The 288,358-nt window shown below is 38.9% G+C and overlaps 3 protein-coding genes and 1 long non-coding RNA gene across 16 annotated transcripts in view; 2 read left to right on the forward strand and 2 right to left on the reverse strand.

Annotated features, from left to right (window-relative positions):
* Positions 1-10,162: 10,162 nt before the first annotated feature.
* On the reverse strand, positions 10,163-84,580 carry PRMT3 (protein arginine methyltransferase 3). Of its 2 annotated transcripts, XM_039335366.1 has the most exons (17): positions 84,429-84,580; positions 84,201-84,351; positions 82,493-82,575; positions 80,014-80,063; positions 78,860-78,962; positions 75,975-76,128; positions 72,860-73,001; positions 70,513-70,578; positions 61,231-61,352; positions 52,678-52,777; positions 46,223-46,301; positions 36,835-37,022; positions 33,610-33,696; positions 20,513-20,563; positions 20,227-20,314; positions 13,246-13,351; positions 10,163-11,176 (listed from the first exon to the last, which is right to left on the reverse strand). In XM_039335366.1, the coding sequence occupies exons 2-17, from the start codon at positions 84,347-84,349 to the stop codon at positions 10,963-10,965; spliced, it is 1,782 nt and encodes a 593-aa protein (XP_039191300.1). In that variant the 5' UTR covers positions 84,350-84,351; positions 84,429-84,580; the 3' UTR covers positions 10,163-10,962. The 2 variants fall into 2 exon arrangements, with proteins under 2 accessions (XP_039191300.1, XP_039191301.1); XM_039335367.1 differs by lacking the exon at positions 10,163-11,176 and having other exon boundaries at positions 11,240-13,351; positions 84,429-84,579.
* Positions 84,581-84,596: 16 nt separating this feature from the next.
* Positions 84,597-169,097, forward strand: LOC120304591. The gene is made up of 3 exons (XR_005555760.1): positions 84,597-84,788; positions 130,497-130,765; positions 168,732-169,097. It is a non-coding gene; the product is annotated as an uncharacterized LOC120304591 (long non-coding RNA).
* Positions 169,098-191,333: 22,236 nt separating this feature from the next.
* Positions 191,334-205,346, forward strand: DBX1 (developing brain homeobox 1). Of its 2 annotated transcripts, XM_039335358.1 has the most exons (5): positions 191,334-191,986; positions 192,506-192,607; positions 195,111-195,310; positions 197,626-197,879; positions 205,228-205,346. In XM_039335358.1, the coding sequence occupies exons 1-5, from the start codon at positions 191,611-191,613 to the stop codon at positions 205,301-205,303; spliced, it is 1,008 nt and encodes a 335-aa protein (XP_039191292.1). In that variant the 5' UTR covers positions 191,334-191,610; the 3' UTR covers positions 205,304-205,346. The 2 variants fall into 2 exon arrangements, with proteins under 2 accessions (XP_039191292.1, XP_039191291.1); XM_039335357.1 differs by lacking the exon at positions 205,228-205,346 and having other exon boundaries at positions 197,626-198,689.
* Positions 205,347-210,265: 4,919 nt separating this feature from the next.
* Positions 210,266-288,358, reverse strand: part of NAV2 (neuron navigator 2) — a 281,427-nt gene continuing 203,334 nt past the window's right edge. For 4 of the 11 annotated variants that reach the window (XM_039335370.1, XM_039335372.1, XM_039335368.1 and 1 more), the window contains 26 exons: positions 282,456-282,747; positions 280,386-281,088; positions 277,966-278,433; positions 270,600-270,665; positions 268,804-268,848; positions 266,021-266,181; positions 264,510-264,698; positions 261,104-261,156; positions 259,754-259,777; positions 258,165-258,239; positions 255,796-255,879; positions 253,711-253,822; positions 252,408-252,556; positions 248,682-248,690; positions 248,085-248,257; positions 244,818-244,971; positions 242,370-242,529; positions 241,749-241,849; positions 239,750-239,845; positions 237,806-237,974; positions 227,026-227,261; positions 225,918-226,072; positions 224,301-224,569; positions 223,380-223,498; positions 218,715-218,918; positions 210,266-216,707 (listed from right to left, as the gene is read on the reverse strand). In XM_039335370.1, the coding sequence (XP_039191304.1) occupies positions 216,582-216,707; positions 218,715-218,918; positions 223,380-223,498; positions 224,301-224,569; positions 225,918-226,072; positions 227,026-227,261; positions 237,806-237,974; positions 239,750-239,845; positions 241,749-241,849; positions 242,370-242,529; positions 244,818-244,971; positions 248,085-248,257; positions 248,682-248,690; positions 252,408-252,556; positions 253,711-253,822; positions 255,796-255,879; positions 258,165-258,239; positions 259,754-259,777; positions 261,104-261,156; positions 264,510-264,698; positions 266,021-266,181; positions 268,804-268,848; positions 270,600-270,665; positions 277,966-278,433; positions 280,386-281,088; positions 282,456-282,747 (4,392 nt within the window). In that variant the 3' untranslated portion in view covers positions 210,266-216,581. The remainder of the gene's footprint in view (positions 216,708-218,714; positions 218,919-223,379; positions 223,499-224,300; positions 224,570-225,917; positions 226,073-227,025; positions 227,262-237,805; positions 237,975-239,749; positions 239,846-241,748; positions 241,850-242,369; positions 242,530-244,817; positions 244,972-248,084; positions 248,258-248,681; positions 248,691-252,407; positions 252,557-253,710; positions 253,823-255,795; positions 255,880-258,164; positions 258,240-259,753; positions 259,778-261,103; positions 261,157-264,509; positions 264,699-266,020; positions 266,182-268,803; positions 268,849-270,599; positions 270,666-277,965; positions 278,434-280,385; positions 281,089-282,455; positions 282,748-288,358) is intronic. The other 7 variants (XM_039335375.1, XM_039335369.1, XM_039335371.1 and 4 more) reach the window with 6 other exon arrangements.

A 288,358-nucleotide genomic window follows, 5' to 3' on the forward strand; every position in this document is an offset into this window, starting at 1 on the left:
TGCTATCTTGGGCATTCTCTCAGCAGCTCATCTTTGGGTGCCATCTTACTGATATACTCCTGGATGTTCTGGGTTTCATTCAGGTCAATGACTTTGATGCTCACTAGACCCTGCCTACTCTCTTTCTGACTAGTGTACCTTGTCTGGGTATTGGATTTAAGGGAGAAACCTATATTGGACTTAAGGTAGAAACATCCCCTACATTGTGAAGAGCTTGCAGATCTTTACATTGGCAGCCTTCATATCCTCCTTTGGCCAGCTGACTACATTGGAAGTATCTGGTAGAGCAGTGTTTCTCAACCTTGACAATTTTAAGGCATATGGACTTCAACTCCCAGAATTCCACAGCCAGCAATGCTGGCTGTGGAATTCTGGGAGTTGAAGTCCACATGCCTTAAAATTGTCAAGGTTGAGAAACACTGTGGTAGAGCATATATGTTGATGGTGTGGAACTTGTTCTTGTCATTGAGCTGGTTTTTCAGGTCTTATTCTGGATGTTTTGGATGTTGCTTGTCTTCCTTGTGTCCTCATCATGGTTCTCAGGTGACTGTGAGATACTAAGGAACTTGAAGGTGGTCTGCATGTGGCCCACTGTTAGTTCCATCCTTCAGTCCTAACTACCTTCCCTCTCTTTACTACTATCTGGCCAACGTCTCCAGTTCAAATGACTTCCCAATGTCTTCACTTAGATCTGTGTCAGATGAGTCATGAAGTTAATGTCTTGTTCACTCTTAGCATACAACTTGATATCATCCACATAGAAGAGATGGCTGAAATAGCTCCACTCCTAAACTTGTATCTGTTTCTATAGAGGTTGTGAGAGCAGCTTCCTCCTTGCTACATTGAAGCATTGGATAACCAGATGTTTTATAGTTAGTGTGAATGAAGGTCCATCTTCTGTCCATTCGTGGTTCCCTCATATGTGTCATACAGTATATTCTCTCTTGTTAGATCTATTGTTGTGGCAGCCTTCCATCAATTCCAGGTTCTCCTGACTTGTCCATGTATAATTTGTTCCAGTAGCCCATTTATACTGAGATTGTCCCCAGTATCTGTTGCATATCTTGTTAGACCGTGTATCATCCAAGCCAGCATGACTCTCCTAGTTCATGTCACTCTCATATCCAAGATAGACAGGTGAAATGTTAGGGGTCTTTGCCCAAGGACCCATATTGGTAAAATAGGAATTCAAATCCCAGTCTCCCAAATTGAGGGGTGGTACTCTAACCACTGTGCTATTCAGCCACTACCCTATATATACATTATAAGTTTCCTTATAATGCAATCCCATATAACAGATGGTCTGCATTGTGTTTACTATTGGGCATTCTGCGAGAGTTGCTGGGAATTGTAGTTCCGTAACATATTAAAGAATAATAGGTTCTGCATTTTTGCCAAATATGTCTCCTTAAAGGTTGTCTTAAGTTTAAAACAAACAAAACTACAAAGATCAACTATAATAAATGTTATGTCCCGAGCTTTGCAAACGGGCTCGGGGCGTTTGCAGGCGGTCCTGGGCAGGTGCAAGCTGCCCGGGACCAGACAGGCTGTCGCCAGCGCCTGTGCGCATGCGCGGGTGCTGGCGCGCGAAAAGTAACACATTGACCCGGGAAAGGCCTATATAAGAGGCCGGGAGTTTTGGGCGTTGCCGGAGCATTCAATCTGTAAGCTAAATGAAGAATAAAGCAATCTGAGAACTACAACTGCTTCTCGTGTCTTGCCATTTCGCGAGGGACTCAACACTGGCGACGAGGATGGGATTGCTTTGCATCGACTGAAAAGGAAAAGGTGTAAGCTTACCCAAGTGAGTCCTGAGCGGCGGAACGGCGTTGACTCGGCAGCTACCCGCCAATCCAGTGCGCATTTGGGGGTAGGCTGGCTGATAGACCCGTCTCCTGAAGATGGCAAAAATTGGAAGGCTTTCGGAGTTCGACGTCTCACATCCAGAGAGGTGGGAGTCCTACGTAGCCAGGGTGGAAAACTACCTCAAGGTGAACCAAATGAGGGAAGAGAGCTTGAAGGCTGCCACCCTGCTGTGTGTCTGCGGTCAAGACGCCTTCGAAATCGCGGAGAACCTCACAGCACCTGTCCCATTAGAGTCTGTCAGCTACGCAGATCTAAAGAAGCTACTGAAGGAGCACTTCCAGCCTAAGATGTCCGTCATCGCATGGCGCCACACCTTCGAGCAGAGGGATCAACGATCCGGAGAATCGGCCAAAGAATACATCGCCGCATTGAGAAAGGCCGCCAAGCACTGCGAGTTCAAGGACCTCGAAGAACGACTGAGGGACCGATTCGTGTGCGGGCTAAGGCATCGAGAGTTACAACAGAGGCTTTTCGCCAAAGAGGACTTGTCCTTCCAAGATGCCTTGAGAGAGGTCACCGCAGAAGAAGCAGCAGGCGGCGCCATCAAGAACATGCGGCCGATCAGGAACAGTCCAGATGTTGCATCCGTGCACCAAGAAGAAGTCCAAGGGAACTCCGAGGAGGATCCGGACGAGGAAGTCGACCGTCTCCACCCCACGAAGGAAGGGAACCAGAAAGGAAGCTCTTCAGCTCCCCTAAAGTGCATCGGCTGTGGAGGTCGCCACAGGAGAACCGACTGCAAGTTCCGCTCCGCTATCTGCCGAGCGTGCGGAAAACAAGGACATATTGCAGCTGTGTGTCTGGGCCGACGAAAGGTACAACCTCAGGAAGAATTGCGCCTGAAAGGTACCAGGGTCCCCAGCCAGAATAGGGTGGGGTTTTGCGCTTCGCGAAGGAGCATCTTTAGAACAGGCACACATCACCCCTCAGTCAGGGGACACCTGCCAGAGACCCAGAGCCTAGGAGGTCACAGAGAGCAAGAAAATCACCTAAATACTTAGAGGATTACATAACATTGCTGTCTAAACAGAGCCAGTAGAAGGGTAGGAACACTGGGGAGTAGAAAACTGCATCAAGAAAATGGGTTGTATGTTGGTAGTAGTTTTAGCCCGGGGGAAAGGGGTGTTATGTCCCGAGCTTTGCAAACGGGCTCGGGGCATTTGCAGGCAGTCCCGGGCAGGTGCAAGCTGCCCGGGACCAGACAGGCTGTCGCCAGCGCCTGTGCGCATGCGCTGGTGCTGGCGCACGAAAAGTAACACATTGACTCGGGAAAGGCCTATATAAGAGGCCGGGAGTTTTGGGCATTGCCGGAGCATTCAATCTGTAAGCTAAATGAAGAATAAAGCAATCTGAGAACTACAACTGCTTCTCGTGTCTTGCCATTTCGCAAGGGACTCAACAATAAAGCTGAACATTTTTCTTCCATTACAGCTGCAAACCATAGCCTGTTATGCCCTCTTATCTCATTTCTACCATTCCATTTGTCATCTAGATCTGTTATCTGACAAAATGCTTACTGTATTGGTAGGTTCTCAATGAATGAGTTTGATCAAAAGATTATAATGATAGTGAAATACATTAGGAAGTATTTTTTAAAAATACTATTTTTGAAATAGATTTTAACTCTCATTTTAATAAAATAAACATGATTAGTATTGAATAAAATGGGTGATCATAAGGAGCATATTTAAATAATTAATCTGAAGGACAGCAAGAGAGCAAGTATGAAAATCAGTGCCTGAATGCCTACACAATCCCTGACTTTATAATCTTCCTTTAGAAGTTCTAAAGCCATTGCTTTAAGAAATGAAATGTGGGGCTACATCAGAACAATGGAATGAGGAATCCAGAGATAATGGACCTTTTTTATGTGCAGGAAGTTTCAAATTCAATGTTAACTACTTACATCCTCCTCGTTTGGAGCTTATATCTCTCCCTGAAGCTCTCCTCTTCACTGAGGTCCATAATCACAGATAGCCTTTTAGCTTGAACTTTTCTAAGAAAATTCTTATGTTTTGCAATGAAAGTCTTTACACTCTTACTTAGTAAGAGCTAACCCAGCTTTCCTCAACCTGGTGATCTTCAAACGGTTTGACTTTGACTAAGAGACTTAGGAATGGAAACTTAATATATCTGGAAGGTACCAGTTTGGGGAAAGCTCTTAAGGTACCATTGAACACTATTGATAATGACAAAACCAAAAGTTAATACTCTACTTCATGGACTCTCAAATTGTGGGTTGGGAACATTCCAGGCTGTGCAAGTAACTTGGAAGGGGATTGGTGGTGTCACTTATTTATTAAGAGCTGATCAGATTGGTGCAGGCTCCTGTGTTTTCCAGGAGCAATTTTTGAGAAATGGCTAAAAACCTCTGGGCCCAGCTATCTGTCAGAATGCTCTGCCAATCACATCTGCACTTCCAGTTTGTGTATAATAGTATATCTCTTAGTCTTTGCAGTATCTGTATAGTGTATACATTAGTGAAATTCAGCCTTTTTATCCATTATTTGAAATGTTTACCCTTTCAACTCTGATTTGAAGAGGTATATAAAAGAAAAGCTCAAAGGCTTGTCTCACCAGTAATGTAAATAAAAGAAAACCTACTGTCAGTAAGAATATATAATGAAAGTTATGTATCTTTAAATAATGTTTTTTTATTTATCACCCCAAGCCATCTGCAAATTATTTATAATTGTCGGGGGGGGAGGTGTATTATATTTTTAGGAAATCATAGTATTGCAAATCTATATATTTGTATTTTTTTTTCTATTTCTATTTATTTATAACCCAATCCTGGATTATATGTTGATTTACTTCCAATCATAATAGTTCAGTGTAAGCTTTTTAAAAAATACTAAGTTACTTAGGAAAGAATCAAAATGTATATTGAGGTTGCAGAAGAGAATTTATCAAGGGTGAAACATTAATTTAGATGAAGTCTGCAACAATAGCTATCTCATATTTTGGTCATTCTATTATTGTCACAATTTTGCTTTTGGAAAAGCACTTCCATAAATTTAGTTTAGGAATGTTGTTTGAATATCTGAGTTCTAGTGAAGTTTTAGCCAATGTTTTAAAAGAGCAGAAAAATATTTTCCACATTTGTATCTATTGAAGCTGAGTAACCGAAACAATTAGATAAAAATAATATCTCTAATAAGATTATTTAATCTTTTATAATCAAATAAAAAAGGAAGAATCAATCATTTTTAAAACTTTGACTTAGTCTTTTCCAATCTGAAATCTTCCAGATATGTGAACTTCATTCCTACAACCAGTAGGCTCAACTTAATTTGGAGCCAAAGTTAATTTTATGTTTCTAGAACATAAAAATGAATATATTATCAATATATTATTCCTTTAAAGCCTTAAGGGATTAGACTAGAACTCCAAATACAGAAATGTTTTTGACATTATATCTGGGTTTGAAACAGATAAATGTCAGGGGAAAAGAACCTGAAGCTTTTTAAAGCTATTTAAAATATACATGGTACATCTATCTATGAATTGCAGAATGTAAATCCAATTAAACGTTAATATCATGTAGTGACCCCATCACAATGGAAAAATCAAGATTTATGAATGCCTTAAAGCTATTTTTTTCTATTCTTCTTTTTACATCATGTCTTGGTTCTGCTTTTTTTTTTCTTTTAGAAGAGCTGAAACATTTATTAACATGGAGATGCAGAGCTTTGAAAGAGTTTCTGAGTCATGGAGTTCCACCATATGCCCTCTCTCAATCCAATTTTCTAGCTGAGTGGACAGTGGGTCAAGGCTGTCCAGTAATGAGAAAAAGGGTAATTCTATTAGAGAATCTTGCTGGCTTGTTTATTATCAGGTCTTAGAACTAATCAAGAAGTTTAATAGAACCCAATTGTACTTGGAACTGCCTCTTGCTAAATTTAGTTGAATATTTATGAGACAGTCTCAAACATGATCTGCTCCATATAGAAATATCATGTACAATAATATTCTTGTGTTTCCACCCATAAAAAAACAACTCTGCTATAATCTGAGTAGATGAAGAAACTGCAATGAAAAGAAAGGCAAGAAGCCAAGTTAAATAAATATGTGCCATTGCATCTGGAATAAGTGACTTCTTGTTCCCAGTCCATTTTGGGATAGAAGTAAGAAACAGGCACTCTCTATACAGCAACCAGCCAGCAACCAGCAGGTATCAACTTCTCAAACTGTTAATCTAGTGTAATCTCTCTTAACTGGGTGTGTTGGGACTACACTTTCCAAAATTCCCCAGTTGGGAGGGCTGTTGGAAATGTTGTCTTGGGGATTTGGAAACTGTTCTTTCAACATATCCGGACAGCACTAGATTCACCAAAGTTGTCTTTGGTTGATTAATCTTTCCTCTTTCTCTCGCCTGTTTGCCAGCTTGAAAGGGCAAATTATGCCATATGACCAATTCAAACATTTTCACGTTTGGTGATCTATCCTGTTAGTCAATAAAAATGACGTATCTTGCATACAAAGTAGATATGAAAAAGATGTAAAAATGTATGGATTTCACAAGGATCAGAATGTGTTTGATAAGATTTTGTTAACCTCGGATGAGAAATTAATTAAGAAAATGTATAATTTTTTGTTAATTTTAGATATGGAAAGTGAACAAGTGAAAGAAACAATAAGATGGGCAAAAATTTTTGGTTATGCTACAGAATTAGAAAAATGGCAAATGTTATGTGAGAGAAACTATAAGTTAACAATGTCAACTTCATATAAAGAAAATTTGTATAAAATGCTTTATAGATGGCACCTTCCGCCAGCAAGATTAGCAAAAATGTTTAAAAATATGTCAGATAGATGTTGGAAATGTAAACATAACATAGGCATGTATTATATTTGGTGGACATTTGGGAAGGCAAAAGCATACATATATAGTTAGAAAAAATATTGGGCAAACAAGTGGATTTTAAACCTGAACTTTTTTTACTAGGCATTATGTCTGAAAAGATTAATGAGCAGAAATTATATTTAATTCTACATATTACCACAGCAGCAAAAATTATTTTTGCACAGTACTGGAAGAATGAAGGATTGCCATCAGAAGAAGAAATAATCACAAAAATATTGGAATGTGCAGAGATGGAAAGACTAACTATGAGGCTGAAAGACAAAGAAAATACAGACTATTATAAAATTAGGAATTTATTTTATTCTTGGTTAGAGAAAAGAATGAAGGATTAGGAAGTGAACATGTATTAGCTTAGCAAACACCAGACAACTTGTTTGATTGGAAAAATTAATATATGTTGATGGAAAAAAAATTAATAAAAAAGATTGTTGAAAAAAAAATGACGCATCTTGCAAATAACGTACATATAAATAGCCACACGGTAGCATATAATTACTCAAATGCCTCCTAAAGTTTGAATAATTCAAACATTTTCACGTTTGATGATCTATCCTGTTAGTCAATAAAAATGACGTATCTTGCATACAAAGTAGATATGAAAAAGATGTAAAAATGTATGGATTTCACAAGGATCAGAATGTGTTTGATAAGATTTTGTTAACCTCGGATGAGAAATTAATTAAGAAAATGTATAATTTTTTGTTAATTTTAGATATGGAAAGTGAACAAGTGAAAGAAACAATGATAAGATGGGCAAAAAATTTTGGTTATGATATAGAATTAGAAAAATGGCAAATGTTATGGGAGAGAAACTATAAATTAACAATGTCAACTTCATATAAAGAAAAATTGTAATGTTGGTTCAATCAAATAATAGAGGGAAAGCCAAGTTGGCATTTATTAGGCAGTTCTCTGAGTATACCAATGTTATTGCTTTCTCTAGAGTTTTCTTCCACATTTCTATGGGAGTCTGAGTCGTACCCAAGTGGAAAATCAAATTAACTTGTTGACTAACTTTTATTTCTCTATAATTGTATTGGTCCCCATTAAGTGAAGCATATATTACTTTGGTTATCCATTGGCCATTGGAATGTTCTAAGCAATGCTACGATTATTTCATGGTATTAGCTCTTAGTTGCTATAATGGAGATGTGATTCTACTACTACTAGAAAGTAAGAAATGTCTTAAAGAGGGAGAAATGTTTAGCTGAAAACCAAGTAAGTTTTCACAATACAGCTTTCACTTGGCAAAATCTGCTAGTTATTCTTGCAGTAGTGTGGTCCAGTGTTTGTACGTTTTTTTCTCCAGATCATAGCACATATTATCTTCAATGAAAATCCCCATTTAAAAATAAACATATGATCACAGTTCTGGATCAAGAAAGTAGCTATTGTTGCACTTTTTCTAATGTGATGTAGGTTTGTATGTATTGTTTGGCTGAACATAATACACTTGGTTTGGTCTTAATGTCTTGTGTTGTTGGTTGTAAATTTCAATATATGGCTTCACACAATGCAATTGTAGCTCATATAAACTTCCTATGTGTGGGTTTTGTAAACACTGCTTCCTAGATCTTCAGTGAAAAAGCAAGAAAAATGGTTGAATGCTATTTAAAATCATAGAGTTGGAAAGAGCTGTTTTAAGTCATTAAACCCAACCACCTGCTTTAAAGTTTCTTCCCAAACTTAAATAATGAAGGGGAACTCGCAATACTTCCTGATGGATTTCACGGTTGAACTGCTATTAACGTTAGGTATTTCAAATTTAAAAAATTAATTTGTCTTCCTGAAATTTAAAGCCGTCATTTCATACACATTGGGGTGATACGGAACATCCCAATGTTCTTTTGGCTACCTTCTGTGTAACAGAAGAGTCAGTTTGGCATACACCAAGTTAGAAACCAGATGGCCATGAGTTCTATGCCTTCGGCATGAAAGTCAGCTGGATGAACTTGGACCAGTCACTCTCTCTCAGCCCAACTACCCAACTACTTAGCCCAACATAGTCCTTGTGAAGAAAATAGGAGGAAGAGATATTTAGGTATGTTCATCGCATTAAGATATTTATAAAAATGATAAAGGCGAGATATCAAAATACATAGTAATAAATAATCTTTCTGGTATTTGAAAAAACTCACTCTCATTTACTTGTTAACTTCTTACATGCCACATTTTCATGACATATGGTGATATTGTAAGGTTTCAATGTTTATTTTAAATAATAATTTGATTTGGTAGGATATACTCTATGAAGAACATTGACCTATTTGTCACTCAAAGTGAATTCTTAAACATTACCTGTAAAATTCTTCAATGTTGCCTCAGATAGCTTTATCTCTCTATAACAAGCTCTCTGCCCTTGCTTAAAAAAATATAACTAAAATAATAATTCAATATAAAATACTGTACACAAAGAGTAGTTACATTAGCTAATTACAATTCTCTCAGCTTTAATAGCCCATATAGTTTTGCCCCATTAACAAACTATTTAGTGATATAATGATTTAGATTTTTAAATATTAATTTGACTTATAAGGATATATTGAACAACAATTATTTAGGCATGTCCTTATTGGAAAAGAACAAAAAAAATGTGGGCACAAGGATATTAGAAAGTAAATTTTGGTAGTGTATTACAGATTTTAAGGGTGCTTCTTGACAAACCAACTTTGGGATATAGGAAATACTCTTTCTGCATTTGTTGTGAAAAATGAAATTATATAGGCAATCTAAAATAAAATGCAGGTACATAATTCCCAGTTACAGCCAAGAAATTTGTACATAAAGTAAAACAACCTTTCCCAAAGTTTTTTTTTAAAAATAGAGAATTTTGGATTTGAATTAAATAAATCACTTCTACATTCCTTTTATTTCAGCAAGTTACAAAAAAAATTGACTATAACAATAGTTCTTGTATAGTAGTTGTTGTTGTTAGTTGCGAAGTCATGTCCAACCCATCGTGACCCCATGGACGACGTTCCTCCAGGCCTTCCTGTCCTCTACCATCTTCTGAATACATTTAATCTCACGCCTACTGCTTCAGTGACTCCATCCAGCCACCTCATTCTGTCGTCCCCTTCTTCTATTGCCCTCTATCTTTCCCAGCATTAGGCTCTTCTCCAGTGAGTCCTTCCTTACACTGCCCTAAAACTGTTCCATATTAATCAAAGTCTTTCTGGATTGCATTGGAGGGGTAACAATTGGTACCTATTCAATGGCAGTAGCCACTTATTCATTTTGGATGAAGATTATTTTGGGAAAACTGAAAAAAGTCTAATATAGTCTTTAATATGTGCAGGATCTATTCTTATCAAGGCATATAAGTGCAAAATAAAGTATTAATGTAATTACTAGAGCAAAACAGTGAGAAAATTTATCTCTTTGGATCAATGAAAATCAAAAGTGTGACTGAAAATGAATGCAACCACAAAGTTTGAAAAAATGTTTAATTGAAGCATGTTTTATTAACATGTATCTTTAGAACTGTAGTAGCAAAAATAATTTTTAATACATTTTATTGATTTAATTTGTAAGTCTGCCTAATTGTTATGTGACAAGCTCTTATGATTAAAAATACCTGCGTGGAGGGAAATACTACATATGAATGTTTAAATTTCTGTCTCTTTCCTTTAGATTGAAAATTTATCTTTGTATATATCCAAAAAATGCATTGGTTGTTCTTTGGACAACAAATGTCCAAAGACATTTTTTTCAATGTTTTGATGACTTTTATTTAAAAAAAAACCTGAAGAAAAAAGGGATTTTGATTAATAGCTCATCGATAGTCATACTTGCCAACTTCCAACCAATTAATGACAAAAGTGCCAAAATGATTTGTACATTTCCCACAGTGATTTTTTTAAAAACAGTTCAGATTCTTGAGGGCTTATAAAAGAAAATCTGAACAGCTATATCTAGTTATCTTTCCTGTGTTCTCTAGATACTGTACATCAATGGTTGAAGGGAGATCTCACGTGATGAATTTGTGATGAATCAGGCAAAATCATGTCATGCAGGATGTCTTTGAATCACTGGTTGGCTCTTGGTGACGAGCTGGACAAGCCCCTGCAGTTTTTTTGGTAAGAGTTCAGAAGTGATTTGTCATTGCCCTCTTCTTCCTAGGACTGAGATTGGGACTGGTCCAAGCTGGCTTTATGCCTAGGATGTTAAGGTCTCTTGGATTCTAGCTTGGTGTCTTAACTACTACACTGAACAGACTGTACAATCTGTTAACAGCAGCTAACAAATCCAGTGGTGGGATTCAAATATGTGTGAACAACCAGTTCTCTGTGTGGATGCTGCTTCTGGAAGTCCATTCTGGGCCTGGGCAACAAAAAATTAGCTTCCGGTTCTGCCGAACTGGTGCGAACTGGCTGAATCCCGTCACTGAACAAATCCCTTTCAGCCATTTTATTAAGTGAAAGTTCAGCCAGCCTTTCCATCCTGAAAATAAACATAGAGAGATGGGAGAGAGGGAGTCAAACGCCACATTATAATCCCATCAGCCTGATTTCAATCTTTATTACAAAACATTCAACACAAGGCAAAGTCACAGAGTTAATGTGCTTAACAGTGCCACACTAGCAAAGAATGATATATGAAACTAAGAAGAAATTCTTATGGAGGTTGATTGTCCCGAGAGGGCAGGGTCGGTCATCTGAAGGCTCCTACATATCCATCCCCATGATGGTTCTAATAAAAATCATTTCCCTGATCCTTTCTTTTAATAGAAAATTGGCTGGGGAGGAAGGCCAATATTTTATTTTGAGGGAATCTCTTTTAATCCCTTTTGGCACATTTCTCCTCCATTCACCCTGCTTAGAAAAGCTTTCCAAGCCACTATAGATTTCTGTCCACTTCATTTTTTCAGGCTTCAATCCAATTATGAATAAAAAAGAGCTTTTAAAATATAATGGAACGTTCCTCTTACAAGTCACAGCAGTGGTAAATTACTTGATGGTAGGATAATGATCGTTAACAGTTCTTTGAAGTTTACCAAATTATAATTCCTGCCAGACTATGTTTGTTAACTGGGATCATCCATAAAAATAAAAAATGTGGTTTAAAAAGTGGTATTTTTAATACACCAATGATGGGCTCCATCAGAGGTAGCCCGAAATCCCAAGACCCTACAGAACCCAGTTATTACTGCTTTGCAGAATATCAAAGTCTGTACCAATCTAGTCTCACAGGGATGCTATTCCACGATTCTGGTTGGCCCACACTGATTTCAACTCTCTCATTTGGGAACAAATTACCACCCCAACTAGGATGGGGACCAGATGGGAGGGCCCTATCGGGAGAAGGTGATTCCAAAAGTGGCTAGGAGCTAAGCCATACAAAAGACTTTTAAAAACAGAACCAAAATACAGAATTGTAACCATAAATCTAGTGGCAGCTAGTGCAACCTCCACTGTATCGGTGTAACAAGGCTGATGCAATTCTTACATGACAACATGTGGACAACTGCATTTTGCATCTACTGTCATTACTAAATAGTCCACAAAAGCAGCCCCATATGTGATACATTGCAATAGTCTACCCTGGCACCAGATCCTTTTGTTCCAGATATGGCCAACACACCGGTCCCTTGGCCACAGCCTGTGCTTTGTTAGTCACCTGGAATGCCCTCTAGGTAGAAAGATGAGACTCAAGTGATGGTGATTTTAATAACAGCAAATTTTTGTATTCCATTTTTAATATTTTAAAGATATTACAACCTAATAATGTATGTACATTTGAAATCCATAGACCAAGAAATGAACTTATTTTGAAACTATGTTTATAAAAATAATGTGTGCAAAAGCAGAATTCTTGCGTATGCATCATTGAAGGTAGTCAAACCCAAATGGTTTTGGTATCCACACAGTTCTATTTGCGTGTCTTCAGTATTTTTATGATTATCTTGAAACTAGGCCTGGCTTCCTGCAGACATAAAGACTCTTCCTACTTGCAAAGTTGAAGATTTTGAACCAGAGGAGGAATCCAGCTGCCAGGAGGTCCTAAAGATTCTCAAAAATCTGTTCTGAAGACTCTCCAGAAGGGTGGAAGTGGTGATAAGAAGGCCTGCAGGGTTGACGGAAAAGCTTGCCTTACCCCTCCTGTGCAAAAAACTCCAGGAGATTCAATCACTGTAGAAATAAATTCTGGGTCCCATCTAATAATATGAACTCTTCAAAAAAAAATATTAGAATTGTACAGGCAATGTCGCTTCTAAATGTAGATCTCCACTGTACTTCTGTTACAATGCATTCTTACATTTAGAGAACGTTCAGAGATTGGGCAGAGGACTGCTACTCTACTAAGGGTTTCCCACACAAGGTGAAATAATTGGTTAAGACAGCATATAATAATATATGACTCATAATAGATCAGCTATATGTCGGGGGGGGGGGAAATTATGGGAAATAGAACCAAATGAACTTAAAATTTTATCCTGGTTTTTCTGCTTCAAAAAGAAGCGTCTGGCAATTGAACTAAGATTCTCAAGATGATTGTGGGACAACGCTCACTGTAGACTGTATGTTTGTTTCACATTTTTAACTGAAAGGGTTACAACGAGGCTGCGGGAATCTTTTCGGTTTCTGTGTATTGTTATCCTTCCTTTCAGTTCTTCACCTACAGAAACAAAACAGAAATACAAAGATTTTAAGTCCTATAACCAAAGGTGTCTTTCTGCCAAGCAAACAGATATTATTTGCTGATTTAAATCCCTCCTTCTTTCAGCCTCTCCCCCCCAAGGTCTACCCCAGAGAAGATGGAGGTAAAGTGGTGTGACACAGCACAGGTGGAAAGGAATACAAATCTTCATTGTTAAAGAACATTATCAGTTTTTCCTCTAATACTAGTAAATAAATGTATTTATTTCTGCTACAAATTATACGTTGTTCAATTTCCCAAAGTCTTTTAAAGACTTATAAATAAATTAAAAATAAAATAAAAATAACAAGGAAAATAAAACAGCCGTCTAATGCTAAGAACAATAAATCTTCTTGTCCATTATCACAATATTAATTTTACATTACACGGTGAAGTTCTGTTGTTTATTGGTAAGATTTCTCCTCACTAATTCTAATGATGTTGACCCTCCTGCTTTCTCACGTATCTTTTTAGATTTCAGCTTAATCTGGATGACTCAATTCTTGGAGGTGAATTCATTTATTTTGTAAACACTGCTTCCTAGATCTTCAGTGAAAAAGCAAGAAAAATGGTTGAACGCTATTAAAATCATAGAGTTGGAAAGGGCTGTCATTAAACCCAACCATCTGCTTTAAAGTCTCTTCCCAAACCTACACAATGAAAGGGAACTCGCAATATTTCCTGATGGATTTCGCAGTTGAACTGCTGTTAACATTAGGTATTTCAAATTAAAAAAAATAATTTGCCTTCCTGAAATTTAAAGCCGTCATTTCATACACATTGGGATATGCATAGCTGTCCTTGTCTATGGAGATTCTCAATTATCCAGGTCATTGTTGTCCCAAAGGTTCTTTTCCAAAAGGCAACTGGACTTTCTTGATTTTTTTCCTTGAAAACATTTCACTTCAGTCAGATCTGAAGAAGCTTCTTGGGTGAGAAGTGAAATGTTTTCAAAGAAAAAAAACTAAGAAAGTTCAGTTGCCTTTTGGAAAAGAAGCTTTGGGACATGTCCACCTTTCTTGTCAAAGTGACAAGAAGCAATAAACAGAATCAAAAGAGCAATATAGCCACAAAACATAAAAAAAAAAAATTGCTATGGAGAAACTTTCTCAAAACAAAAAACTTCAGGTATGGTAAATAATCTTGGAAAAATTTTATGTAGAGGTTTCCAGTTCTTTTATTAACTTAAGTAATTGAAATAAAATGAAGCAGAAAAAAAAACTATTGAAAGTAGTATTACACTTATTAAATATATGTGAATATTTAATTTGTAATTTGTAAAAGATGTAGCAAGCTTTTGTGGCTGCAAAGATGAAGTAATCTTGCTTTTATAACTAAATAGATTAATTTTCTGATATGAACAACAAAACCTGATGATACTTACTTCAAAACGCCCACAGCAAAAACAATTATAGGTAGTCCTCGATTTACAACAGTTCATTTAGTGACTGTTCAAAGTTACAAAAGCACTGAAAAAAGTGACTTATGACCATTTTTCACATTTACGACCTTTGTAGCATCCCCCCCTGTTCACGTGATCAAAATTCAGATATTTGGCAACTGACTCATACTTACGACCGTTGCTCTGTCCCAAGGTCATGTGATCCCCTTTGCAAACCTTTTGACAAGCAAAATCAATGGGGAAGCCCGATTCACCTAAAAACCATGTTATTAACTTCTCAGCTGCAGGGATTCACTTTACAACTGTGGCAAGAAAGGTCGTAAAATGGGGCAAAACTCACTTAACAAATCTTTCACTTAAATGACAGAAATTTTGGGCTCAGTTGCGGTCATAAGTCGAGGACTACCCGTTATTAGGTGAAAAATGCCAGTAGTTTCCTAAAATGTTTGTCAATGTAAAGGTTTCAATTCTCCCCCAGATTATTTTATCAGCCCACCGTCTCACTTAAATTATGCATAAAGGGATTAAACCTGCTTTTTAAAGCAAATGAGTTTGTGAAATTTGATGAATTTGTGAAATCTAGAAAACAACATTTCTATAAGAACTGAGGAGTTTTCAATCAGGGCAGCCCCCCCCCCTGTTATTTATTTCCAAGCTAATTGCATTAAGTGACCCAGACAATCAGCTTTATTCATGGTCCCCAGGCAGATCTTTGCCTTTCTTGCTCCAACGGGCTACATTAAATCCCCTCTTGTGTGCCACCATTTCTGTTCCTGAACTAAAGCAATGGCAGGGCAATCAGAAGATCTAGGCCAATTAATCAATGCCACGGGGAAATAAAATGACTGATGTGCTCTTCACAGCTTTGCTGCTCTCCACAGTAGAGAGGATGCTTTTCAACGCTGAGCTGCATCACCTCTGCTCAGGAAGAAGCAGGCAACATACAAGTCCCGCTGTAGTTTGATCAAGCCTGCATTCATTATCCTGCTCCTATGGAACTGACACTCTTTCGGTAGAGAAAAATCAAGTCTGATTTGCCTTTAACAAATCTTCCAGAGAAGCATGCAATTATAATTACTATGTTTTTGGTGTGGTTTTTTTTTTTTATCCCTTGGAGGCCTAGTTCTACGGCTGAGCACATTATAGCAATCGTCATAGTTGAGCTTTTACTTGAATGGAAATGTTACCCACAGACATACTGCATGATCTTTATGGCAGCTAAGGGCTAAAAGTAATTATATTACTGAACCGCAAGATGGGAAATTGTTCATAAGCTAATGAGATTAGTAGCAGTAAGCTTCCAGAAGCAGCAGTATAAATATGCCATATCTAGGACTGCACAACATGTAAACTGGCTCATCACTAATAAGCCAAACGCTTATTACCTTGAATTACCTGCTTTGCATGTTCTGTACTTCAGATTCAGTTTGGAAATGTGCTCTTAAATATATCTCTTGTTTCTATGATTTTAAATTTCAAATTAAAAGTGACTATTTTTGAGTGTGTTTATTGAAATCAATAAAAACTTCAAATATTAGCCAATAGTCTAGAAAGAAGGCTATCTCGTGTATGATTTTTGTACTTCCTGGTAAAATAAATCTTACTATCCACACATGTGTATATTGTTGAGTGCACGCTTTTATTGATATAACTCAGTGTTTCTCAACCTTGACAATTTTAAGGCATGTGGACTTCAACTCCCAGAATTCCACAGCCAGTGCTGGCTGTGGAATTCTGGGAGTTGAAGTCCACATGCCTGAAAATTGTCAAGGTTGAGAAACACTGATATTATAACTGAACTAAATTAAAGTATCAAGAATGAAGTAGCCTTCAGTAAAATACTCCATTTAAAATATCTGGATTGCTCATGGTTGCTCTTTACCATCTAGAAAACCACACAGCAAGGGACAATTAAAAACATAACAAGTGCACTTGTGCTATTTTATTGCTAATAGAATTTGTTGGTGTAAGGCTTTTGTCTTTCAGCTTAATTCATTAAGTCAATACAAAAAAAAAATAAAGTTTTGGAAAAAAAATTAAGATAAGTTATATACACTGACAGAAAGTGGAAAATATACTCTGTCAGGGAAGATACAGAATACACACACAGAGAGACAAATCTATTAAGAGCTAGGAAGAAACTAGACAAATTTAGTATAAATTAGTATAAATAAAACTACAGCATATTCAGGCAATAGCTGTGTAGAATTGATAGTATGCATTTCTGTTATTCAACTTTTTGATTTTTTTTTTAAATGCCCTTTAAGAGGAGTGTAAATTCTCTTTGTCTGTGAAATATTAGATGGGTCTTGCTTCACTCATTTAGCCCTGTAGCAAAATATTGAGAACAAATGAAGCACAGTGGCAATGTTCTATTGAACCTCATTCTGTATCACTATCCCATTCCGGAGCATCATTCACTCAGACCTCTTGACTCACTTCCTAGTAAGCATCATCAGCTACGCAAAGTTCATTTTGAAAAGCACATTACCTTGACCTCTTAGAGCAGTGGTTCTCAACCTTTTTAATGCCGCGACCCCCAACCGGTCATAAGTCGAGGACTACTCAACCAGTCGTAAGTCGAGGACTACTCAACTGGTGCAGCACCGTTTGCAGAATGGGACTTTTGGTGGGCTCAGCAGGGCAGAGACAGCCTGGACAATTCCTATTGGCTTTTGAAAGCCAATAAAATTAGACTCTACTCAAGAGAGTATTCTATTGGCTTTCAAAAGCCAATAGAATAAAAGGGAGTAGCACAGCTAAGGAAAAGGGGAAAAAAATTGTGGACTGCGTTGTTTGGCGACCCCCGTGAAATGGTCGTTCGATCCCAAATGAGGTCCCGACCCACAGGTTGAGAACCACTGTCTTAGAGAAAAGGAATGGCATGAAGCTAACAACGGTGTTGATATAGAAAAGGAGTTTGAGGAGGGATACTTTGCTTATGCCGACATATTTTCAGAAGTGCCCCTTTTACATACTTCGGTGCTTTTCCTGCAATCAAATGGTCCTGTGATTTCATACGATGCCCTTTCTAGCCAAAACCAAAAACTTTCAAATCAGAAAAGCTGCATGGTAGAATATTACATTCGCGTTACAATTAGTTTATGGAAACAAAGAATCAGAAAACATGAGCCCCATGTTGTCTGAATTATTTTTGCTTGCCAAATTGAGATACAACGAATAATTGCTGTAAATAAATGCTAATGTAGAAGTAGTATCCTTTTGTGCAGCAAACAAACTATCATCTAATCCATACACTGGGTAAAAATCTGATTAACCATTAGCCTTCTCTACACAGAATTGCAGAATGTTATAAATTGCTAAGGACTTTGTGGGTCATCTGTTCCAAACTTCTGCAAATGCAGGAAGTCTATTAAATCATCCCAACAGATGGCCACTCAGCTCATTTGTGAGGGAACCCACCACTATCCTAGGCAAACTGTTCAGAAATCCCTTCTAATACTCAGCCCAAATCTCCTAGGCTTGTGGTTTAAACAAAGAAACATATATGCTCCCTTGTGCACAACAACTTTTAGTTATTTTTAGACTGCTATGATATGTGTCCTGAATTTCTCTTTTGTAAGCTAAGAATGTCTACATTCTTTAATCGCTTCTCATACAACCTGTCTGGTGGGCAGCTTACCATCAGATTCTCTGAATCTGCACCAGTTTCTATGCATTCTTTTTAAAGTGTGGTGCCTAGAATAAAAAACAGTACTCTAAGTGCAGCTTAACCAGTATAAAGAACAAAGGAAGTATTATGTCCTGTAATCTGGCCATCCTTTTTTGGTTAATATGACCCAAAATGGCACTAATCTCTTTAGCTACTATAACATTGTTTGTTGTATTTAGTTGGTGTCTCAGAAGTACTCCAAGCAACTTCCCATATACACTGCCATTAAAGCATGTTTCTCCAATCCTGTACTTACACATTTAATATTGATACCTTATGACGGTTGTCAATGAACATCATCCTTTTGGGTTTGGCCCAATATTTAACCCTCTTGAGGTAATTCTGAACTGTGATTTTTTTTTTTTTGTCCTCTATGATGCCAGCCAAAACTTGTAGTTTAGTAGCATCTTCAAATCTGATTGGCATGCCTCCTATTCCATGCTATTTATAAAGCTATAGAAAAGCACTAATCTGAAGACAGAGTCTTGGGAATCCTACTAAGTCAGCACAGAATCATTTAATAAAAGGTGTGTTGGTTCAACCAACTGCAAAATCTAACGAGCCACATTACCCTCTAGCCCATATTCATCCATCTTGTCCTTAAAGAGTATAAGCAGAGATTTTGTCAAATGTTTTATTGGGATTACAATATGCTATGTCCACAACTTTCCTTTATCTTCCCCCCACCACCACAGTGATTCCTTTTGTAATAAAAAGAGATAAGTCTAGTTCAACAATTTGTTTCTGCAAAACTCCATGTTATTTTCAGGTAGCAATACCTTTTTAAACAGTTTGTAGGCATGCTACTTGACAATCTATCAATATTACTAGGCATTCAACTAACTATCTGTCACTTCCTAGAGCTTTTCTATTGCCTTTTTTAAATACTGGGACTATGTGTGCTCTTCCAATACCTAATCAATTCCCAATATTACAGTCAACAGTACTTGGTCACTTCTGTCAAACGCTATGTAATTTGCAAGGCCCAGAAGTCTTACATTCATGGAAGATAGATGGATTCTTACAGGTCAGTGGGGAACCTGAGAATGTCAGTTTATTAGTTTTCCTACATCATGTTGAGGATTTCCAAATGTCTCCCTTGCACTCCTTCCATTACCAGCTGTGCATGTAGCTAATGCCTAACACTTCTCTATTTGAATATGTGTCTGTGTTTCTCTCCCACATCCAATTTAAAACCCTTCTGAAAAAGCTAACAAAATATTTGCGAATTCTTTTGGCAAATTTGCCCATTTTTCTTTGTCCTTTTCCCTTTCCCTTTTTCCCCTTTCCCAATGTGCATATTAACTATTTATGTTTATAAAGGTAATGTAAAGATGAATTCCTATGCATGTTAAAGTTGCAGAGTCATAGAAAAAAGATAAACAGTTGCTTGAGTTAACTTTTTGTGTCTAGATGGATACAGATACTTTGTTTGGGGGGGAGGCAATGATGAGAAAATGGTTTGTCCTTTTCATTTTCCAGGATTTTATTTCAACTTTCCAGACTAGCCTACAGTTTCCTGGCAGTCTCCCATTTTATTACATACCAAATTTATTACTAATCTACTTACCCTCAGTAGATTTAAGTATTTCCACCTAGAATCTTAAAAATTCTGGATCGGTGTTAAAATAACTTTCATATATGCTACAATGAAAGGCAAAATGGTAATAGTGGTGGCACAGAGTTAAGCTTTTGAAATAATTTTGTTAATTATTGTTAATAATTTATTAACAACCAATTTGTTCTGAAAAGTATAATGGCATGGCGAAAAATATATACCTTCCTCGACAGGAATTGGCTTCTCCAGAAAAAACACTGTTTGTTTCCAGTGTGTCTTGGTGCAACAGGGACTAGTTGAAAGCAGAATCTGCAGTAACAAAATTTAGAGAAGCCTGATAAAGTACAAGTCTAAATAACATGCTTTATTAATTCATTATACAACGATACACATTAAATGTTTGCAATACCAAATAGACTTATTTCCAAACACCTTAAGGCAAAAAGCTGCCAACATATGAAATATATTTTATAATTAATTTTGACCATGTAGCTTTCAAATACTTACTGGTTTTTTACAATTCTTCTCAAAATGCACATCAAAATATCCAGCAATTGCCTGAATTAAATGGAAAACAAAACAGAAATTTTAGTTTACTAGACCTACTGAATAAGTTAAAGCAGTGGTTCACAACCTGTGGGTTGAGACCCCATTTGGGGTCAAACGACCATTTCACGGGGGTCGCCAAACAACGCAGTCCGCCATTTTTTCCCCTTTTCCTTAGCTGTGCTACTTCCTTTTATTCTATTGGCTTTTGAAAGCCAATAGAATAGACTCTCTTGAATAGAGTCTAATTCTATTGGCTTTCAAAAGCCAATAGAAATTGTCCAGGCTGTCTCTGCCCTGCTGAGCCCGCCAAAAGTCTCATTCTGCAAACGGTGCTGCACCAGTTGAGTAGTCCTCGACTTACGACCGGTTGGGGGTCGCGGCATTAAAAAGGTTGAGAACTACTGAGTTAAAGCCTATTATGCCGTTTTCCCAATAACAGAAACCAGCCCATTGTATTGGTGGAAGAGATTAAAAAGATACAATCCATGTTAAGCTTTATAATGCTGAAAATCCAACACAATATTTTCTAAAAGCCCTGCTTCCTTTACACTCCTGCTTTCACTCTTGTGAAGCTCTTCTTTCAAATGCTGTTTACCTTTGTTGATGTGCCCATTAGGATTGCTGGGCAATGTCTTTGAAGCTACTTCAGATCTTGTATCATCAAATAACAGGAAAATCAAGTTTCCTGTCCTGCCCAGTGACAACACAGTCCAAAACCAGGACTGAAACATGCATTTTTCTGATTTAATATATGGAACTTTATTGACTCACAGAAAATGTGGATGTGAAAATGAACTGTGATTTACTAATAAAACTCTTCAAATATAACAATGCTCCGTGCTTATGTTTCATATTTTTGTGTCAGCCATATTGGAATGGGTCAAATCTGAGATCTTCTGTGCAACATCAGCATTAAGCACTACTTTGGTGGTAATTGAGGGAGAAATCTTGCAACAAAATGGTACAAATGCAAGATGATACAATCTTCTACTGCATAGTTCCCCAACCTTTTCAGCTTCACAGACAGGCTGGGGGGGGGGAGAGGGTTTTTGTGCATATGGTAGGCAAGCGCGTGCACGCAACCAGCTCCATTTGGGTGGCGGGCACCCACGTCTACTGCTCGCGCAAATGGAGCATGTGCACACGCGCTCACCCACAGCTCACATAAGTAGGGATGCACATGCACGCTCCCTTGCCTACTACTTCCCTGGCCCGGTTCCAAAAGGCTCAAGTCCTGGAAGTGGGCCACAGCCCAGGAGTTGGGGACCCCTGTTCTATTGGATTAATCTTGTCCTATAATTCATGACAAAAGAGCTTGAAATCAAGAAAGTAAGGTAAAAAAGCAAACTGTTATATAACCAAGACATTGTGCTGGTTGATTCTCTAATTCTTACAAGCCACAGTCACATAAGCTCAGCTTTGCAGCCCAGTCTACAGTCACAAGAACAGAAAAAAAATGCTCTCACCTTCTCTTCCTCCCCTTGCCCAGTGTCACATCCCTTCCCCCCCCTTTGTTTTTAAGCCTTTCTGTTTCACTTTTTCTTCCACATTTACCCTCATGCACATTTCCTTTTTCTCCTCAAAATAAAGTAGCTGTTTTGCTCCACTCCTTGTTGTAAAAGAAAAGCAAAATATTGCAGCTCTGTAGTAAGTAAACCAAAATGACTGCTACCCATCCAATCTAGGCACCAGGGTGCTAGCTACAGGCCAAGGCAAAGGGCTCCTATTATCTCAATTCCAAATTATTCAGCAACTTGTTTAAGAATTCACAGAATCTGCCTTTCCCTATCTGTTCCTTTAGTCTCTCCCCTGCTGTCAGCAATTCAAGATAGATCAGAGGAGGAAAATCAAGTCATGCATCCTGAAACTGTTTTTATTATGTTACAGTAACAGAAGCTTGCAAATCCAAATGCTTCTTCCTCCTCTTATCTTCAAGAGATACTAAGGGAGGGTCAAACCAGAGATGCTTTCTCAAATTACATTTCTGGCTTTTTTGTTTTAAAATCTCCTTTCCTCAAGGTTACTTTTACAGCCCATTATGTATTCCTCTTGACAAGCAAAGAATAACGGCCACAGTTTTCAGATATATTTGAATTTGAAAAGAAAGGTGGTTCTTCATGGAGAAATAGCTTTTAAAAAGCCTATATTGTGTTCCACAGCCAGGCCTGAACCATTTATCAGCACTATTTCAGTGTTGACCAAGGAAGAGGAGGAAATGACTCTGACTCAACCTTATAAAGACCAAGTTGCTTTGGCTTTTTGCTCTCCCCCAGGGATTGATGATGTGCCATCTTTGACTCTTGACAGGGTAGCACTTCTCTAGACAGAAGAGATGGCAGTCATTGTTAGGGGAGCCTTTGCACAAAAATATCTTGTGCATCAATTGTGCCATTCCTGGCCTGGGAGGCCTTGCTCACAGGAACTCATGACTTGGTCGCTTCTTAGCTGAATTACCACAATGCATTCTATATCTTGTTGATCTTAAAGACCAGCTGGAAGTTACAACTGCAATGGAATACAGTGGCATGTGGTGCTGGGTGCACCTTGGGTTGCCCATTATCATATCACTGTTGTGAGAGCTGCCAGGTTTTTTTCTAGATTGTCAGTTTGTCAGCCCTGATCAGGAAACCAAACTCATGCATGCTAATGCTGATTTAAATATAAGATTACAGTTAACAAATCTTTTAAGTCTGATTGTGCCTCCCCCCCCCCTTTATCTTCATGAGCCGAGGTGGCGCAGCAGTTAGAATGCAGTACTGCAGGCCACTTTAGCTGACTGTGTTCAGCAGGTCAGCGGTTCAAATCTCACCGGCTCAAGGTTGACTCAGCCTTCCATCCTTCCGGGGTAGGTAAAATGAGGACCCAGATTGTTGGGGGCAATGTAAATATATATATATACATTGCTTACTGGTGTACACTGCTTAGAGAGTGCTTGCACTTAAAGCGGTATATAAGTCTCACAAATAAATAAATAAATAAATGTGAACTAGAGAGAGTCTTTTTTGAGACACTTTCTCAAATTACAGTTATGGCTCTGACTCAGATTTCTCTTATCTAACTGCTGTTATCACTTTTGCCCATGACACAATTCAAGATGCTAGTTATTACCTTTATAGCTCTATATAGCAGAGAGTTAGGTTATCTGTGGGACTGCATGTCCATGACAGTATCTGCCCTTCCCATAAGGGCATACCTCCTATCTCTTTGCTTACATGCTACTATTTTATTTATTTAAATTTATACGCCACCTGATTTCAAATGACTCCAGGGTGACCGACAAATTAAAAATATTAAAAACAAAGAGAAAAGAAATACAGCAATGAACAAAAATGAAGAATAAAAAATGGCAAGGACGATAACAAGAAGAATAGGAAAGAAAATAAACTCACATAACCCAAACAAGCTTCAATCCCCCTTGCCAAAGGCTTGGGCAAAGAGCCATGTGCTTCAGGATGGTTCAAAATACCAGACGCATAAGACGTAGGAAGCACAATTTTTCTGCAGCAGCCCCTGGTATCCTGCAGGTCTCCGCCCTTTTAGCTGTCAGGGATGCCAAAATGTTAGCTTTTCCTCCAGGCATTGGGATAAGGCAGGTTGGAGCCTGGAGATCACATTGTTCAATGGATTCCAAATTGCTGGTGAGTTGCCAGGTTTTTGTTTTGCTGTCTTTGGTTTCATAAGATAAGCAGCCATGTAAGTCAAATGCATACATATTCATTACTCATCCTAGGCCAATAATAACACAGTTACACCTAACTAATTATAAAAAAGGGAAAGTGGGATATTCATTTATATAAATGTATCTGCAAGTCAAATACTGCAAGACAGTTTCAAACAGGCTTAGTAAACAAAAACTGTTAAAGTGTGAGTTTTCTATCTTTTTTTTCTTCTTCTCACCCCAAGTGATGGAATGTGCTTTCTACTCTCTGCCTGACTTAGCAAAACGTTTAGATTGGACTGTACCTTTTTCTTTGGAATAACTGGTTGCCAAAAATAGTTACAAATCACTAATGAAGACAGGAATTGCCAAAAATAGTTACAAATCACTAATGAAGACAGGAATTAACTTGAACAGGTAAGCATAAACAGTAATAGAAGGTTATAGTTTGTGTCACATCCTATAAAACTTTCAGGCTGGGAATTCAGTGGTTTAGTCATTCAGTTTTCTTTTACCAAAGATAAAAGTTTAATTTTAAAGTAAGTACTAAGAAAAGTTTAACAACTAATGTCCACAAATTGGAGTGTTACTTGCATTGCACAGATTGATCTTTAAGCCTAGATCACAAGAAATATTAATAAAAAATAATTTCTAAGAATCCATGTAGGAAAAAAGGCAGTATTCTAGCACTAGCCATTTTTAAAGTTTAATAACAAACATTTAGATTTGGCTCCGACACCAGTCGGAGTAGAAGTTGTACTCTAATAATGAGCTTCACATTATTCTAATAATTGGCTAGGTTCAACTTTCTATTTGCTGCATTTTAATTAATTGACTGATTCATTGATCGATAGATACTTCTTAGCAATGACAGTAAGCAGTTTACAAAATTAAATATAATTGCATCAATTGGCATGCCCATGGTACAAATACAAATTTATTGTTTCAACCTCTTTTCCTGTAGTATTCCAACAATGCGTACTACAAGTAGGTTCTCACAGTTAAGGGTCTTATTCAAGTCAATTCTGATTGGAGAAAGCAATCCTCGAAGTACCTAGCTTTCAGCCCATGAAGGATCTCTGAATATCTATGATATCTATGATCAAGTTCCATAAGGCAGGTGCACAGTGAGTTCACTGAGTTCATCGAATCTAGAGATAATGGTGACAAGTTTCACTACAGCTATGCATTTATTTTTAATGCTGGATTCTTTTGCAATGTCTTGAACTCAAGACATCCTTAAAGTCTAATATTACTTCTTCCACAGGAAAGATTTTAAATCATGAGCTAATTTGTGTGACTTAACGCCCTACAGCATTCTGAGCTTAATTTTTTTAGAATTGCCTAATTAACATTGGTGGAAGCATCCCCCCAAAAGCATCACTTGGTAGAATTAATCATTTCATTACTTCTGTTGCTAATTATTTTTGAAAGGCTAAATGTAATAAAACTTTTAAAGTGTTAATTTTAACTTTTAGGAATATGATTTAAGGTTTGTGCAAACAATTATTTCCCTTCATCTTTTCCCCTAAAATACTAAGGCGAACCAAATAATACACACTTTAAAGCATAGAGAATTAAAGAAAATAATTACTAAAAGAACAAAAGCTGATCCTTCAAATTCTATTACTCTAAGCAGTTGGTCCACAGCAACCTCAGCATCATGGCTCCATGGAACAGCAGATTAGCTAACAAGTGGTCAACTGCCAATATCAGAATATCAAGTGGGCCTTGCCACACAGTATTTCTAAATTACAGTGCTGCTAGCTGTAAAAAATGCAATTGTACATGACAATTGTTCCAAACAGAGGTTGATCTTTTTCAGAAGGATTGTTCACCAGGTCTAACATGGTAATGGTTGCCTGACAAGGAAACACTATGCTGCTGGCCGAGATGATTGTTTCTTCTCCTCCCACTCCTAGAGACTCGATTAAACCCACAAAAAGCTTTGAGGGCATGCAGTAATCTATTCCTCTGTATATCACTGCATGCAGCTTTGCAGCATTTTGCAAGTATGAGAGATTCTACTATTTTCGTTCTTCCCTTAGGATTGCTCTCTAATGGCTTTAAAAGGGAAATCTGCCTTAGTTATTGTTAATTTTTTTACTTATACATAATTTTCTATTAATCTCTGTTTGAATTTGTGCATTCTATTTTAGAAAGAATTTCAAGGATTTCTGTAATCAAATTTTGAAACATTTATGGTCGCAGAGCAAAAATCCTCATCTTATACAATATGTCCAAACATGACTAAACTATATTATTAAAAATCTAGAATAGCTAGTAGGCTATTAAATCCTATTTAAACCCAGAATTTTCTTACAGATAGATAATAGTCTTCATTCTGGAGATGTCTGAAGAATTATCTGCAGTACTATGAAAAAGAGCACACGAGAACTGGCTTACCGATGTGAGATATTTCTTTGGTTTTGACAGATAAACTGTCCTTACCACTGATTCGCTTTCTCTCATTTTTGACAGGAGATCTATAGGTACCCAGATGAGTACTCATGAAAAATTCTAGGATATGTGTAACAACCTATTAAGGAATACTGAAGAATACCCCACTAGGAAATTGAAAATAAACCAAATGGGAATGGTCATATAGAACTGAAAGTCTGGCTTGACATGCATTTTGAAAGGCTATTTTATGCTGACAGACATTGTGACCAAATAAATTATTCTGCCTTCTGTTCTCAGCATTTCCAAGTCAAAGTTGGTGTGGATGGGGAAGAGAGCTATTTGAAATAAAAGCAAGCAGAAGAGAGTAAAATAGGTTAATGAGATGTAAAAATGCACAAAAAACGCTGTATTTCTCCTGGTCATAAACCAAGTCATCTGTACAAGGGGAAAAATGAAGAGCACCAGAGCTGCAAATGCAATCATTAAGCTGGCATACAGACCTGTGAAATTAATGCACAAATGAAATGTAGGTTAAGTTAGTTGCCTCAATCTAGAGATCCTTCCAAATCTATTATGGACAGCATGTACATAATCAACATCATCAGCCTTAATGTTGCCAAATCAGAGCTGCAACACAATAACAGGAGGGGAAGGGAGGGGGAGTTAATATAATGTTTTGTGCATGCCTAATTATTTTCAGCATTCAGAATTCTTATTTGCTCTATTTTTACAGAGGGACCTGTTTTACTTAAAAAGCATGCATTTTTTTGCATTTTTAATGCAAAAATAAGCATTAAAAATACAATGAGCACGCAATTCATTTCAACTTTATTTCAATTTATTTATATTCAGTTGGCATGTCACCAGTCTCCAAATTTACTCAGTTGCTAACCTGCACTTAAAGTCTTATGGCTGAAGATAAACCAAATCATGGGTTAATATTACAGCCACTACTTCTCTCCTTGAGAAAAGAAAACAATTTGCCCAGATTATATATCACTGACTGGTTTATACAGCAGCCTCGGAAAGCAAGTAATCTAACCAACTCACTTAGGTGAGGGGAAATTAAAAGTTACCATCATCATGATCAGTTGCACAAGCAATTTATCATTTTTTGTTTCTCATTGGTATCATGCTCCAACAGCATGCAGCTAGAGAAGATACAATTAGGCAGCTGGCCACAGAAGTAGGAGGATAATGTGCTTTTGATGGAGTTTATTCAACCATGGAGATGACATGCTTGTAATGCATGCAGCAGAGAGGGAGAGTGAAACAATCATACGTTCCTACAGCAGAAATACTACTTAAACATTTAAAATGGTACTCCTTAAATTAAAACAATTCAGAACATTAATATAACTGAATGATCTTTTCTCTCAAGGGGAGGATCAAAGAAAATGTATTTTGGTTATTTGTAATGCTCATGGCCATTTTCCACCTCTAAAATGCAAAACAAAGCATAACAGAATACTGTAAGAGAATATCTTGGATATTATTAACTGGACCTCATACAAATGCTTTTTTAAAAACTAAAATTAAATTTGCATTAATTTTGTTTTAAATTTACACCTGGATTTCAAGTTATCTCTCATATACTGACAGTGTTTATTTTTCCACTCCTTCCTATTGGTTCCTTATAGGATGAGGTGGCAAAGAATCATGGAGGAAAACAAACAGTAGGGAAATGTAGCCACAAGCAAAACAATGTGAAACTGCTGAGATCTGGCATATGCGATTACCTTCTTGCTTACCTAGTTCTGAATCTCAGCAGTCTAATGTTACAAATCTGCTAGTTGCTTAACAAACACAGCGAAGCATGACTAAGAGTATTTTCTAGGCTACACTGTTGGGATTAGACCAAGTTTTACTTTTTTGCCACCAGTGTACTGAAAGGATGCTCAGTGAATGAAATGACTTTATGTGAAAAGAACCTTAGTGTCCCAAAAGCTTTATTATAATCAATTTGCATCTCATTTCACCTGAAGCTAAAATTATATCTATCTGTGCTGATATGGTTGTTCAAATCTGCATGGACAGGGTTGAGATTTTGGACCTGAGGAATAATAAGCATCCTGTTGAAGGAAGATGTGCTGAGATTCTTGAAAGCCAATCCTGTGGCAGATGTGGGCAAATATGGTTGTAGTTCCCCAAAATCAAAAAAATAACTCAAGATGTTGGGATTGGAACTAACTAAGCTTATCTTTACAAGGAAGATTATTATTAAAAATATGGATTACCTATCCTTATTTCTATCCAGAATATATACAGCCTCATACACAGACATCCCCTATTGTCCTAATTCTAATATTAACTGAAGACTATATAGAATGCAATACATATCCTAGTTATAAATTGCTGGGGCTTATAATTATACTGGCTACAGCATTCTAATGTTTTCTGTTTAACTAAATTTAAATGGAAAGTTTATAATACAAATGAATAAGAATGTATATCAATATATAACTGACTATGATATTATGTAGCAATGTGTCATGCAATTTAGTTACTTGTCGATTTTGTAGTACAGCAAAGAAGAAACCTGCTCCTTAAGTGACTCAATTGTACTGTAATAAATGAACACCAGTGACTGGATAAGTGAGTCACATTTTTGTAATTCTGACAAATACATACAGCTTGACTGGGAATGTGAAGAACTTTCACCTTTAGAAAATAACTTGCAATTAGGCACTGGGAAAGAAAAGAGAATTGAACTCCCTTTCAATGCTGATTTTGACCCAGCGACTAAAAAATGCATACTACTGTCATCAACACATATTGGATACAGGAGCAGAAATTTTAAAAATGGCATGATGAGTTGAGATTGTGAGATCAAAGCTCTGCCTCTCTTTATATATGTTGACATTGCAAGCAGCTACAGAAGTGTGGGCTTCAATTCTAGTATCTAGACTGCCATCTAGATTATTTTGACCCTCCACCTCCAGACAACACACGGCTGGTTACATAAAGACCCATCTCAGTTTATCAACAATTATTGGCAGCCAGCAAGAAGAAGACGAGCTTAAACTTCTCTTTCAGAAGTACATGATAGGATTGTAGAAAGAAAATTCCTAGGAGAAAGTACTGGAGTTTCAAAATAAGAAGTACCATAAGATTACAAATGCAGATGTAAAGGAACTGGGGAAATAAGTATAGAAGGCAATAGAAAATAAACTGGTGATTTCTGCTGAGCTTTACTCACTAATAAATACAGTATCCCAACTAGCTGGTCTATTGAAGATAATAATTCAAATATTCTGCAACAAAACAGAGTTACGCTTTTGATTACTATAAATGAGATGGAGATAGACAGATTAGAAAAATTATTATCCATCCGTTCTCCTGCCCAAACACTACAATGGCAGGTATTTCTGGGGCTTGAGAAACATTGAAGGACTCCCCAACCACATTTAATATAGGATTGTAAGATAATGATTATACCCTTCCAAAGGCCCTTCAAGCCTTTAAGAATTGAAAGCCTTCTGAGGACATTTCAGATTAAGCATATTAAGCATAAAAAACATGGCACTGCTTGCCTACTGAAAGGTAGAGGCCAAACCCATGCTGAAGGCTTGAACAATGCTTGGAAAATGGCACAATATCACAATAAAAGATAATGTAAGTGCTTAGCCAAGCTGAAGGTCTGGTCTAATTAAGCCTATATCCGCAGAACAAAGAAGGGAGATGTAGGTAGATGGAGAGGACAAAATTTAGAAAAAGTAGAAACAAAAGGCAAAAAATATGATCCAACCCATTGGACTAAAAAAGAAATGCTGGATATGCAGGAACCAGTAAAGATTACACTAGAAACAATTATTTTTACATAAAACCTCCCTTTAGTGTAATCTCAATGTACATACCTTCCCTTGAAAATAATATTTTGAGAAAGGTGGATTTATTGTAACAAAAAACTTAAAAGGTTCTTCACTTCTCCCCTGGATTCTATCTCTACCTTCCCAAGGAAGGTATACTTCATCCTGCTCTACTAAATCATGTGGATCTCTAGTTCTAAATTGTGAAAGGAACAAGAAATCGCTAAATCATATGGCAGTGATGCAGGAAGAGATTAAGGCTACCAGCCAATAAAAAGTCAAGAAAAAAATTGAACTCAAAACATGAAATAATGGGTCATAGACACTCCCACAGACAATCTTTTGTTTCCCAATCTTTAGAGGTACATAGCAGCATTTATGCATTATACCACATGCAACTGACAAGACTTGAACATTGGGCGCTATCTAACAAAATGAAATTCAATGGTGAAAAAAGTAAGGTTCTACATTTAGGCAAGAAAAATCAAATGCACAGATACAGTATAGGTGGTACCTTGCTCAATAATAGCAATTGTGAGAGGGAACTTGGAGTCCTAGTGGACAATCACTTAAATGTGAGCCAGCAGTGTGCTGCAGCTGCCAAAAAAGCCAACACAGTGCTAGGCTGCATTAACAGAGGGATAGAATCAAGATCATGTGAAGTGTTAATACCACTTTACAATGCCTTGGTAGGCCACATTTGGAATACTGCATCCAGTTTTGGTCATCACCACAATGTAAAAAAGTTGTTGAGACTCTAGAAAGAGTGCAGAGAAGAGCAACAAAAATGATTAGGGGACTGGAGGCTAAAATATATAAGGAATGGTTGCTGGAATTGGGTATGTCTTGGTTAATGAAGAGAAGGACAAGGGGTGACATGATACCAGTGTTCCAATATCTCAGGGGCTACCACAAAGAAGAGGAAATCAAGCTATTCTCCAAAGCACCTGAAGGCAGGACAAGAAGCAACAGGTGGAAACTAACCAAAGAGAGAAGCAACCTAGAACTAAGGAGAAATTTCCTGACAGTTAGAACAATTAATCAGTGGAACAACCTGCCTCCAGAAGCTGTGAATGCTCCAACACTGGAAGTTTTTAAGAAGAGTCTGGACAGCCATTTCTTTGAAATGGTATAGGGTTTCCTGCCAGAGCATGGGGTTGGACCAGATGACCAACAACATCATCATCATCATCATCATCATCATCATCAAATGGCTAGTGGTTAGGCATTACTACTTCAATATACTTCTGAATATTATTATTATATTAAATACTCAAAGAGCACAGAGTTGATTTTAGTAAGGCACTCTACTCAATCCGCCAAGAACTGATCACAAATACAATCTAGTCATTTAGATTGAGATTCAAGCCTAGAATTTCAATTTAGATTTACTGGTGTTTCATTTCAATGCCCTGGTATATGTTTTGATCTATTATAATCTAGCACATTTTACACACTGACAAGCCCTGGAGAAATACCAGATAGACCGGCAAATGATATAAAATTGTATCTTTGATAGGTACTGGATGTAACTATCTACAAATATATCAAGATGCTATATTCCAAGCAAATAAATGGCAAAAAAATCCCAGAAATAACAAGGATTAGCTATGAAAAAATGAACAGATTCAACACTTTTCTACCCCTAAAACAGAATGTGAAAATATTGCCTAAATTTATACACTATATATATAATAGTTTGAATGCATTACTAGATTTGTTGGTGGAGTAGGAGGGTGGGAGGGGGGAGAAGTTAATACTTTGCACCACCTGCTGGAGAGAATGAATTAGTATTTCTCTATGATAGTCTGCACTAAAAGGTTTCTTCCAGGCTGCAGCACTACATATACTTGACTGGAAATGTCACACAAAATCACTTTCTCAGTTTTCTAGTTTACAAAATGTTATAACTACACCATGGAGTTATAAATCATAATAACATATTAAACATTAATTCTTTTATTGTAAATCTAATCAAAACTGAGATTCCAAAATTAAGCAAAAATATATCTTTAACCATCTCCAACAAATACTATACAAATAATGTATTCCATTATTTATTTACTGCTCATGTTCTTCTGTATTGCCAGGGACCTTCCACACAATTTAGTTACTCCTCTTTTATTGAAATTTCTGGGCCACTGAAGTAGCAAACTTTTCCTATATTATATATAAACTTTGCCCAGAAGTGATTGGTAATAGTTCTTGTTGTTAGGAAATAGTTTTGTGTTCTTCATTTTATTGATTGTACTTTTACTGAAAAAAATGTTTCTGTCTGCCTACAAATGATGAATAAATCACATAAATAGGCATTTATTTACTGCAAGGTTCGGCAGTCTGATATGATGGATAGACTGTCAATCTCTGACTAATCTCTGGCATTTCATCATAAAATTCTCATCATAAGATGTCAATAATCATATATTAAAAAGTACAAATAATGTTGGGCAACATGTTAGTTTTTCTGTGTAGTGCCACAAAAAATTAATAAAAGACCAATAACTCCCAAACCTTACATTCTATTCTAGGACAGGAGAATATCAATGTCTACAAAACAATAAAATGGAATTTGGAAATGGATAAAGCTTATATCAATTGAAAAAAAAATGAAAAGATACAGGAAGTATTTTATACAAAAGCGCCAAACAATCTTGAATAAATCTAAAAATGCTTAGTGGGATTACAGTTAATCCTGCCTATCGACAGATGGAATGGAAATCACTGGTGGAATGGTTCCTCTTTCTTTCCTGGCACATTGAGAGATTATCTGAAGCAAATTTGGGGAAAACAGAACAAGAAATCACATTTCCATTACATTAATGGAAATTGCAAAAAGCAAGTGATAAGAGTTTTAAAGGCAAGAGAATTATACCCGTTAGTTTTAAAGGATAGGTTTTTATGACATATAAAGCCACAACATAAAGCTAAAACATAAGGTAAGATGAAAATGTTTATCAGGAAAAAGAAGACATGACAGTCAAAGACTCAAGAGGAATAGCTGAACTGTTGGAAAGACAATCAGTGAAGAAATAAAGTTAATCGGCTTGAAGATAACGTCACATATCTATCTACAGCTATCAAATTATGGCAAACCGATCAGTGGCTTTTTGTTTGCACAAACAGAAGATTTAAAAAATGAGGCATCTCCTCCTCAGAAATGTTTCTACAAGCGAAACTAAACTTACCGTACACATGGAAGTCTTGGTGACCATCAAAACGAAGTCAGATGAAAATTCCAGTTCTGGAACTGAGACAGCATGGCAGTCTATCCGCTGCAAGATAGAACAAATATGAGCTTGAGAACCAAACCAAAGAAAGTCATAGATGGATTTTGGAGTGGCTGATAACTATTTTAACTTAGTCTATCTTGCAGGTTTTGCAGTAAAGCTCACAGTCCTTCCAGATGGACAATCCTATGGGAGGAGTGTAAGGTGCACAAAGGCACCATCAGGGACACCTAGAAGAAACAGCTAAAGGCCAAAGGCTCGCCCCCACCCCCACCTCCCTTGTATCAAAAGCATTTATCTCAGCAAAACTTGTTATTTATAAGATCGATATGTAATTATATGTGTGAACTCAAGCCCAAAATACATAATTTTGCTTACACTTTTGAGTTTAGGACTATTAATTGCTTTTTTAATTGCTGTTCTCCAACACTGTGTGGTGAGTAACTTTGGAAAATGCTAAAAGTAGATTGCAATGCAGTTTGCATAACTTTAAAAACACTTCCATGCTGAGTAAGGATCAGAAGATAACATTTTTTTCCATTGCATTATTCAACACTCCATATCTCAGCAATGTGTTGGATTTGTAACTTTTCCTTTAAAAAAAAACACTCCCTTTTAATATTTCCCTTATTCTAGCAAATCTGTCTCACAGCGTGGTGCCTAGAGGTTGGTCTTCTCAGTGATGGCACTCCAGTTACTGTGTACAACAATTAAAAGAAATTTTTCTTTTCTCTTTTGATAAGCTCATCTGCTTCCTTTTCCCTTGTGTCTTAAGCAACACTGAACACAGGCCTGTCTTCTCTAGTTTTTGCAGGGCAAACTATTACTCTAGGACAGGGGTAGGCAACCTTGGCTCTTTTATGACTCATGGACTTCAACTCCCAGAATTCCTGAGCCACAAGTCATAAAAGAGCCAAGGTTGCCTACCCCTGCTCTAGGACCAGTCTTCCTTTCCAAAATGAAATTTCTTTTAATTGTTGTACACAGCTTCCTTTTAATTTTTGTACACAGCTCTTGGTTTGGCCACACTGTAAAAATATGTTTTTTAAACTTCAACATATGTTAAAATAAGAAGTAGAAATGATTTAAGATAGAAGCGAATCATGAAAATGGAGCACTGTTATATTTTCGCTCACAAATGGTACGGTGAAGATAAAAATTCTTCCACTGTAAAAAAATAGAATATCCTTCCAACAACAAATAAAAATAGACTAACCAAATAAATAATCCATTTTCCACTTAAGATAAGGATGAAACAAGAGATTCAGATGAAATACTTACACCTAATATTTCATATACAAACATCCTAAGACTGGAAAAAAGCTACCAGAAGCTTGAAATATATCCTCGACTATTTTCAAGAAGAGACTAATATTTATTATATATCTATAGTGGAGCCAGAAAATCTATTCTCCTCTTTATAGCTCAGCAATTCTATTATACTCATTCAGTTTACAAATGATTTTCAGCAATTGTTCAGTACATAAAAGAGAAATATCCTTGAAAATGTATCCAATTCAGTCTTGCATATTAACAGATTTTCATGAACGTAAATAGAGTATGACAAAGGCATTATTCATATTCACCCACATTTGACTGCTGAATGTATATTCTTCGACATTACATGATAAATAAGGCACATTTTTATAATTTCCTGGATATTTCAAAATCACCAGTTCTAGAAAGCTGCTATTAATCTTGGTTATTTACTCATAATGACACTCTTGGTCAATTCCTTAGTTTTGTTATACACAAAAATAAGTTTAGAATGTAAAGATTATCTGAAGGCTTTTATCCAACATGATTACATTAGGATACCTTCTCAGTTTTAAAACTACAACTTGTTTTTGTTTTTTGTTTTTTTGTGTTTTTTTTTTTTGCTATCTTTGAGTCAGTATTGACTCAAGTGATTGCCTGTATTGGCCTCTGCATTTTTAACCTGGTTTCAGAAGTGGTTTATTACTGCCTTCTTCTTAGGGCTGAGAGCTAGTGAGTGGCCCAAGGTCACCCAGCTGACTTTGTGCTCAAGTCAAGACTAGAATTCTCTTGGTTTCTAGCCTGATACCTTAACCATTACACCAAACTGACTTTAAATCATCTAAAATACAATTAGAGAACCCATCATCATGCTGGGTATGATTATTACTTACTGGAATCCTAAACTACAGGATCCCTATTTTTCAAGAGGAATACAGTACAGTTCAGTGCAACCTATCTTGATCAAGATGAGAGAGCGTTAGCAAAAGACCAACCTTTCTTACTCTGGCCATCACCATGGATTTCAACTGCCATGAATTCTGAGAATAAAATTTCACACATCTAAAGAGGACCCTATTTAACAGGATGCTCTAAATTGAAAGTCAACCAATTTCAGTGTATCAGATAAACAGCAATAGCATGTCTTTCTTCTGTACTGTAACAGGAGAACCAAAGAAATGGTTTTTCCTCCAAATCATTTGACATAGTTTCAAAATGCAAATAAATAATATATTCTCATAAGTTTTAGGAAGTAGTAGAATGTGAGTAATGAAATGTCTGCAAGGAGACAACCAAGCTCAGAAAGCACCAAGGACTCCACAGTGACACTAGGTAAATACCCAACATCCAATGTTTATTTGCAAAGAAAGCAATATACTGATAATATACTTCGTATTGCTACTTTCCAACCATATGAACATAAATATCTGCTCAGGAAAAATGAGGAAATATTTTTTTCTACAAATATTTAAAATAGAGACTATTAATAAACCATAGCTCCAGAAAATATGGTTTGCTAATCATATCAAGAGAGTTAGTGAGAAGAGAAAGGAGCATAGGGTTACAATGTCAATGTTTAAATTATATAATAGACCTTGGGTGAAATTACTGCAAACGAGCCTGGACATCTGCAATCAATAATTGTTGAGTGGCAGATAGCTCTTATATCTTCTCATTTCATTCTTGATTTTATCCCCCCCCCCAAAGGGGGGTTCGGAAGCAAGGATGGAAATATACTATCAACAGACTAAAACTCCATAGTGATAATTCCAAAACTCAATATCATGGACTTCACATTGCTATTGACCAAGAACTAAAAGTCACTATATTAATTTTCTATAATGATAGTTTTATATAAAGACAACTCACAAAGAGAATAAATGAAACATTATTTTTTTTAGAAGATGCCATTCTCTGTCACAGTACCTTGATGATACAAGCTTCAGATATAAGAGTCCTTGAATCTAAGATTTCCACAACTGCTTCAGGTATTACCATCTTTTTCATGCAGGACATATTGAAGCCATACACGTCATCCCAGAAAGTCAATTTATCGGTATGCTTCGCGATATCATTTACAGCCACCAGGCTAATGGTACAAGAGTCAGGATACACTGCAATTAGATAAATTATTCAATAATGAGGACTGTGCAGGGGCAAATTTCTGTACAAGAAAAGCCAAATGCTGTTAAACATGCTGGAAGAAAACAAAACATTTAGATTCAGCAATTCCAGAGCTACATCTCTGAAATAAGATCCTCTAGGACTAAAAGAGATGTGTGCTTCCATGAATGGAGTACAACAAAGCTGCAACAATTGTAGGATGTTCTTTTGCTGGGATGTGAAAGAGGAGGAGAGCTTTGAGTCTACCAGTGGCATAGCAAAAACCTACAGCATAAAAGAGAAAATACAAGCAGCTTTGAACTGATATACTATATTTTTCTAAGAAGCATGCTCTTATTCAGCTTTTATATTATTGTAATTTGATTTATATCCTATCTTCCTACTCAATTGGAGCACAGGACCGGTGCCGGTCCATAGACCGGGGGTTGGGGACCCCTACTGTAGAGAAACAAGTATTTTTCAACCTTGGCAACTTTACGATGTGGGGACTTCAATTCATTACATGCTGGGGAATTCTAGGAGTTGAAGCCCACACATATTAACATTGACAAGGTTGAAAAACATTATCTTAGTCAGTCCAAGTTTGAGTTCTTTCAAGATTTTTAAAGTTCATTATCACTACTTTAAACTGGGCCGAAGAAACATTTGACAACCAGTGCAGATTTTTCAGGTGTTATCATCTTTTTTCTTGTACCATCTAGCAGGCTAGTTGCCCCATTTTGTGCCAACTGCAACAGTCTGCATCAGGGTAGGCAGCCTTGGCTCTTTTATAACTCGTGGACTTCAACTCCCAGAATTCTGGGAGTTGAAGTCCACGAGTCATAAAAGAGCCAAGGTTGCCTACCCCTGGTCCAGATAGTGAGATCAAAAAGCCTAAAGAGCATTCAAATGGGAAAATCTGTGGTATCTATTTATAATCAACATATTGAATATGCTGTAGACTTCATGCTTATTCAGAATTTGGAAGAAGTAATCAACATTATGGGATGAAAAAATATACCTATTCTTTCCTGCTAAAATAGCTAAAGAAAGTGGATTTCCCCCAAAATGGGAGAAAGGCCCAAGTTTTCAGACTGAAAGCCTTTCGAGTATTCAATATTTTATTCTGAAAGAAAGGGGACATTATTCACACATACAAAAAAAAAAAAAGGTCATCAGTGCAGCTGAAATAAATCAGTAGTTCTGCATAGCTGACCACTGCCACACACACTGACATAAAACACACTTTACAGGAGAATGTTATTTCTTCTACAGACCAGGTTGCTGAACTTTGTGGCTTACACTTGACTTCTCATCTTCCAACTTTCCAAGCCTGTTCCTGGATTATCAACAACATCCCTCATTAAGTACTGACAAAGTGATTTGAGTCAAGCTGCTTTCCAAAACAATACACAGCAAGTGCTATATAACAACATTCCCCCCAAAAAACATATCATACGTGTTAAATTTGCAAAGGTTGCTGCCAGGATCAGCATTTAAATCGAATGGAGCAATAATAGGCTAGTTCATGTTATAAAACTTGTAACCTTGATTTAAAAAATACCTCAGTTGTGGCCACATTGCCCCATCCTGAAGTCGGATGACCACAATCCTGCCAGATTTTCATAGATTTTAGAAGTGGTTCTTTCTTCCCAGACACTGGTCAGAATGCAGCACAAAATCCTGTTATAGGGGTATTGTTTTGTGACATTTCTAATCCTATGCAAGGGTCCTTGGTGCTCTCTGAGCTTGGCTGTTATCTTATATACGTTTCATTACCCAAACTCAGAAAGTACCAAGGGCCTCTCATTTCAATCCTGACCCACAAATATTCTCCTTTATTGATTCTCCTTTACGCAAGCTGAGCAAAATAGGTAGCAGGTGAGTGGCCTTAAAAACTGAAAGAAGAAATAAATAATTAAGCAAGTTCAGTCTAGTGCAGACATGTCAAACTCGCGAGTCACATGATGTATCAGGCACAACGTATCAGGACTGACACCCCTGGTCTAGTGGTTAAGGAACCAGGCTACAAAGCAGAAGACTGTGATTTCAAGTCCCGCCTTAGCCGTGAAAGCCAGCTGGTGATTTTGGCCAATCACTCTCGCTCAGCCCAGCCCACTTTACAGGGCTGTTGTTGTGAGGAAAATAGGAGGAGGAAGGTTTGTTGGATATGTTTGTTGCCTTGAAGTAGTTATAATAAAGGCAAGATATAAATAAATGAATAAAAATATATAAGTAAATATAGGAGTTAAGTTTTTCATTTTTCTGTAGACAGATAGGTTTTAAGAGTGAGAAAAAGAAACAAATGCATATTTACAAGGTTGACTTTGTAAGGCACTCTGAAGTGATGTTCTAATATTGTTTATTGTACATCTACATCTGTCCTTTGACTAACTTATTTTTAAATGGCTGATGATTTTAAAAATGCCAAAGAAAAGGGAAGTTGGGGGAGGTTTTTGCTTACTCTGTCTTAACAGTACAGTCCAATGTTGTTTCACTGCAATCTCATTTTTTAAAAACATTGCTCATAGAAAAGAGTTTAATGGAAGGTATTTTCCTTCATCATCTTAAAAAAAAAGAGGAAAGAGTTTTGACATATTCTGAAGGTACCACTGCACTGATGAGCTGGTTTCAGTCCTTAAGCCTTGCTACTTATAAAAATAAGGAAAAAAGAAAAGCAAGGAAAAAGGAAAACTCTTTTAATTCTTGGTTATGCCATCATTTTTTATCTGACTGAATTATTTCTCAACACAGGTGATATGAAACTGCTGATCGGACATTGCAGGGCAGCACATTATAGCACTGGTATGGATTTGTCATCTGTGTCCTTCTCGATTCACTGCCTCCAAATCATTTGTCATTAGTAACAGCTCATACTGAGAACAAAGTAAGATGGGAAATCTTTGATCCCTCAGCAATGCAGTAAAAAGGTAATACTGAAGGAACAGCAAAGCCGAAGCATGGTTGGAAGCAAACATCCTTTAAAGGTGGGAAAGCAACTACAATCAATCATTCTTTCATGTAGTACTTTTGCTTTGGATAATTTTTTTTGCCAGCATTGTACCGAGAGGTCCTTTGGGAAACTTGAGAGAGGTGAGCAGGAGATTTCAAAATGACACAGTGCTATGTTAATACAGTCATAATACATTGTCAGCTGAACTGTTTTCAGTAAGAAAAGAAAAATACAGGAGGAAAGAAAAAAAAATACAACACAGAAGGTAGATTTCCTTTCCTGTTATTTTTTTTTTAAGTTGCTTAAAGCCACATGTGCAAGAAGAAATAATACATTACTTTTTCTGAAAAAAAGAAAAGGGCATAACAGCAGTTGCTTAAGAAGGAAAAGTATCCAGGACAGTACTTTAGAACTGTTTGCCAATGAGCTTCTGGGGGGCCAATCAAAGGGTTGGTTGTTACCTATTAAGTCCTTCAGGGCACACAGTTGGTTATGAAGCAGCAGTTGCCAATCTTTCTGGCTTAGTGGCCAGGCAGAGGTGGGGGGGGGAGAGGGGATGGTTCCGTGAGAGTGGCACCCCTCTTGCACAAATGAAGCTTCATGCATGAACGTGACCACCTGCCACTCGCGCAAGTGAAGCTATGTGTGCGCTCACTCATTGCTTGTGTAGCCCAGTTCTGAACAGGCCACAACCTGGTATTGGGCTGTGGTCCAGGGGTTGGGGACCCCGATCTGAGGGATTATCTATCTCCAATTGTTTCTGCCTGCCCAATACATTGGGCAGAGGTTCCCCTCTGTCCTGGAACTGAGGAAGCATGCCTTCTCTGTTGATGTATCTACCCTCTGGAACAGAGATTTAGGCAGCACTTACTCTTCTAGGGTTCCAAACAGCCCTTAAGACCTGGCTCTGTTTCCAGACCTGGGCTTAGTGTGTGTTTACCAAGCCCTTGTTCTGTTTTTTATTGTTTTGGCTGTTTTTAGTCCAGGCTGTCCATTTTGCTTTATGTTTTTGAAATTGTTCTGTGTATTTGAATTTTGTAAATGTCCAGAGTCTACTGAAGTGGACAGCCATAAGAAATCTAATAAATACATAAAAAAATAAAAAAATGTTAGGTACAATGCCACACAGACATTTTACTATGCTTGGAACTAAAAGTATTACAGGAGGGATAATATGTTTCTCCGCCACTGCCTTTAAAATCTACATTAGTGACCAAATGGAGCGCTTTCCTATTCAACCACTGATCTTAATTTACTCCCTTACTATTTTGGTTCTAAGAGAGACTGGGACTACAGTAGACTTACGTTCTTAGTGTTTGAAAGAATTTTAGTGTAAGGAATCACTTCAGCTTTTTTTATACTTTTTAACTAAGAAGTTTATTAAGGTCAGAAGCATTAGAGCTTCATTGTCTTAGCTTCACTTGACAAGCAAATTAACCACATTGCATTCCACTGAGAATACTGTGCTCCTCCAAAGCCTTAGCTGATAAACAGTTTTAACTGCAAGGTGAAAGCTTTTTTTTTTTCCCCTGTATTCAGCCTAGCAATTCTAAGCACATACACTTACCAATTGCAATGGGAGCTTTTAAATTGCATTTTATCCTAAACTGTCTTGAGCTTTATGGTTGGGGGCATACAAATTGGCATAATAAATAAATAAGATACACAATTTAGGCATAGACAAATGCACAACTTAACACTGTTGACAGTGAACAGCTTAGAGTGGCAGGTAACATTTCCTTAAAGTAAGGGTTCAATGGCTCATATTGAAAATATCTCTGCCAAGATAGTGAAATTTTCAAGACAGAAATGTCTACTCTGATTTGAGACTCATATTATATATCCTATTGATCTATATGATTAAATTGCTGTGGTGAACTGAAAATCAGATGGCCATTTAAAATGTCTATTATGCCACTCAATTTTAAATGAAATCTGAATAGTCTGGAGTAGCACCAGCTTTAACTTCTCAATTAAATCAGACTATCTGCTTTCTAGAAAGATTGAAATATAAATCATCTTTGCCTCCTGGAAAGCACTTAGCATAATAAAGAAAGTAGGACAATTGTTCCAAAGCAATTGGCAAAAGTTCACCCGTTACAAATGCCTAAATCCCTGCTAAATGAACTGTGTGGTTACACTATTGGCACTAAAACGTGCAAGGGAAGTTGATAAATATCTTATCAACTCATACAGATTTGGAGTTTTAAAAACTCCATCCTCAAAGCAATGTCATTCTTGCAGAAACTATACCATATTTGCCATTTCAAAATTATCTGTAAGTTATTGTTCTTCTCACTTTGAAAGTATCTCTGTTGACATCTTGGGGTCAGGGGAAGAAATTTCATATAAATGAAAAGGAGAAAGGAAAAGAAAAACCCAGTCACTGCATATGTTTGATCAAGCTATCACATGTATCACAAAACTACATAGTTCCATGGATTATGACAGTTTTCACTATATCAAAACATACTCATTATAAACCTTCTTTCCTCTGTCTGGTGCAATGGTTATTGGACTTACAGCCTAACTCTTTAAAAAAGTCTACTCTAGAAATAATATAGGATATTTTGAATTCGCAGGTTCTAATGTTTACTATTGCACACAATGCAAGAACACACCACAGGTAGCACTGAAATGGGGAAATTCATTTGATATTTGAATCCTACCAGCTAGCTGTTTTACACATAAAAATAAAAAAAGCTATGAATAAGGCTTCTATTAACTTTCTAAACCAGTTGGCAGAAGAACATGAATTCCATATGTTTAAAAACAAAATCATTCTATTTGAAATCCTGTCAAATTATGTTAACAATCAACAAAAGTATTATTAATGTTATTTTATATTGGGAATGAGAAACAAACATAGATTATAATAAAGTCCTTTCATTTATTTTCAATTAATAACTCCCCAATCATATCTGCACAGCTATGACCTATGTCTTTTAAGGAAAGTCTTAAAAGTATGGCTTTTCCAGTGGTCCCTGGGAAAAAATAATTTGTGACTCCACATCATATATCTATCATTAATGTATATATTAATTCTTGGATACTTAGGTCTCCCATGAATAGTTTAATATCCTTGCACTGTTTAAATAATTGGAGTTGTAGGTCAAATATCAGTTTTCAACCTTTTAATAATAATTTTAAAAGAGAAGAATGCTAGTTAGAAACATTTTTCAGCAAAATTACATACACATTAATATAGGACAATAATAAATAAACTTGTAAATTATTTTAGCAAAATGCAACAAATGCCATACCAATTTGGCTCTCTAATACTAGATACTAGGCCAACTCTTTCATAGTGCTTTAAATACTGCAGTTTGTCTCAAAAATAGCCTATATATTTTCTCTTGGTTAAGCACTATTTTTAATTAAGTCATCCAGCTGTGCACGCAGTTAGTAAGTGGTTCAGCAAACACTGAAAACTCAACACTTCCTATTCTATTTCCAAGAGCCAAAATTAGATGTTCCTCAATCTAAACTCTGTAAATGAGAAGGAGGAGTAAAAATGCACTGGGGATAAATTTTAAGGCCGTACATGCACAGAGTGATAAGCCAGAATTCTAGCAGCAATTAGCTTACTGTAAATTATTTTAATTCAATTTATAAACCACCACATCTCAACAATTCTTGAAGTTTTATAAAATTAAAACATGCTTACATCAGCATTTAAACTACAAATAATTCATCCCTAAAGCCAACTGGAACAATTATATTTGAATCTGGAAGGCTATTACAGATGGAGTCAGTTTCACCTCCAGAAGGAGTGGTTTCTAGAGAATCGCCACTATTACTGAAAACAATTGCTTCCTGGCCTTAGCCCCACTCATCTCTTATGATAAACATTCCAAACATGCAACCTTGATCCAAATGGTAGCCCTGAAGATACCTAGGTGCCAAGTCATAAAGAGTTTATAGGTTAAAAGCCGCAGGTGAATTGGACCAAGAAACCTAGTGAAAACCAATGCTGGGCCTGCAATATTTATATTCTCTGATCCTGACAAAATCTGCCAGATAGCACACAGGTTTCTGCAATTTGAAGCAAATGCAGTTTTTGAGTACGGTAGTCTTCAAAGGCAGTCCCACTGCACTGCAGCAGCCCGAATGAGTAGTGATGGGGACATCAATCACTGCAGCAAGGTCATGCTACAAGTATGGCTTAAACTGAAGCTGGTTAAAAATCCTTCTGGCCATTCCCCCATCTGCCCATTGAGCAATAGTCATGAGTTTAGAACTGAAGAACTTCTTGGGTGAGATGCAAAACATTTTCAAAGTCCAGCTGCCTTTTGGAAAAAGGATCTTTGGGGCAACCATGACCTAGATAATTGAGAAGCTCCATAGACATGAGTTTAGAAGAATTTCCTTTCACAGACCTATTCCCTCAGAAGAAGTGCTTCCACCTCAACTTCCACATCATCAGAACAGATAGAAAACCGTAATGATTATTTTAAATACCATAACACTATATTTGGTTTTTCAGTGGGTGGCATACAAACATAAGCACACAATTCCAGATTTGAAATAAAACAGAATACAGGTATTTCTCCTGCTTACTCCAGAGGTTATGGGTGCTTCAATACTGGAGATTTTTTTAAAAAAAGATTGGACATTTATTTGTCTGAAATGTTGTAGGGTTTCCTGCTTGATCAGGGGACTGGATTAGAAAATCTCCAAAGGCCCTTTCCAACTCTGTGATTCTGTTACTCTCTTAAACATACTCCTCTTAAACAGACACAACTCTGATTTTTACAACTCAGCAGCCCTCTGCTTCACTGAAACCTGGCTAAATGATTTGATTAATGATAGCAGTTTGCATATCCCAGGATTTAAGATACAGAGGACAGACAGAATTGCAGAAACATCCAGCAAAAAGAAGGGAGGGTGTCTCTGCTTTTATATTAACAACCGATGTCCCAAAGGTGCTTTTTCAAGAGGCAACTGGACTTTCTTGTTTTTCTTTGAAGACTTTTCACTTCTCATCCAAGAAGTTTCTTCATTTGTACCGCTATAGCTGTCTGGTTTGGCACAACAATCAAACAGGACAGACACAAATTTCAACAGAGTTAGATAGGAGTGCAGAAAAAAATAATTGCAACCAGCCTGCCTTCCATTAAGAACCTGTATACTGCAAGAGCCGGAAAGAGGGCTGTGAAAATATCCTCAGATCCCTCACATCCTGGACATAAACTGTTTCAACTTCTTCTCTCAAGATGACACTATAGGGCATTGCATGCCGAAACAACTAGACACAAAAACATGCCATCAGTCTCCCAAACACCTAATTCCCATAATATTGTCTCACGCCCTAGGATATTAAACCATGTAGTAGGGCTGTATTACTATTATCCTTCTCATTTTTCCTATTACCTATTCCTTTAGCATCTTATGACTATCACTTTATTGTTTGTACCTTATGGTTTATGCTGATTGTTTTCATTTAGTATCTTATGACTATCACTGAGTGTTGTATCTTATGATTCATGATGATTCTATTATGAGTACGATCATGATGATTTATCACTTGTTGATTGTACACTGTATGTACACCAAGAGCTTATGCACCGGAGACAAATTCTTTGTGTGTCCAATTCTTTATTTGGCCAATAAAGAATTCTATTCTATTCTACACTTGAAAATTGGGTTTTACTAAAAGGCAAAACATAACACAAAACCAAGGTGTGATAAACTGTTTCTATGCTACACACTAGAACCTCTATTTTCAAGTAGTTCCCTACTTCTTCCTTAAACCTCAAATCCAGATTACATTGTTAGTTCTCCTCTTCCTGTAAACTTTGGCCACCTTAAAGAATTCCACTGGGTAGTATTCAAATCTTTTTGTCCACCAACATGGCATGTATCAATAGAACAGATTTGCCCTTCTCTCAAGTACCATGCTCAATCTGACCCTGAACATTTGGAGGGTGGAGAAAGAGGGTGTTGTAGATAAAAAAAACTCTGCTATGACAGCAAAAACATGGACATACACATGCATACATACACACACACACACACACACACACACACACACACACACACACATTTTTAAAAAGACAAAGAAATTCCTGAAAATAGTATTTCATTTAAGATCCAAATATCCTGTTAAATTGATTTTGCATTATTCGTACTATGAAATGATTATGTTGGAGCTACTCCTAATGGAAAGATTATTCATTTCAGAAAATAAAGTTCTTGGTCATGCATAGCAGAATCTAGTTTTCTCCATAGTTGAACTATTTATTTAATCAGACTAACCTGAGCCTCCTTTGGCCAGATATTTGTCCCTTGCATAAATGACTGAATCCAGCATAGACTCAAAGAGGAGGAAATAGCCCTGCAAATTGACAAAAAGGAAAATAAATAAATAGAAGATTGTGTAAAATTATGCACCAGTTTTAGCAAGCTCTACAGTAGCATTTATAAACTTTGTTTTTGGAAATACGTATTCTGAAGAATAGTCCAGCAGCTCTTTTATTCTTTTCCTATTAGCACTGCCATTTACACCCTGGTATAGCAATTTCTTTCATTAAGCATTTCACAATTCCTAAAGGAAGAGGCCACAGATTTAACTTTAATTGATTGTTAGTATCAATATGTACAAAATGTGACTAATGAAATCTCCAAAGAGCATCTCTCTTTTTGTACATAAAGGGGCATAATAAAATAATAAAAACTTCAACTCTCAAATTCAGCAAAGGTCAACCACAAATGTCACACAAGTCAAAAAAACAACTCACCCTGCTACAAAAACACCATAGAGACAGGAACGCTTAGGCACAGGGATGGTAGTAGCTAAATGTCCCCCACTTAAAAGTATGTTTAGTAGAGAAGGATGCAGGCCCTTTACCATGCAACGGTTCCCATTGGAAATTATAGAGAAGCTCAACACATTGTGCTAGTTTGGAGGCATGCATATAAAATGTAAAGAATAAGCTCAAGACTGATTATATATAGGATAAAAAGAATAGCTTTTTATTAAGAAGCATAGCTTCCTCTTAGGCCATGTACATGCTCTAGTTCCCAGCCCATTCCCACTTCTTCAACATGGCTGCAAAGAAGAAACTGTAAATTTGGCTTTTATTTTAGAATAACAGCACAGTGTGTCCTATGAAACTTAAGTTAATCTACTGATAAAATGAACTAGCCTTACAAACTATATTTGAACTACAAATCAAAGTTTAAGTTTAATCACAGTTTGCCTGGATTAAATTGGGTTAATGTACAAAGGAAATTAAAGTTGCTGAATTCCTCCTTAGCAATATCCTGGAAAGCAAAGGAGGGTTAGGACTGGGTTTCTCTCAAAAGGCTGAACACCAGGTCATAATTATACCTAACAGCCAATAATATTTTATTCTCAGAGTGCAAACCAACTGTGCATAGCTGGAAAGGTAGGTTTGAATCTCAGCATATGCAGAAGGATAGAAAATCTATTCTCTTAAAGAAAGGAACACAAGCAGTGAGAAAGAGGCGATTTTTCTACTGATAAGAAGGCTCAACTTTATTTAGAACCAAGGGTTAAATAAGCAAGGTTAAGATGGCAATTTTATTTTGGAGAAAAATAGCAGCCAGAACAGCTTGATCCAGAAAGTGCTTCTGATGGAAAGCTTTCATCAGTTTCCTACTGAACAGCTCTCTCTCTCTCTCTCTCTAGCTGCTGTTTGCACAAACAACAGCCCTAGGGACAAATGGCAAGCAGGTTTTTTATAGCAGGACATATGTATATTTGCATCCAACAGTACCTTTTGTATCTCTATGGAGCATTTCTCTCTGCACAAGGAGACCCAAGATGTCTGCTGTTCCTCCTTCTGCACTGCACTCCCTCCCCCCACGTATACATGAAAATCAAGGAATCCTCCACAAAAAATGTGTCACGTAGCATGGAAAGGTATAATGAAAACTGAGTATTACACCCTTGGGAAGGAGAAATGTTTTCTGCTAGGACAAAGCCATCACTGGAAGCAACCAATTATTGCATTAATACATCATTACCTTTCTCAATCATGCTAAAAAAAGCAGACCACCGATAAAATAACTGGTATTTTTTAGAACTCACTGTTCTCTTCTGATATTTTCCAGGCTGAATCTGCAGTTTTTACCTCAACCATCCAAACCTCCCTTATGGATTATCACATCCTTTAAGCTGCTAAAGGGTTGTCCATCATATTGAATCAAGTCATTCATCAACAATCTCAAAATGTTTTGCTCTATGTGTGGTGCTAATCTCTGCTGTAATTTAGAATGTAATTTCACAGGCTGCTGCCTCACCTGTAGGGGTGCCATCTGGAAAGAGAATTATACCTGACATTTTTGGTCTATGATGCTTGGAGATTTTCCTGCTTCTACATGGACAAGGTATAAATTTAAAAAATAATTTTTAAAAAGTTGCGTTATTAATTCAACATTAATTAAAGCAAAGTATTCTGTACTGCACAGATTTGTGAACAGAATGCCAATGATGGAAAGCAGCAACCAAATGAAGACATACAACTGACTTGCTTTTTCTTAGATGAACAAAGAAAGGCTCTTTTATTATTGCATATTATAGAAGTGTTTCAGCTATTAAAAATATTTGTTAGTGCTTATAGCAAATAGAAAAAAAGATATAAGGGCTTTGTGAGATATACTGGCATAGCTGGGTGACAGAAGCGCATCTGTATATCAAGATTTAGAGAAACAGAAATAAACAATTAGAATAAGATTCTGGATGTTGAATTTTAAAAAAATGCTCCTGCATGCAATTTTATGAGGGTGAAGGCTCGTTCTCTGAGCTTGTGGGTTGGTTTTCAAAGGTTTCGTTACCAGGCTAGATAAAATCTTCAGCGGGTTTTAGGGTACGTCAGTATTGGTGTTCTTCTGTTTATAAGGGCTTCACGTGGCCAGTAGGATTTGTGATGGGTCAGGTGTGGGTGTGTCAAGTGAGGGTCTGGTGATGGGTCAATTTTATCTCTAGATAGCAAGTTTGCAATTTCAAGTTTGCTTCAAATAAAATTGTTGTAGGGATGTGCCACACAGCACTGAAATGTTTTTGTTTTTTTTTAAAAAAAGGCTTTAGGTCCAAACTGAATTCCCTCCCCCCCCAAAAAAAACCCTGATTATTCCAAGCTAGCGGATTCAAAACTTGGAAAAAGCTCTAGGCTTAGTTCAACTTGGTTATAATTATCTTTCATTCTGCTTTCAAAACATTTGGCATTATTACTATTACTATGGATCATCGCACAGTCAGCCAGATGTTCAGACTGGATTTGGCATTTTGTCTACCTATCAAGTCCTTACCCAGGGCCTAGGATAGGCAGATGTGGATGTTTGATGGTATTACAGGTATTGTCGCAGGATGGAAGCAGTTCCTAGTAAGGCCGCCTTTTGCAATTTACTAATAGCAAATTTGTCAATGCCAATGGTGTTCAAGTGGTGCTCCAGTTGTTTTGGGATTGCACCCAAGGAGCCTATGACTATTGGTACTACCCTTGCTTGCTTTTGCCACAGTCTTTCTATTTCTATTTGTAGGTCTTTGTATTTTGTTATCTTCTCCAGTTTTTTCTCGTCTATTCTGCTGTCTCCAGGCACTGCCATGTCCACTATCCAGACTTTTTTTTCTTTCTTATCGACAATTGTTAAGTCTGGGGTGTTATGTTGCAGGTGCTTGTCTGTTTGAATTCTGAAGTCCCAAAGCAGTTTAATTTTATCATTTTCTATGACTTTCTCTATTTTATGATCCCACCAGTTTTTGCTTACAGGCAAATGATATTTTTTTGCAGATCTTCCAATGCACCATTGTTGCTACTTTGTCATGCCGCTGCTTGTAGTCAGTCTGTGCAATCTTCTTGCAACAGCTTACCAGGTAGTCCACTGTTTCTTCAGCTTCTTTGCATAGGCGGCACTTACTGTCTGTTGCTGTCTTCTCAATTTTGACTTTATATGCATTTGTCCTTAAGGCTTGGTCTTGTGCAGCCAGAATTAGTCCCTTGGTCTCTTTCTTCAATTTCCTGCTCTTAGCCATTGCCAGGTCTTGTTATTATCTGCTTTCCCAGCTATTTTTTTAATGTATTGGGCACGTAGTGCTTTGTTTTCCCATGCCTCTATTCTGTTCTTCATTTGGTCTTTCTTGTAGGCCAGTTTGGTCTCTCCAGTAGTCAGTAAGCCTTCCTGATATACTAATTTCAGTGCATCTTCATCATTGTTCTTCAGATATTCTTCCAAGCCATTTTTTCTTCTTCAACCATCTGATGTACTTGTAGCATTCCACGCCCACCTATTTGCCTTGGTAGATAAAGTCTATCAATGTCACTGCGTGGATGAAGGGCATGATTCCTTGTCATTATTTTTCTGGTCTGCCTATCCATTGCTTTTAGTTCTGCTTGAGTCCAGTCCACTATTCCATCTGTGTACCTAATGACTGGGATTGCCCAGGTGTTGATTGCCTTTATGGTATTTCCTCCATTGAGTTTGGATTTTAAGATCTTCTTCACTCTCTTTATGTATTCACCTCTAATCTTTTTCTTGACTTCAGTGTGCTTGATGTTGTCAGCTTGAAGGATACCCAAGTATTTGTAGTAATCTTCCTCATCCAGACTCTTAATGTTATTTTCGTGGGGCATCTTGATTCCTTCAGTTTTCACTACTTTTCTTTGTTTGATAGTAAATGTGGCACATTTGTCCAAGCCAAACTCCATAACAATATCTTGGCTATATATATGGACAGTGTTGAGCAGTGATTCTATTTTAGATGATGTTTTTCCATACAGCTTCAGATCATACATATAAAGGATATTATTATTATTGAATTTTATACTGTCTTGTACATTTTGATGCTATGCTATCTTTGATATTTAAAAGATAGATAAGATAACCTTTATTGTCATTTTTAAGCCATGTAAAAAACTCTTTAAGAACATTCCAAGACAATTAACTTTAGTTTTCTGAACATTCATTTTCTATCTTCTAATTACTCTATTCGTTATCCTTCTTGGGACTCGTTTCCTCATACCGCACGCATGGATTCTAATATGATTTCTTCAGTGATTCCACTGATCCCAAGAGATGTCTTCTATAATTTTTCCACACCACATTATTTTTCTCAAATTCCTGCATAATGTCTATCAGGACTGGGCAAACATCAGTTCTGCCCTACATCTGTCAACATCCCTTCATTTGCAGGGATTTTTTTTCCTCCAGCAATTTGCTGCCTACAGTTGGGCGAAGAAGCTACAACAGTGATTTGTCTGTGCCTCTGGCCTAGAAGCATTATAGCTAATGAATATATGAACAGCAGTAACTGGTCACATTTGCCATTTGTTTCTTTTATCAAGTGTAGGCAGCAAATTCGACAGAGGAACCACAGGGATGCTGGAACCAGAACCAGAACTATTATACACTATCACTGCCTACTGATAAGACCAAGATGGGATGAGGGGGGGGGCAGAAGTTAGCTAAAAAAAACCTCCCATCTTTTTCAAAGCCAGCCCAAACCTAGTAATGCTCCTGGTCCATTGCCTGTTCTGCCATGTCCTGATCATTGGTTAGTGAACACCTTAATCACACAACTTTCTCTGTAACAGCTATGCAAAGTACTCTGGATTAGAAGCAGCAGAGGATGCTGCTGGTCAGCGCTTTGTCCGTTTCTGTGTTTGTTTAGATTTGTATTTATACAGATATATGCATACCTGTGCCTACACATGTGTGCCCATGTGTGCATCTAGCACTGACTGCAAGAAAGTGATCCTTATACATTAGAAGAAAAATTCTGCCCATGGATTTAACACAGTCTATTTCCTTCTTGTAGCAACATTTCAATCATCAAGATGTGAAGAAAAAGCATGCTCACGTGCTTCTCCCAGGAGCATGTGCTGAGTGAATTGTCTCCCTTTATAAATAAAAAGAATATTCTGAAAACCTAGCACCAGCATGCTGCACAGCTGATTTCATTTCACAGCTTACTATTTGTAAAATTACTCTAATTAGTGTTAAACATAATTTCCTTTTAAAATTCTATACCTCACAGGAACAGAAGTACAATTCTGTCTGGATTGAAGTCTGCTCATTTGATTTATCAATACCAATATTGTCTCACTAGCAATATCCTACTAGCAATATACACTAGCAATTTTGTTCAGCTTCTAAAAAAGCTCCCTTTTTGCAGTGCCATTGTAACTTTGAATGCTAATCAAAGTATTCAGGTACTTTGAAGTTTTTAAGAAGAGACTGGACAACCACTTGTCTGGAAAGGTATAGGATCTCCTGCTTGAGCAGGGAGTTGGACTAGAAGACTTCCAAGGTCCCTTCCAATTCTGTCATTCTGAATTCTATCTACATACAAATAAATTCATATATGTGCACGTATAGTTTCTTCTATATCTTTTAAATGCCACTTGATGGCTATGATAAATCATGGTGAAATACTAGTCTAAAAGATTTCAAACAGATGTTATTGTATCATTACTGGGGCAAATTATTTCCTGTCATTTTAGAACGGGGTGTCGAACTGCCGGCCCATGGGCCGGTTTCATCATACTAGAGCTGCGCCCACCCCATTGCCAGCAATGGCAAAAAAGCTCCGATACATTGCGCAACATCACATGACATTGCGAGTTTGACATGTCTGTTTTAGAACAATAACACAATAGTTACAATGATTAAAAATATGACCATTTGCCACATAATATTTTAGCACGTTTGAAATTATGGCTCCATATTTATGCAAAGCATATTCTTACCATCCATTCAGATATGATAACATCTACTTTTTCAACTGGCATATCAACTTCTTCAATTCTTCCTTTGATCAAACAAATACTATCTTCAAGTCCATTGATTCTGCAAGGCAAAGGGCAAGGGCATATTATATGTTTTCTAATTATGTTTAAACTGAAAGCACTCCAACATTACTATTAATAAGTACTTGTAATAACAGAGAACTGTTCCACAAATGTTTTTTGCTAATACAGCTACACAGTCTGTACTCAAGAATTGCAAATCATACTTGCATAGGAATCCCTTGTATGATTTTTTTTATTGAAAGTTTTTTAAATTTTACAAAACAAATCCCCTCCCCAACCCCCCCCTCCACCCTCCCACACCGTCCCCCACCTCCCCAAACCTCCCAAACCCTCCCCCAACCTTCCCAGAGTTGAGTACAGGCTTAGTTAAAATTTTTCAAAAAAAGAAAGAAAAAGAAAAAAAAACTTAAAACACATATAAATCCTAAAGAAATCTAAATAGATTAAATTAAATAGGTTATCTTCTCTAAAAAATAATTCTAATATCATACTCATATTATTATCCATCATTCTATATAAACTCCCTCCAGAACACAAATTTAAACATTACTTTCTTTGAACATCTGTACCTACAATATAAAATCCAATCTCTCCCTCTTTCTTTATCCTAGAACAAAAAAATAAACATATAAACCTTCATTGTACCATTAAAACTAAATACTCTTTGAATACTTAAACTAAATACTTAAACTTAAACTTCTTATCTAAGATTTTCATTCAATCTCCATAATCTTCTCTCCTATCAAAAAAAAACCAACTTAAAAGACGTATAAATCCTAAACAAATCTAGATACATTTAATTAAACAAGTTATCTTCTCTTAATAATAATAATTAAAAAATAAACACATTATAATATACTCTGATTTTAAGTGAGATACCACGGAACATGGTACTGAAGAAGCTAGAAAGTTTTGCCTATGAGACATTAAGAAAATGAATGTTTTGGACTCACCCATGGGAATCCACAAACAGACCCTCCCTTATTTGTTACTAACATAGGCCAGCAGGATTTGGAGTTCAATAGAAAATCAGCCACTTCATTTTCAAATATTTGCTTGGGATCATATGCCTCTGATTTTCTCCCAAGAAAAAAAGGTATTGACGAATAATAGAAAAAGACATCCTAGGGAAATGCTAGCATTTCTCCGAGATAGCTGCAATACTTTCAGCCTTCTGAGTCTCAAGGATGCTTTTCAATAGTTTAGGGAAGTAAGTACTGCTTCCATAAGCATTGTAACAGCATTACAAAATTATTATCTGAGATGTGCAATCCTTTATTTATATAACAGTTTATTCTTCTCCAAGACTTAGATGCAAATTTATTTATTTTCAGAAAGGAAATACGTAATAGAAAATGTAAGCTACTTATACAAATGTAAAGGAAAAATGAAAAAGTGAATACTATAGTGTGGGGTCCTTGGTGCTCTCTGAACTTGGTGGGGTTGGGTTTTTTGGTGTTTTTTTTTTTTTTTTGCAGATTGTTCATTATCATATTAGATAATATCATCAGTGTATCACCAAGTTTAGAGAGCACCAAAGACCCTACACCAGGGGTAGGCAACTCTGGGAGTTGAAGTCCACGAGTCATAAAAGAGCCAAGGTTGCCTACCTCTGCCCTACACAGTTTAACCCTGAGCTACAGATATTCTCTTCTATCAAGTACTGTAGGTTTGTATCTGGAAGTGTTAAAGAGTTTGTAAAGCATTCAAAAAGGGCTTTTTGCATAGTTTGTTAATATGAGTGAAGCACCCCTTCTCAAAACATTAAAAGTCACATCCTTAGGAAACTTACGTAGTTATTTCAAACATGCATTGGTATGCATATATATGCCCAGATAATTGGAATGCCAGAGACATGAAGGGCTATGCAAGAATCTGTATACAAAAACAGCTAGGGGAAAAACAACTACATAAACATTCCAAAAGCTGCTTTAATGCTGTGAAGAGACTAACACTAATCTGCATTAATGTATTTTGCACTTCTTTCAAATGCTTTGTACAGCCTCAATTAAGTATTCACATCTCTTATTTGATTTTATACATCCCACCAATTAGAGGCTTCCAAAAATCAACAGATGATTTCAAAATGCGCTCATATGTTGCAAATCAATTCTGCCGTTACAATTATGTTAAATGAATTACATTCAAGTTTTAATTATAAGATCAAAGACAAATATGAGTTTGCTTTGGTGATTGAGAGAAAATCTGGGAGAGAAAAATCTAATAGTCAAATGGGCTTTAACCAAATATTCACAATTTTTGAACCTAGTGGAAAAGTGTTCTGTGAGCTTTTTTATAAAAAGAATTATATTCAGATACTTACTTTCACAAAATGATTTTTAATCTGTTGATAATAAATAAAAGAAACAGATCACATAAAAGAGGAGGTGGAGTTGCTCTCTATATAAGAAATAACTACATCTCTACAGAAATAGAGCATAACAATAATGAAAACGGTCCTGAATGCATATGGGTCAATATAAAAGGGGGGGGGGAAACGACATTGCCATAGGTGTATACTATAAGCCACCCAACCAAACACAAGAAATAGATGAACTTTTTGCTAGTCAGCTAACTAAGATATGTAGGAAGCACATCACAATAGTAATGGGGGACTTTAACTACCCTGACATCAACTGGGAGACAAACTCTGCATCAAGTGGAAGATCAAACAGATTCCTGACAAACCTAGCAAACAACTTTGTCTCCCAAAAAGTAGAGAAGGGAACTAGGGAATTAGCCATTTTGGACCTAATTCTCACTAACAGAGATGAAATGATAGAAGGTGTTGAAGCCATAGGAACCTTGGGAGGAAGTGATCATGCAATATTGGAATTCAACATTATGGAAGCACAAGCAATAGAACACAGTCAAACTAGAGTCTTGGACTTCAAGAGAGCTAATTTGAATAAACTTAGAAAGGGTTTGGGAAGGATTCCATGGATGAGAATCCTCCAGGAGAAAACAACTCAAGAGGCTTGGGAAATTTTGAAAAGTGAGATAATATGGGCCCAGTCTAGCACAATACCAACAAAGAGGAAAAATAACAGCTCTCAAAAGAAACCAGCATGGCTGCATAAAGAACTCTCTGATCAATTGAAAGATAAAAAGGACAAGTATAGAAAGTGGAAAGAGGGACACATAACTAAGTCAGAATATCAGCAATTAGCCTGAGCCTGCAAAGATGAAGTGAGGAAAGCTAAGGCTCAAAATGAACTAAGGCTTTCAACCAAAGTCAAAAATAACAAAAAAAGCTTTTTTCAACATGAAAAAAACAAGAAAAAAGTGAAGGAAACGATTGGTCCATTAGTGGGTAAAAGTGGCAAGAAGGTGACACGCAACAGGGAGAAAGCAGAACTATTTAACTCATTTTTCGCATCTGTCTTTACACAAAGGAAAAAACAGACCAACCTATCAAAAATAGTACCATAAAAAACAAAATAGAAATATAAGTTAAGATAGGCAAAAAAATGGTAAGTGAACACCTGTCCAGCCTAGATGAGTTCAAATCACCAGGACCAGATGGATTACACCCAAAGGTTCTTAAGGAACTGGCAGATGTGATCTCAGAACCACTGAACTATATTTTTCAAAGATCCTGGAGCACTGGGGAATTACCATAGGACTGGAAAAGAGCTGATGTAGTTCCCATCTTCAAAAAAGGAAAAAAAAGGACCCAGGAAATTACAGACCTATCAGCCTGACCTATACCTGGGAAGATTCTGGAAAAGATAAACAACGAATCAGCGAACACCTAAAGGCAAACAAAGTCATTACTAAAAGCCAACACGGGTTTGTCAAAAACAGATCATGCCAGACAAATCTTATTGCATTCTTTGACCAAGTGACAAAATTAGTGGACCAGAGGAATGCTGTGGATATAATTTACTTGGACTTCAGTAAGGCATTTGACAAAGTAGACCACAACCTACTACTTGAGAAGATAGAAAAATGCAGGTGAGACAGCATCACCACCAGATGGATCCGTAGCTGGCTGACCGGTCGTATTCAGCGTGTGGTCCTCAATGGAACCGCATCTACATGGAGGGAAGTGTGTAGTGGGGTGCCCCAGGGCTCTGTTCTGGGCCCAGTGCTCTTCAACATCTTCATCAATGATCTGGATGAGGGGATAGATGGGGAACTCATCAAATTTGCAGATGACACCAAGCTGGCAGGAATAGCCAACATTCCAGAAGACAGGCTTAGGATACAGGAGGATCTGGAGAGACTTGAACACTGGGCACTATCTAACAAAATGAAATTCAATGGTGAAAAAAGTAAGGTTCTACATTCAGGCAAGAAAAACCAAATGTATAGGTATAGTATAGGGGGGGTACCTTGCTCGATAGTAGTAACTGTGAGAGGGATCTCGGAGTCCTAGTGGACAATCATTTAAATATGAGCCAGCAGTGTGCTGCAGCTGCCAAAAAAGGCCAACATAGTGCTAGGCTGCATCAACAGAGGGATAGAATCAAGATCACATGAAGTATTAATACCACTTTACAATGCCTTGGTAAGGCCACACTTGGAATACTGCATCCAGTTTTGGTCACCACGATGTAAAAAAGATGTTGAGACTCTAGAAAGAATATAGAGAAGAGCAACAAAGATGATTAGGGGACTGGAGGCTAAAACATATAAGGAACGGTTGCTGGAATTGGGTATGTCTAGTTTAACAAAGAGAAGGACGAGGGGGGACATGATAGCAGTGTTCCAATATCTCTGGGGCTGCCACAAAGAAGAGGGAGTCAAGCTATTTTCCAAAGCGCCTGAAGGCAGGACAAGAAGCAACAGGTGGAAACTAACCAAAGAGAGAAGCAACCTAGAACTAAGGAGAAACTTCCTGACAGTGAGAACAATTAACCAGTGGAACAACCTGCCTCCAGAAGCGGTGAATGCGCCAACACTGGAGGTTTTTAAGAAGAAACTGGACAGCCAATTGTCCAAAATGGTATAGGGTTTCCTGCCTGAGCATAGGGTTGGACTAGATGACCTCCAAGGTCCCTTCCAACTTTATCATCATCATCATCATCATCATCATTAATGGAAGTTTTAACCAGTCCTTTCCATAAATGACACCACTAAATTTTAGTAAAGTAACTGATGTTTCTAGTGTTTGTGAAAACAATCATCCTAGTTAACAGCAGTATTTTAGCTGAAGCATGATGGTGTAATTTCAATTTCCTTTATGGATATCCTTTTTCATATTTTAAATAAAAATATGTGCAAGGAAACTCAAGATTAAATTACTCAAGATTAATAGCACTTTCTCTGAAGCACAACTTATCAATCTTTCTTTCTTTTGCCATGTTACGACAGCTAATACTAGACAGGGCAGTGTAATTATTCACACCACTGGGATTTATTTCTCCGGCACAATGATTATCTATATTCTTTCTTAAACACTTATTATAGTACAATCACCTTACATCTGATGTGCAACAGAAGTCAGTAACCTCATTATAATTTTAGCATTTTAGAGGATAAACAGCAATGAAAAGCTTCATGAACTCAGTAATTCCATACTAACTATAAAATATTAACCAAATTAGGATTCTCTGGCAATATTTACATTGAAAATAATTACTGGCATCCAATCAAGAGTAATGTTATTTTCTCATCTTCTCATTTAATTCTGGGTTTCCCTGGGCATTAGGTCTATCTTTGACACTCCCCAAACACCAACTGAAACAAAAGAAATGAAATCCAAATGGATTCCACCAATACTTGAGGAGGTTCCCGACAATCTTACCAGCAGTTCCATTGAGCACCTGGCTGCTTGCTAATATAGAGGTGGTCTGGTCACTTGATGAAATTGTTCCTGAATGGTCTCTCTTTGTATATTTCACTTTGAAATGTGTCTTTTGTTTACTGAGAAGCTCCAGGAGATGAAGCAATAAATCACGATTGACTGCACTAATGAAGGAAGACAAGAAGCTCACTTGGCCAAGCATGGAGAAGCAAACTCAAATTCAAGCCTCCACTGTGGCAATAAGACAGGAGAAGCACACACTTTTTTCCTCTTTCAATGAACTGACAGGCAGTGGCATTGTTTAGGGTAGTCCTTTGGGAAGAGGGTCTCGCATAGACTCCTACCTGGTTGCTGCAATGAGTGTGCAGCTTTGTGTGGATAAAGTCACTCAGATTTACCCATCTCGACTCTTCATAGGCAGAGTTCAATGTGTGTGACTGGGATAGTATTTTGTCATTTTACCTGGGATTCGTTTTGGCTACTGGAGTGTAAAGAAGTAATATGGTTCTCTCTAATATGTCCTCAGCCATCTACAGTTTGGATCCATGCCCCCACCCCAACTCTTTCAGAGAGCAGGAAAAGGGCAACAGTCAACTCCAGATGATCAGTGCTTCGTTTTTGGAGGATATTTGCAACTCTGAAAGAAGATACAGTTTGCCCTTCAGCTAACGTTTCTTTGGTCAATTGCTATATTTCTTCTCCAAGGTCATCTAGTTCTCTATGGCCTGCTTCTTCCTGAACCTAGCAATTTTTAATAATTATTATCTTGTTTCTAACCTTCATTTTCTTGGGAAGGTTACTGAGACTGGAGTCATTGTGGGAGCACTCTAAAGAGAGATTATTTAGACTTGTTTCAAAGTGGGACAGCATTAATCACTCTTGTGGTTGACCTCTGTTGGGACCTGGATGGAGGTAGAATATCCCTATTCTTTTAGAGGTCTCATTGGCCTTGATACAATTGACTATGGTATTTTTCTAGAATGCTTCTGAAGTTGGAAAACTGGGGCACTATTTTACCATTTCTACCTTATCAGGCAGTTCTAATTTATGCAGGTGGAGATGTCAGTCAAGTATTCACTCTCTTTATGTACTACATGTGTCACAAGTTCCGACTAATGAAGCACTTCAAAGAACTTTCAGGCATGTTTCCTAAAGTCTTTATTTGCAGAGCTACAATTTTTGCCGGTCACCATGTTGGACTGGTTATGCCAGAATCTGAACTTCCTGTCGCTGGCATCAAGCTTTCCTTGCTCAACCCCTCCCTTCTCATGCAGTCACAGGTCACATTATCCAATTAGTGAGAAGGTCAAACGTTTACTTCCTCTTTCTTTCCCGGGCTTTGTCCCCGCTCAGTCTAAGCTAAGTATTAACCCAATAAATGCCAGACAGTTTTGCATATTGTCAAAGCAAGAATATACAGTATTTGCAGCATTGACAACATGTAATCCCCGCTGCATGCGTTTTAATGAGCAAGGGAGTGATCTCGTTCGAGGCACAAGATTCACTCTACAAGTTTTCAAATTACGAGTGGAATGAGCAGACTCCATTACACTCGTAACTCGAGGACTACCTGTATACTGGTACCTCACAAATAAAGGCAAATATATGTGTCCCAGGACTGACCCTGATTGTATATTTGTACCTGCCTCTGAAGATCAACTAATCCAGAATGTAGTAACCCTGTGGTCTTTCAGCAAGGGTCTGTTCACTTTTACCAGCTTCCTATCAGATTCTCAGTGCAATTTAAAGTGTTCATCATAGCCTATAAACTCCTATCGTTCCATCACTGATATGTGATTTGGCAATGAATTAGCTGCAAGATTTTCTCAAACCAGAATTGACTTGCCCAACACGTGCATCTTGAGAGAAACTGTATGTGATCCCTCAGTTCCATAAAGTATGAAGGGAGAGGACTCCCCACCGAAATTATACTGGCTACTATTCTTTAAACACTATGAAAATTTTGGAAACTTAAGTATTTGGGGGCCTTATGTGAAATGATAGAATGCTTAATCTGATTTTTGATTGATATATAATAAATTATTAAAAATTGGTTTTATAGTTGTTTTAGACTTTTCAAGAATGTATTTTAAATAGCTATTTTACTCTTATAACAGCTGAGAGTTTAGTGGTTGTGACAGTCTTAAACTTGATAACATCTGTTAAATGTAAAATAAACCAAAAATACAGATACAGCCAAATGTATTGATACCCCTCCACTTTTTTCCGAGAAATAAGTTGAAACCGACACAAGGAAACAGCATCCACTATTTCTTCATTCCATACTCCATACAGCAGACATTTTGCTTTTGATATATGACTTAACATATTCTTGCAAATAATAAATCAAATGATTCCCCATCTGTAAAAATCATAGTGACAATAGTGGGGAACTACTGCTTTCAAAAAAATAAATAAACCAACCAAGTGAGTACTTCTGTTCCCCGTTGCTTGCAAATAAAATGATGCATTATAGGAGGATTATTCCCTGAACATTTATAACACTGACCTTTTTGAACAACACAGTTATAATTTTATCCTGCAGAAAATAAAAAAGTAAAACATGGCCTGCTTACAGGTCACAGGTCTTTATTAGAAGCCCAAGAATACCTGGCTTCCATTTAGTGCCTAGTCTTGGAACAAAAATAGGTCTGATATGACTAAAGTCCCTTCAAAGTCCCTTCTCTTTAAGCATTATCATTTATTTTAATGAAGTCAAATTTGTGAAGGGTGCCTACCTAATGATGTCCATGGCTTGATAAATGATTTCAGATTGATCCACTCCTATCACCTTTTTTGCACCTGCTTTGGCAGCAAACATGGAAAGGATTCCAGTGCCACATCCAACATCTAGGACAATCTAATAAAATACAAAGAAAAAAAGCAAGTTATTGCAATGGGATAACGGTTACAAATAATGATGAAGACATTGAATGATGTTACTAAATAATATCTGTAACCAAAAATCTAGTTATGCATACTCAATGTTAATGTCTTCTCGAACAGAAATGAGTTCTAAAATATAAAACTTGAAAATTCTGAAGTTGTTAAAAGATACACTGAAAGTCTTCAGCATTTAGAGTCTTGATTAAAAACCATTTAATGTCTTACTGCAGAAGTCCTCAACCTTGGCAACTTTAAGACTTGTGGACTTCAACTCCTAGAATTCCTCAGCCAGGTTTGCTGGCTGAAGAATTCTGGGAGTTGAAATCCACAAGTCGTAAAAGTTGCCAAGGTTGAGAACCCGTCTTACTGTTATAAGCATATGTCTCCTCAGCCCACAAAAAAACCCACCCCTCTTCAGATGCAGAACAAAAACATTTGGCACTCCTGAACTCATGTTGCAATTCTGAGATATTCACAACAACCAGCAGTGCCAGGACATCTGACAGCCTTCAACAAAATTGCTTGCCAATAGACCAGAGGCAAGAAACACTTAGAACCACATTTAAGCCATCAAGTCCAACTTCCTGCTCAGCATGGGAATCCAAGTTAAAGAATCCCAGGAAAATGGTTGTCTAACCACTCTTTGAACACATCCAGTGAAGGGTTATCTGCATTCTGGAGAAAAGGGGGGAGGGGAAACAGTGCATAAGCCGTACTGAGTTGATTGGTACCTGAACTAAAACATGCATTTTGAATGTTTTGGTCCAAATATCAAATAAAGCAGTGCTGTTTTGTTTGGAACATGGACCAAAATAATGTTATTTTGAGCAGAAGTGGAAAGAAAAGATCAGAAAAAAGAAATGGACATTAGAGATTTGAGAGAAGAAAGAGAAGGAGATGAAAGTGGAAAGATCAGGTAGTGGGTTGGCCAGTAGGATCTGCTGGTTGGCCAGGAGCCTGTTTCTTACTGATCAAAACCATTACAAAACACAAATAGAATTCTGGCTTCATGATAATAACCATGCATGCTCCACATTAGTCTCTGTCACTAATAACAACGAAATCAGGCAATAAAAAGTCAAAAAGCAAAAATTTACTGTAGAATCATTCATGGTTTATCATTCTCCTAACAAGCTAGAAGCTGAAGGAGGCTTTATTTTATTCTTAGTTCATAACTAAAAACAAAACCAGAGATTTTGCAATAACTTTTAAGCCGAAGAAATGAAAAGAGAATTGTCTGCAAGAAGAAAGGAAAATATGAAATGGATTTGTTTGGGAAGCTATAATAAACTCTTGTGGGCATAAGGGACTTCCTCTGAAAGGCTGCAGGAACAGAGATCAGATTTGTCCCCCATTTCTGCAGCCTGCCAGAGGAGTTCCCCTCTCCTCAGCAAGCAGCCCTTTTCTTTTGGGGAGGGATACCAGCTACATGCAAACCCAAACCCTTTGGCTCTCAAAGTCCTGCCTGCCAGGTGTCAACGCTGCTAACATCGGAAGTTTTTGCATAGACAACAGATGGAAATGCAGCCATCTTTTACCTTTTGCTTTTAGAATTAGATGGTGCTGGGAGAGGGAATGTGAAGAAGAGTCCAGCTAGACATAACAAGCTAAACCTAGCTTGAGAAACAAGGTTATTTTAACCAGAGCTGATAAGGAATTGGTGGCTGGAGAACTGGAGAGGAAGTCCATGCTTCAAGGTAATTGGGGAATGTGATTTATGACTGTTAATTGGAGGAGGGAATTGTGCTTTGATACTATGTGCTCAGGGGAGGGGAATTCAGTTTTTGGCTTCGATTTTGCAGTGCTGATGTTATGCTACTCAAAATAAAGATTCTTTAAGGTAAACAATGCCTCAAAGTTCTTTTGAAGAGTTTCATCTGTCGGAACCATGACATTAGGAGGGAATCTCAGTTGTGCGGCAACTTCCTTGCTGGCTCCTCCGTTGACTTTCTGGGGAAGCTGGCAGAGAAGATTGCAAATGGGAAACATGTCTAATGTTACTTTTTCCTTGTATTTTCCCCACAACAGCAACCATGTGAGGTGAGAGAGTATGACTGCCCCAAGGTCAGCCAGCTACCTTTAATGGTTAAGGTGAGAGTTGAACCCCCAGTCTCCTGCTTTCTAGTCTGGTACTTTAACCAATGGACCAAACTGGTATCAAAAGCTGCTGAAAGAGCTAGCAGAATTTTTAAGCCCTGTCAAAACTCAGCAAGAGTGACCAATGCACTTTCCATCATCCCCAGGCATGACCCCTGACTGAAAAAGATCCAGATAATGTTTCTTCAGGGATGTTTTGTAGCTAACATCCTACCATCTCCATAAATTTTCCCCAAAGGCTGGACAACAATTATTCAATTCAGCTGGGTCCATAGTAACCCTTTTAAGGAGGGGAAATCAAATGCTCTCTTCAATGACACTGACATCTCCCCTTCCTGCAGGATGCATTTACAAAATCCTACACTCATTTTCCTGAACTTTCTCTAGCAGCCAGATGGGCATGATCAAACCCACAAGTGCAAAGCTCCTTTCCTAATAAACAATTTTAGTGCAGAAAGAGAGCGATTAAAAAACAAAATACCCCCTTTTACAAAATGAATAGATATGGATAAAATACTATGGACCCAAAAGACAAAGTAGCACATGTGCTTGAAAAGGATAGTATTAATATTAACCGAAAGGCAACTTAAGGTAACTGAAAAGCAAATCTTCCTATACCAGGGGTCTTCAAACTTGGCCTTTTCATGACTTGTGGACTTCAACTCCCAGAATCCCTTAGCTAATGTGCCTGGCTGAGGAATTCTGGGAGTTGAAGTCCACAAGTCATAAAAGGGCCAGGTTTGAAGACCTCTGTCCTATATTTTAGCCACCATAGTATCTAAACTTTCTTTTCAAGCTTCTCTGATTGATGTTCCAAATACTTATCAGAAGGAGTTAAAACAATGAGCTTCCACCATAGCAACATGGAATGGAAGCAGACCCTTGCCTTTTTTTTTTTTTTTTGGCAAAGCTGGATCTCATATCTGTTCATTATCTTAAAAAAAATGCTAACTGTAAAGAAAATGTTTCCACAATTATATTTCTTCTTATTTATACCGATTAAATTATATGACAGCCAGCAGAACCATAGAGAAAATGCATCTCTCCCCTTGCAAAGAATATTTTAAATGTTGGCATGGCAGTAAAAATTGTTCATTTCTTGAAATAAATTAAAAGATTTTCACTTTAAAATGAACTCATTCTACACAATAATGAGGTGGGTTTGAAATGTGCTATGTTTATTAAGTACTTATATGGACTTAAGATATTTAATTTTTTAATATATGGAAATTTTAGATAACTCTCTAGCCCAGGGGTGTCAAACTGCCAGCCTGTAGACCGGACGCGTCATTTGAAAGCCGCGCCCACCCCATTGCCGGCAATGGTAAAATCGGCCCGATACGTTGAGCGACATCACGTGACGTTGCGAGTTTGACACCCCTACTCTAGCCATATAAGCTATAAATGAAGTATTTCCTTCATCTGTATTATGCTAATGATCATGATGGTGATGAACTGTAACTCTATGGACTTACCTTTTGCTTTTCAATGTGTCATTGAACAAGGGAAGTTGTATGCAGACAAATACTTAAGTTCTACAACTTCCTCAATCACTGAATAATTATGATTGAGGCACTGATTTATGATACATCTACACTTGATGAATCTCTACAAATGCCTCTACAATCTGCATTTGGGTTATCTGTTGTAGTAGTTCTGTTAACCTTTGTAAGCCAACCCAAATAACCATTGTGAGATGAGCTGCTACATAAATCATTTAAACATATAAATAAATTTCTTCAGATTCTACCGACTAAAATTAAGTACACACAAATTCAGCAGATTCACAGGAGCATGGAAGGCATATTTAGATCTTATGTTAAGATGTGAACATAGTAAAATATGAACAATTCGAAGGACTGAGGCCATTTTAATAAATCTATCCAATTTCCATGCTAGCAGGACAGAGTTTTGTATCAATAATAAGTATACATGTCTAAATGCAGTTTTCAAAATTAGTACTTTAGCTCTCCCAACACCAGCAGAAACTGGAGCAGTGACAGTTTTAAGAAAATAGAATTAAAGAAAAAATCTATTTGAACAAAAAATATAAAACCAATTAGGAGCTGAAGAAATGCTGCAATATTTTGAAATATTGTCAGCTATTTTATAATATCCATTATATAGAATCAAGCAGAGTAGCAGATTTCAATCCCACCTTATAGAGTTTTTTTTAAAAGCAAGAATCCACAAATCCAACAACTTACTTGGCAGAAACATGTTAAAAATTAAGAAAATACCTGTTTTTGAATGATCTGCCTGTGAATTTGTGGTCTTTGCCACAATCAAACTCAGCATTTTTCTTCCACAAACATTTATTGCTGGGTTTTCTTGTCCTTTTCAAGTACTATTTTTGATTATTCTAAATTAAACTTTCAAAAGCCCAAAGGTTTTGGTAAATAGGCTTATGAGGGTGGTGCATCATCTTGTGCATAAAGATCAATCAGGGTTTATAACAGGAAGGTATATGAAAAACAATGTTAGACAAATTATTAATCTATTAGAATACTTAGATAAGAACAACCAAGTTTCTGCAGGGCTCATATTTTTAGATGCTGAAAAAGCATTTGACCAATTGAATTGGCATTTTATGCTAAGAGTAATGGAAGAAATGAATTTTGGTGAAAACATATTACAAGCCCTTAAGGTAATATATCAAAAACAAACAGCACAACTTATTGTTAATGGAGGTCCTTCGGAGGTTTTCACAATAGAAAAAGGTACTAGACAGGGGTGTCCTTTATCGCCATTGTTGTTTGTTTTAACATTGGAAATATTATTGATCAAAATTCGAGAGTCTCAGGAAATTAAAGGAATATATGTTAATAAAAAAGAATATAAGTTAAGAGCTTTTGCGGATGACTTGGTTGTTACTTTGTCGCAACCTGATTATTATGTAGTAAACTTATTACAGTTGATTCATCATTATGGCTTGGTCTCGGGTTTCAAGATTAATGTAAATAAGACCAAAATTTTACCTAAAAATATGTCTAGTCAGGAGAAGCAGATTTTGACTACCCTGACGGGTTTTGAGATTGTTAATAAGGTAAAATATTTGGGGGTGATGTTGTCTGTTTCTAATGTAAAATTATTTAAAAATAATTATGAAAGGTTGTGGGTCAGGGTACAGAAGGACGTGAAGAACTGGGAAAAGTTGCAATTATCCCTCATGGGAAGAATTGCAGTGATAAAAATGAATATTTTACCCAAGTTTCTTTTTCTGTTTCAAATGTTACCAATTTTGAAAAATGAGATTAATTTAAATGAGTGGCAGAAGGGTCTCAATAAATTTATTTGGGCAGGGAAAAAACCAAGGGTTAAGTTAAAAATTATGCAAGACTTCCGTGAGAGGGGTGGACTCAAGGTACCAAATTTGAAATTATATTATGATGCGGTGGTTTTAACACTAATCAGCGATTGGGTAAATTTGACAAACTCTGAGATACTTTATCTAGAGGGATGGGACTTACTTTATGGGTGGCATGCCTATTTAATATTCAATAAAAAATGGATTGGGCTTTTAAATCTCATATCTTAAGAATCTCTTTACTTAGGATTTGGAGAAAATATTATAAAAGTGATTTCAAAGTACCATTATGGGCTATACCTTGGCATGCGATAGAAGCAATAAAAAGAGGGGTTAAAATGGATATGATGTCTTATAGACAGTTACTTAAATGGGATGGACAAAACTGGCAACTAAAATCACGGGAAGAGTTAGCACAAGAAAACTTTATTTATTCTTGGTTCCAATATAGGCAATTACTAGACAGATGGACGATGGATTGTAAGGTGGGTTTTCTTAGAGAAGATGAAAATCTTATTAAGCAAGTGAAGGATTCAAGACAAACCCACATTAAGAGAATTTATGCGGTTTTAGTTGAATTGGATTCAGAAACGGAAATAATTAAAGATTGTATGATAAGATGGGCGCAGAATTTTGGTGAGCCAGTCTCATTGGACACCTGGGAAAATATTTGGGTGAGAAATGTCAAATTTACACAAGCACAGAACTTAAGGGAGAATTTTTATAAAATGTTTTATAGATGGCATCTTGATCCACAAAAAATGTCTTATATGTACCCTGACGTGCAACCCAAATGTTGGAGATGTGGTTATAAGGAGGCTTCCTATTATCATATTTGGTGGTCATGCAGAGAGATAAAAGCATTTTGGATCAAAATATGGTGGAATATCCAGAGAATTTTTAGAAGGAGGGTAAAATTTACTCCCCAATTATTTTTGTTAGGTATTGTTACAGATTGTGATACAAAGGAGGTTGTATTGATGTTAAATTTGATTACAGCCGCTAGGCTGTTAGTAGGACAATATTGGAAGAAGGAATCCTTGCCTACATTGCAGGAATGGTTTCTTAAAGTAGCTTATCTGGCGGAAATGGCAAAGATCTCGGCTTTCTTAAAGCAACAAACGCAAGAGAAGTTTTTTGCTGTTTGGGATAAATGGATAAAATTTATACAATTTAGATTGGGTATACAAAAATATTATATAGTTTTTTCATAAGTTTTATTTTTATATATATTATAGATAATCTTTTTATATATATAAATATAAAGTTTTTAATTTAATTTTTATTTTTACTTTTTAAGCCTATATTCTGCTCTGGGAAGCTCAGGGGGGGGGAAGGGAGGGGGGGGGTTTTGGGAGGGGTGGGGGGGGGTTTATTTTTTTTTTATATATGTATTGTTTAGTTTTATTTTTTTGTATATGTTGTCTCTTGTTTTGTATTCTTTTTTCTTTTTTGTAAAACTTATAAAACTTTTAATAAAAAAAAAAAAAAAAAAGCCCAAAGGTTGAAAACTATAGCCTAATCAATATCCTATCTGCCCCTAATTACAGTAAATGATTCCATTCCTAAAACAATTTTTCAGACAATGTTCTCTTTAAAAATCCAGATTATCAGTTATGACTACAGCTGTCCTATAACTATTCCAGTATTCCTCTGAGCAGTTCACAGTGTCAGCATATTGCCTCCAATAACCCGAGTCCTCATTTTACCGATCTCAGAAGGATGGAAGGCCGTCAACTTGAGCTAATTTGGATCGAACTGCTGGCTATAGACAGAGTTAGCCTGCAATACTGCATTGTAACCACTGCCACCACATTTTAAGATGTGTGAACCTCAGCCATCATTGCCTTTCTCCATTTAAGCATGCATGGGTAATTGCTTATGAATAATATCAAGGCAAAACAATATTTGTTCCAAGTTAACAAAAAATGGTCTATAACAGCAGATAGTCCTATTCCACTTGCTATGTCCAAGGTTATCCATGTTTCACCTCACAGGGTTGCTATTGTGGGGAAAACAAGAGTAGGAAGAAGTATTAGGTATGTTTGCTGCCTTGAGTTATTTATAAAGGAATAAAGGCAGGATAACAATAAATAAAATAAATATACAGTGTAGGTTTAACCGAAGAACCAAAAGAGACCTGTTAGAAGTGTACCTCCCAGCATTCTAGAAAACCATGTGTCCTGGAGAAAGTAAAAATTGGAAGAATTTGATGGGACTACCTTCCACAAGCAGAACTGCTTTTCTGCACATATTCAACATTTTGGACCTTAAGACAACATATTTTTATTATGAATTAAATGCTACAAGTGTTTCCCATAAATATCAAGGTATAAAGAATTGGTATAAAGGTATAAAGAATTGGTATAAAGAATTCTTCATTATGCAAATACAGAAATATTTTCTACCTGTTCTCTAGCTCCAAGACAAAAATAAAAACTATTCCTTATATCATAGAAGTGGCACTCACAAGATTAGGATTAATATTCCTTTTTGCTCAACAGAAAGAGTCTAGATTATACACTTAACATAATTATATTAAAGAAAAGTCCCCCAGAATATGCTTTGTTAGCAGAGTTTAAAAAAATAAAAAAACATGTTAACTGCAACCTCAAAGGTAAAAATTCCTGCCAGAAAATAAAATAAATAATGTATGGAAGAAGATATACTTTTATTGAAGGAAATTCCTAAATATGCATTTTTGATCAAGAACTAATCAATGTGAAAAAGGATCCTTCCAGAGGCAAAGGATGATATGAATATTAATATGACTATGCAATGGCATGTACTGACTGGATCTTCCTTTCATATTGTTTACTCTTATTCCATAATTTACAGAATAAAGAATAACAGAGTTGGAAGGGATCTTAAAGGTCTTCTACCATAGTTCAACCTCCTCCCCAAGCAGGACACCCTAAACCAGGGGTCGGCAACCTTGGCTCTTTTATGACTCGTGGACTTCAACTCCCAGAATTCCTTAGCCAGCACAACTGGCTCAGTTATTCTGGGAGTTGAAGTCCACGAGTCATAAAAGAGCCAAGGTTACCTACCCCTGCCCTATACCATCCCAGACAAGTGGCTGTCCAGTCTCCTCTTAAGAGCCACTAGTGTTGGAGCACGCACAGCTACCAAAGGCAGGCCATTCCACTATTAATTATTCTCACTGTCAGGAAATTTCTCCTTAATTCTTCATATAGAAGTCGGATTTAGTCCCATACAAAGGCAGAACTTGCTAATAATATTTTTTATAAACTTACCAGGAAGGAATTTTTTATATGGATTTCACTCAAACCAAAACTGGAATCTGGACTCTTCCAGAAACTAGTACCTCTGGGGCTTCATGAAACTTTTATCATACCACACACAGGTTAAAAATTCACTTGTGATAGATTTTTAGAATGGTAAGTGTTCACACACTTATTTCAGATATCACTTAAGAAGAGCAAACAAGAAAAGGTTTGACAAAACCTTGTCATCAAAATTAATGAATACTCACAAGAGCACACTGAACAATGACAATGCTGATCAGCATTTCTCTTATCAGTATTCTGCACCCTCCTGTAGCTGAATAATGCTCTCCATGTAATAGGACTTTAGTATATTCAATCAAAGCCTTGTCAAAAAGATTCAGTACCCCAATTGTAGAAGGAATCCAATCCAGGAGACTTTTATTACCTTAGTGCATCACATGCTACAAATACATTAACAGTTTTAAAGCCAGCTCACTTACCTTATCTCTAAAGATGTGTGGGTTTAGATATATGAAGTCACGATAGCTTTCAGTACGTGCTTTATCCTATTAAAAAAAAGTATTCTGAGCACTGGCTACTATTCATTGTCCAATGATAGTTATATCAAAAGTTCATCACCTAGCAGTTAACTCATCTAACAAAAGCAATATTTTAAGTATGACCAGGCATTGGAATTTGACAAAAAAAAAATGTATTTTAATAAGTATTACAGAATTTCTAATACAGTTTTTTAGACAACAGCAACAAAATTATCAGACCTAAGTGAAATGTGAAAAATACTAGGATAATTATTTATCCTTTGCTTGTAAGGAAATAATACACATATCTTCTTTTTTATTGACTTTCTCTAATTTTTCAAGCACGGTAGTATAATGTTGTAAAAGCAATAAAATACTAGTCTTAATTTGATATTCAGGATGCACACCTACCCACTTACTTATTTCAGCTTTTGCTGAAGTTCACATGTATAAAGCTAAAAAGGTACAAAACTAAGTAACTCATAGAAGCTGTGCAAGCCACTCTACAGTGTGCAAAGTACGGTAGTTTTCCAGTTTGTACACTTGAACAGATGTAATACCCTGTGTTAGAGCTGACTCTGTAAACTGTTTAGCAACTAACATCATTCCCTTTAATAAATGTGGGCAGAAAGACAAACTGCCAGGAAATCATATGCTTTACTATCTGTGTAAATGGCTGGAGAACCAATCAGCAAACGAAGATAGTCCCTGGGATCCTATTTTTAGCTCCTCACAAACGCAGGTTTAAATATATATATATATATATATATATAAAAAGAACTAAAAAAAAAAGTGAGAACTTCTCCTTGCATACAAATCAGACACTGCACCACTAGATGAAACATCAAAAGGACAAAAGTACAATTTCCTGCAGCAGCTAGCAAAGTGAATTCCAAAACTTGCATTTAGGAATTAATCATACATATCTGTATCAGTACCTTTCAGGATTCAGATTGATAGATCAGAATTTGAGAGAAGCTTGAAATTATTATTTTATAGATAAATAATGTAAATAGAACATTTTTAGTTAATTTCAAACCCACCTACCTAAAAAAAAAGCCACACTACTCTGCTCTCATTTGTGAATCTTCTTACTTGCTGCAGTCCACAGGAATACTTCTCTGCATTCCTCTCCCATCAGAATTTCAAAGAACAAGGATGTAGAATTGGCTGTTCTTCGTCAGCAATGCAATGATATGGGCTTCACTGTTTGACAACTCAGGTGCTCCTACCCTTGGGCATATCTAGAAGGCTGCTTAATTTAGCTTCTGCCAGGTAATTAATATTAGGCCGTCTCTTTACTCAGCAGTACTTATCTGATTCTAGCACCATTGTTTCAGAAGCATTTTGTTTATTAAATATGCCATATTTTAAAGACAAGAGAATATACTGTAAGATCACAAATATTATGCAGCTTTGAATTTAGAGCTCAATTCTAAGCATGGATGGTGCTGTAGAAGCACTGGACCTCGGGCTATAGTAAAGGCTACAAGTCTGAAAATCTTGAAACTGTTCATCCTAATAGTACTGTAACCCTTCTGTATTTGGAGGTACCCAGAGTTCCCATCTCTGCTTAAGCAAGAAGATATTTTATCAGTCTTCTCTTACCGAGCCAAGGCACTGATTAGTTTGTAACTTATACAGTTAATTGTTCATCTGGAGCTCAGTCTGACACAGAAATCCAGACACTGTAATTTATAAATCATGGTTGAGTGGTTAATATTATGGGGAAACTAGGCTCACATGGAATGTGAATCCATATTATCCATAGGATCGTTCCTTTGTTTTGCCATTTTTTTCCTGTACTAGTCACTTACTTAGAAGCAGATGCTACAATGTAAATGCTGTCACTAATGTAGATAAAATCCCTAAGGCTAGCAAATGCACAACTGTCAAAATTTAATCTAATTACCCCAATTATTTAATATCAAAATATTATAGAAGAATTGCCTCCAGAGTTTCTTCTATTGCGTTTATGGAAGACCTAAATCTATATTAGCTATCATATGGCTGAACTCCTATCCGCACTGAAGGGGATATGTAAAACTTAGAAGAAAAAGAACCAAAGCAGCATATGGGCAGGCCAGATTATATATGGTCCTTTGGATTTTGAACTGTGTTTTTATATGTATGTTTTCTCTTATTATTTTGTTCACTTTTTTCCTTGCATTTTTACCTGCGCTTCACTAGGATTAACAATCTAGTGTGGATAGGGTTAAAAATGCAGCTGTATTGCAGTATATGTATGGGGAAACAGCCTCCCTTCCATCTTTCTCACTATAAGAGATGCTTCTGTTAATTTCCTAACCTTTAGCATTTCTTCATGGATCCCAAAGTGCCCGTACGAGCTGAAGTAAACATCTTCCTCATCCTCCTTTAAGTTTCCAATCGTGCTATCAGATGAGCTACTTCGGATTTCTGTGTTCATCACCAAATCCTGTGCAAATTGCCTGTAATCAATTTGAAACATACCCTCAAGACATACAGTAGTATAAGAACTATAAAAAGGCAGCATATAGGTTGCATACTGTGCTGTTTGGTGCCTTCCACATGCTGAAGCTCCCTCTGCTGGCTACTGCATTGAAAGTTGCTTGGAATTCTTTTGAACGCTTCAACCTCAGTATTTTTTGACATTCCAGGGCATGAAAAACTACGGTATATCTGGTTGTTTCTATAACCTTACTCAATTCTAACTGTGAGAGTCAATTTGGTGTAGTGGTTAAAACACTAGGCTAGATACTGGGAAACTACGAGTTCTAGTCAAATGTATCCAAAGTGGTTTTTATTTTTAAAAACACAATTGGACTGATTTTTTGAGGAAAAAAGATGTTTTGCTTCCTATCCTGGAATCTTCATCAGTTATATTGGATGCTGTGGGAGAGGAAGAACAGTTATTGATAGCTGAGATTAGTTGGGGGGAATGATAGGTTCTGACAGGATGGTGGTGGGAAAATGGAAATATTGTGTTTCCTTTGCAGTTACCACTATGAGTTCTAGTCCTTCCTCAGACACAAAGCCAACTGGGTGACCTTGAGCCAGGACTCTCTCTCAGGCTTAGGAAGCAGAAGGCAATGGCAAACTATCTCCGTAAAACCTTGCCAAGAAAACTGCAGGGACAAGTCCAGCTGGACAACAGGAGTCAATAATGACTCAAAGGTACACAATTCCAGCTGAAGTAAAGCAAAATGTATATAAAGATGATAATGTTTTGAAAGGTGCTTTCAGAAAACATAAAACAGCAGGGAATAGACTCCAAATAATCAAGCTGATGTTAGAAAAACTTTGTCCAATTACTTTAAAGTAATTTAGCAACCTTTAAAAATAATAATCTTTCAAGGAATAGCAAAAAATAAAGAAAAGTAGAAGACAGTCACAGGACCACAATAGTGGAGAAATTAACATTTTAAAGGCATTTTAAACAATACTATAATTTTCCAGCATCCACTTTCTGCTACAAAAACAATAAAAGTCTACAAGGCAATAGCAGTTCCTTACTAAGTGATTTTAAGAACACAATAATCCAGAAGTCTATTTTTAAAAAACAAAAATACTATTTGAAAGAACCATGGTTATAATTTCAGAATACCACATATAAAGCAACTAGAATGTGGAACAGAAGCTATTCTAATATTTTACAGGCAAGTCTACATCAAATAAATCTTAGCTCTTGGTAATGAAATGGACTTACTCTTGTGATTTTTGTGGCAAAATACAGAAACGTTTGCCAATGCCTTTCTAAGATGATTTCTGACTTCCCTTCTAGCCTATAACTAAAATATTTTAACTAAAATATTTTAAATGTGTTTTGATGCAGCCTTGAGCATCTGATTCTCTTCCTGTAAAGCAGGATTTAGGGGTAGCTGTCTAGGACGTTCCAGTCTGTACTTTTTATAACAACAAAAATATTTGGATGACACTATCAACATTGATCAATTTCAACATCCCTGGGAATTGGCCATGCTGATGGGAGTTGCTGACAGATACACAGGATAACGTCTGGTCAGCTACCGATACCCTATGTATGTTCTAGTTGGATCACTAGCCACTAATGAAGGGGTAAGAACAGTGCAGAGTCGTGCTCAGTCTGTGCCTTCAGAATAGACATTTCAATCAATTTTGTGACTCAAAATACTCCTGTCTCAGGACTGAGCCAAATAAAAGAACAGGAGGAATTGATTTAACAATTCTCAGTTGAAAGAATGGAATGCCCTACTTAGGCCATCAAGTCCAATCCATAGTTTATGACAGTAATCTAAATTAAAGCCTCCAGTTGAACTCATCCAGTGAAAGGGACATTACCATGGTAATTATTTCTACTGCTAACCTGCTTCTTTCAATATTAAATAAGAATCTGTCTTTCAATAGCTTAAGTCCATTAAAGCAACATGCATTCGTGAATTATGAAGAACCTGTTTTGACTTTCTAGTAATATTATTCAGTTATTTGAACATGTTATAATCCTGCTCAGTCCTATCAACATTACATAGTCATAGTTTCTTGATCTCTGGCAGGATTTAGTTTCTAGTCCCCTGATCATCTTCACTGGCTTTCCATAATATCATTCTCATTTGTCCAAATCCTTCTTAAAATGTGCCAACCAGAATTAGATATACTCAGTATGAAAATTCACCAAAGAATAAATTGTAATGATTATTTTTTTTGTTTTCAAAATTGTAATTATATTAATGGAGCCTTAAATTGACTTTTTTCTAATGATGTATTTCTGATTCATACAGCTTTGCAATCAACTGCTGTTCAAATACCCTTTTCATAAGCACTGTAATTAAGCCAGACATCCTCCCTGAATCCTGTATCTGTGCCTTTGATCTTAAATGAACAACTTCACATCTCTCTCTGTTGAACTTAATTTATTACTTTCATGACATTTCTCTAGCCTATACAAATTGTTGTGAATTTCATTTGTTTTCTAGGGTACCAGATAATCCATCTAGTTTTGCCTCATTTGCAAATGTGCGCAGCTTTCTCTCTATCACTTTTCCAACACTAATAAAAGTGTTAGGGCTGAACCTTTAAACACTTAATCATAACAACACTCCAGTTCAATGAAGGCATTCTAACTATGATTATTTAGAGCTACCTATTTATCCACTTGATGATTATGCTATTCAGCCCACATTCCCTTTTCACTGTCCAATAAATCTCTTGCTATTTCTTTTTTGCTGGGCTTATTTTCTTTATTGTATTATTTCAACAACAGGAGATTGCGTTTTAGTTTAGCTGAATCCAAATTTGCGGAACAAAATTACTTCCTTCTTATTGATCCATTCATTAAAAGTGACTAATTGTTCATATTTTCTTGTCTTTAATACACTAGATATTATACTCCTATATTATCACAATATAGCCAAGGATGTTTCCAACTAAGATTTTGAACTAAAAAGTGTATTATTCAAAATGATTACCTCATTTTCTGTAGATCATCTTGGGCTCTGGCCAATGCAACTTCTGCTAACTCAGTTCTGTGCTCAGCATTTTTCAAGCATTCAAGGAGAGATGAAGCCTCAGATACTCCATTAGGACAAGAGATATTGGAAGAATCAAGCAGGTCTTCTATATCTGCAAATAAAACACACAAATTTTGTACAAATATAGAATGGAATGGTTTAACTTTGAATAAGAATGGATATTGACCATGCTTCCTAAATATATGTTTATTTTGAAGAGTAATCCAGACAAGAAGCACAGCCAGGAACACTAGCTCTGTCTTTATTGTAAGGTTATTTTTAACAGAATCTTCCAAGAATGAAAATATTTTCCCCTCTTACTTTCTTGTTACACAACTAGGATCCCTTCTGAAACATTTCCCATTTCATCCCTCCTCTGGGTTGAGATATCTTTTACACACCAATTGTCAGTCTCCAGCTTTTTCTCCTATCTTCCAAGATCGTTCCCACATATCATTATAACACAACATGTAAACTCAGAGGAGTGAGTATAATGTGAATTTTCTTTACTTATTTTTGCTTAGTACAGTAATACAATATCCTACCAACAATCAATCAATCTTTATTCGGTCACTGACCAGCAGATAAAACACAAAAGTTACAACCAGGATCAAAAAGGAAAAAAATATAATTGTTCTAAAATATCTAAAAAGGTTTAGAATAAATATTATACTGTGCTGCATAAACTATAGAATAATACAAGGCTGTGATCAAGGAAATAAAATCAGACTAATCCAACAACATGTTAAGGTATAACAGAACGGAATGACCAGGATATTTAGTAAAGATTTTAGTAAAAATTTCTGGTAGCACCTGTATAGAAAGGGCAATACAGTATAACATGTATTATTGTTTCAATTATTCCTCCACCACAGTCTTTGTTCAAAGGGGACTTTACATATCTTCCTTAACAACGGCTGTTGGAAGGGCACTGAATCTGGCTAGGGATAAGGAATGTTGGGATCATTATATAGTTAAGATATGTGCAGAGTGGCTCAAGAAAGTGTTTCTGGATAGAGCTGGAAAGTTTGCTTGCAGGTCTAAGTCAATAGCCCTCTGCTTTAGATCAGCTAGTGCACATACATGGATTATCAAGGTGATGGCTGGCCATGAAAAACCATGAAATTGCAATTTAGCATGTGTTGCCTGGCATCAGGAAAACTGAAAGCTATCCATCATAATTAAAGGGGCCAAGCTGGCTGAAAAATAGGAGAGCTTAAGCCAACAGGAGAAGATGAAAACCAGGCAAAAGTTTGGATTTTAGGTAGGCCAGCTACCTGTTCAAAACCCAACAAGGTGCTTGAAAAATAGTTCTCAGAAACGTGGCTGAAATCTTTCCAAAGAAAGAAATGACCTGTAGGGCCCCCAAAAGAAGCTGGGTTTGAATATTTGCCAAGAAGACTTTAATTACCGTGGGTATATTCTGAACTCATAAACAGCGAAAGAAAGGTAAAATAGTCAAATAATCAATAGTCAAAATAGTTTCTTATGTTGCTTCTTCCCAGTTCCAAAGCTCAAAAGGACTCAATCCAAAGGATTAGCGTGTCTGTTTTACTTTTGTCTGTGCAGTACTCACCAAGCCAGAGTCAATATATGGACAAAATCTATCATATGTTTGCTAGGAGTAAAAAACAACAACAGTATTGATGGATAATCAATCAACATCAATATTTTTGAAATTCTTTTTTCCAAAAGGGATTTGCTAATTTGCAATTAATAAGCTTTAAAAATAAGCTCTAAATTCCACTGGATTCATAGTGCAACACAGATGTGTATGAGTTCACCATAGAGTATTATTCGTTCAGGATCCATATGTAAAGAGAGCTATGGAACACACAGAATCATAGGTGCCTCATTGATTTCAAGGGACAGAGTATTCTAGTCTGCAGATGATATCACAAAGCATCCATAAGCAATACAACTCAGCAGACATTAGAAAACCTCTGATTTTAATGATAAACCAGTTGAAAAATATCTATTAGGTCTACTTGTGCAACCCCATTTAGACTATGCACATTTTTCCAATTTGCATACCTCCTTGAAGGAGTGAAATATTTTTAACAGAATATCCCCAACTCACAAGACAAATTAGCAGAATTCTGTGGCCCATGTGGTCAAAAAGAAGTGAAAGATCAAGTAGGCTCAGCATATCATTTACTATATCTTCTCACAAATTTTCTATCAGGATAAATTTATTCTGCCTCAGATCAAAGACTGAAATCAGAAGTAGGATCCAGAAAAGGATCTCTAAGAATATCTTTACCTACACAGGCATCATTATTTCAATCCCTTCATTCAAAAAGTAATATTACATGCATCAATAAGAGCTTCAACAGCTTTGGCTTATGCAAATTCTCCAAAACATTCAAGAAGCCACCACATTCCATAAGTCTCTGTTGAAGAGAAGAGATATTAAGTTCTTTATGAAAAAATAAAATATAGCTTCCATTGTCCAGAAAGATTCTTTCCTCATATCAAACGTTCTATTCTTGGCAAAGATCAAGACAATATTAGTTAATTTCTGGCAGTCTTGGATGCAACTGATTTAAATCATTTTCACTCTGTATCTGGCTTGGTTATGGAACACAAACAGTAATAGCCTTAGTCACCATAATGAATGATCTATGTTGGAAATGATCACAATATAACACCAAAATGCCTCTAATTTACATTTTCTTCCAAAAGGGATTTGCTAACTTGTCATACTATTTTCAAACAGTTTAAAGAACAGATAATTACTATTCCCGTTTGAAAATATAAACTAACTTGATTTGGACAAGGCTTCAAGTTATTAAAAATTTCCTTATAAGTTTGCAAAAATGTAAAATGAAAAGAAAATTTACCAAACTGTAGTAATAAGTCATTTTGTATTACAGGCTTCAAATAGTTATCTTCATCCCAAGGAAATGGAGGTCTAAGAGAATTAACGTACTCTGCGTCTGGCTTCTGAAATAGTAAATAAACATGGAGGTGACAGACTATTCTAAGAATGAATCATAGACACAAATAACAAACTGGAGTTTTTAAAGTTAGACATATAAACTACCTGTAGCATAATTCTACAACTGATACATTCTTCCTCTACTTTATAGCTGAAGAGTCTTTATCTATTTCTTACCTTTCATGCCTATATAATGCTCCTAATTTCCCATCCAAGAAAAATCTTTTTTTAGTCCTAACTTGAACTCGAACTTTTACCCTTGTCATCTAAGAACGATTAATCTTGTATTTTATATTTTAAATTTTGTCATCTAGTGAGCCTTATTTTATTTTAATTGTGATGCTTCTGACACAAATAAACAAACATCTAACAAAGAATATACATAAACATATATCATTTCCAAATCCATTGCTTGACATTAACAACAAGCTGTTGCTAACAATAAGTAACTCTAAAATTAGATCTAGAAACAATAAACATCAGTGAACATTGAGGTCCTCATTTGGGTAAGAAATGTCTACAGCAGTGGTTCTCAACCTGTGGGTCAGGACCCCATTTGGGGTCGAACGACCATTTCACGGGGGTCGCCAAACAAGGCTGTCTGCCATTTTTCCCCCTTTTCTTTGGCCACGCCCCTGGCACCCGGTGATGTATAAGTGGTTGGGGGTCACCACAACATGGGGAACTGTATTATGGGGTCGCGGCATTAGAAAGGTTGAGAACCACTGGTCTACAGTTATGATGTTAAGAGTGATCTAACACTTCCAGATTGCCTTGAATATTATGCATACTTATTTACCGTATTTATAAGCTAACCCAATTAACTATGGTTTTTAAGTGAAGTAATATTCTAGGCATCAAGATAATCCACCATAAATAATTTTTAAAAATGGATTTTACATTCACATTTGGTTTAGTTTTTACACTCTCACAATTTCTTCAAGTGGCATTCTCAGAGACCTAATACCAAAGGTAGAATATATTCTTCTCACCGCTCTCTAATTTAAATAACATTATTTAAATTACATCTACTTTACAAAATACTTGGAAACTTACTTGCAGTCTAATAAAATTTACTAGCTTAATGTAGCCATAGAAATCAAGCCCTGAAAGAAGCAGAAGAACAGAAATGTTTATCAGAATCTTAATCTGTTTACTCTCGTGTGTTTTTATATTTCCTCCCATTATTTTATTTCTGTATTGATTTTCTTTGTCAAGTTCAGTACAAATACAAGTTTGCTACATTAAATGGAATATTATATTTGCTCTTATCTTAAAAATTAACATATCTTATTTATTAATGTAATGACTTATACTACTTACAATTGCAAATTTTAAGCAGTTTACATCTAGCAAAATAAAACAACCTTAGTAGAAAAACAACTGATAATGACTGGACCAGCAACTGATGTGCATGTGTGCACATACCCCTTTGAGTCAATGTTGATGACTGTCTGAGCCAATCCCTGCTGATTTTGGGAAATAGCTTAACATGGTCTTCTTCTGTGGCTAAGAGAGGCTGGCAAAGTGCCTCAGGCAGGACTAGAACTCACAGCTCCTCCAGTTTCTAGCTTGCTGGCTTAAAATCTACACCAAACTGACTCCCAAATGATTATTAATATTTAAAATATTTAAAAGGTAACAATGGATACATTCATAAATGTTGGATAACGTAGCCAACATTCAAACATTACAATAGCACTTATTTCCTAAAGGTTCTGGGAATAACACTATTTAAGGCAGTCAACTCTGCAAGGAGGTAGCAGAGTATTGTAGACTGTGGGATCCATCACAGGAAGGGCTTGTGTCTTTACCAATATTCTGAGAGTTGGGGAATGTGGCATGCTCCCTCTGCTGGAATAATTATATCAGCGACGTAGAGGCTTTGGTAGGTAACAAAAGTGTTTGCCCCACTTTTCCTGCAAGTCTTCTTCCAGGCAATATGCATAGTTTCTCATCCTACTATTTTGTCACAATAGTTTATGAGGAAGATTGAGTTGAATGAGAATGACTGGTTCAAAGTCACCTAATGATTTTCTGGAGTAAAGGTGGACTTAAGCTTGAGTTTCCCTAAGTGCCATTTCAACACTTTAACTGCTTATTCTTCACATCATGCTTCCATATATTTCAACTTAAATATTCTATTATTCTACTCACCCAAAAACAATCTAATTCACTTTAGATTTTCATTGATATTCTCATTTTACAAATGAAAATGAATTTAGTATGTGTTAAATTGTATAACAAGGTAAGACATCCTTCCCACAATCATGAACATGCTAAAAATTCTACTCACAGACACACATACAAATTTGTAAAGGGTATTTATACACGGATACGTCATTGTTAAATTCTAGAATGAAATTTCTCTAAAGACACTCCATACCAATAAAGAGAATTTCACAAACAAATAAGATAAAGTATCATACAAACACTGGACAATAGTTTTATATAAGGGGAACACTCTGAATAAGGCCTGGCAATTATTTTCCCTAAAGAATAAAATGCCCAATTTGTAAAAAATGAAATGGCAATAGAACCATAAATAAGAAAAAAGCCTACCTACAATAAATAACAGGCTTTAACATTATTAAATGGATTAAATATTTGGGAATTTATTAACAAAAATTAACAGATTTATTCCCTGAATTGGAGAAATATAATGGCAGATATTTCAAAATGGATAAAGTTGATACTTTATTGGTTAGGAAGAACTGCAGTAGTAAAAATGAACATTTTGTCCATTTTTTTATCCCAAAGAATTCCAATAAGAATTGAAAATAAGACACTAAATAACCAGCAGATAATATTTTATTTTGTGCAAATTTAAATTTGTGCAGATTTAAAAATATTTAGTTAAAAAGAATAGAAAGCTGGGAAGAAAACTTAATCTTTACAATTTGTTATATTCCAACATCAATATTTCTTCTGAATTGTTAAGCTTTACAACATTGCCACCAAATATGAAAAAATCCAAAGTGACTATTGAATCCATTCTTTTCACTAAAATTTATGAACAATTTCTTCTCTAGAAAAATGGTTAAATTAAGTTCTGGGAACATACGACATAAAAATCAATATTTAAAAAAACACATCTGATATTCAATTTAATTCAACATGGAAACAATTATTGCCCTGTACGTAACATATCAAAAGTTTATTTTTTCACCTTCATATAGTATAAGACTTTAATGTTTAATCTCTTTAAGTTTTGAATTTGCCAATTTTTTGTTGGGCAAAAATTATTGTAATTTTTTCATTTAAAACAATTTGTCATATTGATTATAGTTAATTATTGCCTGCCTTGTTTTTAGCAGATTTATTTTAATATTCTTAAAACTTTAAATTGATACAATCTATTCTAATATGCAGAAAATAAATTTAGAAATTTTTAAGTTAATTTTACAATGCTTGTAAATCTCTATCTCCCATTTGGTCTTTTTATTTTTCTCTTCTTTTCCTTTTGTAGCTTTAAGTTTAGTAAACTTTTGAAAATGTAAAAAAAGAACCATACAATAGGTGGAAATAAACTTACGATGTTTTTGAACCATCATCTCAATACTGAACCCGTGGTCTGAGGTACAGTGGCAAAAACTATCTTCAGCTGAACTGAAAAATCTTAGAAAAAAGCAGTATTTTAAAAATGCATATAGACCAATTTTTATACTTTTAAAATGTAGGTATGAACAGCATAACATAGAAATAGAACCAAATATCTAATGATGGAACTATGAAAGACAGAATTCAGAGCATGTGTTAGAGAATAAGCAATATGTTCCTGAAGTATCAGGTGAAAAAAATGAAATGATAAATAAAAACATTTCATGAGACTGTACAGGGAAAAATAATATCCCTAAAAGAAAGGCACAAGGCTGGGAACAAAAGGATTACAGCAGTCAGATGTGAAAACTAACAGTGATGAAATGCAAAAGAAATTCAGTATCTGAAAAGATAGGAAATACATGTAGTGAAGACTGAGCACTACTGTGAATGAAGTATTCAACTCTTCTGTTGCCTCTGATACAGACCAGTGGGCCATTCAATTCAGTATACAGGTAATCCTCAATTTACAACAGTTTATTTAGTGACCAAAGTTACAACGGCACTGAAAAAAATGACATGACTGTTTTTCACATTTACAACCACTGCAACATCCTCATGGTCATGTGATCAAAATTCGGATGCTTGGCAACTGGCTCACATTTATGACGGTTGCAGGGTCCCACAGTCATGTGATCACGTGACATTCTGACAAGCAAAATCAATGGGGAAGCCAGGCTCACTTAACCACCATTATTACTAACTAAACAACCACAACAATTCACTCAACAACTGTGGCAAGAAAGATCGTAAAATGGGGCAAAATCCCTTAACGAATGTCTCGCCTAGCAAGAGAAATTCTGGGGTCAATTGTGGTTGTAATTCGAGGACTACTCTACTTTCTCTACATTGCTTTCACTAGGAAAGGTCATGTTTAGGGGTTTTCCCCCAAAAGAAATTGGAGCAGATGACTGCAACCCTGCTTTTATCAGCCAAACAACTGCAGAATCCCATGTAATGACTGTTACATTTCAAGTGAACTCGGAAAGAGTGCAGAAATATGCACTTTGTGAGTTTTGTTGGGCGCGTACATTCAGTATCCGTTTACTTATTAAATGTATATGCCCCCCATCTTGCTATCCTAAGCAACTCTGGGCTGCTAACTTAAACAACTTCTGAATAAAAAAAGATTATGTGCATCGGTTGTCTTTTTAAGAAAAATGTTACACTGCTAAGAGTGGAGGAGGTTGTCAAGATGCTGACTTTCATTTTAACACGAAGCTTCCTTGCACAGTTTAAATTGCTGGGTTGTTTTTCTGCCCTTTATACGCCTCTTTGCTGAAGCAAGGAGAAGGAAATTCCAAAGGTGCTTTTTCCAGAGGCAACTGGACTTTGTTTTTTTCCTTTGAAGACGTTTCGTTTCTCATCCAAGAAGCTTCTTCAGCTCTGACTGGATGGTGGGGAATTAAAGGATCCAGTCGGAGCTGAAGAAGCTTCTTGGATGAAAAGCGAAATGTCTTCAAAGAAAAACAAGGAAGTCCAGTTGCCTCCGGAAAACATGCCTTTGGGACAACCATGACCTGGATGACTGAGATCTTCATAGACAAGGAGAAGGAAAGGAGATAACGGAGACCAAGCAAAAACTCGTATGTTAGGCAGGAGGAAGGCGGTTCTTTCCAACTTCTTTTCCTAAGAAGTCCAACCTGTCGCAGAAAAGGCAGGGGGTGCTCTGCGAAGGTCCCTCCATCTGGGCGCTGGGATTGTCGACACCATTCTCCTCCTCTTCCTCCCAAGCGTCCTCATTCTCGCTATCTGACAAAGGAAGCCTCGAGCTCTCCGATCCCTCTGCCATAGCTAGAGAAAAGAGGAAGAGATGAACCAGAGCTCAGCCTCGCCAGAAATCTGCAGAGAAAGAGATTAAAAAAACGTACCAATCCCCGCAGATGCCCCGGAATTCAAAACTGCAACTCGACAAAAGTTCAACAAGCCCTTCAGCAAAAGTTCCCACGGTAACAACACACAACCAGACTCTTCCCACGTGGAGTGAGAAGCTTACCCTTACTTCCGGATTAAGTATCAGGTTTCTGACCAATAGGAGAGGAAAAGAGAGCTGGAGGCGGCGGCGGCGGCGGCGGCGAAGGCACGTGAGTACGGTGACTTTAGGGGGCCAAATTTCACGGGACGGACGGAGAGAGTGTGGGTCAAATATGGGAATGTGCGTGAGTTGGAACGTTGGGTTAGGGCTAAAATGCTCTGGCGTTTTGAAACGAGGGTACAAGAATCACAATGGAGTGAGTAGTGGTAGTAATTACAATGATTTCTGGAACTGTGAAGACGTACACAGTTTTTGCTTGGGAGTTGTTTGAATTTTTGCTCCAAACACGCAATGCAGTTATTAGAGACCGGAACAGATTTGTAACAAGCCCCTTTCCCTCCCCTGCCCCCCTCCCGGCAACAAACATAATTCTTAGATATTTACTTTTTTATTTTGCTAAAGATATTACCTTGTCCATACAGTATTTCGTTTGGTTTCATTGCAAAAGTCCAAGGCAGCGGCAAGATTTTTATAAATAGATCATTTTAACCTATATGCATCTTTCGCTAGGCTTTTTTAAAAATTATAGAATTATGAATTAACCCTTCCAAAGTCAATTTCTTAGACAGTTCACACTTATAAGTAAAATAATTAGATGTTCTTGACTCAGAATAGAAAAAAGCTACTGTTTTTTTTAATGACAATGATTAAAATACAATACAATAAGCACTTTACAAATCCTCATCCAATTTTTTCTCAGATGATACTGAGGTATCCATCAGAATGCTTTTGAGGTATCCCATCTGAATACGATTAGAAAGATTACCTATAGAAAGAAAGCCTATAGATAAAAAAGAAAGTTGCTACTTTTAAAAAAAAATACATTTGAAGAAGGATTTTTTTATTGGCCAGTGGAATCACTAATAGAAATGTTGATTTTCAATAATTTGCTTACATAAATAATTCCAGGCAAGTTGATTCCTGGGGTAAGTAGTATTTCCAAATATTATGGTACCTTTTGCTTATGATACTGTTACTTCCTCCTGACTGTCTATAAATAGCTGTCATGTTAGTTTTGTTGCATGAGTCAGGGGACTTCAATCTTGGCCCTTTTATGATTTGTGGACTTCAATTCCCAGAATTCCTCAGTTAGGCACGCTGGCTGAGGAATTCTGGGAGTTGAAGTCCACAAGTCATAAAGGCCAAGTTTGAAGACCCCTGCATGACATGCTTATGCTTGGTTATCTGAGCTATTCGTTATTTAACCCAATTTTCTGAATTCACATGATAAAGTGAACCATAAACCAACCACATGGGGTGCGTTTAAAGCAGTTTCCTAGTTGGTAGATCGATGTATCATACGAACGTAGTGGCAGAAAAACACAAAATCTCATTGTTCTTCAAATGACAACTGCTATTTTAATAAGTGCAAACTTTCTAAAGAAGAATATGAGACAGAAATTCACTGTAGTATTAAGAATACTTTATATTCAGTTTTATTATTGCTTCTGAGGGTTTTTAAAAAATTTCAGTAAATCTGGGTAATAGGAACATGTATAAACATTCCGTAAATACTTAAAAATCTGAGATGCATTTTAACACAATTTGTCTCTTTAAAATAATCAAATCTCAAACTTTTCTCAAGCCTTTCAGCTTGACCTCACATTTAAAAATAACTTATTTCAGAAAAGGCATGCTTTTGTTGGCTACCACAAAATATTTGTACAAAATCATAGAATGGCAGAAATATCAGAAGCTTTCTTATTGAAAACAGATATTTGCTAGGCTTTCTGATTCTGCAGTTGCTATCAACTAATATTATATCAGATACAGTAAGAGGAATAGCAGTCAGCAGTACAAATCTGTTCAGTGAGGTTTCTTTACAGATAAATGACTACCACCTGACATAATATCTTTAGAGTGAAAATGCTGTGACACGATGATGATTTTTTTTATAATCCTTGCAGTACCTCTCTTTAATTGTCCTTCTAAATATATGGAATCTGTTTTTACTATTAGATGTGAAAATAGGTATTAGAGAACAACATTTCTTAACTTTGGCTCTGAAGATGTTTGGAATTGCAACTCTCTGAATTTACACAGTAATGAAGCAAGGCAAGGTGGTTTGTTTATATCTGAGCGTATAATGTTTGCATTTTCTATTTACATCTGACTGTGATTAAGTGTGGGAGAATTTATGTTTGATGTTTGAGATTTGGTCTTATTTTTCATCTTCAACATAGCATTTCTGTTCTTCAAAGTGTAGATGAGCACAGCAACATTATTTGCTGCTACTTAGTTATTGTCTGTATAGTATGTCTATATTTTCTGCTTGGTTTTTCCTTTGTTTTGTGTTGTCTGAGATTAGATAGAAGATGGCTGTGCTATAACACAAATCCACTGTGGTATCCTGATGGACCAATGTGTAACAGAATTACCTGAGGAACTTGTAACCCACCCTTGTTCTTCTTCTTCAGTTGTACATTTCATTAAGAAACATGCATATAGTGTAGGAGATCTATACTATATCCATTCTACTTTGTCTTTGTTTGTGTAAAACAGATTTACACTTTTCAAAGTGCAACCTCAAACTAGACTCCAATTGGGCAGGGCCTTCTGAGATGACCGGGGCAGGTCTTAGCCCAGTTTTATGGGATGAATTTGAGTCTGTGACCACTGAGGATGTTGACAGAGCGGTGGGAGCGATGAGCGCCTCCACTTGTTTATTGGACCCGTGTCCTTCCTGGTTGGTCTCGACCGCCAAGGAGGTGACACGAGGCTGGCTCCAGGTGCTGATCAACGCTTTGTTGAGAGAGGGGTCTTTCTCGCAACCCTTGAAGGAAGCGGTTGTGAGGCCCCTTCTCAAGAAGCCCACCTTGGACCCGGCTGATTTAAACAACTTCCGCCCAGTCTCCAATCTCCCCTTTTTGGGGAAGGTTGTAGAGAGAGTGGTGGCGCTCCAGCTCCGACAGTCTCTGGATGAAGCGGATTACCTAGACCCTTTTCAATCTGGCTTCAGGCCCGGCTTCAGCACAGAAACTGCTTTGGTCGTGCTGATGGATGATCTCTGGTGGGCCCGGGGTTATTCCTCTGACTTGGTGCTACTTGACCTCTCAGCGGCTTTTGATACCATCGATCATGGTATCCTTTTGCGACGACTTGGAGGGGTGGGAGTGGGAGGCACAGTTTTACGGTGGTTCTCCTACCTCTCTGGCCGGTCGCAATCGGTACTGTGGGGGGGGCAGAGGTCAACCCCGAGGGCCCTTGAATGCGGGGTGCTGCAGGGGTCGGTCCTCTCCCCCCTCCTATTTAACATTTACATGAAGCCGCTGGGTGAGATCATCAGACAGCACGGGGTGAGGTTTCATCAGTATGCTGATGATACCCAGCTATATATCTCTTCCCCGAGCTCTCTCAGTGAAGCGGCTGATGTGATGGGCCGTTGCCTTGAAGCCGTGAGGGTCTGGATGGGGGTTAACAGACTCAGGCTCAATCCTGACAAGACCGAGTGGCCTTGGATGTTGCCTCCCAAGGATCATGTTAACTGTCCAGTGTTGACTCTAGCAGGGGAAAATATACCCCCTTCGGAGTGGGTTCGCAACTTGGGTGTCCTCCTTGATCCACAGCTGAAATTGGAACATCATTTGACGGCTGTGGCTGGGAGGACCTTTGCACAAATTCGTCTGTTGCACCAGTTGCGACCCTACCTGGATCGGGAGGCTCTCCTTACAGTCACTCATGTCCTTGTCACCTCACGTCTGGACTACTGCAATGCGCTCTACATGGGGCTACCCTTGAAAAGTATTCGGAGACTACAGTTGGTCCAGAATGCAGCCGCGCGAGTGATAGTGGGTGCTCCTCAGTACACCCACGTTACACCTATCCTCCGTGAGCTGCACTGGTTGCCTATTGGTCTCCGGGTCCAATTCAAGGTGTTGGTTATTACCTTTAAAGCTCTATGTGGCTCAGGGCCAGGCTATTTGCGAGACCGCCTACTACCTCATAGTTCCCTTCGTCTGGTTAGATCCCACAGGCTGGGCCTCCTTCAGGTCCCGTCGGCCAAGCAGTGCCATTTGGCGGGGCCGTGGGGGAGGGCTTTCTCTGTGATGGCACCCACGTCTTGGAATCAGCTCCACCCGGAGATTAGAACCGCTCCCATCTTGTTGGTTTTCCGCAAGCTGCTTAAGACCTGGCTTTTCCAGCAGGCCTGGGGTTTATAAAATCTGACCCCTGGATGAATGTTATTGTATTGTTTGTTTATTAAGTTATGTTGTGTTTTTATTGTAAACCGCCCGGAGTCCTGCGGGAGTGGGGCGGTCTATAAATTTTAATAAATAAATAAAATAAATAAATAAAATGTGGCTGGCTTATTTGTAGTTTAAAATGTTGTTTAGGAGCCGTGGTGGCGCAGTAGTCAGAATACAGTATTGCAAGCTAACATTGCCCACTGCCAGGAGTTTGATCCTGACCAGCTGAAGGTTGACTCCATCCTTCCGAGGTTGGTAAATGAAGACCCAAATTGTTGGGGCAATATACTGACTTTGTAAACCACCCAGAAAGTACACATTTGGAAATGCCCCCAAATGTCAACTTTCTTATTCTTTCAGGGGCCCTTTAGTCAAGAGTTTTTCATGACAGATCTATTACTTCCCTAAACTAGGGCTGGATAGCTTCTGGTTCTCTAGAAGTTAATGAAGTTCATACTTTATCAGCATGGCTGCTGCTTAAATTTAATAAGAATTGTAATCTATAAATCTTTGTTTTCCAGACTAACTCTTATTGTGGATTGTGAATTGTCTCTCTTCTTGTGAGTATTGTCTGAAAAGGAAAAGAACGGAAAGGTGTGCTATGCTTGCACGATATGCTACACCATGATTAACTACCATAGTTAACTGAATTAAGCCAGTTACCTGACTTCATATTATAACACACTGAATCACAAGCCAATGTATTTTAGGCTAGTCTGTAATTTCACATAGATCATAGGCTCTTTCATGAGTAGAGAAAAGGAAATGTCACTCATCTAGTCTTTCTGTTTATCTCATTCCTTTTTCTCTCACATTGGTAATTTTAACTGTATCTGTTTACAAGTCTCACTTTCCTATAGTGGTGTTCACCATCCAGTGGAGAATGTTGCTTTAGAAAGTTACTGGTAATTGTGTTTTGTGTACTCTAATCCAGAAAGAAAGATTATGGTTGTTCTTCAGTTGTCTTTCTAGTACAATACATATTGCAACCAGTTTTTCTTTGCATTAGGACTGCATACTCTACACAGCCATTTATTGGCAGAAAAGCATCTTGTATTTTTGTAACTTTACTGTTTGGAAGAATGCATATCCTTATGAAATTACCATTCTACTTATTCAGGCATACTGTTATGAAAGGCAAGATTTTCACATATTTACACGTAGTCCTCAACTTATGATTACAACTGAGCCCAGAATTTATGTTGCTAAGTAAGAAATTCATTAAGTGAGCTTTGTCCCATTTTACGACTTTTCTTGCCACATTTGTTAAGTGAATCACTGCAGTTGTTAAGTTAGTAACACGGTCATTAAGTGAATCTGGCTTCCCCATTGTCTTTGCTTGTCAGAAAGTTGCAAAAGCTGGTCGCATGATCTTGGGACACTGCAACCATCATAAATATGAACCAGTTGTAAGTCACGTGACCCTGGGGATGCTACAATGGTTATAATTTTGAAAAATGGTCATAAGTCACTTTTTTCAATGCCATTATAACTTTGAATGGTCACTAAGCATACTGTTGTAAGTTGAGGACTGTTGTTGTTGTTAATTGCGAAGTTGTGTCCGACCCATCACGACCCCATGGACAATGTTCCTCCAGGTCTTCCTGTCTTCTATCATCTTCTGGAGTCCATTTAAGTTCACACCTACTGCTTCAGTGACTCCATCCAGCCATCTCATTCTCTGTCGTCCCCTTCTTCTATTGCCCTCAATCTTTCCCAGCATTAGGCTCTTCTCCAGTGAGTCCTTCCTTCTCATTAGGTGGCCAAAGTATTTGAGTTTCAACTTCAAGATCTGGCCTTCTAAAGGGCAGTCGGGGTTGATCTTTTCTAGGACTGACCGGTTTGAACGCCTTGCAGTCCAAGGGACTCGCAGGAGTCTTCTCCAGCACCATAGTTCAAAGGCCTCAATTCTTTGGCGCTCAGCCTTTCTTATAGTCCAACTTTCACAGCCATACATTGCAACTGGGAAAACCATGGCCTGGACTATATGCACTTTTGTTGGCAGGGTAATGTCTCTGCTTTTTAGTATGCTGTCTAGATTTGCCATAGCTTTCCTCCCCAGGAGCAAGTGTCTTTTAATTTCTTGGCTGCAGTCCCCATCTGAGGTGATCTTTGAGCCCAGAAAAATAAAATCTGTCACTACCTCCATTTCTTACCCATCTATTTGCCAGGAATTGAGAGGGCTGGATGCCATGATTTTGGTTTTCTTAATGTTGAGTTTCAAGCCAACTTTTGCACTCTCCTTCTTCACCCGCATCAAGAGGCTCTTTAGTTCCTCTTCGCTTTCTGCCATTAGAGTGGTATCATCTGCATATCTTAGGTTGTTGATATTTCTCCCGGCAATCTTAATTCCAACTTTTGATTCATCTAGCCCTGCCTTTCTCATGATGTGCTCTGCATATAAGTTAAATAGGCAGGGTGACAGTATACAGCCTTGCCGGACTCCTTTTCCAATTTTGAACCAATCAGTGGTTCCGTGTTCGGTTCTCACTGTTGCTTCTTGACCTGCATATAGGTTTCTCAAGAGACAAATGAGATGGTCTGGTACTCCCATCTCTTTAAAAACTTGCCACAATTTGTTGTGATCCACACAATCAAAGGCTTTAGCATAGTCAATGAAGCAGAGGTAGGTGTTTTTCTGGAACTCCCTAGCTTTCTCCATGATCCAGCGTATGTTGGCAATTTGATCTCTAGTTCCTCTGCCTCTTCGAAATCCTGCCTGTACTTCTGGTAGTTCTCGATCCACATACTGCTGGAATCTAGCTTGTAGGATTTTAAGCATAATTTTACTAGCATGTGAAATGAGTGCAATGGTGCAATAGTTTGAACATTCTTTGGCATTGCCTTTCTTTGGAATTGGAATGTAAACTGATCTTTTCCAATCCTGTGGCCACTGTTTTTCTAAATTTGCTGGCAAATTGAATGTAGCACTTTTACTGCATCGTTTTTTTTAAGATTTTGAATAGCTCAGCTGGAATACTGTCACCTCCACTAGCTTTGTTGTTGCTCAGATTTTCTAAGGCCCATTTCACTTCACATTCTAGGATGTCTGGTTCGAGGTCAGTGACCATCTCATTGTGGTTATCTGGGACGTTGAGGACTACGTGTTCAAATGTTACTGTCACAGCAAGGATGGAAAGGGAGGTACTCTGTAGTCATGGTATTGGAGTGTTCTATAAGTACCTGTCTCGTGGTCTTGGGAGAAGAGATATATTGAGAGAGTAATGGAAGAGATGCCAGAGTCATATTTTAAGTTAGGAATCCTCAAACACATAACCACCAGATTTGTTTAATTATGTCTCATTCTATGCTGGATGAAGCCCCCCCCCCCCAAAAAAAAATTTAGAGGGCAGCAGGTTGATATACACTACAAAAGAATGTATAATGTAGGCTCAAAGATGCAGTGTCAATAATAGGGATATTGGTACAAATGATGAATTCAGTTAAATTTCTAAGCACGCTTACCTGGTAATAAATCCCAAAGAGACTTTCTTCTGAGCATATATGTATAGGATTACATTGGTGCTAGGTTTCCATAATGAATTAATCATTATAAGAATAAAGTAGAAGAAACTATAAACAAAATTTAATTTTGATATTTTACGAGGGAGGGGGAAATAGAAGAATGCGTATAGATATATGTCAAAGAAGAAAGCCTTACTACTTTATTGAAAAGTCCTGGTTTTCTGGCTGTTTGGGTGCATTTTAGACTGGTGTAATGCAGAAGTGTCTGAAATGAATCAAGCTTGCCAAAACTTAAGTGTAACTGAATTTAGAAATTATTCTAGCCTCACCCACTCAGACCCAGCTCCCAGCATTTCACTCAAGGCTCAGCGCAGCTCTTGGCATGAGAAAAGTTGCACACCTAGTATAATGAATAGCTATTGCCATATGCAAAACATAATGAAACGAAGTAGCGCCCTACAAAAGCGGGGAAAGCTGTATTTTAAGTTTTTTTTAATTCATTTGAATTAATGTAAACAAATGACGCTAAAAAAGAAACACTCTGGAAGAAGAATTTTCTTTGACATGCATTATTTCCAGTTTTTAAAAGAAAAAAAAAGGGAGCTGTTTGAAGTATTATATGTAGTAGTTGTGTGCAAAATCTCTTATTCTTCATATTGGCTTCTTAAAAATTAGCCAGCCAATCATAAAGCTCTAGACCGACGCTGCCTGTCTAAGTTAATCCAAGGCCAGTAAAAGGATAATTTGATTAAACTGAGACCCTAATTTATTTAGCTTTAGTTCTGGATCAAGCTTTTCTTAATAGAGTGCTGTCGTCTTCAATTGTTTGAGGCAAATTAAAGTGACATAAATACCATGGGACTTTTTCAATCAGATTAGTCAGCCAACTTGCATCAATACTACCTCAGCCATAGATGCTGGCGTCCTTCTTTTCATTAGCCTTAGTAACAACTGACAAGCTCTCTTGGAAGAATGGGCACCCACGCTGCCACGCCGACCCCCACACTTAACCCATCATCCTTCCTCAATGGGTCCTATTTGACAAGGTGCCCACACCTTTTTCCATTGCTATTCTCTAGACAAAGCTAAATATTGTTTATTGGCTACCAATAGCCTGTTAATCCCAAACAATTTCACAAATCCATGGAGCACTCAAACAGATTGTAAACATTTGTTCTTTTAAGATGCTAAATTTCCCCTGACTTATTTCCTCTGTTTTTTTCCCTCACTATACAGTATTACAGCTTTCAAATATGAAAGGTAGATTTGCCCTTTAAAGTTGGCCTTCTAGACAACAACAACAAAAGAAAATTATTTGAAGATTGTGGCCAAATTGGTATCTTCAAGGACTTAATTGTAATTATTGTGTTGAAAGGAAAAAGTAGACATGTACCAGCTTTTCATATATCTTAATGAGATATTGCTTATAAACCTTTCTATAATATGTGAACAATTAACTTGATGGAGTGTGAAGTTCCCAACAAGGTTGCTTTTATTAAAAATAAATAGCAAGCTTATTTACCGTATATCGGCTGCACGATAGATATAAAATACTTCATGGATAAAGAACGAATCTAAAACTCAAGAAAATATATTGACAAAAGACCTATTAAGGGAGGCAAAAGTACACTGAACTTTTTATCGTAAGATGAAATATATCTTCAAATTCAGAAGAATTTGTCTCATGAATGGTTGGGGATGTATACCTGACAGATTTTCTGGAAAACATTTCAAAATTGGATTGTGAGAGACTTTTGGCAGCAGTTACTCAGTACAATATTGAGCTAGAGCAGTGTTTCTCAACCTTGACAATTTTAAGGCAGGTGGACTTCAACTCCCAGAATTCCACAGCCAGCAGTGCTGGCTGTGGAATTCTGGGAGTTGAAGTCCACATGCCTTAAAATTGTCAAGGTTGAGAAACACTGAGCTAGAGGGATTATGAACTCTACTTTTCAAAAGGCAGCTTTGAAAAGTATCATTTATTTAAAGTTAATTTTCAGAAAGCCAAAGCTAAGGACTGAACCCAGGTGTATATACAATTGTATTCTTCAAGATTAGTGGCTAAGTAATTTCAGCACAATTAAAACCTACAAGCTCTGGGAATTGTGTTAAGAAGTCCTGGCAGAAACATAACAGTCATTTGCAACTTCTTTGCATACATTTCTCTGAAATTTGCATAGCACCACTAATGCCACTGTCTACCCTAGTCCTTGTGCTATAGGACAGAGACATTAACACAGAGCTTCTCAAAAAATTTCTTTCATTACTCAAAACTGCTTATCAATCCAAATAGAGCTGAAAGGGACCTTGGAGGTCTTCTAGTCCAACCCCCTGCTCAAGTAGGAAATCCTATACCATTTCAGACAGGTGGCTGTCCAGTCTTTTCTTAAAACCTCCAGTGATGAAGGACCCACAACTTCTGAAGGCAAGTTGTTCCACTGATTAATTGTCCTCACTATTAGGAAGTTTCTTCTTAATTCCAGGTTGTTTCTCTCCTTAATTGTTTCTTGTCCTGTCCTCTGGTGCTTTGGAGAATAGTTTGACACCCTCTTCTTTGTGACAGCCCATCAAATACTGGAATACTGCTATTTGTCTCCCTCGTCCTTCTTTTCTCTAGACTGGCCATATCCAATTCCTGTAACCGTTCTTCATATGTTTTTGTCTCTTAATCATCTTAGTCCTTTTCGCCCAATGTAGGTGAAAAACTTTACGTCAATTTAAATGTCCCTGTTGTGATTAGATAATGATGCACAAACCTATTACTCAAAAAAAAAAAACATTTCCACAATTTTAGGTTGTGGATTTGGGAAGCGCTGCTCTAACCTTTTCCTATCTTAAATCCTATAAATCGCTCTATAAAACCCTGAGGATAGAAAAAAGAAACAAACCTTTATATCAGTGGTTCTCAACCTGTGGATCGGGACCCCATTTGGGGTCGAACGACCATTTCACGGGGGTCGCCAAACAAGGCTGTCCGCCATTTTCCCCCCCTTTTCTTTGGCCACGCCCCTGGCACCCGGTGATGTATAAGTGGTTGGGGGTCACCACGACATGGGGAACTGTATTATGGGGTCGCGGCATTAGAAAGGTTGAGAACCACTGCTTTATATGATCTCAGGCACTGTTGTAGAATTATTTACAGTAAAATTTAAAAATTTAAAGTTTAATCACTTATCCTATGTTTCCCTCCTCAAACCTCTAGAATACTTTGGTGTTCTTCTTGGATAGGCAGACTATTGACTGAGACTCATTACCATAAAAGGCACAGAATCATGTTGTGCAAATCTGTAGATAACAAGTGCAACTGGCTTAAGGAAGAAATTCCCTTGAGTCAAGCTTGACTCTTAGTGACTTTGGGAAAGTAGGATGCAATACTGTGGATTTGTCACTGCCTTATTCTGGTATATTTCCCTGACCTCCAAGCCTGGAAGTAAGTAGGATTTATACAGATTATGTTTTTCAAGATCAATCATATTGACTAAGGGTTGCTTAGAAAACCTATGTTGTACATGAAGTATGTACATGAGAATCCTGCTGAATTGAAGCCAGCAGATAGAAGGGAGAAGGAGATGCAATTGAAATAGTTTTTTAAATAAAATATCTGTGTTGGTATGACAGGCTTGTTTTATACTGAAATCACAAATTTGTAGATTTACAACACAATACAGTGAGCCAAAACACGAGGGACTCAAGCCTTTTTAATATCAGCTTGAGGACTCAGGATACAAATGGCCTCTAAGCGTCTTGTTTGTATCCCAAAAAGTCCTTTTGAACTATAATTAGCAAAAATCATATTTTCTTCTTGTCTCAGGGGGCAGGATATACACATAAGCTCTAGTATAAACCTTAAATGACTTAACACAGACATGTCAAACACAAGGCCCGGGGGCTGGATGCGGTCCACAACATGGTTTCATGTGGCATGCAAAGCCATCCTGGAAACAGTGAGGGAATGGCCCCCGCTGCCTTGGCCCCGGCCCAGGCTGCCCAGGAGCCAATGTACAATTTTGTGGTGGCTCTCTATGCTGAAATGCATTCAGTCTTAGCTTCACAAGGCTGTCTGGAAACAGCAAGGGACTGGCCCCTGCCGCATTGGCCCTGCCCCCTGGGCACGCACTGGGGAGGTGTCACCCTTTGTGAGGAATGAAGAAATGCACCATCGCCTGGAAATGGCCAGCAAATGGCCCTCGCCTACTTCACATATCCGACCTGATGGTTCCCGGGGAGGGGTTTCGGCAGGCAGTGGCGCTGTCCTCACAGCACCGAGAGCCTGAACTAGGCGGTACAAATCCAAAAAGAAGCGCAATGCTGCTCAGCCCCCAGCCTGCCCGATTTCGGCAGGCAGCGGGGCGCTCTCCTCACAGTGCCGAGAGGCTGAGCCAGGCGGCGCAAATTCAAAAAGAAGCATGCCGCGACTCAGCCCCCAGCCTGCCTGATTTTAGCAGGCAACAAGGTGCAAAGCTTTGCACTGCCCGGCTCAGCCTCTCGGCACTATGAGGCGAGTGCCCCGCTGCCTGCTGAAACCAGGCAGGCTGGGGGCTGGGTGGCATCATGCTTCTTTTCGGATTTGTGCTGCTTGGCTCAGCCTCTTGGCACTGCGAGGAGAGTACCTCGCTGCTTGCCGAAACCAGGCAGGCTGGGGGCTGGACGGCATTGCACAGGTAACGTCGACTCTCATGTTGCTCATGGTGTCCCCTCCCCCAAAGCCCACCATATAGCCAGCTATATGAAGTAGGTGAGGGCCATAAGCTGGCCACTTCCAGGCGATGGTGCATTTCTTCATTCCTCACAAAGGGTGACACCACCCCAGCTGCGTTTCTTGCCTGTTTTTCTCCCTCCCTCATCTCAAATATTTTCCCACCACTCTGTTCTTAGGAAGGAAGGAAGGAAGGAAGGAAGGAAGGAAGGAAGGAAGGAAGGAAGGAAGGAAGGAAAAAAGGGAGAGGTCTGAGGGAAGTCCTGCTTTAGTCCTGCCCTGCTGCCCTTTCACCATCCCCTTGCTCCCTCCTCCTGGCCTATCCTGGGGGTCTCCCATCCTATGTCTAAGGAAGCTTTGGATACAAAGCCAGGTCTCTTCCCATGGAGAGGGAGTGGGCCTCCCTCTGACTTTGCCCTCATACCCATTATGAGCAACCTGGCTAAGGAGAGCAAGCACAGTAGCAGCAGCCTTCAGGAGGTAAGTGCAGCTGGGCGCCCCCTTGGGAAAGTGGAGCTAGGTTTGGTGCCGCAGGTGCTCGAGGGCCAGGCTGGGCATTTGACCTCTGCTGCCCAGGGCTCCGGGCAGCCCGTACCACCATCCAGCCCCCCTTCGCATGGCCTGAGAGGAACAGTGAAGCTCTTCCAGTGGACCATGCCTTGGTGCTTGTCCAAGTCCCACCCCCTTCTGCCAGAGATTCTCAGATCTGTCCCACTCCTGCCCAGGCCGCCACAGGCACCCTTGACGTGAATGATGTAGAGCTGGCCATGCCCACCCAGTAGGCCACACCCACTCCAGCCACACCCACCCAGTAGGCCATGCCCACCCTGGCCACACTTACCCAGCCCCCCGAGGACAACCACAATGCTGATGCGGCCCTCAATGAAATTGAATTTGACACCCCTGACTTAACATAATGGAACATGAAACATCTCTTTTAAAATAAAAAAGAAAGTTGGAAATTTACCAATTGGTGATAATGCAAGAGAGAGTGTATAAGTTTGAGTGAAAAACTGTATCTACTCATTAGATTTTGGGGGAAGCATTCACCTTTTCAATGTGGGGTAATACAATGAAACCCCAAGTATTATAAGCCAGAAAGTTCAGTCTTTGTCTTTGGACATGTAATAACAGTTGATCGTTTAGAGATATGCTTACATGCAAACTAGTCCAAAATTGTCATAGGGGTTTTAGTAGAGTTAAAGGCTGTGGTCTGGTATAGAAACTGGTGATTGCGTCTCTTGATCAGAGGCTGGCAAACTTTTTTGTGAAGGGCCAAATCCCGCTTCTCCACCTCCACAGGGGCAGTTCACAAGTCTGCAACCCAAGGAATGTGGCAGCCATTGGACAGTGACTCACCATCACAAAGGCCATTGATAAGCTGCTGCTACTCAAAATGCTATACCCCTGGCCCTTGACCATGGCCCTCGCCTTAGGACAATACTTGATGTGGCTTCTGGGCTTCTGGCTGCTTTAAAAAGACATATTGATCACTTAGCTCAATTTCTTTGGAGTGCTAAACAATCATCCTTGGCAGCATGAACATGTAAGCAACATACAACAGTTTTATAAATCAAAGTACCCCAAAATATAAAGCAATCTCCTACATGATAGTCTGAACTGCTGCTTGACTCTTTTTGTTTTAGTATTTGACTTAAATTATAGCATTTTAAATCTGCTTCCCAGGGTATTATATTCGTCCATTGAGTTCTGTTTCTATTTTTTTTAACTAGATTTAAGACAGTCAGTAATTATATATTTTGCAAGTCATGTCCAAACACTTGTGTCTACAGTAGAGAAGAGAGAGAACTACAGGAAACTCTACTTCTGAGTGGAGAACAAAAGAAGGGTCAGCCCCGCTGAATATTTTTGCGCTGTTGCTTCATGCTCCGTGTGAAAGTAAGAAGAGGACAAGAACCATTGTTTTTATACAACTAGAAGTTTTAAAAAATCTGAAAGACAGAGGTAAATGTGGGAAAACAAAGAGTACTTTCAATCTACTGTAAGTTTTTAATTTTATTTTCAGTAGAACCTATCTTGCTAGCAGAAATCATATCAGTACAAGTTTCATACTAGAAGTTTTAGTCAGGTTTTAAGTGGGAAGCCCATTATGCAGGCAAAACTGTTTTCAAGGAACAAGATAGGGGCAGACTGAAAAATAGTAGGTTGGGTGTTTTTTTAAGCAATAAAAAAACAAGATTAGGATATGTAGGAAAAAAGGGAGAAAAAAAACGGATCTCTTGAAGAAACATTGATTTGGTTCCTCTGAAAAGAAATTATTTTCTGCTTTTACAAAATATTATATTCGTGACTGTGTTAGAACAAGATACTGAAACCCAAATTCACCAACCGTATTGTAGCCTAGCATGTTATGCATACCCAACCATATGCTAATTTAGGATTCAATGTGTCATTTAAGCCTTTAAAATTGCCCATAAGCAAATGTACAATTTATATAGTACACCATTTGTTATACGCTTTTTTAGTTTCTGGGTTTACTGAGATTTAGTCGTAGAATCTTTTTCCATGGTTGAATGCTTGAAATTGTTTATGTTGAATGCAAGGGTTTATTGCAAATTATCTTGTTATATTTAGGTTTCCTGACATAGCTTCAAAACAGAATCAACTTTCAGTATCAAGACTCTAAGCATTTCATATTGTCTGTGTGTGTGTGTGTTTGTGTGTAAACATGTACACATATATTGTTTAAAAATGTACAATGTTGCAACCTTATGTCTGAAGCTGTAACTCTGTCCTCTTTTCGGCCATAATCACATTGTCTATGATCGTCAAACACAAGAGGGCAGTCCAGTTCTAATCTGGAAAACAGCTTTTCAGTCCCGATTAGGACATTTTTAAAAAAGGGAAAGAGAAAAGGCTCAGATTCAAGCTTTAAATGCGTACTTAATCCGAAGGAATTAATATTGATTGGCTTATTTTTCATACATATACATTTAGAACCAGATATAAACCTTCTTATTGACCAAAAAAGAAAAAAAAATATTTGGGATAAACATGGTTTATAAATTATCTTGAAATTAATTACTTTGAAGATTTTCATTCACTTTTGCAATATACTTATCTTTTTATTGATGTTTCTGCCAAAATTCTTTATAGGAGTAAGATTGTGAAACTTATTGTTTCCTTTTGAAGTTTCTCTGATGTTAAAATCAAATTATCTTAGAAAAGGCTAGAAGAAAGCAGTTTCATAATGGAATAGTGATAACTCTTCATGTGAATATACTGTTTTGAGTCTATTTCTTAAATCAGTCTTACTCATATAACTGTTAACAGGAAATACTCTTTAAGTTACAATCCTTACTTATTAAAAAGTAAATTCCCCCTGATATTTTTTACCAAAAAGCAAAGTTTAGGATTAGAATGAAGCCACATAGCTACAAGTTTTCTGGAGTCAGTGAAAAGAACAGATTGAGTAAACATTTTGAAATCACCTCTTTTTTTCCAATTGGACTGAACAAAAGCAAGTTGTGAATGTCAATGGCTAAAAATAAAATGTAAGTGATAATGGCAAAAAAATTAAAGGACTACTATTTAAATTGCTGCCATATTTGGTTATTGTTGCTGTTGTTGTTTCCTGACATTTCTTTGTTCAACCCAAGGTGGCATTCATAATACATCAAAGAGATTCTGTCTTTCTTTCTGAACTTATACTCCTTTTTTCAGTTAAATATTGGGTTCTCGCAGGCCTGACTTTATTTAGATTTTTTACAGCAGTTCAGGAAACAGCATCTCTACCAAAATTCATTCATTTAGCATTGCCCTGGTTCCCACATTTTCTATGGCTTTCAGGGGAACTTACATTTTGTGGCTTTCAGGAGAACTTATATTTAAACTCATACAATCTGGATTCATTCCCCCCTTCTTTTATTTTCTAATTATGTTTCTGGGACATCCCAGGAAAAAAAAATCCAATTACTTCTCTAAGTGTTACTATTAACTGCTTTAAATTAAAGTTTGCTCCCTCGTAGTGATAGCTATATTTAGATTGGCAAATTGCGTTGACAATAAAATGTCCCATAAGTTTACTTTTGCTAAGTTATTTTATAGTCATTGACCCAAGTCAGAAAAGACAATGAACACATGGATGTGTCCTTCTGGGGAAACCTTCACCAGACTGAACTGCAACTAGACCCAAATGGTATATACTACTGAGACTCAATCTTGTTTCAAACTCTTAATTGTTAAAAAAAAAAAAAAAAAAAAAAGCATCATAAAATAAAAAGAGTTATGTCATTTTGCATCCTAAAGAAAATAATCACATTTCATTGCCCATAAAAACTCAGAATCATAAGCAGCTGCACGTGATATTACTTAAAAATAATTGCATAATATTTATCTCCCCAGAGTTTCATCCTTAAGCTTGGGACTGACAGGCATCAAGTAGATCCTTCCTTCTCCCTAAATCTCGATATGTTTTTTCTTCTTTTACATTCAGCAGCTGATCCAAACTTCACAAAAGCAATTCAAAAGAACCGGTAGAATATTAGGATAGATTGATTGTTTCCAAATTGGAATACTAATGATGATCTTTAATGAAGCCTGACAGTACAATCTGTTTCTTATTGTTCCCTAAGTGCTGGCTTCTGATCATATTCACTTTCTTTAGGTGGTAGTAAAAGGTAAGGACAAATGACGCCTGCTGGCAAACAGGTCTGGGAACAGCTGATCTTTCAGCAAGGATTAAATTAATTAAAATGATTCCTGCATCTGAAGAATCAATCTTTTATTTGTCATCATCATACTGTTTATTAATATTGAATGGTGGCTAATTGGTGCCACTGCTGTTTGTGTCATCTGGTTTAGTAATCTTCTTAGAATCAGGCACAATTTCAGTGGCTTAAGGCTCAAGGCAGGGAATTGGGAGAAGAGATTTCCTGACTTCTTGGTTATGGTAAGAGTTGCATGAATGAAAATTTGCAACTTCTGGGCAAGGATAAGATTGTTGCTGACTACATTAAACAGTAGCAAATAGCAAGTTTATTTTTTTCTCCTGGAAGCAAGTTATTAGTCATATGTTCATTAATTTCTAATCCTGATCTATAGTGTACTAGAGATTTGGCCTTAGCTGCATTAGAAATTTCATAATTTTATTATTCATATAAGATAATGTAGTGAAGCATTGCTGCACATTAAGTTCATCAAACTAGAAAATAGAAAGGCCAAATCAGATGTATGCCAAATATACAAAAATAGAATTATTTACTATTTATTATTACAGATTAAAAGTATTTTGGAAGGTTCAGTGGCCTTGGAAGCCATGAATGTTTATATCATGGGTGTCAAACTTAATTTCATTGAGGACCGCATCAGCATTGTGGTTGCCCTCCAGCTGGGTGGGTGTGGCTGGGATGGGCATGGTCTACTGGGTGGGCGTGGCCAGCTTGACATCGCTTTTGCCAGGGGCAGCTGTGTGGGCCTGGGCAGATCCGAGGGTCTCCGGCGGAAGAAGGTGGGACTGGGGCGAGTTCCAGGGCATGGTCCACTGGAGGAGGCTTACCGTCCCTCTCAGGCCATGCAGGGGGCCCCCCACAGGCTGCCAAGAGCACTAGGCAGTGGAGGTCAAGCGCCCAGCCCTTGAGTTCAGGGACCCCACAGCCCAGCCTGGCCTAGCCCCACTTCCTCAAGGGGGTGCCCAGCTGCCTTTACCTTCTCCTCAAGGCTGCTGCTGCTGTGCTCTTTGGCCAGGTTGCTCATGGTGGGTACAGGAGGGCAAAGTGCGTGGGTCAGAGGGAGGCCCACTCCCTCTCCATGTGAGGAGACTCAGCTTTGTAACCAAAGCATCCTCAGCAATAGGATGGGAGACCACAGGGGCAAAAGGGCAGCAGGGCTGCTGGTGGCCAAGTACTAAGGCAGGACTTCCCTCAGACCCTCCCTCCCTCTCATTCCAATCTCTCTCCTTTCTTTCCTTCCTTCCTCCCTCCCCTGTTTCCCTCCTTTTCATTTCCTTTCTTCCCTCCCTCACTCCCTCCTCCTTCCTGTTTTCCTCACCTCCTTCCCTGTCTCTGTGCCCAGGAAGGGATGAGGGGAGGGGGAGAGGTTGGCAGCGCTTTTCTCAAAGAATAACAGAGTTGGAAGAGCTTTTGGACTGGCTCCAAAATGGGCTGGAAGGAGCAGGCCATGGACTCCAATCTAGCTTTGCACCAAGCAAGGGAATTGGAGGCACATGAATGCATGCCAGTCTGGTATCTTAAAAAAACCGGGTTTTTTTCCCCCGCTGCCGGATTTTTGCTGCCATATTGTTTAACTTTCTTTAAAGATTACTTGATGCAGAAAGCAGATCCTTCCCGTCCTGTATCAAGTAAATTTGAAAGAAAGTTAAACAGTATGGCAGTGAAAATCCAGCAGAGGGGGAAAAAATCCCAGTCTCACGCACGCTTGACCTGCTAAACCTCATTTCTAGCCAGGTGATTGATTTAGCGAAGGCACGGAGGGGAGTGGCACACCGCCGAAAACAGTGGAATCTGTGTGCGCACCTGCCTTGCCCATATCAGCCATGACGTGCTACAGCTGATCCGAGGCAGCTGGCCAGACACCGAAGTGCTGCTGAAAACAGCAGAGTCTGTGTCTGCGCCTGCTACGCGCTCACCCATCAGGCTGCGAGGCTCGTACCGATTGCACCAGTTCTTCCACTCATGGCTGCAGGCCTTGAGGCCGATCCGATACCTGTCCCAGCAAAGTGGAGCCAGGTGTGGTAAGGTGACGCCCAGAAAAGCAGAGCCAGACAAGTAGAGGCCCAATAAAGCGGGGCATGGCCAGGTGTGATGGGGCGAGGCCGGGAGGGACGAGTTGGGGTGAGGCAAATGAGCTGCAGTTGCTCCTCCACACCACCAGCCTCCGAGCACTTGCCGTTTCCTGTGCATGCACCAGAAGGGCACCCAGCTGGTTTGGGGTGGGCCAGGGCTGGGGCACCAGGGGCCAGTCCCTTGCCATTCCTGGAACAGCCCCAGGGGCCAAATCTGGGCCCTTTGCGGGCCGAACCCAGCCCGCGGGCCTTGACATGTCTGGTTATGAATCCAATTTTTAGAAAGGTTAACTCCCAGAATTCCTCAGTCAGCTATGCTGGCTGAGGAATTCTGGGAGCTGAAGTCCACAAGTCTTAAAGTTGTCAAGGTTGCAGAGCCCTGATATATATGTTTCCTAAACAAGTAAGATTTTGTTGAACTAACTGGGATGATTTGGCTGAGTTATTTTTTATGTTCTAAAACATAAAATAAAAATGTGCCACTTCTTTTTTTCCTGGAGCAGAAAAGTTCAACCTTGCAGAGGTGTTGAGCTATAACTCCCTTCATCCCAATCAGTAGAGCCACATAGTTATAGGAAAGTCTAAGGAACTATAGATTGAGTAACCAGTATAAAGGAGCGGAAGGCATTGATGAAATCCTGAAAGAGAAAAAAAACTGAGAAGTTTAAAGAAGAAAAGTCAATATTTTATTATTTATTAATTTTTTCTGTGCTATCCATCCCGCCAGGAAGACTCTAGGTGGCTTATGGTCATTCAAAATGCCATATAAATTATTAAAGCAATAAAGACCATACATTTAAAATTCAGTTAATATTCAATTAATCAAGATGGAGAGGAAGAGAATGAAGTGCACATGGGGAGGAGCTGGGGTCTGTTTAATCCATGTGAGACTTTCACATTTCTATAAATCTTTTAGTATTTTTACTGAAGTCAACTAATATTGCCAGATCTCTGGAATGGAAATGGGAAAAACTATGTTTAAGTAAATGAATTCTATGACCACATATGTTAAGACTTTATTAGGCAACACTCTGAGTCCTTAGTCATGGTCCACATCTAACTGGATATGGATTGTGGGGATGACGAAATACCCATAGAGTGATTTTATTGGGCACTTGTCCGGACTCCTGCAGTTATCCTGAGATTACATGAGATGATAAAACCTTGAGAAATATTTTCTGTGTGAAAGCAGCTGGGTTCTAGTTCAGATGCCTGATCTTCTGGGGCAGGCATTATTAACTTGGGGCTAGATAAAGTTTCTAAATATTAAAATGTTAAAAAAAATCAAAATGTTTTATTCTACTAGGCGAGAATTTGTCATTTTCCATTTTGACCTAAATGGATCTCCATATTGAAAAATAAGCTTCAAAGAATCTCAAGAGATTGCTTCAAGGCTCTATACAGTACAGCATTCTTAAAATCCTCCCTTTCCAATATTGGATATGAATATAACATTATCCTTAACAATCTAAAATAAAGGATACATAGATAGGATATTTTTTTCCTGAAATAAAGGGCTTTTTTAAAAAGAAATGTAGGATTAGGCTTCTAAAGATGTATTTATTGAGAGTACTATTATTATGTTCACCAAAATTCCTGGAGGGGAGGAAGAAGAGAGGCTGTCATTTTATATTTAAAACAAAAATGGGGACTGAGATCCAACTATTAACTGTGTTTTTCAGCTTATGTAGTGAGAAGATGTTCTTCAGTTCTTTTATCTCCAAATTCCTTTTCCTGTCTAAATACTTTCCCTGTTGGGAAACGCACTGACTGCAAATAAAAGAGGTAGATAAGCTTGCCAGCAAATATTCTAAGTAACTAAATTTGACTAATGTCTTGTCCTCGGAGTTGTGGGTAGTTAACCTTTGACTTTTTATACCACCATACAGGAGAATTTTTTTTTTTAAGTCCTTGTGGAAGGCAAACAGTAAATATGTTTTTGCTCTGGGTTTCAAAGGCTAACAAGTTGTCCCTTTCACATATACTTTTTCTTAATGTTTCAACTAATTTCTTAGGGGTTTTTTTTTAAATGTTTCTCTGATGATAATGTTACTTGCTTTTTATTTTCTCATATCATTTGATAATAACTACCGTACATTTCTCAGTTTATCTGCGAGGCATAGATGCTTATCTTTACATACTCGTGAGAAAATCCCACAGATCTCAAAGGAATTATTTAGGGAAGTATGTTTATAGAGTTATAATTTGTCTGACCTTTGAATACTGTCTTTCGGCTATAAGATCATGGTATCAAAGATTGAGACAATGAGAGTATTAGCTGAATGGTAAACAATATCACTGCAAAATATAATTTTATGTATTTATTTTTTCCTTTCAAATGGTCAGAAGCATGGTGAGACAATATAGGATGCAGGAATCGTCAACACATCAATGTCGATCACAATATTGTAACAGTATTAGGGTTAATTGACGTACAAAGATAATGAAAGAGATCACATTTACAGCAAGGTTAACCAAACACCACATTTGGCTGTCTAAAACAATAATATTCTAAATAAATGCATATTGTAATAGCCCTTAATAGACTAAACGCCACTTCATCAGACATACGGCACATGATTTTAAGTTGCAGGCATATATGTACATAATATCAGAGAGACATATTTCATTGAATGAAGATGTGGATACACAAAAATAGTTTTAGTGAGAATACAAACACCCAACATTAAAGAACCCTGATGAATCTGTCTTGCAAGATTCTGTTACCATAACCTTATAAAATAACTAATGTTAGCTTGCATGGTTTCAACAAATGTTCTAAGTATCTAATGTTTAATAATACCTTGTCTTCAGGGTTGTGGGTAGTTAATTTTTGACCTTTTATACCATGTGGCAGATTCTTTTTTTTTTTAAAACCACTTTGTGGAATGCATACAATAAATATCCTTTTGGTCTGGGTTTACAAAGATAACTCTTACCTGATTTGGTCTACCTTGGATGGCTGACATCAAGGGAGAGTCACAGATAAGACAATTTCTCATATTACAGTTCTTACCCCAAATTCAAGGTTTTTTTATCTGAAAACTGTCCTGGTACCAACTTTTCTTCCTGTTCCTCAAGATTGTTCCTTCTTCCCAATGCACATACCAATGTACTTTCAAACAGCCATGCATTCACAGCTCCATGGAAACTCAGCACAGGGTATGTTCCACAAAATGGGGCCAACATTTCAATAACAGAATGTTTGGTTTTACTTTTCTGATGGTCTTCCCAAATACTCGCCCAAGGTTTTCATCAAATTATCCATTATGATCCCCAAATATCTTTCCTGTCATCTTTAAGTCGTAATATTTTTGTGTGTATGTTTGGGGAAGCACCACTTTACACCAATTTGATAAAAAGCTTGTTACTCTCACAGAACTGAATTCCACGACAGAAGAAACTTCCTTTCTTTCCAAGTTCCTTCTGGGGAATCCCTGTTTAGAGGAGTTGAGTGCCACAACTCTGACTTCCAATATATAAAAGTATTATTAATAAAACTGATGAAATTGTCAGATTATAACAGTTCACATATAAAATGTATCTATTACATACCGTTACCAATGTCAGGCACATACCAGAAAAACATGGTAAGTATAAAATCCATACTTTAAAATTAGTTTAGAGCGTAATAAGTTAACAGGTATTCACAAAATTTGTGATACACCTAGGATGGTATATATCCCTGATGAAAATAACCTAGCAACTGTCGAGATGAATGGGAGTGTAGGATAGGATAACAGGCCCTACGCTAACCAACTAATCAAGTAAAGATACATTTAAACCCATCCTAAAGGCCATCAATCTTTCACAGAAACAGGGCAAAAGAAGGAGCTGATTCTATAGTAGCAGGGCCCAAAATGTAGAGATCATGGCCCAGAGAAGAAAGATGAGTGAACTATAGAGAAATAATGGACAAAGGAGTGATTCAAGCACTCTGAACACAAGTGCATCTAGATACAAGGCTCAATAGGCAAAGTAAGCTTTGATTCAAATGGGGAGCCAATGAAATGTTAGATGTAGGAAAAGGGGTGGCAGAACCTGGGGATGGAGTCAAAAGAGGTATCAGCCTAGAGCAGCGGCTCCCAACCTTTTCTACATCCCACACCCCTACAACGCTTCTGATATATTCTCGTACCCCTTATAAAAGTTTGAAATAACGACAGTGAATTATGCATGTACACTATAATTTTGAAAACCCAAGTTTTTGCACCCTCTGGAATATCGTCTCACATCCCCAGGTGGGAACCCCTGGCCTAGAGTCACTTCAGTCCCTCTTGAATTCCATTAACCTTTATCCAGCTTCAAACTAGTGTTAACTTTTGAGCAGATTCTTGTGCATAGGTATGAATAGTAATAAATCAGTTTAATTGGAACTTCATGTGTTCACACCTGACATTAGAGTAGTGTATAAGACCCACAATAGCTGAATCACAAAACCTAATAATATAAACTGAACTCAGATCAGGAAAAGAGAGAATTAGGAACACTATTCAGGACACTATTGCATTAATATAGGTTTGAAACCACCAAGGAATTCACTGCTAAAAATGTTCCCTTCTCCATCAGAGTATTGTTACTAAGTTTGATGCAAGAATCAAGTCAATATATGTTTTTTTGCATGCATTGAATGCATATATCTGCAAAATATTCAGGCTTCTTAGCATCTAATAAGAAATTACCGTATTAGCTTTTCCTAGTGATAAACATGAAAACCTATTTCAAATATCCAGTAATATTCCTTCTAAAATGTTTCTTTTAAAAAAAAATTGTTTACTCATAAAATGAATTGCTGTTGTTTTATATTGCTACTGGTATTTTCTTTTTGTTTTATTAATTATGGGTTTTCATGTTTACATGTTGCACATTGTTCAGGGAACTTCTGTGCTTGAAATATGGAATGCAATACCAATATATAAATATTTTAGTAGGCCTAAATAAATATGCTCAGTATCACAACCTCAAAAACAATTTAGATTTTAGTCATATTGGTTATTGTCCTGTATTACTTTCACCTTTGTTAAACTTTTAGTATATAACCCTTGAGTGGCATATATTTCAGATATAATAACATATGTTATTCTAGATGCCTCTGATTCAAAGATTAATAATTTATCAAAACGTTCAAGTGTTGATAACTTTTTTCATTTTTTGTATAAAGCAATGAAGGAAAAGAAAAATATATTGGGAAAAACAAACAGATCAAATTTCTTTCTATGCTTTTTATTAATTATTAGTTTCTGAGCTAAAAATTTCCCTGAGTGTCTCTGTCTCAGCCGTATTGCCTTTGACAGAACACAAAGCATTGGCTTTCTGCGATCAAGAGAAAATTGAGGTTAAATGAATTACTAGCAGTTGCTTTTATCTCTTAAAATATGTTTTTAAAAATCCATATACATGATAACTAACATTTATCAAGTTTCTCTTTGACTAATCCCTGGCAATTTCCCAGGCAAAGAAAAAGAAAAAAAACCACAATGAAACATCATAAATACCAAACAAATGGGATTTATCATCATCATATCTAATAGCCAGGAGTTCAGCTCAGACCCACCGCAGTATTAATAGAACCCCTACTGGGCCTCAAACATTGGTACAAATGATGGGTCTGCAAACATAATCGCAAGGAGAATGAACCTAAATTAGTTGGGGCCCAGTAACTAGTTTACTAACACCTGTATTAGTACTGTATCACTGTGGGGAGGATCACAGTTAGACAAGCCATAATCCCATAAGCTTGTCATTTGCATATCCTCATTAGCTGATTAAAAACTTAAGGAGGAAGATTTTTGCAGCTGGTAGGTCCATTCCAACACTCCGTCTGCCTGGGTGGCTTGGTAATGAAGTAATGTTGGTGAATGTGAGGTTTATATGTATGGAACGGATTAAGAGTATTAGAATTTGTGTGAACCAATGTTGCCATATTCTCTCTACTGGATCACAGTAATTGGATGGGAGGAGCAAGAGGGGATCCATTAGCTTTGTCTGTTTGCTCAGAAGCTGAGTGCTAGAGATTCAATTTTGTTTCCTTTCGTTCCTTTGCTTTTGTGAAGCATGTCTGCTTTGTCTAGGGGAGCCCTTAGCACTTCTGAACACTGGCTACACTAGGGCGATTCAGCTACAAAGAAGACGTCTTGGAGAATGTGAAACCAGCCAGCATAAAATGCAGCCTAGACTCAAGTAGTACTTGAGAGAACAACACATTCTGACCTAGTCCAATCCTGAGATGGAAAAGCAAGGGATAATTGAAATCTATAAACACCTCAAGGTCTTTTTTATTATTTTATTAGTTCTCCACATTTAAGCTTACCCAACTTCCACATCAAAAGAATTCAGGAGCTACTTACAAGAAAACTGAATGGTTTTAAGTTTCAGTAACTTAAAAAGCAATTGTTATGAGCATTTGCTGGCCATGCATAATTTTAATGCCTGGAGAAAAACCCATTGCTGTGCTATTTGCACAGCTGGAATAATCACTATGGGTGACTTGATGGTATTTTTTAAAAAATCTGATTTTTTTTTCTCACATGCATTCAACAATACAACTCTATTAATGCTGCTAGGAAAAGTTCTTTTGCCATTCAGAAAACGTAAAAGCTACGTCTGGCTGCATATGGCATTAGAAGCAACATGCAAAATATTGAACTTTAATGTTTGTAAAGATTTAAGACATACATTACAATAAGATTTCAATTATAAGTCCATTCAATGTTTTTAAAAATCTTTAATATTTTATGTCACCTCATTTGTAACAAAATAAAACCTTATTATCCTTTCTCTTGAAAGAACCTAAAATAGAGCACAGGATAATAAAATACTGCAACAATTTCAAATATCCATAAGGTAGCCTTTACAAATATCACTTACAATACAAGTATGGCTGAACTGATTGATATATTCTACTTTGTTCATTGTTTTTTAAAGCTAAAGATAAGTTTACAATGTGCTAAAAGAAGGTGAGAAAAATGTTTAAATTCACTTTATTCATTTTTCTTAGTTCTCCTTTTTATATCAAGTTATTTTATTTAAAAAATCTCTAAACACAGGAGTTTTTAACCTGCTCACCCTCAACAATAAATTCTAATTGTACATTTGATACAGAATATCAGCATCCGCATATAATAGTATAAAGATTGGACAATGAGCTAAGTGTGGGAGATGGAAGTCAGGCTAATGATATTTACAATATCATTGAAATAAAAAGTAATTAGCATGGGAACTAAAAATATTACCTTGCTTAAACTCCTTTGATAGTGTCTATAGGCATGATCAGCTCTTTCATATTCATGAAGCGGATTTGTATAGGATTATTAATAATTGTGTAAGTTTTTTCTGTGTAATTGAAGAAGATGATAATTGGTTGAAGAAGGTACCAGTTTTTAACCTGTCCTAGAGCACTGATTCAAGAACTGCCTTTAAATCTATAGGGGCAGCACTCCAAACGGTGCTTGGAAAAGTCACATGTTTCATTGATGGATGATGCACAGTAAAGCATAAAATACCTATCAGAAAGACTGTTCAGAAGCTGTCTGATTCCTTGAGTGGCATTTTTTCCTTAGGGCATGCATTGGAAAGCTTTGGAAAGAGATGTTTTACACCAGTGGTTCTCAACCTGTGGGTCGGGACCCCATTTGGGGTCGAACAACCATTTCACAGGGGTCACCAAACAACGCAGTCCGCCATTTTTTCCCCCTTTTCCTTAGCTGTGCTACTTTCTTTTATTCTATTGGCTTTTGAAAGCCAATAGAATAGACTCTCTTGAATAGAGTCTAATTCTATTGGCTTTCAAAAGCCAATAGGAATTGTCCAGACTGTCTCTGCCCTGCTGAGCCCGCCAAAAGTCCCATTCTGCAAACAGTGCTGCACCAGTTGAGTAGTCCTCGACTTACGACCGGTTGAGTAGACCTCGACTTACAACCGGTTGGGGGTCGCGGCATTAAAAAGGTTGAGAACCACTGTTTTACACATTCATTACTAATTACACTAAGAAAGCTGAATGGATGATGGTTTGCAAGCTGAAAGGATAGATAGTTGGTCTTATTTCCTTTCTTTTATATTGGGATGACTATGGAGTTATTTCGGTCTTGAGGGGTCTGAGAAATAAGAGGGGATGGGGCAAAACAGGGGCCCACAATTCAAGATCTCTGATGGAATTAGATTCTCCTTTAAAAACTTTACCTTTTTTTAACAGCCTGCCCTATTTAGCCATTTTGCTTGCCATCGCCCTCATCTTCTTTTTCAGATAGGATATTTCCTGGGAATAAAAATTGTTGCTGACTGTAGCAACTTTTTACATACTTTTCGTTAAAGTTCTGGTATGCAAGTATCCCTTGTCAGATTAAGATTGGGGAGATACAGGTAGTCCTCAATTTACGACCACAATTGAGCCCAAAATTTCTGTTAAGTGAGAATTCGTTAAGTGAGTTTTGCCCCATTTTATGACTTTTCTTGCCACAGTTGTTAAGTAAATCACCGCAGTCAATAAGTTACCAGTTGTTAAATGAACAGATGGCTTCCCCATTGACTTTGTTTATGAGAAGGTTGCAAAAGGTGATCACATGACCTTAGGACACAGCAGTGGTTATAAATATGAACCAGTGGCCAAGCATCTGAATTTTCATCACATGAGCATGGAGATGCTGCAAAGGTTGTAACTGAAAAATGGTCATAAGTCACATTTTTCAATGATGTTGTAACTTTGAACAGTCACTCACTAAACAAACTGTTGTAAGTCAACAAATGTACACTGTTGCAAGGCTGACAAATATGGACATTTGGAGCTAGGCCAAGAGTAGAATTTAAACAGCTTCAGAGTAAACTGATGATGCTTGGATAAAGATCTCTCTCTTCATTAAATTACTTGTTTTTTTGCTGCAGAGCTTTGGATATGGTTAGGAATTGGGAGTATGTGTTTGCTAAATGGTTTGATAAGAGAGACTTTGTAATATTGCATCTTTTCAGGCACCCTGCAATAGTTTGTCCATGTCCTAATGGGGAGTAAAATATCCTATTAAAAGAAGAGGGCAAGAGGCAAACTGAAATTTGCACAGCAAGAAGATAATCACGGGAGTATGAAATTTGCTATATCAAGTTGTGATTTGGCCACCAACGTTGCTTTAAAGAGGATGCAGCAAGAGGATACTTTAAAGAGGATACAGCAAAGCTTTAAAGAGGATTAAACACATTAGTGGATTAAAAAGTCTTTTGTAGAGACGGTTATATGTTATAATCATATTATCATGTCTTTCTATTATATCCCATATGACAGGCATTTGGATTTTTTTTATAGTGTTGCTGCTTTATAAAATGTGGCTTTGATATTCATCAGTATACTTTATAGGCCTAATTTCCCACTAGCTGGCCACTGAATCTATAATGTACTTTAGTAGAGGGATATAAGAGATAAAGAATTGGTCATATCTCCATCTCTTCAATAACTGGGTGGGTTGCAGACTCCACTCATAAACCAGAAGTTGATGAAGAATCTGACGAAAGAAAGAAAAATGGTATGGCATGTAGCCATCTTACAAGCTACATCAGAATTTGTGAACCCTAAACAATGCCCCTTATGAACAGAAAGAGCTTTTAATCTCCTATATTATTCCTAATTTGTCTTGGACTCAAGCAGAAAATTGTCCTTTAAAGCAGCATCCTGGAAGATTAATTGTATTGTTCACTTTGTCGCATCTCTTCTCTTCCCTTAGTCACTCCAATTTGATGGCTTTGCATAAAAAAGAATGGGTATTATCTGCTAGAAGTTCTGTACATTTTAGAAAGATGTTTAAGGGTAGCCTTTTTATACAAAGGCAGGAAGCTAGAATAAAAGAAATGGCAGACTTATTCTATATAGTTGCCATGCAAATGACATGAATATGTCCATGAAGTCTATCAGATTTACGCTTACTTTCAAAAGGAATATATATTTTAAATAAAGCCACCGTTTTCCCCCATAGCAAAAATGTTTTCAGACTTCCCACTGGTTGGAGTATGTCCTTATACAAGGACAGTACAAGTCCTGTCACAACAACTGTAATGCCAATTTGAGTTTGCATTTACAATATAACTCTCTTCAACAGCTTGTATCTTTATAATGCTTATTATATTACATTGCTGGGCTGCTTTGCACTTTCATTAAGAGTTTAATAAACTCTTACATAAATCCATGCTTTAGTGAGATGTTAATATACTTTTTTTTAAAAAAAAAAAAGTCTGTCCAATGAATGCTGTTAAACTGGCACTGTGACAAATTCTATAACATATTCTAATGTGTGGTTATTATTGTGATGCATTTTATGATTCTACATGCCCATTAAGCTGATGTACTAATGTTAAAATGTTCAATGCCTTTCTCAGAACCAAAATGACACAATATCTCATCAAAACAGTTTTATTGCTGTTCTAAGAATTGGCCATCCCTCAGATTAATTTAATTAATGAAGTAATTTTAAGGCAATAACCAAATTGGTTTGTGTAGCCCAATAATCCCTATGTGGAGTCAGGAATAGATGTGCCCTGCAGATAAAATCATTATAAAATCAGTATTAAGAACTCTCAATACTTTGAAGTAATTGGTCAGATTCCAGTCAGCAGATCAAGTCATGGGTGCTTCTATGTAATACAGGTAGTCCTCAACCTACGGCCACAATTAAGCCTAAAGTGTATGTTGCTAAGTGAAAAATTTGTTAAGTGAGTTTTGCCCCATTTTACGACTTTTCTTGCCACATTTGTTAAGTGCATCACTGCAGTTAAATTAGTAACATGGTTTTTAAGTGAATCTGACCCATTGACTTCGCTTATCAGAAGATTGCAAAAGGTGATCGCATGACCCCGGGGCACTGCAATCGTCATAAACATAAGTCAGTTGTCAAGAATCTAAATCTAAACTTACCAACTGAAGAAATACTAATTAAGAAAATTCTAGAGTGCGCAGAAATGGATAGACTGACTTTAGAGATTAAAGAGAAAGAAAACTCAGTTTACTTTAGAACATGGGATAACTTTTATCAATGGCTAGAAAAACGAGTCAGAGAGAAAGGAATGTGACATGTAATTTTGAATATATATTAGTAAGAAGAAGGCTACTGAGTGATTAATTAATACTGTTTATGATAATTAACTACATCTATTATTCTTAGTTAAATACATGTACCCAGATAATATGCCGTTTGCTAAATATTGAAAATGTTACCTTGGAAAACCCCAACCCTAACCCCAATCCTAATCCCGACCCCATTTTATCCCCAACCCTATTAAAACTTAATACAATTTAAATTTTAAAAAAAAGAATCTAAATTTTGATCATGGGGATGCTGCAATGGTGATAAGTATGAAAAATGGTTATAAGTCACTTTTTTCAGCGCTGTTGTAATTGCACTAAATGTGTTCATATGGTCACTAAATGAATTATTGTAAGTCAAGGACTACCTGTAAGCTTTTTGCCTTCATATGAACACAGATTTCACTAGGACTTGTTTCTATTTGGGAGCTTTTAAAGTACTACTTGCAATCCACATACATAATTTTGGGACTGGAATCTTCATTCTTCTGACATCTGTATAGATTATTTCAGTTGTGACACATACATCTCCATTCCAAATGACAAAACTTTCTTCATTCCTAATAAGGAAAAATCCTTCCCCACTCTAGCTTCTAACAGTTTTGTCAAGCACCAGGAAAATCAGGAGATCCAGACAGTTCAAATGGGTATAAAGATTTATTGTAAGCTTGAGCTCTCTACAAGAATCGGAACTACTAATAATCAAAGGAAATTAGCAGCAGATAATAGTAGAAGGAATTCAAGGTGGGCTGGACTTAGAACTCTTGTGGGCAATAAGAGATTCATGACTGGTAACGCATTTGACTGCACCTTCGGACTCAGCCTAGTCATCTCTTACAAGTTTATCTTTTGAGGGTAACTGAACATAAAGAAATTGTCCTGTCAGCTAATCTTCCCGAGAAAGCAGAACTCTTGAAACTGACGTTTCAACAGGAACTTTTATTGAGAGATAGTGAAAGCAGAAAGGCAAGGCAAGATCTGAATAATTCCCATGTGAAACGTTATATTAAACTCCTCCTTCAAACCTCTCCTCTAGTGCCCAACTGCCCAGTTCGATCGAGCCAATCCACAGGTGTGAAGTTGTTATAGGAACTAGAAGGTGAAGGAGCGATAAAGCGCTGTTCCCAGGCAATGCATCCTCTTTGCAGCGGAGCAGAGATAAGGCAGAGGGCCCCAGACACATTCCTCCCCCTCTTTCACACCCAAAGAGATACATCAAAGGTCAAGAGAACAAAGCAAAGGAAATATCCCAGAGCCCACAACTTCCCCCCTCCCAACAGAGGTAAAGCTTTCCCCCCTCCCACCAGAATGGTAGCGCCCTGAAAAGGTTATTAGGGCCCTGACAGAAATAATAGTAATAGTAATAAAAAACAACTTGCCAACCTTAATTCAGGTAGTCCTTGAGTTACAACCATTCATTTAATGATGGTGTTGAAAAAAAATGAATTTGCGACTATTGCACCAGCCCCAGTCACATGATCACAATTTGGGTGTTTGGCAGATGGATAGCATTTATGAGAGTTACAATGTCCTACAGTCATGTGATTGCAATTTGCAACTTTTCCAGGCAGTTTCCATCAAAGTTAATGGGGGAAGCCAGTTTTGCTTAACAACCACATAATTCATTTAACAATCACAATAGAAATCATCATAAATTGGATTCACTCAAATGATGACTTGCTTAAAAATGTGCCTTGGTGACCAAATTTCTTTTTAAATTTAGTCCTGCAATGTTTGTAAAAGCGAATTTAAAAATTGGTAACCATTTCTATTCATTGATACAAATCTTTTAGAACTATTAAGTTATCATTTCACAGTTTGCAAACATACTTTGGATTCTGAAAATTATGTCCTCAGTAGCATCATGTTGGAAAAGTCTGTAATATTATTTAGGGAAATATTACTACAGAATCCAACAAACAGCAAAATACAGCAGGAAAGGGAAAAGAAAGAAAAGACACACTGGCAGAGCTCCTCTTTTTACACAGGCTCTTACAGAGACAACAGCCAAAGACCCTGCTGACTCATTCCTTTCATTGCATCAGCTGGTCAGCTCTTAAATCATCACCTTGACATTTAACAACTGCCTCTTGTTACCTGAATCTATCATAAGTTGGGATTCTTTTAAGCCAAATTATTTTCACAGGTAGTTCGATGTTAGTGTGATAAAGATTGGTAGAGTTCCAAGTGTACCTTAATTGCACATCTGTAAAATATATATACAGGGGAAAGGATATAACTGGATGACATTCAAGTGCTTGCTAATTCCACAAGGGGTTCATTGGTACCTTAGTACTATCTCAAGACCAGAGTTACTTTATAACACTCTCTTTTATCAAAGCTTCAATTCCATTTCTTCACACTCTTGACATTTGTGTTCACTGAAACATAAGCTGGTCAGCTCCAAACATGATCTCTATCCATGTCATGCCAGTTCAGCTGGGATCACACTTAGGTTTGTATGTTGTACTTGCTTTACAGTTATGACAGAAGAACACAAATAACTAGTGGGTGAAAGAAGGATTCTTTTTAAATATAATATGGATTTGCAAAGTTCAAATCAACAACTGATTTGCATTATTAAACTCACATTTGTTCCCTTGTTGTGTCTGATCTGTCCCTACCATTTTACTGCTCTCCTTATCTTTATTGATCACTTAATTTATCTTTTCTTAACTTCCCCTCCAACTGTCTGGTCTCCTGAGCCTGAGGTATTGAAACTAAACACCCGTCTGTCCATATTGCCATGACTGGTTTGTTTTTGAAATAATAGGGGGAGCAGGTGGTGTGACTAAGTAGCCCCAGAAACAGAATAGGGACACCACTGCCATAGCCTGCCCCAACCTGCCACTCATTTCCCCACCCTCCCAACTGTTCTACATTAACGCAGTCAACTGTGGCTTATACAGTTCAAGTTTTACACAACTGTTTTACAGACCAGGAAGAATTTCTTTTGCGGAGAAGTCTTTGTTGTATAGCAGAAAAGGGTCAAGAGGTGGGAAGGGAAAAGGCAAAGCTGGCTTCCAAACTGAACGTGTTTGTAGGTGTATAGTTACAATGCATGTAAGCTGTTTATTTAATAATCTTGTTAAATTAATGCTGCATTTCCAAAAGTGCATGCAGTAAAAGAATGGACGTGTGCCAGTATCTGGTAATTTTTCAAATGATTTTAAACACTTTGATTTTATTTCTAGCATTTAATTAGACCTGTAGTTGGTGAGAGTGGCGACCAAAGGGTTCGTCTTTTTGTTTTTACATACTTTTAAGTGGGCAAAATATGCCGTTCAGAATTAATAAGAGAAAAGAGGGATGAAAAAAACAAGTGAAATGGGTACATGAAATAGTTGGGAGGTAAAAGACAGACGGTAGCCTATGTGATTTTGATGGCTTTCTCTTTCCAATTTATTAGAAGTATAGGTATATATACACAATACACTGAATGGTACAGAGACTAGTGTACATAATACACATGTGTGTTTCAAAACACATTACTTGGAAGAAGCAGATTCCAGTACACATTACTGATATGAACAAGTGAAAAAAGTGACAAATAGAAGCAGTCTCTTCTGAATTAATATTTTTAAAACAAGAATAAGATTTTATATGGCATAGGGCTTGACTGGTTTAATTTTACCTAGATTAGCAAATTAAAAATAAAAGCAAAACATGGCAGCTCTAGTAGTGTCCCAATATTTTATGAGAAACAAACCCATTTTTACTGTTTTCAGCCAATAAATGAAATGATATTTTTGCTTAACATACGGAATAGTGATCTGATTCATAGAAACAAAGTACAAAGCAGAAGTAGTGCAGTCTGTGTTTGAGACTGAGAAGTTTTGAAGAAACAAATGCTCTTGGAGATGACCTTTGTTGGGAATGGAATGGAGGTATTGTGGCTCTCCAGATCCTTTTACACTTCTCAGCAGATTTTGATACCATTGATAATCTATGAGGGTTGATGATTAGAGACATTACTTTGCAGTGGTTCTATTCCTTTGTCAATGAGCAGTAGTGGTGAAGAGGTTCACCAGGTGGTCATCCTCTTGTGCTTGCCAAAGGATCTGATGCTACACCTTTAAAGCCCTACATGGCCTGGGATCAGGTTATTTGAAGAACTGTCTTTTTCCCAGTTGTATCTACCTGACCCACCAGAGGGAGGAGGCAGAGTATATGTTATGGGTCCCTTCTCCTAAGGAGGTCCATCTGGTGGAACTAAGAAGAAGGGCCTTCTCTGTGGTGGCTTCATCTCTCAGAAATAAGATTGCCTCCCCTCCCCACTTTCAAAAGACCCAGAAGACATAGTTCTGCCCAGTTCTGCTTTTTTTCTCATAGAACGCCCAGAACGGAGTTCCGGCACCTTTTTTGGATGGAATCTTGTAGGGTAGGCAAGGTGGGTTGTATGACGTGTGTGAGTTGTGGCACCTTTTTTTTTTTTTTAAGAAAAAAAGCACTGGTTCTGCCAATGGTTAGTTTGATTATTTTCACCAGAGGAATAGGGATTTATTGGGTTTTGTACTTATTTTTTTTTTCATCTGTAAGCTGCCAGAGTCATTGTGAGTTGAGCAGCCATAAAATTCTTAATAAATAAATATTGGTATGTACGTACATTCAGCTGTAAGTATGATGTTTACTCCCCAAGGACCTTCCCTTTCAATGTCTATTTCACATGTCCTCTTTCCTCCTTCCTCTCAGCCCATGTTGGGATGTGTGAGGTAGATATTACAGTAGCTGAATAGAGAAGCCTCAAAGTGTACTGAATTGTATTGAGCAATATATACTTTGCAGATTAAGCAAAATGTCATGTGATTGCATCACATCAACTCACAATTTTAAATTAAACTGTAGAATTTGCAAATAATTTGCAAATCTGTGTTCTACTTTCCTTCAAGCAGACCTTCAAACTGCCTTCATTCCCCCCCCCCCTTTTCCATTTTGGTGACAGAGAGAAAATTTTCATTGGAACTATAATGGCAAAAAGAAAGATTAAATTTCTCACCACTGTATGCTACAATACTCTTTCCCAATACTTTTCCTTTTTAGTGTGACTGCTAACCAGGAATTTGACTCTGACTGAATAGCAATTAGCTAAAATACAAGCAGGCAAAATGTAGTAGTCTGTTTAATAGGACTCTTGTGTTTATTGTGGATCTAATTAATTCAAAGACTTCATCATATCTGCCAATCTTAGATGCCACTTCCCCTTTTTTTTCTGTCTTGAAAGAGCACTCCAAGATCTGAGCACATTTTGTCAGGTCTGTTAGCTTATAGACCCTCTTTACTATATTATTGTTCCACGTTAAACTATAAAAAATCTGAAATGATTAGTCTTTTAAGCAATCCCAACTTCCTGGTGAATTAGATTTTCATTTTCCACTCCCAGAGAAAAGACAAGATATTTCTTGGAATAAATAAATTCTTAAGCAGGAAAGAGGTATAGTAAGATAAATAGGTTAAACATTTTTTAGTATAATATAAAAATGGCTTTCACATCTAGAGTTTAGACTAAAAATTGATCTCCTAAAGTGGAAGATTACTTTGTCACACATTACTGAAAAATCTTTCTGATTTCACCAAACTAGAAGACAACATGAAGATACTGGCTTTGCTTCTTGTAAATCACCTTGGGCAAGAGGCAAAATAAATAAACTACTGAATTCATTTTATAGCATATTTGAGATTATTGTATGTGAAATCTAAAATGGGTATAAGTCCTTTTCAGAACAATTGAACACACATCTCTTTAACAACCCACAAATTATTATTTGACAACCCAAAATAATAGAGCTTTTTGTTAAAATCAGAAAGCATGTGGAGATCAAAAGGTTAAACAGGTCTTTCATCATGATAAATCACTGGTTAATGAAGCCACTATTTGTGGGTATTATCCTTGCTCACTTTAATGTCATTACCTTCTGCTTGTAAAACTGACACTACTAATGATCTTCATTCTTAGAACTTTTTTCCACACTATTGATTGGTTGCTCTGAGCAGATGTTACTTGGGTTCGACTGCCAAAGTGGCATTTCTTACAGGAGGCAAAAACTATTTTGTAGAAGTAGCAAAGCATGCGGGTATATTTGTATCTTCCTACAGTAAAAGACTGTTTTATCCTTTATGTAGTATAGGAGTTATTTACATAGAACTCCCGGAGTAAGAAAAAACATTTTAACACAATGTTTTTTTATTTTCAAAATACTTTAAAAAAAATCAGTGTACTATACTTTTTGGAGATGAAAAGGCTACATTTAAAAAAAAAATGTAACACCACTGAAAATAATGAAATTCAGTTCATGTTATTATTCTCATGTGTGTAATAATATTTGCACTTTTATCACATTCAAAATGGCATATTTTGGAAGGTGAGCTTTAGGATCCTAAAAATATTGAGGCAATAGGAATTATTTCTATTAAACTTTCCTCAAACCCTGCTGCAAAGTATACATCTGGACTAGACAACCTGAATGTATTAGCTAGCCAGTCCCCCTTGTACTGATTCTCATATTGTTTCCATTGATGCTAATCAATAAAACTTTTTAACAGTGTACAGTAGAACATTGCTTCTTATTTGTGCTTTCTACATGTGCTCTTTCTTTTGCAGCCATACGGTAAATATTGCTGAGAGAGCTTTTCAGTAGTAATTTTGTTATTATATTTGTGAAGTGTGTGTGTGTATAATCAGTCACAACAGCCAGATATTCTCTCTCTCTCTCTCTCTCTCTCTCTCTCTCTCTCTCTCTCTCTCTCTCTCTCTCTCTCTCTCTTTCCATGTGACATTAGCAAATCCAGAAACTAAGCTCTGTTGCAAGCTTGATTCATTTATCTATTATAACCAAAATTCTTAGCTTATTTTATAACACACTCTTCAACTTATTCTTCCATTTAAAATCTCCACAGAGATTTTAAACATGGCAATCACATGTTCATTACTGTACATAATTCCCATTTTGTTCTAGACCTGTCAACTTTTTATATTAAACTTCTTTTAATTGTGAATATGTCATTTATCCATTCAGCTTCCTATATAGGCTGTAGACAGTGAGTGTCTTAATCCAGGGCTTTTCAACCTTTTCACCCATTGTACCACTTTTAGGATATGGCAACATCTGAGTACCACCAGTCGCCTAGCAAGGTGTCAAAAACTTGAAGACCCCCTCCCAAAAAAGGAAAAAAGTGATAAAGTACAGATAGTCTTCGACTTACAACAGTTCGCTTAGTGACTGTTCAAAGTTACAATGGCACTGAAAAAAGTGCCCCCCAAGCCATAGCCGAGCAAGACAGTACCCAGCGGCGCTCTTCCTCCTGTCCGAGGTTTTCATTGTTGTGAGCATTTCTGTTGAGGATTGGCAGCGGAGGTGGGGTGGGGGGTGTTTGGTTTTTATTCCCCCCTTCTGCTGGGTGGTTGCAGCAGGTTTTGGTCACTTCACATGACCCTGGGACACTGTGACCATCATAAATATGAATCAGTTGCCAAGCATCTGAATGTAAATCACAAGACCCCAGAGATGCTGCAACATTCCAGCTGATTGGTGCTTCTTCAGGGCTCAACAGAAGCACCAGGATCAGCGCCTAGCTCCAGCTGGAGCCTGGTGCTGATCCTGGTGCTTCCACTGAGCCCTGACAGCCCCAAAGAAGCGCCGATCAGCTGGAAAGTGGCACTGATCCTGGCGCTTCTGCCGAGCCCTGACAGCCCTGCAGCTCCAGCCATCTCTCGCTCAGGCTTGTGCGGTGCTGCCACCGGTTCAGCTCATTCCCCTCCCCCGCTACCACTTTTCTAGGATGGTCGCGTACCACCTGCCAGGTGCCAATGTACCACAGGTGGTACCCGTACCACTGGTTGAAAAGCCCTGTCTTAATCCATTTAATTCAACTAAAACTTGTTGTTAACAGCATTATGGTTGGAATGTCTATAGTGATAGAGAAAGTGCCATCTGAAAACACTGCAAAGTACTGTATGTATCAGGAAGACATGATAACATGTTTTGTTATTGCAACAAAAGTACAAGGGATTATATAGTTTAGGGCACGGGTCCCCAACCCCAGGCTGTGGACCAGTACCGGGCCACAGCATTCCAGCAACCAGTATGCACAAACAAGGAAAGCCCCATCCACAGGATGCAGGCAGCACACAAAACCACGCCCCCTCTGATCCGCGAAAAAACTTCTTTCCATGTTACCGGTCCCTGGTGCCCAGAAGATTGGGGACTTCTAGTTTAGGGTATCAATAGGCAGCCCACATTATTCTCTGAGGCAGAGCTACTCAGTTATTAACTAATCAAAGGGGAACTAATTGCTTCTTTCCACTGCTAGCGCCAGGAGAGGAAGAGCAGTCATCAGAAAGATCATGGGACGTAGGGCACCAGATTTCCTCCTCTCATAACAACTTTGCTACAAATCATTGTTTTCTTGCCGTGCTTTATGGGAGGGAAAGAGTAATGCTGATAGGGACGTTTTGTTGTTTTCTAGTCCCTTCAGCATTACTGTTTTGTATCGTGTGCACTAATATGAATGCATAATCCCCAACTTGAACAAACACCAAATACTGTAGGTACTCAGTGATGATTCTATTTCATATATATGACTACACCCCCACCCACAGTGCTTCCTTTTTTTTACTTCCTTGTTTCTTCACCTTCACCTTTCCCAGCATTACAGCCTTGTCCAGAGAGTTATGTCTTGTATATATTGTGTTCAAAGTAGGATAATTTGAATTTGATCATTTGTCCCTCATGTGAGAACTCTGGGTTTATTTGGTCAATAACCTATTTGTTTCTGCAGTCTGATATTCTAGGGAATTTTCTTCTAACACCATAGTTCAAAAATGTTAATACTTTTCCTATCTTACTTTTTCAAAATTCAACTTTTTACTTCCATAGAGTGCCACAGGGAATTCCATTGTTTGCACTGTTCTGATCTTTTTATGTATAGATACATCACAGCATTTAAATATCTTTTTCAAGACCTTCATAGCTGTTCCACCAAGTGCTGGTCTGTGGCATATTTCTTGACTGAAGAATCTTTTGCTTTTGATGGCTGATTCTAAAAGGCAGAAGCTACCCCTCAGTTCAATATCCTTCATTGTTAGTTCTAAGCCAGGTGGTTCTACCTGTTGTCATTAATTAAGGCAGTGGTGGCAAACCTATGGCACGCATGCCAGAGGCGGCACTCAGAGCCCTCTCTGGGGGCACGCACGCCATGCCCCGGAAATGGCAACTGTCCCTCTTCAACCAGCTGCCCTCTAACTCACCGAGGTCCCATGTGGTCAGAGGCATCCCAGCATGGCTGGTTTCCCTTCCCCCATCCCATCCCTCCTGGCCTCGCATGCTCTCCTTTTCCCAGGCACAAACCACTGCATTGCCTCCTCAGCTGTCGGCCGGCCATCCAGCTCAGAGGCGGCTTCTCTGAACTGGCAGTGGGCTGCGGAGCCCCAGAATGTGCCAGTCGAGGGGCCGGCAGGCTGTGGTTGCTGACGTTCATGTTGGCCCCCATGCGCTCTCTGGCCTCTCTGTGCACAGGCTGATGGTGTCAGGTAGCAGCTGCCCCAGCCCCTGCCTCGCCTTGCCCAGCAACAATGGAACCCCCACCCTGCCTCGCCTCACTCCAAAGGACGAGCCTCTTGCCCACTGCCCCACCTGTCAGAGACCCCCTGGATCTCCCCCAACCCTGCCTGGCCCCCACAGGCATCCCTCCCCACAAGCAATATTGAGTTGGCCATGCCCACCTTGGCCACACTCACACAGTCTGCCATGACCACCACAGTCACGTCCACCTGGCACCTGACAATAAATAAGTGGGTTTTGAGTTGCAATTTGGGCACTTGGTCTCTAAAAGGTTCACCATCACTGAATTAAGGTTTCTTATACATTATTTAATTTTAGCCCCATTTTTCCCTGTTCTCATATTCAAAGAATTTTACAAACCTAATCTGCACCTGTACTATCTCAAGTACTCAGTAAGATAAAAGATGGAAAGATGCATCTCTAATAGGATTTTCATCCAAAGCTATTTTTGGAGAGCCCTTCTGGAGAGTAGTTGAAGCATCAAAACAAACACAGAAGGCTATTTGTTTTGAGTTTTCTTCCAAGCACGTGATCAAGATTGCTTACTTTTGGAGTTACTTACCATGGAGCAAATATTTGCAAGATCCCTAGTTCCAATTCTTTGTAAAAAATCAGAATGTTGAACCTACATGCCTACCTATTCATCACTTGATAAGTAGAGTTGATAAGTTGAATGCATAAAAAAATTATGATAGAAGAGCACAGAATTTCATATCAGTTCAAATTCTATATTTTCAACTGTTAGTTTTTGTTTTCCAGAAAGTGCCATCATGTAAGGGAGAATGGAGATGGTAAGGCAGTTAAGAATATGAGTAAACTAGGAAGAGCTCTTTATTTGAAAACTGTCAGAAACCTATATTTGAATGTTGTTTAAGGTCTGTCCAATCACCATCTAACTTAATTTAAAAAAATTAAAGAATACTTGCATAAATTGGGGAATATTAAAACCCTTCCCATTCTTTCTAGCCACAGAGAATCTGGTTACTCATCAAGCATAAATTTAAAGGAAAAGCAGCAGCTTACTCTAGACACCAATGAAGGTTTTTCTGTGTTGTTGTTTTAAAACAATCCCACAAGCAAAGGAAAAAAAATCTGAAGTGGTATGTGAAGGTTGGGATTTAACTAGCTCAAAGTAGTATATAATGGTCCCAATCCAAATTACTTTCTTTACAGTAATTAAAACCATCATCTGTAGATTATTTAAATAATGTGTTATTTGGGAAGGTCTGTTGTCACTTCATGACAATAAATGGAACTGAGATAATCTTGGCAATTGTTATGCTCCCCTCATATCAGTTGGCTTATTTATTGTAACAGCAGGAACAATGGTGATATTGGGCAACAACAACTCTATTCTCAGTAGTACACAACTTACCACTGCCATTTTAATTTTTCATGCTATTCCTGATATATTGTTAAGTGGAAGTTTCCTGAAGAATGGCCTGAGGCAAATTTAAAATTTTGTATTTTGGGCCTCATGAAGCCAAACTGGCTAAAGAATTATAGGAAAGGAGGTTGTATAATATATAGAAAAGATACAGAATAGAAATTTGTTAAACTGAAATTGTTTATACAAATCTACAAATCATGATGGTAAGAATAATATAATTTCCCTTCTATGGTCTTTATTGGCTTTATTTGCTTAATTCCAGCATCACAGAATTGCAGTTTAAAACTTGCATTTTAAAAATGAACATTAATCTATGTATCATTTGACAGAATTAGATGCATAAGCTTCCTGTCACAATATACCATCATAAATACTTCCCTATCATTCTTCATTATAGAGAAATAAGCAAATAAAATCAGCAAATGAATTCTATCTGCAAAACTACCTATCATGATCTCTTTCTGTCAGAGATATTAACATTCTGGAAAACTACTATAATACTTTTCAGTAATTTTTTTTCCTCCTACCTTTTTGGGGGAGAAAAATAATTCACTGGAAGAATGACACATTTATGTATTCTGTTTGAAATAGACTGGGGGGGGGTTGTAACTTTTTGATTAATTATTACTACAGTGCTGTATATGCATGTCTTGAAATTGAGAATGCAGATGTTATATTACATACTATGTAAACCAAGATCTATTTTACAACTATTGGTTGGACAAGCTATAGTGATTTGTTTAAAGATAACAGGCCTAAACGTTAGTGGGTAATTTTTATTTGTCACACTATGTTTAGCATTCCATATCAGTTGAATGATTCAAGGTTTTTTTGTATCAGTATATTTGGTTTGGTGCCATTATATCAAATCTGTTAAACTCTCCATGACAGATTGGAAATTGAGACTGAAACAACTTTAAATGAGACTTGTCTTTAGAAGTTGTGCATACTGCAACACTGGAGACTTTTAAGAACCATTTGTCTGAAGCAGTGGTGGGATTCTGAAAATCCATTCTGGGCCAGGGCAACAAAAAAACTAGGTACCGGTTCTGCCAAAGTGGTGCAAACCGGCTGAATCCTACCACTGGTCTGAAGTAATATAGGGTTTCCCATTTCAGCAGTGGGTTGGACTAGAAGACCTCCAAAGTCCCTTCCAACTCTATTATTCTGTTAGACACATTTTAGCACTTTAATTTTTTTTAATTTCAAATTTACTATCCAATATTTGTTCCCTGCTCTCACTTTCACTTTGAATTATAATTAAAAACTAAAATACAGTAGAGTGAAACTATCAAGAAAATAATAAAGTTTCTATGTACAAGTCAATTTTGCTGTTATACCAAGGCCTGCACAGACACATTGCTGTTGTTTAATGTGGTCTGTCGATTGAGCTCTAATTATAAATGTGTCCTTGGGCCATTAAAAATGGCATCACACATGGAATCAAATTGCATAAAACATTACACAAAGAAAATAGCCTTGGCAGTAATATCACTATAATCTTTACATCATTATAATTGCTCTAATTTAAGAAGAATTATGTGAGGTACTGCAAGAAATATGAATGCCGATTTATGAGGATTATATATTATATACGTGTTATATATTGTTCAGAGTAAAAAATAATAATAATTAAATGCCCACATAATAAAAATTGTCTATGATCCTTAACGTTTTATTATTTTTTTCCTGTCTTCACTGAAAATTATTTTCAGTAGCATTCATTAGAGGGGTCTCTTTAAACGAGCAAACTATTGCAATATCTATATGATAGCCATTTCTTTCAGGGCCTTGAATTTCATATTAGGTGCGATTTTCATGAATATTTTAAAGAGGTCGTAGTGTCAAAATATCAGTTGTGAATTGGTCATCTGTGCGGAAAAAACCCACCGAGCAAGGTTAAGCGCAGATATGACTACCTTTCGTGACCCTCTCACCTCTTGTGTCCAGCGCCTTGCAACAGCTGTGGGGTTACCACTGTTTGTCATTATATTGACACAGCCATTTTCATGGTATGCCTGTTGTAAATTTGTTGTTACATGGTGCGTCTGCCACAAATTGCACGGTATACGTAAATTTGAGTGTGTGCCGGTGCTGGCATGGGAGGGGGATATCATGGTCCTGAATGGAGCGTGTGATGGGGCAGTCTGCAGGAGTTCTAACCCTGATAAATTGTTTACTTGTTAGCGTTGGAGCTCAAGAACGGGTCTGGGGCTGCAAGCTCAGCGGGACAGAAGTATGAGGTGGACCTACGCCAATTATGGGCCTTTGTCAAGTCCTACTCTGTGATTGACACCAATGTTTCCCCTCTCACCATGGGTCCTTTTAGTAGCACAGGCCCAACATAGGCCCCACTGTGCTAATGCTATATTTCTGAATAGTACCTTCAATTTTCTCTGCAAAAATTAAGCTAGGCCTGAATCTTGTGCAAGACCTAAGGCCTTTATTTTTAACATAATTATTTTTCCTGTTTTTTCAAAATAAGTTAAAAACAGTAGTTATGGAGGCTCTCTTTGCAACAAAGAAAGCAAAGGAGCAAAAACATTATCTTTGGCTGACTGACTTCAAGTTAATGATCTTCCGTGCTGAATTCTACCCTCTGCTACTCAATAAGGAGCTCGGGTAGTGTAAAAAGAAGCACCTCTTTAATCCACTAACACTCCATTGTCCCATTGTGGCAAAATGATCATTTCATCAGTTTGGGGTGCTCTAAGCCACAGTAAGGGTTTTGGAAAAAAGAAAGAAAAAGAAATGATTCAGAGAGGTATTTCTCTCCTTCATTTTTCCTCAAGTGACGGCTGAATAACTATGCAAAAAAATTAAGGCATAATGACCCGGCAACAATGACAAAACCTAATTAGTCACGGAGGCCACTGGCTAATGAGCCGCAAAAAACGGCTCTTGAGTGTGTAATAACTGTATTTTTCTCCATTTCTTCTCCTTTAGTCACAGTCTTGTGTGGTATTTTTAACAAACTAAAATGGCACCAGATGCAACAGGGTTCAGACATTTTAACTTGAATTAAGAAACCATATGTTCAGATAAGTCATGGTTTCCTCTTTCCCACAGACTGTGCTCTGCATCTGTGATGTAAAATTGTGGTTAGAGAGCTGTCATTTACACTTTCACCCATCCTGCAAGTAAACGTAGTCTTGCCATATTTACGTTGAAAAAGTGGCTTGTTGCAGAAGCTGTACATTTAATTGCTGTCCCCTTGTAAACCCTAAGAACAGAAACTGAGAAATATATTATACTGCATTCAGTGAAAAAGGGTTACTTATGCCTGTGCAAGATGCACCTAGAAAAACAATCACATCCAAAAGCTTCTAATGGAATAGCAATGGGACAATATGTGACCAAAAACCTAGAGATTTCCAGATCCTAGCCATTTAGCAGGTATTGCACAACTGTGGTATGAAGACAGTCTGGATAGTTTGTAAATAGAACCCCCCCCCAAAAAAAACCCAAATGTGATAGGTATGTCATTGAGCAGATACATGAATAGGATTCATGTCTGAATAATTGTGATCATGATTGTGAATTTCATTTGTGTTAGAATGCTCAGCTGAGGGGAGAGCATCCAAACATGCCAACGTGAAGGCCCTCATAGGAGATGGAACTAATAAATGATACAGAGATAGGGGAATTGCAAAAAGAGTCTAATCCCGTGGTGGTGAACCTGTGGCATGCAGAGCCCTCTGTGGGCACATGCGCTGTCGCCCCAGTCCTAGGTCTTCAGCTGGGTTTTATAAAACCTTTTCGCTTTAGGCCTCCGCCGCCGTGTGCAAAAAAAAAGAAAAAAGGTTCGTTCAATCAATCAATCAATTTCAACTCATGGGAAAAAAATCTTGCAAAGTTGGAATTGATTGATTGAACTTTTTAGTCCCACCCAGTCTGCCATTACCATCGCAGCCATGCCCACCCAATGGGCCACACCCACCCAATGGGCCACACCCACCCAATAGGCCATGCCCACCCAGCACCTGACGATACATAGTGAGTTTTGGGTTGCAGTTTGGGCACTCGGTCTCTGGTCTAATCTATATATTCTGGTCTAATCTATATATTCACTGGTCTAATCTATATATTCACTTATCCTTTAATAAATTGCTATCTCTGTAGAAACAATAAACAAAAATAATAATCTGGTATCCAGCCAAAAAATAGCCATTGTGTAAAATGGATTCGTTTAACAATTGTTGCATTTGCTTAACAATAACCATGTTTACTTAACAACCCTCGCAAGAAATGTAAAATTGGGTCTGGTCACTTGGTGACCCGCTTAATGACTGCAACTACTTACAACTATAATTCCAGGCTCAATTACAGTTGTAAGTCAAGGACTCCCTGTAGCATTCTCCTTTTAATTTATAGTGGAAAAAAGTTTCTCCTGTTGCAATTTCTGGACCTGAAAAAGTAATAACTAATATCACAGAGTCAGAATAGGCATGGGAAAAAACACCCAGTATATCTAATCAAGTAGGTTTCTTCTCAAGAGATGGTCATCTACAGAACTCAAGGAACCAAGCCTTCTTAGCTACAGTATTTCCTCTTTGGGACAGTTTACTTTCTGAGATAAGATTAATCTCCATCATGTTCATTTAAAAAAAACCCTGTAAAAATGTAAGGTTTTAAAAAGGATGGGGGTTTTCTATGAGTTGAGAACTTTAGCTTTTGTGTCAATGTTATTACTGCTTGATAGTCAAAGTTGTCTTCTGTTTTTGCTTCTGATTTGTTTTGCTACTGTCTTTTTGATCGTTTATTTTCCCATTTTAACTTTTTTATTGTAGGATGGGAGTGCAAATTGCTCAGAAACCCACTGGACTGAAGTATCATATAAGCCCCAATAAACAATTAATTATAACTATGATATAGTTGTGGTGTACAACTCAATATGGAGAAGGAGATGGCTATAGAGCTGGATGAGTTTGAGCCTGCAGAATCCCACCGTCATTATTCCCAAGCATTTCTTTGGCTTACTGAAAAGTAAATGAAGTGATTGAAAAGATACATAGAGTGAGATCATGGCAGAAGACTAAAGGGACTTGACTCAGCATTGGTAAGTCAAGTTTAAGCCTAGGCAATGTCTATAAGAGATGATTCTTTTGTGGGCATTCCAGCTCAGCAGCCCTGTTCACAGCCACCAAGATTCTTTTAGGGAATCATAAGTACAATAAGATGCCTGCACATTTCTGGGTTTCCTTAAAGATAAAGTCACTCATGTATGTTCTAGGTTGAACATTAATTAGAAAGAGGCCATTGTGGTGAACAAGACACTGCAATTATTATCCAATGAGGCAGCTAGTAGGACAAATCATCTATTGCATCATAATATCAGTACTAAAGTTGCTGCATTATTAAAACTATCATCTATTAAACCCTACAGAGAATAGCATCAGAACCTATCAGAAACCAGTTTGGTGTAGTGGCTAAGGCACCAGGCTAGAAACAGGGAAAGTGAGTTTTGTCCCGCCTTAGCTATGAAAGACAGCTAAAGTGGCTTTGGGCTAGTGACTTTCACTCAGCCATAGGAAACAATTGACTTCTGAAATTCATGCCAAGAAAAACTTCAGGGACTTGACAATTGCTAGGAATCAACACTGACTCAAAGACAGACATACATATCAGAAATTGCCTTGCCAGAATTGACTCTGCCCATTGGATCTGAGCATGTTAGCTGATCTGCTATGAGCCCCTATCCCTCCCAGAAGGAACAGGGGCCAGGTAGCAGGGATTTGTTCTCTAAAACATGCTTTTCCCCTGAGATGTGTTCAGCATCATCCTATCTGTCATTCTGTAGGCCCATTCTGAAGTGCCTTTCCATTGTGGTGTTATTTTATTTTACTTTTATTATATATATATTTTGTTTTTGTATACTGTATATGCATATAAAACACACTTATATGCACATACAAACACACAAGGAACTTTTGTGCTCCTGAGAAAGTGGAATAGTAGAGGCAAAAGAATGTCAAAACAGCAAGCAATATGACATGGTATTCCCCTACGTTTAAATTGCATGTGGTGTGAGGCATGAGGTAATATGTCCAGGGCTATGTGAATGAGTTATGGAGGAATTTTGCAGCTATAGTCTTTCTAAGTCACGTTTCAATGGTGAAATAGATTGCTTTGCTGCTATGAAATAGAATTTTGCTCTCCTGAGAGAGTTCCATTTGAAAACTGGAGACTTCTGTAGCCTTGATACCAGGATCACGGTTTGTTGGCTGAAAAATGAGAACACTCTCACTCTTTCTTCCTCCCTCCCTCCCTCCCTCCTCTCTCTCCCTCCCTCTCCCTCTCCCCTCCTCTCATTTATATTTGTATTTTATGGTATGCTAATGAGAAAGAAAAAGCAAAAATGTCTGTTTTCCAGCTGCAAACATCAGCAAATCTGATATGGGCTGTGTGTCCCTAAACCAAAAAAAAAAAAACCAAAAAACCCTTGTCTAATCCTATATAACAGAATGCTAATCTCCTATTACATTTCCTTGTTCTTCTCTTTTTCTCTCTTTCTCTCCCTATAGCTCACAATAGTTTAATTCCAAGGCTCTGCTGGGACATCCTCCAGAAAATGTCAGATCCTCCATTTGGAAAACAGTACATAAATTTATAAACTCAAACTTTTAGCATGCACATAGAACAGATCCCCTTCCTGGCCCCCCTTTCTTTGCTTTATACAACAAGAGTATCTTTGAACTGAATTCCCTTTACTGTCATTCTATTCATTTTATACATTCAAGATAAGGTTAGATTTTCTCTACCCTGAAAAAGGTTTTACTTTCTTAGAGGAAACCAATATTTTCATCTCCAGAACTTGTTTAGTGCTAAAGAATATTTTTAGTTATAATGATCTTAGATTTTGGCACTTCTCCAAAGAACAAAACCAGGAACACTAACTTTCATCTCTTCCAGTCCTGCAAGCTTGGCTGCTCTGTCCATTGGGCCTTTTCCTGCACCCAAGTAAATGTTATTATCCTCTCTTTTTTTTATATACTGCACTTCGTGCCCTTATGAACCTGTTGAAAAGTAGTGAAAGAGAGTTGAAAAGTACCACTGCCTCCGAAAAGTAGCGCTGACTAGGAGGCAGAAAAGGGGAACTCCGGTTTTATTCAGTCCTAAAGATAACACCATACAGAATGATAGACTCCTTGGAATTGTTTGTTCCCCTTCAGCCATTGTTTCTCCATCACTGAATGAGCCTCTTAGCTGCACTTGAGGGCCTGTCACAGGTAGGCAACCAACAGAGATAATTCCCAGCCTATGCTTGATTGCCCCCTTATAGACACTCACTCATGATTCTGAAAGGCCTCAGACACTGTTGAATAAACTCCTACTCGCTTCCATAAACTTTTTCTCCCACTGAATTTTCCGGGGATGTGAGCAGCTCCCAGCCAGGCTTGAGGATGCTGCTGAATGGACTCCTGTTCTGAATCAAAGTTTGACGACCCCCAGCCTCTTTATAAAAGCCACAGAAGAAAATGGGGCCATCCTTTGGGAGGAATTTGCTTTCTTCGGCAGGTGAAGACCAAGCCTGTGTTAACTTTTGTGGCAGGGTTTTTGTTTCGGTTTGGGGTTTGCAGCCCTCTGCTCTGCGCTTCAATATTTCTGATTTGACTTTCTTGCAGCGTATCCTTCCTTCCTGAAGCCTCCACAGACAGAAAGATGCTTTGCAATTCTAGTGCCTTTGGTGATCCGCTGCAATGAAACTCAAGAAGCATATGGGATACTCATCTTCCAATGCCTTTCTTTCATTTCCGCTGTTATAGCAAAAGGATCTGAAGGATTCGGTTTATGCTATAACTGATTACTGGTGCCAAATATCTGAGGCACAAAAACAAAACATTTAAGCAAATCCCTTAGAAATGTATTTACTGAAACAACGTTAAAGCATAGGCATCAAAAAGATTTTGCCACTTGCTTTGAAGCACAGTGCAAGCCAAGTAAATAAGCTGCGCTTGAAATGCAAACTAACATTTTTCAGATAGCACAAATAAAAATAAAAATGTTTGCTGACAGTGCAATTTCAACAAAATGCTAATATCACAACACAGCTGCTAGATAAAACACAAATTGAATGTATAATCATGCTAGAAATGAGTGAAAAAAGTAATTTTTGAATAGTCAGTGAACATCAGCCCCCTTTCTACAAGATCAAATTTTAGTAAACATATACTACAGATACTTTTATTATGTATTTTACGTGGTTAATAAAGGTATATTATTAGTCATACAACTGTTTACATTATTCATATAGAGTCCAGAGGCAAATCAGGAATTCAAAAAGTACAATCTATGGGTTACACAGCTCATGTGGACTGGGTCTTGTAGCTCCAACCCAGGTCTAAATGAATGAAATAAATATTTAAACTGATTTTTTTTTTATCATGTTGAGTATAGTAGAACATGCCCAGAGCATTGCAAGGAGTGAAATTGGTGCTTTATGTTCCCTTCATTTTTTTAGAAGAACCTAGAAATCACGAAACTCTGTTTTTCCCCACTTTGGAGAACGGATTCATATTTATTTGTTTGTCTGTCTATCTATCTATCTATCTATCTATCTATCTATCTATCTATCTATCTATCTATCTATCTATCTATCTATCTGTCTATTTATCAAATTTCTACACTGCCTAATACACTTATGTGACTCTGGATATTAAAGAGTTATTATTTGTCCTTCATATATCACAAGAAATAGACACACACTGGGAAATAACTTGGATCATCCATTGCCAAAATTGTGTCCCTTTGCAACTTAGATTCTGTCTGCTGCAAAAAAAATCTGCAATGCTTTTTTAAAAAAAATCAATAGAGGAAGCTATCACACTGAAAAAAGACATTTCAGTGTCACACACTTGTGTACTTAAAAAAAAGCTGTAGCTTTTGCAATAACTATGACTTTGCTTTATGAAGAAAAAATTTATAAAATATTTATTTTAAAAATAAAAGTAATATATATTCTTGAAAAATAATAGAGGAAGGAGACCTACCACTTTGGTTCTGATCTTGAGTTCTTTTTTAGTGTAGCCCTTAACATGTCACAAAAAGTTCACAGTAGCCCACAAGCTAATATCTGTGTTTCAAATACAGATGATTCTACAGGTTTATGGTTCACTTTGCATTATGTCTATTTCCTTTCAAAAACAAAGAATCATTCTAAAACAACTAGTCAGAAATTATAGTCCTATATTGTCTCCCTCAGTTTTAAGAGATGCAGCTGATTTATGTACTTTCACTCAAATACAGACAGACGATATTGGCAGGAAGTAAAAATAACTTGTTATACATGATCCATGATCATCATAGTATTTCCTTCAGGATAGGCAAAACTATGAAAAACCACTGAAGAGCAGTAAACCAAACAAATTAAGGACATGATATAAGAACAGGGAATATAAGAAATCAAGTTTATACCAGCACTGTTCCCTTTGCTTCTCTTCATCTTGAATAAACTTCCTTCGTACATATGTTTCTTCTTTAATCTTCAGTTTTTTTTCTTTTTGAGTATCTCATTGACACCAACAAGCTAGGAGTTTCTTATTCTTTCCCTTCCTCTTGACTTGAACATTTTTTTATAACATTCCATAAACAAACAGAATTCATTTTATAACATCCAATCCCACCATCTGTAACCCGGCCATTCTTAACATTTTCACAATATCTGTGATTCTCATCAGAGTTTTTTCTCTTATATTCTGATACTTATAGAATTCATTGCACTGTTCAATATATCCTAAAATATTTCATCTCTTCAATTTTCTCCCAAACCATTGCACTATATTTATTTTTTAAACCCATTCTTTCTGTTCTGGGCTCCTTATTTATGTTTCTTCACCTGCTTTAAAAGCAACATTTTGTTCCCAATCAAAATTGCTCTGCATTTTCTCTACCTCTTTTCATTCCTTGACTCTACATTCCTTGCAGCTTTTTTTGTCTCTTTCTAGCCATATTATACAGTATTTCTCATCATTTTTGCAGCATATATGTGTTTTTCCGATCTATAGTTTTTTCTATCACTCATTTCTAGTTTCATTCATTATGTTAGCAGATGAAACTGTCTAACCCATTCTTTTTCTCCTGCAATTATTTCACTTTTATAGTTGTATTTTTTTTAAACAAAATTGCTTACTATTTCCAATATCCGGAAACAACCTAAAATGCTCTGCCCCTTTGTCAGATTGTTTTAGTACCACAGTATCCTTCATTAATTTTCTTTATCACGTGCAATAAATAAAACCATTTGTAGATTTATATTTATTCCTTTTCCAGGTATGCACATGAATAAGTTTGTGACTTATTTTAAAGAACTTTTTAAAGCAGATACAGGCAACCTTCTACTTAACAACCATTTGTTTAGTGACTGTTCAGAGTCACAACAGCCCTGAAAAAAGTGACTTATGTCTTATGGGTGTCAAACTCAATTGTGTCACATGACGTATCACGACTTTTTTTGCCTTTGCAGAGCCGGGCCCCAGTTTGACACCTCCTGCCTTATAAGTTTTCACACTTAACAACTGTGGCAGCGTTCCCACAGACACATCATCAAATTTGGGTCTTTGGTAACTGGCATCTATTTAGGATAGTTGCAGTGATCCAGGGGCATTAGATCACCATTTATAACTTCCCAGCTGGCTTCTGACAAGCAAAGTCAATAGGGGAAGCCAGATTCCCTTAACAACTATGGCAAAAAGGTTGTAAAATGGGGTGCAACTCACTTAATAACTGTGTTGGTTTGCAATGGAAATTTTGAGCTCAATTGTGGTCGTTAAGTCAAAGACTACCTGTACTTACCAAGCAATTAGCATTCAATTATATTATTTGATTTTTAAGTAGTCTGATCACTTTTTTTGTAGTGATCCTATCCATCCAGTTATTTCACTGAAACATAATAATATTTCTTCTGGAAATTTAGAGATATTCATGATTTTCCCCCAAACTATACATCGTTCTATGCTGTTCCAGTCTGTTGACTCTGAGTGGTTACAAAACTTTAGAATGGTAATTATGGTAATAATAATAATAGTAGTAGTAGTAGTAGTAATAATAATAATAATAAAGTTGGAAGGGACTTTGGAGGTCATCTAGTCCAACTCCCTGCTCAGGCAGGAAACCCTATACAATTTCAGACAAATGGCTGTCCAGATTCTTCTTTAAAACTTCCAGTGTTAGAACATTCACAACTTTGGAGGCAGGTTGTTCCACTGATTAATTGTTCTAACTGTCAGAAAATTTCTCCTTAGTTCTAGGTTGCTTCTCTCTTTGATTAGTTTCCATCCATTGCTTCTTGTCCTGCCTTCAGGTGCTTTGGAGAATAGCTTGATTCCCTCTTCTTTGTGGCACCCCTGAGATATTGTAAAACTGCTATCATGTCCCCCCTCGTCCTTCTCTTTGTTAAACTAGACATAGGCCAATTCCAGCAACCGTTCCTTATATGTTTTAGCCTCCAATCCCCTGATCATCTTTGTTGCTCTTCTCTGTATTCTTTCTCAACATCTTTTTTACATCGTGGTGACAAAAACTGGATGCAGTATTTCAAGTGTGGCCTTACCAAGGCATTGTAAAGTGGTATTAACATTTCACATGATCTTGATTCTATCCCTCTGTTAATGCAGCCTAGCACTGTGTTGGTTTTTTTGTCAGCTGCAGCACACTGCTGGCTCATACTTAAGTGATTGTCCACTAGTTAAAAGCATATAATACAGATCATAAATAACAATCATCTCAATCAATCATGTCTCTGATGCCAGTTCTTTGGAAAATAGTCAATTCATTCTCCATAGACTATTCTAAATATCCAGCTTTCTATGGCCCTCTCGGACAAGCCCATCCTTACTGTAGAAATAAATTGTCACAGGGAGAAGAGGCTTGCCCTTGGGTCACTGATGCTGACCTTTTTCATCACAGGGATCCACAACAAGTTCTTCCTGTTGTTTCACATTGAGAAGCTGGTCTCAGGTATATTCAAGTGCTAAACTATGAAGGGTTTTAAAGTGACATCCTCATTATAAATTGCAACTAGAAGTAAACTGGCAACTGATGCATCTCCTGCATAGAGATGTTAAATGAACCATTAGCATGGTTTCCCACGATAATGGTGGATGAATGACAATGTTATCTGGGAGGCGTCATAGATAGGGTCCTTCATTACCTATAATGATATTGCTTATTTGAGGCTTTCACATGATGATTTTTAATAAGATAAAAAGGTATAGACTAGAACACAGGTCGGCAACCTGCGGCTCTGGAGCCGCATGCGGCTCTTTGAGCCTTCCCCTGTGACTCCCAGCCTCCTCTGCCTTTACAGAGAGACAGAGACAGAGACAGAGAGAGGCAATTGCATTTCCCTGCTTCTCTCTCTCTCTCTCTCTCTCTCTCTCTCTCTCTCTCTCTCTCTCTCTCTCTCTCTCTCTGTGTGTGTGTGTGTTGTGTGTGTGTGTGTATGTGTATGTGTAAAAGAGAGTGCACTCACAGTGTTCTCCGAGGAGCTGAAAAGCTTTCTGGGCGGAGCTCCTCCCTTTGCTGCGTCTCTGAAGGAAGCAGGAAGCAGGAAGGGCAGGAGAGAGCTAGCTAGCCCAGCTAGGCTGACTCAGGAATTCTGGGAGTTGAAGTCCATGAGTCATAAAAGAGACGAGGTTGCTTACCCCGGAGGTTGTTGGACAACAGCTTGAAGCTTGCCAGGTGAGCAGCAGATAGGAGGGGGGGGGAGAAAGAGAGAGAGAGAAAGAGAGAGAGAGGGAGAGAGAGAGAGTGGGGGAAGAGGAGTGGCAGACCAAGGGCAGATAGAGAGGGAGGGAGAGAGAGACCCTTTTGACATCTAAAATGAAGATAACACTGCATATATCCTTTTTTTACCTGTTTGTGTATGTAATTTTATTCTCTTAAAGCATTCTCTTGGTGATCATTGTTTTAATAGTATGGATATTCCCAAGAGTCATATTTTTACTTTTATTTTTAATGTGTATATGTGTGTGTGTGTGTGTGTGTGTGTGTGTGTATGTATATATATATATATATATATATACACACACACACACACACACACACACATATACACATACACATACACACACACACATACACACACCTATAATAAAGGTAAAAAAGGATATATGCAGTGTTATCTTCATTTTAGATATCAAAAGGGTTTTGCGGCTCCCAGTGTTTTGTTTTTGGTGGGAAACGGGTCCAAGTGGCTCTTTGAGTGTTTTGGGTTGCCTACCCCTGGACTAGAATCTAGATTATTATAATGTCAACGATAGTAATGGTTAATTTCAGCACATTTTAGCCATTATGTGTCAAAGGTTGTATGAATAATCTTGAGGAACTGGAGAGATAGCCACAGCCCAAAATCTAGAAAGAACAACAAAGATGATTAGGGGACTGGAGGCTAAAACATATGAAGAATGATTGCAGGAATTGGCTATGTCTAGTTTAATGAAAAGAAGGATGGGGTGACATGATAGGAATGTTCCAATATCTAAGGGGCTGCCCCAAAGAACAGGGGATCAATCTATTCTCCAAAGAACCTGAAGGAAGCACAAGAAGCAATGGATGGAAACTAATCGAGGAGAGAAGCAACCTAGAACTAAGAAGAAATTTTCTGATAATGGAACAATTTGCCTCCAGAAATTTTGAGTGCTCCAAAACTGGAGGCTTTTAAGAAGAGATTGAACAACCATTTATCTGAAATTATAAAGGGTTTCCTGCCTGAGCAGAGGATTGGACTAGAAGACTTCAGTGGTCCCTCCCAACTAAGTTATTCTGTTAAGACAATGGTCAGATAAAAGAAATCTGAGTTTAAAGCAGAAATGTAATTTGAAAAAACATCTCGGACTTGACCCTTCGTAGTTCTATTTAAAATAAATGCAGAGGGAAAAGAAGCACATTCAGACTTGCAAGGTTCTATTACTGTAACCCTATAATAAAAATAGCAATAGCATTCACAACATGAGTTTCCTTATCTGGTTTATGTCAAATGACTGACATCAGTTTAACAAGTCTGAAGGAACTCTCAGAGATAATCTTGGAGCATCTTTGTGTGCTTTCTGATAAATCACAGAGAATACGCATAGTCCTAGAAGTTTGGAGAAAGGTGAATGTTTTTTTTTCTTCAAAAAGGTAAAAAAAGAAGGCCTTGGCAGTTACATGCCACTCAAGAATGATTCCTGGGCAAAACTCTGGAACAGATTATTAGTAGGCAGTTTGTTACCAAACAAAAAAATAATGAATTGACGAGCAAACATGGCTTTATCAAGAATAAATCATATCAAAAAAACTATAAAAAAGAAATTAAATGATCAGTTTAGTTGATCACAGGCTTGTGGTTGACATAGTGTATCTTTAAATGCAAAGCATTTATCCCATGAGATTCTGATACAGAAGGTAGAAAAATGTGGACAGGACTATGTTATCATTGGAAGGGTTGAGAGTTACTGGAGCAATCATGCCCAACAAATTTGGGTTTTAAGATAAGCAACCATATAAATTGAATAAAGAAATATAAAATAAAGTATGCATCAAGATTCTGGATACTCGCTCCTCTCATTTTGTGTGGAATTGGGGCAATTTTGAAGGCCTTCCAGATGTCTTTGTTCGTAAAATAAATGATGACATGGTGTAATATGTCATGCATTGTTTTCATCTGAGATTGTATTTACCTTTTTAAGAACTGCTAAGGACCAGATGATTTTTACTGTGTCCTGCTACGTAAAGCCATAGAACTCAATGAGGGTGTACTTTCTTTTTAATGTTACTGTACATAATGCAGGTTAATGTGGATACACAGAGACCATTGGCCATCTACTGTAACAGATTCTATAAGAATGAATTAGAAAACTTTGCAAGCTTACCTTACTTAATTTTCACATATACACTGAATTAAGCAAACTCCATAGTATAAATCAGTGATGGCGAACCTTTTAGAGACCGAGTGCCCAAACTGCAACCCAAAACCCACTTATGCATCGTTGGGTGCCAGGTGGGTGTGGCCCATTGGGTGGGTGTGGCCCATTAGGTGGGCGTGGCTGCTTTGGTAATGGCAGACTGGGTGGGACTAAAAAGTTCAGTCAATCAATTCCAAATTTGCAAGATCTTTTTTTTCCACGCGAGAAGTTGAAATTGACTGATTGATTGAACCTTTTTTTTTTTTTTTTTGCACACAGCAACAGAGGCCTAAAGCGAAAAGGTTTTATAAAACCCAGCTGAAGGCCTAGGACTGGGGCGATGGCATGCGTGCCCACAGAGAGGGCTCTGAGTGCCACCTCTGGCACCCGTGCCATAGGTTCGCCACCACTGGTATAAATGAAGTCCATAACACCAAGAATATAGTACAGGGGTGCTAATCTCCTGAAATGCATTTCAACTCCCTTGTCAGTTAATCTTTAATACTATTAAATCTAGCCCATACAATTATTTTGTTTCACACTTCCTTCCTGTAATAGTTCCTCCTATCCACTGTACTATGCAAGGTAATAAGATGAATCAAATAAGGGGAAATATGTTTATGCATAATCTTTGTACTTCTTGCAATAGCTGTACTTCAGTTGTCTTGAAAATATCTATAGGCTTTTGTGCTTTCTGTGAAAAAATCTCTCTTAGGATGAAGTTTATGCCAAACGTTGACTAGATAAACTCTACTCATTGCCTCTCAATGTTTTTTTTTTAATTATTATTAATCTTTAAAGGGATAGGCTGCTGGTTAACCGAGGAGTCCCTGGCTTGATTGACAGTATCTGTCAGAGGCAATGAACTCCACTTGAACATTGCCTTTATGTTGCTGTGTAAAGTTGTTCAACTGTGACCCTTCCATCTGTTCCAGCTAATCTGAAAGTCATTTAGTCCCGTTTTAGTATTCATCCTAAACATAGCGCCTTCTCCTGTTAACACACATATGCAAAGTTGGGCAGTCAGCTATGTAAGAGATTTTTTTCTTTCATAAAAGTCTCATTTATGGCATATGTGTAAACATTTAGTTGTTCAATAATTGCAAAACTAAATATACTTCATATCATCTTAATTACATGGTAGTGTTCTCTGCTTATGACTCAACAAGTTGTCTAATTCAAACTTTCCAGGTAATCTCTGATTTTTACATATCACAGGACTTCTGCAGCATTTAAAGGGTAACTTTCCTGAGTTTAAGCATGTGATCACGCCTGTTAAAGAACTTTATGTAATATGCTACTTGAGATCTTCATATAAATTTGTAGAGCAGGTTTTCATAGCCACGTATGGCTCTTTTTATTTGTTGAACCTTTGAATTTGCACCATGTGAATACCTACAAATTATTTAATTCACAGTTCACAATAAATCTTTGTGACAAAGCTAATTTGCATTTCTAAGCCTTGCTTTCATTAGAACAGTAAACAGCTTGGGTGTTATGGACCTCAGAAATGGTCTTATTGTCTTACATCTTATTGTAATTCTTTCAACCAACTGATTTTTGCATTTGTAAAAAAACAACAACAATTCTCTAGATCTAAATATCATTATGATTCCAAAAGTGAAATATTTCTTTTTTGGACCAGAAAATATAACAATCAAATAAAAAATGAAAAATAATACTTGGCTTACCCAGTATACATTTTTGCTAATTTATAATTTAAATATTTGCAGAACTATGCTATAATTTCCTATGGCTATTACTTTTGTCACTAAAAATAAATAACAGTATTAAGTTAGATCTGCTCAAAATCACGTAGACATTACTGTTTATTATCCCACAAGTAGGAACATGCAGCCTTCGGTCTTCTCACATAGATGTCTGTATGCAGAGGCAAAGGGTGAGGGAAGATGGTGAAATGTGTATGACATAATGCAAATGTCATGATTTATTTGCATCAACATTCCAGACACAAATACATAAAGTCAGTCTTTGCACGATTGTGTCAACTCACGCTCCTTATCATTTTTGCATTGTTGGGCTTTGTTTGAGACATTATTCCCCCATGCAGATTCCAAATCATACTTTTGAATTTCCCACCATTTCATGATAAGAAATACATGAAAATTATAGCATAAATGTGAAACATTTCCATTGCATCACTAAACATTTTGAAAAATTTGCTTGGGATACAGTGCTACGAACAGAGTACTTCTTCGCAATTCTTTCAGGCATTTTGCTCTCCTCCAAAGTATCTTTTTGGAATTGAATCTGAAGTACCACATAGTCCAAATGTAATATAGTAAGAGCCAGATTGTGTAATGACTGAAGTGGAGGAGAAGGACTAGGAAAACTCAGGCCTGTTCATTTCAAGTCATGCATAAGGTGGGCCCACTTCTTGTTATATTTGAAGTTTTCATTATTTCTTTACACGCTTAAAATGATAGTGCAATTTTATATATAAATTAAGTTTGAACTACATTAAAGAAAATATGGCTACCATTGGTATGTAAGATAGGAGCATCTTACTCAAAATCACATTGGAGAATATATAAAGAGCCTATTAAATCAAAATAACAATCTCAGTACTCTGTCATTCAATTTTTGAGAGAATTAGCAAATCATCAAATGGGCTTTTTGACTGCCAAACTAAAGGAATGTGGGCACTACAAATAGTAAATTAGTGCTGTGTATTGCATCTTGTACAGATAGTAGAAAAATGGATTATAAATGAATCGGTATACCCACAACATGTTCTTTTGCTATGTCCATATATAGGTTTTCAATGGGTAGCACAAGGTTGCTTTTTTGCAATATTCAGGAATTTCACATAAACCAAGGTTCTGTATCCTACTTTTTGATCAGAAGCATAGGGCAGCATACATGGCACTCCCTTCTCCTATTTTTCCTCATAAAACAATTCTGGTTTGATGGCTCAGTGATTAGAATTCAGTATTGTAGGCAAATTCTGCCCACTGTCAGGAATTCAATCCTGACTGGCTCAAGGTTGACTCAGCCTTCCATCCTTCTGAGGTGATAAAATGAGAGGGGCATATGCTGATGTTGTAAACCACTCAGAGTGCTGTAAAGCACTATGGAGCAGTATATAAGTCTAAGACAGTGGTTCTCAACCTGTGGGTCGAGACCCCATTTGGGGTCGAACGACCATTTCACAGGGTCGCCAAACAACGCAGTCCACCATTTTTCCCCCCTTTTCCTTAGCTGTGCTACTCCCTTTTATTCTATTGGCTTTTGAAAGCCAATAAAATATACTCTCTTGAATAGAGTCTAATTCTATTGGCTTTCAAAAGCCAATAGGAATTGTCCAGGCTGTCTCTGCCCTCCTGAGCCCGCCAAAAGTCCCATTCTGCAAACGGTGCTGACCAGTTGAGTAGTCCTCGACTTATGACCGGTTGAGTAGTTCTCGACTTACGACCGGTTGGGGGTCGCGGCATTAAAAAGGTTGAGAACCGCTGGTCTAAGAGCTATTGCTATTTCCAATAGAAACTAATTGGCCTAAAATTAGCTGTTAAGTTTTTGTAGCAGAAGATGGACTAGAAACTGGGCCTGCATAGTTCTCATCCATCATCTTAATCACTACATTGAGTATCTATAGAAATAACGTAATACCTGTAGATACAATCCTGCTATAAGTATATTCATTTATTAAAGTCATATGTGTACAGTTCTCCTAAAGTATAGGTAGTCTCACTTAATGATCATAATTGGAACCAGCAATGCTGTTGCCAACAATGTGGTCATTAACAGAGTGTTACTGCACCAGGCTTACAGTGTTAGTTCCATTGCAATTGTTAAACACATCACCCATGGTCATTAAGCATGTCACTGTAGTTTGCAAATTATTACTAACTTCTCTATTTCTTTATAAAGCTACTTTTTGAGTGGCATTGTAAGGTTGTGCAGTCACTAAACAGGGCAATCATTAACCAAGGAATAACCATATTTGCCTATTTAATGTACTTGAAAGATAAAACGTTCCATTTTGCTAATTTATTGACATGATAACCTGATAAAAAGTACTTAAGTAAATGACAGTAATTTTGAAGGAATACAGTATCTTTGTATTCTATTATTTCTTGATTCAACATATTTAGCTATCATCTTGTAGATATTAGGTCAGTACACGGATATTAACATAAAGACAATAAAATCATATCAGCTAGTTTTATAATTTTAGAAGAGTACATTTCTATTAACTTGCTCATAAATATATTTTAAATTAAATTTATACCCAGGCTTTCCACCAATATAGGTAAAGAAGATAAATTCATGATATAAATAAAATAAAATACTTATTGCTGGAGAAAGGGAGAGAGAAAGCAATGGATTCCACCTGACAAAATTTGAATTCTATTGAGGTTTGTTATCAAATTGAATTTGTGATCTTTCTCAGATGCTTGGTTCCTTCCACTTTTTTTGTGACATAATGCACCTCAACCAAAATTGCCAGTCGTAAAAAGAAATTCTTTTCTTCTTGTATACTGTATATTAATTTTATTTGAAAGGACTGCCTGCAAGGAATATAGCATGCTCTAACACAGGGCTTTTCAACCAGTGGTACACGTACCACTAGTGGTACGTTGGCATGTGGCAGGTGGTACATGTACCACCGGTTGACCAGCACTATCAATAAAGTGTAAAAGTGGATCAGGTGAAGCGGCAGCAGTGCCACACAGACTTGTAGGAAAGTCAGCTGGAACTGCACGTTGCCTGGGTCCTAGAGCCCAGGATCAAAGCGCACAGCTCCAGCTGATTGGCAGTGGCCTTGGGGGTGGCAGGCAGCCTCACGCAGTCTTCAGGTGGAGATTCATCTGGAGCTGCGTGACGCATTGCCTCGGTCCTTCTGAGAGCCAAGGATCAGCATGCGCAACTCCAGCTGATTGGGGATGGCAGGCGGCCTCACGGAGTCTTCAGGCAGTGATTCAGCTGGAGCTGCATGAGGCGTTGCCTGGATCCTGCTGAGGGGGAGAGAAGAGATGATATTAAAGAGGATGAGCAAAGAGAGGATACTAAAGGGGGTGAGAGAAAAGAGGATACTAAAGGGGGTGAGAGAAGAGAGGATATTAAAGGGGGTGAGAGAAGAGATGATATTAAAGGAGGTGAGAGAAGAGATGATATTAAAGGGAGTGAGAGAAGAGAGAATATTAAAGGGAGTGAGGACTACCTGTACTTTATCACTTTTTTCTGTTTGTTTGTTTTTGGGTCATCATGTTTTTGACACCTTGCTAGGCGACTGGAGGTACTTGAATATTGCCATATTCTAAAAGTGGTACAATCGGTGAAAAGATTGAAAAGCCTTGCTCTAACAGATACTTATAAAAGATTAATAAATTAGTAAATTTGCCCCTGTATTAGTCTAGTTACTTGGTTTTTATCATAAATCAGATTACGTGTTGCTGAGTAGAATCATGCCAAAAATTTAAAGAGACTTGGCTATAACCATGAGGTAGCTTAGATGATTCCTTCTTCCTAAACTGTGATAATCTATTAATAAACCAATTAACTTTAAATGTCTTGAATCTAATTAAATCTAATGAATTACTTGTACACCATAAAGGATCAAATAACGTCATAATTCACCCATGCACTGAACAATTTTAACAATTTTGCATGTGAGATATTTTCTGGACTATTTTAGAAAAAAAATTGGCACAGACTTTGGGACATGTTGAACAGATTCAACAAAATATTTATTTCTCTAATTAATTCTCTTAAAAGCCAAAACCGAAAACAAGTTTCATTGTAGTAAATGTCACATTTTACAATCTGACAGCTTCCTGCTAATAACTGCTGTTTATTTGTGTCTCTGTATAACATAAAACAGCTTCACGATGTGAAAATGAAGACATTAAAAGTGCATGCTTCATGGAACTGCAAAATAATTGATTTGTCCATTTAAAAAAAGTTCAATCTGAAAGCCTAAATTAGGTTTACAAAATAATGGCATTTGTCACTTTCATGCCCTCACATATCATAGCACATTTAGCTGCAATCCGGAGAGCTGGTCATTTAGGACTGCTTGCTGTTTCATTCATTCAAAATGCAGAATGCAGTGTGTGTCAAGGCCACAGTTCAAAAGCAGAAGGCTTTCAATTTCAGCAAGTTGTCACTGGCGCAATTCAGGGAGAGGGTAAAAGGACTTTTCCCATTCTTTCCTTTAGTTTTACTAAAATTGTTGAGGTCATTGGTATAAGCTGATTTAAAATTTGGGGGTAAATAAGATATGTCATATCTGTCTCAGCTTAGAAGCTAAGCAGGGTCACTCTGGCCTGTCTAATAATTAGACAGAAGATTTGTCTGTAGGCTTTACTAGGAAGTTGAAAAAAATCCCAGAAGAAGGTCATAGTAAACCACTTCTATATTGTTGCCATGAACACTGCATGACTAATTCAAAAGTCAGCACTATCTCAAAGAAGATTTTAGACAGAAGCTAGAAGAAACTCTTCAAGTCAGGTTTTCCTTGCCAGTTGTACAGAAGTGATTTGCTCTGTTTTTTTCAGAGATGTTTTCAACTTTCCTGTCTAACCTGCAGCTCTGATCCTCCAAGTAATGTTTAGTTCATTGGCTTTATATTCTCTTCAACTAAATATAAATCTTCAGAAATACATTGGTTTCTTAAGGAGAAAAAAAAATTATTTCCTTCTCATTATATGTTAATTCTCAATGAAGTTATTTGCAAGGACAGTCTGCAAGGAATATAGCACGCTCCAAGCAAGTACTTATAAAAGATTAGTAAATGTCTACATTTGCCCATTTATTAGTCTATCCACTTGGTTTTTGTCATAAATCAGACCATGTATTGCTGAGCAGAATCATAAAAATAAGTTAAAGAGCAACATTCTAATACTATCTGTGATTCAGGTTCCAGGCTCTGATCAGCTATTGCCTCTTGATGAAAGCCTTCAATCCAGATACAACATCAGCAGAAATGCATGTTTCATAAGTTAACCTGAATAGTATCTAAGGCAGGGGTAGTCAACCTTGGCTCTTTTATGACTCGTGGACTTCAATTCCCAGAATTCCTGAGCCAGCTGAGCTTAGCTGGCTCAGGAATTCTGGGAGTTGAAGTCCACGAGTCATAAAAGAGCCAAGGTTGACTACCCCGAATTCTAAGGCATTCAAATTTACCTTGTTGTTGGCCTCTATATAGCTTGGACAAGCACCCATAATTCTCAACTGTTGGCCTTGCTAGTTGTTGATCATGTGAGTTGAAGTTAATCTGATTTTGAAGAAATTCAATTGAAAACGGTTGTTGCGGGTTATTAAAGTTCATATTGTAGGAGAATTTGCATAGCTTTACCTTCTTATGGAAATATATGAATAATACACACAGCATCACTCTTCCCAGATTGTGAACTGGGAGCAGGTTAGGGCATTCCTATGTATTACATGGTTTCAGTGGTGGGATTCAGCCGGTTTGCACCACTTCAGCAGAACCGGTAGCTAATTTTTTTGTTGCCCAGGCACAGAACGGACTTCCAGAAGCAGCATCCACACAGAGAATTGGTTTTTCACATATTTGAATCCCACCACTGCACGGTTTGTTAAATTAATGTTAATTTAATAAACTATCATAGATATGATTTTATGCAGTTGTATACAGTATAATAAATTAGAAAATAATTTATTATTTACTATTTTTTTTGATGTACTGCTAATCTAATGTAAGTTTCCTTCTAATGATATGAGTAGGGTGTTTATGTCTGCCACAACCTGCATAAATCAGAACTTCAAATATAATTTTGAGTACATCCCTTAGTATATTTTTAGAAACTATCTAGATGTAAAAGGCAATATAAAGTTAAGTAAGTCAAAAAATTTGAACTTACTCTAAATCAGCGGTTCTCAACGTTTGTGTGACGGCGACCCCGCCACACAAACGTTATGCGCATGCACGGCGTGGCGGTGCCCCATGTGCGGCGCGCATGCACGGCGGCGCCCCCATGCGCGGTGCGCATGTGCGGCGCTCCCCAGAGGCGCGGCGCCACCCCCAAGCCCGGCGCGCATGCGCGGCGCCGCCCCCAGAGGGGAGAAAATGTCGGATCGCCGCCTTTGGCGACCCCCGAAAAATGGTCGATCGACCCTAAATGAGGTCACGACCCATAGGTTGAGAACCGCTGCTCTAAATATATATATGTCATAACGTGGGAAAATGAAAATGTTTAACCCTGCCAGGCTTCCTCAACTGTAAATTTGCTCTCTGCATATCTCAGTGCTTTTCTGTCAAATTCAATGTTTCATAAGCAAGCAAAATCCAAATTTCTGAATCTTTGTTGTATCAGTTTTGCTTTAATTCACTGTTTTGACTTTCTTCACCACTTAAATCGGTTGCAATTAATTAAAAAAAACTGAAGTGCAGAAGTCTAGCACATGAATTCTTAATGCCAGAAAGATTCTTCAGTGCCTTACACAAGCTCTGAGAGTTTGCAAAGTTTCCACTTTTATCCCAGAAAAACTGAGGTACAGGTCTGTTGTGTGTTGGTATAATGTGTACAGAAATGTGTACAATTCTTATGACATCATTCTTGCCAAACAAATAAGTATTGGAGTGGGAAACATTGAACTTCATCTGTTTAAAAAAAAGCTTGAAAAGGCAACTTCATTAAACTTATGAAGGTTTTTTTTTTTCCAGTGAGGTAACAGAGCTTATAGTGTTTTGCAAAGAGAGATGAGAAAGGGCAGGTTTTTCTTATCTTTTGTTATTGGAGTTGACCCTCAGGATCCTTAGACCTTGGTGAGAGCTTAAGCAAGCTTAGATCAAGGAAGGATTTTGAAATTGAATTTATTCAGATTAGTAAACCCTTCCATGACAGGATTTAGTCTCAACAAGCTGTTGCCAAGTTGGAATATACAAAGCCCAATGCATTTTGCTGGCATACAATCAGCTTCTTAGAAAGATAGAGAAATGAAAGAAAAGAAAGGAAGAAAGATTTCACATAAACAACCATTTAAGTGTTGTTTAAAACATGGGAAAGAAATTATTCATAAACTAAATGCTCTTTTTTCTTTTTAAAAATAATAGTTCATTCTTTTTGTGCAAAAATTATGTAACCAAATCAAACAAAAGAAAAATATAAATCAAAGTAACAAACTTACAAAATAGAATAGACATGTCAAAATTAAAACTAAACACTGTCATTAATTAAGGTAGATTTTCAGAGAATTAATGAATGTATGAAAATCATTTGGAAATTAATTACATGCTTCCAAAATGATCTGTAATGTAAGAAATATAAATCCCTTATAAACAAATAAATATTGTTTCATGAAAAAGTAAACAAATAAACATTGCTTTATGAGGAAGTAAATAAACATTGCTCCATGAAGAAAAATAATCTTTCTTCATTCATTCATTTTTTTTTCTTCACAAAATTATATATCTATGTGCTACTAAACGACTTGTTTCTGTAATGTTTAAAGGGGTGAACAGCGCATCATAGGACAAAACTTTTTCAACGAAGTATCTCAAATGGGCTAGCTTACAGAATGCATCCAAAATCCTGTGGAAGCAAAATTTGGGGAATTTTATAAAACACTTTATGAAATAAAAATTATTACAAAGCATTTTATGACATCATACAAAATATCATCAAACATTTTCTGAGACCAGCTGATGATGTTTCATTGTGCAATTCTGTTCAACATGGACTGTTTTCAAATAAGATACATTTCTGAATATTTCCCTAAATTTTTAAGAACTTTTCCAGTACATTAAAAAGCTCTGCCATTGTTGAAGGCATTGAGAAATCTGATAATGAAATGTCTCTGAAACAATGACTCACCAGGTTGTCTGGTATACTACTAAAACTCTTTGTCTGTTTGATACTTTGTAAGCTTCAGTTGGGCAAAAGGTTGCATCATAGGACAAAACTTTGTCACCAAAGCTACTTCAAATGGGTTAACTTAAAAAAGTGCTGAGACACGTTGCTCCCAAGGGAATTAAATTTGGGGTTATATTCCAAGTGTAAGGCCACACTTGGAATATTGCATCCAGTTTTGGTCACTACAATATAAAAAAGATGTTGAGACTCTAGAAAGAGTACAGAGAAGAGCAACAAAAATCAGGGGACTGGAGGCTGAAACATATAAAGAATGATTGCTGGAATTGGGTATGTCCAGTTTAATGAAGAGAAGGACGAGGGGGGACATGATAGCAGTGTTCCAATATCTCAAGGGTTGCCATAAAGAAGAGGGGTGAAACTATTCTCCAAAGCACCTGAAGGCAGGACAAGAAGCAACGGATGGAAACTAATCAAAGAGAGAAGCAACCTAGAACTAAGGAGAAATTTCCTGACAGTTAGAACAATTAATCAGTGGAACAACCTGCCTCCAAAGTTGTGAATGTTCCAACACTGGAAGTTTTTAAGAAGAGACTGGACAACCATTTGTCTGAAATGGGTATAGAGGGTTTACTGCCTGAGCAGGGGATTGGACTAGAAGACCTCCAAGATCCCTTCCAACTCTATTATTATTGTTGTTGTTGTTTTGTTTTTTGCCACTTCTGTGCCGATGTGCTGCTGCTGTTCAGTGCTGCTGCCAAACTGCTGCAGTGAGATATTGTTGCATGATCCTCATTTTCAGCATTCCCTTCTCATGTCAATAGGGGACCCAGAACTGACAGTCCTTAGCATACTTTGCTAGTGGGAAGCTTGCAGTGAGAAGGAGAAATGGTGCATCCTTTGCCAGTCCCTCTGGTTTGCACCATACCAGCCAATTGTGCAATTGTTCTATGAAGTTGGAAGTCACTCCCACTGATTTTCTCCCCTTCCATAGCCATTCTGTTTCTCTGTTTAGGTAAGGAGCTACCTCTGAAACAATGACTCAGCAGGTCATGAGTTGTCTAGTTATCTTTAAAAAGACAAGAGGAAAAATATAAAACTAGAATTATGGTTTTTTTTCTTTAGGGTTGCTAGACAAAGAATTTGAAAAAAAAATCATACATAGTGACTATGCAGAAATTTAATAAGTGCAAACAGAAAGATATATTATCTTTCACAATGGAAAAAATGAATGGGAAAAAATGGATTTGGCTGAAATGGCATTGTTAACTTAAAAAAAAGAGAGAGAGAAAGAGATTTTATCCACTTTTGTTTCCTATTTGGAAATTGCTTCAGACTTCATGCTTGAAAAAGAAGAAAAAAAATGAAGCCTGTTTGAAGATTGGTTAATTGTGTAGTAATAGAAATGGCTTGTAGTAACTAAATGTAATGTAAAAAAATGATGCTGTAATTGTAGTTAATATGTTACTGTAAAGACTTGGAAATCAATGGGCTCTTTTTTTATTTTAGTCTTTATTTTCATTGTATTTTTATAAAAACCTAAAGGAAAAAAAAGAAACAAGTGAAAAAAATTATCTTCAGCTGGGGACAGTGAAAGAGAACATCTCTGAAAATCATGTACCTTTATTTCATCAATTAAAGTTGAGAATTCTATAAGCAACTCATACATTAAGACCCTAATTTACAATAATAAAGTGGACCTACATTTGCAGAGGACTGACAGAAACATACCAGTTGAACCAATTACCAAAAAGAAAGAAAGAAAGAAATTCAGTCCTCTTCTCCAGCTCAAATAGCTAATTAGAGCTGATGTTTGTTTTCTAACATGGCTTTTCTCAAACTGTCCAGGGAGCCAAACAAGAAAGAAGTAGCAAAGATTTGGAGGAGGTTGAGAGGGCAGCCCCTGTTGGATAGATGTTTTTGTATGTGTCTATTTTCAGGCCATTTATAAATCCTTTCCGTAGTTTTATAGCTTTTTTTAAACACAGCTTATAGTTTAAAGAAAAGTGTCGGGACTTGGGTAGCTTCCAAATTTCTTGCATAAATAGTCAGGGGAGAAGTGAGCTGAATTCATACGGGAAGATAGTTACTTGAAAACCTGGCCTCACCATTTTTATTTAATAGGATAAGGGATTATGGCATGTGTTTCCTAATAAAGCTGCTGAGATTCTTTCCTGGCAAGAGAGCTATCTGTTGTGGCAAATATATTGATAAGATGTAGATGTAGAGAACTAGGATGATGATGATCAAAATAGGCAAAGGGGCTTCAAATTGTTTTAAGTTCTGAGAAACAAGATAACATTTACAGTAGTAGCAGGCAGATGCTATCTTGATTTGCTGAAGTCTAAGAAAAGGGAGGAGGCATAGCACCATCAAACTTGCAATATTCTGTTTATTATAGCCAATCTCAATAAAAGTTTTCTCCTTCCTGTGGAGTTGATTTACTGGTCCGATTTAACATGCCATTAATAGAACCCTATTAGGAAAGAGTCCATGATCCCTTTTATAACTGTAAACAAATAGAAACATTTTTCCTCTTGAGAGACGACAGGTGATGTGAGCTATGGCAACTTAAAGTGTCAGTCATGGATATCCCTTTTACCAACAGCAAGACTTTTTGCTCTGTTATGTTCTATATCAAGTACTTTTAAATAATAATAATAATAATTAAAAAAAATAGGAAGACCAGAAAAATAATGACAATGAATCATGCCCTTCATCCACGCAGTGACATTGACAGACTTTATCTACCAAGGCAAATAGGTGGGTGTGGAATGCTACAAGTACATCAGATGGTTGAAGAAGAAAAAATGGCTTTGGAAGAATATCTGAAGAACAATGATGAAGATGCACTGAAATTAGTATATCAGGAAGGCTTACTGACTACTGGAGAGACCAAACTGGCCTACAATAAAGACCAAATGAAGAACAGAATAGAGGCATGGGAAGACAAAGCACTACATGGCCAATACATTAAAAAAATAGCTGGGAAAGCAGATAATAACAAGACCTGACAATGGCTAAGAGCAGGAAAATTGAAGAAAGAGACCGAGGGACTAATTCTGGCTGCACAAGACCAAGCCTTAAGAACAAATGCATATGAAGTCAAAATTGAGAAGTCAGCAACAGACAGTAAGTGCCGCCTATGCAAAAAAGCTGAAGAAACAGTGGACCACCTTGTAAGCTGTTGCAAGAAGATTGCACAGACTGACTACAAGCAGCGGCATGACAAAGTAGCAACAATGGTGCATTGGAAGATCTGCAAAAAATATCATTTGCCTGTAAGCAAAAACTGGTGGGATCATAAAATAGAGAAAGTCATAGAAAATGATAAAATTAAACTGCTCTGGGACTTCAGAATTCAAACAGACAAGCACCTGCGACATAACACCCCAGACTTAACAATTGTCGATAAGAAAGACAAAAAAGTCTGGATAGTGGACGTGGCAGTGCCTGGAGATAGCAGAATAGAAGAGAAAGAACTGGAGAAGATAACAAAATACAAAGACCTACAAATAGAAATAGAAAGACTGTGGCAAAAGCAAGCAAGGGTAGTACCAATAGTAATAGGCTCCTTGGGTGCAATCCCAAAACAACTGGAGCACCACTTGAACACCATTGGCATTGACAAATTCGCTATTAGTCAATTGCAAAAGGCGGCCTTACTAGGAACTGCTTCCATCCTGCGACGATATCTGTAATACCATCAAACATCCACATCTGCCTATCCCAGGTCCTGGGTAAGGACTCGATAGATAGACAAAATGCCAAATCCAGTCTGAACATCTGGCCGACTGTGCGATGATCCATAATAATAATAATAAAGTTGGAAGTGACCTTGGAGGTCATCAAGTCCAACCCCCTGCTCAGGCAGGTAACCCTACACCATTTCGGACAAATGGCTGTCCAGTCTCTTCTTAAAAACTTCCAGTGTTGGAGCATTCACCGCTTCTGGAGGCAGGTTGTTCCACTGGTTAATTGTTCTAACTGTCAGAAAGTTTCTCCTTAGTTCTAGATTGCTTCTCTCCTTGATTAGTTTCCATCAGTTGCTTCTTGTCCTGCCTTCAGGAGTTTTGGAAAATAGCTTGACTCCCTCTTCTTTGTGGCAGCCCCTGAGATATTGTAAAACTGCTATCATGTCCCCCCTCGTCTTTATCATTTATGGTATTGAAGTCACAGGGTTCTCCAGACAGACTGGAATTTCCAGCCAACATAAAGACCAAATTGTGATATTTTATGGGAGTTCAAGCTGAATCCATATGGAATGACATAAGTATGAAGAAGGCGGGTCTGGACCACTCACATTTCCTACAAAATTCTTTTTGATAGATACACTGTGTTTAGTTATATTGTGTTTACCTTTCAAATATTGTTTATATTTATACTGCATACCATTTTCAGATTTTAATGGGAATCAATATATAAATGTTTTAAGTAACTAGAGTAATTGGAATTTTTATTTTTAAACACATTTCTGCATGTGTTTTCCATCCATGTCATTTTCTTCAAGCCAGTCAAGCAAAATTATTTTTAAAAAAACAATTTAATGGTTTAAAAAGCAATTGGATTACATATTATGATGTATAGAAGCAACAGAAATGTGTTTAGAAAACAGAGATTGAAACTACCGTAGGTCTCTTAATAGGTGGCATTATAATATTGTAGTATACATATTTATATAGTATGTTCAGATATTAATAGGAAACAATATATAAATGTTTTCAGTAATTAGCATTGGAAAGCTTTTTATTTTAAATAAATATTTCTGCATGTATTTAGTATTTTCCATCCATGTACAGTATATGTAACTGCCACTTTTTTAAAACCAGTCAAGCAAAATTATTTTTTTAAAAAATCTAGTGCACTTGGATTAGATATTACAATTTACAATAGCAACAGCAATAGATTTAGGAAACTCTGAAACTAGTTCTCTTACTGGGTAGCATTATAATATAATATTAATAAATTTACAGTATTCAGTTTTTTCCACAAAGTTCAACAATTATTATAGCAAAATCTGAAGGGCTTTTTTCCCTCATGTTTTTGCTCTCAAGAGTCTTCGGATTCATTAGTTTACAGATATGTTAATAAAACTTATCCTGCAAGAATGGAAGCCAGGCCATGTAATTAAAATAAAACTTTTTTTTTAAATTCAAACATACGAATTTTGCTTCTAGATTTTGAATCACACTGTTGTTACTCATTGGACAGTAAGGCATTGTTTTTATAACCTTTTAAGTATACCAAACTGAAACCAGAAAATTATACTGCCAATATGATAATTGTGAAAATATTAATTTTGGAGGTGTCTTTTGTGTAGAGTGAAGTGAAACAAACTACCACTTAACAGCTCCCTCCCTCCCTCCCTCCCTCCCTCCCTTCCTTCCCCTTAAAGGGTATCCATAGGCAGGGATTGCCATAGGCAAGTTGACAATTGCAAATTCTTATTTTATATACATACTTGACTACAATTCCATTGTACTGGACATTAGGCCTGCTTCTTCTAAGAAAGGCTGCTTGTTGTATGTCTACCATCTTAAATGGTCTTTTTGTGACCTTAGTCTGTAACCTCCAACAACTGAAACAGGACGTTTTATCTTCTAATGACTTGGGGAGGGGAATGAGCATTACCCACGCAGTGCACCAAGGCATACAAACTTCCTTGTGGCCGTATTTAAAGAAACAGACACAAAGAAATAGTCATTGCAGTTATAATAGGGGAAATCTAGTATGCATTTCCAAGGAATCGCATTTTGGGGAGAATTACAGAATAATTACACATATGCTTAGATCATGAGCATTCAATGAAGCGAACACTATTTTGGGGATTTAAGATGTTAGTGTTGTGGTCGTCTCTAAGAAACCAGGATAATTCAGACATTCAAATGCAAAAATGCACCATTTGGAGAGTGTAATGCGGTCTGTTCTGGTCAGTGTTACAAATTCGGAAAGGATTCCCTAGCTGCAGACATTAGCTACTTAATACTTAAATCTGTTTCTAAATGTAAAGCACAGAACAAAAGTGCTTTGCATTAATGAAACGTATCCTAATACTGGTGTGGTGACACATTTCATTAATGTGTCGCTCTGGACACAAAATAAATATCTGTCATATAGCTTGATTTAATATATATATGATATGTGTGTGTGTGTGTGTGTGTGTGTGTGTGTGTGTGAGAGAGAGAGAGAGAGAGAGAGAGAGAGAGAGAGAGAGACTATGAACAGTAGATTAAAAACAAGTTGGGGAGAGGAAAACGAGGACATTAAACTTTTACAAAAAGAATGAACATTTGCAATGCCTTTAATATGGCTCTCATATCAAACCCTGGGAATTCAAATAGCAAAAAAATAAGATTAAGAGAAAAATCCAATGTTTCTAAATCATTACAATATGATTAGAACATTCCAGAATACCCCCTTTTACCCCGCCCTTTTCCTTCCAATAAATTTGGTGATAATTTCATATAACATGACCAGGGCTGTAACTATAAATCCCAAAAATGATTTTCTTCCCCAGAAAGATAAGTGTGCAGCTATTTGCAAATATATTTTCTTCCATAACAAGGCATGGATAATCTGAAGAATCATGAAACGTGGCATTCTGCGTACATTCATACTCTCAACCTGGAGAAATATATAGCCCAAGTTGGTCAATATCCTCCCATAATGCACAATGGAAAAAAACGGTAATTTTTAAAAAGCTCAACAATTATCAACAATTAAGTAAGATGTTATGTTTTACCTGGTCTGCAGTTGGCAAGACTTTAGAAATATTGGAACACACTGATTCATTAATATTAGTGCTTAAATTTGTCTTGAGCAGTGCTGACCTTTATTTTAGACAGTGTAGTTATAACTTTTTCAATGTAGGATGCAAATGCGTAAAGTGCTTTTAAGAAGAGCAAACTTGGGACACTACAATACAATTATGTTAATTTTGATATGAAATAAGGTGAAGGTGATGCAGATTATTAACATGGGAACAATCCAACGAATATTTTATGGGTATCTGCTCTTCCCTTCTTTAGGAGAATACCATTCCAAAGAAGAAATAGAATAGACCTCATGTGGCTTAGCCGATTTGGACAAATGAAGTAACACATCATATATGAATAAATGTGTGAAAGTAGAGACATAAGAACATTCTATCTAGAGTCTTAAAGTAATTGAATCATTGGTAGCCTCTGCAAACATCATGAGGGAGTAAATGACATTTGTTCTTATTCCATAACCTTCCTGTTGTGTAAACTAAGAGGATACCTTTCTACCTCCAAGTGAAATACGCATATTAAAAATAGTGTTCCCATTCTCTCAAAATCAGCCCCCCCCATTTGAGAACACATCAGCTAGGACAGCAAGCAAGCAAGCCAAGCCAAGTATTATCTGGATGTACTTTTTCATGTGGGAAAAAAAATCTGATTATTACTGCTTTGGGATTGTAAACTTTGAATCTTCTATAATCTTCCAGATTTTTTTTTCAAAACATTGTTTTTGAAAGATTCTACTTGATATCTATTATGAAAACATGACACACAATATGTGCTCTTTTATTTGCCCTGCAGATGGCTCCAAACGCAAAGAGAGTCAGCCAATAGCCCCCATATGATGATGTTTGGGATATATTACCTGAACCATTTAGAAATGAGAGCAGTTATAACGTTACTATCACAATTTTTGCAGATTTCTTAAGGTTGGAATCCTGAAATAACTTGCTAATAAATAAATGTTATCATACATAGCCATCTTTGCTTCTGAATACATGTGGATTGGATCAATTCATATGCTATAATTGTAGAGTTAATGTAATAAAAGTCACAAGACGTAAGTAGTGTTGCAACACAGTGTCTAGGTAGAAAATTTAGCTACTGTTGAATTTCTGCCACAGAGAGATTTTGAGGGATTCACTCAATAGAATATGGAGTAAAAGTAGAGTCTTGCTTGCAACACTGTACAAAAAACAATGATGCATGAATAGATTGTTAGAATACCAAGCCATAATACAGCTTCAATCATTTGTTTTGTTTACTTGAGAACCATGGCTGGGCTAAAAATCAGGACTCAGTTTTCTATAGTGCGTCAGAATGCTCAACATAGTGTAGCTGCATGGTATCATGAGAAATTAAAATTGTGGACAACTTCATAGACACAAGCAGATAAGTCTTCAATTGAGGCACGTCAGTTATGAAGCACCGTCTCTAAATTATAATCACTCTTACTTTCCTTTCCCCCCTGCACATAATGAATAACAATGCACTATTATAATCTGTATCATTTGTACATAAATAATAGGCAGTGGCAAAAATATTGTTATCAAGAAAGCAACATGGAAATATTGTATGGATTTATGTAGCAACCCAGAATTGGGCTTTACTTAATACAGTGGTTCTCAACCTGTGGGTCGGGACCCCATTTGGGGTCAAACGACCATTTCACGGGGGTCGCCAAACAAGGCTGTCCGCCATTTTCCCCCCCTTTTCTTTGGCCAAGCCCCTGGCACCTGGTGATGTATAAGTGGTTGGGGGTCACCACAACATGGGGAACTGTATTATGGGGTCGCGGCATTAGAAAGGTTGAGAACCACTGACTTAATATGTGTCCTTTACATAGAAGAAGATTCTTGGAACACAGTTTTGAATTAAATATTTTTCCTAGTTGTAACTCAAAACAAAAAAGGGAAATGGATTAAAAGAAATTAAAGTGCAATTGCAAGCTCTTTACATGTTAAATATATTGTATATTGAAACCTACTTGGGCTGCTGAAAAGAAGGCTTGCACAGCCTAGTATGGATGGATGTTGTAGATCAGTGATGGCGAACCTTTTAGAGCCCAAGTGCCCCAAAACCGCACCGCCCTTAGCATGCCCCCTGGCTCTGCTCTGCCCCCCGCCCTACCCCCTGCCCTCAGGGCCACCCACCACCTCCACGGCCCACTGCAGATCACCCAGGCAGCCCAGCAGCACCATGACAGCCATGCCCTCCGCCCACGCCTCGCAGTATCATCTGCACGTGACAGGGCGTGAGGGAGGAGTCTTGCCTGGCTGCTTCACACAGGCCACACCTAGGGGCAACTCTCCTCCAGTGGGGCTGCTGGTGAGGACGAGGCCGTGGGAGGAGGCAGGGATGGGGCAACAGCGCACGTGCCCACAGAGAGGGCTCTGAGTGCCGCCTCTGGCATGCATGCCATAGGTTCGCCACTACTGTTGTAGATGGATTCTTCTGCCTTTTTCTCTATAATGTAAGGGCTTCAGTAATTCCTTGGTTTATTTCCATCAAGCATCTGCCCAAAGGAGCATTGGTCCTCAAGCCATGTCATAGTCATAATAAACTCACACAAGTTCTCTTATACTGATTGTTCCTCACACTTGTCTGGGGACCAATCTTCAGCCTGGGACTCAGTCTAGTTCTGAAAATCAGCATATCCTAATGTTTTCTCTGACTTTTCCCAAAGATTTGGCTTCCACCTGTACAGAAGGAAATGTTATTTTCTAGGCCAGTCAACCTCTAAAAATTTCTCTCTTATATGAAATTTATATTTTTATTTTTTTATAGAATAGAATAGAATAGAATAGAATAGAATAGAATAGAATAGAATAGAATAGAATAGAATAGAATAGAATAGAATAGAAACTGGAAAGGACCTTGGAGGTCTTCCAGTCCAACCCCCTGCTCAATTAGGAGAACCTGTACCATTTCAGACAAGTGACTGTCTAATCTCTTCTTAAAAGCCTCCAGTGATGGAGCACCCACGATTTCTGAAGGCAAGCTGTTCCACTGGTTAATTGTCCTCATTGTTAGGAAGTTTCTTTTTAATTCCAGGTTGCTTCTCTCTTGGTCAGTTTTCAACCATTGTTTAATTTAAAAAAAAGTTTATTTTTATTGTTAAAAACATCCCTAAGACATACTGAGAAAACTACATTATTTGAGGGACTGCCTCTCCTCAGTTGTATCAACCTATTCCAGTGATGGTGAACCTTTTAGACACTGAGTGTCCCAAAACCGCCTTTCCCAATGTTCCACCCCTGCCCTACCCACTCCACCCCCGCCCCTGCCTGCCCCACTTGCTCCACTCCCACCCCGTCCCACCCTGCCTGCCCACAGGGCCACCTATCACCTCCATAGCCTACTGCAGATCGCCCAGGTGGCTCTGCAGTGCCATAGCAGCCACACCCTCCACCCATGCCCTGCAGCAGCATCTGCACATGATGGGACACAAGGGTAGAGTCTTGCCCCTGCTGCCTGGCTACCATATCTTTGGCTGCGCTAGTCTGCGCGGGCTGCGCCTGGGAGCAACTCTCCTCCAGGGGGGCTGCTGGTGAGGAGGGGACCACAGGGGGAGGCAGGGTGGGACAACGGTGTGCATGCCCACAGAGAGGGCTCTGAGTGCCGCCTCTGGCACGCGTGCCATAGGTTCGCCACCACTGACCTATTCCATTAGATCCAGCAGGAGAGGCATATTATGGGTCCTGCCGGTTAAAGAGTGTGATTTGATGAGGCCCAGGAAGAGAGCATTTTATGTTTTATGTCACAGTACCCTCCCCTTGAAATATCATCTCCCCAGAGATTAGATAGGTCCTGATCCTGTTTGCCTTCCAGAAAACTCTGAAGATGTGATTTTGCCACTGTGCTTGGGGATTTGATCTATAGCATGAAGCATTCTAGTTGGTTGTTCTGTTTGTGATATGTGGATTGTACTGATTGTGATATAAACATTGGTGATTATCTTTCTATAGTTTTACATTTTTTAAAGTATGCTTTTATGTTTATTTGTATTTTGTTTATTATATTTTGCTGTGGTTTTTAATTTAATTTTTAATCTTGTGGCTTTAATAATTGCAGGCTTTAATAATTTAGGAGAATAGGTTCCCAGTTATTCATGTGTGTTGACACTGATATTGATATTCATATTAATATTCAAGTCAATATGAAGTGAAGGGGGGAGGCTTTGCCTAAGGATACCTATTGGTAAGGTTGGTACCAGTGGGAATTCAAGCTCCAGTCTTCTGCATCAAAGATGACACTCTGACAACTCTGCTATCCAAACACTTGCACTTATTAACAGCAACTTACTCATGTACTTATTCACAATGGTGCATGGATAATTAGAAGTACAAATGAACCAGCTGTTAGCAGCATTCTTGCATCTGGACTGGCTAGGAGAGTGCGGATCATGAAAGACCTCCACAAGGGAACAGCACTGTCCCACTCCTGGCCAATAATCTGAGTCCCCACAGTGTGGAAAGTCCTAGCAGGCATCATAACTGCCAAGCTACAGGACTACATGAGCTAGTACATGACCACAACTCAGAAGGGCATTGGGAACAACACCAGAGGCTCAAAACACCAGTTACTGATAGACAGAGCAGTTGTCCAAGACTCAAGGTGGAACAGTCTGAGCGCAGCCTGGATAACCTATAGGAAAGTCTGTGGCTCAGTATACATGGATCTGTAAATGCCTGGCATTGTACAAGGTCAACCAGACACTAAGTTTCTTCCTCAAGAAATCAATGGGACTACGGAAGATAATACTGAAAGTCAATTCAAGACAGCTCATATAAGTGTTCATCAAATGTGGCATACAGTATACCAATGTGATATACTGTCCCTGCTATTCTGAATAGGCTTGATACCCTTCAGCTAGATAATCACAAGGACTGGATATGGTTACAAGTGGAATTACCGTCTGCCACCTTCTCTACATGGATAACATCAAACTGTATGCTAAGAATGAACAAGGTATCAGCTCGCTGATCCACTTAATACAGATCTACAATGATGACATTGGGATGTCATTTGGACTGGAGAACGGTAGCTAGATGGTAATAAAGAGAGGGAAAGCACTTAAAACTGATGGGTGGAATACCAGCGGGCCACATAGCAGACATACAGACCAGCTACAAGTACCTCCCACAGTCAGATGAGAATCATGAGGAGGAGAGAAGGAAGTCAGTAACATCCAAGCACCTTACCAAAGCATAAGATAAGTTCTGAAGAGCCAGCTCAGTGGGAAGAACAAGATCCATACCATTGACATGTGTTCCCTGCCAGTCCTAAGATACCCTGCCAGTAAAGTCAGCTGGACAAAACAGGACATAGAAGCTGCCACTGTGAAGGCCCTGAAGTGCCTCACAATGTTTAGAGGTTTCCAACCCAAGTCCAATATCCGGACACAGTACACCAGCCAGAGAGAGGATGGTGGGGTTAGTGTCAAAGCCACTCTTGAATCCAAGAGTACATCACTAAAATGTCACCCAAAGATGAGCTGCTGAGAGAATGTCTGAGGCAGTAGACATGGGAGAATGATCAAGCAGAGCAAATGCCATGGCAAGATAATAACTGTGTGGCATGTATCATTGACAGTTAGCTGAGGTGGCAGACATTGGGAAAGCCTACCGGTGGCTAGAAAGTCTTGGACAGCACTGAGGCAAGATTCTACCCACTAGACAGGACTCAAGATGCAGACTGTTCAGATAAGCCTCAAAGACAGTCCAACACATAGTGGCCTGCAGGCAGGAAGAGCACACACTGAATGGAACTACCAAGTAGTTGGCATTGTGTACAGGAACATAACTACACTGTAAATGGGAGATTCCACAGAAAGTCCCAGAGAGAAAAATAAATATCTTTCCTACTGCTTGGAAACTTAGCAAGAAAAAGTGCTTGTAGGTTATCATTCTCTGGGGTCAAAGCATCAACAGTGTAATTGTTAGTGATTTTAAGGGCATTATCGGAGCTATCTTCGCTGGAGACCTCTTTTATTGCATTCAAAAGTTCTTTGTGCAATTCCCATCTTGTCAGAGTTGTTTTGGCCCTTCAGTTCCCAGACCTCTTTAAAGGGAGACAAAATTGGCTTCACTTAATAGGTGGTGTTAAAAGACATTCCCAGTGAACCTGGAGGAAAAGGGGAATAGGAAAATCCAACTTATGCCCTCTCTGACAGAAATCATTCCAGTTTGACCACCTGATGAGCTCCTGGGGTTAATTAGAAAATCCCCATCAAGACCTCAGAGGCCAATATCAGCTGTCAAAATCCCACATTCCCCCTCTTTCAAGTGCAAAATAACCTGTGTCTGAAGATATGCCAGAGTATAAAAGGGCACACTACCACCACTGTGGCTCTGATTTAGCTCTATTCATAGCCTCACTACTATGAATACAGCAAAAACTCAAACGAAAGTTTTAATCTCCCCACTGCATTCATCCCAAAGAGAAAAGGGTTTCCCTTTTAATAATTTCTCCCCTTAAATCTTTTGTGTTAGTCTGCTTTGGTGTGTGGGGGGAGATGAGGTTTTACTCTGACCCAACTAGAGGGGGAGGATTTTTTGTTTTCTTTCCTTTTTCTTTCCTTTTTTTTTTTTTTGTATTTGTGAAGGGAGCATAGAAATCACTGCACCTAAAATTTTTATGCTTGAATCGGAGGAAAGATTTCACCAGGCTAAAAGTAACTAATGCAAAGGGGCTTAAATGCAAACCGCACAAGCTTCAAATTTAAAAGAAAAAGAAATGTGATTAATTTACCCATTTCTGCTTGTCTCCCTTATACGACCTGCATTATGTAATTTGGCAAAATGTTAGGTGACATGAGACATACAGTGCTAACATTTATATTTATACAACATTTATAAATATACAACTTTCTGAAAAGAGACAAAGCTTACATCTTATTCTGCAGATGTCACTCTATATAATATATACAGGTTAATTCCCAAAAAGTTAAGTTTACTCTAATACAAACCAAAAACAAACAACCCCCCCCCAAGCTATTCACACTACAAACTTTTGACACTGTCATTACTGACCTTGGCATTCCTATGACAAAAGATAATCTCCAGGCACAGAAAATTGAATCATTATGTTCAAGAGATAAGTTATAAGCATTAATCAAAATACCTAACTTCATTTAATAGCCAGTCGTCAACCTTTTCTATTTACTTGTTACTGCATTTAAAATAATGAAAAGGAACAAAACATCAAGTTACATACATTGTTAAAAATACATAACAAGTGCCTAAAAAGCAAAAAATAATACAACAGAAAAACCAAACAATATAAAATATAATATGTTGTTGCAACAATAAACAGTTACAATGAGAGAGAGAATTATCTAATAATAACATTATGCAAATATAGCCAATCCTAAATCTTAATGATTGCAGCAATTACTTCTGTTTGAAACCTGAATCTGACAAAATTAGATCCAGATTTAATTTCCAGTGAAACCAATGGCACTTATAAAATTAATTTTTATATCTATTTCAATCAGACTTATATGATCGTATCTTTTCTTTGGATCTAGTCTAGAATAACAAATGAAGTGGAATATCTTTAGTAGTTCGAGATCCACGTACATGTTTATTCATTAGATTCTCATCTATGTATAGGACAAATACATTGTTTTTCTTTACTTTCATACAAGCTTTTTGTAAAATACATACCGTGTATGAAGCTATAATCTTTCCTATAGCAATTTAGCAGATCTTAATCTGGATAATTTGACTAGTGACAAAGCCTATTCAAGAAGTATATAGGGTAGGACCTTGTTTTATGATGGTTTGTTTGATGTGAAACACTTTCCCCAAGCATGCCTGGAACTAATTTTATCATTGGATAAGATTACTATGCTTTAATATACATTTATGAGTACCTAGAGCTTCCTTTAACAAATGTGATATATTCCGTAGCACTGTTTGCTCAACTGATAATAATTCCTCGGTAGTTATGTTGATACTGTTTGTTAGTTATTCTGCTGCTTGTGATCTGCTCCACAACATTTTTCTGAATGATGGAATAGAAACAGAGCTAATTAAAGAAAGATGGCAATGTACCTCAGAAGTGTTACACGAAGCACAATGTGTTTGCAGCAATATGGCCTATTGTAAAAGGAGTACACTCTCCTATACAATGAAGACCCCCCCCTTTTTTTTTTTTTTAGTTTACTGTGACAGAAAGGGAGACTGTCTAACAAATCCTATAGCAATATTCACTACTTCAAGAGGCATCTGTAAAGATGTTAATGGTGGATAATATCCATGCAGGCAAGCAGCATGCATGGGGGATTTTTGTATTTAAAATGCATCTTTCAAAGCTCCCTTTGGTCTTTTTGAGGGCTATTTCACTCTAAAATGCCCACCGATTGACTCACAAAACCCAAGGCAGATGCTCTTCCAATTTCACTGAGAATAGCCCTGTGCTTTCTAAGGGCTTCCCAAACCCCATGAAAGTACCATCCGAAGTCACCTTTTGTACCCCTTCCCTCTTCCTGATATGAAGGAGGCATGATTTTATGAGTGAGTGAGAACGTTCTCCTCCCTCAGCAGCCTCAGCTCCCTTCAAGTGATTATTGTTTTGTTTCTTTTCCTCTGAGCAGTAACACCTACATTGTACGGGTATAGACAGGAAAGCATTCAAACCCTCAGAAAAACCATTCACTTAAAGGGCAGCTGGACAGACTAAAGTGTTCAGCTTGCCCTCTTCACTCTTGGATGAGTTTTGTGCAAAGCCCAGGCTTGGAGTCTTTTCCTTCATAGTATAAAGCAATTAATGAGAGAATTATTGTTTTTCTTTTTAAAAAAGGGGGGGAGGGGAGAAGAAAAATGTGACCATGTTTGGTCTACTTTTCTGATTTGCCTATTTCAAGTTGTAATTAAACGAACCGCTGAAACTCTCTACCTTAATGGAAAAGAGACTGGTCTTTTATTTTCTGTCTCCCTCCTGCCCCCTTTTTAGCAGGCAATGAAAAACTAATGCTGGTTCCATAATTAATAGCCATGTGTGGCTTTTCTTTCATATTAAAGGACTAATAAGGATTTGAATATAGAGCCTACTGTTAAAACTAGCAGCAGTTGGAATTAATACTTCCCAAAAGATTCTTAGTTAAACAGGATATGGGTGGGCATTAATTGTGCATAACGCCCCCTAATTCTGACAGGCCAGCGACTTTGTGTGTTTCTAAAGACATTTGTTAGAAGAAGCAGAGTTCAAAAATCCTAAAGGAATGCTAAGGAGCTCTACATTTTCACTGAGATTTGTGTTTACTAAAATAAAATTCCTAGAATTACTGTAATTATTCACTTCTCAAAAAGTCTATTTGGGAAATTATTTATATATACTTCTTTCCACAAAGATATGTATTTTATAAGGCAGCTTGAACATGGTTTCTATGTTAGATACGCTTTATTATGGCAATCTTCTTATACCAGCCTCCTGAGCTGTGAAGATGCCATTCACTCATAGTTTTATGGAGTCTTCATATTTCCACAGTATTCTGTCTACAATAAATCAACTATATCAGATGTTCCATATGTCTGAAAAATCCATTGCGACTTGGTTTTCAAATATATGCATAAAGTAGATTTGTGGAGGCAAATAATATGCTTATATTTTAACCTCCTCAAAAAAATGATGAGAAGACCATAACTGAATGTCAGTTGGCACACTTCTGAGGAAAATCGGTCTCTAGAATTTCCAGATACTTCTGGAAAATAGAACTGTCTGAGACCTGAAGAACTACTTTTAGTCAGTACAGGTTAAAGCAGGGAAAAGTTTCTCCAACTGTCTGAATACAGCTTGCAAAGATTCTGATTGAACCCACTATTAGAGATCAGTTTTGTCTGCTCTCTTATTTGCTTGTTTGCTTGATTGGCATTACCCAACTCCAATCAAAATTGGGTGGCTCTCACCCAGCATAAAAACAAACTATATGCAATCTTATAAAATAAAAATTGAGTAAGGAGTCCAACTACCCTAGTCTTTCCCACCCCATGAGGTACCCCATGCTCTACTTAATGCCCAAGTGCAATGGGGAGGGGTTGTGATTGTTAAGTGCACAGTGACTTATGACCATAATCCTAGGGTCAGTTGTGATCATAAGTTGTGGACTACCTGTATGTGTTGGATATAGTTGTTCAATCAACTACTGATCCATCTGGCAATAGAATCCTCTGTTGCAGATTGTTCCATTTTATCAAGAATGAGCTTAAGGACAACTTTATCAAATCCCTTACTGAAGTCTAAGTATACTATATCCACATCATTCTCTTTGTCTTTCTGTGATCCCTTCTGGTTTAGACCTTTTCTATCCTGCCCTGCTTAAACCCAGTCCACATCTTCTTGGTTCTTCATGCTGTGATCCAGGTGCAACTAATTCAGAGAGTGATTCCTTTCAATCTCCACACTGGCAAAGCATTGCAAACCGATACTGCTATCAGGATTCCTTTGCATCCTAAAGCTGCCTCTCTCCCCTTACTAGCTGTAGCAATGAAATAAAGTTGGATAAGGAAACTTCCTACTTTTCACCTGATAATCCTGACTTATTCATGAAAAATCTTGTTGGTCTCTCTTAGCCAAAAGCTTTGTCTCTTTAGGCTACCCCTTTCTAAGGTAAACTTTCCTTTGGTTCCCCATGATACAAGGGTAAAAATCTTCTGAGCCTCTTCTTTCTTCCTATCATCCCTGAACCACTGCAGGCATTTTGAACCACTCATATATCACCTATGTTTTTTTAGCAGTTTACTAATTTGCATCACAGAAGATTGTATCGTCAGAACGACATCCCTAAGAGATGGGTTCTTGGTTTTTTTTCCCCTCTAGGTTAAGAGCTTTTAAAATGTTTAAGTTGGTGTAAATTTAATAATACTTGAGACTACCAGCTACTATTCTTTTTAAATCTCTCAATGAATCTCACAATAAATCTTTCAATTAATCTAATACTAGCTGCCACTGCAAGGATGATTCGCGTAGTACAAGACTGCAGAGAGAATTTTCCTGCATTATTCAGAAATTTAAAGGAACCTGCTATTCACTATTCAGTGGATAAGAAGCAATAAGGCAATCTGATTCAGGATAAGGGATGTCCTATAGAAGAATTGTTTTTGTCATTTGGATAATGTGTTCCTTTTGTGATAAATGTTTTCCTTATCTAAGTAGTAGCAGATGATTAGGTATTGGCCATCTATTTAAAAGAAGAACATTTTGAAAAGGTATCATATGTATATACCCATATAAACAGTTACACTACTCAAAATTAGATTGGAATTTAATTATATTGCATAATTCTGAGATAATACATTTTCATGCCTTGTAAATCATATTGAATTGCACTACTGTTATTATCATTTATTTCCTTCTTCTTTCATGCATTTCCAACCCATATAACATAGCTGCAAAGTAGTCTGGAAGACAATGCTAATGTTACCCTCCTTGTTTTGTTACTTTAAAATGCAATCAGCCATGATAGTCATAGCTCAAATATGATTTCCATGTTTCCCTATTTTTGTTTATAGCCACTTGCTATTCTCCAAAGGATTCTATCAGTTGAAAACTACCGTCCTTTTTCTTTTGTCTCACAGAGCCTTCATGCGTAGTAAAAATGGGTTATTCCAGGGGTCTTCAAACTTGGCCCTTGTATGACTTGTGGACTTCAACTCCCAGAATTCCTCAGCCAGCGTGCGTGGGTTATTCTAAGTCAGAGGCTGATTCACAGAAGTACTCTGGTTACCAGATGTCAAGCAAAAGGAGACCATGTCCGCCTTTTTGTCCTCAGATCCTCTGTCTGACAGGCATAGCCTTAAAATCATATATTGTCTGGCTTCCTGAGTGTATTTTGGGGTGACTGTTTCAAAATAACATTCATTTAAATTTTTATGCATTATGACTTTATAATTGTTTGTTCTCCAGCACTGGAGATGGATAATCCACGCAGTGAGTTGAGACTGTATTCCTGGCCAATCAGATCAGTCAGCCAAAGTTGCCACGCCCCGTCTTGGACCATGATCCCCCAGTCTTGACTGATCTCGCCATGAAGACACATCTAGAACTTTTGGCTCCTGGGCAGGTATAGTTCCTTTCCATTAGGGGGGGATTTTTTTCTAGTAGCTGAAATTGCTTAGTTTAAAAGTTAATTAGAGATAATTTAATTCAATTTAATTGACCACTCAAAAATTTCCTTGCTAAATTGTAAAACTCAGGAAGTCAGATTCCTACAGGGGAAACCTCCCCCACTTAAAAGGGGGAAATCCCTAACTCCCCTCCCTAAACAACCCCAGCCACCTTCCAACAGCCGGCAGCCGCCTTAAACAAACGGGGGGAGGCTCGGGCAACCCCTCGCGTTTAAAACAAACAAACAAACAAAAAAAAAGACAGAAAGGCAAGCAGTTAGCGAGGGAAGCGGAGGACAAAGGGGACGCATGCTGGGAGGGAGATTGATTAAGGGAAACAGCTGGCGTGCGAAGGAGCAGTCTTTTCACTCCAGGCTGCTCAGGATTTTTTAAACGAGGCGCCATTGTCTGCACAGCTGGAAGCACGCGCAGCTCTTTGTTACAACCGCACGTGGCATAGGCAGCCTTGTTAACACATGCGCAGTAGTTTCCTGGCAGCGGCGGCCATATTTTTTGTCCAAACAGGGGAGTTAAAGTTCCTTAAGGAAGCTAGGTTCAGCCGCTGGAGTGAATAATAGGCAAGCAGTACTGGGGTACTAAAGCATCTATTAGTCATTCAGAGACATTCAAATCAGACACATAGCTACTGATGCCAGGACTTGGTGTCTTCTACCTAAAGTAAATAAGAACCTTTCATAACTAACTGTGTTTAGTTGCCTTTGGCTCCTTCCAGACTTCGGGTCCCCCATTAGTGGCCCGTACGCCTCTGGATTTAGTGGTGGGTTCCAGGCATCCCCAGTCGCGTGCCTGTCCTTACCCACCATAGTCAAGCCGGGTTCCAGGCATTCCCATTAGCGTGCCTGTTCTTATCCGTGCACAGTGACTAACTCTGACAATTTGGCAGAGTCTGCTCCTGAGTTCCAGACGCCCCCAGTAGTGCGCCTGTCCTTACTCAAAGTTGGAGCTCTCCTACTACCTGGGTCCCCCCTATCGCGGCCCAGCGTTAGTGGAGAATGGAGGAAGCAATCATTCCCTCCACTGGAGCCCCGCCTTCATCCTCTGGAGCACCTGCTTCAGAGGATTCGGAATCCTCTGCAGCCCCTAGAAAGGCTGCAAGGAAGTCATCAAAGAAGGCTGACAAACAGGCAATCAGAAGACACCAAGCCCTAGAAAAAGAGTTCGACAGAGCCCAGAAAAGGGCCAGAATTGAAAATAGGCAGAATGGGGGAATAGGTTCTGATCTACCGCTGGGTCTCCCTTCATCCCCACGGGCCATTTGGTCATTAGGGAGCTCATCACAGTCCCAAACAGAGGGTGGGATAGGCGAATTCTCATCGCTCTCCCGATCCCCCTCCCCACGGAGGTTACAGGAAACCCCGAGGACCATGCTAACCACAGCACCTGCAGGGTCCCAGGCAATGGTCACTCCTCCTGCATTGACGGGGGATCTGCTAGCTACCCTAATAGCACAGGCAGTGGACCGTGCATTTGAGGCCAGGGCTCAAACTTCAAAAGCCAAGTCTCTAGGACTTAGAACGAGGCATCGGGAGGAAACGGAGGACCATCAGGACCTCTCCTCCGTCTCAGACTCGTCGGTCTCTGAGGAAGCTTACCTGGACCAGCCAGGTACGTCACAAGGGATTCAAATGTCTGAGGAGGAGGAGGACACCTCACCTCAAGGGCCGTCCTTCAGCGGCCTGTTTAACCCTTCTCTTTTTGTTACTATTCTGCGCAAGGCTGAGGCCACAGCCCATCTGGGGCATGGGACACCAGCGGAGCCTGTCACAGTTGACACGGAGGCTGAGCCGACGTTCGCCGAAAAGGTAACCACTCAACACCGCATACCATGCCCGACCATGTTCCTAAACACAATAAGGAAACAGTGGGCAGCGCCAACCTCCCTACCGCTTCCTAGCAATGCGGAGAGGAAGCTATTTAACGTAGCAAAGGGGCTAGAGGGAACATTGGAGGTGCCGGTGGTGGACGAACCCATAGGTCCCCTGATATCGGACACGGCCATATCAGGAGATTTTGCTGAGGCTCTTAAAGCCGAGGACCGAAAGAGTGAGTCCAACTACAGGAGAACGCACCAGGCAATAGCTTGGGCTACCAGGGCGTCTACCTCCGCGTCCTTTTTCACCAGAGCCACACTTTGTTGGCTCCGTGAGCTACAGGGCCGGGTTCCCATGGAAGATATACGCACTCATCAGGAACTCAGCAAAATGGTAGCGGCCACGGAATATGCGTCGGACGCAACACTTTTAGCGACCAAGTTTTCAGCCAAGGCAATGGCGGCAAACAACACGAGCAGGCGCATCCTCTGGCTAAAGAACTGGCAGGCGGATACCAAATCCAAGTGGAAATTGGCTTCGGCTCCGTACCAAGGGGCAAAGCTGTTTGGTGAGGCACTAACGCCATACCTGACAGAGAACAAGGACAAGCGCAAGGTCCTTAAACACATGCTTAAAAGGCAGGACAAGAGACCCGGCTCCTGGGGAAGGAAACAATCCTTTCGTACGGAAGCCAGGGTCAACTACTTTCAAAATTCCCAACCCTTCCAAGCTAGACAGGATAGGGAAAGACAGGGGGACAGACAGAACACAAGACATAGGCAAACACAGGGAAGACGGCCCTTTCGGGGGAACAACCGCCCCTTCCGCCGTACCAGATGACTCCCGCCCAGACCTTCCCATAGGGGGCAGACTAGCAGGGTTTGCTCCCCAGTGGGAAGAGACCACCACGGACGTATGGGTCAGGAACACCATACGTCATGGTCTATATCTAGAATTTCTCTCAAAGCCCCCGAACCGCTTCCGCCCGTGCCCCTGTCCCACAAACCCAACAAAGAGAAGGCTCATGAACGAGGCCGTTCAGCACCTTCTAAACATACGGGCCGTAGAGCCGGTGCCTATGAACCAGAGAGACCAGGGGTTTTATTCTATCCTCTTCGTGGTCCCAAAACCCTCGGGGGGTTGGAGAGCCGTTTTGGATTTGAAAAGGCTAAATTTCTACATAAAATACCGCAAATTCAAAATGCAGACACTACGCTCCATCCTTGGAAGCGTAAGGAAAGGGGATTTTCTGGCATCGATCGACCTCACGGAGGCATACTTGCACATCCCTATCTCTCTGGCTCACCGCCGCTTTCTACGGTTTGCCTACAGGGGGCACCATTTTCAATACAGGGCACTTCCATTCGGCCTGTCATCAGCGCCCAGGGTGTTCACCAAGATTCTGGCGGTTCTGGCAGCACAACTAAGAAACGTACCAGTCAGAGTCCAGTGCTACCTGGACGATATTCTAATCCAGTCATCGTCCGCCCAGCAGTCTCGGGCGGACCTAAAGTTAGTGATAAAAATGCTGCAGGACCACGGCTTCTCGGTGAACTTTCCAAAGAGCCATCTAACCCCAACTACGAGAATACTCCACCTGGGAGCGGTCATAGACACAAAGGAATGCAAGGTGTACCTATCACAGGAACGCCTCAGCAGCATAAAGAAAGCCGTAAAACAGGTAAGCCGCGGTCAGTCAGTGACGCTGGTCTGCCTCTCCCAGCTGCTAGGGAAGATGATATCGACCATAGCAATAGTTCCTTGGGCAAGGCTGCACTCAAGAGAACTGCAATGGTTCATGCTCCCGTTTCAGAGACAACAAATCAGTGCATCCCGGAAGAGGGTAGGCATACCTCTGAGAGTACGACACTCCCTCAGGTGGTGGCTATCTCCAGCTCTCCTCAGGGGGTCCCCCTTCAGGGAACCAGACAGAGTAGTAGTCACAACAGATGCGAGCTTATTCGGCTGGGGAGGCCACTTGGGGACCAAGTGGACACAGGGCCGCTGGTCAGCGGTGGATCTCCGACACAACATAAACTGGCTCGAGCTGCGGGCTATTCACCTAGCGTTAAGGCATTTTCACAGCAGCATAAAAGGCAGGCACGTACTGGTCCTGACGGACAACGTGACAGCCAAGGCCCACATAAACCGTCAGGGGGGCACACACTCTCGCTCGCTCTCGGCCGAGGCCCTCCTACTGGGGGCCTGGGCGGAACAAAATCTGGCCTCCATAAAGGCCGACCACATATCGGGGGAGGCAAACATCCAAGCAGATCTGTTGAGCAGATCAACAATAGATCACTCGGAGTGGCAACTACACCCGAGGATCTTCAGGGAGGTCTGTCACCGCTTCGGGCTTCCCCAGGTGGACCTTTTTGCCTCTCCTTCCAATGCCCACCTAACTCGCTTCTTCTCCCGATTCCCATCCAAGGGAGCAGAGCAGACGGACGCGTTACGGAGCCCATGGCCAAGGGGGCTCCTGTACGCGTTTCCACCCTTACCTCTCCTTCCGGCGGTAGTACGCAAGATTCTGCGGGAAAGGGCCGAGGTAATCCTTGTGGCCCCTTATTGGCCAAGGAGACCTTGGTTCGCAGACTTGAGGAGTCTCTCCCGCACGAATCCATGGCGGATTCCTCCGGAGAGGATCTCCCTCAAGCAGGGGGAGATCTCCCACCCAGAGCCACAATGGCTACAACTAGCCGTCTGGCTCTTGAACGGTCAATTTTAGCCAAGGGGGCTTGCTCACAGGGTGTAATTAGGGTCATACAGGCATCAAGGCGCCCCTCCACGAACCGTATCTACGAGGCCACGTGGAGAAGCTTCCAATCATGGTGCTCTAAACAGGAATTGTTACTCGAAGGGATCACAATTCCCAAGATCCTAGAATTTTTACTAGATGGCCTAGAGAGGGACCTCTCGCCAAACACACTGCGCAGGCAAATCGCCGCCCTCTCAACTATACTTTCTGCCAGCCCCGGTGAATCCTTGGGCAAGCATCCCTTAATACGATCCTTCCTCAAGGGGGCTGCAAACATCAGACCGCCAACCGTGCATAGGTATCCATCGTGGGAACTACCACGAGTACTACAAGCTCTTACCAGAGCGCCCTTCGAACCACTCAAAACATGTGACATTCGCTATCTGACCCATAAGGTAGCATTCTTGGTAGCCATCACGTCAGCTCGGCGGATATCCGAGTTAGCTTCTCTCTCAATGAGGAAGGACCTGTGCCATTTTCACAGGGACAAGGTAGTCCTAAGAATAGACCCTTCATTCATTCCAAAGGTCAACTCCCTTTTTCACAGATCACAGGAAATAGTCCTACCAGACTTCTGTCCAAACCCAGCTCATCCCCTGGAGCAACAATGGCACACCTTGGACGTACGCAGGGCACTAAGACATTACATTTCACGCACAGCGGAATTCCGACGCTCGGAAGCGCTTTTCATATCCTTCAACCCTGCTACTAGGGGCCGGAAGGTCTCGTCCTCTACCATCGGTAGGTGGATTAGGGCATGCATCACGGGGGCATACCAGGCGGAGTCCTTGCAAGTCCCCAAGCATATCACGGCCCATTCCACAAGGAGTGCTGCCACCTCAGCAGCATGGGCCATGCAGGCTTCTATTGAAGAGGTATGCAGGGCAGCCACTTGGGCCTCGCCCTCTCCATTCATTCGTCATTACAAAATCGACAGGTACTCCTCTGCAGAGGCCTCCTTCGGTAGGAGGGTTCTCCAGCAGGTGCTAGACCAAAGTTGCACACGGGACCAGTCTATTCCCCAACCCAAGGGACAATAGGCTTTGGTATGTCCCACTGCGTGGATTATCCATCTCCAGTGCTGGAGAAGGGGCGTTGACTTACCTGAACGCCTTTTCTCAGCACGGAGATGGATAATCCACACCCACCCTTATAGACTAGAATAATAGGGTATATTTAGTGGAGCCAAAACGTCTTACTGTCAGTCAATGGCTGCGCTCGAGTCAAGACTGGAGGATCATGGTCCAAGACGGGGCGTGGCAACTTTGGCTGACTGATCTGATTGGCCAGGAATACAGTCTCAACCCACTGCGTGGATTATCCATCTCCGTGCTGAGAAAAGGCGTTCAGGTAAGTCAATGCCCCTTTTCTTCATCCATTCACATACTTGTTACTCTAGATTTGTATTATTTAATTATTTTATTTTTAAAAATCCAACGAGTTGCATCATCTCCCATTATTACTTTTTCTGATGCCTTCAGGATTAAATGTTCTTTTGAGGCATTGTTAAATATTATAAATATGATGTCATGGACCCATGGTCTTCAAGATACCCAAGGGACACTTCTCAGTGTGAAAAATTGCTGTAAAACTAAAAAAAAAAAGTTACATGGTATATGTATCATCACCAGATGGATCCGTAGCTGGCTGACCGGCCGTACTCAATGTTTGGTCCTCAATGGAACCGCATCTACATGGAGGGAAGTGTGTAGTGGGGTGCCCCAGGGCTCTGTTCTGGGCCCAGTGCTCTTCAACATCTTCATCAATGATTTGGACAAGGGGGTAAATGGGGAACTCATCAAATTTGCAGACGACACCAAGCTGGCAGGAATAGCCAATACTCCAGAAGACAGGCTTAGGATACAGAAAGATCTGGACAGACTTGAAAACTGGGTGCTATCTAACAAAATGAAATTCAATGGTGAAAAAAGTAACGTTCTACATTTAGGCAAGAAAAACCAAATGTACAGGTATAGTATAGGGGGTACCTTGCTCAATAGTAGTAACTGTGAGAGGGATCTCGGAGTCCTAGTGGACAATCATTTAAATATGAGCCAGCAGTGTGCTGCAGCTGCCAAAAAGCCAACACAGTGCTAGGCTGCATTAACAGAGGGATAGAATCAAGATCACGTGAAGTATTAATACCACTTCAATGCCTTGGTAAGGCCACACTTGGAATACTGCATCCAGTTTTGGTCACCACGATGTAAAAAAGATGTTGAGACTCTAGAAAGAGTACAGAGAAGAGCAACAAAGATGAGTAGGGGACTGGAGGCTAAAACATATAAGGAACGGTTGCTGGAATTGGGTATGTCTAGTTTAATGAAGAGAAGGACAAGGAGGGATATGATAGCAGTGTTCCAATATCTCAGGGGCTGCCACAAAGAAGAGGGAGTCAAGCTATTTTCCAAAGTGCCTGAAGGCAGGTCAGGAAGCAACAGATGGAAACTAATCAAGGAGAGAAGCAACCTAGAACTAAGGAGAAACTTCCTAACAATTAACAATTAACCAGTGGAACAACCTGCCTCCAGAAGCAGTGAATGCTCCAACACTGGAAGTTTTTAAGAAGAAACTGGACAGCCATTTGTCCAAAATGGTATAGGGTTACCTGCCTGAGCAGGGGGTTGGACTAGATGACTTCCAAGGTCCCTTCCAACTTTATTAATATTATTATTATGGATCATCGCACAGTCAGCCAGATATTCAGACTGGATTTGGCATTTTGTCTACCTATCGAGTCCTTACCCAGGACCTGGGATAGGCAGATGTGGATGTTTGATGGTATTACAGATATCGTCGCAGGATGGAAGCAGTTCCTAGTAAGGCCGCCTTTTGCAATTGACTAATAGCGAATTTGTCAATGCCAATGGTGTTCAAGTGGTGCTCCAGTTGTTTTGGGATTGCACCCAAGGCGCCTATGACTATTGGTACTACCCTTGCTTGCTTTTGCCACAGTCTTTCTATTTCTATTTGTAGATCTTTGTATTTTGTTATCTTCTCCAGTTCTTTCTCATCTATTCTGCTGTCTCCAGGCACTGCCATGTCCACATTCCAAACTTTTTTTGTTTTTCTTATCGACAATTGTTAAGTCTGGGGTGTTATGTTGCAGGTGCTTGTCTGTTTGAATTCTGAAGTCCCAGAGCAGTTTAATTTTATCATTTTGTATGACTTTCTCTATTTTATGATCCCACCAGTTTTTTATTATTATTATTATTATTTCTATATCTACATATTATTTGAACAAATGTTACAGTTAATGTTGCAGTAGTACATTTCATGCAACGTAAATAGAAATTGTCATGTTGAACCCCTGGATGATTCTCAGGGAGCTCAATTCCTATTTAATATTTTATTTATTTGTTTGTTCGATTTGTATGGCCACCCATCTCAGTCAGTGAATCTGGGGGCTCTGAGACTTCATAAAATATATTACAATTAAACATTTTAAAACATTTTAAAACAATAAAAAGTAAAACCAGTAAAAAACATTAAAAAACATCCAGTTTAACATACAGCACACAAGAGCAAGATAATATTAAATATTATCCCGATGGGAACAGAAAATCTAGCAATATCCAATGGGATGATAATCAGAACATGGTTCTCACAGGTGCTAACATGTTTTTCAAAGTACTTTACTTGGTGAAGGTTGCGGCTGTGGAGGATGAGATATAGGTGCTTGACTGAATGCATCTTACACATATTTGTCTGACTGTGCATGTTGATGATACCCAACAATTCATAGGGTAGGGATAACCTGTATAAAAAGAATTAAAGGGACCCAGAATGGAATCCAGTCCAATCTCAAGGCTGGGCCCTGAAATATGTCTGGTAGGGAACAATAAATCAAATTGCAAATAGAAATGACCTCAATCACTCATGTGGCTGAAATTCAGAAATGAATTTGAGGAAGTAATTTGAGATCAGAAGGTGAGTCACACTAATGATAATAGTAAAAAGCAGACTCTGCTTCTGTGCAATGTACAAGAATATCCACATCATTTCAACAGCAAAAAAGATGAATTAGAACAATGGCACGTGAAAAAACACTTATTTTGACATAAGAAACGAGTTTCTTTGTTGGTAATCTATTTTGGCCCTCCCATATCTGAAGACACTTCTGATATGCTGGGAATTGTTGCTCCAGTCTTCTGGAAATACTAGATGGGAGAGATTGGTTTAATTAACTGGATCTCACAAGTATTTTACTTCATTAAATAATTTAAACTGGTATTCTGAAAGAATTTTCCTTGGTTTTATGTTTGGTACATTACTTAACATATTCCCCAACCAGAGACCATTCAGATTTCATACGAATTGTAGTTATGTCTGGGAATAACTTGCTAGATAGAAATAGTATGCTAAATGGTTTAACATTTCTGTCAGAAAATGGTCATAAAAGCAAAGAAAATGGGAATGAGAAAAAAGGATACTATTCTATAGAAAAAATATTCTTTTTTTTGGCACTTCCCAGTTCTAATACTTATAGAAATTAGTTCTTCAGACTTTTTCTAAAAATAAAAATAGCTTCTATGACTTCTCACACAATATTCATTAAATAAATTTAAAGCTTCTTTTTTTCTTGTCTAAATCTCTTAAAATAACTGTGGTGCGGTTTCCATCTACTATTATGCAAATATATTAATCAGCTGGTGCTTGAGTGAGAATTAATTTATATTTGAATCAAACGAGGCCTAGACGCTTTATTATCAAACCCTTTGCCCAAGGCTTGGGCTAGGTAACAGCCCCATGTTATTCATCTGACGAAATGTGAACTGACATAAATACTAAGGCTAACTTTCAATCCGATTATGCCGTTACTTCACTTCAATGCTCTCCCAGCCATCAGACTCTGACATCCTGCGTTTCAGTGGCTTTGCTAACAACTGACAACTCCACCCTGATAAACAAGCATCCATGCTACCACTTTGTACCCCTTCTCTTAACCCATAATTCCAACTCAATGTGCCCTATTGGACAAGGTATTTTATTCTGTTGGTAGGAATCGAGAGGCAAAACTGGGCTTTTTAAAAAGTCTTTTTCTTGTTGCTAACATTCAAACTTTCACATTCACAGCAGCCAACTATCTTGATCCCTTTCTCTCTTTCATTCGGTCTCTCCAGACACATACATAAGGCATATGGGTGCTTTGTTTTTAAATTTAAGCCAGTCACCCAAGTTTATTTTGAATCCTATTTTTGAATCCTTTATTTCTGTAAAGCATCTCTTTTTCTTTTCTGAACCAATGTTTTTATGGGGAAAAAAATAGTAAGCAAAGATCAACATAAACTAAACCCATGTTGTACACATACAGTACACAGTATATGCACACAGATATTCTTTCTAAATTCATGCTGACAACTAATAAAATCTTAACAGTTGTATTGCACAGAAACCTATCTTTCCCCCTCCTCAAACTATGTGGATTTAAACTTTTTTCAAAAAGGACTGAACAATCCAAAAAGTATAAGAAAAACATTTTTCCACATAAGCTGTTTGATGCTGATAAATGCCAGGTCCATGAGCAGCCATGACTTACAGAGGACTATGCATGTACCGTATTGCTAAGACCAGGTTAATTGAAGCCTAAGATCTAGGACAGTGATGGCGAACCTTTTAGAGACCGAGTGCCCAAACTGCAACCCAAAACCCACTTATGCATCGTCGGGTGCCAGGTAGGTGTGGCCCATTGGCTGGGTGTGGCCAATTGGGTGGGTGTGGCTGCGGTGGTAAGAGCAGACTGGGTGGGACTAAAAAGTTCAATCAATCAATTCCAACTTTGCAAGATCTTTTTTTTCCCACAAGAAGTTGAAATTGACTGATTGATTGAACCTTTTTTTTTGTACACGGCGGCAGAGGCCTAAAACAAAAAGGTTTTATAAAACCCAGCTGACAGCCTAGGACTGGGGCAATAGCACGCGTGCCCACAGAGAGGGCTCTGAGTGCCGCCTCTGGCACCCGTGCCATAAGTTCGCCACCACTGATCTAGGATCCTCTTTAAGAGCCGAGGTGACGCAGCAGTTAGAGTGCAGTACTGCAGGCCACTTTAGCTGACTGTGTTCAGCAGGTCAGCAGTTCAAATCTCACCAGCTCAAGGTTGACTCAGCCTTCCATCCTTCTGGGGTAGGTAAAATGAGGACCCAGATTGTTGGGGGCAATGTAAATATATATATACATTGCTTACTGGTGTACACCGCTTAGAGAGTGCTTGCACTTAAAGCGGTATATAAGTCTCATAAATAAATAAATAAATCCTAGATTCCTGGTCCATCAACTGTCAGGCACAAGCAACCAGAATCACTTGTGAACAGCCTCAAGCAGAACTTTACTGTTAAGTCACCTATGTTATAAGTATCTCACCAGACTGATTACATTCTCTTGGGACGGTCAAATAAGGCTTCAGGGATTCTGGGGCAGGTCAGGCCTATGCCACTTTCTTCAGTGCAAGGACTCTTAACTCAGCCCTTCTTTAACACCTTCCTGTAGTCTAGCTGGAGATTCCGCCACATTAACAGCCTCAGTGCTCGGACCGCCATGGGGGAAAGGAGAAATCAAGCAGTGATTGTTCAGTTATGGTATTGCGTCAAGATTTAATTTTTCTCCCCTGCTTTTAAGTAGCTTTATAAAAGTATCAGGGGAGGTCATCCATCAGTTCAAGGTACAAAACCATTCAAAAGGACATTACTCCCCAGTCTTGACTCAGAGTCTGTGAAAGTCTGGATAGAACAAAGCAGGCTAAAATTGAACTTAACCAAATTAGTTTGCTCATTGGACTTCTCTGACACGCCCAGGGTGGTCCCTTTATGCATTGCCTCTGAAATAGCAGATTTGTGAGCTGAAGGTCCTTTTAGATTCATAGCTACTGTTATAAAGGCATGTGGGGGTCATGACAGGTAAGAGGGCTCTTTGTCCAAATTCAGCTGTTTACCTGCATGAAGTCCTGGTAATGGTAACTCAAACCTTCATCACTATTTATTTGGACTACTGCAATGCAGTATTCAAGGGATTATCTTTCAGGAACATCCAGAAGCTTTAACTGATGCAGTTGAAATGGCTCAGATACTGACTGTCACATGTTGCTCTGGGTTCAGCACTGGCTATCTATCTGTTTCTAAGTTCAATGCCAGATGTTGGTTTTAACTTCTGAAATCCTGCACAGCATGGTATTTGCAAGATCATCTTCCGCAATCAGTGTCAATCTTTTAACACATATAAGTAATGAGGGAATAAAGGCTCACCGGCACTCTTTTTTCTTTCCTGTTGGTATGCCTGCCCTTTGGAATAGACTCTCCCCAGATTTTGATCCTCTCCTGTGCTTTTATATTAGACTTCCCAAAGGCTATTAAAAAGGCAGCATTTTCAGAGAGCCTTCAAATAAGCTTTCCTTCTTTATATTATTTGCTTTTTTAAAATATGGATGTTGTAAAGTTCTGACAATTTCTTCAGTTGTGGCAAGAGACAAATCTATAAAATAAATAAAAAAAATACATTTTCTGGTTTTGGTTCTCAATCATAAATGCGGCCTACTCTTTGATTTCCATGTTTTAAATTAAGAATTGACTGTGTTTATAAAAATTGGTGTAAAGTTCTATTAAAAAAAAGATATGCACCCAAACAATAAACCTTATTAATACATAACTTTATTTATCAAATGTATCAGTCTTCCAGTTACATTTCCAACGCAAAACACCAGGAACCTCAGTTACAGTTGGTTGGTACCCCAGCAACTGTTTGGAAGATGCAATTTGACTAGAATTGAAAGATAAGACTTTCTCAAAAAACTAAACTAAATATTTCCCATTTTTCATCACCCAAGGAAGCTCAAAACCATATCTTCTCAACTTCTCAGTTTTATAGGATGTAGGTTCTGGGTAGATCTCAACAGCTAATCCAACATCTCTATCCTTAGTCTGATAGTCTTTAGATATGTTGGCCTGTAATTTACCATTGAATATATCTGCTAATTAAGAAAAATGCCCTACATTTTCTTGTAAAATTCACAAGAGACTAGAAAAAAACTAGGTTTTTTTTATTTTTAATTCCTCAATTCTTTGAAAAAGGGTGGCCAGTTAAGACAATTCAGAGAGAACTGCAAACCCTAGTGAAAGTTACAGAAGTAGCCAGGTTGCCCATAAAATATCAGGAGGCCAAAGATGCTAGCAGCAAGGATGAAGGGGGAAAAGAATATAGGTATTAAAGCCAAATAATTTTGTTTCTTGATTCATTTATCATATACTTCCTATCAAAGTATACTACTTAGATTCTATTTTGACCAAGATGTGAACACTAGATTTGTCTATGAGGACAAGGCTGGGATCTGATATAAAGTCATTCATTTCCATGTCTAACATTTAAGGTACCGTATTTATGGGCCAAGGTTGTGACATTTCTTATAAAAGAAAGGTTTAGCTGGTTCTTATGGTTTGCCTGATTGTGCTATGATGTTTAAGTGCATAAAGAAACTGGCTGTAGACTATATGAAATCCATGAAAAATAATATCCAGAGCCATGGAAAATGAAAAGGGGGGAACCCCTCAAAGAAGACAAGAGAAACAAGTGAAGACGTGAAGGGGCAAATTAACCAGCTTTGCAGTTGGTCTAGCAAAGAAACAAGAACAAAACTCCAGTGAATTACTTTTGACCTGATCAGGTCCTTCTGCTCTGTATTTGAGAAGATGGTAGTTCAGGGCTGGCCAGTCTGAATGGAAGGGGTGGAAGCATGTAACTCTCCACTCCAGGTTTCCTTTGCCAAGTCTCGTCTTTACTGTTTTATCCAAGATCCTGTCTTTCTTTGGAGCAGGAGGGGAAAGAAGAAAAAACACACCACACAGTTAACCACCTGTCAGGGCTGGGGATACAATAAGGCAGCCCCCAAAAGAGCTTTTCATGCATGCGTAATATATTTGTTCAGCTATTCACTTAATGAAGCTGATAAATGTGATGCAAAACAATAGTCAAGTTAATCTATTTAAGTAAAATGTTTGGAGACTTTCAGGCAGTGTTAAGGAGGGTAGTGTATGCGAGCCATTTTCATTTCAATACACTCATCTCCCCACTCCCCTTGGGGAATAGAAGAAGGAGGGAGCAGAGTCAGACAACCTATGTGAATATAATTTCTTATAAATGTGCCTTTAATGGGTTTAATTCACCCTTGCCAGCTGTTTTTAGAGCTAGTTTGAAAGAGCAAAACAAATGTGCCAGGTTTGGAAAGCTAGTTAAAATTAGTTTCGGTCATTGGGGCCAAGCTATATTTCCTGCAAACCATCTGCTTGATTGGCACAATAGAAGGATTTTCAAGGGAGAAAAAAGGTGGAGGAGGGGGGAGAGACTAGCAAAGCTCTGAACAACCCAAGAGTTACTGTGGTTGCACTGCATTCTAAAGGTGAATGCCTTTCGTGTCTTAATATAACATGTTCCATTCAGGAACATTAAGCAAAGTCCTTCAGCATTGGTAAGGATGCTTCCGAAAGTCTTAAAACATATAGAGAACTTCCCTCCTGAGCCACTCAAGGAAGCAAAGAGAGACAAATTCATGCCACAGGAAAGCTTGCCATCAATTGCAAAAGACACAGGAACTCAAATATTTATCTGACTTCCCTCATGGCAATACCAGTTCTGCAGGTTGAAAAAAATAAGCATATATACTGAAGTGTGTTTAAATGGACACTTTTGTTCTTTTTAAATCTCAGCTGTAGCTCACCTAGCTGCCCATCCCTCTCCTCACATATGAATAACTAAACATACTTTCAGATTTTTCAGATTTTCTTACTTAGAGAAACAGAACAACTGTGGGTGCGCAAAAAAGCACTGAGAAGAGGGGCAACGTCTGACTTGTTGATGGTTTTCTCATTGACTTTGCTTCTGGAAAGCTGGCAAGGAGCTTTGGAAATCACATTCCTCCTCCATCTTGGCTGATCAGAAGAACTGTCTGCCACTTTGCTGGGGAGAGGGGGAGCAAAGGGAGATATGAACCTCAAGGAAATCTGCAATCATGAAGGAGGAAGGCTCACCCATTGTTCACACACACACACACACACACACACACACACACACACACACGCACGCGCGCGCACACACACACACACACACACACCTGTCTTACTTCACCAAAAGGCATCTGAGTCTCTCCCTTGTCCTTCCTTGCCACTCAGTGCTATTACAAGTTTTGACATTTTAGCCTATGTTCCAAAGGAGCCAATTGCTACTCATCTGTCTGATCTTGCTACCAACCAATTGGAACCAGAGGGAAGTGGGAAAGAAGGGTATGGCCCTCCCATCTTCCCTTGTACCATGCAGTCTACAGGTTTCTGGGAAGTGTAGTCAGAAGGTGCAATTGCATTGAAAAACCCGGTCACAACTTCCCCAAATTTCATTTCTATGGGAGTCATGAGTCCCAGTATTCTGTAAGTTAGCCCATTTGGTTATCTCATTTCAACTGTTGTTGCCTTAGACCTTCCAATTTTGCTCAATTCCAGACATGGTATTCCATAGTCCCCAAAATTATATTTTCATAATTATTTATGTAGATTTTCATTTAACAGTAAGGTGAATTTGTAAACATTCTGAAAGTCTGTAGAAACCAATTTTGCATGAATTAATCTTGTTTCCAGTCAGAAGAATGAGCTTGCACTTGGGATGGTCCATAAAGCAAAAAGGCATGGACATCTATGGATTGAAGCCTTGTCATCTACATGTGCTAAGTACCAAAGAGGGGTCTGACGCCAACTGCAATGAACATTTTGCTCCCCCGCCCTTCTCCCACTTGCTTGTGACTTCTAAGCATGTGTGCAAAGGTTTAATCGGAGAATAAATAATTTGGAACTCTGAATAAACATTCATAGGATTGCCTTGAAGAAAGCTTTTTCATAAAAGAAAAAAGTTTACTGTGTAGGCATTTCAAGAATCTTCATAGTCTAATACTTTAACAAGGACAAAATTTGTAAACACTCTCTATGATCTAGATCAGTGGTGGCGAACCTATGGCACGTGTGCCAGAGCGGCACTCAGAGTTCTCTCTGTGGGCACGTGTGCCGTTGCCCCAGCAGAGTTCACCAGAGTAGCGAGCACGTGGCATTTGGAAGCGACAGGGCAGGAAGTGAGCGAGCAAGCAGCATTGCCCCCCCGGGATGCCCGGGAGATGGCGAGGGACTGGCCTCAGCCACACTCACCCAGTCTGCAGCCATGCCCATCCAGTGGATCAGGCCCCCCTGAGGGCACCACAGTGCTGATGGAGCTCTGGCACTTTGCGATAAAGTGCAGTTTGGGTTGCAGTTTGGGCACTCGGTCTCTAAAAGGTTTGCCATCATTGATCTAGATCCTTAGTTGCTTTTAACCCATCCTCCCCGCTATTTGATGTGCTTTGTACTGTATCCTTTACAATTCTTTAACTGCAGGAGCAGATTTTCAGGAAACTGGATATGGAGAAGATGCCACCTAATTGGGCATGACCCATATTTACTCTATGGGCAAATGTTTACTATCTTGACCTGTTTTCAGTTATAGCTCATCATGTCTTCCAGTAATCCTTTTCATGTTTTGCATTACCATATTGGTTGTCTTACCCTTCTTCTATTTTTATAAACCTTCCAAAGGACAGATTTTTTTTTTAGACCATCAGTAACTTGAACCACACACTCAAAGTATATGGCTCTCTGCATTCATTGCTAGAAGACCTCCAAGATCCCTTCTGTTATTCTATATTCTAAATAGTTACTGTATTGTTAAATAATCATCACAATTCAGAATTCTTCCATTCCCATTCTATCTTACAATTCTGGGGGGGGGGGAAATAAGGGGTCCTATTCTCATCTATAATTTGTAAAAACGATGCCACCAAAAATTAGTCATTTTTTCACAATATTTCAGCAGTGTGGAAGAGCCTGAATAAAGCAGGGAGGACATGTAATCCATTCCTCAATTAATAACTGTTAGAAAGGCTCTCTACTTTGGGCAAGGACACTAAAGTGCCCACTTAGTGGGCAAGGACACTAAAAAGATCCCTAATGAGAACAAAAACAAAGTTTTTGGGAAGTGGACAGCACAGCAAAGGTCTAGCCCACACAATCATTCTACTTTGGACCCATTATCTCTATGGAAATGCTCTAATGCTGGGAAAGGTGGAAAATAAGAATAGGACAATTGATAGTAAGGTGGATGGATTCAGATACAGAGTTGATGAGCGCACTGTTGGGAGATGTGAAATAACATGTTAGGGTTAGGAACATGTTAACTGTCATGAAGAAAATCTATGTGATTGCTAGCAGTAAAAAATAACTTTAATAAAAAAAAATCAGATGGGAATGCTTTTGTTAATTGGGTTGTTCTCAAGCCTAGAACAAATCTTTCGTCCATCCCTGCCTTGAACTTTTAAAGCCCAAAGAAGGCAGCAAAGAATTGCTGTCAAGAAAGAAATGTGAAGGGCATCAGAGTGAAGGTGGGGCTGTATACCTGCTCCACCTGACACATGTCAGGCACTGGCTTTCTCACAGAGTTTAGAGCAGGGCCTCCCAACCTTTTGGGCACCAGGGGCCGGTACCATGGAGAGAGGTTTTTCCGTGGACCAGCATGTGTTGCCTGCATCCCGCAGGGGGGCTTTGCTTGTTTGCTCAGACCAGTTTTTGGCATGCCAGGGGTGTCGGGGCCTGTCCACGGACCCGGGGATGGGCACCCCTGGTTTAGAGCAAGGCTGGGCAACTTTGGCAACTTTTCAACCTGTGGACTTCAACTTCCAGAATTCCCTACCCAGCCATAATGGCTGGGGAATTCTGGGAATTGAAATCCACAAGTCTTATATGAAATCGACAAGGTTGGATACTCCTGATTTAGAGGGAAAATTCCTCTCCTTGAAATGACCAATAGCAGCGTCTTTGAAAGAGGCGTTCAAAGGTCCAGCGGGCAAGACGGTATGTGGGGGGGGGGAAATAAGACCCCCTTTTTGGCTTTTCCGCCTGGATTCCCCGTCTCCGAAACCTCCCTTTCGCTTCGGCGCTTACCGAAGGCCCAAAACGGGCCCAACGAGAGGGAGGCACACACGGGTGTGCTGCACCGTGCTCTCGACCCAGGCCACCAAGAGGCGAATAAAAGCCGCGTCTCCGAGCGGCCCATCGGTGCTCCGAAATCTGCCCCGAAGCAACCCGAGCACACTTCCGTTTGGGGCCCGGCCGCGTCCGGCTTCGTGTCGCGCTCGCTTTAATCCCCGGGGCGGGGCGGGGCAGGCGTTGCGTTGCAGCCCATTGCCGTCGCCTTGGCTTCGGGTCCTTTGACGGAAAGTGGCGGGTCGGCGGATCCTGGTGGCGTAAACTCTTGGCCCGCTGGGATTTGCGCTCCGCCTAAGCAAACGCGTTGGAGGAGGTCGCCGGCGTCGGACGCTAAGAAGAAAAGTTTTGGAGAAGTTTGACGAAGGGGGGGGGGGGGCGCAGGGTTAATGGATTGCTTGTGTGCGGCATTTCAGTCCGGCCTCGTAGGAGCCAAGTGCAGAGATGGCATGTTTATACGGCATTTGGGCCCGGCTTTTACGTCAGCAAAAGGGCTTTCATAATCAACGCGGGACTTCAATCTTCCCCCATTAGAAATGGTCTATTTGCAAACAACCTCCGGAGCTGAGGTTAAAAGGCGAATTATTTAGAGCTGAGCCTGGATGCCAAAAATCGCAGTTGACGTCAGTGTCCATAAAGGCGATCCGTTAGACCCCGGTTATTATTATTATTTAAAAAATAAAAATCCTACATGGTCTACCTCACTTGCTGAAGCCCCTAGGTTCCAGCAGAACCTGCTTTACAAATTTGAGTGTGCCTGCTGTCAGTTTTTGACTCCTGGTGACTGCCTGGACAAGTCCCTGCGCTCTTCTTGGTAAGGCTTTTCAGAAGTGGTTTGCCATTGCCTTCTTCCAGTGCTGAGAGGAAGTGACTGGTCCAAAGTCACCCAGTTGGCTTTGTGCCTAAAGCAGGATTAATACTCATGGCCTCCTGTTTTCTCATGTGGTACCTTCACCACTGCAAATTAGAACTCACTACCAAAGTATGCCTTAACAGAGCCTTGGCTGTGTATCTAGAACTGAGTTAAAACATAGTACATTTGCAACCACTTACCTAGAGATCTTCCATCCAGATTAATGTCCTGAAGTTAAAGATGGGTGCATCTTTGTATGATCCCAGTTTTCACAATAGTTTTTAATGTTTCTACTGAGGGAAAACATGAAGGCTGAAATTCCTTTTTTAAATCATGGAACTCAGCTTTCAGAGGCAACCAGAAAGTCCCACCTTTAAGTTTTCTACAAATCTCAGAGTTCAGTTCTATGCAGAAACAAGCCACCATACTAAAACAGGTTTGATGTGTTTCTTTCCTACCTGCAAATTAAAAGGACAAGGTTCCTTATGGCTGGAGGGTTAGGAATTTATTTACGTGGGAAAAGAAGCCTCCACTTCAGAACCTTTGAAAAGCCTGAAGACAGAATGTGAATGTTTTTTGCAGATACCTAGTGTTCCAACATTTTTTTTTCTTCTGCTATTTTTAGATCATTGAAATCACTTGCTCAGTACTTAAAGAGTAAAGTTCCCTCCAAGAGAGATGCCCACAACTTTTCCATCTTACCTTTTTTTGGAAGACTTGATGAATTAAATCACTATCAGACAGAGGCAGAATTTGTCTTTTTCTTTTCACTTGTATTTTGATTTTGTAAGAATTCTTTCAAACTTCCAAAGCCAGGGAACAGTATCCCAACACAGGCTCTGGTCTTCTGCAGGAAATTTAATTCAAACTTCAATGTGCCCATTCAATCTAAATTGGCTTTCTTTGTGCACATTTAAATTCCCTTTCTCTTTAAACCAAGCCACAACAGATTTAATGCACAGAAAGCAACCCTTAAATAGGAAATCGTTCTATGGTTTCCTTTGGGGGGGGGTCCCACTATTTTTTTTCAAGGCTTTCCAACCACCCATCCTGAGAGGGGGAGTTGATTTGGTGGTGGGGGGGGACAAGGGGTGGAATAGCCTTTCCTTGACTAATTCTCTTTGCCTTTTCTTAAATAACTTTTTGATTTGAGTCAAGGGAGAGGTTGAAGAGGCATTCTTTCTCCCCCTAATGTGATATAAATCGCCAATGCACTTTCAGTTTTCTCCCCCCCCCCCCCAGCCCACGCCTTTCTCTCCCTTTCCTTTGAATGGTTAAAGCACCGACATGGAGATCATGACCATTAAAAAAAAAAATCCTATCGGAGAAATAAAGCTGGTTAATAAGATTTTTGGGAGGGAGAAAGCTTTGTGTTCCCAAGTTAAAAAAAAGGGAGGAAAAGTGTGTGTGTGGTGAGGGAGAACAGCTGAAGGTGACAGTTACTTCATGCTTAATAGGATCAGAGCTGCTTGCCTTGGGCTGCACGCTTCTGCTGGCTAATAGTTCACCACAGAAAAGGATGAATCAGGGGATTTTAAAAAATACAAAGTTTTTAACACATCTGTTACTTTTTGCAAAGGAAGGGGATTTCTTTTTAAGCCTTTGCTGTGATTCCATGCAATGGTTACTGCTTTCCCTTTCCTTTGCTCTGCACATTTTCTTCTTCTTCCTTCTCTAACCATACAAATTCCATCTCCTCCTCCTCTTCCTCCTCCTCCTCCTCCATGTTTCAGAGGAATTATCCCCTGCTGTGATGGAGACTTCTTCGGTTAAGTAAAATAAAAAGGTGCTTTCAGAAAGTCTGCTTTAAAAAGTCCTTTAAAACCCGAGATAAGCCAAGTTAACTTTTAGACTTGAGCAACAGGTTGTTGCAAGTCTATGCATGTTGCATTTTGAATAAAACTAAACTTCCTGTTTGTTTGTTCAGTGGCTTATTCCAGGGAGGTGTGGGCAAGGTTTCAGCTATATCTTTTGTGGGGGTTGTCTGTGCTTAAAAAAATCCAGTGTTGAAAGCCATCACTCTGTGTATGAATTTAAGCCAATTTGGTCCAGGTCATTTGAAGCAATTCAAGCAATGCGATTTGAATGGAAACAGTGGAAACAACTTACCTTAAATAAAAAAATATTGTAAATTATGTCAGTGTGGAGTGCAAACCAGTTAAAATATTCTTGCAGTTTAGTTAGTCTTTCCCTCGAATCCATTTAATAAGTACAATTATGCTCCATATTTTTAATGTACATGTAGAGGTAAAGTTAACTGGAGGGTATTTTCTTTCTTTTTTTTAAAAAAAAGGCCTGTTATTGTTATTGGCACCACTGGAACATCATCAGGACAGAATCATCAGGAAGAAAATCTACTTACATGGTAAGAGTTGACACTGACTTGAAGGCCTCTGATTGTTATTGTTATTCAATAACAAGAAGGTGGAACAAGCAGCATGAAATAATTTTTTGAGTATTTAAAAAAGGTGATTTTTCACTTTTCAAAGTTAAAATAGGAATGAGCTACTGTAGGAAGTTGTATTCATGCTTAGAATTTTCATTATATTTGGAGCCATTGAAAACGGATTTATGATCTGCAACCCTTTCCCAAAGCTAGAAAAACAAACATTAGAGCTCTTTGCCAGAATACTTTTAACTGTTAAAGGAACCTAGACCCTAGACCAGTGGTTCTCAACCTGTGGGTCGGGACCCCATTTGGGGTCGAACGACCATTTCACGGGGGTCGCTAAACAACGCAGTCCGCCATTTTTCCCCCCCCTTTTCCTTAACTGTGCTACTCCCTTTTATTCTATTGGCTTTTGAAAGCCAATAGGAATTGTCCAGGCTGTCTCTGCCCTGCTGAGCCCGCCAAAAGTCCCATTCTGCAAACGGTGCTGCACCAGTTGAGTAGTCCTCGACTTACGACCGGTTGAGTAGTCCTCGACTTACGACCGGTTGGGAGTCACGGCATTAAAAAGGTTGAGAACCACTGCCCTAGACAGAGCTAGACAAAGGAACAGGCCTAATAAACCACTGGTTCCTATGTTAGCCTCCTTTTTCATCCACAGCAGAAACCTGATTTCATCTTGTCTCATTTGTACTCTCCATTCTTTAGAAAGTGTCAAAATAAGATTATATGAATATATAGTCTAATTTCCTTAGCCTCAGCGAAAAGAAAAACAGCGAATGAATGCAAATAAATGTAGCTTTCCGCTTTTCTTGAATAATCCTCCCCCCTTTTCCCTCTGGAGGGGAGATGTCATTGGAAACTTTTTAAAAAGGCATTTAATTCTCATGTGTGTGTGTGTGTGTGTGTGTTTGTGTCTGTCTGTGTCTGTGTGGGTCCATCCGCGCGCGCGCGCGCGGCCCTTCGGATCAACACCCTGCCGCCGTCCGCCTTTGGAGCGACAGCTTTCCCAACGAGGCGGTCAATATGCAAAATTGATGACCGCACCTTCTTTGTGGCGGCCCATTGTGCGCGGGTTGCTTATGAAGGCTAATCCAATCATAAATTGCACCCCCTGACCAATGAGGGAGCCCCGAGCGTCCGATGAATGAAGCTCAAGTGGAGCACCCCATTGTTAGAGCTGTCACTTTTGAAAGCGCCTCGGCGGCGCTGACCGCTATAAAACCCGCCGCCACGGAGGAAGGGCCAGGAGACCCCGGCCGACTCGCGAGGTGGATCTCTGCCGAAGAGGGCGGCCGTCGGGCAGGCAGGGCTAGGAGGAAGAAGGGGGAGGGACAGAGCAGCCAAGCATCGTGTGGGGATTACTATTAGTGTTATCTGTAAGCGAGGGCTTCCCTCCGTTTCTCCGCGAAGAGCGCCCTTCCCTCCACCCTCGCTCGCCTGCCTGCCTCCCTCCCGCTCTTGGCGCTCTCTCTCGCCCAGGCCATGATGTTCCCAAGCCTGCTTGCGCCTCCCGCCGTGTACCCCAGTCTCTTGCGACCGACCCCGACTCTCACGTTGCCTCAGACGCTGCAGTCCGCCTTCTCCGGCCCCTCCGGCTTCTTAGTGGAAGATCTCCTGCGGATCGGCCGGCCGGCCGGTTATCCACCCCGAGGAAGCGCCCCGCCGCCCAGCTTGTCTCCCCCGGTCGCCGGCGTCGGGGCCGCCAGGACTGAAGCTGGGAGCTCAGCCGAGCTGGCGAGTGTCGATTCCTCCGGCGCCAAGACTAGCTGCTCCTCCCGCTCGTCGCTCACTTCCAGCGGGGACGCCACTTTCCTGAAGTTCGGAGTCAACGCCATCCTGTCCTCACCTCCGCGGACAGGTAAGTGGCCAGCGCGTCAACAGACGGAGGGCGCCGAGAGACGGAGGGTGGGGGGGAAACCGGGTGGGTAGTGAATGGCGCCGAAGGGCAAAGGACGCGTCCTCCAAGAGGGAAGTAGAAGGAGGGACTCGCAGAGTGGCACGTCATCAACCAGGTGGGATTGGGACTCATAAAGAGAATCCGGCACCCCCAAAGGGAGCCGGCGCGCTCGTGCCTCCGCAAGCGGTCCGCCAGTGCAGAATGAGTCGGACCCGGGGTGAAAATGAGGGGAAGAGAAGCCAGGGCTAGCTAAAATCTGCCAAGGGCCCGGAAAGACAGTCGCCCGAGTCGCTCCTCTCCTAGTTCCCGCCAGTGCGGCAGGCTGGCCAGCGAAGGAAGCGGGATCCAACCCATTGGTCAACCAGAGGAGCACTTCGTATCTCACGTGTTTCGCTCGGTTCTGCGGGAGAGCGGAGAAATGTGGGTTTCCCGCTTGAGACGCTCTTCGGGTCTTTGCTCAACTTCCTTTTCTTTCCCCAGAGACTTCTCCTGCGCTGATCCAGAACGTCCCCGTCAAGACCTTCTCCTTCCCCTACTTCGAAGGCTCCTTCCAACCTTTTATTAGGTCGTCTTATTTCCCAGGTAGGTTTCGAGGCGAGCGGAAGCGGCTTACCCAACTGCCCATCCCTCTTTCCCCTGCTCTCTTCGGCTGCCCCCGACGTATCTAGGTAGTAGCCTTGGAGGCGGAGAGAGGTTTGCCTATAGCAAGAGGGTCTTCCTAGTCGGTCCTCAACATAGTGTAAGCTGACCCCGCTGCGCCTGAGCCTCCTCCTCCTCCTGATCCTGGATTCCTGCCCCAGAGTCTTGGCCTAAGGGCATCCCCAAAGCTATTCCCTTTGTTGTGAGCATTTCTTGAAATCGGCCCCTTCTCTCTCTCGGAGGGGTGGGGAGGGGAGAGGAGAGGAGGGGAGGTGAGGACGGGCCTCCGGTTCAGAGGTTGGACGGGGTACAACATTCAAGAATCAGTCGCGCCAATTTGATGCCCTATTTAGCACAAGCGGCGACTGCGTGACATTTTGCTTCCCAATTCTTTCCCCTGCCTTTTCCCCCCCCGGCACTGCAAATTAGCCGGGATGGTCACGCTCCAAGTGTGAGGCGCTTGATTTCTGACTGAGCTGCTGCCGGCCTTCCTTTCGGGGCGGCAGTTTTCCCACAGAGTCGCGGCTTTTTCGCTCGGCCGTCAACAAAAGTTTCAGCACCATGACCAATTTGGTCAGCTCCCTGAAGGGCAGCCACACACAGACCCGGCGCTGACTCTGCCGTGCTGCTGATAGACATTTACCAGCCATGGGCTAATTTCTCATTAAGGGTCATTCGCTTTGCCAACGGTTTCACAAGACCTCATGGGGAGCTGCCTTGTTTGGGCGCTTCGGTGTGGCCGAAGCCAACCCTCTTCAACCTTCTCTTCTCCAAAAAGTTCTTACATCAAAGAAGGCTTGGAAAGAAGGAGGGGTTTGTGGGTCGGCAGAATAAGGCTAAAGGAAGAAGAGCAAGACACATCTGTGCACTTTCAGCTGAGAACTACCATTTGTCCCATCGTTAATGTTGCTGGACCAATACAGCTCACTTCTCTCCATAAAAAAAAGTAAATATTTGGAGAGGAGCTAAGACTGTAGCAAAGCAACTAATCAGTACCTGGAAAGGAAGTCATTAAGAATTCACTAGTAAGTCCCCTGCCATCTCTCCCAAGGATTTTTTTTTAAAGACTGGAATATCTCAAAGAAATGTCTAGAGAGATGTTCCAGAAGCAATATATAAACATAATCATCCTTACTGAAGAATTCTATAGTGTTTGGATTTTCTAACTTCATTTGTAATTAGAGACACACATATAAAGAGACCAATAGAAAGGGACGATTAAATATCAGAATATTTTCATATGCTTCGTATTATACTTTAGTCCTGTAAGCAGAGGTCATAAAGTTGCAGAAAATTCTGTATTCACAATAAATTAGTTAAATAGCTAAATCAAATTAACTTCAGACCTTAGTTTTGGAACTGAGTAAAATTATGACTAAAAATAACAGTATTAATAAATATTGCTTCAACTGCATATATTCTGTTCCAAAAGCTCTTCCATTTATTCTCTTGATAATAGAATGTGCTTCCTTTCTCCAGTCCTTGAATGGCCCAACAAAAACAACTTGAGCTTTATATATAGCTTTTCATGTCCATTTAATGAAAATGATTTGGGGAAAGAGAAGGCTGTGTCATCAGTATTCTCCCCAAGCAGCTTGGCATGCAGTTGTGTTTAGTTTGAAAGTGTAAATGTCTTTTGTTCCAATAATATATGGCTTTAGCTGCTTGTCCTCAGTCTTTTTCTGTTAGTTCATTACTACACAATTACTATTCACGCTTCATTAGAATCTCTGTTTCTCTTTGGGAGTTTTTCTTTCCACTTAAAGGCAAAACTCTGCCCTTTTTATCATACCAATCCCATTGGGAACCAGTCAGTGTGCTAATTAGCTGTTACTTTTCATGTCTCCAGAATGAATTCTACAAGTTTTGTAAGGAAGAGGGAGGAAAGATTCATATATTTTTTTTAAAAAAGGATGAATACCTATTGACCAGAATTTTTATGTAAAAATGAAGGGTTTATTCTAGCTTTTTTAAAAAAGTCCCTTATTTTACTTTGGATGTAATGATGTGTGTGGTATACTTCTTGAAAATCTAATAATAGTAACTTTTAAAAATACCCTTATTTTTTTAGCTCTTTTGTTTTCTTTTCTGTCCTCATACCTTTGGATTTGGTAAAAAAGCAAGCTAGCTGTAAATATATAGACATGATCTATTAAATGGAATCAAGTTACATTTACTGGAAAGAACAGCAAGTCTGTTTCATGAATTCAGATTAAAAGTTGTGATCTGCTAGATCCAGATAAGTGGGTGTAAAGAAAATGAGAAGGAGCCACAATAAGAGAGAAGGGACAACTAGTGGCCATATCTTTAGGCATGCAAATCACGGGGAGATTTGTCACTGATTTGAACAGAATATAGATGCCCTCTTTGGGAACAGGGATATCCTTGACTCCCGTCTTTTTTCCAGCTGATTTAGCCAATAATGCTTATTCTTTTTTTCCCACAGCTTCCTCTGTGGTGCCTATCCCTGGGACATTCTCTTGGCCCCTGGCTGCTCGAGGGAAACCTCGCCGAGGGATGCTCCGTAGGGCAGTTTTCTCAGATGTACAACGAAAAGCCCTGGAGAAAATGTTTCAGAAACAAAAATACATCAGCAAACCAGATAGGAAAAAACTGGCAACTAAGCTGGGCCTGAAAGATTCCCAGGTAATTCTTTATCCTGCTATCCAGTCATATAAACTGGTTAATTTCTAGGCAGTTTGTGAGCTGTTTCTTAATTAATGGCCTAAAATCACCCAATTACAATAAGCATCAAATTAGTCAAGCGTATTTGGCCTGCGGTAAGGAAGGAACTTCGCTGGTGAAGTTAGTTTATTATTCAGTGTGTTGTGTGAAACCAGAAATGAGTGAGTGGAGCAACAGCTCTAAGGGGCTGCCCTTTAAAAGATGCTTGGGATTTGCAATTAATGTAAAATAAAGCATCCAGTGGAATACTAACCAAGGCAAGTGCAGCATGCACGTAGCATACTGAAAAGGCTTACCGGCAAAATTGAAGGTATTTATATTATCCCATAAAATCCTTAAACAAGGTTAGCATGGTCAAACTTTTCAAATGAGGACAGCGGAGAATTGTAGGATGAGAACGTTTACCAAATTAAAATAGTTTTAAAAAGAGTTGAGCCATAGAAAAGATGCTTGCGCTCTCTCTTTCTCCTCAGATTCCCACCCTAGATGGGACAGAGATATGGGTCTTGCTTGTTTATTTTAGAAAATCAGTGGGATCATTATAGGTGGGTCTGATCCATAAGGTGAACTGTAAGATGAATTGGTAGGTAAAGAATGGGCCTAGAACTTGAGATCTTAGGAACTAAGAGTCCCAGTGTTCCATATCCTTATCTGAAAAGGTGGAACTAAGGGTACTGGAATTACAGAGGTAAAGATAAAAGTGGAATTGTGTACGACTATTTCAATTAGAGAGTGTTCCAACATTCAGTTTTAATTGACAACAGTTGAATAGTGTTGTAGCTGGTGACTCGGGATTATGAAAACTATAGTCCAAAATATCTACAGGGCACACAAAGTTGAGAATTCAGCCTAGCTAATGTTTAAGATATTAAAAGAAAAAGAATAACTAAAGTAAAGCTGGAGAAAACAAGCAGCAAAGGAAATATTTCAGTAAATGTGGAGGAGATGTGGGTAAATTCATCCCACTGAGTGAGAAAAGTTAGCCAAATAATTATTTCCCATTAGATTTAAAATCCAAAGAACTTCTTCAGTATTATGCAAACTGTCTTGCAAGCCCAATGCGGGAAAATCTCATGAATTACCTTGCAATTGCTCGTGGCATAAAATTTAATTTAAATCTGTATCGGCAAGTAATTGAGATGTGATCATAAAATAATTCCTATATTGATCTAAAATTATATTAGTTAAAATAGCTGTATTTTGTTTGAGGTGTTACAATCAAATTAGTTTATTTTGTCATGAGAAGGCACATTGAATTAGTTAGGCAATCTAATGTGTTTGAGGAAATCATAAAAATCGCCATACTATCTTTTGTATTCCATTAATCAATTCTATTATAAGTTTCTTGTCTTTATTTTACATTTTTATTCAACTATGGAGAATTATTTTCTTCAATTTTCATCTCCATTTTTAGTTTTATTAGGGATCTGTTTCCTACAACAAATTATTTTCATCTATTCAAATGTATTTGAATATGGATTTTTTACAATTTCTCCTTAAAAATCTATTCCCAGATTTTTGTATATATTCTACCCTTTATATTTATTTAGGTTTTTTAAAAAACTTTTTAAAATTTTCCTTTACTTATTTTCTTCTTATAACTGATACGCTTCTTTAATTGAAAAGAAGAAAAACTAGATTTTCTTAATTTTCAAGTTACTGCCACCTTTAGCAAGGCTACATGTCTGGGAAGCCAAATAATGGTCAGGCCTGTTGTAGAGTGTCATTAAAAAATCTATAATGCAAAAATCACAGTCTCTTATATTTAACAACAAGATGTGAATTTTTGGACCACTTCGATGATTCTGGAAGAATCTGATAGATTGGTTGTATGCTATAGATATAGCACTTTGTTTATATTGTAGATTAGATTTAGATTTTTTTTATGCTACCTCAAAGTGGAGAACATACCCACTACTCCTTTCTCCTATTTTTTTCCACAACAACCCTTTGAGATAAGTTAGGCTGAAAATGACTGGCCCAAAGTCACTCAGCTGGCTTTCATGCCTAACTCACAGATTCCTGATTTCTAGTCTAGTGACCTAACCACTAGACCAAAGTATAAAATTATTCTTGGTGTGTTTTGAAGTTGAAATTTCCCCAAATTGGTATCAATTTTCTATACTACGCTATTGCGTATGGACTCATTGGAGCTTTGAAAGAAGAGAAGGATCGCAGTTCTTGAAAGGTTTAGCCTCAGAAAAGTATTTCAAGGTTGATGCAAGTCATGTGTGTGGTTATCTTGATCGTCTTTCTTGTATATTTGAAAATTCTAGGTAAAGATCTGGTTCCAAAACAGAAGAATGAAATGGAGAAACTCCAAAGAGAGAGAACTTCTGTCCTCCGGTGGCTGCCGGGAACAAACGTTACCCACAAAGTTCAACCCTCACCCAGATCTGAGTGACGTGGGCAAGAAGGGCATTGGGGAGGAAGAGGAGGAAGCAGGGGCAGTGTCCCCATTGTACCCAGTCAGCCCAAGAGATTCTTTAGGTTACCACCAGCCCACAGTTCACACACATCAGAGAGACAGGTTGGACTCCCAGATACTCCTCTCCCCCACACACTCCAGTAGTCCCAGTAAACCGTCAGACTTTTCAGACTCAGAAGAAGAGGAGGAGGAAGAAGGGGAGGAGGAGGAAGATGAGGAGATCACAGTTTCATAGAGACCTCCTTACGAAAAAAAAAGAGGACATTGAGGGGGTTGTTCATAAATTAAGGGCTATTTGATTGAAGAGGTAATGCCTTTCCACATCCATGCATTTCATATGGAAAATGCAATGCTCGCCATTCATCTACAAGACTTTTGCATGCCACATGCTACATCTATCCAAGCTCTGAAGCCTTAGCTGTTACAATCTGTTAGGTTTTGTCTAATCAGCCAGCATTCTTATTTAAAAAACTATTTTTAAAACTAGTCTAGAAATGTTGGATTCCGATCCTTAATGTTCTCAGCCAAACCTGGCCAACACATCTAGAAGGCATATTTCATTTCATCTTGTGCCTATTAAACATGTATATGTGGGCATAAGGACACAGGTTTTGCCTCTTCGATTTTCTTAGTCAAACTTTGCTGTCTTTGCATAGCAGATATGAACTGTACACTATTTTGTATATTCGTGTTTTAGGGGTATTTTATACCAGGGCTCTTGTATGTTTACAGGTAAAGCAGAAAGCTTTGTATATTTGATTGTATATGATGGGAAAATAGGAGACCGATTGTATATATGTGTTTTGTAATTTTGTTAAACCCTAAGAGGAGCTTAGATTTTAGCTATGTAACTTATATAAGATGTTATTTTGTATTCTTGCTGTGTACAGATTTAAATATGTATATTTTACAAATGAAGCAAATGCCTTTTAAAATAGACTGCAAGGCTGACATTTTTTTTATTAAATTGGAGTGTTTTTAAAAGCCTTTATATCCTATTATTTATGAAGTATTTGCAGTAAGGTTTCCAGACATGACCCACTGAAATCTGCTGTGTTGAAACTTTACAAATCAGTAAAAACTATCCTATTTGTCTCCAATGTCAATTTACTTTTACAAGCATAGGAAAATTACTAAATATTGTCAGCTGGAAATTGACTTTATTCAATTCAGAATAAACTGTCTGAAGTCGGTAGGAGGGATGAGCAGCTTGAAAGCCATAGCATTCTTGTGTCCATAAATGCCACTCTCTGTGGTTTATCTGTAGGATGCTGTTAACTTTCATATGCACACATTCCATTCCACAGATTTAAGAAGTGAAATAATTGTTTGCTCTTGTCTTATTTGAGGACTTCTTCTGTCCTGTCCTATGGGATAATCAGTTTTAGCAAGAGGGCCTCAGTTAGGAAGTTTGCTAGTGGCACTATAAAATGCCAAATATTAGTTTACTATTACACTGGTTTTACAAAGCAGTCGTTTCCACCACTGTTCTATGACCCAGCAAATAAGGCAAATACATTAATCAAATGAATAAATAATGCTATCAACATTATTCCACGATAGCCTCAATTTCAGTGATGAAACAGAAACTTCCAGGTCAAAAGTCTTTAATCAAATCCTAGTTGGACCTCAGTCTTCTGATTAAAACTTAGGACTATGCAAAGTTTTGAGGCAATGTTGGAATTCGACCAAGCTTCAGCTGAATCACCCAGTCAAGGCAGATGTGAGAACCGAAGCAGGAATCCTCCTTTGAAGCAATATATGGAATCAATGGCCTTCATAAATGTGTGCCTTTTGAAATACTTTGCAACTTTTGTGGTTACCCAGATGCTGCTCTGTGTGTATATGCATGTCCAGAATCCCATACACTGTGAGGATGTTGCAGGTCTGTGGAGAGCTCACTGACACTAGTTTCAATAGCTACTCAATGAGTCTCATACCTTATTGATTGTGTGTGGCATGGCTAGCACTACTTTGGGATTCAGTCACAGCTTCTTGACTGTATCCAGTAAGAAGCTTCACTTGGTTCTCCTGTGTATTATTGCCATAGGATATCACACTTCTGTGCATTTCTTGCCAACCCAATTGGGAGTCCAGCTTGACCATCATTGGCTCGACGATATGTTCAAAACTAGCCATTCTCATGCTGGTTCTTGGGTCAGACCTTATTTTGAGATTCTTTGACTGGAGCAGGTTGAAATATCTTAGCAAGAAATAAATGGATGCTGGCAAACATTTGCAGCTGGTAGCTCAAACATTTATTGATTTGAAAAAATGGGGAACGGCAGAGGGAGTGGGGAGCAGCTGGCCCTTTAAATCACATACCAGCCAGCTGCGCCCAGAGAGAGTCACCTGTGCCTTGAGAGCCAATAAAGAAAAGGAAATTCGATCAAGTTTGGGGTGGGAAGAGCTTTGGGGTCTGAGGGGAGTTGTAGGACTTACCTCAGGGAAGGCAGGAACTTGAGGAATTTTGTTTAGCCTAGAATTGTACTAGGAATTTTTATATTTTATCTATTTTTACTCTGTGTTTTGGGTGTGTGTAGCCTTCTTTTTGCCAACTTTAATAAAGTTTTTGTTTGTTGTTTGTTTGGAGTGAATCCTAGCATTGACCAGTTGCCTTCTGGGATGCACCTCAGCTTGGCTGAGCTACAGACTCCCAATGTTTTGTTCAGTTTCCATTCTTGCAGTTTAGCTAGACCTTGAAGTAACCTGGAATTAAGACGAAACTTCCTAACAGTGAGGGCAATTAACCAGTGGCTTTTGCCTTCAGAAATCGTGGGCACTCTGTCACTGGAGGTTTTTAAGAAATGACTGGACAACCACTTATCTGAAATGGTATAGGTTTTCCCAATTTTTTTTTTTTTTTTGAACTCACACATGTCATACAATCCGCCTTGCCTACCCTACAAGGTTCCATTCAAAAAAGGTGCCGGAACTCCGTTCTGGGCGTTCTATGACAAAAAAAGCCCTGGGTTCTCCTGCTTGAGCAGGGGGCTGGACTAGAAGACCTCCAAGGTCCCTTCCAGCTCCTATTCTATTCTATTCTATTCTATTCTATTCTATTCTATTCTATTCTATTCTATTCTATTCTGTTCTGTTCTACTCTACTCTACTCTACTCTACTCTACTTCTATTCTATTCTATTCTATTCTATTCTAGTCTGGTGTAAGAAAATATATAATTAATTAATATTACTCAAAATATTATGAATAGGATTGGGCAATTGTAATTTGATACACATGAGCTTGCATATGTAAACACCCCTACACAAACAGGGAGACATAGGTTAAGTGGTGCTCTTCTGTTTGAAAGAAACTAATAACTGAACTTTTGCAACTGTAAATGAAAAAAAAATATCTTTAATAATTACAAAATAGATTACTTTTCACTACGGTACATATGAACTGCAAGAAGCCAGCTTTATTTTTAATAAGGTAGTCCTCAATGTACAACCCACAATGAAGCCCAATTTTTTTTTTGTTAAGTGAGACATTTGTTGAGTTTTGTCCCATTTGACAATCTTTCTTGCCACAATTGTTAAGTGACTCGCTGCAGTGGATAAGTTAGTAACCCAGTGGTTAAGTGAATCTGGTTTCCCCATTGACTGTGTTTGTGAGAAGGTCACAAAAGGTGATCAAATGACCCTGGGACGCAGCAGCGGTCATAAATATGAACCAGTTGCCAAACATCTGAATCATGTGGGATACTACAAAGGTAGTAACTCTGAAAAACGATCATAGCTCCCTTTTTTTCAGTGCCATTGTAATTTTGAATAACCACTACGTGAACTGTTGTAAGTCAGGGGCTGCCCCTACTGTGCCGAGAGCATTACGAGCTGATTTGCACGCTCTGGCGACTGTATTTTTTTCAACACATAGATCACTACCTCATGGGGAAAGGGTTTGAAAGAAGCACCAAAACAGCCCTTTGGACATAAGAACAAATACAGTGTAGCTATGTTATATCATTACCGTTTTACTAAAATTAGTACCTAAGTAATGTATTATGATGGTATGCATAGCATGTGGTTAGGAGAGTTCAGGCAATAAGACTAACATCTTCATTTCGCTTGCCACCTATACAATATCCTAACCCTAAGCTATAATTATGGTAGTGTTTTTGTTAACACCTCTCAGGAAATCTGGGAATAATAAAAGAGTGTGGGGACACAGTGGAATAAAGTTTACAGAATCCAGAATGACAGATGTGGAAGGGACTTTGGAGGTCTTCTAGTCCAACCCCCTGCTCAAGCAGGAGACCCCTATACTAGGGGTAGGCAACCTCGGTTCTTTTATGACTCATGGACTTCAACTCCCAGAATTCCTGAGTCAGCTATGCTGACTCAAGAATTCTGGGAGTTGAAGTCCATGAGTCATAAAAGAGCCGAGGTTGCCTACCCTTGCCCTATACCATTCCAGACAAATGGCTGTCCAGTCTCTTCTTAAAAACCTCCAGTGAGGGAGCACCCATAACTTCTGGAGGAAAGCCATTCCACCGATTAATTGTTCTCACTGTCAGGAAAGCTTCTCCTTTATTTATTGTTTTGTTTATTCCTTTATTCAATGAAGTCTTATCCCCCTTTTTTCTGCAGTCTTTTACAACAGTGGCCCCCAACCTTTTGGGCGCCACGGATGAGTTCTGTGGAGTGCAGTTTTTCCATGGACTAGAGGGGGGAACGGGCCTGGTTTCGCATACTGTCTGCATCCCATGGCTAGGGCTTCGTTTACTTGTGCGACCTAGATTCTGGTATGCCACAGCCCAGTGCTGGTCCACGGACCGGGAGTTGGGGACCTCTGGTTTACAATCCTAAAACAACTTCTTTGGAAATTTGGGGCAACTTGCTAACCCATGTCAGAAAATGTCACAGGGAGACAACGGCTTATCTTAAACCTGGCAGAGATTTAATCAGTTTTGAGGTAATTTTTCCTGCCCCTTTCACATCTACTTTTTTTTTTTAAAACCATTTTGAATACAGAGGGGTTTATAAAAATGCACTCCAATTTGCCAACTGGGCCTAGGCAAGACTGGGTGGCTGTGGGTTTGGGGGCCTGCCGGTGCTGAGACTCTGCCATTTTTGGTAGTGAATGGGGTGGCATTGCCCCAAAGAGACCTGGAAAACAACTTTAGATCCTTCTAGATCAGGGGTAGTCAACCTTGGCTCTTTTATGACTCGTGGATGACTACCCCTGTTCTAGATTCGTGAATCCTGCTCAAAGAGCAGGTAGCAGTGATGCTAAGAGGACCTTTGTGTGTTGTGCACCATTTGTACCCATTCTTGGACCAGGAGGCTCTGTTCATGGTCACTCAGGCCTTGGTCACCTCCACAATGGATTACTGTAATCTATTCCATGTGGGCCTGCCCTTGAAGAGTATCCAGATGCTTCAGCTGGTGCAGAATGTGTTGGTGCAGGCAGTGATATGTGCTCTTAAAGGATACATGTGACTCTTCTGCTTCACAAGCTTTATAAAGAGAGCCGTGGTGGTGCAATGGTTAGAATGCAGTATTACAGGCCAACTCACTGCTCACTGCCAGGAGTTCAGTCCTGACCGGCTCAAGATTGACTCAGCTTTCCATCCTACCAAGGTCAGTAAAATGAGGACCCAGATTGTTGGAGAAAATATGCTGACTCTGTAAACTGCTTAGAGAGGGTTGTAAACCACTATGAAGCAGCATATAACTCTAAGTGCTTATTGCTATTGCTATTGGTTGCCAGTGTGCTTCTGGGTCCAGAGTGCTGGTTTAAAACCTTCATGGCTGGGCTGGGTTATCTGAGGGACTATGTCTCTCCCTGTATTTTCCTAGAATACTATTGAATTGTCTGGAATCCTTACTGGATATTGGACATTAATAAAGTTGAATGAGTTCAGAAGTACTTTACAAGAAACGTCTTGCATTCTTCTGTCCCTAATAGAATACCTTATGCTACTAGGCTTGACATTCTTGGTTTGGATGGTTTAAAACTGCGATGCTTGCGGTCAGATTTAGGTATTGCATACAAAATTGTACACAATGCTTTATCTGTAAGTGACTTTTTTTTTTTAGCTTTAATTGCAATGTAATGCATGTGAACCATTGTTTTAAACTTAACTTAAACCTTTCAATAGTAAAAAAAAAACAAAACTATTTTTCTAACATCTTACTTGATTCAGTTGTCTCAGCCATCAACTTTCACAGTTTTAATTCTAACTTAAGTTCTGTGCACTTCACCCTAAGGGAGCGTGCCTATTGTTCCTGTTACCTTTTGATGTTTTTATTTTGTCTGTTCCAATTTGTAATTTTTGTTTGACAAATGAAAATAAAAATAAAAGGAATTACACTGGTCTGTTCCATTAGGTCCAGCAGGAGAGGCCCACCATGAGTCCCATCTGCTAAGGAGTTCCATCTGATGGGACCCAGGAGACAAGGCTTTTCTGCCTTGGCCCCCACCCTCTGGAACATCTGCCCCCCCCTTCCAGCACGAGACTGGCCCTGTCTCTGCTGACTTTCCAGAAGTCCCTTAAAACCTGGTTGCTTCAACAGGCCTGTGGGGGGAGGGTGTCCCAAAGGAACGGAAATCTAATGAGGTACCCCCCCCCCATTGTTCATAATCTGATGCTGTCTCTTAGCCTTTTCACAATAATTAACCTTTGTAATTTTTTGCATGCTTTTCAAATGGTTTTTTATGGTCTGTTTTGGATGCTGCCCAGAATCATACCATGTGAGATGGGTCTATATGCATTAGCTTATAACAAATGATTCAACCTTCACCTTCCTCATTAAAGCACTTGCTGAAATCCATGCTGAAATCAGTGAGATGAGTTAGTTATTTCTGTTTGAAAAAAACATTGATTTCCAGTCCTTAAATGTGACTGGATTTACATCACTGTATGATCATCAAAGAGGCAGTCTCTTAAGTGATTAAGGCACCTGGCTAGTAACGGGAAGCCTGCGAATGCTAATCCCACTTTAGACCCAAAACCAGCTTGTTGATTTTGAGCCAGTCACTCTCTTTCAGCCCAAGCAAACAGGCAATAGCAGATTGCTTCTGAAAAACCTTTCCAAAAAAAGTGCAGGGCGTTGTCCATGCAGAGTCCAGAAATCAACACAGCTCCCCTCCAAAGAACACAGAGCACTGCCTTATGAAGAAATGCTCATCTCCGCCACATCGTTCCATTTTGATCTTCTTTAAAACAGGAATACAAGAGTTGGAAAAAAAATGTTTTTTAAAAAAATATAGATTTATCCAAATATAGATTGTCAGAAAAGACTGTTACAGGCATTTCAATTAACTTGTGTTTGCTGCCATCTAGTGCTCAAGTTTACTTAAGACACCTTGTTTAAAATTCTTCTATGAATGATGCTCAGACTTGTAAAATACAAAGGAACTGGTCCTTTGCTACAATCAACATTAGTGATTTTCCTATTGTATTGGCTTGTTTTGTATACTGACATTCTGTTTAACTTAAACAGGCAGTTCCAAATAAGCCAGCTATGGAAAAAGAAGAAGGAAAAAAACAACAAGAAGAACCTGGTTCTACACATCTGAAGAACTGAAATTCGAGGACTTATACTCAAAGTATAAGTACATAGTTTATTCCAAGCGATAAATACAGTCTACTAAAACTGCCTGAATTGTGGAAAGTGGAAGACTTGCATCCTCATTCTCGGACGATGGGTTCCTTTTCAGGGAGATGTGTATGTTAACCAAACCACCAGTCCTTCTAACTACATCTAAGATGCAGTGGACAGAAATTATATTTGCAGACCCAAACATGGTTTAGTGTCTCCTAAATTCTGAAACTGTGTCTTCTATTTCAAATAACTAGTAGCACTAAATTAACACTAACTAGGTTTCTATACATTACATCAGCAGTCTCCAACCTTTCTGGCTTTGCAGACCGGTGATGGTGAGGGAGAGGGAATAGTTCTGCATGAGAGGTGGGCAGGTGAGCATGCACGCAGCTCCATTTGCATAAGCTGTGTGCGTGTGCTCGCCTGCCCACCCACCTGCTTTCTGTACTGGCAAGCAAAACTGTGCGTGCGTGCGTGCATGCACGCACGCACTTGCCCACTGCTTTGAGGGGCTGGTTCTGACCAGGCCATAGTCCAGTTGTGGGCCGTGGTCCAGGGGTTGGGGACCCCTGGCTTAAATTGCTTGTTTAAAACAGGGGAGTTCAAGGTTTCTACCAGAAAGGCTCCTGAGCTTTATGCAAATAAAGGAAGTCAGTGGCATAATCAAGGAGAATCCATTTCTTCTCAAAGACAACAACAGAACTCAGTGCTATCACATTCGTGTTCTTGTCAAGGACAACAACATGGACAAAAGATATTGGCAATTGTGGAACGCAATCGTCTTCTAAATCTGGGATTTTCTGTCTTTAAACTTGGATGGGTAACACTGGTGTGCAATCTGGAGGCCTTTTTGGATTTACCACTCCTGTTCAAAAAGCAGGTGACAACTGTGGCCAAGGTGACCTTTGTACAGCTCCATCTGCTGTGCTAGTTGTGCCCCTTCCTAGATTGAGTGCCCCTTCAGATAGCCACTCAGGCCCTGGTCACCTCATGCCTCAAATTATTAAGCAGTTTACACGGGGTTGTGCTTGAGGTCCATCAGGAAGGTTCAACTGGTTTAGAATGCAATGGTATGGGGAGTGATGGGCCTGCCTTTGAATGCCCAGTTGACATCCGTGCCCCACAAGCTGCACTGGCTCTATCAGTTTGTTTCAAGGTGCCGATTATCATCACAAATCCCTACATGGCACAAGGTCTGGTTACCTAACTGACCACCCACCTCCCAAGGTGTGTGCTGGGCCATTATGAGCCGACAGAGTGGTCTATCAGTGCCATCTGATATCATGGTCTAGCAGTAGCTTCTATCAGCATGCAGAAAATATGATTTGCTGTCATGACACCTGCTCTCTGAAATGAGATCCCTTCTGAGATCTCTGGGGTTCCCATCCTGGTGATATTCCAGAAGGCTTTGAAGACCTGGTTTTGGGTTAGAGTGGATGGAGCCCCTTGTTGAATGTTTTTGTATGCCTTTTTATATTGAGTGCCTAAATCCCATAATTTTCTATTGCCTTTTTATCTTGCTGTTATGAGCCACCCAAACTTCGTTCTGAGTCAGGAGGGACCTAAACCAAGGTTAATCAATCTTTCTTGTAGGTCACTTTTATGCTGCCAAATGTCTCAGCTGTACTTGGAATTGGTACAATGGCCCTCAAGTACAATGGTGACATTAGAGTTCTCTAAGTTTGCATGCCCAACTATTCCCCACAAGTTTTACAGAATGATGACATTAAAATAGAAGTTTGGTATTAAGAAGCTGTGATCCTTCCCTCCTGAGAGCCATAGAGCACTTTGACCTTCTCTTATGAGAAACCAGAGAACTTAAGGATGTGCAGCATGCTGGGCTGGGGTTGCACTTGTTGTAAGTTAATGTGTCCACCAAGACTTATGAGTCCAGCTCCAAATCCTGGTTTGATTTGGAATGCAATATAGGTAACGTGAAGCCGGTAGAAATGTTCATGGCCTATAGAGCTAGTAATGCGTGGGGGCTAGTGTTTGATTTGAAAAAGGCTTATACATCCACCAAGACTTATAAGTCCAGCTCCAAATCCTGGTTTGATTTGGAATGCAATATAGGTAACGTGAAGCCGGTAGAAATGTTCATGGCCTATAGAGCTAGTAATGCGTGGGGGCTAGTGTTTGATTTGAAAAAGGCTTATACATCCTTGCTAAATAAGAAAAAAATGGCAGCTCACTTAAATAACTGCAGCAGAATAGTCCAAATGATCAGAAATAAGAATTCTGGCATCTGGTAGCTAATTTCTTTCTAACATACTCTGAGGGTCAGCTAGTCTGATTCTTCATGAGGTCTGTGTGCTATTCAGTTATTATCAAAATGATTCAAATTTTCATGGATTGTCCTTATCTAACAGCCCAGAGAAGCCACCTGGGGCCCTTGTTAAGATCCATAAAACTGTCCTGAAAAAGAGTGAAACAACTAAGGGAGATGTCAATCCAGCTGAGCTCTTAGACAAAAAACTGATTAATGGGTCTCAGTCCTGTCTCTCTATACACATTTATTGAACCCTTTCTCCAGATCCCCAAAGACTGGTCCATGTCAGTATAGTCCAAATCTTGAAGCCAGGAATGATTCAGCATTTTCCCAGTCTGCCTTTTTAAAAATCGGAGCAAATTGTGAGGCTTATTATTAAAAACTAATATTAAAAGCTGATTGATTTATTCAGGACCAAGTCCTAGCTACGGACTATGAAGTGTATCTAACTCTTTATTACGCTTGGAATCTGAGCTGTCTCCCTTTTGGCTTGCATGGGGCTTTGCCTCCATATTCTGCCATAAGCCACCCACAATTGGATACGAGATGGGTGGCAACTAAATTCCATAAATAAATTCCTACTAAAAAAAAAATATTTTGGGGGTATATACGATCTGTTGCCTTCTTGACTTTATAGGATAGATATTAATCACCTTGGGAAAAATAGAATTGAATTAGACTGGTTAAGCCTAATTAAAAGAGAATATTACTGGAAGAAGAGAAAATCAAGCAAAGCCATTATATGAACTATAGAATTATAGAAATTAATTGTTATTGATTGTTTTTTAAATATAAACACAGACAACACACTGTTTACCAAATATTAAGGTGATTATGTTAAAAATCAATAAAACATATATATATATATATATATTTTAAAAAGTCTAATTAAATCCGTCCATTCACATTTGAGCTGTCTTGTGTCCTTTTCTCTGATTTTCAGAAGGTTTGCAGCATCATCCCTTGCCATTATGATGGGAATCAAAAACAAGAATCTTTTACTCCAGCTAACTGACCAACATGCTTCTTTGCTGCCCAGGATAGTCTTCTCCCCGGTGAGTTTTAACATCACCCTTTCTGTCAGGGAGAGAGATAGCTCAGTTCAGAACTAAATATGCTCCTGCTAATTGGTACGTTAAGTCTGTTTCATGATGTATTGAATTCTCCTTTTTGCATAGATTCATGATCACACTTAAGCTCTCTGACAGAAAGGACAAAGTCAGCACTGTTTACCATATTACAAGAAACAGGACAATTACTGGCACAGGGTTTGTTTTTTAAATTTAAAGATTAACTGCAGCACAGATAAGTCATACAGTAATCTTTATGTAATCTTTGAATACTGACACAGGAAGAAGGGGACTATAGATTTGCTTGTATGCTTGTATGAATTCCACTTAGTTTCTGGCTGAAAAGTCAACTCTATGTCCTTCTATTTTTGTTATACTAAGAACTTTAAAAAAATCAACAGGATTCACAAGAAGACCTTGCTTGTCATATTTTGTCCAATGAATCATTAGAATGAATGATACACTTTAATCTCCTGTGCTGTATGTAATATATCTTTTTTCTGCATGTATGAGCTTTGCAGATCTAACACCTATAAACAGTTAAAAGGCCATTCAATCTGTTAGGTCAACCTAACTGTCTACCTAACTCATAATGATATTGTCAGAAAAATAATAATAGCAGCAATATTGACTTGACAGTGAGGACACAAATTGGGATACCCCTTCTTCTCAATGATTGTAGAGTTTTAAATTAAGATTCAGTAGTTGTCATCTGTCCCTTGCAGCTGATCATCCTACAATAATTCTTCTCTGATCGAGGGTAATATGAAGTGGATTATGCATTTCAGTTCTATTCTCCAAAGCACCTGAAGGCAAGTCAAGAAACAATAGATGGAAACTCATCAAGGAGAAAAGCAACCTAGAACTAAAGAGAAATTTCCTGACAGTGATAATTAATCAGTGGAACAACTTGCCTCCAGAAGTTGTGGGTGCTCCAACACTGGAGATTTTTAAGAAGAGATTGGACAACCATTTGCCTAAAATTGTATAGGGCAGGGGTCTTCAAACTTGGCCCTTTTATGATTTGTGGACTTCAACTCCCAGAATTCCTCAGCCAGTGTGCCTGGCTGAGGAATTCTGGGAGTTGAAGTCCACAAATCATAAAAGGGCCAAGTTTGAAGACCCCTGGTATAGGGTTTCCTGCCTGAGCAGAGGGCTGGACTAGAAGACCTCCAAAGTCCTTTCCAACTCTGTTATTCAGTTCCTTTTCAGGCTACACAATTTGTGGAAGTCAGTGGTAAAGACCAACATATTTTTGATATTGGAATCTGAATGGACTCAAGAATCAAATATACACTGTGAGCAACTTTTCCTGATTTAATCTCTCTTTAGCGATGACCATATAAATCGGGACAGAGGCATCTTCCAGACATGCAGATGTTTCTTGGTGGATAAGGACCACTCACTTATCCATTTGGATATTAATGGCTTCAAAATAAAAATATTTAGAAAAGGAGGACATTGGATTGATGAACTAGAGACACTGCTAGTCTTTTGCATTGTTATTTATATGGTACATGAGTTATGCAAAATATATTTTCATTTTGATGATGATTATGTAGCCTAAGGAAATAAAAAGGATAGCAAGAGCATTACATCTGAATAAATAAGCATCAAATTTATTGAATCATGAATAATTTAAGACTGGTACAATCATTAGCTTTATTCTCCATGACACAGGACATGGGTAAGAGAGAAGGAAGAAGGGAAGGAAACCAAAGAATGGCATGATCCAAAACAGGGCAGTTGCAAATCCCAATCCTAAATGGAAACATAAAATTAAATAGAAAGGTGTGGGAAAGGGATCATACTGTACACAAAATACTCAATTCCTAATTTTTTTTTCTCTTTTAAAAATGGCTAGAAAAAATTCATCAAAATGCAGCACTTGTAATCAATTATTTACATTTCTATGTTACAATGAAAAAATGTACATCTTAGAGAACTTTTTTTCATAAATGGTTCCACTGGAAACAACTAGATTAAAACAGTAACTTTTTGTTTAATAGCCACACTTTTTAGTTCATTTTCCTTAAAAGAGAATCGCCACATTTAGATAAAGTTCAAGACACAATATATATAAAAAAAGTATTAACAGTACAGTATTTTAGGTTGGATTTTTTGTGTGTGTGAAAAATAGACGAAAAAGGAGGCTAGCCAAACCCTCCCTGTCTCTGCATCAACTTAAAATCAAAATTGCATCCAACATGTGACATATGAGTTGCACAATTCTAGACAGTTGTGTAGCAAAGAGAAAAGAAAGTTCCAATTTCTAACTCATTGGGAATGTTGCATAGTCTTGTACTAAAACAACAAGAAATCCTGCCAGCTTTGAGCACTGGGACAGGGGGTGGGGTGGGGACAAAGCAAAACTGGAAGTAATCTGGATGACATATGTTGTCATTTTAAAAGGAAAAGGTAGACATTCACCTCAACTGAACTAGTTTAAAAAATGTGCGTAACAGGCAACCCTGTTTTCCGAAGTTTTAGAAGTTACAGTTTGTGATAACTTTTAAAAAGAAAAAAGCAATATTCCATGTGAATCATTTCTCAGTAATTCTTATTAGAGAGCGAGAAAAGTTCAAATTCTTCTTTATTTATGGCAACAGAACAGCTGGCAGCACTTCAGAATGGCTCAATTAAAGCTGTCAATAAACAAGGCTCCGAGGGGGAGTCAACTTAGCTGCCAACCTGGGTCATAACTTAGATGTCGTTTCTGTCAACCTTACAATTCCAGCAAACATTTCTTGTGCCACCTGAGGTAGCCATATATAGGCAAATCTTCAACTCAAAACCATTTCTCCAATCATTTCATCCCCATCTTTCTTTCTTTTTTAAGAAAAGAGCTTCCTTTCCTTTGAAATATTCAGCTGAACTCTTGCCCCCAGGATATGCAGCAGAGCTGGCTGGATCACGATTAATATGGAACCATTTCTTATAAAAGACATTTTGCATACGTTAAATACATTTATAGGGAGTCATGTTGTCAACGAATAAGTATCCACACATTGCATCTCTATGGAAATTGCTTGCAGTAGGAACTAGGAAAGAATACATAAGAACAAATTCTAAATATCTGTTTTCATAGATTATGATATACTTCACTCTCCTGGCAATCATACAAATGATGTAGCTAGATTGTTTGCTTATTCCACAGGCTCGTTGCCATTCTGGATCAGAATTATTGGACTTCCTGAGTGTTTCTATATACAAAGTTGCCAAATGGGCATATTGGTGCTCTCCAGGTGCATCATAGCTCCCATGTTGTGATAATTGGGACATACAGGCAGGCTCTCATTGACTTGTAATTGAACACACCCGAGAGGCTTCACTTAACTTTAGATGTAGATACGAAGAACCTATTATATTAACAACCCCAGATTTGTCTGGAATAAATAGATACAATCCCTTTTCCTAGCAGGAAATTGAGTTCCTGCAGAGATGCACCACAGAACACACATGCAATGAGTGATAGCTGCTTACAGAAAGCATTGCAGCTGGAAAGCTGATGGCCACATTGATCTTGGTATGCCCCTTGCCAAAACAGATGAGGAAATGCCTTACTATCCCTTAGGGCAGGGGTCTCCAACCTTTTGGCAACATTAAGACTGTGTGGATTTCGACTCCCAGAATTGCTGGCTAGGGAACTCTGTGAGTCAAAATCCACAAGTCTTAAAAGTTGCCAAAGTTGGAGAGTCCTGCCTTAGGCAATTTACAACAGGTCATCTTCCTTCAGTGGAATCAATCATTTCCATAGATGGCAATTTCTTTTCTAATGGGCAGTGAAGGAAAAAAAAAGCTCAGATTATATGCCATTTTAAAATACATATGCTTGAATGCTCATTTTGGACTAATCAAATCCTACAGATGGAGAGAGGCTAAGAAGAGAATGCTCTCCATGTGAACAGAAATCTTTTCCCTGCAATCCTGGAATATTTAATCAAGCATTTGGAAGTTTGCATCTCATAGTTCTTGCTAAAAAAACAGAAGGGAAGGAGGGTGCTGAAGAGCTAGATGGACCTAATACAGTATTCGGATCACTTTAGGATTATAATTTACTCTAGTCCATTTTCAGGAATCAGATTAGAATTTGCATTATTCTTTTTTTTCTATTTTGTAAAGAAAAAAAAACACTCAAGAATTCGCCCTTGATTCAACAGTTAATGCCCACTGTTATTTTGCCAAGAAAAAAAAAATTATATAATGCTAGCAAGATCACAATAAACTCAAAGGACAATGGGTTGAGTTCACTAAAAGCAGAAATCATGAGGTATAGGAAAAGCTACCCACTCGGTAAATTTGTCATGGTAGCAAAACTGTGTGTTTGTTGCATCATATTAATTCTATAAAGCCTATAAACTGTAGTAAATATTCTACCTGCATATTTTAAAACAAAGCAAAAAAAATAATTTTCTTTTAGTTGTGATGCCACTCAGTGCCACAAAAAAGATTTGCCTTTGCCTGGATTGAATAAACAACATCCAATAAAATGTTGCTAAAAAGTTGATGTAGAGATCTTAAAAAGCTGTTCCCCTCTTTTTATATGTTCTTCCTTGATTTTTGTTACATTTAAAGCCTAGGGGAATCAAATATCTCATTTCAAACAAAACCCACAGCAACTCACATCACTGTATTCCAAAAGATGACTTCTATAGCCCTGTTTTGTCTAGTTCTTTAAAAATCACAAACTACAACACTAATGGAATTAAAATACAACTGTAGAAACTCAGTAAGGCATCACTTTTAAAAAATCAGCACCCAAAGATAGCTGAAAAGGCTTGCATGTGTTTGTGTTTTGTGTGTGCGTGTGTGTTGTTGAGAACCTCCGTTCTAGTTTGAGGTATAACCTGAGACAGCTGATAATATCAGCTATTGGGTTTTTTGTTTTGTTGTTTTAAATGACACCAGTTGGTGTCCAAATTTTTGTGAATCTTCTCGCCGTTTAGCATAAGCACCAAACAGTTTTTTTTTAACCTTTCTCCTCCGTTTTCTTCTGAAATGAAGAAAAGAAAGAGGGCTCAGAGTTATGTTCTCTACTTGGCTCTTGGTTTAAAACCAAAACCCCAAAAGCTTTATGGAAATAACTTTCCTTTACTTAAGACTTGGTTAAGTAAAATGGAGTATTTTTCTTTCTTTGTTTCTTTCTTTCTTTCTTTGTTTCTTTCTTTCTTTCTTTCTTTCCTTTCTTTCTTTCTTTCTTTTTATAAAAAGAGGCTCTTTATTATTGTGAGAGATTCACCAATGTTCAGTCCCAAGTTTTGTTAACAGATGGTTGAAGTTAATTATTTATCCATAAATTCATATGTGACGACCCTGACAAGAAGATACTTATCCATATCTTCATACAAATCGATTCTGAAGAAATACTAATGCCTGGCCCTAAGGGATTGGCAAAGCAGTCCTGCCTTTTCAGAGAGCTTTGAAATTTGAACCTAAGGCACCATTTTCAGCCTTGCTGAGTGCTCAAATTAGAGGAGCCATTTTCCTACACTTTCTCCCCTACTGGCACACCTCCCCCCTCCCCAAATTTTATAAAAGCTGTTTGACTGAAAACAAAACAAGGAAATAAATCCTATGCTAGTTCCTGAACTACAGGAAATTGTCAGCCAATTTGTTGTTGGTAACTTGGGGGGGGGGACTGGGAACTTGGAGGGCTTTGGATACAATGGATCTGCAGCCCCTTTTGGTATGTTACCCTGCTCTATCTCCAACAGCGTGCAGGCTCTTCTTTCTAATAATGGATTCCTACACAGATCTTAGAGAAGTTGTGGGGCAATGAAATTTGATGTTCTCTTTTTCAGAAGGGAGAAAACCAAAGACTGCCTTGGTCTTGGGTGACCACTTAGAAAAAAGTCATGTTGTATGCTTAGAAAAGTATAATACCAAATAGCCACCACACTTTCCATTCCAGTAGTCTCTTTACTGTATTTGCAGGACATGCTTCCTAGCTGCTTTCTTCAAGTTATCGCTTCTCCCTGGTTCCATGCTAACGCCTGTGCACTCAGTGCTGTCTCTGACAAAGAACCTCCAGAGATAATTTCTGACTGCCCTTTGAATATAAAAACATTAGGGAGGGAGATCAAGGAGGGCTAAGCATGTTAGGTGGGTAGCCATTAGGTGTGGTCCTCATGTATTCTTTGTGCAGAAAGGAGGTCTATATAGGACAAGTAAAAACAGATACCATTTCCTATCATTAGAACAGCTGAATACCATTAATCTCAAGAGACTTTACACTATTCAATAAAAGCTTCCCCATGTCTCACAACAAGCCATTTAGAGCAGGGGTCTCCAACCCCTGGTCCATGGACCGGTACCAAGCCGTGACATGCCAGAAACTGTGCTGCGCAAACAAGCGAAGCCCCATCCACGGGATGCAGCCAGCATGTGAAACCACGCCCCCTCTGGTCCATGGAAAAACCTCTCTCCACGGAACTGGTCCCTGGTGCCCAAAAGGTTGGGGGGGGGCACTGATTTAGAGGAATGGAACTTCAGGAATAGATTGATATGGGATATGAGGCCATTGGGACAAAAAAGTAAGAAACTGTACAATACAGTGGAAAAATGGAATTATCTTTTTTTTTTCAATCCAGACAACTGTCTTTTCTGAGCTTTGTTGAACATTTGGTATAGTTATGAAATGATTCCAAAACCTGAATGAATGATTTGAGGAAATGACACCCCTATGTTAGGTATTTGAGGCTGGTATCCACTGAATTGTTGTGTATCCACTGAATTGTTGTGAATCCAAAGACAAAGAGACTGGACCTTTGTTTTCACTTTTTACAAAGCACTTCTTCTACTTGCAGAGAAATGTTGTTATCCAGGTCACTTCAACAGTGAGAACTCTGAAGCAAATATGAAAAGAAATTCTAGTAACTTGTTTTTGTTTTTTCTTATATGTGTTTTTCCCGGACTTTGGATCATGGCTCAAACACTCCACGATTGTTGCTTTAATTAACGCTGGCAGCTTTAGAGATGGTTTTAGAAAGATATACAGCTATTGTGCTTGGAACTATAAAAACAAATGAAATAACCAAAACAAGGGATCATGGTCTCAAGTTGCAGAAGATCTAGGTTTTACATTATATATATATGTGAATATTTTAAACTTCCCTATTTCTAATCTCTTTGCCTTTTATGGAATGTTATTACCAAGGCGAGCAATTATTACAGCACCAGAATTATTGAGGTTAGGCTGAAAAAATATGACTTGGAAAAAATCAGCCATTAAATGAGTTTGTACAGAAGCAGCATAGCTGAGATCCTCTCTCTTTTTGGATCTGATGTGGCACAATGCTTCCTAGGTTCATAACTTTGATGGTAAATGTTTTTTTTTTCATTTATTGCCTCCATCTCACTCTCCCCAGAGATTGTTATGATTAATGGAGTACACCTTATGTCAATTAAACACAATTCCCTTGCACTTCAGTTTTTCCTCTACTCGCCTCTCCTGCACCCTTGTAATGAAATTTACTCCAGATGTCCCTTTAAATATTGGAGCAGGTTTAGGGAATCAGAGATAATGGTAATCCACTTCACAAGCAGAAGTTGTTTGGTCAATGGACAGACACAACTAGATAAGCACCGTTGTTTTTATGAAAATAATGTGTTCAGTGTCGTAGGCATGTGAACTCACAGCAATGTAAACTACAAAACAAAAGAAAAACAAAAATAGTGCAGTTCTTATTAAGGAAAATGAAACGCAAGATATAAAACTTCAGCTGGGTTGCCTGCACCCATCTTTGACACTGAATGGGGGAGGCAGAGAGGGTGGAAGAGATTGTATTGTTCTCGCAGCTCTAATACTGAGATGTCCTTCTGAACCAAGGTCAATTCTCTCCATGGCTTGGTGATTCATTTTTCTAAGGGAGGCAAAGGATGGACCACTGGAAACAACCATTTCTAAGTTCTATTCATAACGTTGACTCCAGGGATGAGTCAAGGATATCATCGTGATGGCTATTGCTGTTGGAGTCACTGTCGTAACTCTGTGGACTTGAATAATTAGCTGCCTCCTGCAACCTCATCAGCATGTTCATCTGGTGAAATACAGAAAGGACAAAAAATATTACTTGACCATCATGGTTTCTTGCCTCTCTCGGGCAACTAAAGCAGACATGGATTTCATGAACGCTCTTCTGCAATTAGCAATTTGGCCTGGTCTCAGAGCCACACCAGGTCTATCTGAAGCCTTCACTGTTGGCTCTGCTCATATCACTGTGAGACCTTAAATCGGCATCCCACAGTTTGCTAGGACCTTCGCAGCAGAAGGAAAGCCTTACATTACAAATTAAAGCATATTATGCGTGCACTCATGAAGAAAGTTTCCCCTAATACTGTTATAGAGCAGGGGTGTCAAACTCAATTTCACTGAGGGCCGCATCAGCATTGCGGTTGCCCTGGGGGTGGGTGGGGTGGCCAGAGTGGGTGCAGCCTACTGAGTGGGTGTGGATGGAGTGGGTGTGGCCTACTGGGTGGGCGTGGCCAGTTCTACATCATTCACGTCAAGGGTGCCTATGGGGGCCTGGGCAGGAGTGGGACAGATCTGAGGGTCTCTGGCAGAAGGGGGTGGGATCACTGGGGCAAGTGCCAAGATGGCCACCACAAAATTGTACACTGGCTCCCAGCTGGCCTGAGCCAGGGCCAAGGCAGTGGGGGCCATTCCCTCACTGTTTCCAGGATGGCTTCGCGGGCCACATGAAAACACTTTGCGGGCCGCATCTGGCCTCAGGGCCTTGTGTTTGACATGTCTGTTATAGAGGATAAAGGGACCTGGCTTTATGACTTAGTGAGATTGTCTACCTTTTAGCAAAATCCAATCATTAATCTTTTTTGCCATCACAGACTGAGTTGCTCTACCCACAGGACAAACAAAATAGACTTAACAACTAATTCTTTTCTGGGATAGAATGGATATATTGATTTGCATTGTCATTGTGAGGATAACTCTGTGGAAAAAATAAATGCACATTGGACATCCTGGCTGAATAAACAATGAAAATCCAGTATCGTGTCAATTTCACACTGGATGATCTACGTGGTTCAATGCCATTATGACTTTTCTACTTGCCACGCAATGTCATCAATTCAGAAGAAACAGCCTGTTGTTCATTTCTAGGGCTTCAAACATTACAGCAGTTCTGTAGGAAGCCTTAGGAAATTTCAGCAATTTCTACAATGCTGCTGAGTTGTAACATAAAACAGCATCACATGCTGTATATGGACCGCCTTATTGTAGAGATAATAAAGCCGTGTTTTGTACCAAATATTCTTTCCTACAAATTTTCAATGGCAGCTGCATTATGCAATCTCCTTGCCCTTAGTTCCAGTCAATACATTTAATATAACAAACATGTAATTGTCAAGTTCTAGAGTCTGGATCAGCATTTTGGAAGGATAAATTTTAACTATTAAAGATATTTTACTAATATTTTTGCTTGAGATCAACACAGGTAGTCCTCAAGTTACAACAGTTCATTTTGTGACCATTCAAAGTTACAACAGCACTGAAAAAAGTGACTTATGACCATTTTCACACTTACAACCACGGCAGCATCCCCCATGGTCATGTGATCAAAATTCAGATGTTGTATTTATGACGGTCGCAGAGTCCCGGGGTCACGTAATCCCCTTTTGCAAACTTCTGATAAGGAAAGTCAACGTGGGAGTCAGATTCACTTAACAACCATGACACTAGCTTAACAACTGCAGTGATTTACTTAAGAACTGTGATAAGAAAGGTGGTAAAATGGGGCAAAATTCACTTAACAAATGTTTCACTTAGCAACAGTTGGGGTCAATTGTGGTCATAGGTCGAGGACTACCTGTACAAATCATAACATACAGAGCCCCACGGTAATTTCATTTCTATCCAACATAATACTAAATTCCTAGTATAAATCACACAACACGCTACACCTATTCCGAGTTTACCTTTAGAATATTTTACGAATTAATTTGGAGAAATAGCCTCGATACCTCTCAGTGTTTAATCCTTTCACCATCTAATGTATCATATATAAACAATATTATGCTGAGAATCTCACCAGAGGATCTCCTTCAGCATCACTAGGTGGAACCTGTTTGCTGGTTGAACCTTCTCGTGGCATAGAATAACCATCAAAGCCAACATCTTCTGGACGCAATTGCAACAAAGGAGGCCACTCGTGGTGTTGCGGGGTAGCTGCCCATGGATAAGTGTCCATCACCCACTTGGCAGGGTCCTCCCATGGTGCTCTTCTACCATACAACTGCAAACAACAGTACAAACCCATTCTGAATCAAGGGATTTGATATTAAACTTGTTTTTAGCCACATACGCATAGCAACACTCTCATGGTTTTTTTCATGAGTTCAACTCATGTGAGGAATCTTCCAATCTTGTGTTTATAACAATGGGAATAAGAAGAAAATAAAAGATGAGAGAGCAGTGGCCTCAACAAGGAGGTCTACCATGTACGAAAATAGTCTGACGATGTGGAGAGAAAACAAACAGAGCAGAAATGGATGTTATTGGGTTTTTAAAAATCTAAACTACTGGACTTTTTTTAAATTTTAGAAGTACCGCTATCTATATTTTTGAATCTCTCTCTTCAGTTAAAAGAAAAATGCAGGAAGCAATGCTATGTACATATTTTATACCTCCAAATCCTGAATGAAGGCTGGGATATGAACCTGATAAATGAATGAATACCTCCTATTTGGAGAAAAATACATTCATTTGAGACTGAAGAACAAATTGGCATTTTAGATCTAAGCCAGAGATGATTTAAAAAAAAAAACCCTCACAATCCAGAAAAAGAAATATTCTGCTAAAAGACACAAATACATGTGACCAAGGATGCCTATGACCTGGATTATACTCAATATTTAGGGAAGAAGATTCTCCTCTCCTACCCATATTCTTAGCAAAATGTACCTTCTACACTGACAGCACAACAAAGGTTTTGTGAGCAAATCTGTCCACTAGATGTCACCATATCTTCTGAAAGCAAATCATAAATCAGGGAAAGCCAATAAACGTACAGATCTTTTTCAGAATGCTTCTTGGGTGTTCAACAATTACTACAGGGGAGTGGGTGGGAGAAAATGTCAAGATCGCCTCTCCCAACTTGATGTCTTCTAGATGTGCTGAATTTCAAATCCCATCACCTCAACAAAAAACGAGGCCAGAGATCAACTTTGCTGATTGAGTTATATTGCAACACATCTAGAAAACAACAGCTAACAACTGAATTAAGGTAGACAACTCTTTAAAAAAAAGTTGTCTACCTTTAACTCTTCTCTTTTATTCCCCTTCCTTTGTAATGCCCATTTTGCATTATAAGCCATATTATATATTATATATTAATCTCTCTAAGGTGTTCTGCAAAAATTTGGGCTCAAGAGCTTTAATAAATATTTTAATTTTTTTTAAAAAAGATTCTTTATTCCAAAGGCAAAGGTGAACCAGGTAAGTCAAGAAGTACAACATTCAAATTCAATTTTTATGCCTCACACAGGACTGTGCAAAGCTTCAAAGGGGCCATTTCCCTCAGGCAAGGCACCTGGAAAGCTCACCTTTGAAGCTATTTCCTGCATGAAGCAGCGTAGCCCATCCACCCTACCAATTCCTAGAGCAAAGCAAAAAAAAAAAAAACGGTCCTGCGGCTTGGCTTCCCCTCACTTTGGAGGCCTCCTTCAGCAATTCCAAATAACTGGAAGCTTCTATTCATGCACATGAAGCTTGGAGAGGATGCAAAGCCTCCTGGCATGGCAAGTGGTTCAAAATGCTGCCTCTTGCATTTTTTACCCAGGGACATTTATCTTAAACTTTATCTTCCCTTCATGCCTGAAAAAAAAACCAAACCGTTCTGGAAATGATTTGTTGCTACTCTGGATGTTGCCAAATTCACTTCTGCGTGATCAGGTGGTTTATTCTTGTTACAAGTAGCAATGAAAGAAGTGAATTTTGGATGTCTCTAATTCAGTCTCAGGTATAAAGAATGTGCAGAAGGGATTTCTGGTGCAGCTCTATCTATCCAATACATAATTTAATTGGGACTTCTACTCCCTGAATACAGGTTAGGAATTCCAGGATCTTCAGCATGGCTGGATCACACTAGCTGAGAAATACCACATTGGAGGATTGTTCCAGAGTTGAAGTAAAACTGAGGAGTTAAATCTAATCTCACTTTATAGTTTGAGCAAATCCTTCTCTCTCAGTCCAACCTACTCACAATGTTGTTATTGTGGGGATAAAACCACTGGAAACATTTCTGTCTTGAGGCTATTTCACATAATGCTAAGAAGTGAAAGTGGTCTTGGACTGCAAAAACTCCAGTAGTTCATCTTAGGTTCCTGTAAGTGAATGTATGTGCTTAAAGACAAATGTTTGATACAATCACAGTTTACATTGTTTGGCATGCAGTTAAACCAGTGGTAGGCAACCTTGGCTCTTTTATGACTCGTGGACTTCAACTCCCAGAATTCCTGAGCCAGCCATGCTGAGGCGAAAGGGAGAGGTTTCCATGCTGAGCCAAGCTGAGTTGAAGTCCACGAGTCATAAAAGAGCCAAGGTTGCCTACCCCTGAGTTAAACCTTTTTCAATAAATCTCTAAAGAATGGAATATGCAAAGAGATTCTACGACCTGCTGAACAACCTGTTCATTATACTCAGAGACAGATAGACAAGCATGATGCATGTCAAAGCTGTTGCTATGTTACGTCTGAAATAGATATTCATGCAAATATTGAAAATTAAACTCAAGCACTCACAGACTTTTATTGCTTAGAAATAGTGAAAGGCATTAGTTTCCACTCAATTCCTCTATAATCAGAATAATATATAGTTTATTAATGTGCATGTCAATATTTAATATGTCATGAACTAGTTTCTGAATCATGGTAAATTAAAATTACAATTTTCTCTTGACCCATCTCTTCCCATTACTAGTTTTCTGTCTGATAATTGCAAGGTGGTAAATATATCTATGTATTAGAAATATATTTCTACATGAATATTTGGATTAGATAGCTATATAGAGAATTGTAACTATTTACAGCTAAAATATATAGTATATATTTTTCTTTTTCTTTTGTTGTAAACGCTTTCTATGTGTTTTTGTTTCAGAATAAATTTATTTAAGATTGAATATGACACAAGGGTGGAGAGATAATGGCACTTTTCAGGAGCTGATGAATAACCAAGTTGGAGCCCAAGTCAAATGTTTAATTTAACTTTCCAATTTTCCAGAAAAATTCAAACTGGAGCAAGTGGGGGCTATTACAATGGCCTGTTCATGGCTCAAAGTAGAATACCCCATGACAAAGGCTATGCTATATTCTTTCCACAGTGATATACCCAAGGAGTCACTGAGCAGAAAGAAAAAAGGGCAGGTCCTGTTCGTCATTTCAAAGTCATAAGAAGTGTTTATAAACATTAAAACCCTTGAGAAAAAGAGAGAATTGCCAAATTGAAATGAGTGCCAAATGTAATATTTCTTCATTTGATAGTACTACAGAGGAAAGTCTCTGCAGCACACAGAGAACCAGCTTTTTGCATCAGGATTAACACCCTGTTGTTGATGCAACCTGACCTCAACAAAACAAATATTCCCATTATGGAAAGAGAAGTCTGCCCTAGGGCACTTTTTTTGAAAACTTCAGTTGTTCTGAGCATGGTTCCCTGTGTTGATGCAACTTGAATGCCTCCAGTGGGGTGGTTTTATATGTCTATCCTTTGGACAACTGTGCTAACAATAGTTAGCACAGTTGTCTGCATTTACTTCCATTTCAGTAGCAGGGAACATAGGGCCTTATTCCATCCACCTGAAGAGGAAGGCATCAGCATGCTCAGATATGCAGGAGTCCAAAATGAAATTTCTGGAGAACAGCCCGTTAAAAGGGAAATACCTTCTTAAAATGGGCTAATGAGAACTGGGAACAATTACAAATCAAAAACACCAAGTTCGTCTATGATTATTGAGGTCATAGACCAAGAATAATTACCTGTGAGGAGCACATGGCCTTAAATAGCAATAGCACTTATATATCACTTTATGGCGCTTTATAGCACTCTTTAAGCAGTCTACAGAGTCAACATATTGTCCCCTGCAAACTGGGTCCTCATTTTACTGACCTCGGAAGGATGCAAAGCTGAGCCAAGCTTGAGCCGGTCAGGATTGAACTCCTCACTGTGGGCAGAGTTAGCCTGCAATGTTGCATTCTAATCACTGCGCCACCAGGCGCAGTGGTTAAATAAGTGAATGAATAAATAAATAAATAAATCTGAATTGCAGGCCACTTAAGCAGGGCTGATATTTTCAATTCCACTTGGGAGAAAAATGGGAGGTTTTAAAGGTAAAAGACAACTCTTGTTGAGACATAGCAATCCTTAAAAAAAAAAAACCAACCTCCAAAATTGGGGTGATTCTTAGCATTTTGGCAAGTTTAAAAGGAAAAAAATCAGTGCCTTAAGCATCAGCAATGATTTTTCCCCCTTAATGCTAAACAAAATATGGAAAAATAGATCCAAAAATGTTGACTTTGTTGCCTCTTGGGACATTTGTGGCTGTTTTCAGAAAGGGCACAAAAATAAAGTGTGGTCCCATGCCTGTTATCCAGGGATTTCAGGATTTTGCAAGGTCCTGTCTGACCACAACCAGCCTGCATTTGTGCACCTCTGCTGCATTTGTCATATTTATATCCCAGTTTTTGTAAACTGTGCTTACCTGTAACCCTTCTCTGACAGCCTCAAGAAGATAGGGAACAATGGAATAGTTCCATAAGTCAGTAAACCAAACCCTTGACCCATCCACATCGAGAGGGCAAGAGAGAAACAGGCGTGGACCTGTGAAAATCAAGAAAAATGTAAATTGATCATTTTCAGTAAGGAGGAACTGATGCATTTATTTTAACCATAACATCATGCAACAACAACAGAAATAAAAAAAATAAGACAGATAAGGAAAAAATTATTACAATAGAGTACATTAGTTGTAAGAAATAAACCATTTACATGTATTTATACTAAGCAGGAATTTATCATCAAACATATTGTTTGCGGCATCTTGGATGATGAACATTTAAAAGTGAGTTTTTCTCTGTATAATCAGATAATTTAGATTATATAATTATCAGATTATAATAATCAGATGACCTCTAATTTTCTATGAAAAGAGCTATTAACGTTTTCTGTTCACAAGAAGTCTATGGAAGATTAGGACACTTATTTATTTATTCATCAAATTGTATGGCTGCCCATCTCACTGTAGTGATACCTGCAGCTAACCACAGCTAAAAAAAATAGCAAATAAAATGTATAACTGGCAGCCAAAATAAAAACTAGTCAGCCAGCTATTATAGTAACCATCTCACAAACTGTAACTCGCAATCCAATCTCTATGTACAACTCTCTCTTGAGGAGGTTGTGATACTCAGCAGGATGGGGCCATCTAATCTCCAAAGGAATCATGTTCCAAAGGCAGGACCCTGACAGAAAAAGATCACTTTTTGGGTCCCACCCAATGATACGCCTTAATTGTTGGGACTACAGCTTCCCTGTTCCATCAGATCCAACAGGACAGGAAGAAATGATTGGAGAGAAGCCACCTTGCAAATAATCCGGGCATAAAGAGTTTTAAATTTCTCACCGATAGTAACATCTGAAGAACTGTGAGCTTCCAAGAACTTGTTGAGATGTTGCCAAACCTTGGGAATCCAGTCTACAATCTTAATTAATTCTGCATTTCTCACCCGGCCCCCAATTTCTGTTTCAATGAGTTTTCTTCTCAAGAATCGGGCAAGAAAGCCCTTGACTGGCTCAGTATGATTGGCACATAGTACCCATCTAAAGTTGTGGTGCAGCTGAAGGTTAGGAGTGGAGGAAGTGGCTTGGTTCATTGTTCCAATGATGTAAGGGCTGTAGGGAAAAGATTAGCCAGCATTTATTTTTAGAAAATCTTTTTTAAAAAAATTTGCATTATCATCCCATGTGCTTTTTTTTTTTTTTTTTTTTGCTTCCTACTCATAATCTGTGAATAGATTCTGTCCCAGGGTTATTGTGATGCTCTTCCATGCTAGCTGAATTTCCGGGATGCTTTAGAATATTTTATTTACTCTTCAGGGAGACAGTCAGTTAAATCTTTGAAAAAACATTTTAAAAATAGTGAGAGAAAAATTAAAATGTACAGATTTAAAAGAGGAGGGTTTCTGAAAAGGAAAGTGCTCAGAATGTGAACCAAAAAATTTGAGTAATGAAAACCTGAATGAAATCTAGAACAGTCTTCCTGTCAAGCACAGGAAATCGGGAGTCAAGGTGGCTCACATGAATACAGGTTTATTGCATGCTAACACTCTCTACAAGAATCTGAACTCCTAATGGTCAAAGCAAATTGGCAGCAGGTAAGAGTTAATGGAATTCAAGGAGGGCTGGGCTTAGATCTCTTGTGGGTATGAAGAGACTTGAGACTGATGACATACTTGACCTCTCCCCTGGACTCAGCCTGGTCATCTGCACTTCCCTAACCTACTGCCCTTTGGATGTACTGCTCATGGTAGAATTCAGAATCTACCTGAAAGGTACAGTATTTGGTGAAGGGTGTAGAGCAGGGGATGGACAGCTATTTTCAAATTACTCCAGCCATTATGTGCTATAAATGAAAAAAGGGCTGGCTTTTTAAAAAGAAAAGACAAACATTGGCAGAACTCTGCAGAAAAAGGCTGGTTTTCCATCTCTCCCAAAGCTTCTGTTAATATTGAATCTTTAAGAAGCTGGAGAAGTCTGTATAATCAAAGCATGGGAATATTTGTTTTAGGGATCTCCTGGTTTTGTAGACACAGATAAAATGAAAAGCCAGGGATTTACCTTAGATTTTTTTTTATTTCTGTTTGCTGTGTAGTCATGTCCTTTATGTCTATCGGTTATAGAATGTAGCGCTTTACGTCAAATCTCAGGGTATGTTCGTGAAAATAATTCATGTATAATTTGAATCAATCTTCAGTCAAACCTTTGGTTGCAGGATTTATAATTTATTTTTACTGATTTAGACTATATTCAGATAGAAACCCTGCACCTTACGTAAGAGAAATGCTTACTTCTGAGTAGCAGTTGAACTAAAATCAATAATATTTTACTAAGATTTATTTAAATAAAAAAATACTCTCTTTGTGGGCACTGAAGTCAGTTAAACAAATGTTCCCAGAATATGTTTGTCGGTAGAGAAAGAGACTTTCCGCTATGAAAGGCAAAGGCAAAACAATGCTGTTACCATTTGTGGTACTTGCAGTTCAAAAGCCCATTGAAGATCTCTCCTAGAGAGCTGACATGATGTAAATTGTCCAGGATGATTACAAGTGGCATCTCCACTGCATTATTTTCACTGCTACATTGGTCTGCAAGGTTGGAGAGGTATTGTCGGAGTTCCTGTAAAAAGGAAAAAAAAATGCAATCAGAAAAAAAAAACTGGCTTGCAATTATGTTTTGGAAATCTTGGGAGGGAAGGAAGGCTGTTTGGTTCAATTCTAAAACGTTTTTTTGGGAAAAATCTAGTAGTAACCCCACAGCAACTTAGTTCTTTAAAATGTATTTTGAATAAACTCTATAAATAATTCTTCAGGCAAGCTGGTTTTCTAGCCTGAGATAAGTGTTCTTTTGCTTAATCCTCAAATAGTGATTCTCAAAGCATGTAATTTAGTGATAGGTCTACTTTGATCTTAGATCTGAATAGGATATTTAGAATAGTGTCTAAAGCCAGGAGTAGAACAGGGCCTATGAAAAGCAGCAATTATGAAAATTTGGCATTATATGCTTGGATAAGGAAGAAGACAAAAAAGGAAGTAGCACTGACAGGCTTGGAATTCCTAAAGGATTAAGACACCAGTCAAGACATTCCATTTCCAGGAATGCCATTGTATGGGTGGATTTTGTATAGTACAAATTATCATTACAGGAGACAGAAGAGGAAATCCGAAAAGGCATTAATTAGTAACCAAATACTATTTCTCATTATACAGAAGGATCCCTCTTCCCGGTCCCTAGGGCATATCAGAAATCATATCAATCTACTATTCAAGCAAAGTGTCTAATATGTCTCCATTCTTGGTAAAGTACAAGAACTCATTTCCTATGAAATGTTTGCTCTGGAAGATAAATTATTTATGAACAGAAACAATATTCATGCATGGAGGCAAATTTACGTGCCCCAGGATAAAATTTCTGGATCCCATCTGGGTCAGTCACTGGGACCAGAGGTTTAATCTTCCAAGCTTTCTTATTCAAGTCCACAAGCTTGGAAGAGTAAAACTCTGGTCTCTGTGATCAACACAGGTTGGATCCAGAAGCAATATTTTCACCAACAGAGTATCCGTAACACTCACCTTACTGGACTTGTGATCCACATTAAAGGTTGCAATAGCACCATCAGCCAGCTCCCTGCCCTCTCTAAGCACCATATACTCAGATAGGCGATTGGCTAAGTAGGTCTTTCCAGTGCCGCTCGGACCAGACAAAATGATTCTCCGATGCTCTATCAAGAGTGACACGTAACGCTGTAGAATTGGCTTTGGGATTAGAGACTCAAATACCAGACCATCCAAACTATTCTCTACAAGACCTGTAGTATTAGAAAAAAACACACAATTTAAACCTTTTTCTTCTTGTTGTTGTTTTTAAATGTATTACGTCACTTGCACAAGAGAGAAGTGGTACTACTTGATATGTACTATCTTTGGACTTCCCCATCCTCAAGCTCTTTAATTTTCAATTTTTATTAACTTTGATACTCCTAATAATTCTCAAAGAATGTTCCTTTTTACAAAAAAGAAATGACTTCTACATAGAATGGAATAGAAAAAGGAAGATAATGCAGTACAATGGGGTCCAGTGGAACAGATTCTAATCAGTATCAACATTTTGCAATAAAGGACTTCAAAAATCTGCCACCTTGTAAGCTAGTGAATTAAAAACATGCCATACATGATTTTTCAAAGGGAAAATAAAATAAAAAAATCTAGGTCTGACTAATGAAATAAGTAGTGCATTTCTGTTCTCAACGTCAAGCTTCCCGTAGAGTTTTGAAACAATAAATACAATCCTGATGTGCACATTGAGGTGATTTCAAGAGAAAAAATGAATGCGCACATTGTTTCATGAATGTATAAATGTATAAATCAAAAGTATCTATATAGGTCAGGCATGTCAAACTCGCGACGTCACATGATGTTGTGTGCAGTTTTGGCATGATGCATCTGGCTCCTGGGCTGGCAGTTTGACATGCCTGATATAAGTCTTTGTACACTGATAATAATCAAGTGATCTTGGAAAGCATGATCTGATCAGATACACTTTGTACTTCTCCATTCATTTTTTTTAACTTATTCCAAAATTAATCAAAGTTATCTCTGAGAGATAAATATTTTGACTAACAAATGTATGTGTCATGATTACTGGCCTAATCCATTTCTAAACATTCTCTATTCCTGTGATGACTAGGCATACTGCTTATGTATATCAGAATATTCTACCATCTAACAGATTGTAGATTTCCCTATCAATGTGTAACACTAACTTGAGTTGCAGCATACTTTCCTTAAAGAGCATTTTTAATTTCAGCAGACAAAATATTTCACCATCACTCTTCATGCAAAATACAAAGGCAAATTCTTGAATGAATGGGGCGTTGTCTTACCTAAACGCCTTTTCTCAGCAGGATGATGTAGAGTCCAATGAATGAATGAATGGATGGGTTCTATGACAGCCTTCCTGCCCGGCAGACTGGGTAAAAACTTTGGCCACACCCTTCCCTTGGGCGTGACCCCAGTTTTGACTGAGGCGAGAACCTTTGTTGGAATTGATATGGTAGCTCCTTGTCCAAACCCTGCCTAGACCTAATACCTGGGGGGGCTTGGACTCTACATCATCCTGCTGAGAAAAGGCGTTCAGGTAAGACAACGCCCCTTCTCCAGCAAGATGGCTGTAGAGTCCAATGGATGGGACATACCAAAGCCCTCATGTCCCCCTGGGAGGGAGTGTCTAGGCCACTGAATCCTGAGCAGATACGACTTGCTGTAGCACTCTTCTACTAAAGGCAGCATCCGCTGCAGCAAAGTAGTATAAACTGTAATGCCTAATGAATACAGAAGGAGAAGACCAAGTTGCGGCCTTGCAAATCTCTTCCACCGATGCTTGTGTTGACCACGCCGCAGATGTGGCTGCGCTGCGTGTTGAATGGGCAGTCACGTGTGTGGGTACTGGAAGTGCCTGCGAGACGTAGGCTTGGGCTATACAGGCTCTGATCCACCTACCTATGGTAGAAGATGACACCTTCTTTCCCATAGTTGATGGTTGGAAGGAAACAAATAATGCTTCCGTTTTACGGAAGGACAAAGTGCGCTTTACGTAGAAGCACAGCGCTCTACGTACATCCAGCTTGTGCCATGTATGCTCTAGTCTATGTCTGGGTTTTGGGCAGAAATCAGAAAGAATCAGTTCCTGAGATCTGTGGAAGATACTGTTTACCTTCGGAATGAAAGCAGGATCTGGTCTAAGAACCACCTTATGCTTGAAGAAGGTACAGAGATCCTTCCTCACTGACAGTGCTGCTAGTTCCGAAATTCTTCTTGCTGAGGTGATAGCCACTAGAAAGGCCACCTTTAGCGATAGGTGATGAAGAGAACATGAGTCAAGAGGCTGATGTCAAAGCATGAAGAACTTTAGGCAAGTTCCAAGATGGGTACCTGTGTATAACAGGAGGTTTAGTGTTGGCCGCCCCTTTCAAAAAGGCGCTAATCGCTGGATGTTGCGCCAGAGAGGTTGAGTTGTCACAGGAAAGTACAGTTGAAAGGGCCGATACCTGTCTACGAATGGTGTTGACTGATAGACCCTTATTAAGTCCTTCCAATAGGTAATCTAGGATATTGGGAATAGATACTGCGGTTGGATCTAGGTGAAGCAGAGCGCACCACCTGCAAAAAACTTTTCATGTAGCATCGTAGATCCTGTTTGTGGAAGGTCGTCTTGATGCTTGTATGATCGATATCACCCCAGAGGAATAGGCTTGTTTGGCTAAACTTTGCCGCTCAAATGCCAAACGGCTAATTGTAGCCACTGCGGATCTGGATGCAAAAGTTTGCCCTGACTGAGAACTACTCGGTCCGGGGGAATCCTCCATGGGGGTGATATCGAAAGATCCATGAGATCGACAAACCATGGGCGCCGTGGCCAATGTGGAGCAATCAAGATTACTTCTGCACCTTCCAGGATCAACTTGCGTATGGTCTCCGGTATTAATGGCAGCGGTGGAAAAGCGTACAGGAGTAGCGCCGGCCACCGACACCTGAGAGCGTCCGTTCCCTCCGATCCCGGAGTCGGGAATCTGGAGAAGAACCTGGGGAGTTGTGTGTTCTTCGGAGTGGTGAAGAGGTCCAGATGCATCTGTCCGAACCTCCGGGAAATCTCCTCGAACAGAGCTGTATCCAGTTGCCATTCCGACTGGTCCACCTTAGCTCTGCTCAGGAAGTCTGCCTGGAGATTCGTTTCCCCTGAGATGTGCTCCGCTCTGATGGAGCTCACATTTGTTTCTGCCCACCGGGCCAGAGCTGATGCCTCCTTCATTAGTTCCACGGATCGCGTTCCTCCCTCCTTGTTGACATGGGCCTTGGCTGCTACGTTGTCTGTTAGAACGAGAATGTGTCTTCTCGTTACTAGGTGGGAGAATTGACATAGAGCCAGATGAATGGCTCGAAGCTCCAGCCAATTGATGCTGTGAGAAAGGTCCTTCTGATCCCACTGGCCCTGCGCTATCTGGGTTCCCAGATGGGCTCCCCATCCGAATAGGCTCGCATCTGTCGTGAGCGTGATCCTGTTCGGCTCCCTGAATATACTCCCCTTGAGTATCATGGGAGATATCCACCAATTCAGTGATCTCAGTACATGTTCTGGTACCAAGACCTTCCTGCTGGAGGTACTGAGGTTCCTCCTCTGGTAGGGGAGGAGGAACCACTGCAACTCCCTTGAGTGGAGTCTTGCCCATGGGACAATGCCCATGCAAGATATCATCTTTCCCAGGAGCTTCGAGAGCTGTATCAGAGGTACTCTCCTGTTTCTCTGAATTTGGTGAACTAGCTTGGAGATGCTGGTCTGACGCTCCTGGGAAAGATATACCCTGCACTGGGATGAGTCTATCACCATACCTAGGTGCTGCAGTTTCCTTGAGGGAGTGAGATGGCTCTTGTCTATATTGACCGAGAATTCTTGCTCTTGTAGGATGCGGATTGTGGTCTGGAGGTCTACCTTTGCTTGCTCCTGCGAGCTGGACTGAATCAAGATGTCGTCCAGATAAAACTGTATGCGCACCGGCATCAGCCTGAGATGGGCCGCTATTCCTGCTAGAATTTTGGTAAATATCCTTGGGGCTGAGGATAGACCGAAGGGTAGAGCCCTGTATTGGTAATACCAGCCCGCGTAGGTAAATCTGAGGAATTTCCGGTATTTGGGATGGATGGGGATATGCAGGTATGCCTCCGTGAGATCTATTGAGGACAGGAGGTCGCCCTTCCTGACACTAGCTAGGATTGATTTCAAGGACTGCATTTTGAACCTCCTGTAATTCATGTAATAATTCAGGCCCTTTAGGTCCAATATTGCTCTCCACCCTCCTGATGTCTTTGGGATCACAAAGAGGATGGAATAAAATCCTCTTCCTTCCTCTCCTCTTGGTACCTTCTCTATGGCCTGAATTGACAGGAGGTGTGCTATGGCCGAGGTTACCAACCTTGCCTTGTGTGCCTTTCGGGAGATGGGACATCTGATGAACCGGTTTGGTGGGGGAGAACAAAAGTCTAAGGTCAGGCCATGCCTGATCGTCTCCAAGACCCAGGCGTCGGTGGTGGTCTGCTCTCAGACCTCGATGAAATTGGCTAACCAACCTCCTATGGGAGTGTCCTGCCTGGCGTCACTTGGCGCGTTTAAAGGGTCGGCCTCCCGATCCTCTAAAGGGATGCCTGGACTGGAACTGGCCTCTGGCTCCCATGTTTTGGCGATCCTGGGGACGATCCTGCCTCGAGTAGAAGGATCGTGAGCCTCTAGGCCAGTCCCAGGATTGCCCTGATCGAAAGGGCTGTCTCCATTCCCAGGAGTTGTTTGGGCGGAAACTTTGCCTCCAGAATTCCTGACTGCCTCTTCTGTCTAATTTCTTTGATGGATGGACTAGAATTTTTCTCTTATCCCTGCTCTCGCTTACATGTGGATCCAGGATGGATCCAAATAATAATGACCCACTGTACTTGGATGTTGAAAGACGCCACTTGGCCTTCAGATCTCTCTTCCAATTTTTGAGCCACAGCAGTCTACGAGAGGCCACTGTGGCCGCAATGGATTTTGCTGCATACTTGGTTGCGTGCAGTGAAGCCTCAGCCATAAATTGTGAGGCCGCCAGTATCTTGGCCAAAGTTTGGTGCGCTCTGACCTGATCTGGAGGTACAGTGGTTTGCAGCTCTCGCAGCCACATGATACAGGCCCTTGCGAAGAAGGATGATGATGTTGCTGCCTTGGCCGCCCAAGCTGTGGCCATGTGGGAACGACGGAGGGAATGCTCAAATTTCTTTTCCTCTGGTTTCAAGGCCTCCGCCATGTCTCCTGGAATCGCAGAGGTAGAAAATAATGAGATCAGGGGACTATCTACTGCAGGGACATCTAGCATGCCCGAAAAAGAAGGGGACACATTGAATAGCTTCCTTTCCACGCTATTGGGTGTAGGTGGAGTTGCGAGGGAAAACCATTGTTCCTCTACCGTGGTGCGGAATACCTCCGGACAGGGAATGTATTTGTCCTGTGGGACTTTTTTGGCAAAGAGAGGGTTTGCCTCCTTGCTTGTGGAAGGATTCTCCTCCTGGACTGAGGTCAAATTGACCGTAGAGACTGCCTTTATTAGAAGTGATCTGAGAAGCGCTGGATCAAAGAGGCCAGAGCTCGTCGCCTGCTCAGGTGTGGTCCCCTCATCCTCCGAAAGAGGCATATCTGTCATGTCTAGATCTAATGAGTCTCCCTCTCCTATCTGAGAGGAAGTCTCAGAAATGTTAGTAGGCGGAGCCTTGTTTCGTCCCTTATGGGATGGTTGAAAGGCTAATTGGCACTTAGAAGCCATAAATTGGGAAAAGGCATCCTGCATGAATGCCTGAAACTGGGCCAACCATATGTCCTCCTGAGCTCTGTCCTTGGACCTAGCTACAGTGGGAGTATGGTCTGGTGTAGATGCTGGTGAAGAGGAGTGAGAGGAATCTAACTGTTCGGTTTCCCCCAGAGGAGACCAAGTTCTGAGAACTTCCTGGGAAGTAGATTCTGCCGTGGGAGCCACCAATGGGGCAGGGGAAACCATGTTTGTCCCATTGGAGCTAGTCTTCTAGGCCCTGGCAAATTGTCTTTCTAGAGCCAAATGTCTCCTCGAGGCCTCTCGCTCAGCTGTTTTGGATGGTCCCCTTTGGGTAAGGTGCTTTGTTTTTGCTTTCTTCTTCCCCCCCACCTCAGATTCAGAGGATCTGCGTTTTTGCTGTTGTTGTGGAGGGGACAATTGGGGGACCTGCATAGCTGAATACGAGACATTGTCTGCCATTGTGCCAGGTACCCCGAGTAGGCAATACCTGGAGTGGGGAACTGAAGTATGCAGATCAGTTGCAGATAATTGGGGACTAAGAGCCCTCTCCTGCACAGAAAAACAATGGCCGGACAGACAGGTTCCTTTGGAAGGAAGGACCCTGTAGGGCAGTGACTAAAGGTCACAATAAGGAACAGTTAGATAGAGTTCAATTTCTCCTCACTTCTTTCACCAAGGTCAGTGGACAGGGATGTCCAGACCTGATAGGAATTCACCTGTAAAATTGATAAACTATTTTCCCCGATCTGTGGCTGTAAAAACCGGCCACGAGTTGTAAGGAGGCAGTTCGCTCTTTCTTTCCTTCTCTCTTCTTATTACTATAACTGTTGTATTATTGGATAGATAATTACTACCAATTATCAAATTTGTAAGTCAAGAAAAACTCCGGATGGTAGATCCACCTAAAATGGCGGATTAAACTGTGCCGTCCAAAATGGCGCCTGAGAGGAGGCCATGCCTTCCAACAGTTAACTGAAGATGGAGTCACGAGGCTCAAAATGGCGAATTTTAAGTGTTGAGGTAAACAGCCTGGAGGCCAGAGCAGCGTAAGTCCTGCGATGGCACACCCCCCCCCCCGGGACCCGCAGGTATCCGCGGGTGACTGAGAGGTTCCTGGGGACAAAAAGGGAGAGGCCTGTGGTAATTGGCCTTGCCTCCCCGAAGCGCCGATGGAGGAAGGCGGCTGAGCGGCCCTTTCGGGCCTCGAAGGCCTGCGCCTTTCAGCTGATTAGGGCGAGCGGCGCAGCGGCTCTGTCGGCCGATCGGGCTGTAAATTTTTTGCGCTTTCCAGCTGATTGGTGTACCGGAGAGTGGCGAGCGTTCCTAGTTAATAACCGGCTCGATTCCCCTGGACAGAATTTCTAGTCCCTGGGGATACTCTCACCACTCCGTCGATCGGCAATTTCCTCTGGAAACGGAGATCTGGCGACGGCTCAGAGCCCCGAGGAGAGTAGATTGACTTTCTGCTAGAACTGCTAACTGAGAGACCTCACAGAAAGGGGAAGAATTTGAATTTCTCAGGAGCTAATTTTTTTTGACTGCTACGGGCTACAAGACTGAGTCAAAACTGGGGTCACGCCCAAGGGGAGGGTGTGGCCAAAGTTTTTACCCAGTCTGCCGGGCAGGAAGGCTGTCATAGAACTCATCCATTCATTCATTCATTGGACTCTACAGCCATCCTGCTGGAGAATTTATATTGTATTTTACAGTGAAAACAGTTGGAACATGCAGCAAAATCTTGCACATTCAGGGTTCCATTCATCTAATGAAAGTCTTTTTTTAAAAAGAAAAAGATTTCATTGTTTCCACTCCATGCCTATAAATGGGCTTAATAAGGTTTGGATTTAAAAAAAAGAAAAGAAAAGAAAGAAATTAGGAGAAAGCATTTCAAGATTCCCCCCCTTCCACACTTTACATTATTTTTTGCTCATCTATAAATCTTGCTAATTGATGTCTATGGAGATTATCAGTCATCTAGGTCACGGTTGTCTCAAAAGATGCTTTTTCAAAACGCAGTTGGACTACGTTTTTTTTTCCCTTGAGGAAGTTATTTTGCTTCTCATCCAAGAAGCTTCTTCAGTTCTGACTCAGTTCTGACAGAACTGAAGAAGCTTCTTGGATGAGAAGCGAAACGTCTTCCTGAAGAGAAAAAAAAACATAGTCCAGTTGTCTTTTGAAAAAGCACCTTTGAGACTTGCAAATTGATACTTGCCTCTTAATTCTCACTGGCTGCCTACTCATCAGCATACATCATCTCAGTTTTGTGCTAGAAGAAGTTACCTCCTTTTTTTGGCAGAAAAACTTCCATACACAAAATAACTATTCAATGTCAGCAGGCACAGTTGGCTGACATATAAAAGAGAAAGCTAGCAATTCTTGCAAGCCAACCGACGGAACTTCTGCAGAACAACTGCCTGGACATGGATGTTTGACACTCAGGCAGAAATTATTAAGACTGAGCATTATAGAACAGTTGTATATCTGGGAGGGTATATAAATGTGAGAGTGGAGGTTCGTTCTCTGAGCTTGTGGACTGGTTTCCAAATGTTTCGGTACCAGGCTAGGTAACATCTTCAGAGGAATTTAGGGAATGTCAGTGTTTATTGTGAGTTTATTGAACCCGGCACTCCACAAGCAATTCCACCAACAGACACATCGACCTACAACCAGCCACGAACCCCTCAGAATTCAAATCAACCTCACCAGCATCAGTATCAACCTTCAACCAACCCCCAACCCTCCCCCAACTCTCCCTTCAACTCCCAATGACCCTCACCTGATGTGACCTCCCCATCACAAGACCCTCATCTATCGGATATGACCCACACCTGACGCCCCATGAGACCTCTCAGAAAGACCTTCATCTGACATGACTCTCACCTGACCCCTCACAAGATCCATCACAAGACCCTCACTTGACATGACCCTCCCATCATAAGACCTACTGTCCACTCAAAGCCCTTATAAGCAGAAGAACACCAATACTGACATTCCCTAAATTCTGCTGAAGGTGTTACCTAACCTGGTAATCAACCCCAAGCTCGGAAAATGAACCTCCACCCTCATCCTATACCCGAATTACAGATAGTCACCACTGTATATACATTTTTAATAGCATACAAAAATGACTGAAATATCAGTTTAGACATTTCTTACCAAAATAACTCAATATTGCCTGTTTTTTTTAAGTATAAACTTTTAGATACTACATCAGAATTTGTTACAGAGCAACACATCAAAAAAACTGAATAGTAATAATCTTTGGAGGAGGCACTGCAAATAATAACCTTTTTCCTTGGCGAACAATATTGGGTCTTTGAGATTCAGTTGAAGACAATAAACCTACATTCCCTTATTTGCCAATGTTCATGGACTGTTACATTTGGAAGAACTGATTTTCAAGTAACCCAAACATCACAGCAATTAGAATAATCAGTGGAACAAGTTGCCTTCAGAAGTTATGGGTGCTCCAACAATGGAAGTTTTTAAAGAAGAGACTGGACAACCATTTGTCTGAGATGTTATAGGCTTTTCTGCTTGAGCTGGGGGTTGGACTAGAAGACCTCCAAGATCCCTTCCAACTGTTATTCTGTTACTATATAAATGTAAAGCTGTATTACAAAGCTATCTGTAGCACTTTATGGTTTGGGGTGGGGAAGGGGTGGAGAAAGGGAAAAAAATCTTATTTTCATAGATTTTCACAGCTCTGTTGTGTATTCACTCTCTATCCTAGTCTGCACATATATAATATAATTCCAGTTCTTGATCTTAAGCTTTAAGAATTTTAGCAATCAAAGCAAATGCCATTAAGTTAACTTTGTTGGGTCCCAAGCTCTATTGTATTTGTTTACTTCTCTTGAAATGAAGAATATTTCAATGATAAACAAATTATACAGGTTAACAAAACTCTACATAAAAAAGATAGGTCCTTTCTTTCTAATAAGTGGAAATGTTTTGTGAAATATCCACTTTATTTATACAGGTGGTTCTTGTTATTTGTGGCTTAATAACCACAGATAACAAAACTCTGGATAATGAGACCGTGAGAAAAACTCATGCATAAAGTACCTAAGAACATTGCAGAAGGCTTCTTCTAAACCAGGGGTTCTCAACCTTTGCTGGCTGAGGAATTCTGGGAGTTGAAGTCCACAAGTCTTAAAGTTGCCAAGGTTGAGAACCCCTGTTCTAAACAAACCCATCTGCCCAAAACTGTGAAGAGTGACAGTCCTTGCTTACCGACCATCACAATGCTGCTATGGTCATAGCTTGCAATTACAATGATTGTAGTGTCTCAGTCATGTGATTACCATTTGCAACCTTCCCTGCTGGTTTCCCACAAAGTCAGTGGGGAATCTGGCATGGAAAGTTGCAAGGTTGCTTTGATAAATCCCACCCAGATTTCAACAAACCCATGCTCTTCTGCCTTTGAGCTCCCTGCACTTGTGCTACATTACAGCATCTCCTCCTTCAACTTGTGTGCAGTCTGTGCATCCTTCTCAGCCCCAACCCCACCCTCCTGCAGTAACCTCGCGCTACTTACAAGGGACTCCCCACCACTTCCCACTTAAAAATCCACGAACCTAGGGTTACAACGGCAATAGGAACTTCCTTGATTGCTAATTGATGTGGTCACCTGATCTCGTGCTTTATATGACATTGCTTAACAATGGCAATTGCCATCATAATCTGAGGACTCTCTGTACATGAAACTAGGCAGTGAGTAACAAGGTCTGGTCTTTATTTGCCAGTCACGGATATACAAAACAATGCAATGGGACCATGATTAATGTGGCCCACCTGTAGAAATCCACAAACAGGGACATGAAAGGTTCATAGGAATGTGGTTGCACTTGACCTTTCTTACTAATAGTGGTATCCAACTGAAGGAGAAACAACATTTAGCCAAGAAAGAAAGGCAGAAAGAAAGCTAATTAAATGTTCTTCAATACTGAAATCTGGAAAGCCTACAATTATAAAGAGTTGTAACAAATAAATCAGCTACAATCTACCTTTGATTTTCACAGAGATGGTGTTGTTTTCACCAACCAGATAGCCACATGGTAGCAGCTCAGGTGTTTCTGTGCTATTTGTGCGAACAATTTCGCCAATGCTGTATCCCAGGACACTGTCCGAATTCAACCCAAGTTGACTCACAGGATCAACATGAATGATGTATTCCTGGGAAGAGGAAGCAAAAGAGAAAATTAACATACGGATGGGTTTGGACTTTAGAACAAAAACTTCACAATCAAGTGGAATTGCCATTCCCGTGCTTTTTAGCAAATATTTAGGAGAAATTATTATATGCCATCAAGTCATTTTTGACTTCTAGCAACCACATAGATAGGCAGATCTCCCAATTGGTGCACTCATCACCACTGTAACTGAATCCATCCACCTTGTACTTGGTCATCCTCTTCCCCTCTTTCCTTCCATCTTTCCCAGCATTAGAGCCTTTTCCAGAGAGCCAGGTCTTCTCATAATGTGTCTGAAGTAGGATAATTTGAGCCCGATCATTTGTGCCTCAAGGTGAAAATTCTGGACCGATTTATTCAATGATCCATCGGTTTGTCTTCTTGATTATCCACTATATTCTCAAGAATCTTCTCCAACACCAATGTTCAAAGGCATCAATTCTTTTCCTATCCTGCTTCTTTAAAGCCCAACTTTCACTTCCACAGGGTATATCACAGCTTGCACAATTGTGGTCTTTGTAAACATAAACACATTATGGCATTTGAAAGTTTTTTCCAAGGTCTTCATTACTGTTCTACAAAGTGCTAGTTTGTGGCGTATTTCTTGACTGCTTGTTCCTTTACTGTTGATGGTTGATTCTAAAAGGCAGAAGCTATTGTCATTGTGACAAATATTTCCCTGTCACTAAGACTATGCAAAATCTTCTGAGTGTAAAATATTCCATGTTTAGAATGGCTGGTTTAATTAGTTCAAATCCTGAGAATGGTAATCTTTGTATATTCACCTGATTTGATGGTCTATTTGTCCAGGTAGGTAGTGAAGCAAAAGTTGATCCATTCCATGAGTAATTTTCTATTTAGCCATATTGTCAAATGCAATTGTGCATAGTGCACATTGATTAAAAAGTAGTTGTTATACATTTAAGCTCACAGGCTCCCATAAACAAAAACTATGTTGTTTGTTTGCTGAATTTGGGAGCAAGATTGCAGAATGCAGAAGTGCGTATGTGCATTAGGAAGAAATTTGAAACCTACAACTAAAGAAGTATATTTTTATGAAAAATATATTATTTGTAGGATGGGCTTAATTAATCCATCGCTCCTGGGATTTTTGATTGACTTAGGTTCTGGGGCAATATTGCACAAGCATTATAGCAAAAATGGACAATCAATCAATGATAGCATTAAGAATGACTAGTGATTTCCCCAATTTCTTCAAAACTTTCAATCAAGAAGTTTAATTAGGCATTCTTACCAAAAGCAGTGCTACGTGCCAATTTGTTTACAGTGTTGTCAATTGCAATTTTTGTAGTTTAATTGTACCAAATTGTAGTGCCCAGGTAGAAAGTAGAACCCAAGGTCTTTAGGTTAGATTGGATTGCCAATCCTACTCAAGCTCCAAATGTGGAAGAAGGCAATGGCAAATTCTAGAAGAATGAAGTACATTGTTCTAGAACCATTTCAGTCGGAGTTTGGTCCTGAAATTGTCTTGGTTATTCTGCTTGATGATCTTTGCAGACAGGCAAACTTGGTTTTCAATATCAAATCATCTCAGGTATAATAAACTAGTTCTTAGATAAACTTTGAGATAAGCTGTTGTTCTCAAAATCTTCTACAATTAATAACTGCTTACTTACCAACAAAACAATCCTAAGTTTTCTTTTAGGTATTAATCAAATAAATTATATATAAAAAACACTGAGCTAGTTTTCAAAATATGGCATTGTTAGAAAAAAATATCAATATAACATTATTTACCTTAAATAGTCTTCTAACAACGCCATCAAGAACATCCCATTTGGTTTTTCCACTGACTCCTATGCAGCCAATTAGGAATAAGCGAGGCCTAGAATCCTAAATAAAATTTAAGTCTGTTAAAAGAAAGGTGTTCAACGCTCAGCTCCACTCAGTCACCCTGCCTCCACCCCAATAGAAGGTATTACAGAGTCGTAAAAAGGACAAAAAGAAATGTGTTCAAATAAATAATTCAATAATTCACAATATTTTACTATGGTCCAGCAGCATTGCTCCACAATCTTTAACCAAAATTATTCCAAAATATACTCTTAAAGTTGCAAGACCTTTATATCAGATACTAACTGTAATGGAGAAAGATATTTTTATTTGCAAACAATATTGCACAATTTCTTGTGTAATTTTACATATCTTTGGATGTCTCTTGTTCAATAGTTCACAATAGACACTGTCCAAGCATCCTTCTCTATATTCTTTATATCTATCTTTATATCTATTCTCTAGATATTCTTTATATCTAAAATCAAGAAACTGGGATACATCAAAGTTAGCATTTTATTGAGACTGAAACATCAGAGTAGGATAATTTTTTTTTCTTAGACTGAAATCACATCCAAAATAATTAATTTAGCCTAAAACAAGTTCTACTGACAGAAAAGTCCTTTGCCCCTTGCTCTACATCTGATGTAGGTGTTGAATCACTTTCCTCCCAAATACTTTAAATTACTTTAAAACTAGAAAAGAGAAAAGCCAGAGGATATTTTTCAATATGTACAAGACAGAGCTTGAAAATATTTCCCCTCAAAGCTAGTTATGCTTGGTTCAGTTTCCCTATTTATTTATTTATTCTAAATTCCCAAAGCACTAAGAGGTCTGGACTTCACAACAGTTGTTACCACAATCATGGCTGCTGGCATTAAGTCTGGAGTAGAAGTCCAAGCATAATCATACATCAGGAGCAGCAATGAAATAAGGTACAAGGGGTAAGAAAAAACATATGCTAGGACAGGAGTAGGCAACCTTGGCTCTTTTATGACTCGTGGACTTCAACTACCAGAATTCCTGAGCCAGCCATGCTGAGGGGAAAGGGAGAGATTTCCAAGCTGAGCTATGCTGGCTCAGGAATTCTGGGAGTTGAAGTCCACGAGTCATAAAAGAGCCAAGGTTGCCTACCCCTGGGCTGGGAGAACCCAGGTCAAAAGTCATCTTTTCAGCACTGAAGCGCTCCTGCAATTACAACATGACCTTTCCTTGCACAACTTTTGAAAACTAAGATTAGCTTTAATAAAATTCAGTATTCTCAATTTCAATTTATGGAGGTCACGTAGCATGAGAAAGGTGACAGTGCATTCAAGAGGTACTTGAACAACATGCTGACATATTCTCTCTTTAACACCTCTAGTTATGTTTTGAGCAAGGTGGTAAATCTGGTTCAAAGGCAAAACAGGTTTTCTCAAGACCCATTTCAATTTGGTGTCAGACCTGGCTCAGAAACTGCTTGTTGAGTGATTTGGGGATCCCTCAATGGAAAAACACTCTATAATTTAAATAAGCAACGCCATAGTAACCTTATAGAGATAGTCTTCAACTTACGACCACAATTTAACCCAAAATTTCCATTGCTAAGTGAGACAGTTGTTAAGTGAGTTTTGCTCCATTTTACTACCTTTCTTGCCACAGTTGTTAAGTGAATCACTGCAGTTGTTAAGTTAGTATCATGGTTAAGTGAATCACTGACTTCCCCATTGACTTTGCTTATCAGAAGGTCACAAAAGGGATCACATGACTCTGGGACACTGCAACCGTCATAAATATGAGTCAGTTGCCAAGCGTCTGAACTTGGATGCTGCAATGATCATAAGTGTGAAAACTGTCATAAGTCACTTTTTTCAGTGCCTTATAACTTTGAACAGTCACTAAACAAACTGTGGTAAGTCAAGGACTACCTGTATTTCTTAACACGATTAATCATATTATCAAGACCAAAAATATTTCGACTCACTTCTTTCCATTTCTCTTCCTCCCGAAAGCTGACAACTATTTTAACATGCCTGCCACCTTCTTTCCGAGAAGAACCATCACTGGAGTCATCCAGCAACATATCTGTTGGTAGGAAACACAGACTCTGTCTTCAAATATTGGAGGTTATTTTTGATTTGGCTTTGGAAATTCTGACATGCATCATGTCCTAGTTGTGACTGCTACTATATGGACTAGAAATGTGTTTATAAAAGAAAGCTGAGGTTCACATACTGTTTAAAATGTCAGCTTTTGTATTTTGAAAATTATGAAGCACACTTTGAACAAATGAAAACTTCCTAACAACTGGGAATAGTTACATAAGAAACAAAGATCACATAAATATTAACAAAAAGTTTTCTTTTTTTAAAAAAAAACCTGTAACTCTACTAAATGTTTGCAATCAGATCATTGAATGTGGTTTATTTTACCTGAGGTCATAATTAGAATGCTGTGTTTATATTACATTTCAGCTTATAGAAAAACTAACTCTGTTATAGGAGAAAGATTTACTATTTCTGTTCTTCCACTTTAACCTCTTATCTATTAATTGAATTCACTGCTACAGGAGAAAACCTGCCCACTGACTTTCTTACATACTCACCAAGACTAGCTGACTCTGTGAGGTTCAGACTGTGCTGTGACAGACCCATAGATTGCCTTGGAGACGATGAAATGAAAACTTGAGATTGGGCTCTACTACAGGTGCCTTGATTTTCAGATTTCAAGCGGTCATTTTCGGCTTTCAATTTCTCAATCTCACTCTGGAGTTTTTAAAAAAATCAGTAGAGGAGGAAGAAATACAAGTACTTTTTGTTATATCTGAATGTGATCAATATATCATGGAATAATAAAAACATAAAATGTAAGGTTTGGAAAGAACCATAGAGATCAGCATGTCTAAACTCCTAGGAAGTACAAACCTATGCTCCAGTATAGTCTCTAACGATGCATTTGTATTACCTGCATCTCAAGTGGAGATAGACACAATTACCATAATTTCCGGCATATAAGACTACTCGGCGTATAAGACGATCCCCGACTTCGGAGCCGATTTGCATGCTTTAAAAAGTCGTCTTATACGCCGGAAAATACGGTACATACATGTACCCACACAATATGTAGATTCTAGCTGAGATCCTGCTTCCTTCTTTTGTAACTTTCTTCCCTGACCCTGACCCAATGAACTTTTTATTTCTCACCAAAAGATAAGGTCTATGTTTTCACTAGATATGGTGAAAACTGGTGTATTATATACACACTAGAGCTCTCCAAAGTTCAAAGAAAAAAAAACATTTGTAGTTTTTCTTCCCTTGGTTGAGCTGTGTTTTTTGTCAATCCTGCAACAAAAGTGTAGCTTTCTCAGTTAAACTGTAAACCTGATTTGCAGGTAGTTAAAGATAGTGATCCGTCTCAGGAGCAAACTTGAATAGAGTTTATTGACAACACTGAAATTATGGTTCCTCCCAGAAGATTATTTTGTTGCATTTCTATAAAATTTAAACACACAAAAACTCTCCCTGCTTTCTCCCCCTTCTAGCTCTTTTCCTCCAGCTGCACCTGAACAGAGTGGGAGGAGGTTAAAAAAAGAGAGGGGGGAGAAGGGGAAACTCCCCTTTTTTGTAACACCTCCGCTTCCTCTTCCTCCTCTTCCCTTTCCATCCTCTCTCTCTCTCTCTCTCTCTCTCTCTCTCTCTCTCTCACACACACACACACACACACACACACACACACACACAGACTTTCTCCTCCTTCTCACCCTTACTCTCCAGCTGCCACAGAGGCTCACATGGTGCCAGCCACCAGCAGTTCCAGGCTATAGCTCTGCATCTGGCATTACCACATGGCGGAAAGGGCGATGGCTGACACTCGGCTTGTGTCACCGTGCGCTCCCACAAGTCGGGCATCCACCGCGACTCCCATAGGCTCCCACAGGCTGGGCATGCCCTGGAGCACTAGGCTTACCGAACACCATGGCCCGAGTGAGGAAAGGCGGGGCCTGGCAAAGCACAGCTGGATGAGGAGAGCCCGGCAAAGTGGGGCGTGGCTGGGTGTGATGGGGTTAGGTTGGAGGGGCGGGGCGGGGTGAAGCAAATGAACTGCAGCTGCTGCTGCGCACCATCAACCCTTAAGCACTCGCCGTTTCATGTCTGTGCGCTGGGGGATGCCCAGCTGGGTTGGGGTGGGCCAGGGCTGGGGCAGTGGGGGCCAGTCCCTTACCACTTCTGGGACAGCCACGGGGGCCAAATCTAGGCCCTCCGTGAGCCAGATCCGTCCCGCAGGCCTTGTGTTTGACATGTCTGCTCTAGGGCATATAATGTTTTAATATAATTTTCCATTTTTTCCCATTGCAATTATACTTTTAAATAGTACCAAAATGTCTATTCTGGATGCAAATTTAATTGCAAATTATACAAAATAAAAACAATAAAGATAGCAAGACAGACTTATGAAACAAAAATTCAAGAAACAAAATGTATAAAAGTGCAAAACTAGATAAAGGAGATGGCATACAATGAATCACAGTGTCTTTGGCTCCCACACATTCAGTTGAGAAAACACAAGTACAACTTTCTTGAGTAATTCAGGTCCCTGCCTTATCAGGTTCCAAAAACAGCTACACAAGCAAACAAGCAAATCTGACTATAGCTTTCCTCTTCAGACCTTCAACTGAAACTTGTGGGAGTTGAAGAGAGAAAGGATAAGCTTCATGCATATTCCATCTTCTATCTACCTCCAAGCTCTTTTATGTTCGAGTAAACATCTGCAGAGTGCTATAGAAACACACAGATGTAGGAAATGTATTTTCTCAGAGTATAATTTTATCAAAGCTCGGAAGAGTCGCAGATGCATAAAGAACCAAGCAAACAGTGTTGCTTCTGATGAACTTCTGGATGACAATTAGTGGCAACTGTAGTTTAAGGCCCTTGTGTTGATCTTTGGTACATACAAAACTTCCTGTTTCAGGGACCTGATTATCTTTGCTCAATGGAAAGCATTAATAGAATACCACCAATGTCTTAATACAACAGATCTGCTTTCAGGTTCCTACCTGCATCCTGTTCATAGCTTCCCGGAGCTGATCCAGTTGATGAGCAGAACTGAGGGCCTCTAATCGGATGTCAGTCAACTTCATCTCTTTGTCTCTCAGCTCATTTCGCAGCTGCATAACTGTTTCAGCTTCACTGTCAATGCATTCTGAAATTCTGGGAATTTATTAAAAAATAAATAAATATTAAGCTAAGATATTGGGAGATATGAACAATGCATAGTAAAATTAAAAATTTGTTTCCTAAGTTTCAACAAAGATTTTTTTGATTTTATGCTAATGTTAAGATTCACAGGGCATAATTATTTGAAATTGGTATCAGTGCAAGACATAAATTTATGTATGACCTATTCTTTAGGGATGGACAATGCTTTGGAGCCAACTGGAAGAAATGTTTTAGCACATGTTAAACACACCAACATACAACTTATTTCCAAGACTGCACAGCCATACGGAATCTTTTCTTCAGCAGCCACACGGTCTGAGGAAAAGCTGTGGCTGTTTCAATGAGTCTCACACAGGGATATAGTATTTGCACTATTTGTTCTGACCAACTGCAGCTATTTAGCTTCTGTAGATAACTTGCTGCTAGATGTATAGAGTCTGTGGAAAATCCATTTACCTTGAAAATCCCAAGTACATTAAGAAGATAGAGAAGCAGCAGCAGTCACTTGGAGATTGATGGCCTTAAAGAAAGATTTAGACTCAGCAGGTGTAGTGCACAGCTGGGCCTCCCTCTATGATTCTAGAGGGCTTTGGAAACATATACCTTTTCAGACATAAAGCATTCTTTTGCACTCTCTACAGCCCAGGTTAAAAAAAAGAAAAGGCACCCTTTGTTTTCCTGGTGTCAGCTTTCTCTCTCACTGTTTCCTTCCTTTGCCTTACAAAACTCAATTGAATTACTTTCTCAATACACAAAGGACCAGGAGCATCATTTGCTGGCAGTTTTTCACATGCACATTTTATAAATACATCCTGTTCACTTTTTTAAAAAAGTAAATGTACAGCAGTCAAGAAACAACAAAGCACAGTGAGAATTCTGAAGGAATCCTGGTGCATTTCAAAGAATTCAGACGGAATATAATCTTGAGAGTTCATTAAAATTGGCCAACAAAGGAGAGGTGAATTTTCAAGGGACCCAAATTCTCCTGCTGGGGTTTAAATCCAAGCTTCAGCAGAATATACAGCTTGCCTTTGAACATTTCTACCAGCCCTCCTCCTTTACTGATAGTGCTGCCCTTGGCCTCGCCTTCCAGGTCCCTTGCTTTGAAACTCAGTTAGTAGCAGTGGCAACAAAATAAATGTGGGGACAAAAACAAGCCTTTTGTCCCAACTCCTTTTCTCTTATTTTGCTTCATGGAAATTCAATTGTAGCATTCTATAGATAAAATACATTGCACCTAAAGCCCTATTTTACTGTTATTTAGCATACTGCAAAGGTAAGAAAAAGAATACCTCCATCCTCTCCTTCCTTCATATAGCAACAGCAATAGCACTTAGATTTCTCTACCACTCCATAGTGCTTTATAGCACTCTCTGAGCAGTTTATAGCATATTGCCCCCAACAATCTGCGTCCTCATTTTACCAGCCTTGGAAGGATGGACGATTGAGTGAGCCTTGAGCTGGTCAAGATCGAACTCCTGCCTATGGGTAGAGTTAGCCTGCAATACTGGTTTCTAACCACCTGTGCTACCACAGCTCTGGACTGCTGTTCCTACCACCAGTTTTGGGGAAATGTGGATTTGGTTATGTACGTAAGGGTAAAGGAAAGAAAGCTGTTTGTTGCTACAGAAATATAAAAATGAATTATGTCATAAATCTAACCTTTTTGCATCTCCCTCCTTCTCCCCGTTTAAAACTACTGCAAATACTTTTAACAGCTCATCTGTAATCTAAATCAGGGTCCTTAACCCTAGGATCGTGGTCCGGATGTCGGGCCACTGCCTGTTGGGAACCGGGCTGTGTAAGCAGCTGGCGAGCATGTGTGTGAAGCTGCATTTGCTCAAGTGGCATGCACGTGAAACCCCCCCCCCCCAGCTGCCACTGGTCCACAGAGCCAGGAAGATTGGGGACTGCTGATGTAAACAATAAACTAAAGTAGCTGTTGGGAAAAAAATTCTCATCTCTTCAGTCACAATTTCAACTACTGATCTGGTAATTTGAGATATTTTTTAAGGAAGAAAACTCTACTTTATAATTAATATACAGGGCAAATAAGGAAACAGTCAAACGTATTTCCACTTTATAGTTAGATTCAATTTCAAATAACTTACATGTACTGTATATTACTGAAAAAATCTAAACATGAAGATGTCATTTCTAAAGTTTTTTTAAAAAAATATTCTTAATTTTAAAAGTGAGCTATTTGCAGAAATTCATATTTTGTGCTTCAATGCCTGAAGTGAAAATTGCCCATTATCAAATATTGAAGATGTCAGCAACGTTTTGTTCAGCTGCTGTTTGCAACTACAGTACAAAAAGTGATATAGGGATTTTATCAGCTGGAAAGAATAATGATGCAAAGAAGTTAAAAATGATTAAATTTACTTTAGCCTTGAAGTAGTTTAAGTGAGAGAAATGACACAAAGAGAGAAATACATGCACATATTCATCCCTGAAATAACAAGGAGAAATTCTTAATAAAATATTGCAGTCTTAAGTACAGCAATTTCTTCATAAGTTGAATGAAGTTTTAAAACTGAGGCAAATGGGGAAAAAAGAATGAGGAAGCAAATACTCCAAGATATACAAGGTCTGGATAAAAGCAAAGAAGTTATGATGAAGAAAATCTACTTCAGTGGTTCTCAACCTTTTTAATGCCGTGACCCCCAACCGGTCGTAAGTCGAGGACTACTCAACCAATCGTAAGTCGAGGACTACTCAACTGGTGCAGCACTGTTTGCAGAATGGGACTTTTGGCGGGCTCAGCAGGGCAGAGACAGCCTGGACAATTCCTATTGGCTTTTGAAAGCCAATAGAATTAGACTCTATTCAAGAGAGTCTATTCTATTGGCTTTCAAAAGCCAATAGAATAAAAAGGAGTAGCACAGCTAAGGAAAAGGGGAAAAAAAGGGTGGACTGCATTGTTTGGCGACCCCCATGAAATGTTCGTTCGACCCCAAATGGGGTCCCGACCCACAGGTTGAGAACCACTGATCTACTTGAACCAGATGAATCTCCAGAAAAATGAGACTTAAATTTGTTATAGTGTAATGTTACAATATTAAAAAGAAATGCAAGTGTTTTTGCTGATGGATTCAACTTACAGGGAATTGGAATGTGAAGTTCTGAGTAATGGCGTAGATACCACTGTACCATTGTGTGGCAATTTCGGTGAAGAAGGCAATGAGCAATCTGTCATCTCCTCAATGTCGGAGTGAGAAGATGCTGATTTGGGGGACTTCTTTTTTCCAAAAGCTTGCTTGAAAGAACTGCGTAGCTGAAAAGAAAAGAGCAAAGTAAAGACATAATGGATGTGAGGGAAAATGCTTTGTGACAATAAAGAACAAAAGAGAGAAGAGCTAACATGCGACACTTAAAAGAAAATAAAAGGTTACCAAGTCATTCCATTTGGTAGCAGTGCAAACTTAACAACAGAAATAATTCCTTCCTAATAAGGGCAGGATCTGAGTTGCTTTGCTAATGAGTGCTGGTTATGACAAGTGCTGTTTGGAAGCATTCTCCCACCTCCCACCTTTTTTTTTTTAAATAAACAAGACCTACTCCAACCTCTTTTTATCCCAAGGGTTGTTTTATTAAGATGTTATGAGAGGCTGCAGTTATGAGGTGACATGGCTCAGACAGACACTGATGCAGATACAGTTAATGGATGAGTTAGCTTATTTAAGATATATCTTCCTTACCTCATTGACCTGCCACAGGAAATGCAAGCAGAAAGGGAAGGGGAAGGAAAAAAAGACAAGTTTTAACAGATAAAGCCAAAGACAGGGAAGCACTGGATTGCTCAGACAAATATTACCCCTCTGCTCCCACAAAGCAGGCACAAATAATTACACTACCGTAGTCAATTTTTTTCTTGCCTTTTAATTTATGATCGGGATGTTTTTGTACACCTAAATAGTTGACATATGTATACAGTTATCTGAACTTCACTAAATCCAGAACAGGATGATAAATACATTTTTACCTAAAAGCTCTCTCATTTTTTCCTCAAGAGTGATTAAGTAGGGTCTTGGGAGGATTTATATACATGATTGGAGATCCTGATAAGGTTATAACATGATATGTTCAAAGTTGTAACCATGATGTGTCCCTCATCCACCATTAGTTCAATACACTAATCTATACTATGTCTAGAACAGACATGTCAAACTCGCGATGTCACGTGACGTCACGCGATGTATCAGAACTTTTCCCCCATTGCCGGCAATGGGTGCGGTTTCCTCATTATACGTTTGGCCTGCGGGCTGGCAGTTTGACACCCCTGGTCTAGAAGAACAAACCTGATCTCCTCCACGTGTTGAAAAGTGGTATGGTGCAGGAAAAACAGATCTTAATATTATGCTTAGCAAAATCAGGTCTACATATATATCTTTCCCATTTTGCCTCCGCAACCATTATGGAAGTTATTCTCTGCTCTAGAATATAAACATTTATTTGATGTCCTTAAATTTAAGGAAAAGAAATAATTCAAGACTTTTTGGTAAAAACAACTTCAGATAATCCTAAAATCTCCAGATCAAGGGCCAAGGGAGATTATCACATGATCTGGTGGTAAAGTGTCTTCAAGTTACCAAAAACAGACTTTTAGTATAACTATTTTGAAGGCCAAAATATGTTGAAAAATTAGTGAGCTAAATAATTTCTGCAATAATGTTAGTTCTCAATTATTGTTTGGATTTTTAAATTCTTATGGGATAGTGCATGGTTTATTTGGACACAACTCAGAATCTGACCATTTAGATAGACTGTAGGAAGTAAGAGCTTTAGTTCAAACAAGTACTTTTAGCACAAGGGACTTTGCATAATAGAAATCATGACCAATGAAGAAATAGGATTTAAAAATATTACAAAGCAGCTTCTCCATCAAAAGTTAAGTTTAATGATAAATATTTTGGCTTCACAATTTACAGCAATAGCTAAAACAGGCTCCATGGGAATAATAAATGTAACTTAGTACTTGCTCAAAAGTTGAACTTTATTCAATATACAGATATTAGTTTTGTCTTATCATCTAACACAGTGTGTGTTATATAACATACAATGAAGCCACAAAAATAATAACAAAATTAAAATGACCAAAATATCATAAAATCTTAAAATCTCAGGAGATTCCTGTACTTTGGGGGCAAGGTCATCAATATCATTCGTGAGATTTTGGAATTAAAACAGAAAAATTCTTGCAAGATTTAGCAATTTCTGAAATTTTGTGTGTTTTCATAGATTATAATTAATAACTTTGTGGGCAGCTGTCATTATACAAAATTGCATGGTGTCCACTACCTGAAAAGATTGTTAGCTTTTGTCTAATTGCTAAACACTTTATCTCAATCATGACTACAAATTGCAATTTGTATGCTAAATTATATCAACTGATTTACATTTAAAGCAAACGTAGACAACCCATGACCCATTAGGTTGTCCTCTCACATACTGTATGTCTTAAACACAGAGTGCTAATCCAAACCTGCTGCCATGTTTCCGTCAGCTGCGATTTTGTGATCCCCACTGACTTTTTCCCTACAAGCTTCCCAGGTTTTCCTATTAATTTGTGGCAAGGTGTTAGGAATGGTGTAAATGAGGATCAGAAGACCATGGTCAAGTGGTAACAGTACTGTGTCATTTCCATATTCCTATGGGAGTAACAGGGCCCAACATTCTATAGGTTAGCTAATTTGAAGTATTTATTTTTTTATTTGTACCTCACCTTTATTATTTTTACAAATAATTCAAGGTGGCAAACATATCCAACACAACTTCTTCCTCCTATTTTCCCCACTACAACAACCCTGTGAGGTAAGTTGGGCTGAGAGTGACTGGCCCAAGGTCACCCAGCTGGCTTTCATGGCTGAGGCGGGACTAGAATTTGCAGTCTCCCAGTTTCTAGCTAGCCACGACAAGACCAAACAGGCTCTCTTGTGTCTTGGTTGGAAATATTTTGACCTACGGCAGCAGTCCCCAATCTTTCCGACTCGGCAGAATGGTGGAGGTGGCAGTGGCGGGGGGGGGGGGAGAGGAGATGGTTTTGCATGTGTCGCTTTCACAAATGCAGGTTTGTGTGGATGCACACATTCTTCCACCATTTCCATGGCCCAGTTCTGAACAGACTGTGGGCCACGGACTGGGGATTGGGGACCCCTGCCCTATGACACACCATTTCACCCAGTTAAAGGTTACAGATACAAGAGCTTTAGTTGTATATATATTGCTTTCTTCTGTAACAGAAATGTGATTTTTGGGTCTCTGTGCCTGGGTAACTCTTGTAAAATATGTTACAAAAACTAAGATTTTCAACTTATATATTCTTTAGATTGCTTGCCCCTTTATCACCCTTCCAAGCACAATTTATCTGGAGCAAGATACAGGCATACGAGAGCCTGTTTGGTTTAGTGGTTATGGCACCAGGCTAGAAAGCCAGAGACTCTAAGCTCTAGTCCTGTCTTAGCCATGAAAGCCAGCTAGGTGACCTTGGGTCAGTCACTCTAAGCCCAACTTACCTCACAGGATTGTTGTGGGGAAAATAGGAAGAGAAAGATGTGTTGGATATTTTTGCCACCTTCAGTTATTTATAAAAAATAATAAAGGCAGGATACAAAGAAATAATAATGAAGTGTGTGATTGTGTGTTTAACTCTTCCTTCACACACTTTGCCAGTAAAATAGGTTCTCTCCCGCAGACTGCTTTTGGCCATGCTCTGTAAAATACTACATGATTGCAAAAAAATAAAAGGAAACCCCCAGATCAGAGATCCAATTCTGCCTCCCACCCCAGGCCTCATGGGACACAGTAAAAACATCCACAGATAGTCCTCGAGTTACAACTGCAATTAACCCCAACATTTCTGTTACTAAGCAAGACTGCCACAATTGTTAAATGAATTACTGTAGTTGTTAAGTTAGTAACACAGGTGCAAAGTGAATCTGGCTTCCCCATTGACTTTGCTCAGAAGGTTGCAAAAAGAGATCATATGACTCTGGGACACTGCCACTGTCATAAATATGAATCAGTTGTTAAGCATCCGAACTTCAATCACGTGACCATGGGGATGCTGCAGCAGTCATAAGCATGAAAAATGGTCGTACATTTTTTTCAGTGCCGTTGTAACCTTGAACGGTCACTAAATGAACTGTTGTAAGTCGAGGTCTTCCTGTACTGAATGACTCTAATACAGGGGTGTCAAACTGCCAGCCCACCGGCCACATGCATCATGGCGAAACCACGCCCACCCCATTGCCGGAAATGGGAAAAAAAGTCATGATACGTCACATGACGTTGCGAGTTTGACACCCCTGCTCTAATCTATCATCACAACTCAGGACAATCTTTTACTATTTGGCTCCTTATGTAAGACGCTTTGGTATATTCAAATAAACATGCTTTATTCACTGGAAGACATTATTCAAACATACCCAATTTTTTCTCTTCTTTTTCTTAGAATCACATTCTATATTGCTTCCCACACTGGAATGACTAGTAGCACTGTTAATGCTAGAGACGCTGTCTGAAGAATGTTGTCTTCTGATCCGCAAGTCAGTGGTCTGGGTACTTCCACCACTTCCTAAATATTAATTTAAACATACTTATAGACATTTGGACATAACATTTGGCCTTTCTCCTCTACTCCATATGTTTTCTATTGCTGCATCTTATTGCCTTCTGCAATCCTTATTGTTTATGTTTTTCCCCCATAAACAATCCAAGCAGCTAGGAGTTTTACACTGTACTTTTTCAACTGAAATTTCTTTTATTACACTTATCTCAGTTTCTCATCCATAATTATCTATGACAGACAGTAGTGGTAGGGGGATGATGTCATTGGAAAAATAAGAGGCTTCCAGAGGCATCTACAGCTAACCACAGTAAGTCTGAAATGACGAAATGTACTTTGTGATATTATAACACAAGTTCACCCCTTTTGTTCTTGGGTTCTGCGGTCACATGCAAGGGGTGGAATTTGCGTTATTACACACTGTTTCTCACCTGCCTGCCATTCCACACCATGGAATCACAGGCATTAGACTAGAAAAACAGCACTAATTAAGAAGAATGAAAAAAAACCAGACCAATTCTGAACAGTTGTGTAAGATTATCATAGCAATGAAAGGACAAATGGCAATGCCCATGAAAGACTGCAGTATAACAGGCAGGCAGATAAGCCTGACAAAGAGTGGGAAGACAATTTGTAATTATCTCCCCCTTTTGTTTTTCTTTTTGCAGATATCTGTAGTTTTGATCAAGCTTATACGTGTCTGGTATTAGTGCAGTTCATGTATCTGAAATACTGCTTACTGTAAAACTATAGTTGTTGGGGTTTTTTTTAAAAAAAATCTATAACTACTTAAAACTATGGTATGCTAATAATAATGTCATACTCGTAACTATTAAATAATTCGGCTATTCTTTTTAGTGTTAAAAGGATTAGGGAAAAAATTAAAGATAATTTAAACATATATTATAAGTACATTTAACTTTTTATATCCTGATTTTGGTTTGTTGATTTTGGTAGCCACCTTAGTGCTCAGCAGGGTATGATATAATATATATAAAAAGATAACATCTGATTATTGAGAAATACAGGCTTCCTGTTTCATGAAAAACTCTTTCAAGATTGTTTGATAACTATCTGCCTCTAGGAAAGAACTTTGCATCAGCTATTACCAGGAGGCTGCTACCTTGTTATTGAAAGTAAAGATTGTATTTGGGATTCTTTACCTTTGCAGGTGAGCTCAGGTGTGTTAATTACTCCATTAATGGCAGCCTGAGCAGCAGCATTTTGTTTTTTCAGTAATTCAATTGTTTTCCTTAACTCATTCAATTCAGAATCCTGAAGCATGAAGAAAACAAGCATAAAAAAAACACACTGAAGGTTTCAATAAGTACAATCAATTAGCTGGAAAAATGTTTTAACACTCTGGTAAATCTGCAGCTGGTCTCTGAGCAGCAAGCCAGCTTAACAACTTTCCAAATAGTCAGGGATTGTTTGTATCTTGATCTGACTGATCAGGTATGGCTAGAAAGTAATAAAGTACAGTTCTCATTTCACAGAAACAATTCAATTTTACACCTGAAATGACTCAATAGATTGGTTTGACCATTCCTTCAATACTATCAGGGAATATTAGCAGTAGCTCCCTTATATACTTGGAGGGCATTTTGCAGGTTTAAGATTGGCCTGTTGTTCACTATATATTTCTGGTATATTAACTTGTCTCAAAGTATAGCGGCTGAATTCCAGCATCTCATAAAGTATGTTTTCACAGTACTACCTTACCTGCTTCATGGAGCATGTCTCACTTCTTCAACCATAGGGTGTACATTCATGCACAACACTTTTTTTATTGAAAAGTTTTATACAATATACATCCCAAGACCCACCCACCCCTCCACCCCTCCCCCACTTCCCAGAGCTGAATACAGGGTTATAAATAAACAATCAAACTCTAAAAAAAAAAAAACATTACCCAACTATACAAGTAACCAAGTCCATAATGCACTTTAACTCCCTTATAACATAAATATAAACAAATTAAAAATAAACATAATAATATAAACAAATCAATATTGTTAAACCATACTAAAACTAATAAAAATTAAAAAAGAAACTATTAGTAATACTCTAAAGTTTACTCATAGGCTAAATGAAACTTTTTAATCCCATATTTATTCTGAATATAATCTATCCATCTTCTCCAAACCGAAATATATCTTTCTTGTGAGTGATCTTTTGAATCAATAATGTTTTTTCCATGTGCACAATCCATTGGATAAGATGCATTGATTTGTCAAAGATATATATTTTGTTTCCCACATTTACACTGAAATGCTTTAAAGTTCAATTGCTTTAGCACTTATAAACTGTGTAGATGAGAAGGCATTGATGGTAAAGCTTTATTCAATTTTAGATGCTTTAACCAAAACTAGGGCTTCTAAATGTATTGGACAACAGTCACCTATTCACTAGCCTTTATTAAATTTCATGGGACTTGACATCTCAGCTGACAAGTCTAGGATTGCACAATTAGATGATTCTATTATTCCAAATGGCATCAAAGGGGAAAAAATGTAACACTAAAATTATCTAAAGACTCAGTTCTGAATACATATATTTTTTTACGTTTACTTTTATAATAGGTCTACTGATCTAAAGAAAATATTCTTGATTTAGATTTAAAACATATTAGTAGATAGAAAATATGAGAAATGTATTATTTATAGCTAGGATTGTTTCTATAGATACAGAAAAACACAATACAAGTGTAATATTGGCCGGATGGAATCATTTAGTGTTGTTGTACTGTATTTCAGACCTAAACCTATGTCCCTTTATGTAAACTTTTAAAATAAGAAACCATCTGGAAACTGTAAGCTATTTGGCTACACTTGAATGGGATGCAACTGAAACTGAAAGATATTTTTGGCTTTATTATTAGCCTAATATTTTTGCTTACTCTCTAATGTACATAAGTCCTGAAATGCTAATTTTCTAGAATTGGAGAGAGATTGTCAAGAAAATGTGGATTGTAAAAAAAACACTCTGTGAATGGTAATTAGAAACCTGGGCTGACATGAATTGCTCAGATAAATGGTCAACAATCTCTTACATTCTTTCTTCCAGGAAAGTTTTATACATTGATTACTAGCAAAAGAGAAAATCATAATGCTGGCATGTGCTGAGGAAAGTTTTACTTTACTTGCTAAGTTGATCTCAAAATCATCCCTTACAATGAACTCAATTTCAAAATGTCAATTTTTGGAATCATTATTCGTGGAAAACAAATAAGGGGATGTCAAACTTGCCTTCTGTTCTGCAGTCATGGTGAGACTTTGCAGTCTAATGGTCATGTTTCCTAGGCTCTGCTCAAATGCTGCCACAAGGTGAGCCTGTGAATTAAATTATATGATCCAGTTGATTGTGAGCTTATCTGCTTTAAAAAAATGTAAAATACTGCACAGCATACTTGATAATCCACAGATGGATCCACTCTGCTGCAATTGTGATTTACAAACCCAACATAGACACTTGAGATGTGGGAACAAAATCAAATAGCTCAATACCAACTAGCTATACAGCACTTGAATGGATAGCACTACCTAACCAAGGAATAAGAAACAACTTTCCACAATTCCTTATTTAGAGCTGTGGCATCTGTTCCAACTAATAAGAGCTTTACATTATGCTGTTGCATAGTTAGTGACCAATGCAGGGTGCTAATACTGGGTCTGATACATACATATATCTCTGAAACAATGTCTAAAGCCAGGGGTAGGCAACCTTGGCTCTTTTATGAGTTGTGGACTTCAACTCCCAGAATTCCTGAGTCAGCCTACCCCTGTCTAAAGCAATGTTTCTCAAACTTAGAAATTTTAAGGTGGTACCAACAGAACAGAAGGGCTAAGAACTACACAATTTAAAGTCCACAAGAAACATGAACTTTAGTTCCCAGAGTTCTCCAGCCAGCAAGGCTGGCTGGAGAATTCCTGGAATTGAAATCTACACATCTTAATGTTACCAACTTTGAGAAACACTAGAATGGCAGCTTTTTCCTCTAACCCAGTTCTCTTTTTTATGATTATGTGGTACAGTAAGTTTTCTGCAATTACCCATCAGCATACTGTATCTGTCCTCACATTTACACTGAAAACAACCATAAAGAAGATGGAAACATTGGGATATTTGGCTTTAACTTCTGTCCGCTGCTGTAAAAACAAACTAGACTGAGACTGTGAGAAAAATGGCAGAAAACAAAACAAGCTTAGCACAGAGTACATGTATTATATAGCTAAAATGTTTATTTAAAAATACTGGAGCGAATCATTCTTGTTTGAAAAAAAATGTGCCAACTATATCAAATACACTCAAAGGTTTTCATTTCAAAATGAAATGGGGGGGAGCTTTTAAGATAAAATCAAATTTCTGACTTTTGTGATGTGAAGCCAAAATTTTGTTTACTATTGGGCAATTATTCCATCTGTCCTTTTTTTCTTTAAAAAAGACAAGATATTAATTACACCTTTGAATAGTAGCAACCTTAATAAAATATTCCTACATATATACTATGGCTAAGCCTTACACCTAAGTATTTCATAGCAAAATAGCAATGAGTCATCTCTGCTTGGTGTACTGCTTCCCAAATTTAGCAATTTTCGAATATGTGGCACTCATACCCCAGAATTCTATGGCCAACATGGCCCCTAATGAGAATTCTGGGAGTTGAAGTCCATACACTTAGAAATTGCTAAAGTTGGAAAACACTGGTTTAGTGCATGAGAGGAATGTTAAATTCATGATAAATATTCATCACAACAGCATTAATTGCAATATTTTTCCCACATTTAGCCAACCTGAGTGCTATATACTGGTACATACTTGGGGGGCAGGATATATATTTAGAAACACATCTTTTTGGATGAGTTGGTTCCAAACTATTTTATAGACAAACTCTTAGGACTGACATAAATTCAGATCTTATTCAACTGCTGTGCCAGTTTGATCAAAACCCTAGTCACATATGGAATGTCAAATATTTTTTTTGTGAAAGAAAAGTCATGTGAACAAGCTAATTTTACAGAAATATAGTATTGCACTGAATGTTCCCTGGTCACTTCAGGAAAAGAAGCTAAGTCATCCATTAAGAAAAAAGATTGTTTTTTTCCATTACAATGAAAGGAAGAAAAAAAGAGAAAAGCTGATCCCCAAATTTTCATGTTTGGAACCACAATAATTGCAATGCATGCCAACATTTAAGATTAAAGTCAACACAGAGAAACATGTACATTACAAAAATACAGGCTTCATACTGCCTAAACATTTGTAGATCCTGACATGTTGCCACATACTAGCTTCCCAAAAGATATTTGTTTCTTCAAAACAATGAGCAACTACCATAATGCAAAAAATCTAAAATGAATGTTTTTAGTCACTGAAGCAAGTTCTCCCTTTCTTTTACAAAGATATCTATCTAAAGTTATATAATATTTTAGATCATACATGTCAAACTCGCGACCTCACGTGAGTATTGGAACTTTTTCCCCATTGCCGGCAATGGGGTGGGCATGGTTTCCTCGTGACACATCTGGAGTGCGGGCCGGCAGTTTGACACCCCTGTTTTAGATCAATTTTTTTTTACCATTCATTATCAGTTTCTGTCTCTCTGAACTGTACTCACATTGGCAGTCAACTGGGTTGTCAGAGCTGAAACTTTCTCCTGGGATGCATCCAATTCCCTCCTTAGCTTGCGAATCTAAACATTATATTTCAAAACATGGTTTTGTTTAACAAGATCTTCAACACACACATACACACACACATACACACACCCTATATAACTTCTGGATAATTTTGAAGACACAATATTGGCACAGTTATAATGAAACCCATCATTATTGGCTCAACTACTGCAAATAATGCCTTTGGCACTATGGCATCAATTTTGTAGAAATTCATTTTGATAGAAGTTCCAGATCCACCCTCTTTATCCTCTGGGAAAGCAACTGCAATTCAATTATTTGGTATACAACTGATTTCTACTGTTATTTATTCTGTTGGTAGTCGTTGTTTTCCATTTACTTTACTAACTTGGCTCAGACACAATGATGGACTAAAATGTATTTATTTGTTTTGGACTAAATGTGACTTGTTATTTATAAAACTGCTATTGCTTAAACAAACTATGATGGTTTTAGCAGTGTGGTCCATTTACTAATTTGAAGACTTGTTTTAACTTTTATGGAGATATATTGTCTTTTTGTTAGCTGCTTTCAGAAATATTTGATCGGAGAAAGAGATACAGATGAAACGTCTAGTTTTCTAAATACTGGGTAAATATTACCTAAGTATTAGCAAACTGCACTTATAGATCTTCCTAAGACTTTACATAGGAATGTAGCCAGCAAAAAGATTAATTATTATGATTCAATGTTATTCAGGTTAAATTACATCATGCACTAGATTAATGGTATTACTCTCAGTTCATTCAATTCAATATTGAATCAGCAAACAACTGTCCAAGAGTTTTCCACACTCATTCTTTATATAAAATGCAAAAATAACATCCAAACAATATTTCCACCCAGTAATGCTAGGCCCACGTGGTTCATATCAGATGACAGGATACAGAGCAAAATTTATTGAGCATTTGAAAAATGAGGATATTCAAACAAAAGAAAAGAATGATACAAATATTACACTGCTGGAGATGTCTCTCTTCATAAGTTACTGATAAATATAAGCAGGTGCTTAACTGCAGTATGCTGCTTAACTGCTGGTGATTGTTAAAAGATAGTTTGATTAAATTTTTGAATGAGAAAGGAGGGAGGGAGAAGGTTGGCGAAGTTTCCAGCAGGGAAAAGATTATAGCAACAAGCCAGGACTGAACAAATCTACAGCGGGTTATGAACTTTTTAGTTGTAATAGTCATTTTGAACAAGAATATATTTTAAGTCAAAGCCAACTACATATGTGATGAAGGATCAACAGCAATGAATATAAATATGCAAGAATGTTTTGGATATAATCCAGTCCATTCCTGTAGCTGAAGCATTGGTACATGCAGTAATTCAATGTGTACAGCACAATACATATTGGAAGGTATTCCAATAAAGTTAGTGAAAGGGATTTATATTAAGAGGATTAATAAATACTTTAAGAAGCCTCACTGTTTTTTTAAAATGAAATATCATATCCAATTATCTAAACATTTAAAATGAGACCTGTCACTGAGTTTAGTAATTTTAAGAAAAACCAAGTCCTTCTTACCTCTGACTGACATTTTTCTTCAGGCTATGGGGGAAAAAAATGAGATTCTTATTTGAAATGTCTATTAAAATCAGTAGATCCATTTAACTGTTCAGCCTACCAGTAATCTGTCATTCAAAACACTTCACTTCATTTGAGTCCAAAACAACTTTTATTCAGCTATGTGATAAAAAGGTTGTCCAAACCATATATTAATTTTATTAATGTACCATTTAATAATATTTGTGATGTGCAGTTCTTATAATATGAAAATAGAAACATTAAAGTATTATTATAAATAATATTATTGCATTCTATTCCATTATGTCAGTAAATGCAGCAGTCACAATTTTTTAAAAAAATACTATTAGAATTTTTTTTTTCCTGATGTACAAAAAACTGAGTTCATTGTTTTTTGTCTTTCCTGCTAAGCTGTTCCACGATGTGTTATAGGAGTTAGGGCTTAAAATTTAACAAAAAGTAATACTGATTTCATTGATTATTTTCTGTTCTAATTCTGTAGTTACAGATAGCTGTACTAATGAATACAGGAGCTTATCAAATGGGACAGTTCCTCTTGATTGGTGGTAAATTATGTTAGGCTGCTGGCCAATTAGCAATGTGTACTTCTCTTAAAGAGCACTTTTTGTAAGCTAAAGAGATCCACTTTTCACTAGGTAATGTTTTATTTGAAACTGCTATATTACATAAAACAAATAGAAGAGCTTATGTAATTTCCTATGTGATTTCTGTTTGATAGTTCTAAGTCCAAGAGGACTTGGATTCAGTAGTTTGTCAGCCACAGTTTCCCCATCCACTGATTTCATAGGATTTTCAAACATCTTACAGAAATCAAAGGATAAGAATACAACAAAGCATGGAAGTTCCTTGAGGGAACGATTATTCCATTCCTTGTTCTAGTTTGAGCTCTAGGGCAGGGGTCTCCAAACTTGGTTTTTATGACTTGTGGACTTCAACTCCCAGAATTCCTCAGCCAGGCATGACCTAATCCAATACATAATTTAATTGGGACTTCTACTCTCTGAATATAGGTTAGTAATTCCAGAATCTTGAACATGGCTGGACACACACTAGCTGAGAAATACCACATTGGGGGGTTGTTCCAGAGTTAAAGTAAAACTGAGGAGTCAAATCTAGTCTCACTTTATAGTTTGAGCAAACCCTTCTCTCTCAGTCCAACCTACGCTAGCTGAGGAATTCTGGGAGCTGAAGTCCACAAGTCATAAAAGGGCCAAGTTTGAAGATCCCTGCTCTAGGGTCTATAGTTCTATTTAATGAACTAAATTTGTTACATTTTTTTTTTTTTTTGCTGCCAACTTCATACAGACCAATTGTGGTTAAGACACTCACCGTTGAGTAAATAGATGATGTGCTTGACACCAAAGATAGAGATGAACCATGCACTATAGGAAAGGTAAGTAAACCAATTAGCCATTGTATTTTTGTGTATATATGATAAGTAACAACAGCAGATTATTACAGATGCAGTATACATATTACAGATGTTCGTAAGGGCTACACATTTCATCAGCAGCCTATTTAAAAATTGCATCACCAATCATGAACGTATTTACTGAACATAAATCTTTGCAGACGAATCAGAAGGTAAGCTGAAATAAATGGAAGCATTATACAGATCGTAGCTCAAAATGATCTCAAAAAAATCAAGCTTTTAAAAAAATCATTATTTGGATGTAAATATTGCCTGCCTGCTGTATTTCAAACATTGCAAGGTTATGATAGTGCATGGAAAATGGAACAGAAGATGATGAGAAGCAGACAAAGTAAAGGTTCAACTGACCAGTCCAGTTTCACCATTTTGTTGGCCTGAAGCATAAACAGTAAAAGGGAGTTAAAAGATTTCGTAAATAAAGAAGACTGAATATTTGGTGTGACTAGTTTAGGTAAAGACTCATTTAATTGTAAGTCAGCAATGTAAGAGAAAGTACATTGGAATATATTTTGATATTTCCTAAAGGGAAAAAAACCTAGGAAAAAATACATTTTTGTCAAATATATTCACAAAGTGATTTACAAAATAGTTTTAAAATATTAATATAGAAATTTATTTATTTACACTTAAAAAACAAATAGAATTATTTAAAATAAATTCATCCAGCTTTGGAATCACAAGCTCTTCATAGCTAAATGGCACCTAAGTCTGTATATATATCTACAGTTGAAAATACATTGTATTATTTTCCAGAAACACTTCCTATATTATTGCTTTTAAAATGGCTAATCCCCCAGTCCTTAAAGAATAAATCTAACTGTTTAACAGATGACATTTTCTTTCTATATTAGTCTTCAGAAATCTTAATATTGCCAAGAAGCAGAGTACAATGGACTCCTAGATCTGATTCAATGTAGAATGGCAGACCATTTTGTAGAATAATTACTGCAAACTAAACATGTTGCTTTCTGATTATCTTCCTTCTAGCAACACACCTGAGCTGATGCTCAATAAAGTATTAAAACAATAGTAAAATGGCAATATATTTGTCAAAGTAGGACCCTGGATTCCTCATAGGAATTGTATACTTTTTGGTCTGCTTAAAGGCATATTCGATACTTTTTTTTATTGAAACTGAACAAATGTCAACATATATAAAATAATTGGTTTGTTAGCATTATGTGAAACATGAGTCTTGCCTGCCTACATTGCTATGGACCTTTTATTGTACAGTATATAAATATTATCAGTAATTTTAAAAATAAATAGCACTTTCAGCAAATATGTAAATCAGGCTATTATATTTTACAAACCCAGTTACTGTATATAGTATATAAGTTTACAGAAGTGACTTTATTCTGGTATGTGAGTTTTTAAAATGTGATTTTATGACATTTGAATTCTGCTTCTATTAGACATTCCTAAATCATTATAAAGGGAGCTTGTATGAAAATAAATCACCTACTATTGTTACAAATGCCAAAAAAGCATAGTGATTTCTGGTATTAAGGAGCTTACTTTTACATTCATTGAATACCAAGAATATTTTACAACCTCTTAGTTCACCAAAGTGCTTACGTGTCTGAAAATCTGAATACCAAGTATGATGTTTCTCTATTTCAAGACTGCATATTGAATTATTCCTCTTTTGAGTTCAATATTATTCTTGGCACAGAAAATATTATATTATACTTCATTTGTTATACTTTTCCTTTTCTTTCTTTTATTAAATTTATAGTTCTCACAGAACGCAAATTTCCCAAGAAATTCACAGATTTCCATCTAAAACATATATTCATGGTTCCTGTAGTTATGTAAAATGGTAAAAAAGAATTGTTCTGATCCATAAAGGTCACAAACATAAAATTTAAGGATTATACTAAGAAAAGTCTGGTCTTAAATTAGGCAATTAAAATCTCAATTTATTTTTGAACCTTCACAATATTTTTTATCTCTAACAAAAACCAGACCCGGTTAATCTACCAACTGGTCACCCAAATGCTGAGTTCAGTGAACAAAATATCAAGAGTCAGCAAAAAATAGTATTTTGTTCCACAGCTAGTTTCAAGATCTTGAAAATCTTTTTTTCAAGTGAAATCATTACCCTAATACTAGGCACAACCAATTCACATTCATTTGATAGTAGAAAAAAGAAGACTGGGAAGAGAAAGATCATTAACCTAGGAAATTCCATTACTGAACTTCAGTCAGTAAGCCAGATAAGTGGGAAGTGGGAATTACTGTTTTATGTGCCTAACTCAATATTAGAATAGAATGGAATAGAGCTGGAATGGACCTTGGAGGTCTTCTAGTCCAGCAAGTGACTGTCTAGCCTCTTCTTAAAAATCTCCAGTGATGGAGCGCCCACGATTTCTGGAGGCAAGGTGTTCCACTGGTTAATTGTCCTCACTGTCAGGAAGTTTCTCCTTAATTCTAGGTTGCTTCTCTCGTTCAGTTTCCAACCACTGTTTCTTGTCCTGCCCTCTGGTGCTTTGGAGATATTCCTATCCAGGCCTTTTCTATGTTACTTAGGTGCTTCTGTTTTTTAAATTCCAAGAGTCTTTGCTCCCTCTCACCTTTACTGTTAGGAAGAGTAAAGGCAACTTAGAGGATGCTGCTGCTTCAAGGTGATAGGTTGCTTGACATGGTAAATTCCCAGAGCACGCCTTGTGTGTGAGGAGTCTAGGATACATCTGGTTCTAGGTCCAGGAAGAGTTATCACAAGTCTTGTACCACTAATTTGAGCTAATATTCCATCACTGTCAACAAGTTGATTCACATCCCTGACCCAGTATGCTTAATGCAGCCTTTAGGACAAAAAAGATTTTTCTATCTCTGCCAGGGAAATTAAAGATGAGCTAAAAAGGTAACTATTTGAAATCAGTGATATTAGATAAGCTAAAAGCAGGGATAAGCAATATGGGAGGTCTGAAAAAGAGATCTTGCATTCAAGGGAAGCATTAAGGCTTTGTGGACTATTTCACAGATCTTTTCACGTCTAAAAATTACAAATTTGTTGATGCTTTCATCTCCTTGATTTATTTGAACCATTTTTTTTCCACCTCAAGCAAAACAGTGGCATCTGATTCCTACCCTATTTTCTGACACTGACATTCATTGAATCCAAAGCCTACTGTGTAAAAAAAGAGTTTAATATGTGTTTAGTTGTTTTTTTTTCTTTTCTCCATAAATATAAAGGAAATAAATGTTTATCAACAATTAATAAACACTTTTTGTCAAGTTCCTTCCCATATGCATATACTATTCAACTTTTTGGGGAAAAAAATGAACTGGATCACTTACCCTCTTCAAAGCCATCCCGGAATGATCCAGAACGGCTCATTGTCCTGCTCTTTTCATCCAGTGACATTGAGCTGTTCCGGAACCGGGTGTCATTGTAAGGATCATAAGGGCCATCTGCGTTAGAAAGACTGTGTGTCCGGAGCATGGTTGGGTTGGATAAGCTCATTTGGGCAGCTGTGGTGGGGCTCGCTAGAATGCAAACCAGAGATAGGAAATTCACAGATCTGTATCCATGCTATGCTACTTTCAGAAATGAACAAACCAAACTATTACTATTACAAGAATAGTAGTCTCTAACAAAATCTTGCTGAAAAATTTGTCCTGCTTTAATCAGATAAGTAGAAAATGAAGTCTTGGAAGAATCTTCTACAACATGCCTACTCCAACCATGTTATTCTATTGATTCTGAATAGTAATCAAATTACAGATAGTAACTGAAATTCTGGTAGTCAGGCACAAAGTCAGACATTGTTAGAATATCAAATCAATGAGAGTCACTGGAGAGGATACTCTCAAAGCTAAAACTCCTCGGATCAGAATCCTTCCCTTTCCACAATAAAGTAATTTGGTACCCTTATGACATTGCAATCTTCATTATCCAATAAAGAAGATAGTGTTCCTATAAAAATAAGCAAGTAAGATTTCAGAGGCAATGCTGATCTATTAAAAAGATATATTTATCATAGAATTGGTGATATGGTAATACATGTTTGGGTATCACGATATACATTTGCAGCTATTAATCTTCTGTTCTGATTTTTGGCTCCTGTCCAAACTTATTGGTACCAATTAATAGTTAGGGCTGTGCAAAACTGAACTATTTTGCTTCACAGAGATTCAGTTCTGATCACTGGAGGAATTCACTTTAAAATGTTGTCCAGATTCAGAAAAGCAAAACACTCCAATGGGAAGCATTGAGGTGAGTCATTTCATTTCACTTGGCTGTGAAATGGCAATATCTTCTATTGAAGGCCAGTGAAACAGTCAATTCAACATAGTATGACAACCTTCAGACAGCGTCTAGAAGCAGGGTGTGCATCAAAAGGGCAGTTCACTGAAGCTTTTATCAAAACAAAGAATCTCTTTGAGGCTTTGTAGCAATTTAACAACTATTACTCTATCAAGTCAAGTCTTTATGTAGTGGCTGCCAAACCATCATAGATGTTATTCATTCATAGTGAAGATTAATTAAAATAAAAAATAATCATTTTAAAAAACCAATTATAATGTGCAATTAAAACCAGATTAGTGAATAGTTTTTCAGATATAACATAAACCTTGCATGGCTCTAAAAATCTGAAAGAAATGTTGTATGTAAAAGCAAACTCCTCTGACGCACCAAATTCTAAGTTATAAATTAGAAAACTATGTGCATAATGAGCATACTGGTTTGATATGTTTCAATTGGCATTCTATATCAGCACATACCAGCTTATCAGTATCAATCACCAATTAAATTTACATTTTTTTCAAACCAGCTATACTTTTCAGAGTTGAAAGGAAATACTCACCAAGCTGAGAGAAGTTAAATCTAGTCCCAGATGGTGATGTGATGCTGGAACCAGAAGAAAATGGAGAATTGACAACATTGTCCTGAAGACCTCCTGCAGAATGCGAACGCAGCCATTCTTTTGCTTCCTCTTGATTGCGAAGTTGTGATGATGGTGTATACCTGTACAAATCACAATCAGGTTTAGCTTTTGCTCAGACAAATCTTACAGCTAAACTACAAAAGTATTTTAGAGAAAACAGAAAAACTGAAAAGAAGTCTGTCCCTGTCAGAACACACTTTTTCAGGTCAGTGGAACTAGTCTAGTTGAAATATTTGATTTTATACATATTTATGAACATTTTTGGGGGTGGACACATCAGTTTGTATCATGATTAAAGTGGGAACCATTGATTCCAGTGGACCTACTTTAAGCATGACTAAGTCTGGATTTAAGTAGGATCCTCTGAATGACAAATTCAAGCAAGTGCTTTTTTATTGGCAGCTGTTACTAATATCTGTTACCCATGAATAGGAACATTATGGATTCATCTGATAGTTTGCAATTCATCCTGGCTTATAAATAGCCACTCATAAGAGGACTATGCAAGAAACCATGAAATCTAATGTGTGACCTAAAACCAGCTAATTATTCCTTATCTGGCAAGATACTTGCAAACGTCTTAAACCTGATGCCCCCTAGTTATTTTTAAACAATTTCCAATGTTCATATTCAACAAGGCCAACAGCCATTACTGCCACTACATACTAATTTTTAAAAGTTGGTCCTACACAAATATATGTATACAAATACATGGAGGTTATTGATTTGTAGAAAGGTGTTGGGAGAAAAGCTAGAATTAGATCCTTAAAATACTGCTGCTCAAAAGCCTAACACTGAATTGCAAGAATCAATACCTGAAAATCTAGCAAAAGGAGGTCCATGTATGCTTATAGATTGTGTACATATCATGTTCATATGATTACCATCAACTGATAATGATTTAGTTGACTGACTCAACCCTTTGCACTCTAGATACATACCATATACTCAAGGATAAGCTGAGAATTTTAGGTGCCAAAATACACCTGAAAAATTGGTTAGGCTTATTTGTGAGTATATTTCCACAGCTTTTTAAAGTATCCACATCAAATATATACTTGCAGACAAACTCAAATTTTTAAGCAAAATACAATGAAAAATTGTATTCACTAGCCTTAAAATAAGCCAATAATGAAAACTAAATATATGAAAATTTCAAAGGCTGGCTTACCCACAGGTGGGCTTATATGTGAGTTTATACACAATAATACCCAATCAGAATATCAGATTGGTGAAGACTGAATTTAATACGTAATGTGATACGTGTTAATTTTTTTCCCTTCTTCCCAGTGGTAAAAATAAAATAAACACTGCCAGCAAGTAAATGTATTCTTTAAAATACGTCCTTTAAAGCACAAGTATTTACATTTCATGCATAGCTTTGCTAGGAATTTCAATATTTAATTCTCAAGTTCCAGAGTGATCTAGTGGTGTTAATTTGTACTTGGCAAGAAAAAATTAGGCCATCTAGATTTTTGCAGCTCAGATTTACTAACCCTATTAAAACTATAGATATTTTGAAGTTGTTATTTCTTATCAACTGATCTCTTATTTGGACATGCTGATAGTGAATATGGAAATTGTTTTCTAACACATCTGGAAATTGAGGAAGTCTGATTTAATTGAAAATACAAATGACAGTACTGGAAGCAGCAGTCTTCCATTAGCCCTTATTTTCAGTAAAATTTTCTGATGTTAAAAGTTGTTCACATGTATTTAGAAATTGGAGTCATAAGGAGGCACACAAACATTAGAGCAATATGCAAATGAACAAACTACAGATACCTACCTCCTTGACATTTAAATGTTTCAAGCTTAAAAAATGGTATTTGTTAATAGTTGGAGACATTTGATAGGTGGAGAAAATATTACAAACCAATTAACTTATTCAATCTTAGCCTTCCCGTATTTTACACAACGCTTGTAGCATCCAGCTCAGTGAGACAATCAAAGATGCTGCAAATAACGGTGTTTATAGCACAGAATAAATTGCAGCTGTAATTTAAGACCATCAGTTCAGTGATTGTAAAAAGCAGCAGTACAATCTAGTCTAAAATTGACCGGTTTCAAGTTGGACAGTATCTGTGAATTAGTTTAGAGCTTTCAGTTTGTGACAATCAGGTTAATAAATGGAGTAAAGTTATAAGTTTTCATTGAAAGAAGAGAGCATATTTTTTCAGTGCAATTTTTCTTGATACCAAATAGCTCATAATACATAATTTAATTTTTAATCGTTAAATCACTATCTTTTTCTTCTTAAGTACAAATACAGCTTCAGCTGTATCATTTAGCAAAATCTGCACTTTTAATGACTTCTCAGTTCTTCTTGATCTACATTTCAGAAGTTAACACTGTGAGAATAACATCATTCAGTTACTATTTCAGTCATAAAAGCTGCAAATTATTGCTTGCAAGTCAAGCTTGGTGAGTTGATTTTTGAAAAGCCAGCCAGCTATAGTTACAAATCTTGCTCAAGCTGAGAAGCTATGAAAAGAAGCATGTAGGTGGGAAGATAGAGTAATGACCTGCTTTGAGAGGAGGTGTGTGTGGGGAGGGGGATGGAAGACAGAGAGAAAGAGACTGCAGCACTCACTGCAAAGCAGAGACCACCACCAACGCTAAAGACACGGAAAACACACAGGCAAAAAAAAGTTCCAAAATCCACATGGAAAACTACTTATGCTATATGGAAACACCAATACCTGAATCCTTTCTTAGGCAAAGTGTTCCTATCAAGATGTGGGTCGCTGTAGAAAAGTTAAAAGAAAAAGAACTTCAGAGAAGAACAAAAAGGGAATTTAAAGGTCAGTTTGAAAAAAAAAGAACACACTATAGTATTAAACAACTCTGTCTTAGCACTGAAAAAGAGAGATGAAGGCCTCTGTCAAACCAACATGCAAAAACCTAACCAGGTTTAGACTCTGTTACACAGGACATGCAAGAGGGACCATGCTATATGAACTCAAACCCAAGACTGAGATCTCACAGCTCAGTTCAATCTTCTCCAGTATGGAACTTTTCTGATGGAAATTTAGGAAAGTTGCCATCCTACATATCTGGGGGACATCGAATTTGGAAAGTTGTAAATACTTATTTTAATGCAACTTATCAAGCTCATTTGGAAGCTGGACTGGCCATTTGTCTATCACAAAAGTAACTGGGAAAGTTTCTTTTCTTAATATGTACATACTTCAAATGAATGTTTCTGGGTAAATGTATACTGCTCATCTCTATGACAATGTCAAAAAGTTGCCTTCAAAAATGCACAAAAAATACAACAATCTCTCTCAACTCTCAGCCAAGATTTTTCCAGCATCAGATTGGAATTAATAATACAATCTACAATCTTTTGAAGGGTAAAAAGGGGATAAGTTGCATGAACTAGCAAATAGGTATTTAGGCATCTATGAGGAGAATTATTTATTTGCTTTCAGGAAAGATTATCATTGAAATAAACTATATTCAGATCACACCTGACCGTCTTTCAAAAACACAAGTTCTGTACAGAAACATGTGGCTTTAAGTGTTCAAAAGAGCCTTGTTCTGAATAATATCTGCCACCTGTACAAATACTTTTAGTTTAATGAGGGAATGAATAATAACTAGAATCCCTCTGTGATAGAGATGGGTGGTTCCAAAATGTGATAAATAAATAAAATAAACTAGATGTTCTAAAGTGAATCCTGAAATGATGTATCAAATGAAATGAGTTATAGTCTACAAGAGGTTATGCCTGAAAAAATGCATTTATATTTAGGATCCCACAAGATTCTTGGCTATTCTTGCTCTAATAGAATAACAATCACCTCTATGGAAATCATTTATTTATGTCGTTTATTAAACAATTAAATATATCTAATAATAATAAGTTCTGAAACTTAGTAAAGAAGAGTATTGCCTGCACGGATATAGTTTTAGTGCAGGAAATATGGAGAATTATATTCATTCTACCATTATAATTAGTTTCTAAACATCTAATGATAGCAATAATATTTCCAGTATGCTTTGCCGCATATTGTTTCCATACATTCATTCTTACAAGGAAGTACACACAACAAAATATCAAAGAGCCAAAGATTCCCAAAATTGACACTGATATATGCAACTTATTACAGGGACTAATTTCAGCCACAACAGAAGAGTTGGGAGAGGAAACCAAGACAAAAGGTGAAACAACTGAAAACATGAGGGAAAGCTGCATGCCACCAGAATGCAGAAATGCTAGTGAGAGTTTACTCTTCTAGTACAAAAAATACAGAACTTTGTAAGATCCTTAAGTTTGTTTTCTTGAAAAAAGCATTACTTTTGTCCACACCAGAATAAGGGTCATTTCTGCTGTTACTCTCACTGGCATGTCTTTGAGTGACAGTTCAACACATCCCAGTAAAATATACACACACTCTCCACAGTCTTGCACAATAGACTTTGGCTTCTTAAGCATCACAATGAACCCTCCTGGATCTTGTGTATTCCATTGCCCTTTGACAGACAGCATTACCTGTCCTGCCTCCTGGGTAAAGTATTTCTGCAGAATTTGGGACTAGCAGCAGGGGAAGAGAGAGGGCTAGAAGAAGTTCAACAAGACAGAAAAACAAAAACAACAACAAAGAGAGAGAGAGGAAGATTAGCACAAAGGGAAGAAATGGAAAGCTGTTAGAAAAAAAAAAAAGAATCCATTCACAGGTTGATAACAGTTGTTTTATGTTGTGAAGCCATAGATCATTAACAGAGTCTAGGAACTGCCTAAATAATTCAGAAAGAGCTACAGTCCTCAGTCTTTCTTTCCTAGGCCTCGCTTTTGGCCTTTGGGTTTTCTCTGTTCATATGCAGAAATAGACAAATATGACTCTTTCAATTGTTCATTTTCCTAGAAATAGTCTACTTCATTCAGTGCTCATTCTTGTTCTACAAATTGATTTCATCTACAGGTAATCCTCGCTTAACAACCAGTTGTTAAAGTTATGACAGCCACAGTAAAGGAGCTTTTTGTTCTATAAAGCTCAAAAGCCCTGACCATAGAAAATGGCCGCGCTGAGGCCATGTGTTCACATGACAGGCGGGTCAGTTTTATGCAATCTGTAGTTGGGTGTCTGTGATTCGTGATTTTTTTTTTTTGCATGTTTCTGGCATTTTTATCTGTTTTTTGGTGGGGAAAAGGCCATTCAAATGAATGAGTACACTTAATGACCACTGTGCTCGCTTAATGCCTGTCACGAATGTCTATAAGAAAACAACCAAGCTCAGAGAGCACACCAAGGACCACTCATTTCAACCCTGAGCTACAAATATCCTTCTTTGCCAGTAAAAACATCCATAAAATAAATACTATTGTATCACATTATACTATATATACATTTCTCTCTCTCTCCCGCTCTTGTCCACACACACACACACACACACACACACACACACACACACACACACACAAAATTTGGCATATTATGTATGCCAAATTAGTTAATTTCTACAGTTTATGCTAAAAGAAATCAAAGTTGCCAAGGGGGCAATTTTCCAAGTTGTGGAGAAGTGTAATTTTATCACAATTGCTGGAAGCCCTTGGTTATTTGAAATTTCCAGAAGGGGCGTTGTCTTACCTGAACGCCTTTTCTCAGCAGGATGATGTAGAGTCCAAATGGATGGGTTCTATGACGGCCTTCCTGCCTGGCAGACTGGGTAAAAACTTCGGCCACACCCCTTCCTTTGGGCGTGACCCCAGTTTTGACTTAGGCGAGAAACTTTGTTGGAATTAACCTTGCAGCTCTTTATTATATCTTTATTATAACCCTGCCTAGACCTATCCTCTGGGTGGGCTTGGACTCTACATCATCCTGCTGAGAAAAGGCGTTCAGGTAAGACAACGCCCCTTCTCCAGCAGGATGGCTGTAGAGTCCAAATGGATGGGACATACCAAAGCCCTCATGTCCCCCTGGGAGGGAATGTCTAGGCTACCGAACTCTGAGCAGATACGACTTGTTGAAGAACTCTTCTGCCAAAAGCCGCGTCTGCTGCTGCTAGGGAGTCTAAACGGTAATGTCGAATAAAAACCGAAGGTGAGGACCAGGTTGCGGCCCTGCAAATCTCTTCCACCGGAGCTTGCGTTAGCCACGCCGCAGATGTAGCTGCGCTCCGAGTTGAGTGAGCAGTCACCTGAGTGGGTGCTGGCAAATCCTGTGAGACGTAGGCCTGCGCTATGCAGGCTCTGATCCACCTGCCTATGGTGGAAGGAGATACCTTCTTTCCCATAGTTGCTGGTTGAAAGGACACAAATAATGCTTCAGTCTTTCGGAAAGCCGAGGTGCGTTTCACGTAGAAACACAGCGCTCTCCGCACGTCCAGCTTGTGCCATCTGTGTTCTAGTCTATGTTTGGGTCTTGGACAGAAATCAGGAAGCGAAAGTTCCTGAGATCTGTGAAAGATGCTATTTACCTTCGGAATGAAGGTCGGGTCTGGTCTAAGAACGACCCTGTCTTTGAAAAAGGTACACAGATCCTTCCTTACTGACAGTGCTGCTAGTTCTGAGATTCTTCTTGCTGAAGTAATTGCCACAAGGAAAGCTACCTTCAGTGATAGGTGATGGAGTGAGCATGTTTCAAGAGGTTCGAAGGGTGCTGATGTCAAGGCTAGAAGGACCTTAGGCAGGTTCCAGGACGGGTACCTGTGTATGACTGGGGGCTTTGTGTTAGATGCCCCTTTTAAAAAGGCATTAATAGCTGGATGCTGTGCTAGGGAAGTTAAGTTGTCGCAGGAGAGTACAGTTGAGAGGGCCGATATCTGTCTGCGGATAGTATTGACTGACAGGCCCTTATTAAGACCCTCCAGTAGGTAATCTAGGATATTGGGAATAGATACTGCGGTCGGGTCTAGGTGAAGCGAAGCGCACCACCTACAAAATCCCTTCCACGTAGCGTCATAAATCCTATTAGTGGACGCTCTTCGTGATGCCTGTATGATCGATATCACCCCTGCAGAATAAGATTGTTTAGTTAAGCTTTGCCGCTCAAATGCCAAGCGGCTAGTTGTAGCCACTGGGGATCTGGGTGTACAAGCTTGCCCTGACTGAGTTTTACCTTGTCCGGGGGGATCCTCCACGGAGGTGATATCGAAAGGTCCACGAGGTCGGCAAACCACGGGCGCCGTGTCCAGTGAGGGGCAATGCAGACCATTTCTGCGCCCTCCAGGATCATCTTGCGTATGGTTGCCGGTATTAATGGCAGTGGTGGGAAGGCGTACAGGAGTTGCGCCGGCCACCGGCACCTGAGAGCATCCGTTCCCTCCGATCCCGGGGACGGGAATCTGGAGAAGAACCTGGGGAGCTGTGTGTTCTTGTGGTTGGCAAATAGATCTAGGTGCGGTTGTCCGAACCTCCGGGAGATCTCCTCGAAGAGAGCCGGGTCCAGACGCCATTCCGACTGGTCCACCTTGGCTCTGCTCAGGGAGTCTGCCTGGGTGTTTGTCTCCCCTGAGATGTGTTCCGCTCTGATGGAACTCACATTGGCTTCTGCCCACCGAGACAGAGCCAATGCTTCCTTCATTAGTTCCACTGATTTCGTTCCTCCCTCCTTGTTTACATGCGCCTTGGCTGCTACATTGTCTGTAAGCACGAGGACGTGCCTCCTCGTTACTAGGTGTGAGAAATGACGGAGGGCCAGGTGTATGGCCCGGAGCTCTAGCCAGTTGATGCTGTGTGACAGGTCCTTCTGACCCCACTGGCCCTGTGCTATCTGGGTCCCCAGATGGGCTCCCCATCCGAACAGGCTCGCATCTGTCGTGAGCGTGACCCTGTTCGGTTCCCTGAATATGCTCCCCTTGAGTGTCATGGGGGATAGCCACCATTTTAGTGATTTCATCACCTGTGCTGGTACCGGCACTCTCCTGCTGGAGGTGCTGAGGTTCCTCCTCTGGTAGGGTAGGAGGAACCACTGCAACTCCCTCGAGTGGAGCCTTGCCCATGGGATGATGCCCATGCAAGATATCATCTTCCCCAGGAGCTTCGAGAGTTGTAGCAAGGGCACTCTCCTGATCTTTTGAATTTGGTGGATTAGCTTGGATATGCTGATCAGTCGCTCCTGGGAAAGGAATACCCTGCACTGTGACGTGTCTATCACCGCGCCCAGGTGTTGCAGTCTCCTTGAGGGAATGAGGTGGCTCTTGTTTAGATTGACCGAGAATCCGTGCCCCTGTAGGGTTCGGATCGTGGTCTTGAGATCTGCCCTTGCTTGTTCCTGAGATCTGGACTGAATCAAGATGTCGTCCAGATAAAACTGTACGCGAACCGGCATCAGCCTGAGATGGGCTGCTATTACAGCTAGGATTTTGGTAAATACCCTTGGTGCTGAAGATAGTCCGAAGGGTAAGGCCCTGTATTGGTAATGCCGGCCCGCGTAGGTAAATCTGAGGAATTTCCGGTAGCTGGGATGGATGGGAATGTGTAGGTACGCCTCTGTGAGATCTATTGAGGATAATAGATCGTCTTCCCTGACGCTGGCTAGGATGGACTTCAATGAGTGCATCTTGAACTTCCTGTACTTTATGAAATGATTCAGGCCCTTCAGGTCCAATATTGCTCTCCACCCTCCTGATGTCTTTGGAATAACGAAGAGGATGGAATAAAATCCTCTTCCCTCCTCTTCCTTTGGTACCCTCTCTATGGCTTGAATTGACAGGAGGTGAGCTATGGCCGAAGTTATCAGCCTCGTCTTGTGTACCTTTCTGGAGATGGGGCATCTGATGAACCGGCTTGGTGGGGGAGAACAAAAGTCTAAGGTCAGGCCATGCCTGATCGTTTCCAAGACCCAGGCGTCGGTGGTGGTCTGCTCCCAGACCTCGATGAAGTTTCCTAACCGACCCCCGATGGGAGTGTCCTGTTTGGCGTCACTTGGTACGCTTAAAGGATCTGCCTCCCGCTCCCCTATATGGGCGTCTGGACTGGAACTGGCCTCTGGCTCCCGGGCTTTGGCGATCCTGGGTTCGATCCTGTCTCGGATAGAAGGATCGTGAGCCTCTGGGCCAGTCCCAGGATTGCCCTGATCGAAAGGGCTGTCTCCATTCCCAGGGGCTTCCTGGGCGGGAGCCCTGTCTCCGGAAGTCCTGACTGCCTCTCCTGTCTAACTTCTTTGATGGATGCACTAGGATTTTTTTCTTGTCTCTGCCTTCGCTGACGTGTGGGTCCAGAATGGAACCAAACAGGGCTTCTCCACTGTATTTGGACGTCGAAAGACGCCATTTGGACCTCAGGTCTGTCTTCCAATTTTTGAGCCACAGTAGCCTTCGCGAGGCCACTGTGGCCGCAATGGACCTTGCCGCATACTTTGTTGCGTACAGTGAAGCGTCAGACACGAATTGAGAGGCCGCGAGGAGCTTGGCCAATGTTTGGTGTACTCTGACCTGGTCTGGAGGCACCGTGCCTTGCAGTTCCCTCAGCCACATGATACTGGCCCTCGCGAAGAATGATGATGAAGTGGCTGCTCTGGCCGCCCAGGCTGCGGCCATATGGGAACGCCGGAGGGAGTGTTCAAATTTCTTCTCCTCAGGTCTCAAGACCTCCGCCATGTCTCCTGGAATCGCGGAGGTAGAAAATAATGAGATCAAGGGGTTATCTACAGTGGGAACCTCTAACATGTTAGAGAAGGAGGGAGATAGGTTGAAAAGCTTTCTTTCCGCGCTGTTAGGTGCCGGTGGGCTCGCAAGTGAGGACCATTGTTCCTCCAGCGTGGTCATAAAGACCTCCGCACATGGGATGTACTTATCCTGTGGAACCTTTTTGGCAAATAGAGGATTGGCCTCCTTGCTTGTTGAGGGCTTCTCATCCTGTACTGATGTTAGGTTGACTGTGGAAACTGCCTTTATCAGGAGTGATTTTAGGAGCGCTGGGTTAAAGAGGCCAGAGCTTGTCGCCTGCTCAGGTGCGGTCTCCTCGTCCTCCGAGAGGGGCATGTCTGACATGTCCAGGTCTACTGAGTCACCCTCTCCCAATTGAGAGGAAGTTTCAGAGATGCTGGTAGGGGGCGGCCTAGCCCGTCCCTTACGGGGTGTGTGAAAGGCCACTTGCCCCTTAGAAGCCATGAACTGGGAGAATGCATCCTGCATGAATGCATGAAATTGTGCCGACCATATGTTCTCCTGCGCCTTGTCGTTGGGGTGAGGCGCTGGAGTGTGGTCGGGTGAAGAAGCTGGTGAGGAGGGATTGGAGGAATCTAACTGTTCAGTTTCCCCAGGAGGAGACCAAGTCTTGAGCACTTCCTCGGCAGTAGGTTCTGTGCTGGGTGCCACCCCTGGGACAGGGGAAACCAAATTTGTCCCATTGACATTGGTTCTCTGTGCTCTGCTAATTTGCCTTTCTAAAGCCAAATGTCTCCTCAAAGCCTCTCGCTCAGCCGTTTTGGACTGTCCCTTCTGAGAAAGGTGCTTTGTTTTAGCTTTCTTCTTCCCCCCCACCTCTGATTCAGAAGATCTGCGTTTTTGTTGTTGCTGTGGGGGGGACAATTGAGGGACCTGTGTGACTGAATACGAGACATTGTCTGCCATTGTGCCAGACACCCCGAGTAGGCAATGCCTGGAAAGGGGGAATGAGATACGCAGATCAGATGCAGATGCTTGGGGCTGTGCCCTCTTCTGCCTATACAAACAATGGCCGGACAGACAGGAATCTTTGGACAGAAGATCCTGCAAGGCAGTGACTAAAGGTCACTATAGGAACAGTTAGGAAAAGAAAAAATATTCCTCCTCACCTCCTCACCTAGTCCAGACAAAAGTACAGTTTATATCTCTCTCTCCCCCGGTCTGTGGCTGTGGTAGCAGACCACGCTCAGAACTGATAGAGGTTCTAATCTTTTATTCCTCTTCCTTCCTCTTGCCCAAGTGTCTTAATGTAAAGGAAAAAAGCGGCGGCTAAACTGCTTGTTTAAAATGGCGAATGGGAGGAAGCCCCGCCTCCCAATAGTAGCCGGATGAGCCACGAGGCTCCAACAATGGCGGGTCTTTAATAGCCAGCAATAGGGTAATTAACCGGCTTGAATGGCTCTTTTGTCCTTAAGGGGGCTGTGCCTCTCCGCTGGGGGAGAAAAAACGGCGCTGAGGCTCTGCCGGTCGGTTTGGGCGCGCTGCGCTTCTCGCGCCGCTCAGCTGATCAGCGCTCTGTTTTCCCGCGCCGCTCAGCTGTTTGGCGCTGAACGGCGCCTCAGCTCCTCCGCCGGACCGAGTGGCCTCCGTGCCACTCAGCTGCCCGGCGGGTGGTCCGGGAAATGTCCCCGCGCCAAACAGCTGTTTGGCGGGATCCGCGGAAGATCCACTGACCGGCCCGAGCCCCCCTGGCTAACCGCCCTGGCGATCCTCTCACCACTCCGACGATCCTGGCTGGGAGGCGTCGGTGTTCTATTCCTCTGCCCGGGATCCCTGCCTGCTGCAAAAAGGGGAGGAAAAAAAAAAAAAAAAAAAACTGGAAGAGGATATTCTTTTCTTTGTGAAAACTCTTCTTTCCTAAGAGCTGCTTCTCGCACTTCTACCAGGCTTCGAGACTGAGTCAAAACTGGGGTCACGCCCAAAGGAAGGGGTGTGGCCGAAGTTTTTACCCAGTCTGCCAGGCAGGAAGGCCGTCATAGAACCCATCCATTTGGACTCTACAGCCATCCTGCTGGAGAATGACGGAGGCCAAATGATATAGACTTCCATTTGACTGTCTATATTACCATACTTTTAATAAAAATAAAACTACTGTATATGCCAAAGAGAAAAACCAATCTGTATAATTATCACAGATTAAGAAGACTTGAAAACTATGGAAAGCATCTAGCAGTCGGTTTCTCAATATAACACAAACAATAACTGGGGACAGGGAAAATAACTGGTATCTTTTGAAATTTTCTCACCTTTCTGACAAGTTTGTTTTAATGCTGTTGGTTCTAATAAAGGGAGGCACTGAGTCATCTTTAGAAGCCGCAATCAAGCCACTGGAAGAATTGTGGTTCAGCCCACTTCCACTGCTGAGAGAAATATCAATGGATTCACAACTGGTGTGCAGGCTGCTGACAGACTGGTATCCAATCCCATCCTTGCTTACAGCAGATGAACTACTGGGGTTGGTACCCCAGGTCAAGCTGTTGGAAGGAGCCGAGTGAGCTGAACTGGGACTAGATGCTAATGGAGACTGATTTGTGTCTGCATTTTTACAATAAAGAGGGCTACTACCACCACTGCTCAATATGCCACTGCCAGAAGGAGATTCTGGATTTCCTTGTTGGTTCATGGTTGCATGTGGGTTGGAGATGACTACTGAATTTTTCATGCTTTCTGCTGTTGTTATGGGAGGTTGTTTATTTGGCTTTCCACCAAAAAGTCTGAAGAAGAAGAAGAAAAGGAAATCAGATATACGGTTTTTTAAATTTTATTTATTTATTGGTATGCCGCCTGTATTATATTTACAAATAACTCAGGGAGGTGAACATATCCAACAAAGCCTCCTACTTCTATGTTCCCCACGATAACCCTGTGAGGTGGGTTGGGCTGAGAGAGAAAGAAGCTCTAGCATATATGAAAAAATTATCCTTAATATCATTAACGTTATAAATTAATTTCTTCTGCTGTAAACATACCTCCTCTCAGTGAGGAGAGGTATATTGTGCTAAATTTTCGTAGTCCAACTATGGTAGTATTTTGGGGTCCTAAATAACATGTGGCATTTTTACTCTTATTGCAATTACCGTATATGCCGGCGTATAAGGCGACTTCCGCAAGCGCTAAAATCGGCGCCAAAGACGGGGGTTGTCTTATACGCCGAGTCGTCTTATACGCCAGAAATACTGGTAGTTTCCGGCGTATAAGACGACGTTCTAGGAATGCGGCTCAGCGACAAAGACAGGGGTCGTCTTATACGCCGGGTCACCTTGTACGCTGGCATATACGGTACTTTCTTCACATTTAGCTGGTCAGTACAAGCAGAAACAGTCAAAAGGGGCTACAAGATTTTGCCCCATATTAGCTAAATTTTCTTTTGATTGTGCTGTGAGAAAGAGAAAAATACTCATCTATTTACATATTAGTGGTATAGGTAGTCCTTACTTAATGACCGTCTGTTTAGCAACTGTTCAAAATTACGACAGCACTGAAGGAGAGGGACTTATGAGCAGTTCTTGTAGTAGCCCTTGATGACCAGTGTGCAATTATGATGCCACAGTATCTCATGGACATGTGATTACCATTTGCAGCTTACGTTGCCAGATTCCGACAAAGGGAAAGCTGACAAATGGCGATCATGTAAGGTTGTTTTTAATGACCATGCAGGATTCGTTTAACAACAGCAACAGAAAGTGCTGGAACTGCAATCGGTCAAGTGATGTCATATTTTATAACTATATCACTTAGTAATGGAGCTGTTGGTCCCAATTACCATTGTTAAGCACGGACTACCGTATGTATTTTTCAGAACGTGACTGCAATGTTCATAATGTTTATTATGTATTCTATATTGTGGTGGAGAAGCTATAATTGTCCTTTAAGAGAAGGCAATGTATTTACCTAAAGAGCACATACAGTCCTCACCAGGAAACTCATGTTTAGCTGATACTAGATTTCAGTCACATTCCTTAATGGCTCTATTAGAGCAGTGGTTCTCAACCTGCGGGTCAGGACCCCATTTGGGGTCGAACGACCATTTCACGGGGGTCACCAAACAACGCAGTCTGCCACTTTTTTCCCCTTTTCCTTAGCTGTGCTACTCCCTTTTATTCTATTGGCTTTTGAAAGCCAATAAAATAGACTCTCTTGAATAGAGTCTAATTCTATTGGCTTTCAAAAGCCAATAGGAATTGTCCAGGCTGTCTCTGCCCTGCTGAGCCCCCCAAAAGTCCCATTCTGCAAACAGTGCTGCACCAGTTGAGTAGTCCTCGACTTACAACCGGTTGAGTAGTCCTCGACTTACGACCAGTTGGGGGTCGCGGTATTAAAAATGTTGAGAACCACTGACTTAGAGGTAGGAGTGAGAAAATATATAATATAAATTTGCTTTCCACATTATGTTCCTAAACAAATCATTTTTGGAACAGATGACCTAAAATAACTTGATACTCTTCAGTTCTTCTTATAAATCCTATCAATCGTGCAACCTGGAAATTACCAGAATTTGAAATCCAACATATTTGGAGGATATCAAAAGGAAAACAGTGATGCAACTACAGATTTTTATTGATAAAAGGATTTCTATTCTAGACCCAAACATCAAGGATAACTTCCAGAATGTTTCTTCACATCCTTTGAAATAAACAAATTCAAATGAAAAAAACTATAAAATTACCTGCGCAGTGTAGGAGAGGCCACATCTGGGTACTTTACTCCTTGCTGGTGAGTGTTCTGGGATGCACTGGACGTTGTCTGAGGTGATGGGTTTGCTTTAACAGAGTTACAAGAGACCACACTTTCATTATCTGAGGAGATCCCTTTCTCTTTATCAGTCTGGTTTATAAAGCCTGGCAGAGAGCTCCCAAGGGCAACTTTTGTTGGTTCTCTTATTTTAGGAACAGGCAAGCCTGCAGACTTGCTGCTTATGTTGGAGTCTATGCTGCTAGTGCTAGATCTATTGCCAGCTCCACTTCTGCTGCTGGATTTGCTGGGGCGGGGTAGACTCCGATACTGAAGATTGGTTCGGGTAGAAATGGCTAAATAGCCATCATCCTGATTTTGTGAGCCATCAACACTAGTCTTTCGGCCAGTGGACCTACCTATGAGTCCAGATGACTTGGGGATTTTACCCAGAGTAGCAGCTCTACTAGTAATAGTTGCTCCACTAGCTGTAATCATGGTCACACCTACAGCTGACCCACTCTGCTTTTTAAATCCAAACATGTTTGTATTAGTACTAGCCGTTCTACAGTTATTTGCGGAAGGCTTTTTTGATTCATCCCCACTGCTTCGCCCAGCATCTGAAGGGGAACGTTTAATGTTTCCAGATTTGGGAGAAATTCTGCCCTTTTCTGAAACCTTGGCATCATCAGTTTTCCCTAAAAAAAAAAAAAAAGAAAAGAAAAAAGGAGAAAGAAAATAATTTTAAATATTGAAGGGCTTCAAATATTATGCAGAAACATTTCAATATTTTTAAGTTATTTGTAAATGATTAATATATCTGAGGGCCAGGAGAACATACTTAATATGCTGTTTAAGGCTAAAAATGTAACCAGTGTAAGGTTACAAGTTATAACTGTTTTGTTCGATTACATGAAAAACTGCATTGTTATCTAGAACTAGCATTTGAGATATGTCTCTTCAATGATCATTAAATATGCTAATTCTAGACAACAACAGTATAAATTTGCATGTAATAGAACAAAATATTTATGTAACTAACATTGAAACAGAATGAGGAAAGAAGACTTAAGAATGATATAAATGCCTTCAGATGGCTAAAAGGTTGAGAAACTCCAGTAAAAGTGAATGTGACCCTTGAGGAGGCAATCAGTTTCACTGATTGACAGTTCTTACTCTTGAGTTCCCATGGTAGCCCCCTGGGCTCAGGAAATTATATGTCTGAATTAAAGAAGTTTTAAGAAAATTTAATTTGAAAATAAAAAATTTAGTCTGTTGCTTCCAGCGTGCTATATCTGCCTATGGCACCCATACCTGCATCCTACAGCTCCTAACCGTAGCACCCTCTTGTTCCCATTACACTGCTGTCGGGGACTCCTGCCTTTTCCTGTCTAGCAGCCTATGCAGTCCTGGGTTATGACAGCAACCAGATCAGCTGGGACTGATGTCACTAAGTGATATGGTCACATGACATCACTATTCAGTCCCAACAGCCATCATAATTTGAGGACTACCTATATTATTGTTCTTATTTTCTTTGAACTGATATGATGACAAGGAGATTATAGTGTAAACATCTACCATATTGAATGTTGATGAGGAATTTTGCTATCTAATTATATACAATTAGAAATGAGAATAAAGGGAACTAAAAAAAAAGTCTCCCTCCTCCAAAAACTTTTCAGGACAACTGTGGTATAATTTGGTTATAGCAAAATCTCTTGTTGAAAATACATAGCCTTAGACAGATTTTCAAATTAAGGAGAGCTTGAAAAACAATTGAGAAACTAGCTCTTATTAAACATTCTGTTGATACCTTTTAGATTTATATAAATTAAAAGCCCTATTGATCATGCAAGCAAATTTTCTTTTCTTGATCAACCCTCAGTTAACAGTATCCCTTTAATTTCCTTTAAAGGAAAGAAGATTTATTGTTATATTCACCATCAAAGAAGAGCATTGATCAAAATACAGTTAAAATCTTGGCAGTGGATTTTTTTTTTTAAATACTAACAGCAAAAATTCTTGGCCTGCACTGCATGGCTTTTGGCTGTGCATTCCTCACCTGTTCCAGGTGTCTTCAAAGTTCCTGAGGTAGCTGCCGTTTTCATCCTCGGTGTGGTAATACCAACTTGAGCCGACATGCCCCGTCTCCAGGATCCCGTCTGTGAAATGACGATGTTCTTCCTTCCAGAAGTGCTTTTATCAGATTCATCAGACACATCAGAGGGATTCCTTCTCCATTTAGATCCAGACTCCATTTTTACACCACTGTCTGAGCCTCCATCTGATTTTTTTATTTCATCACCAGACCACAAAGAATTCCGCTCCACTTGGGAATGCTTTTCAGCGTCAGTCTGTTGGAAAACAGAAATGAATCAACTGACACTGCAAACTTTTCTTCCTCTTAGGAAGAAGGATAATATTTCAACATTTTAGTGATTCCTATAGATAAGAGTTCTGGTTTTTAAATTTTTTTTTTAAAAAATAAGAATGAGATACTGATCTACAAACAGAAAATCAAGGAATTTATTTTACATTTCTAATACGCTTAAGTTAAAAAAAAGCAAACAAAATGCAAGCCATTCAACGTGGTTACATAAAACAAGATTAAAGGGAAAAAAAATTATGAAAAGATCTGTCTTGATGCTGTGCAGCTTCCTTGTCCCTCTTATTTTGCACAATACCTTTCATTGCAAAGCACAAACTCATTCACTTCAAATATGTGTTGTGAGCTTTTCCTTTGTTCTGCCTTCTCTATCTCTTTGCTGGCAATTTGATCTGTGGAGCATGAAGAGGCAGCTTTTTGTAACACTAAAGATAAACGAGGCTCTCTCTGTTTCAGCCTTGCACAAACTTCATCATCAACTGAGGTGAGAAATGTTTAGAAGTGACAAGGATTTACTGCTCCATCTCGCTGAATTTCATTGCGGAGATTACTTATTTATTCATAATTAAATTTATCACTTTGAATTTATGGTGAGTGATTAGGGTCCTTCAAACAGAGTAGCATTCTATTTTTTCCTTTCTCATGATGATTACCACGAGACAATGAGCTGGGCTGTATTCTGCATTTGCCCTCTTTGTTCCACTTGTACTGCCTTTATGAACTATCTGAAATCATTTGCAATTCAAATCACTGACATGGAGACCAATGCCAAAATTAATTGAAAAACTCTGAACATGCTACACATATGGGGAAGCCCAAAAAAATATAGGGAGAGATCCATCCTGTGTAGGGTTTTTTTCTTCTAGTCTGGTTCTGCATCCTTTTTAATACAAATAAGTAAAACTTTTGAACTTTCATGGATTTAAACATTTATGAAATTCACAGATCTGAAAGTGCAAAATACTGAATAATTAGGCACCAAACACAAAGGCAGAAATGAAAGCAGACAGGCTTTAATTCTTCAAATGGTAAATGCTTCATCAATTTTAAATCCAGGGTTGTGCTGATAGTCTTCAAATCTTTATAATTTATAATAAATTCTGGGATCTAAAGACCATATGTTTGGAAATCACCCACTCTAAGAAAAGTTAATTAAAATAAATAAGTAAAATTAAAAAGTAGGACCTTTAAATAAATCTTTTGCAATCTTCTGATAAGCAAAGTCAATGGGGAAGCCAGATTCAGGTTACAACCAGGTTACTAACTTAACTGCAATGATTCACTTAATAACTGTGGCAAGGAGGAGCGTAAAATGGAGCAAAACTCACTTAACAAATGTCTCATTTAACAACATAAATTTTGGCCTCAATTGTGATCGTAAGTTGAAGACTACCTGTATTATTACATTATTATTATGTTGCATTATTACATACCTTAAAAACACCACATGGCCATGTTTGAATACTAATTTTTTACTATATTAAAATGCATCTAAAACAATTTATGTCACATAGTTCAAAGAAGGTATTTCCAAAGAAGAAGCAACAACAAATACAGTTTCCTGTATTTTGCCTAGATTTTCTCTATGCCTAGTAACTACTTGGTCCTTTATCCCAAGGATGCTTTTTCACGAGGCAACTGGACTTTCACATTTTTCTTTGAAGACGTTTCGCTTCTCATCCAAGAAGCTTCTTCAGCTCTGACTGGATGGTGGGGAATGGAAGGATTTATATTCCTTGTAGACAGCTGGTCATTTGCATTCTTTTGGGGAAGAGAGGACCATTGGTTTGAAAGAGGGGTCAAAATTGAACAACCCTCTCTCAACAGAGGGGGACGGATATGACATCATCTATCTCCAGTCTACAACACAGTCCTTCCAACAGTTCCAACCAGACACAGAGAAGCCTCCAGGTAGCACTAACAACGTGTCCCCTAAGGGAAGCTTTTTAAGAAAAGAAATGGTCCTGAAGCCGGACTGGTGGACTTATGGTAAAATGATACTTTTCAACTCTGATGACCCTACCCTCAAGTCGAGGGAAGAGTTAGAATCCAAGGGCTATGTTTGTCATTAGTTTACATATCAACAATTGAAAGAAATGTTTAAACTAGATAAAAAGAGTTATGGGCTTGACTTTGTTAAAAATGAATTAGAAATTTTATTATGGGGTAGTGATAACACATTCTTGCTAAGGTTTATAAAATGTGATTGAAATTGAATTTGGAAAGTGGACATGTAAAAAACTGTATGATTCAGTGGGCAAGGAATTTTGGGTATAATGTGATGCTGGAACAATGGGAGAATATGTGGATGGAAAGCTTAAAATTTACACTGAATTATAATTTAATTTTTTTTATAAGATGATGTATCATTGGTATTTAACACCAGATAAGTTATCTAGAATGTATAAAGGTATTTCAAATGAATGTTGGAAATGTAAGTGTAAAGAAGGGACCTTTTATCACTTATGGTGGACATGCGATAAAGCAAACAAATATTGGAGTAGGACTCATATCTTAATACAGAAAATTCTTAAAGTAAGGATAAAGATGAAACCAGAAATTTTTATTCTGGGCATAATAGAAAAAGGCTTAGAAAAAAAAATTGGAACTTTGATCTTACTGTATATATGTCAACGGCAGCACAACGGTATGCACAAAAATGGAAGGACATTTCGATTCCTACTATGGATGAATGGCTACAGAAGCTGATGAAGTTGGCAGAGATGGCTAAATTCACTGTTTTGATTAAAGAAAAGAACATAAGTACTTTTGTTTCCACATGGAGACTACTTCTAGATTTTATGCTTGAAGTGGAAAAAAAATGAAACTTTGATTTTGGGTTTTACTGATTAGATTGATTTGTTGTTATAGAAATGGCTAGTTTATACTACTTTGGAAAAGTAAAAAGTGGAGATTCGATGTTAATGCTTTATTCTACTGCAACAGAGGAAGTCGGTAGTCAATGTTCTTTCTTTTCTTTTTCCTTTCTCTCCCTCACTTCTCTTTCCCTTTTCCCTCCTCACTGGGTCCTACTATTTGTTTTTGTATTTTTATATTTTGTCATGGGAAAATATAGAAACCATTATTCTTGTATTTATTTGTTAATAAAATATATGTAGCCATCCATCTCCCTGAAGTTGACTCTGGGTGGCACACAATAGCAGATAATATTAAAAACATGATAATAAATATCCTAAAAACCTAAAATATAATCAAAGTAAAGAGAATAAAAATGGCACCCTCAACAATGGAACTATCTATCTATGGGAGTCTCCAGTTCCATGGGAGTCCTAGGCCTGATCACATAGCGGGGCTTTTGGAATACCAAGAGGGATGGAACCAATCTAATTTCAGAGGGAAGGATGTTCCATAAGACAGGCACTATACCAGAGAGAGCACGTCTTCTGGGAGACATCCAGTATAGATCTCTGGCCAACCTACAGATCTGCTGGGCCCTTCAGATAGCCCAGTCCCATGCCATGAAAGGCTTTCAAGGTTAAACCTAGCATCTTGATTGGGCCTGGAAGCAATGTGATAACCAGTGCAGCTTGTGGAGTAAAAAATGTAACATGCACTGTTCTAGGAGCATGAGTGGTGGGATTCAAATATGTGAACAACTGGTTCTCGGTGTGGATACTACTTCCAGAAGTCCATTCTGGGCTTGGGCAACAAAAAATTAGCTACCAGTTCTGCCGAAGTGGTGTGAACCAGCTGAATCCCACCACTGGGGAGCATACATAATTGCTTGCACCATTGCAATCTGTACAAGTTGAAGCTTCAAGATATTCTTCAAGGCAAATCCATGTGAAGTGAATTGCAGTAGTCGACTTTGGAAATATCTAGGGCATGAATGACTCTAAGTAGGGTCTGTTTATCTAGGACCAGGCACGGCTGGTGCATAAGATGAAGCTATGCATAAGCCTTCCTACCACGACAACTTCCTACTCATTGAATGGGAGTCATGATTCTAGGAGGACCCCCAGGTTGTGTACTAGGTCTGTCTTGGATAGTACAATCCTATTCAGCAACAAAGATGGTATAGATCTCAAATAAGAGGGCTCCAAACAACAAAGTCAGTCATTCTTGCCAGGGTTCAACCCATTCCCCATTCAGACATTCCTGGGCACCAGGATAAAATGGTCATGGAATGGCTTAATTCACCAGCTAGAGATATACAATTGATGGATGAGCTCACCCAGTGGTCTCATGTAGATGTTGAAAAACCAGAGGAAAAAACACCAAACCCTATGGCACCCTATCTAGATGAGGCTAAGGGTGGGACCTTTCCTCCCCAATTATTGCCAAGTGAAACCAACCTGAAGGAAAGAGCTGAACAAGCACAAACTGTGCTGTCCACCCCCCAGTCTTCTGAGCCAGTCCAGAAGGCCTATGGTATGAAAGGCATTGAGAGATCAAGAATGGCAAGGATGTACTATCTATCCATCCTACATACACCAGATGTCATCCAAAAACACAACAAATGCCTTTTCCATACCCAGGTCTGAATTCTTTTCAGGATGCAGATACTCCATTTTCTCAAAGGCCCTCTGAAGCTGTTCCACTACCACTTTATCTACCATCTTCCCTCCCAAAAAGGGAAGTGAGATATGGATGAAAATTGAACAGGGTCCATTATGGTTATAGGTTAAGGACTACCTATATTATGAAACAATGGTTCCATGGTTCCCAAGAGCATCACATTTCTTGTCTCCCAGAATATTTCCTCATGCCTGTCACCACCATACTACTTTGGTCCATCTCCAACCACCAAATAATAGCCATTTCCAGGACCCTCAGTTCCCTGACTCAGGAATCATCAATATTCTCAGCCAATGTCCCGAGACACACTGAGGCATTTTAGCTTACCAGCTCTCAGCACCAACAGGGTCTCCAAAAACAACTTCTCCCCTCTCTCCTGCTGCTCTCACCCACAGGTAAGGTCCCCTTCCCCACTCACTATTATCAGTTCCCACTCTGACTCTCACTCATATTTGCTCCCACCAGCTAGGAGAGATTCTCAAACCCTTACATCCCTCCCATCAAAACCACGTCTGGTTCTAATCCAAAGGGAGGAAGGAAACAGGAGAGTCCCCTCAACCATATTGCAGTTTAAGAGGTTTAGAAGACTGCTACAAAGCAATCCTCAAGCATAGCTTATTATAGAGGGCAGCTGAGGGTGAAAGTGTACTTTATAAATACCTCACACCATTATCCCATATTATACTTCACATAAAGAGATCAGAGTGAGAATAAAAGAATAGCATACTACTAATCCTATAGTATCACCCTGTGTCATTAATCCCACTTTAAAATTGCATGAGGGTGGGGAAGGGAAGGTTATATTAAAAAGGTACCCTACCAGGATTCTACAATGTTGTTCACTACTGCTTACAATGAAACTTAATTGTAATCTCTTAAAACTGCAAGGCAAAGACTGAAATGCACTGAGATTGCTAGATAAAATTTTTTAAAAGAGAACAATGCAAAATAAAAAAATAGCCTATTTTAAACAATTGCAAACAGAAATTTTAAACTCTACTATCTGCAAAAGCTTTGATTTTTTTAAAAAATGAAAAACA

Source organism: Crotalus tigris, unplaced genomic scaffold (assembly GCF_016545835.1).
Source record: "Crotalus tigris isolate CLP2741 ecotype Arizona unplaced genomic scaffold, ASM1654583v1 scf7180000017640.1540244, whole genome shotgun sequence".
Taxonomy (NCBI): domain Eukaryota; kingdom Metazoa; phylum Chordata; class Lepidosauria; order Squamata; family Viperidae; genus Crotalus; species Crotalus tigris.

What these genes read in the sequence shown, in the direction of transcription:
- PRMT3 (XM_039335366.1), bottom strand. Translation starts at nt 84,349, where the DNA reads ATGGCAGAGGGATCGGAGAGCTCGAGGCTTCCTTTGTCAGATAGCGAG. An exon ending in TCTGGCCAAAGGAGGCTCAG is followed by an intron (nt 37,023 to 46,222) that starts GTTAGTCTGATT and finishes ATCTAATTGCAG; the next exon opens with TGTATCCTGACTCTTGTACC. An exon ending in CTGAAGCTTGTATCATCAAG is followed by an intron (nt 33,697 to 36,834) that starts GTACTGTGACAG and finishes TCTATCTTGCAG; the next exon opens with CGGATAGACTGCCATGCTGT.
- DBX1 (XM_039335357.1), top strand. Translation starts at nt 191,611, where the DNA reads ATGATGTTCCCAAGCCTGCTTGCGCCTCCCGCCGTGTACCCCAGTCTC. An exon ending in GTCCTCACCTCCGCGGACAG is followed by an intron (nt 191,987 to 192,505) that starts GTAAGTGGCCAG and finishes TTCTTTCCCCAG; the next exon opens with AGACTTCTCCTGCGCTGATC. An exon ending in TAGGTCGTCTTATTTCCCAG is followed by an intron (nt 192,608 to 195,110) that starts GTAGGTTTCGAG and finishes TTTTTCCCACAG; the next exon opens with CTTCCTCTGTGGTGCCTATC.